The sequence below is a fragment of the Phalacrocorax aristotelis genome, chromosome 2 (genome assembly GCF_949628215.1).
Source record: "Phalacrocorax aristotelis chromosome 2, bGulAri2.1, whole genome shotgun sequence".
NCBI lineage: Eukaryota > Metazoa > Chordata > Aves > Suliformes > Phalacrocoracidae > Phalacrocorax > Phalacrocorax aristotelis.
Genome location: NC_134277.1, coordinates 56,133,277 through 56,393,875, shown reverse-complemented (window position 1 = coordinate 56,393,875; position 260,599 = coordinate 56,133,277). Strand labels below are relative to the sequence as shown.

The following is a 260,599-nucleotide window of genomic DNA, read 5'->3' as shown; positions in this document are numbered from 1 at the left end:
GACAATGCAAATAAGAATTAGTTACATCACAGTACTTATGTTAAAGTTTAACAGTGAAAATGGGAGTCAATGCTACCAATCGTTTGGTATAGACTATGAGAGGAAAATTGTTTTCTGGTAAACTGAATTAAATCAAGAGTGACCAGAGGAGGTAGTAGATGGAGTTGGTAGTGAAAGACATCCAATAACCTTTAGATCTGTCTCCTTAAGTCACATGGTAATGGAAATATTAATGGCAATCTAGGTTAGAAGCCTTTCACTAAAATAAACAGAGCTTTGGCTGGAGTCTCCACTTCTTTCACAGAATAGGTTAAAATAAGCTTCCTATGTTCACAACCAGGATATGGTTCTTCCCACTGGGAAGTACTATGGGGTACCTAGAAAGAATCAGAAACTGTTCTATGAAAGAAAGAAGGGGGGAGAAAGCAAGCAGATTTTGGGAGGTTTGGAAACCCTGAGAATAGACACCAGATATTTTGCCACGCACAGGAAAAAGCACAAAAGTTTTGGTGTATCTGAAGTACGGACAGCAGCTCTGAAGACTGATTAAGACTGTGGTATGTCAATACTGTGCATTGCTAAGAGCTGAAAAGCAGATAGTGGTTGGTGTTAATTTAAGTTGATCTTTTCTATTCTAGCTTTTACATGTACTGTATTATCCAAGTAGTTTCCCCAGTAATGTGACACATGTTTAAGGAACTCATGTCATGACTGTGACATTCCTGAAAAGATGTATTTGGCCTTCAGCAGGTAAAAATTTTACTATGCCTTTTCTATTTCTTGATCCTGTATTGACACCTTTCCTCCCTCTCCATGTGTTCAAGTTCTGAACAAGTTTTCATTTCACAGAGTCACTACTGAAGATGTAATCACAGCTGGGTTGGGCACCATGTCTCACCAGCCCAAGGCAACTCAAATTCATTGTTTTTGTGGGACCCAGTGGCAAACAGAAATTACAGCCCTGTTGCAAACACTCTTTTTTTCCTGACCTCTTTCAATTTGAGGAAGATAAAAACTGTCACAATTCTCTTCAGGCAGTAATTTTTCAATAGCCATTGGTGAAAAGCACTATATTTTAATATCTGTGCATTCTTATATGGAACAATGTAGCTATTCAGAGTGAATAGAGTTTTCAGGAATTACACAATCCTTTTGTAAAGCTCTGTCTCACTAATCTACGGCTATGCCTTTAAAGACATTGTTGGAGAGATTTAGGAAAGCAGTTGTTTGCTCCACTTTTAATTAAAAGAAAAACAGCATGGCATGTGAATTCAGTACAGTTATTAGCTCAGTAACGCAAGTGGTATACACCTCATTATAAATATCTTTTCTTGTGATGGAGTGGGCAAGAAATTTTTTTTTTTTTGCCTAAAAATAATCACTCTTTTGCACAGCTCTCCTTTGGCCTGTAGGTGTCATCGTCAGAATATGGATGAAGTAGATAAATATTAGTCTACTTACGTGAAATAACTTTCTGAAATGCAGTGCTCTTGGTAAGTAAGTATTGTTATTTATTGAAGCTTTGGAAATGGAGAAACTACTCTAGTGTGTAGACAAGCATACAGTATAAAGGATTTCATTGCACATTCTCTACCTCCAAAGGTTAAGTTTCTCAGGTTTCTCAGCTAAAAAACCCTTTTTCTCAAAGGTCTTATCCCAAGGCCTCCAAATCTGAACTTGCCTGTCTTGATCCCACTCTCTGTCCATTCTCCCTCTCACTCTTGCTTCTTCTTAATATTTCTCTAACTCAGATAAGACTCAGAGAAGTGACTGAAAAGATTGAAAGAGCACCATGTTCCTCTGTCCCTTGAGGGAGTAGAGTGGTGGGCTGAAGGTGTAATAAGGGATGTTTCTAGGGAAATATCTAAGGAACCTGGTACTGTCAAATACCAATTCTATACTCTGTTGCCTACTAAGTAGTTAAGGACACCAAAGCTTACATTTACCCAGGCTAACTTCAAGTTCTTTCCTGAACACCTAAGTTAAAAACCTTATCACACTGTGTAATTGATGCAATGTTCACCCAGAGACACCTAAGATGTCAGGTTCTCTCCAGCTGCAGTGGAAGCTAACAATGAACTCCAAACATGGCATCCAAAGTAAATATACAAAGTAATGCAGGGTTAAACTAGGCCAGTTTCACATTAATGATAAGATATAGTAGGATCTGATAACACTTTAATGGGCTGCTTACATACATGTTATTTAATCTACCATTGCTATGCAACAACTTTGTAAATAAGAGTACAACAGCTATTCTGCTTGGCCAGTGCTCACTACTACGATTTGTAGAAAGAGCATAATTTCCTCCAGCGGAAGTTTCAGTGGGAATTCTTGTTCATCAAGGACAGATGTGTTGGAGCCTTGGACATTTGTAAAACATGTAAAAGAGTGAACACTCAGGAAGAGTTTGGGGAATGCCAGTTTAAAGCTTTCCCTTTTCCTTTAATAACTACCTGAAAAATGGGACTAGAAAAAGAAAGTTCTGTATCCTGTGTGTAAATGTGCAGTGAAAAGAAGATTTAGCCATGTGATTAATTAGAATTAGTACCTTCCTGTCTTGAGACTTCTTTTCTCCTCAAAGCCAAGGAGAAATAGTAAACAATTCTTTGATGTCATTTGAAAAATATCTGACTAGTGATGTGGGACCCAAGGTGGTGAAAATAGAATCCTTCATTAGAACCATGAACCCCTCTTCTGGTTTACTATATAACTCAGTAAAAGATTTCCATGCTTATTGCTACAGACATTCATTTATAGAAAAAGCTAATTTAAGGATTTCTAGTTACTGCAGCATGGAATGAGGCTTTAGTAATTCTGAATAAGAAAGACCTATCAAATGTATACTGAGGACCCCAGACCTTGAAATTTCTGTGACATGTGGATCTATATATTAATTTACGCATGTATTTCCAGATAATGATACAAGCGTGTGCAAGAATTCTAGGAGGCAACTAGAGATCACACTCGGTTGTTCTTGGAGCTGTATGACTTCTGTAGCTCAATGTTATTTGTCCCTAAATACCTCAAATAGTGTTTAGCATTTCCCTAGCTAAAGGAGCTAAAAGTTGCCTTTGGAAGCCCTAATGGATGTTGACAGTAGATTTGCAAATCCAGTTTGCAATACCTGGATATTTCTGTTCTGATCCAAATATTTTAAAACCTTCTTAAAGTAGTCTATTTAGACTACTTTGAAGTTCATACTCTATAAGAATATCTTAATGCTGATCACATTATGTAGTGAAACTTCACTATGTATTTGATCCAGACTGTTAACCCTTAGTCACCTGTAACACACAAAGCATCATGTGCTAGGAGATGATGATAGCTTTGTCCATTTTCTAAGACACCCCCGCTCTCGGATACTAGTGTATATCTGCCAGACATTATGTGCTATTGGACAGTTAGCCTTGTGGTCTCTCATTTCAATCTGTTGGTGGTTAGTCTGGTAAGAAAGTGGTGCCTGAAACTTACTGTGCCTTGCAGCTGGCACCATGCCTGAATTGCTGCTAAAGACAAGGGGAGTAAAGGTGCTCAGAACCAGCTCTTTAATTCTAAAAGGGCAAGACATGAGGACACCATCCAGAAATTCCAATAGAAGGCAAATTAGTTTAAATTTTGAAGACCCAGGGTCGTTTCTCGGTGCACCCACAAAGTTGTCTAGCCATTCTGATGTACAGAAATCTGAGATTTGTAGAGTCTTATTCTTCATAATACTCAGACTAGTACTGACTGAATGAAGAGGTCCTGCCCATCCATCTGCTGTAGAAGTATGTTTGACTTTGTTATACAAAGTTTTGCTTGGCTAAACTAGAAGTGTGAGTGACACTAGGAATCATACTGTGCTCTGCCTGTGTTTGAAGCTGAGTCTAAAGCATGGGTTTTGGTCTGTCTTTTGGAAGATCTCCATGTCTTTCAGAATGACAGGGACATGATATGACTCACTTCACACAACTTTATGTTTCTTCTGTATAGATATTTACACATCTGAAGAAGTCAGCTTGGATCCCCTTATGGCTATTAGGTAGAAACAGACAATTTAAAGGCATGATTTTTGACACGGCTAGTTGTTGCCTAGAAGTGTCCTTTTTTCCTCTATTGGCACTAAAGGTACTCAAGACTCAGAGGTAAACTTGCATTTGCTCACATAAACAAAAAAAAAATCCTGACCCCATACAATGAAATAACTAGGAAGATTTCCAGTTACTTCAGGGAAGTCTGAATGCATAAAAAAGTAAGCTGGAAGGTTGGATGATGTGAATCTTATTGGCTGTTTCTGTACCTAAAAGTATAGCTGAACTCTGCATGAGTTACAACAGCCTAGTTAGAGTAGGCCACACCATGGATTAAATTTCAGTAAGAGTAACCAAGAACATGGATTGTTTAAAAAAATTAACAAAACCATTCAATTATATAAAGATAAATAAAACCACCCCCCATGATCTAATCTGATCCTACTAGGTAGGGTATAGGGCAACCCTTCTTCAGGATTGAGATGTTACTGGTGAAAAGGGAAAGCTTTCTGCATAGGCTGCTGGGAGAACAAGTGGAATGAAAAGAGTTTGGAAATGGAAAAAGTTTATAAACAATAAAGACTGAATCTTCTTTAGAAACCCTGAATACTTTTTTTTCTTCCTTTCTGTATCTAGGGATTTCTTGTGTCTTTGCAAATATTTTAGTTTACCTTTTTCTACAGCTAGTCAGCACACAAGCCACTTTTTCTTTTGCAGGCTCTGAAACTTACTGTTGCAACTCAAGAGATGCAGCAAAGACTTCCTGCCAGAGACAAAGGATTTTTCCACCCAAAGGATAGCCTATTAAACTTTTTCTTCCTTCTATAAAAGAAAAGGAAGACAATAAACAAAAAAGTAAACAAGAAAAACCTTTTCTAAACCCTATATGAGGCCTGTACCAGACGACTTTCATGATCTTCAGAAAAAAGAGTATATCAGTACCACATTTCAACGGCCTTACTCAGTAAAGCAACCTTACCCCTATAGGCAAAAAATATTCATGCATGTAAATTACATTGGTGACAGGAATATTCTCATGAGCACAACTGCACTGATTCTTGATGTTTCCTCTTACAAAACAAGAAGTAATCCCTCAATATATCTCAATAATACTGGAATGTCTGTAGTTCAAAAACACCTGTCACTTGGGAGACTTACCTAGCCCCATAGCTTTTAAACTGCGATAACTAATTAGCATCTGATTTATGAATGCTTCATATCAGGAAAGAAACCTGAAACTATTGGAAAGGGTCCTTGTCAGAAAGTTGTCCTTAAGGAAAACTTTACAAGGCTTCTTTGCAACCAGTGTTCTTTCTTATTCCATGAAGAGGGGCAAAAAATCCTGTAGAGCACTCTTAAGTCCCAGGTAACTTTAGAATGAGGGGCTTTTTTTTTTTTTGTTGATGTTGTTCTGATTTGATGTTTCTTGGAGAAAGAATTGTTAGGTGCAGCACATCTCAATCATACTTCAACTCAATGTATTTTTGTATAACATTCTGGCAAGCAGCAAGAACTCTGGTTTTTTTTGTCAAATTATTATTTATTTAAGGTTTTTCTATGACTTAATGATGCTCCCATTCATCTAGGGAACCTTTTAACTGAAATAACTTCAGAACCTGCTGTTCCAATATGCTACAGTATGCCAGAGCCTTTGCTCTCAAGAACATAATGTCAAAATGTTAACTAAATAAAAATAGTAAGAGCTGTTTCGAAGGAACTGCTACAGGCTGGCTATTGTGTGTGCTCCTTAGTATAAGCACAGGTATAAAAAAGTTTGGATCCTGACTGAGCTGCAGCAATAAGAATGGACATGAATTATATTTTTTAAATTATTTACAACTTCACAGTGTCTGTGGCTTTAAATTATTGATGCTAGTGACAGCAACTGTCAATGAGACAAAGCTTCCACTGAAACAGCAACATCATCATGCTATGGTGCTGGGGACTGGTTTGGTTCAGCCCTTCCAGTCCTTCTTATTAAGGAAAAATGTCACTTCTCTCATGTTAGGAGAACAGAAAAGAGGAAGATCATTATTAAAGAAGTTTCCTGCAATAGTCTTTATTACAGTGTGTCTCTCAGAACTCTTGGGAGAGCAAAAATGTTCTAACTGAGCATGAAAGAGGTCGATCTTAGCAGTAAGTGACTGCATAATGTTTGCTATAACACTTTTTTTACATGTAGTGTTACAGCAGCAAAAAGGTCCCTGCTGCACCACAAAGTATGAGGAAGCACTATGCATCAGAGAGACTTTAGGGGACCCATTTGTCCCCATCTATGCCCCACAGTGCATTGTCTAGGGCGGTGTAACTCCACATTCAGGCAATACCTCCAGGACAAAGGTATTAGCCTCTCCAGATGTGGTAGAAGCACTTGCACCTTTGTTGGTATAGCAGTGACAGTCGGGAGTACCACAGATAATCTGTCTTCTTTATTACTGCTGCTCTCTCCCGCTGCCCTGTGCGACTGTAATCTCCTGAATCTGTCTGTCTGTATCTGACAGCTTCCTAATAAAGTTCTGTTGCTTTAGGAGCAAAAGGACACGCCTGTTTTAAGTATGGTGGTGTAGGGCTCTGTTTTTCTTACTGGTTTATTCAAGTTCAAAGCAACAACAGACTAGGTGAAATTCATGAAGAAGAGTACTTTGTGTTATTTGGATCTGGGAATTTGGTTGGACCCATTACTGCTGAAAGGAGAGAAGATGCCTGGTGTGATAACATCACTGAGCCTGTGTGTGTTGCATATGTACTTGCAGAGTGGCAGAGAGCTGCGTGGAATATGAAATTGCATCCTGGACTGCTGGGGATCAGGTGCTGAATTGTACAAAGATGAGTGCTGTATTAAGAGTGGGGAAATGACTGAAGAGTGATTCTCTGTAGAGAATGATTTTCAGTGGAGGAGGAGAATCATGCCTCTTTTGTATCCTCTTACGTGCACAGATGGAAGGAAAGAATCAAAAGTCTTCTGCTGTCATTTAGGAAACAAAGATCATCTTAATGACTTGCAAGAATAGTAATAGTCACATGGACACATGATGAGGAGCCTGTGAAGCTGCAAGAAATGAAGTGTGCTTTTATAGTTCCTGTTAAATCCCACTAAAATGGACTTGCATTAATATCGAGGCAATAGCTGCCCTCTGGTTGCAGGTCACCAAAATGGCGGGAGGTCTGCCACCCCAGGGGATCTAAATGGGGCTCATCTGTTTAGCCTAGAGGGACCTCCAGTGCTGCAGCTTTACATTGCCCAGGGCACTGGCCTCAGGGGGCTATCTCAGCCATGCACCGGAGAGTGGCCTGAATCCACATTGCTCAAGGGGCTGGTCCCTTTTTGCAGCAGAACAGCCACAATACATAGTGTTTGACCTGAGCCCCAAAATAGTGGTGACAAGATAATTAAAAAAAAAAAATCCTTTTCTCCCACCCCTTCATAATACTTGAAGTCACGACGCACTGTGTTGTGACAATGTAATTCAAGTGCACTAAGGATAATCATGAAACAGGACTTGGGATAATGACAGAGAGCTAAGCTATTTGACAATACAAGTGTACTGCACAAGACTTAGAGACACAAGAAAAGATTTGCATAACTGTATTTGGGTGGTTGCAACTGCAGTATTAAGGTGAGAATTTAAGGGGTCAGCAAAAAAATCCCAGCAATAGGATCTGGTAAACTGGCCCTAAGAAAAAGCAATGTGAGGAAGCTTTTCAGATGAATCCCCTTCAATGAAAGAAAACATTACTAAAGACAGTCGTCTTTGATTCCTTCAGTGTTTAGGGAAGCAGAACACTGCTTCAGAAATTCAGGTTGCCACGAAAACGAAGATGCTTTATTCCGTCATTGGTTTGCCTTCCTTCTACTAACACTCCACAAAGGCTTGACATTCGGTTGCTTAGGTCAACTGTGTCTTGGTCCCACCTCCTCAAATCAGTAATGCAGCGAACAGAAGGTGGTGCTCTAAGACTTGGGATTAAGCACTCTCTTGACGCCAGCTCTACAGTTGTCACTGAAGAGTGAGAAAACATGCTGAATTTTATCTTTTATCTGTTTAAGAGAGGCCTATAATTAGAGATCATGCAGATACCATGACTAAGATGGTTGCATGCAGAAACAAAAAGAAATATTAAGATGTTTTATACCAGTAACTTATGTGGCTACTTAATATTCTGGAAAATATGGTAACAGGGTCAGGCCAATTCAGAGAAGGCCCCTTTTCCTCCACTTTTGGGCATCTGTTAAAACTTATCTGGGAGATATTCTATGGCTGGTAGGAACCTCAGTCTCAAGGTTAATTTTTGCCTGCAAAGAACAAACAAACTCAGTGAATTCTACTTAGGAAATGGAAAGTTAAAGAAATGGACAAGAAGTAGAGGATTCTTGCCTTGAACTCAGTGGAAAATAAATGGGATTTTTTATTTCCACCTCCCCTGCTCTAAATCTTATATTCTCTTTCTGTTTATATCCATGGTAGACAGGAGAATAACAAATCCATCATAAAAAAAATTTTCAGTTTCACCACTATTAGCACAGTGCTTATTTGCTATCTCTTCAGGCACCTGATCCCCAGTGTAATATAAAATGGAGTTTTACACTTCACCTAGTTTGGTAAAACAATGAAAAATTTGGTTTTTAATTTGTGCCACCACATTAAAAATCAAGTTTTAACTAGCTCCTCAGAGAGCCTATGCCAAGCTCCTCACCAAGTTCCCATGGAATAAAGCTGGCCCTCAGCCTTTACATGGGGTAGAATAATGTTGTGTTACATTTTAAGAGGCTTGTGCCTTTTGCACAGGTTATTTCTGTGGACTACAATGTAGGAAAGCCTCAGTAAGTAGAAATGCAGATTTCAGTAACTGCTATCGAGGATCTAATGCCATGTAGACATGCATAAAAATAGCTTTGTATATTAAAATTATTGTATCTACATCCAAAGCATTAGGATGAGAAACTTTACAAAGACAAGGCGGGGGGAGGAGGAGGGGTAAGGGTAGAAACCACCCCATCTGCTAATGCCATTTCACAATAACTTACAATAAGTAAAAGTTAATTTAGTTTTCCTGTTTTGTTATTAGTACCCGATAGATCCTATAACAAACTTAGGAACTGACAAGGAAGGGCATGAAAACCTGGGTTTAAGTTTAATAACTCAGAAATATTCATGCATTCAGTTAGGACAACAGTTATACTGCTTTAATGTTAATAGATGACAGTTGTTTTAATATCTATAGACTTCAGGAAAAGTAATTTGCAGGGTTCTTTAGGTTGGGTTTGGTTTTTGTTTGTTTTCTTCTGGGTTTTTTTTTGGCTTTTTCAATACAGAAGTTCAGTGATATTTTCACTGTTTCGCACAAGGACAGAACTGTTTATAATTCTGTTCTTAAACAAAATCACTCACAGAAATTTAAATGTCTATTTTAGAAACTCAGAATTAAAAATTTCTTCCAGATGAGAATTAATTTAGAAAGGAAACAGAAAAGTTTGAATTTCACATACTTTTCAGTTTGAAAACAGACACACAGGGGAATCTCACAAATAAAAACTACCAGTATCACTCTTTCCTCACAAGTTTTATTGCTTATGATGAAAGGCTGAATCAATAAATGCTTTAGAGAAATATTAACAGGTGTTATCATCAGATGGAAATGCCAGTGTCCTATTTTGAGGCACCAATATTATGGGTAATCAGTCCAATACATTCCTACATTAAGGACAAACTGGAAAATCTTTATTAATTCCTTTGGCATTCATCAAAGTGTTTCACATGGCTTCAGAGTAAACCTCATGTAAAAATTTCTTAATTGGAATAGCAGCCTATCTGGCTGACTGCCTTTAATTACTTGTCAGAAAAAACTTGTAGACCCCTACTAGCAGAAAACTATGTGTTTAAATGCAGAATTCCACTGCTACTGTGTGTACTGTTATTTCTGGTAGCTCTGTAACTGAATGTTCAGATGTAATATTTGTAATGAGGGGTATGTTTTCCTTCCTGTCTTGGATGGCTGTTTAACTGCTTGTGACTCCTGCCTGCTGGGCAAACACCCATCCCAGCAGAAAGCCTTATTTAAGACTCTATTATATATGAAGTCTGTATACTGCAACATCATTCCCAACTACATTTAGAAAAACCTGTTGCATATTATGTGCCTTTCCTCTCAACTATTCTCAGCTGTTAGTATAACTTCTCCAGATGCTGTTACATCAAGGACAGCAGCTTGCTTTCTTCCCTTCCTTTCTGTGCTTGTGGAGAGAGACTTGACAGTCTTCCCTGGGGACTTGGACTAAAGTTTTGCATTTGAGAAAGTTGTTATGGAACTTCTCCTGCCTCCCCAATTCCCTCAGCTAGTTTTAATCTTGTTATATCTCAGCTCAGCACATGTCAGCTGTGAAGTGTTTGAGCTGAACATGTTTAGGGTATATTCCCCTCTGATATAAGGTTGGGAAAGTACAGACCAGTCAATCTGACTGTGGGTCATCCAATGTGGCAAGTGTAAGTCTTTTCATTGAAAAAAGCACAGATGAAAATTTGCATTTTGTGGCCCCTGAATAGGTCCAGGGTAAGTAAAGGTCACATAAGAGGAGATCAGACTCCTTGCATTGAATTACCTACACAATTTATGTCTGTCTTTTATCAGGAACTGCCATGGTGTGAGGTTGCTCTCTCTGCAGGGAGAAGAGGTTGTAGCTGTTGGGAAGCAGTGTGAGCAGGGCTACACCATGCCAGGGGCCACACCAGGAGCCACAGCTGACCCCAGAGCAGGCCAGGCCCTCACTGACAGTGTACCATCCCCCAGAGCCCAAGGTGGCTGAGTAGAGCTGGAGGTTTGAAATGGGGTCCATTAACAGCCTCTGACATGGTAAGAAAGTAAGCCATGTCCAGGGTCTGGCTGGACACAGGGCTGGAAACAAGGCTGTGCTGTCGGTCACAAGTCCACCCAGGAGGCAGGACTGGAGACCAGCTACCTACAACACACATCCCAGCTCCACCCAGGAAACAAGGCCAAACTCAAGAGTGGAGACAGACACTCCTATGACTCAAACCCAGCAAGAAGTGGGTGTGCTGGGCTGAGATGGGGCTCCTGGGCCAATGACCAGAGGCTGTGGTGAGGCTCCAGCTGAAGCTGGTCAGGGCTCTTAGAGCCTACAAGGCCCTGATGGTAGCAGCTGAATGCCTGGCTCTTTTGTGATTGATCAGAGCATGGGCTGTGAAGCACATTTCTTTATGATGCACGTGAAACAACAGGCACCAAGGGCTGCACGCTTTACTGATTTGAGGGCATGCGTCAAAGCTAGGGGCTGATCACCTATACTCTCCATCACCCACTGGGAGCTGCCATTCTCTACTTGCTTCCTTTCAGAGCTTCCAGTGGCTTTTGTCACCTCTTCCTTCATGCCAGCAGTTGTGCATTCTTTCCTGGCATATGGCAAGAGCCCTTGCTGCTTTGCTCCCTCTGACTGTGCACAAAGCAGCTGGCAAAACCAATCAAATAAAGCAGAACTCCAGTGGGAATGGTAAGCTCTGAATGACTGGTGATCACCTCCTGGTCTTTGTAAAATGGAACAAGGAAAAGAGTTGGAGTGAAAGAATGGAGCAACTAAAAGATCCATTGGAGCCAAACCTCTCTGGAGAGTTGGAAAACTCACAGGAAGTTTTAAATAGCATGTCACACTGTGCTTGCAAGCATCTGTATTAGAATGCCAGTGACAGAGGAAATCAGTTAGAAGGTTGCCCTATTTCTAGAATAGCTGTCTTTAATGTGCCTAATAATTTCTGTGTAACTCAGACAAAAAGAAAGTAATGCTACAACTGTTATAAGGAAATCTGAAGATTATGGCATCACACAACTGCAAACAATGAAAAATACAAACTGAAGGTGAAACAGAGAGCAGTCTGTGACAGAACTGGGGCTGAAGTACAGTTTTTAAGGGCTACATATATTCCCAGGAGGAGATGAATCTGTGAGCAGAATAAAAAATTTCTGGGGGCTACTACAGAAAAAGACAGAATTAACCCCCATGAAACATTTTGAGTTCACCAGGCAAAGAAAATCAACCAGTCCACAGTAATACTATGGAGGATGGTCAGTGCTCTGAACTTGAAGAAATAAGAAAATCCAAACCACTATGAGCCACCTGAGGCAGAAAATCATGCAGAGCTCAAAGTTTCAGTCCAGCAAAAACAGCAAGTAAAACTGGTATGTATTCCGCTCCCAGGGTGTATTATGGGGAAAATCATCAATATTTTGATGGAATGGTAGGCATGAAGGTTTAATGGAATGACATTTTGATCTGGGAAAAAACACTAGCTGAGCATGTCTGGAGGCACAGGGCAACTATGGAGAGAACCAGAACTAAACTAAAGAAAACTTAAATCCTGTATGATAGAAGTAACATACCTGGAAGAGATATACATGTAGATCACAATAAAGCTGAAGGTATCACTAACATAGCTCTGATAGATAAATAAGAAGGTACAAAGATTCCTTGGAATGCTGAATTATGGAGGGAGAATTGCCTCTAATCTGCAAGATGCACATAGACCCCTAACAAGGGGTTGGGAAATGAAGTCAGTAGCAGCTTAGAAATAGATACTGCAAGATGAGATTATGACTTTCAGCACGGAGCAGCCATATGAGTGTACTCCCAACACAGCTTGCTAATCAGAGAAGAGTTCTCAGTCTACTTGTGTGAACATCTGCAGTCAACATCTAGGCTCTCTAATACAGCTCTGACATCTTTGTGACAGTTGTAATCATGTTGGAGTCAGACTGAAGAACAATTAAGATGTATATATCATGTAACTTTATAAACAGAAACAGTAGAGGAGAAGGTAGAAAAATGGCAAGGGACCAGCTCCAGGATGGTTTTTGTCAAGCTTCATTTTAAACCATAAATATACAGGTCAGTCCTGAGCTGCCAAATAGTCTCTGCCCGCTATGTTTACCACATAATAATTTTCATTGATCAGCTGAGAGGAGACTGTCCTGGAAAAATCATACATTGGTATTATTTTAGTTTCTGACTGTCTTTGGGTCCAAATCTCTGTTGAAGGTATTTCTTAAGGAACTACAATGTTCAACTGTGGGAATGGCAGGAAATCTTCAAGAGTTCAGTAATACTTTTACTGAATAATATAATTAGTAAATTTTTTTTTGAAAAGTGTTTAAATGGACACACCTTCAAATCCCCTTTCATCTGACAGCCTGACAGAAAGATCTGAGGATCTGGAAAGCCATGTGTCGTGGTTTAACCCCAGCTGGCAACTAAGCACCACGCAGCCACTGGCTCACTCCCCCCTGGTGGGATGGGGGAGAGAATTGGAAGGGTAAAATTGAGAAAGCTTGAGATAAACACAGTTTAATAGGTAAAGCAAAAGCTGCGCGCACAAGCAAAGCAAAACAAGGAATTCATCCATTACTTCCCGTCAGCAGGCAGGTGCAGCCATCTCCAGGAAAGCAGGTCTCCATCATGCATAATGGTTGCTTGGGAAGACAAACGCCATCACTCTGAACATGCCCGATTTCTTTCTTCCTCCCCCAGCTTTATATGCTGAGCATGACGTCATATGGTATGGAATATCCCTTTGGTCAGTTGGGGTCAGCTGTGTTGGGGTCCTGGTTGTGTCCCCTCCCAGTTCTTGTGCACCCCCAGCCAACTCACTGGTGGGGTGGGGTGAGAAGCAGGAAAGGCCTTGACGCTGTGTAAGCGCTGCTCAGCAATAATGAAAACACCCCTCTGTTATCAGCACTGTTTTCAGCACAAATCCAAAACATAGCCCCATAACAGCTACTATGAAGAAAATTAACTCTATCCCAGCCCAAAACAGCACACCATGGCACTTCTATATACATGATTCATTCCTAGCTCAAAACAGAAATGCTTCATGATCTTTCAGTAGCTGTTGGGGAGGGTGAAATTGCCAGGGTATAGACAGCATTCTGATATGTCTTTTCTCCTGGTGTAGTAGAAATTGTAAAGCCATGGAGTTGGGAAGTCTTACATGTGTGGAAAAAAATTATCAGATCGTGATAGTATCAGTCAAATTATCACAAATACTGTCAGCCAAGTTATGACATTAACATATTATCATAAATATTATCAGTCAACTATCGGCCATGGCCAAGGATCAGTTGGCTTTTTTCTTTGTCAGTTTTCTTCGTACTGACAGAAAACTGCATTGGAAGGAACTAGAATCTGCCAAGACCCTTCATGGCTACCAAATGAGCAATCAGAAATCCAGCTCTGCCTTACTCATGATAAGAACATGGGAGGAAAATTTGCATGACACAGCTGTATATTTTGTTAGACATGGTGAGGATTTACATATCATGCTGTACATTCATTTCAATATAAAATTTAAAAGGAAAATAAAGGTATGCTTGTATTGTCTTACTGTTCTGAATTCTACCTCTGATTGCCATTGTTCTGCCCCCATTGCTGTATCGATACATTTTCAATCAACTCTGCTCTATCTACAACAAATTTAAACTTCTGCATGCTGCCCCTAAAACAAACCTCTTTGCCCTCCAGCTTTGAGTTTTGGAACATTTACGCGGTAGCTGAACTTGCTGATTGTCTAAATAAATTAAAAAGTGAAAACGCTAACTTTTGTTATGTGGCCAGGAAACATAGATAAGTGATGAATTCTTCTAACATCACTCTTCTACATTTTCGCAGACTTTGTACTCAAACATGGCGAGACTTATCCTGGAAATATCTGTACTGATGTCATTGTAGTTACACCACAAATGGACGTAGCCCATCAACTGCACTAGAGTTACATTAGACATGAATCAATTTTTATACATATTGATCAGCATTAGGTCATGATCTTTCCATGAATATAGACTCAAGAACTCAAGGATAAAGTTGAAATATAGAGTCAGCCAAGAGTATAAATATGACAATTTTACCTCACATTAGCAGTGACAGTGTTTTAGTTCAAAAGGATATCAGCAACATAGTTTTATTTTTCTGTTTTCACAAAAAATTCACCACATGACAGTACACGGGAAGTGTACTAAGAGTGTTCCTTATAAATATCTAGGTTCATGATATGTACATTAGTCTGTTCATCTTCTATTCCAATGAGGTCTTTTTTTGTGGGAGGTGAAAAGGGGAAATTTTTGCTGTAGCTTACTGAGATAGCCTATGTTTACATTCTTGAGAAGAGGTGGAAACATCCATTTATATGCAGTGATAGTAGTCCAACTTTAACTACAGATAAAAGGGCATTGAGAGTAGCAAGCATAGGCCCTCCTACCCCTATCTACTACATCTATGAAATTGACCCTTGCAACTTTCCCCATCAACAGATTCTGCAAAGAATAAGTATTGGTCACACAGGTGCCACTTTCCAATGCTCCAAAGCATAGGCAGAACAAACCCTGTCTGATGCTATCCATTGTGTTGCTTATTACTGCTTAATCTGCCTGGATACATGGTATGATAGTTCAGTTGAGGTCATGTCATACCAGATATCAGTGGATGGCAAAGCTGAGAGTTAGACCCTCTAATTGGGACAGTACCAGTCATCTTCCTTTTTCTCATGAGCCAATAGTGCATTATTCTACACAAAAAACTGCAAAAATTCCGTGCGTGGTGGGTGATTTTGAAACCAGAATTGCCAAACTCCATTGAGGTCTTTGTGTGGACTAGAACAGATAGGGCATCACTTAATCCTGAGGTGTTTAAATTCCCCTCTGGTAATCACAGTCCCCTCCTGTTAAAATGCAGGTATATTGCTGTGACTCTATTAGTTGTTCTCCCTGGAATTTTGCTACAAATGATTACTAGGAACAAGAGGCATCGGTGGATGGGGTGCAAAGATATATATTGTAACAAGATGATGATGTACTCTGTATGACTTCTAATGCTACCAGTGTCTGCTCAGAAATTAAGCGTGCTATTTCTCCTTTTCATGGCCAAACACAAATTCAGCTGTGGTATTCACGGAAGCTTATTTGCAAAATATATGATACAGTGTATATTCTACGTACATGTTTTAAATGATCCACAGAAGTCTTTTGTTCCCTTGACATCTAGCATCTGCCTTAACTAGTGGTTCCTACTCAATTCCTGTCCTGCTGGCTATACTTTCACTAAGCATTGGAAGCTAAAGCTGAAAAATAGGGCAGCTAGCTACTCTGAGCTAGCAACTATCTCACAAAATAATGTTTTTACCTTCCTAAGTATATACAATATTTTTGCAAGCCTTGTTCAGACAACCCTTCCTCTATAGCCAGTCACTTAACTCCTCCATACTTTTCCTGCTTTCCATCTGATCTATGTCTTTTTAATTGTGAACCCAGCGCTCAGTAGGAGTTTGCCCTTGCTAAAGGACACTCAAGTCTTCCTCCTGGGCAAATCCCAAAAGTTCTCATCTATTTTTCCCTCTTTAATCTTCTGGCTGCTTTTGGCACTACTGGTCTCCCCCATCTCATAATCTGTTTCTTTTCTGGTCTCTCTTCATTTTCCGCTAGCTATTTCCACCATATTTGTAAGGTCTTCACTGTCTGCTACATCCCTCTCTTATCTGTCACAAGTGCCCCTGAAGGCTTTGCCACTGGTTTCATCTCTCCCTGGGTCTATTCACAAGAAGAACTTCTGAGAGCTTCCACTCTTCTGTTGCAGTGAAATAACTCCACTGCAATTAACAGACTACATGCTTATATTCCCAAAAGGTTAGAGACTTAATTTTTCTAACTTGTTTATTTTTATTTTTTGGGGGTGAGAGAATGAACGTGGTGAGGGAAACAAGGAGTGGCAATATAGTCATTATAATTGGACCCACAGCCCACACATTGTAACAGCTGAAACCGCCACTAGCTTGCTTATCCAGGAAACCTTAGGACAGAGAAAGTCATGGAAACCTAAACAAAACTAGACATGGTTGTGATACAGAAAATATGTGCTAGAATCATAAAAGTGATATTTCACAGTTACCATAATGAGAACCACCTTAGATTTTCCTTTTTCACTTTATTATTTTTTTTTTTACTACTCAAGTCAGGAGGATGCAGACAAAAAGAGTACAAGACAGTGTAATAATGAATTACAGACAAAAACAATTCCCCAAAATGTACATACTTTTAAAAATTTCACCAACCAGCTGTGTGCTTCTTAAAGTCTGAAGCTGTCCCTGCTTTGAGGGTATGCAGGCTGGCCTAACCCAATGACCCTCTTCCAAAGTTACGCTATTGTTCTAAAAAGCCAAAAGAAAACTATTTTTAAAAAATTGTCTTTTCACTGTCATTTTCATTTAAAGCCTTTTAAAGGGTTTTACTAGCTCCTTAAATGATTTATTTGAAGGAGACAATTGTTACTTAGCACATGCTTTGCCTCCTTATTCAATCCAGTGTCCTGAGCAAGGCCTTGTTGCAGATCCACCGCTTCCCAGGCCAACTTGTGATTTCCACTGGTCTAAAGCAGGGATAACTATGGTTTAATCTCTTCAGTTTAACTTCCCTTAGCAATTTTCATACATACACATAAAAGTAAAATATATATGCTACCCATGTTTCTTTCCTACAGGAAACCCATCTAAGGGAATGGTTATAGTTATTTCTGGTTTTATAATTCCTTGGTTCCCAGTTGTTACAGTGAATAAGACAAATATTGCTTATATCTTTGAGAGAGGTAGGTTAGACACAGAGAGCTGTATAATGTAGTGAATGCTTTATGCAGTGACTAAGACCAAGTATTTTATTTACCATATGATTTTTTTTTTAAGAACACAGTCATATTGGAATCAGTCATCCTCAGCTTTTGTCCAGCTTTTTTGTTGCTGAAGGTCGATGCGTAACATACATAGATGACAAGGGCAAAGTTGTGTTGTTGATGTGGGTGAACGTTCTCATGGATTCAGCTTTAGCTGCTCAAATCATGTTATTGCCTGAGATTCTTGGAATTGTATTTTGGCTTTAAAAAGAAAGCTCATTTCTTATCTTTGGAACAAAAAACCCTGTAAGTGTGAAAGGTAATACCTCCCCTCCAGGAGGATCTCATAAAACCCTGCAAATTCAGTACTTTAAAAATCTAATTTTTATATGTTTGTTCTTTTTTTTTCCCCAGCACACATATTGGCAAAACAAACAAACAAAAGCAAACACCCCCCCAAAGCCAATCTCAAATAAAATTGGATTCCCTATTAAAACGACAGGATTTTTGACAGATCTACAGCAAGGATGGCTTTTGAACCATTACATTAAAGCATGCCTTATTAATACGGTAGAGCCTTTTCTTAAAAAAAGTGTTAAATGTGGATGAAAAATTACTTCTGTCCTAGTTTAGATTTCTAAATCTTAGTAATACTTCTGGCTACTTTCTGAAAGTGTTTTATGACACTGAGTTGCTATTAGCAGTCTACTAAAGTTAAACTCTGCTGTGACAAATGTTAGTGCTTTGATTAGCCTATTTGGAAAACGCAAACATAAGAAATATTGACTCTGTCCTATCGCTGTGAACCTATAGAATCACTACAAATTTTCTTTCTCCAGCCTACAAGGCAGATACCACCATGTCTTATTGAAACACGGACACTCACTTCTTCCCAGACGCCAGTCAGAGGTGGAACGTAAGAAAGCTGTGGAAATTGCTGTTTCAGAGACGCCCTGCCAGCTTTTGCTGCCTCCAACATTCTGCTACAAATTCTCAATTTTCATCTTAAAATAATGCTTTTATATTTTTGCAGTGGCAATTACAGGCATCACAGATCACAGGAAAAACAGATGTGCTGCTGACCAGTTAACTTAGTCTTGCAGAAAACTGTCTACAGCCAAACAGCAGCAGATGGCAACTTACCCCTGTTCCACTTCATTACCTCAGTAAGGTGTGAATGGCAAGGCTTGTAATTTGTACCACTTAGATACTAACGTTTTTAGGCATAGGGAATTTCTTTCTTTTTAAAAAAACCAAAGTGACAGCTAACACACACATTCACTTTTGTGACAGTTGGTCAGAACAGCTAAAGCCGTGAACAGAAGAAATACAAATATCTGAGCTTTCAACAACAGACCCTCTCTAGGTTACATGGGTTTCATTAAGTATGTAGGGCAGGACTCTGAGCTCTGTGACGTGGATAGAAAAGTAATTTCATTACCATGGAATTAAAATCAACCGCATTACACTGGAAAAAAGTCTGTTGAAACTGAGAGCAGGAAGGAACTGGGTTCTTGCTCTATTCCTTTCTCTCCCACCCTCTGAGGAAGTACTAATTCTCTGAATTCCCTATTAGTGTCTCTGCAGAGTAGATAACCGGCTGTTTTCAGAGATTGCTTAGAAATAATCACTAGAACAAATAATTAGTGTGCACAGTCAAGATCCTCAAAGGCACTTTGGTGCCAAATTTTAGGGAGCAAGTTGCCTAAAGGATCTTGCAGTGTTTGAGCTTGAAGCTAAACACATGAAGTCTATAACTATAACATTAACCTGTCATCTACTGACCAGCTACTAGTAAAACAGATTCATTGACCAGGAAAAAAAATTATTCTGCATGTACAAAACAAAGAGAAACAGAAGATATGGAATAATGAGAATGAAAATGAATAATCTCCAAGTGAATAGTTCAATTATATTTTGTAATGATTTGTTCTTGGAGCCCATATAATAAATACTTCAGCAACATCTGTTTTTCTGGTGATAAAAAATGTAGACCTACTGGAAATCGTCAATTAAATTATAGAGACCTTGGTTAAAGTGCCCGTAGGATCTACTCCAGTTCTATTCCTGGAGGTTTTTGCAAAAATAAGTGAGGCCAAAATATCAAACATTCTTCCAACATAACTGCTGTGCCTTCTGCTGAGCAACTCTGCCTAGCTCATCTACATAAGCCTTTTCACTGAAATGCCTAGAAACACCCTTGGTGCAAGCGGACAATGGCATACAACTCTCCTCGCTCTGTTTGCTCAGAATCCACAGTCACCCAAAATAATGCTCAGACAGAGGTGGTTATACCTCAGCATTGTGGCTGGGACACAGCTGAATTCAGCTAAATGTTATATTTTTCCTTCCCGAAAGAAGAAACCCACATGTACAACTGTCACTTCATCACCAGACATCGCTTCACTAAGGAATTCCTCCTTTGGTTTTCTGAGAATGTGGAACTTATGTTTCCAGGTTACAGGTGTTTTTAATGCATTTTGATATTAGTATTTCAGCTTCTTTGTCTGAAGAGGGCAACTGCGTGAAACTATGGGCATGCTTTTCTTACAAATTTTTTTAAGGGTATAGTTTGCCGCATTATTTAAAACTGACTTTTTCAAGCTGCTGTAAAACTGTGTTTGTAGTTCTTTTAAATTGTTGTCATTTCTCCTTGAAATACTAATTTTTGTGATGTCTTCATAGAAATAGACACGTAAACTTAGTACATTACAAGATGAAGTGTATACCCCTGCCGATGTGAATTCTTCTCCCCACATATGTACTTTTTCACAAATCCTCCGCATGATTCCCTCTCTATTTTTGTGAGAGAAAGTGGTTAATTATTGAAAATGAGAAGGTTGAAGTATCAAGCTGTGCTGTTTCCTACCCTGGTAAGAATTGGCATGAAAATAATTTAAAAATATAATCACTAATGCACGGAAAAGTTTTAAAAACTGTCAGCTAATAGTATGTTCCTCAAGGCATCCCTAGAATTAAGTATTTTTGTCAATTATTTAGTAAGTGCCTAATTTGCTACTACTGGGGAAGAAAATTACATGGTTGCTTCTAAATTATTAAACAATATTTTGATGGCATTGACAGAGCAAATAGCAAGATATTGACCAGAGTCATCATGCTATAGACAAATTCTTGCAGTTTTCCTTTTTATCTTTTTATGTGAAATTGAAGAGAAGAAAAATGTCATTAACTGTTATGAACTATATGTGCAAACTGTGATTGGAAGCTATGCCAAGAGTTCACCTTCCTTTAGATTTTCTTGTAGAGTCACTAATTTATAGGGATTTTTCTAAGAAAGCATTTAGAACTTCACAAAGAAACTTGATTGTACCATACAGTCAATTTTCTGGCTATACAGGATTTTTGCTCGTCTGCTAATCATTGACTTCAAGGTCTATTTTCAGTCTTTTGAAGAAATGTCTGCATCTTTAATAGCATTTTAATAAAATGATACTTAGACTTCAGGCTCACGCCAACTTTAACTCCTTTTTTCAGGCATATTCATCAAGAAAGGCTTTTTTTCCCCCCTAAATTTCAAGTGTCCAGCAGATCAGTAAGTGTCATATATTCAAATGTAGATGTCCAAAGAGCTCAAGAGTTCATGATCAGGCATGAGGCAGACACATATCCTGTGATTATGGATGGAGGGAGAGGGAAGGGCTGCTCATAGTGCCTGGTGGGGATGAGTTTGGATTTCAGACTTATTAGTTTTAAATTAGGGTTTTTTTCACTGAGAAATATTTCAATAGAACTTGAAACTGTTTAGGCAAAGCCCCTCATTCCTGCAACCTTTTATTCACATAATAGCTTGTGAACACTAGTTTGTTATCAGCCTGTAGCAGTGGTCCTTAGAGTTGAGACTAGATGCCCAAAGGGTCCAAAATATAAAATGGGAGAAAATCTCAAGCAATACAGATGAGAGAACTGAGAGATGGAAATTAGTGAGAAGGAAGAAATAGCCTTAGAGAAAAGGAAAGCAGAGTAATTAAGAGCCTGGAGTATAAAGTCAATGATAAGCAGATACCTGGAAAAGTGCATCCACAACATAGTTGCAGCCTAAAAGTACCTTTATAACATCTGATGGCTTGTGCTACTGAAACTTGGAAACCTCTTGCACACCTTCTATGTCTGCACATCTTCTGCACTGATACATTTATAGATGACACCCCCCCCCCAAAAAAAAAAAAAAAAAAAAAGGAGAGAGAGTATCAAAACTGCTACAGAATTATACAAAATAAGTTCCTGTTTGGAAATAGAATCATATGGATTTAAATCATTCCTCATTGCTTAGGTAGGCTCTTAAGCACATCTGTCCACCTGCCTTGCCCTAAGAAAGCTTTTTTCCCTTAACAACTCATCTAACCTGTTTTGCTGCAGGTTAAGCCTGTTGCTTCTCTTTCTATCAAAGCTAAATTGCCTCCAAGGCATTTTTAACCTGCATCACATTTAGCATCCACTGGGCTCAAAACAGTTCATGGATTGCTCCTGTTTCCACTGAAATCAGTGAGAGTTTTGCCACTGAGGACAGCACACTGGCTTTAATTAGGGAACCCTCTCAGTGCCTCTGAGAGATGGTCATTTTTATATTTCTTCTGCAGGTGTGTGGATGTGGGCATGAAGAATGGGATTAATTTTATCTAATATTAGCACTTTGGCATCCTGTCTAAGTTAATCTTGTAAGATCCCTCTTGAAGTTAATAGGAAGAGGAAGGGAACTTTGGAGGACAGTTCACCTTTCCTATCTTAGCATGGGATGACTCCCTCTCTGTGAGGTTACTCTCTCTCCAGGACAAGGAAACGTGACTTCCTGCTTTTAGATGAGAAAATGGCAGAAGAGGCAAATTCTCCAAATTCTGTTCCAAGTTATTATTTCTTCAAATGAAGTAGTGACTGCACTGGCTTTTGGATTAAAGATAAGACTGCTAGTGTAGTTGGGATATGGACTCTGGGGGGAACAATTGATCCTACTCTATAATATTAACATAGGACATTACTCTCTTTTGGTGTTTTGATGGTTTTACTTCTCCAGGGATACCACCAAGTAGAAAGAACTATTAATACTGTGTTAACATGCCCGACAAGATCCTCTATGCTTGACCAGAAGGTAACAATATTAGTCTGGTGCACATTTATAATAGAAATGTTGCAGTGAGTTGTCAGTGAGGATCACTATAATCTGGGGAAAGAAATGTCTCCTGCTGGTTTTAAGCTCAGTGCTGGAATTCTAAATGGTTTTCTTGGAACATGTTTAGTCCATGAAATCATCAGAGAACCAAAGATTATTTGGGCATTCCAGTATCACCATCACAAGCCACTCCTGTGGTACTGGTAGGAAACAGCTTTTTTCCCCCAAAGATATCGACGACTGTGTTGAAAAGCTTAGCTTGACCTCACATAGAAGAACTAATCCACCAACACACTAACACTCCAGCCTGGGTAATCACACATGGATCATCACCTTCAATGGCTTACTCTTTACACAATATGACAATAGGTTACTTTCAACATTTGAATGAAAGAATCACTGGAAGTGCATATTAAAATTACAACTTTTTGCAAGTAAGTTGAACCTTTATTGTGGGATCTTTATGAGAAAGCCAACAGATACTGTATCACAATTAAAATGGCAGATAATAACTGCAGAATTTCAAATCCAAAATTCTCCAAAGTTACTATAGAGCCATTTTTGGAGGGGGGATTACAGCCGAAGGAGGGTCCAATTTTTAGAGAATCAGTCCCTGATATGTCAGTGCTTAGTAGTTTGATGGATTAGGCTGCTATTGAGCATTCAGTCAGTGCCAACATACCTTTTGGTGATTTTGTTTGTTGCTTCTATTCTACTTGTGCATGCATTTTCTCTCAATAAATGGTTTTCCTGGAGTTTTTAAGCAAAGCTCTATATTGCTTGAATCCTCATATGATGTTCTTCAGAGATGTTACAAAAAGAAAACTTCTTTCTGAAAGAGCTAAGTCTACACAGCAATTTTGCATTCATTAATATATATGTGAGCAACCTCTCCCATCTCAGTGCACTCTAGTCAGGTCACTGTGAGTGACACAGAGCCTCCCCACTCTCCAGATACAAGGTCTAACACTGCCGCCCTTAACTTCTCTCTCTACTGGAAAAGTCTATCTACCAAGAGGTTAGATTCACCTTGGCAATTCCACACCAGATAAATAAATACAAATATCTCATGTCACGACCTTTCTGGTCCACATATTCAGCATGTTTCAACAGTATAGGCAGACATAGTTCAGGCCCAGAATATATAAACAGAAAGATTAAAATGCCCTTTTGTCCTAGAGCTTGGCACCTTGCAAGGCAGGGAGGCGCACTGGCTGCACAGTGCTAGGAAGGCAGCCCATAGACCGCTTGCACAGCTCCTGGCTGGCTGCTGTGATTGCCAAGGGGACTGTTCAGAGAGGCCTAAACACAGACCAGCCAGCGCAGCTCAGGTGCTGGGTTTGCCTCGTGAAAGTTTTTTGCGGAAGAAACCGGTGAGCAAAGAGAGGGGGTGGAATGTTACTTTATATATGGCAAACAAATTACATTGTCATTAATATTGCAAGCCTTTTTTGCAGAAGAAAAAAAATCCCTGCTTTATTTTAAGATTTTTAGTATGGTTTATTCTGAGATTTAGAAAACACAAGAGAGTCAGGCCTTCCAGACAAATGCATTTACCTTGATGGAATGCATTTGCAATAGCTTTACAACAATGGCCTAGAGAATACTTGCAATTCACATTGGACTTTTTTTTTCCCTGTTTTTTTTTTACTGCTTGGAAAATGGACCTGGTTCGCAGGCCTAATTCACAGCTACCACACCTACTTTCTCTGCCCAGAGAGTGAAGAGAATGAATAGGTCAATCACCTGACATATTTCCATCCAATTTCAAGGGTAGAATGTGTTCATTTTCTGACTAATGGCATGTCATTTTGCAGAAGCCTTTGGTCGCGAATTAATCCTGGAATCAAAACAGATTTTCCGGGGAGCAATCTTCCATCAAGTATTGATTTTTTTACACTCATGGAGTCTGTACTCCCTAATTTAACCTGACAATGATTCTGCACAATGGGCTGGGAGCACCTTGGCAACTCACAGAAGGAACTTTTAGTGTCTTTTCTTTCTGCAAAGAAGTGGGAGGGGGTGGGGAGTGGGGGGAAGAAAAGACCCAAACAACACAGTTAGTCACTGGGGGAGTGTTCACTGTCTGATGTTTTATTTCTGATTATTTGGAATGGAGAAATAATGCTAACTTTAGAAGTAATGTAAGCTGGAGATGTCTCTGAAAGACCCATGACTCTGTGAAATCCTGTTTACGGCAACAGTCCCCTGCTGCTCCTGCACCTTTTCCTCACCCCCAGCACTCTTGGATGCTAATAATACAAAACCTGTAATAGCATCTCTGGTTGCAGCTGATGCTTTTATGAGATGACATTTTACTCTACAATAAATAAATAAATAAATGCTTACACACATAGAAGCATAAAAACGCATCCTTTCCCCAAAAGATGTTGACTCTGGCCTCAGAAGTCCAGCTACCAAAACCTATACTTTGCTTTTGGATTCTCCCACAAGACAAACTCCTTTGTATCTGCTTCTCTACATGCTTTGTACTAAACATCTGTTCTAGTTGTTTGTTCTATTTGTTTGACTACTTACTCCAATGAGAAAAGATGAAAAATCTATTGTTATGAAACAATAAAACGCAACAGAATGAAAAGCTAGAAATCATTTAGAGACAGGAAGATTGATGGGACAAGTTGTGAAGAAGAAGCTATCAGAATCTGGTTTTTAATAGAAAACTAGTTTTTGAAGGTACCACTGCAGAAGTAAAATAATGCAGTGTAATCATCATTCCCAGGGTAAAACTCCTTTCTTGGAGATGAGAAGCAATACATATATTTAAGAAATAGTGGGTAAGGTACCCATCCTTTTGCCTTATTCTGAAACTGAAATGGAAGAGGTTTTAAGCATCTTGCAGAAAGGTCTTTGCAGAAAAATAACAACATCTCTGCTGATGATTTCTCCACTAGAAACGCCACATTACTGGAAACATTGCTATATGACCTGAAGAATAATACTGTTTTTTCCCTCTGCCATTTTAGAGACACTCACAATTTCAGAGGTATTTTGTTGGAAATAATTTTTTTCCCCTCTATAAAACAGTCTTTCAGCTTTACTTGGACAAAAGTCTTTCTTGGCCTAACTAGGAAAAGGTTTGGAAAAAACCACACCCATTCTTTCGTCAGCTTGGCCACCACAAGCCTAACATAATAGTTACATTTTTAGCCATATAATACCAGATAGTTATGAGTTATAGATCTGACTGTGCAAATTTCTGAGTGATGGAACGCCATCATTGTCAGTGATAAATTCAAGTGAGGACAAGAAGCGTAGAAGAGGAAAATGGCTTCAGAAAAGACTTAAACTTACCCGGTGCCTGGCTGAATCAGGACCTAAATTCCTCAAAACTGCAATTCCAGAGCATGTTACAGGAAATATTTGCTGAAAAAAACCCCAACTGAGATACACAGAAGTAAGAGGTCCACATACAGTTTCAATAATGATATTAAGTAATAAATCAGTAATAGTTACTCCAGAACACTAACAATACCATATCATTTTTTCCATTGTACTATTTTAGGAATACCTTGGAAACTGCAAGATAAGTGTTTTCTGGCCTCATCAAAAAGGTTAGGGTGAAGAGCCCTTGTGTGAAAGGTTTTGAGTGATAGAATATGTTTAAATTGTTACAAATGTTTATAAAAGTGCTTCTAGGCATAAAGATGATGACTGAAATCATACATGGGAACAGTTGAAGACAGCTCTCTTATTGTTAAAGAACTCTTTTCTTGCAAGTTTTTTTTCTACTTTCATCTCATTTTCCAGAGACAGTTTGAAAGAGGACTGCTTCTTTTCTTCCTTGTTTTATGAAAGTGCCTTTGTACATTAGCAAAGTGCTTTAATAACACGCACTTTGTAAAAGTCAAAAGTGCTCTATTACCCGTAAGTATAGAAGTAAATAGCACTTGTTTTAATTGAAAACATCAAACTTTTGTAGCTCTAAACACATCAAAGACACATCCATTTGTGCATCTGTTCCAAAAGGTGAATTCCACTGCTTTTAGGCAGGCTGCAAAAGAATCAAGCTTATTAGAGCTATGAGAAATTTTTACACTGAAATCCTTTCAACCTTCAAGTGGTTAAAATATGGAAATGGTTAATGCACTTAGCATGTGAAGCCACTTTGAAATTGTAAGTGGTTTAACCGATTATCCTCAGCAGCTGAGATGTGCCAACTGACCACAGACACTGTCTCAGGTCAGTCTGACTTCAAGGTAACACATAGTGGCTTACATTTTAATGAAGCAGGTTAATCTGTAGGTTAACTAGCAAAGGGAGATTTAAGATGTGGTGTTTTACTTTACAGAAGCGTGCACTCAGCCTGTTGGTGTGGCTTGATTGAAGGACAATATGATTTTGAACCACTGTAACTTGACATTTCTTCAAGTGTACTTAAACTTTATATACAGAGAAAAGTGTAGTGATTTACTTAGTGTCAGTGTAACAAAACTACTTCTAAACTCATTTATCTTCCAGCCTTCGAGACAAAACTTAAATGGCTTAAGGACCGTCTTATATTCAGTTGGTCAGTTATTAACTTAACCTGAAATAAGATAATGCCTCACAGTAGGGGTAAAGAAGTGGCTGGAGTGATTTCTGAGCCAAATTGAGTTACATTAATAAAGCTTTTGAGACCAGATGAGGGCTACTGGCTCTGGCACAGAGTACGGGCAAATGACGAACACAATCACACAACCATGGCTTAACAAGTTACCATCTGTCAGCAGAGCTCTAGTAACTGACTGTGATTAGATTTCATTTTGATTAAAAAGCTAACGGAAAGGGGACAAATAAAACAAAAAATCAATCCCGTCCCCAAACATCCAAATAGTAATAGGGTTTTAAATATTTGCTCACGACTTGACTTCCTGATTTCTACAGGCTTCTTGTCCCTTAAAGGGTGAGTCTTCTTTTTCAGAAGCTGGCTGCCCACTATTATTTATTTGTATTACCCTTTGCCTAGAGGCTTGTGTCAGGACTTCAGCCACGTGGTACCAGCATACACAAGCTATTGTCTCTCTCTGCCTGACAAGGGTGGCAATAGTGCTTGGAGTCTCCACAGAGTAACATGTTGTACACAAGCTGCTGATGTAACTTCCACACTAGGGCTGTACTACAGCCTTAATGGTGTATGATGCGTCCATGTGGATGAACTCTCCTTCACATATACTCAGGAGCGACTCTACAAGGTTCTAAGTCCCTGACAGAGAAGGGATGCTGCAACTACAGGCAGAGCCGATATCAGAATCAAGGTCTCCTGATTCTCAGGGGTGCACTGCTAATAATTCCTTGTCCTCCATACCATCAATAGCTTAGAAAGTCATAATAAAATTTTCTTTCACTCTTTAAAGTCAAGCTTAACAAGGAAAATACGTTTCTTGTTCAAACAAAATCACTAGCTCTGTAGATTCCTTAGCCTCCTGCTGCTGTGCTTTGTAGTGTGGGCAGGAGGAGGTATTATGTGAAGATTTCTGATGCATATTTCAAATCTAAAAGTAGAAATTATCCATGGAGAGTATAGACATTTTGGACAAAATTCTGACACTCCAGAATCAGTAGTCAAAGTTTTCATTACTTCAAGCAGTCACGTGTTTACTCAAGGTGTTGCACACAGTACCTACTATGTTCAGCTGGCACCAATCTTTACGACAAGGGGAGCAAGATGTTGGAAAAAATGAAATCACATTTAGGACCCCTACTTTCAACTCATTTTAAAAGTGTGTTGAGTCCCCACCAGCCCCTTTTGAAATGAATAGTGAAGGAACAAGTGTTTTCCTCTTTCAGGTAGAAGCCACAGTCAGAGGTCTGTATTTTGACTGCAGAGCTTTATTTCAGATGCTCCCTTTGATTAAATATATTACTAGTTTATTAGCAATCACCCCTACATAAGGATGCATAAAACAGAAGATATAACACATGGCATACCCCATATGCTTTTTTGTACATATCCTTTCAAAAAATGTTTTTCTTGATTCATATCATAACAAAGGCAGGTTGTTTAATTAGAAGAATATATTTTTAATCAGTTTAGGTCAGGACTAGCTGACTGCAACTAAGAGGCAGTCTTGAATTGCACTGTGGAGTTTTAGTATTGTGGAATAAGCATGACAGAGGGACATGCCTAGAAGGAAATAATCTCAATGAAAGAACTGATGACTTAATGAACACAGCAAATATGTGTGGAAAGGTGAAGTGGTCATGGCCAGTCAGGTAAAGGTGTGGTATGGGAAGTGTCTACAATTACCTTACAATTTATCCTAACTCATACAGATGCTAGTAATTCAAGTTATCTTATTAGTAACTCTGGTTACTAATTATCATTACTAACCTGTAAATTAAGTCTTCATAGCGTAAACAAAACAAAGAGTTTCAAAAAAAAAGGCTGCCAAATAGCTGTGTTTACACTCCCTTCCCTGCCCGCCAGCTATTCTCCTTCTACTTCACATTTCATTCTTTTATTTACCAGGTCTTTTCTCATCCCCTTCTTTGAGGACTCCTGTCTGCAGAGCAGGAACTATGTTTCTGATGACTCAACACTCCACAGCTGTGGGCTCAGGAATGCAGGTACCAAGTCCTTGTATATCATCAGTACTGCTGACCTGGTGCTAGCATTCAGTAAGTAGCAAAGGTGGAATAAAATGCACTAGCATTATCTCAGCATGGTCAGAGCACACCAAAATTTGGTGAAGCTACTTGAGGCATTTTAAGAGTTGATTGCCCCAAGCTGCCTATTTTCCTCTGCCTATGTTGGAGGCTCTTACAAGTCTATAATGTAAACTTACACCTCAGCCACATCAGTGGTAGGTCTGGCACCTTTATGTGTGGTTACACAATGTACAGAAGCTTATCTAGCAGTTTCCTACTACAAAAAGAGAGCAGTCCCATTCCCCCGTCCTTTGTCTTGATTGTGGTGCTCCTCTGATAGCATGGTAAGCCAAATTCAATTTACTTATTCAGTTGAAAAATAACTCAGGTAGCCCTTGACCCATTGTGTTTTCTCATGGATTAATGAGGTGCATGAATTTACCTTGCAGTTAGATAAGCATCAGAATTGGTGGAAGAGAGAGTGAAGGATTGAACAGCCAGGAAAAAGTACTGGAGGCAGGAGCGATCTCCTTCTGGAACCTGCAAACTCTCAGAGGCGCTCAGCTGTATTGCCTCACCAATACTCTTGCACGCAAAAGAGAAAGCAAGCAAAAAGGTGATATCAATCAGCTCTTGGGCAATCAAGATCTTAAACTGCTGCAGCTGTTTCTGCTGCGGGTCTGCAATTGACCTCAGCAACAGAGGGCTGTGCTAATGAATTTGACTTCATGTTTGCCATAGACTGGGAATATGCACTCTGAGGTTACTGGTCTGCCAGCATGCACTGCCTCATTAAGCTTTCTTGCTCAGTTGTGTCTCTGGGTCTAATGATACATGTATTTCTGATGTAGACAGTCAGGACGAGCCAAGGGAGGCAAAGGTTTCTTGGTCTAACTGTAGAACAAGCACCTCTGAGCATTCAGGTGTCTCCAGTTGCTGAGATGATCCAGGTGAAGCATTTGCAGACGGTTCCTCGCCAAGGGAGCCTTTCTTCCAAAGTGAAGCTAACATTGCATAGTACCTGCCAGGGGGCAGCTAGAGCAGCAGCTCCTTAAGGGACTGGAAGGAGGATGACCCAGCTAGCAGGACATGCTAGCCAGGAGCTGGTCCCACCATCCCTGAGAGAGGTAAGCAGGGCAGGCTTAGGGAGGGTGGAAAGCTGGGCTCAGCCCAGATTGTCAGGCAAGTTTGTGGAGATGAGGCTGATTTGAGGCCATGCCAGGACATTAGCTGGCAGATCTGGCTGGTTTGGTGGGGTGAAGTGCTAGGGCAGGGCTGTGGGGACCTGGAGGTCAGCACTCCTGTGGCTGGGACTGACAGCCCTGGGATGGGCTGAAATGGGGTCCTGGGCCATGGGCAAGGGTGGGGAAGCACCAGGGTGGTGCTGGGCAGGAGCCGTTAGGTCTATTAGTGCCCTTAGGGCTCTGACAGTACCAGTCTTTGCACAAGTTCGCATTCTTGAGAAAATAAACCCTAAATCAAACTGACAAAGCCTGAAAAAGCAGTCAGAATTTTTGCTCCTTGAAGGGAAAAGGGCCAGCAATTCCTGGAATCCACCTGCCATCTGGCCAGCCCTATAGATCTTCTCCAGGAGAGTCCATCCTTACTCCACCTCTGCCTTCTGAGACAGCTACTGGTTTTTCACAACTCTCTCTTTTGCTACTTAGAAATTGCAGGGCAGTGCCTTTAAAATTGCCTTTTTGCTTTTGCATACATTTGCTAATAGGCACGTACACGTTATCTACCAAGAGAAATGCTGAATGTTGGAAGCCAAAATAATAATCAGCAGTGTAGAAGTTTATTTTCAAATATGCAGACATCTATGTTGGTTGCAAGTATTACAGTTGCTGTGCCCTAAATGTCAACACCATTTTAAGATCTACAGAAGTCTGTAGAATTAATGATGAGGGAGATTCTTACTGTAAATTTATTGGAAATGGCAGCATTCAGTTACCTGTAAATGTTAAAACATTGTCTACTAAGAGCTGACAAAGACAATCAGTAGATGCATGCTTTAGTTTGTCAGACGTTCTGCCCCCAAAGACCTGTTCCAGCTCACTTTGTGTTCATCTGAATGTTGAGTTCGTGGCGCCAAGAGGAGCGGTCTGGCCCAAGGTTATAGTGACTTCTGCCCTTGGGAAAGAGAGAGGGGAAACTAGATGCCTCGAGATGATCTGAGGGGGCTGCAGTCACTGGTGCTCTGGGTAGTGGTTGCCACCTGAGTGCTGCAGTGGTGTTCCCTGTACTTGCCTGTGCAGGAAGATGCCAAGGAAACTACTGTAAAGGCTTTCAGAGAAAGATTACAGGCCAATCTGCCCTCCTGGGAAGCAAAGGGGGAGCAGAGTCCGTAGGGGTCTTCTCCAGGGGTGTCCTGCCAAAATGCATACACAAAGAGTTTTAATGCTTTAGAGGCTGCAGATACAACTGTACAACCTTCCAAGTGGTTTTGCAGATAGAAAATGTCAGTGTTCCTCGAGCTAAATAAAGTAATTCATGTACTTTCATGTAAATAGCTCTATTACTTTAGATTGCATTGGGTAGTGGAAAATAACCAGCAGCCTGTATCATTCAACACCAGTGCAGATTGCTTCAAGTAATTTCCAGTAGTGACAGGCTATCTTGACAGGATAATTTATGTTTGAATTTCATCCATTTCACAACATAACTTGCTGTTCACCACTGAACTGGACTCTTCCACCACATCTGAAAGGAAACCAGACCCCTCCTGAATATGAAGTCTGAGTATGCAGCTGGCTTCTTTTACACCCCAGAGAGAAGCTTCTGCTAATTATCACATTGGTTCTTTATGTAACATCTCTCAAAGCAGCTAGTGCGTCTGCCGCTTGAAACTTAGTGTAAGTGCTTATTTGAGTTTTAGACTTGGACAATAAAGATGGCACTGCAGCTCAAATGCCCAAATGTCTTCAGAAAGCAAACACAGAAAGGTCACTAATCAAAAGTCACTAATGAGTTTCAACAGACATGCTGAGAAATATTTTTTTTTCCAGTTTTCATTCAAGTTTCATTTATTGTTTACTACCATTGACATCACTTATTGTCTGATCTCACAGACTGCAAATTTTCCCCTGCTCACTCCCTTCCTTGTAGCTGCTCATAAGAAGTTTTATTTTAAAACTCTTCTGAATCTAGGCAGGTGTATAAATATCCCGTCTCCCCTCCTCTTGCAGCATCCCATACAACCCCAGCAACAAACCTCTGTGAATTTTCTTCCAGTGGGATGTGTAAGAAAACACTTTGAAAAAAGTTGCTAGACTTTTATATGGTTATTTTATGTGTGCATTTCACTTTGCTGCAGGCAATGGCAGAAGAAAAAAAAATCAATCTATATTTGTGCGGAATGAAAAGATGAAAAGAAAAAAAACCTTCCAAAATAATTAGCTGTGTGGTGTAAGGAATGAAATAATCAAAAATACTTGGCCTGTTCCCCTGCTGCTGCTGAGCCCTTAAAATACACAAACACATTAAGAAAAATTGTTAGGAAGGTTTATTTCAGGGAGCAGGCTGCTCTTGTTCTGGAGACTGGTGAATGCTAGCCTTTTTCTGAAGCCTGGAACCTCCCCAGTTCTAATTTAGGGGTGAGTGCTTTAAAATGCAGCTGAAGCCAAAAATAACATAGCAAGGCATTTCTTTAGAAAAAGATTGAGTGGGTCAACCATTCTTTCAGCAGTGGATTCAAATGTAGTTACAATGGCCACAATGAAAAGTTTTATGTATCTATATCTGCATCTATGACATGTTTGTGTGTGTATATATAAAAATACAAAGACATATTAACATAAACATGTATATGCTCATTTGCATTTGTGTGCATACATACATGGTAAATCTGGTTAATCTTATGTCTCTTCCAAAACGCTGAATGCTCCTGTTAAGTCTCTGGAAGATGCAGGAAGGAAATGTAGTTGCAATTGGTTTGGCTGGAAGATACTTGAAATATAATTTATTTAAAATGGGAGGGCCTCCGAACGGCTTAAACATACAGCCTTGCCGCGACAGTGTGTTAACAGTGGCCAACTCCAGCAGGAAAGATTAATATTACTTATAAAAAGCCTGGTGTAGAATGTTTGTTGTACTGCCAGCAACACTGTATAGGAAGTGATTTTTTTGGTCCCTGGCAATGATTTTTGCGCAATGTACTGAGTAATCATTGTCTACAATGCACTTTCTTCCACCATAAAACCTGTAGAAGGAATAATATGGCCCTCATTTTTCCTCTAGCTTCTAAGGAGAACTCTAAAATATATACCTTGTGCCAGTAGTCCATAAACTCCGGTTGTGTTCAGGCACTACACAACCTGAGGCTACCAAGATTGATAAAATTATTGAACCCACAAATATTTCTACAGCTAGACTTTTGTGGAAAATTTAGAGAAGCATGTATATCTATATGTAGGAAAAATAGAGAGACTGTTCTTGGTAGGAGGAGCTGGATTTAGACTGTGAGACAGTGAACATCAGAAGTGCGATGTTCATGGTTTGATGCCAGAGCAGTATAAATTCAAGAGATGCAACACATTCAGGAAATGGATTTAAGGAGGATGGATGACTGGCTCTGGCAATTGCTAATAAGACGCAGAATGTTTCCTGCCAAGGTCACTGGTTTTACTCCATTTCATTATCAATTATTAAATATCTTTTCCTCTTATTTATTAGTTTACAAGTTGTTTTCACATGAGGGACACCATTTGGTGTCCTATGTGAGGTGAATTGTTGATGACAGACCAGGCTTAAAGCAGAGCGGTATCTGTAACAGGAAAATTGTTACATTGGTAGTAGCTTGCACTCTGGCAGGAGTCTTAAGTGGAAGGACAAGGTCTATGTAGGGGGATAGAGCTTGAGGGTTTTTTTTTTTCTCTCTTGTTGTATGTGCTATACTGCATCAATGAGAAAGATAAGTCTTGATTTTTCTACTAGTCTTATAATTCACACATGCAATAAACCTCCTCCCATCATGGTAGCAGGGAGTGTAGTTGGTGGTGAACAGCTGTCTTTCTACTCAGACATGCTCATGTCTAGGACCACCTTACCCTATGAAATAAAAATAACAAATTTTAATTTTTCTTCTTCACCAGAATGGCAGCTTAAATTAGATTTTATGAGATTGAGAGGCAAAGGAGGGATTTGGTTATGTTGTAATGATAAAAGATTAATAAAGGGCAAAGGGCTTCAATATTGATATGAAAAACAAGAGCACATTTCAGTTCTTTTTTTCTAACAGAATTCCTTGTTTAGAGGAAACTCTCTGAGGTTCATTAACAAAAATACAGGTATTTCTGGCAAGTCAGTCCTCAAACAAATAATTCTTCTTCAGAACAGATATGGCATATTCTCCATGTTGCCAAAGCTAAAATAAAAGATTAACTATTACTGAGAGGATGTAAGAGAGCAGAAAATTTAAAGTACAATCATAGGTGGTGTGAATCTCCCTAAGGGATATGCTGAAACTCTGAGGCAGTGAATAGTTAGCTGCTTCTGAGAGGCGGTGGGGTCAGATGGGGTGAGGTTTTTGGATCCAGCTGTGCTCATGGATGATATTTCTGTGCTCAGCATTTTCCTCATTCCTTTCTTTTTGCACCTTTGCCATTGGAGTGGCTTGTGTGATTGCTCTTCCACCTGTTTCAGTCATAAAGAAGCAGGTTAGCTTAATAAATTGGAATACTAAGTGTTTGTTGAGGTTGTCCCAACCGAAACGTGTTGGTGGATGAGAAGAGGAGGGTATCTGCTGGAAGATCTGGAGAGTCAGTTGTCTTTGGCTGTTGGGGATAGGGATGAGAAAGGGGTGTAACAGCCAATTCTACTGTTGCAGGTGTTTGCAGAGCACATCTGGCTATGCCAAGAGAAAATTATGGATTATCAACTTCTGAAACTTGTTGCCTGGTTGCTCTGGATACCAGGGTGTTGAAGAATATTGTAAATTGCATCTGCTGGCTATATTCGTCGTCTTTCACTCTGTTCAGGTTGTGCTGTAAACGTCAAAGGCAAAGGAGAGCAGTGGCTGAAATGCTGCTTCCTTACTGGTATTTCCTGTACTGGCATACTGAAATGACCTTATGCTTCAACAGGTGGGCACTGTGTGCTCCAGGTGCCTACATTTCAGGGGTTCCTATTCCAGCCACAGGGTTTATTACTAGACACACCCCCAGTACAGAGAGCTGCCTGTCGTGTTGGTGTGGGCTTCATTTAGCCTTGCAGTACATTTGGCTTGCACAGAGCTCCGTGGTAGGACATGTGTGCTCCTCTTTGGATGGCGGGGTTCCAGAGAGAGCAATAAGTCTCACTGCCAAGCATGATCAACCTTTATTCTGATAAACTGAACTGGATATGGGCTTTTCTTGCCTCCTCTAACCCATTTTACTGCACAGGTGCTGAAGGCAGTGAGCTTCAGAGCTTCTCTGAAAGCATATACGAGCATTAGAAGGAGATGAAAGATTGAAAAGAAATGTCTAAATCCTTTCCAGTTCTGGAACCAACACTCAAGCAGCTAAGAAACAAAGCTGCTTAAGGTAAACCTATAATCTCGTACACTTGAGCATCTCCCCCCAGTTTAAATAAGCTGCTTCCGGTGTGCAAAATATTGCTGGCAGTGGCAAACGAAAATGGCCTCAAACCTGCTGCAGATTTTGCTAAATTAATGAATGAGAAGTTGTGTTTATTTCTCTCCTATGTTCACAAGTAACCTATTTTTCTGGTTTAAGCCCAGAGCCAGAAAAATAGACTTTCTAACACAATACCTCATAAACAGTTTGCACTGGGAGGCTATTTTCCTCTCCCCCCTCCTTTTAATCACCTTCCCAGAGCAATAGGAATGGAATGGGTTTTTTTTTTTCAGCTAGAGACTTTTCTCATCCTAAATTACAATATAACTGCTCTATTGGAAATGGGAGTGACAGACTGCTTTCTTTTAAAGATAGTACCTCTCCACAGTAAGGAACAGTTTTAAAGGAAGCCAAGGCCTACCTGTTGTGCTGGGAAAAGAGTGGTGCCCATTTACTGTAATTTAAATGCACCCCTGCAAGACTTACTTTTCTGAAGAAGTTAGCAGTGGGCTTTCTGAAAGGAAGGATGTGAGACCAGACAGCCCACTGGTCCTTGCAGGTATGCCTGTTCTGAGGCATGAGTGGCTGGTCTTTTAAATCACATGAAAAATAGGAAGAACTGTGAGCACTAGGACTAATGAAATCTGGTTTTCTAGGATGTGTTCTCCAGGTGGCTTGTGAGCTCAGCGTGAAATTTTTTCCTACAGCTGGGGATTTTAGAAGGACTTACTTTCTCCTTGTGCCATGTTGATTCTCTGGTGTTGAGTAAGGGTTGAGCTTACTGCAGCCTTTTTCTCAGCTGGGACTCTAATCTGCCTCTTTCTTCTCTAGGCTATTTTCATTAAACCTGTAGACTCTTCTCTCGCATCTGGTGTGACATATTTCTCACACCTCACGCATCTGTGAGGTTTCTTCCCTTCTGTCAGGCTGGTTTGAAACTGGCCAATGTTTGAAAGCACTTAGGTTAAAGTTGTATGAAATATAAGTAGATAAGGAATGCAAGCATGCAATGCGTTGTTTCTTTATGATACCAAGCTAACAAGACTACATAAACACTTACATACTCACAGAACTGATTGTTTACCTGAGACATGATTGGACTAGGCTGGAGATGCTGGCTTGGTAGATAGGCACATTTACTGTTAAATATTACAGAATTACAGTGTGTTGATATAATTAAAATAGGAAAAAATCAAGCAGGGCACAAGGAAAAAATAAATAACTATGCCACATGATTCTTTGAAAATGGACATTAACTTCCCGCCCTCTAAAAAACACGAATTATTACATATCAAAGTGGATTTAAAACAGCTTTAGGAAAATTATTTCTGTTATTCCAGTAAAATAGACTTAAGCTTGCGATTTATCTTTTAAAAAAATGGTAACTCATTTAGAACAGTCAGGTTTCAATTTTAGCGTGAAATTCAATCCATTTCCAGACATAAATGTAACTTGTCATATTCTCATCTTCAGTTGATGTCTGGGGCCACAGGACCTGCTTTTGATATCACACCTTTAACCACAGCAGAAGAAAGTATGTTATAAATAATACAGACTCCTCACGAGCTTGATGTACAGTGAGTGTATGCTCAGTTGAGACCAAGCGATTGATAGGCTTTTATTGCCATGTACGGCTGTTCTAGCACATCTTAGGAAGAAACACATTCTGTCAGTTGTGCTTTTTTCTTTCTTTTTTTTTTTTTTTTTTTAACAAATGACTGTGAATTTTGTCTTTTCCTTTCTCAGATGTGGTCTTTATTACGTATTACCTGTTGAGCAATTTCTTTGAAGATGATATGACCTGTAAAGTGCATATGCCTATGTGGATTTTTGATCCCCGCTCTTTATGTGTCTCACTCTGGACGTATAGACCACCTGGTGGGTTTTGATCCCCAGACTAGATGATAAGTCTTAGAGTCAGGTTGCTGGTGCACATGCTTGGGATTAAATATACCACAGGCACAAAACGGTGCTGCTTGAAGTTCTTATTAGTGCTGTCTATGTGAGTTTGTTAGGGCACCTTCAGAAGGAAGGATCTTAAATGCAGTGGAACAATAGAGAGTATTTTTAAAATATTTAACGGCTCGTGCTCTTTCATTTATCCTGTTTCTCCCAATGTTCACCCCCAAGATTATCTTCAGCAGCATTTCTGGCAGCTGTCTGCCGAGCCAGAAATGATAGCTGTATTGACTTTAGAAGGAATATGCACATACCTTTCTTGTTGAGATACAGTCCCCTCTGAGTTGTTTGTGTTTCAAAAATAATAAAGGACATATCAAGATTTACTGATGGATGAGCTAGAAAAAGTGATAAATCTGAGTATTGATTCACAAATGCCTGGGGTAGGTCCAATCCTGTGAAGACTTACACATGTCACTAAATGTATCTATGAAGGTAGCATCAAACCATCAATAACACTAGTTGGGCAAATACAGTTATCTACATTATGCACTGGCAAGATCAGTCCCTTTAGTTTCCACAACTAGTAAATGAAAACAGCTGTTGCTATTCAAGAAGTAACTGCTTCTCTTCAGATAGCTTAACCTGGCTGAATTAAGGGGTAATTTTGGGGATGGTTTCATGCTCCTCTGTTTAAGAACACACCATTGAACTGAAAATGTCAAAAAGACAGAGGCAAGATGGTAAAAAACACAGTGCCTTATTTGCAAAAAGAAATTAAAGGCTCTTCATAGCTTTGTTGTCTTTTCATTTCAGTTGGCAGTTAAAAAAGACAAGTTTATATGTTTTAGAGAAAAAGTATCAAGAGTTCATGAGAACATGAGATTTTTAAAACTGATAGCATCAGGAATGACTGAACGAATGATTCCTTAATTCTTCAAGGAATTAAAAAAAAAGAAGGGGGTGGGTGTGCAGAGCTTACACACTGGCTCCTCCAGGATCAATTGCAAATTGCCATACAATTCAGAGGTGTGTAGTGTCACCACCTTACTGTCCTCTAAGACCTTCAGCATCCTGGGACCATCACCGGGAGAGAACATACCAGGTGGGAGATCTTCCTGTTGATGGATACACTGAATGGGGCATGGATTTTTTTTTTTTTTTTTGTGAATTGAAAGTCAGGAGAGCATTAGATGAACACCAGCAAAATGTGGTGTCCAAGAAGGAACTGAGGCTACACCTACCAAGCTTGTTGATGCTGTGCTGGTGGACGCCATGCCCCAATTTTAAGCTGCTGCTCCACGAAACCAGAATCTCTCATATTCTTTTAGGACCGGGCCACTAAGGTAGTCCCTAGCATAGTTTTAGTACTGCCAAAGCCATCTTTTGCTGCCCCTTGAGCTTGTGTGTGTGTTTGTGGCCTGAACCAAGACCTACCCACACTGAGCGTGCGTGTGATCACGCATACAGCTCTTGGGCTGAGCAGTTAACTGATGTTTTGACATGAGGTCGGTGACCATGCAATGGTACAAGAAGTTCAATGTCCTTATGAACACAATAAAATGAAAGGCTTCTATTATTACGTGAGCTGCTACATGCCCTCCCTGCAGCTGCCGTGGTGGGTTAGACAAGGTTGCTGCTGGCATTTCAGAAGAAATTGGAGCAATTGGGGTCTGGGTTAAAAAAAACACAGTCATTGCTAGTGAGCTACCTGATGGTGACTCTGTGCTCAGTCCTGATCACTGCTGTCCATAATGTGGCAGAATGCAACAGTAAAGGACTGCATGAATAAGTAAAACAAACTTTTAGGTCTGTAGACCAGAGGGAGAAAGAAAGAAAAAAACCCCAAACAACGCTAAACCCCAACACCTTCCCGCTCTCTAATTCTCAATTATTTTCAAGAACATCACGCTCTCATATGGGAGTGATTCATATTAAATCTGAATTCTCAGATTAAAAAACAAACCCCAAGAGAACCTTCCCTCTTGATAAGTGTGTTTTGCTTCCTGAGTGCTTGTTTAATTGAAGTTTAAGTTAGTAGAAGAGAATCTTTGCTTACCAAAACCCTGCCAATACTCCAGGTTTTTCTCCCACCTGTAGATTTAGACTGTGACTGGTCATAAAGCAGCTGCACAGGGGAATAGGCCATAAAGCTGTCTTGCCTGTGTAGTTCTCTGATCTTAGTACCAGCTTTCCTTCCATCACACTTGTCTTAAGGGAGGGGCAGGGCACAGAGTTTATCGTTTATCAAGAGTATTGCAAATACGTTTTGGTTTTTTTTTGCAAGAAGCACAAAAGAAAGGCCATGGAAAGAATTGTGCTTCTAAAGCTCTTTGTCCTTAATGCTGCACTTAGGGAGCTTTGAAGTACTGTCATAGCTGAGCTCCAGAAATTTGATTTTTTTAAGCAGTCAGTAAACGGTGTGAAGTCTTATAGTCAGCTTTCAGTGGCTTGAAGGCAGGATCTATTTCGAGCTTTGAGTGATCAATGGGAACATAATTGATTCAATTTGCAAAGTCACCGTTTCTTGCGACAAAATAGATCTATGTTATTTAAGTAATGGCTAGGTAGGGCCATGTGCCTATAGGGCAGCTAAAATACCTATAGTGTGAGTCAAAGAGTAAAGTTTGCATTTTTATATAGGGCAGGGGGGAAAAAGGCCTCTAACCAATGTTTGCTTGTTGCTTTAACACTATTGAATGAAAAGATACATGGTCAGATTTTAGTAGCTGATATGAAAGCACAAAGACTCATTCTCCACATCCTTGTATCATGTACGTAGATGAATTACGTGGGTTTGAAGTATGGCTGTTAGACCATGGTGTGGAGACACGATGCCTAGAGCAGCTGGTGTAATTTTGAGACCCACCATGGGTCTGTAGTATGCAAGGCTGTCCTTATCCATACCATAAGAGTTATGCTGCAGAGCGGGTAGTGGTAAAGGACTACTCTGTCCCAAGGCATTAATGGTGTGGGCGCTCCCTGTGTGCAGGTGGTGTGTGGAAACCTGTAGTCACCACTTTTGAAATGAAGCAGGCACATGATGGTTTACCCTATGATACAAAGAATGGCAGTGTAGGTAGTACTAGGACACCACTTCAAATTATCGTGGTACTACCCCAGTGTTTTATTCCTCTTTGTTCTCAGCTTCTGTTTACCTCTGGATTCAGCTGCTTTTGTTTCAGACCAGAGGGGGATTTGGGCACTTAAAAGCTTATCTACTTTGTCCACATACACTAGCTGGTCTAACAAAAGGCTCTATCACCTTTGCTCTGCTTATGGTGTCTGGATCATCACGTCTACAAGAAACTTACGTTTTAGCTTTATCTTTCCTATGTATCCCCTGAAATGCAGTAAAAAACGCGTGGAACAGGGAAATTCCAATCTGGAAAAATTCAGGATAAATAAATATTCCAGGTACTCCCTGTGTTTTCTCTGCAAATAAATGTTTTGTTTTAGTTTTTGATTATTTAACAGGTGGTATTGGAAATGTAAAACAATATTTAACAGAATCAAAGGGAAAAGTATCAAAAACCATGTTCTAGTATTGTCAGAGCTTTTTCTCCTAGGCTGTTTTTTCCAAAACAACGTTACAATACAGCTAATTCATTTCTCAAAATGCGTTGATTTTTCAGAATCATGTATTTAGCCAGAACTCAATATGACTAAATGCAAATGGCCTGAAAAACAGGCATTTCTGCTACCTAATATCATAATCACAGGAAGAAATGAGGAATGAACCTCATGAGCCCTCAAAAAATGCAAGAGAAATTACCTGAAAGGCTGAGCCAAGCTCGCTACCACACTCCCCTTCCGTCACTTACCGGGCTTTGTTCTGGGAGCTGCGGAAGCACTGGGACATTCACCACTTCTGGCCTTCGTGTCCATCTGTGCTTTGTTCCACTTGGCCTGGGGGATAGTACACACTCACCTGAGTGATTCCGCGATATTCCTTAGGCAGATCCTCTACTCTGCATATCTGTAGAGAAAATTAAGACATCACCAACGTACATGCCCACTCTGGGTACAGAAACAGCATTTAGTTTTGCAGGTGAAGCGATCCTCCGCAGTGCAAACTGCACTTCCTTTCTTCCTTTCTTTTGAGCGTTTAACTATTTTTTTATTGAACTGATGTGAAATTACATGACCGCTGATCATGTGAATAATGCATGAGATTTAAGACAAACACATGAAAGGAGCTTATTTTTCATGTCAAACAATTCTTTATTTTTTATGGTACAAATTAAAAGTGACAGATCTGAAGCTGTTAAGAAATACACAAAGTGCAGCTTTACTGACCGTACAGATATTGCTCTAGATTAAGTACAGTTTTTGTCAGTTTTTTTTATTTTTTATTTTTTTCATGTTAAGCAACCTGTGCAGATAAATCAGCTTTGGTTTCAAAGTCAGAGTAGTAAGGAGCTTTTAAATATCCAGTTTGGTTTCTTGGTCACAAGTCCACCACATCAACTCCTTTTGTAGTTATTAGTATTTTTTAACAACACAATACAGTCCATTTTGTACTGCCATCTTTCCCGCTGCATGCTCCATGCATGGAAAAACAGATCTCTCTGCAGTGCTTCATAAGTGACCCTGGTGACCATTCTGTAGATTATAGCACATAGGACAAAAAAAAAAATAATAACAATAATAATAGTAATAATAATAATTAATATCACTTTTTAACAATAAATAAACAAATGTGCCCCACATAATCTCAAGTTGGAAACAAGCAAACCACATGACAAAAAGCTCATTACAGAATGTTTTCCAAACAGATTTTACAGTCAAACATTGACATGGAAATCAATTTCCTCTTTTATCTTCTTATTTGAATGTTGGTCAATAACTGGGTACAAGTAGAGTGCTGAGGTAAAACACTGATGAACAGTTTTATTTTTGTATTTCTTTTTTTTTTTAAATAGTAACAGTTTAGTATTGCGAGATTGTCAGCAACATTTAGCCATATCTATACAATGTGCATATACCTACATACATTGAGCTTTGGTCCAGCATTGAGAAGACGAGCAAAGGCATTTTACATATTTCTTTTTGGTTATAGCTTGAGTTCTTTGATACGCCTCTACTTGTTCCTTCCTAGCTCCTTTTTGCTTTCTTGTTCGCTCTTTTTTCTTTTTTTTTTTTTCTTTCTTCTGCCCCACCCCCACCCCCCCACCCCCCCCCGGTAATAACATAAAGAAACTGGAACCATTTGAATGCATTTGATTTCCTCAACTGTCCAAAATAGCTTTTTAGTGAAAAACATAAAAAGACAAAATCAGAACAGTAAGTGAATCCTTGGTTCATTATTCAAATAATAAGTTTTTATATATATATATTTTTAAAAAAATTCAGTGATCAATAAATTGGAAAACCATTAAACCTTCACATATGACTGAAGAGACTTTTGTTTCATTTGCTGGTAGCAATCTATCTTTTAGTCACATGCAAAATTAAAAGGTATTCAAATGTAATCAACACATGAAAATTTTTTACAAATGGAAACTGGAAATGTTGCCAGTAACAAAATAAAGCAAAATATTTATGGCCCTCCCCCAAGATGTATGACTTGCACATCATTTATCTTCCTAAGAATCTGTTCAGGCACCATTTATGCCTCATAGCAAAAATTTGTTTATAAAAAAATTAATATAAGAAGCATTACAACACTTTATAAATAATTTACAAAACACAATACAAAATTAGAAAACTGTAAAAAAAATCTCTGCACATGAATGGTTTTAAGACTGTGGGATGAACATCATTTTTTCTTCCAAGCTGGCAATTTATATTTATTTTACATTTTCCCTGTCCTAGTTATATCCTCCCGATATGTACTCTGAACAGAAGAGAGCTTATATAACTGCTGCCAGCATATTTTTAAACATTTAGTATCTTTCATACGCTGTTTAGTTAACTTTTATCCTTGGGGGATTTTCTTTCTTCCAAAATTTAGAGCAGTCCCTGGGAGAATTGGAAATTTAGTTTTTAGGCAAAGAATGGTTGATGGTTTTGTTCCCAGGCTGTTGATGATGGGGGTGGAGGGGTGGGGTACGGTCTCAAGGGTGGCTGAACAGGTAATCGTGTATGTGGTATTAATAACTGGACAATTAGCAGTGTACTGGAGACACGGGTAGGACTTTAAGAGTGTCCGCTTCCAAATAACATAGATGTATCTGTGGGTATAGGCATCTGTGGATAGAGAGGGAAAAAGAAGACCCAGAGGGGCAGAGGTTGCTGTGAGGCGCTCTCACTTCGCATGCTCACCTTGCGTAAAGCATCTTTTTTGTCCCTCACAATTTGCCTGTGGTTACTGAGGTGTTTTTTTTTTCCCCACGGCACATATTTATATATCAACAGTCGGAAAAGAGTCAATAACAATTCTCACTCTCCTCCTCATAAAAGCAATACTGAAAATATCCTTAAACATACCCTGCTGAAGCTTAAAGCTGAAATGCATTTGCTGGACGTGAGCCCAGCCTGGAGTACTGGATCCTCAGTGCTCTCCAAACCTGACCTTTGAGAGTGCTCACATTTAGAGGCAGTTTCTGGCACAGATGATGGTGTCTGAAGCCTTGAAACTCCACCAGCCATGCAGCAAATACCCCATTCTACAAGACAAATCCTATTAATAAAATAGCGAGGGCCAGATTCAAAGCCCAGTGAAATCAATGGAAGTCTCTTTCTTTCACTAAGTTTTGGGTATGGACTTGAGTTTTTGAAAACTCTGTAAGAGAGGTGTTATTTGAAGACTCTGGTGTTTCAGGAACCTCCTTCAACATCCTGGGTAGACCAGCAAAAATTCGTCACAACCATCCTGAGGTTAGTGAACGCAATCAGGAGTTTCACCAGCAGAATTTTACTCTCCCAGCTCTACAGAGAGCTGAACCAAATCCCCAGTGTTATCTTTTGGAAAGTCCTGACTGAGATTCAGCTTCTACCCTAATACTGGGCTGAACCCCAAAGGCTGGAGCAGAACTCAGAAGATGAAAATCGCAGGTGCCCTTCACAGTTCAGCCCATACCCCGCTGACAACCTGCAACACCTTTGTCTACCTCTGAGCCTTGTTATACTTGCAGGTCCAGTGACCACAGGATTTTACAAGGTGCTTGTCCAGTCAAAAAAGACGCCACAGAGATAAGTTGTCTTTAAAGGAAAATCAATTCACCTGAAACATATTGCAGGTGACCCACCTTACTATTCCCAAAGGATATTCAATGGGTTTTCCTATATCCTGATTGCTTAGTCTAGCCAGTGGTCACAGCAAACACCTGCAGAAACACATCCTCCTCCTGAAGAGGTCAACAGGGCAAGCGTTAATATTGGGATGACACAAAAAACAGGCAGAAGGAAGAAAGCACTACCACTGAAACAGTCCATAGTGACGTAATGACCAACACATCCTCATCATTTCTCGGCCTCTCCGTTTGTTTTCATCAGAATCTCAAGAAATCTCAAGAGATTTCTTTGGCTAGCAGACTTTGGAGAGGAATTGCTTCAAACAGAACCATAACACAGATGCAGTACCGAACCAAGCGTGCAGTTTATGTTTATACTACAAAATGAGTTTTGGTAACCTCTCCAGGTTCGTGGCCAAAGGACAGAGAAATCCCAAGCTACGCAGTCGACAATAAGCACAATGTTCAGCGTGGGCTGACAGTTCATCAGCCAGAATCCTAAACCTTCTTTGTCCTCTATTGCATTTCAGCATATCAATATAAAAGTGTTCAGCTTTCACTTTTCTTTTTAAAAATCTTCAAACAGTACTGGGTTATGTGCATTTGGGGAAGAGGTGGAGAATGCGCTGGAAGGGGGAGGCAGCAAAAAGAATAACAACAAAAAAAAAAAAAAAGAAATGCAAACCAAGACATACACCCTTAGAAGAGAAATACCAAACCCTGCAAATCACGATAAAAATAAATTATTTTTGGCACCCAAACATTTGGAGATTGCAAAACTGTTGACTAAAAGAAATGGAAAGAAAAGAAAAGGAGGTGACCGCTATGGAATGGCTTTAACACCTGTTTGTACACACCTGCAGGGGGTGCGACCAAGGATGAGAGAAATTAATCCTGTTGTTTTCCTCTTTGCAAAATACAAATGTAAAAATTTGTAACACAATTTCACACTCATAAAAGAGTAGACTAACAATCTAGTTTGCAATGCCATGTTTCTGACTTTGGTTAATAGTTTTCATAGTGAATCAGCACTTGATACCTGGATACTCCTCCAGGTGGCAGGCTTCTATTCTCTTTTAAACAGATAAAAGTTTTTTTCTTTTTTTTTTTTTGTGGGTTTTTTTTTGTTTTTTTTTTTTTTCCTTAAAATGTGTTCACATTTTCATAATATACAGAAAAAAAGTAAGCAGTTATTTGGTTTACTTTAAGTCCATTTAAAAAAACTGGCTTTTTCTTTTTTTTTTTTTGGGAACTAATTCTACGACACACACACACTAAGTGTTGTGTATTTTTTTTTTTTTGTTTTGTTTTTTAAATAGGAAAACCCACGGACATTTACAAACTGTTCTGTCCTTCTTGTAGTTTTCTCAGTCTTTTACTTACAAGGGTGATGAACAGGTATTTTCACAGAGTTCGAATGGTTACGTTTCTGTTGGTGCAGGTTTTTTTGTGTGTGATTTTGTTTTGTTTTGTTTTTAAGAGTTTTCTTCCAGAGAGTCTGTTAAAGGCTCCATAGGAACTGCTGTCGCAGGCTCGTGTTGTTTCAAACGTTTAATTGTGTTCTTCAGTGCTTGCCTCTTATTGCAGAACCAAACTCTAACTACTTCCCGGTCATAGTTCAGTTTCTCTGCAATCTCTGTCATTTCTTGCCCAGAGGGGTGCGTGTTCTTCTCAAAGTGGGCATTCAAGATCTCAAGGGCTTGTGGCGTGAATGAGGTACGCCTCTTGCGCTTTTTGGATGGTTCACTTCCGATAAACTCGGTAAGGTTCTGCATACCTGCTCGATGGCGGGCCTCAGCCTCAGCCATCCACCGCTCAAGCACCGGCTTTATCTTCTGGGCACTTTTAGGGGTGATGTCCAGCTTTTCAAACCTGGCAGGATACAAAAGGCCAGGATTCAGTTTGGCTGTCAGACTGCTAGCTATAGTGTTCTCTTGGGCTTCCTGTGGTAGGAAAAAGTGGCTTCTCAGGATGGTGTGTCTGAGGGAAAATTGAGAAAGAAGAGTCTTACACTGATGCTCTGCCAGGGTGGGACTTCCTGCCTGCCTGACTAATTGACTGGCAGAGGTAATTTACAATGGATTACGAAAACTATCAGATAGGTATATCTATAAATATATATATAGCTAGATATTTAAGCTAACACAAAAGAAGCACTACAACAAAATACTAGGTACATCAAATAATACAGGTTATGAGTTGCGTTTTCATATTTCTGACAATCTTCAAAACCCTTAAGGCTAAGTCTAATTACAGGAAATGACATCAAAGGCAATTGCTCTTTATCATCTCGTCTTTGTGATTAATCCTTTTGTTTCCCCTCCAACCCCATGTTGTCCAAACACCACAGCTTTAATAACACAAACTGATGGCAGTTACTAGCCTCTGAATATCAGGTTTCCTTTCCTTTCATTTTTCAGCAATTTTCACTGTTTGCAAGTTAACGCTATGTCCCTTTTCTGGGTCGGAAAAAGATTCCCATAGCTACGGTGAGTGTTCAGCTGAAACAGCTGGACACTTTGCAATTATCTTGACTGCCCCCACAATGTGCAAAGACAGACTCATGTTTTCCAGATGAAACCCAGCATAATAGTCTACTAATATGCTGTGGCACCAAGCTGGGTTTATTGTGGGATTTCTGCAAACTGTACCAGAATGATATCATTTCCTGTAAATGAGGTCTTCTATATATCATTTTGCCATCAAAAGTCTTTTGCCAAACCACATTTTACAAGTATTATAAAACATCTGGAAAAGCAGCCACACAAAGCTTTAATCCTTTCAAAAACAAGCAGAAGAGCTGAGTTCACATTTCAAGTCTTGTAAGTACTTGTTTCTTTCATTTACCGAGTTCATCCTCTCTTGCTATGCATTAAAAAAGTCTTAACCCGACTCCTCTGATGCGACCCACTTGTATTTCCCCATTTCGCCTCTGTCCAACCCGCACATTTTGGTATTTAACGCGTGGAAAGGCAACAATTATTGCGTGGTGCTGCTGCACTCTCCAGCCTGCCCGGTGCTGAAGCACCGCTGCCGCCACTAATCACGACATGCTCTGGGGATGAGACCCACCGAATCAATGCCTTCGTGCAAAGCAACTTGGTGCCTGTAGTTGGCAAGTTTTAGTGTCTCTATTCAGCACGTGGCAGCTGCAGAAAATATTCCAGCAAGAAACAAAGCATTTCTCACAAACAAAGAATAAGACAAGTAATAATTTCAGATAACAACACTCCAAAGAATTTGTAACCAGTGACTGGGATCCTAGTGTAGTATCAATTGCAAGGTGTCCTTCCTTGGTGTCCAGTGATATTTCAGGCTGAAGTGTACATTTTAGAACACATTGTCTCAAGTTAAGAAAATGCCATTATTTGCATGCAGAACATATCAGCAAGGTGGTGTGTTGCTGATATGACCTGCACAGGCCACCAGGAAACTCAACTTCTGTCTCCAAATTGGTCGTTCAACTTTCTTACCTTGCCGCCCCTTCCATTACCCTGGAGTTCATACTGCAAGTGCATTGTTACCATTAAAAGAGAAGTTAAACCTATTATTTCTGAGGAACAGCATACTGCCACTGAAGCAGCTTGTCTTGGTGCTTAATAAGAAATGTACTGCCATAGCAGATTATTACACCCCAAAGTGATATCCATCTTGGAAGCGGGGATGGGGTGGGGTTAAAGGAAATTTAAAAACCCTATAAACTTGCAAGTATTACGGACCGGCTTCTGCACCCAGTCCTTAAGTTCTGAGCAATTTGCCCTTCTAAGGAGCCCTCTGTAAAAGGTCTCCACATTCTGGGTTTTGTTAGCCATGTCTGTGCTCTAGCTTCATCTTTATTGGGGTTTTCATGATAATTGGTTAGTGCGGAACCCTTTCTCTTAGTAAAATTCAAACCATTCCCAGTGGTTCTCAGGTGTGAGGTAGATGGAGGACATGAGAAGACAGCAAACTAGATAAAAGCAAAAGAAACTGCAATTTATCACTTTATAGTATGTTAAGCAGCAACTTAAGGCTACAACAGATGGGCAATTGCTAAAAACCGCACCCGTTTTAGGCATTCTTTCCCAATTGACCACAGGGAAGAAAAAAAATAATAAAATTAATCCTTCGCAACAGGGAGCAATAGCACTCATATCATTGGCATTGCTTGTTAGTGTTGATACTGCAGTACATGTTGTTTGGTATAACGATATACAAGTCTTGAAACAAATTTCCCAGCAGTAGTATCCTTGTATAGACTGAATAAAGGTTATTTTCTACAGGGAGGTATCTTATAAGAAAAAACAGTAGGGGAGACCATAGAAGTGAGAGGATCCTATGGAGCTTTTTGTATTTAACAACAATCAATGGGTTTTATGGAAAATCATTGAGCAAAATGTGAGCTGCAAGCTCACTACCCCATACTGATGTTATTTATAACCTTAGTCTTAAACTGCAGGAAAAGTACACTTCCGTTCTATGGGGAATACATTAAAAGTATAAAGAGCAGATAAAAAGACAGAGCATTTCATGGATCACCAAGAACAAAATCCACTTAAATGAGCTTAGAGTTGGTTTCTTGGCTTTCGCTGATGGAGAAGGACTATAAGGCATTGCCCAAGAGGAAAAAGCTGTTACCTAAGTGTGTTTGTTACCTCATGCATAAACATGGGATTACTGTAACACACATACATGCATATATAGTGTTTGCTTCTAACTACTTTAACTCTGTCAAGACTGTATTAACATTTCTTATGATTAGGGCAGATTTCTACTTCTGCTTTGCATACATGGGTTGTCTTTGTTTTTTCAGTAAACATTTGGGTGATAAAAGATGAATAGCTGCTGGTTTGCAAGATAGCAGGAAGGATAATTTTTCCCCTTCTGTGTTGCCTAGGTAAATCGTCATTAACATCCTATATGTGAAGTACTAACCACAGTAATACAGGTTTTAACTTAGCAGGGATGCAGCCATGAAATATTTGTTCAGTAACCCTATCCGGAGAAAATGGCACAGTATGAAGAGGGTCAGCTGGTGCTTATCCAGCATCAGCAGGGTCTCCAACTCGTCTACTGAATTAAGTCGCAATGCCAGGAACATTGTTTCTCACTTGTTTAAAAAAGGAGGGAAAAAGGACTGAAGTTACTCTAGGGGTACACAATAAGAAGATTTTAGCTGCCAGATACCAATATAATTGGCTAATTTCAGTCCCAGATGAAATAATACATTCTAGGACGTGAGACTTAAACACAAGCATGCTCCTCGCAATAAGCTGAATAATTAAGAACAAAGAGAGGAGAGGAGAGTTTATGATGTAACTTGTTACCTGCAGATGGCAGACTGGCTATAGGCTGGGCCTTCGGTGGCGCTTAGGGCTTGGCCAACTTGAGTCTGTGTCAGGCCAAGGGACAGGCGCCGGATTTTAAAAGCTTTGGCAAATTCTCGGATTTCTTCCAGATTCACCCCATCCACCTCTCCACTGGCTGTTTGAGGATCTGTTGAAATATTTTTTTAATCATGTCAGTTCTTCGCGTCACATATGAGCAGGCTAAGCTTACACCAGCTTTCATTGTCAAGATGTTCATGTTCATTAGTTTAAATACTTATCCCTTTCTCTTCTTCCCCAAACACAAACAGGCTTGCCTTGTCAGGTGTGTAACAAAGCATGTTCAGATTGCTAAAATGCTAACTAGGCTGCAGTGTTTCCAGGTGCTGGTGAAAGATTTTTAAAGACATACTTTGTTCCTGAACTCCCGAAAATGGCCAACTTGCATCCAAGTGAGATGGTGTCTGGGCTCCTCACTGCCTTTTGTGCCTTGCAAAATCCCCCCCCCCCCCCCCCCCCCCCGGTTGACAAGTCATACTCCCCATTTTCCCTTCTTGTCACATACAGAAGGAAGGCTCTTGTCAATATATTTACTTGCAGTCTGTGGGGAGGCCTATATATACACATGAACTGCTTGGGTTTTTAACTTGAAATCAAGACTTCATGCTAAAACTAATGCAAAATAAGGAGATTCACAAACCTTCCTTTCCTTTTGTACAATACCTAACCCAAACCACCAGCCAAATGTCTAAAATACAAAGCAAATGAACAAGCCCAAACAAGATGCTGACTTTAAAAACTCCTTAATTTAAAAATCATCCTTTAAAATATGCCCTTCTGAGAAGCAGCCTTTCTAGCTTTTCATTCTGCCTCCCATCAGGTTGATAATCAAGGAGCAGCAACCTCAGCCATTAGGTTTCGGACTGTAATGCTGCACAATTTTTTACTTTTACATTAGCCCCTCAGAAGATAATGCTTATGATGCTGTGAGAATAAATCTATCCTTCCTCTCCATAGCAGTTTACTGACACAGAAGCCTTTGTCCCTGAAAGGGCACATAATAAAGCATGTCTACCACAGGAAAGCTCCTTTGGTGCTGGATAACTCGGTCAATTTAGGACTTATGAAGGGAAATGACACAACAGCTGGAGAATGGAACTTTCCCCCCCCACAAGCTACTGATACTTGGCTAAATAAAAGCGTTTGCCAAGTCAGAGACAGCATGGGACTGGGATGGTGGAAAATTTCAAAGTGTTGTGCAATCCTGCGTGTAGTGAAGCCATTCTCCCAGTGAGACGTCTCTATTGTTCTTCACCTCATTCCTCAGACTTCTTAGGTGAAAAGTTTGCAGCACAAAAACCCATCAATTTCTGTAAATGCAAGCAGTTGTCCAAGGACGGTGCTAGACTACATTACTGTTCTGAACCCTATATAAGAGTGGCTAGTACTGCTATAGCTAAGGGCTTGTCAGCATTACAGTAACAAGGCTTTTATTTTCAGGGGTTTATAAACCTGATGTAAAATCCCCTTATGATGGAAATGTCCTATAAAAAAAATCTTTTAGTCCAATAATAGACAGAGGGAAGAGGTTTTTCTGCTGTATAAATTTAGGCTATATCGATTTGCAACTTGAGTGTAAGAAGCACACATAGCAATAGTAGTTTAAAAATACTCGCGGATGCAGCCAGGGACCACATGAACTATGAACACAGGTAAACACGCACAAAGGCTGAATCTAGTTTTGACAATGCTCCACACTCAGAATTGTCCCTGCTATTGTGACTGCTGTGCTTGAGCTCACCTGTGCACACATGCACGCACTCATTCAGTATAAAGCTGCAGCACATATTGTTTGTTTGGTTTTAAGTCATTGGCGCTATGACAGGGGCCACTCAGGTTTGTAAAGTAATTGCCTTTAGAGGTGTGAAATTTTCCTACTTACCCAATACACAGTCTATCTAGCACACCAGTTCTGATTTTCAGAGACACAGAATGGAGCTGGACGCTTATCTGCCCTTTGGGTCTCTGCAGAGCAACTGATAAACGTACAAAATATCATAAATTATAATGGCCTCAAAGATTCCTTTGGGTAAGATGACCTTCCTCACCTCTTCCCTTCACTTTAAGGCCTCTGACTAAGGCTATTAGGGATGTGACAAAGGATGATTCAGGTGTTCCCAGAGAACTTTCAAAGTAGCAAACGCTATGGCAACTGGCACCTGTAAACCTCCCCAGTTCCTGTTAGAAATAAAAAGGGAGGGAAGAAAGCTAAGGGGTTATTTGCTTGCACATGATTGTAGAGAAGTTCTGCAAAGTTCTGCTGGATCCTTCTGGTATGGTGATGTTGCAACACTGAATATCATGGAAAGTCCTTTCCTGCTCGGGGAACTTGGAAAAGGAAACGATTAGACTGAGCTCTCCTTGAGGTGAGAAAAAACCCCTATGATGCATGTCAGGAATATGGGCGTAGATGGTAATATACGGCAGACTATCTGTTGAGAAAGAGGCTTCATTCTTACATAGCATCTTTGGAAGGAGGAAAGTGTTAACAGAGGCGGACAAAACCACTGAAGCCTTTATCCCTGAACTGTAGGGAAAATATCATTTGTATCAAATCAGAATCACTTCTGCTTCAGGTATGATTCAAAGCCCCTTGAAATCCATAGAAGCGATCCTCAAATAGGAAGCAAAACTGAAATAGTACTATGAAGACCACTCTATTGACGTCATCATATAACAACACTGGTCTGTTTTACTCTATTGCCATTAAAATGCCATAAATACATGATCTTGGGCTCTGTGGACTAATACATATGCATACGTAAATATATATACAAATAGATAATGGACTTTGTTTTAATAAGTTCTAAGCTTTCAGAACAGTTAAGTGTATAGAGCACTTCACATTTTAGGAAGAGTAGCTTGCTGAAGAATGTAAATAAACCAGTGCTTTTTAAATTAAGTGGCTATCCTACAGAAGGCAGCACAGGGCCAATGGGAAAACAAAGAATACCAGTCTCATTGAGTGGTTGGGATCTACTGTAACAGCATTTAAAGCTTCACAATGCACATTATAGCTTGACAAAACAGTGTCTGTTATGTATATGAAACTACTAGGTGCTGGAGAAAGGTGAGAGTTGTCTGGGACCATTTAAGGGATATATGTATATATCCCCTAACAAAAAGGAAGCCAGCTAAAATTCCCCCACAAGTCCTGGTGGCTGCTGAAGGTGGGTGAGCAGAGTGGAAGAAATAAAATCCATAGGCTCTCCTGCATTGAACCGCCTTTTTTTCCTACTGAGGGGAATACCATTCCACTTTTGAATTCTTCTGAAATTCCTGCATGAGTTTGTTGGTGAGTGCAAATTTGCTGTGATTTTAATAGTTAGGGGAAAGAGTTGCTACAGAAATGAGTGCACCCTGAAGGAGAAAGCAAATTTCTGTTGTGCAGAGTTCTGCCATGGGAGGGATTACAGGGGATGATTTCCCCAGTCAGGCAGGAGGAGAAATAGCTGGCAGAGGAAGTCCAATGGAAAGTAAATTGCATGAGAGAGGCAGGACAAAACATCATTAATGGAAAATGGACTGGTGCTCAGGGGAAGGGAAGAAGAATAATTTGTTTGTGGGAGGCATTTTAATTTTATAGTAACAGACGACAGTAAAATGAATTTGGAAGAAAAGAACTTCATGGAGACACAAGTCTTAGAGCATGTGGGGAAACCAGTGATTTTCACGAACAGAACATATAGTGGAAAAGTTAGAGAAATGAGAAGAGGAATGCATCTGAGGAAAGGAAAATGAATTGGAAGAAAAGAAGGCACAATGATATAGAATTGAATGAAGAGAAAACAAAGAAGAAAAAAGAGAACAGAGATAGGATGAGACAATATGAAGAAATCATACAGAAGGGACAGGAAGAGCTGAGATGAACCTTGCAGTCTTTGCTTAGGCAGAGCTTCTTTTTAAACGTCTTTTGGAAACAACTGTAATTTTTTGTCTTTAGAAGAACTAGCACTTGTTTCTGGTGAGGGATGAAGGGGTGAGGATGAGATAAAAGGGAGAAGCTATAAAGAACACAACAGTCCGGGGGGTGTGTGTGTGTGTGTGTGTGTAAAGACAGGAAATAAATAAAGAGAAATTAAAAAAAAAAAACAAAACAAAACAAAAAAGGAAGGAAATGTGCCTTTTTAAAAATTAGGAAACGTTAAAGAAAAAATTTAAAATCATAACAAAAATATGACTGGAAAAGTAAAATTAATAAAAACAAGGAAAATGGAACAGTGACATTATTAAAGCCCAGTTCTGATCCCTTCCTCAAGGTACTTCAGTACTTTCACTGATGTGAGGTGGCCTCTTGTAAAGAGATTTACTCTACAGTAAGTGTGCAGAACCTTGCCCCAAACAATTATCTGTTTACTGAAGTTATATTGCTCTAAGCAATTTGATTAACAGAATAAGGTAGATTAATATGCCTCGTTTTACATGAACTTTACTATATTTGGCAACAGTTTCTGGAATATGGCAAATCTCTACCAAGGTACTCGACCCTAGGGCCTCTGCTAGAGGACTGGACTGCAGCTTTGGAACAAATGAGGAAAAGGGAACAACAGGATACCTGCCACAGGCGAGCTAAAGCAATCAAAGAGATGTCCAGGAGGCCACAGGTTGGTTCTTGCTGCCCTTACACCTATGGATTTCTTTCAGAACCACTGGCCAGTTGCAGGCCTCATCCCACTAAAAGACACTGAATAGACTTTGGCAGACACTAGATTTCAGTTGCAGGCCTGTTATACAGAGCTCTGCTAGCCTGTGAGGCAGCTGGGACACTAAGGCGGCTTTGTTCAGTTATGGGCCTTAGGCTTGACAAAGTGGTTCTCCTGCCCTTCAAGGATCCGCACCCAGAAACTGAATGGATTCTGCAAAGGGACAAAAGAGGAATGACTTGCTATTTATTTCCCTATGTGCGGGCACAGTTGTATGCAAATGGGTTTTTAGTCACATGAAACAATTTTAAAATTCATGAAGATCAATTAAGACTGTTTGTCTAAAAGGGTGGTATTATCAAGGACAACAAAAAGCTATAAAGGGTCCTGTCTGCCTTTTTATGTTTCATTATACAGGTGTTTTGATCTTTCCCTACTGAACTGACCATATTTTCTCTTTCTTGTAGGGTCTTTCTACATTACTAGAAATCAGTAGGTAGTTCACTTGTGTCCTGGAACATTGTCACTTACATACTGGTTTATGCATTCAGTGTTAGCTCCAGTTTGTGGTTGGCTGGATGCTCTCACGAATATGCTGGACAGCCATGAAGGATCATTGAGATGTCTGTTTTACTTCTTACTTTGTGATAACGCTATGTAAATGGCAGAAATGAGTTGATCTGCCCCTCACACTACTCATCCTGTTGGTCTTGAATAGCCAGGGACTGGATGAAGCCTGAAACATAAATTTAGGACTATTCAAGAACTTTTTATTCATGTGTAATTATTGTCATGCTTTTTTATAGGAGATTCCTATAAACACCCTCTCCCTTTGGAACACTCTTAAGATCTGGCTGCCAGTGAATTAATTCCCAAGCACAATGCCTTCCTCTGTCTGACTGGATTAAAAGGATTCTCTTTACTCTGAGATTCCCCACTTGTTGATTTAATTGAGCTTTCTTCCATTTTGAGGAAGGGAGAAGCACTCCAACTACATTCTCTGTGCCATTCATTATCACACGTAGGGTATTGACTATGGCTACATCTGACTGGCATTTGCCATTATAAGACAAATTTCAGGTCAACCATGTCTGAGAATGAGGCTAATATAACATGTTGCTCTACGCAGGATAAAAGAATTGTAATAACCTCTTTTCTTTAAGAAGCTTCAGTTTCCCTAAAACTTGAAACATGTCCTTGATAGGTGTCAGGGGGATGGTAGTTATGTCGTTATGTCAGTAATGGGCTTCTTGCACCCCACCTGAAAATCTGTCTCAAACAAGTCCAAGCAGGTGAGCTTCCAAAGTTGCGTATCTACTCAGTAGAGATTTGCTAGACCTCTGTGTGGAATTTTTGTTAAGATTTTCTCTGTACTGAAGATGCTTAGGCTGAAGTAGATGGAGAACCACCCCCTGCCCCATAGTTGTGGCTCTGGCCTGCATTGGGACAGGACAGCAGTAAAGACAGAGAGATTGACTTGCCTCCCTTGGTGATCATTTTCCACACTCCTCTGATGGCTTCCAGGGAGAGTAGGAGTGGTATCTACATGATGTGGGTGCAGAGGGAGCAAAAATTAAGACTCAAGTCTGAATAAAAAGAAGTGCTGGAGGGGGAAAATCCTGAAGACTACTAAGGAGGTAGGATTTGAGTTTGGAGTGGGGGGCCTGACCATGCAGAGAGTAGTAATCACTGTGGTAGAGGAAAGAAAACACAGAAGAAGAGGTGGCACTAGTGACAAAATAAGGTAGAGGAGGACAGAAACTACCTAATAAAAAGGCTGGTAAAAGGGACACAGATATGGTCTGGGGACAGGAGTTGGAGGGGGGCTGAAGTGGGAAGAGGTGTTGAGGAATGATGGACTGCAGGGAAATGACTGCAGGGAGAAGGCAAGAGGAAAAAGAGCACAGTAGGAAAGGGAGCATAGTTTGTGTGGAGAACGGGATGAGGAAGTAATGGGACTGGAATAGGACAAGTGGTGGAAGGAGTCAAGCCTGAGAGGAACAACTAGAAAGTCTATGTTCCTTATTGCATTTCCTCTCTTCCTCAAACTGATATTCCTGTGCCTCATACTCCTCTGCTGTCAGCCAAATCCATAAGCACAGCATGTGTCTTATTCCTTTTAGAGCAAGACCAAAAAGATGATAACACAACCTATCAGCCTCTCTATCCATTCAGCTGACTAGATCTCACATTTCCAACTATGACTATAAGCATTATCTCACCATATGACTGACTTACATTACTATTCTGCTTTTGTAATAAACTTGAAATTTGTCCACGGAAAAAATGAAGCTAAAAGAACATCCTTAGGGTGGCACAAATAAACACTCAGAAGCTACAAAATGCTGGAGTTACAGTAGCCCAGAACATAGCGTAGCATAGTCTTTGACCACCAGATTACCAGTTCTTCTTCCCCAGACCCCTGCCTCATCCAGTGCACAGGACAAATTGTGCTTCGTTATGGAGGAACCGACTGATATATTGCCTTTTCACTTGTTCAGTGTGTGGCCCCAGACTTCTACTGAAGCTCTTCACCAAAGACATAGTTATTAATTTCCTCTTGAGCTCTTCTGTTTTTTTAAATCTTAATTTATTTTCTTGTGTTTCTACAAGATGAGGGTCTTCCCCTTCTCATTCACAGAGAAGTGGGCAGATATTACGGGAAAAAGCATTTTTGGGTACCCAGTCTAGGTCAAGTAGGAGATGATTTTTTTAGACTGTGTCTCTAAATGGTCCTTTATACAGTTCCACAGTGAAAGTGCACTTAAAATTGTGAGTACCAGGTTCTTCTGTAAATTAAAGTCCAGAGTCTCAAGCTGGATATTGAGGGAGCACTTGTGAAATCTCTCTTTTAAGTGACTTGTCTGCCATTCCACTGGAATTACATGGCAGACAGAAAGCTTCAGCTCCTCAGCCCTCTATCGCCTGAAGCAAGACCATCCTTCACCCTTCTACAGCTCCCTACCTCAAATGTTATGCAAACTGGGGAACAGTTTAGTGAATCAGGTAGGGAACAACCTCTGGAACAAGAGCCTGCTTGTTGCATTAGTAATTCTGATGTATCCCTATAACAATTCCATTGGGAATGCACAGAAAGAAGGATGAGAAAAAAATCATGACTGTGTGACTTTAATCACAATGTATATCATTATCATAAAACACATGTTCTAAGAGGAATTGCATACAGTTGAACAAGCAACTATTTTTCTAGCATCTCCCAACTTTTGATGGATCTATCCTGTAAACTTAAAAGGGGCTTTTCCCACGTCGCTTTTATTGAGTAGTGCACTTAACCACATGGGGAAATTGACTGGAATAACTATTGTCGGGTAGAGTGCCCCTCAATAATTATTGTAGAATAATTTTTTAAATAAGAATGTCCACAACGGAGGCTATCCTGGACTAGCCATTGAAAAGTAACTTATTCCACACTAGCTATTTTAGTCAGTTTTCCCACAAAGACAAGGGGTAACATTATGTATATTTTAATGTGAAGTCTTTTATTTGTCTTCTTCCTACAAGCTTGTCTACATGAGAAAATTTACTGCCAGAGCAATAGCAGTATATTTATAGCACTATAATTATATCTATATATTTTATGTACTTACAGCTACCAATGTGGATATTTTTATTCCAGAATAAAAGTATTCACACTGGGAGTTATACCAGCATAATTTTACCACTATAGCTCTGCTAGTAATTTCCCCATGTAAACAATCTCTGAAATAATCTAAGCAAGATTTTTTCACATCCTCCTTTGCATGACAGTTTCTCCAAGCCCTTCATAAGCTTGTATCAGCCATATATTTTACATCACCAATATGGTGTGAGCTATAGTGTTTGTTTACTTGAAATAGGTACGTGGAGTATCTTTGAACAAGGTCATCCAATACACTCAGATTTTTGCAGTTGTTCAAAAACTGTTAATGCTTCTTATGTATACTTTTAATGTGGGTTTTTTTTGCTATGTAAAGACCAAAGTTAATACTGATAAGGTAATAGCAAAGACTCTGAACTGTGTGTGAAGAAAGGGCTGTTCAGGAGGTGAGCTGTTACTAAAACAGTTATTTCACTGCAGCATGCCTCTATCTCCTCTCCCACAGGTTACAGTTCTTTGTTGTTTAAATTGTGCAAGCTTTTCCTGGCAACAAAGGTCTCTCGCTCTAGATTTGTGTAGTGCTAGGGTTTGTAAAATGGTTTGCTACACTAACTAAGCAAACAAATGGTAACGAACAAGCAACCTAACCAAAAGTAGGAGGATCTGTCTGCACACCAAATTCTGAGCAACATAACTCATTGTATTGACTGATTCAAAAATTTCTCAATTCCAAAGAACATAAGCTACATTTTAGTTAAAAGAACTGCCCTCATAAGTCAATTAATGGCTAGTACCATTTTTATGACTGTTTTTAGCATTGATTACAATTTCTCAAGGCATGTTTACCTTAAGCCCCATCCAAGACAGCACTTAGCAGTTGTTACTGGTAAGAGTCACTCTACTTAGCAATATACATTCTACTATATGGAAAAAAAAAAAGAGGGAAAGCAGATCAGGAAACTCAGCCGTGAGAGGGACAAACAGAGGGGAGAATTAAGGAGAGGCAGGGAGCAATACTTACTGCTGACTAACTGGCCAACACTCAAAGCTGAAGAGGAGGAGGATGAGGAGGAAGAAGAGGAAGCCTGACGCACTGGGCTTTGAGACATAGATGCTTGACTGTGAGCCAAATGCAGGAGATTGGGTTGTGAGGCTGCTTGTCCCACTTGCGTCTGGGAGGGCTGATGAAGCTATATGTTAAAATGTAAAAATAGGTATTTAGAAAATGAAGCAGTGATAGGAAACTTCCAATGTACCATCTCACCCATCTACTCCTGAGGAACAAATCCCATAGGAGCATTAAATGCCATGGACTTAGTTCAGGTGACTGTTACAGCAGGAGCAATCCGAGCTCCTTTGAAGTCTGACTTCCCATTTTTTTCTCAGTTTAATCGGATACTTAATCTAATTAGAAGCTAAATACTTGTTTGAAATGGTATGAAGAGACCTATGACATTCCCAGCAGCATTCTGATTTAATAAATACATGTCCTTACCTGTTTTCTGACTCATGAGGTCAGACTTTTATTCCCTACATATATCCTCATATAAATCAACATTGTTTCAGACAGGTCCTTTCATACTGCAGGACCAGGGCCAAGAAGAGTGGGGATGGGGAAGAGAAGATAAACTGGGGGAAATCCCTTTCCTTCAGAAAGGAATAATTTGTTTTATGACATTAGATCTAGGAAACAAACCAAAATGTTTAAACCTTATTTCTCAGTCGATAAATTGTCCTTGCCTAAAACACACAGTGGAACTTCTGAGCCCCATTCACATCAGGACTGTGTCAAGTAAGACATACCTAAAAGATGTAGTGAGTACAGTAGATGCAAATGTTACACTGTGATACGTGAATCTGGCTTTACACATATTTTTTTTTTACAAAATTTACAACAGTGTAGTCTTTGGTTGTTCATTAGGGGAAGGGAAAGAACCATTAATCCCTTCTGCCTATGATAAGCTTCCACGTGGGACTGCAAACTAGGAATGTTCTCTGGTACTGATTTTTACGTAAAACTCCCAGCAAATTCAAAGGGCAGTCTCGCTACAGAATGAAGGTACACAATGGACCTTACAGTTTTGAATTGGCTTCTAGTAGTCCAGTACAGCCTTTTCAGAGCCTAATAATATAGTCCTGATACATTCAGGTGACTGCTACTTATTATACCTTTATTTTATGTTGATTCTTGAATTGATCAAAAAAGATTGCAAAAATGTACTAAAAGGCTTGACTTTTAAGTGATAGCTGCTATCCCCATTCTCAGAAAAGGGGGAAGATAAAGGCCTATTTGGCCTTGCTTGAAGTCAGTAATTTAAATCTATTTCTTGAATTTTAAGGAGTATGAGGTTTGGTTTTTTTTAATATTTAACTGAACAAATTACTTCAGAAAAGGAGCTGAATTCATTAGTAATACTCAAATTATATATAATGTTCTCCCAGAACACATAGAAATTACTGATGTTAAGTAGACAACAAATTGTACAGCACAGTAGATAAAGGTATCTGATCACATTCAAGATGACACTTTTCTCTGGGAAACATATGAATAATTTTAATGACATTATTCATGTTATGGGTCTGTTTAAGAATGGAAAAAAATTACAATTCCTTTTTCTACCTGCCACATGGAATGATATAACACAAAATGAAGCAAGAAACTTTGATTTGCCCTTTAATAATAATGAAAATTATTCATCTGGCCAATTTTAGCTTATTCTGACTTCCCTAGGGATCAATAAACAAAAACCATTTTATTACCATGAGGTGTTTTTTTGGATCAAGCACATTTTAAAAAAGAAAACTGGCACTGTATCAAAGAGACCATAGTTGTGATGCTGATTGAAAGGCTTCCAGATTTCAGACTCACGGAAGCACTGGGCAGCTTTAAAAAAATTCGTTAAGGGCTGGATTTTATCTATAGAGAGCTCCCAACCCAGAATGTCTACTTTTATAATATCTTCTCCTAGGGAAGCAGTCCACTAGGAGGGCTGGCTACCTCTGAATGTTGCAGAAATGGACTGCCTGTCCATTACACCCACATCACTGCAGAGTGCAGCTTTTAGAAACAGGAGGGGTTTGGGCTCTGGGTCTGCTGTCCAAGGGAATCTCTGGCAAACTGAAGATTTCAGCCTAAGCAAGGGAAGAAAAGTATTGTATTTAGATGAGCTACCTGCTTTCCCACTGTCTGGAACAGTCTTAAAAATGTTAGTGCTTATCTGTGAGGAATGGAGGAACAGATGTAGCAGCTATCTTTAAAAAGAAAGATCTTCAAAATTATAGTCCAGTCAACTAAACTTCAACCCATGGAAAAGTGCTGAAGAAAATAATCAAACAATTTGTAAGCACCCGCAAGAAAACAAGGTAGCAACAAACAACATGGATTGTTAGGAACAAACTGTGTCAAACCAATCTGATCTCCCTCTAAGACAGGGTAATTGGCCTTGTGGACAGGGAAAAAGCAGTAGGTGGTTTGACTTTACAAGTCTCTCAACACTCCCTCATGTGACATTCTTTATAACCTAGGGAAACACAGTTTAGATGAAATTGCTGCAGAATGAATGCAAAAGTAGTTAGAAAACAAAACTGAGAGGATAGATCTCCATCTGTGGAAACAGAAGTGTGCATGGATGGTGCTTCACAGGTCTGTCCTTGCTCTGCACTACTTAATTTCCTAATGACCTGGATGATGGAGAAGAGAATATACTCATTAAATTTGCATGTGATAACACACTGGGAGGGACTTCTGATATGCTGGAATACAGGATTAGGATTCAAAATGATCCTGTCAGTTTGAACATGGCATCAGCAATGCTGGCGTGTTGCAAAAGTGAACAAAAGGCAACACCCATCCCGAGCTGTGTGAGTGGGAGTGATTTCTGCAGTGCACCTGAAGAATCTTCTCTTCTACTAAGCACTGGAAAGACCTCTGCAGGGGCAGCAGCCTGTCCACAGCTAGATGCCACACTTCAGAAAAAATCTGGACCAACTAGAGGGGAATAATTAGAGAGACTGAAGGCCTGGGAGTTACATGAGGGTTATGAAGACACCTGGAACAAACTGGTTGTGTTTAATCTAAAGAAGGGAAGACTGAGTGGGATATAATGCCAGCTTCAAATATAGACAGAGCTAATGAAAACAGAGAATGAGTCTGTCTTACATTTTACAGTAATGTATCTTTTATTTTATTCTAAATAATACTCATTAAAGAGGCACAATAACCTGTAAGATTCAAATTAGATGCTGGGAAAAGCTGTCTAACATGGCTGTGAAGCACTGGCATAAATTGCTGGGGGGAACCTGTGGAGTTCCTATGAGGGTGCCTGGGAGCAAGTTAGACAAATACTGGAATAGCTACTGAGAACAAGAGGGGACTGGGTAATCTCTTGAACCTTGACCTTCCAGCCTTATTTTTTTACGATTCTGTGCTATTTCCCATCAGTATTTCTCAGGGAGAAATACACACTCATGTAAGGCACAGATGGCAAATCCAGCATTTCCCAGCCATGCTACACACATAGCTGCTGAACAGTTCAACTGCTGAGCTGTTGAATACAATAAATTTGAAGCTTCCAGGAAGCACCAGAATGAGAGGACATTTTGCAGTCTCCAGTTGTGCATGCAAAGCGTGCACACAGCCACTATGTAGCACATGCACAGTATGCTGGTTAAATCTAGGAAACGGTTGATTCTCTGCACATGTATTGCACAATCCATTTGCAAATGTATGTTTTAAATAACTGGGATACCCAGAAGCTTGGCAGTTTTCTTGCCAGACATTCAGAAATCTTTGGAAAAATGTAAGAAATTCTCAGAATTTAGCTGGGCAAAAAGGGATATGGCTAGTGAATTCTGGATGCACAGTGACCTTAGGTGTAACAGCACTATATAAGGGATACTTGCAGACTGTTGGTTTCTAACTTACTTCTTGTGAGGGAAAAAGGAGCAATGGGGCTGGAGAAGCTGAAGGCCTGACCAGGGACTGAGGGAGTATTCCATCTTTAACTCCCTACATAATTTCCAGCATACCCCCTGTTTTACAGACATGTCAGTTAAGCTGTAAATGTCCTGCTTAAAGAACAATGATAGTTATCTGTGTCATGAAATTGCATTAAAATACTCTCTCTCTTTTCATCCACTATAATTTCCACTCCAGAAATAGCCTTAAGGAGAGGCGACGATTAGATTATGAATTAGATTCTGGGTGACAGAATCAATTCGAACTTGCAATAGCTGACTTTTCCCAATTTTGGACACGTACATATGATATGAATTATATTTATGACTGTTGTGCGTTTTCCATCCAAAGACAGAAGGAGGCACAGAAATTACAGAAGCAGTTGCTGTAAGTGCCATTCTGTGTAGGTGGATATAGTAGACGCGCAGAGAATGATGACTGTATGCAACACTGATCAGTATCTGGCAGGAATATATGTATGCACACTACAGCTAGAGCAATAAGATAAATATGAGAAGCATGAAGTGCAGCATAATACTTTATAAGAATAAACTGAAAATGCAAAGGGCCTGATTCTTATTTCTTTTACATCAGTTTTACATGCTGCTGTCAACAGTGAAGGTAGTATTGATTGATAACTGCAGAGGTTAAGAATGAATTAGGTCTGTACGACTAAATTTTGTTCTTAAATTATGTATGTAGGATACTCCTACACCTGGGATGGTTGACTGGAGTACTGTATTAAGGTCGTCTTACGAGATCAAGGATGTTTTTTCCTTCATCCAGAAAGTTACATGATAGTGATAGAGTAACAAGGTGTTTTGCATAAGCTAAGGAAAGAGAAAGAAACTAAGTGGAAATAAAGAACAAACTTCCGAGAGAGTATTGTCTGGTATCATGACAGAACTACTACTTGTTTTACAGACAGTCTGGAGAAACAGCAAGGGCAAAATATGGCCCTAATGGAAGGGAGAAGAAAGTAATGGGTTTAAATTGCAGTAAGGGAGGCTAGGGTCAGGCACCAGGAAGACCTTTCTAATGCTAAGGAGAGTGGCCTAGGTTGCCTAGGGATGTCAGGGAACCTCCATCACTGAAGGTTTTTAAGAACAGGTTAGACAAACATCTGTCAAGAATGATATAGGGACAGTTGATCCTGCCTAGGGGGAGGGGATGGACTGCATGACCTCTTCAGGTCCCTTTCAGTCCTATTTTTCTACGATTCAGTGAAAACAAAATCTGAGAGATGAGGAAACGCAACAAATTAGAGAAGACAGAGGTGAAAAAGACAAGTATAACAAAAAGGGCAGAAGAGATGAAACTAAGAGGAGTGGCACAAAGAGCAAGAAATACATTTTAAACAATCCCCTTTATGATACAAATAAAGATTTTCAATTTTTTTTCTGATGTCAGCTAGTTCTTCCTGGGAAATACGGATATTAGCTCTAGTAAAGGCTAAAGTCCACAGAAGGTGCTGAAAAATAAATGCCTTGATATAAAAAGACATTCCCAAACACTTTGAAATGCCACGATAATGCCTTGCAGAAGTAGTAGTTTAAGTGTTTCATGCTTCCATTTTTCCTGTAAACGGAGTTCTCTGCTCTTGTCTACGTTTCCTAAAATGTGCCATACATTTGATTTTGTGAAAGAGTGGTGGTGTGCTGTGGCCACTGGATGATTTGAGAGCACCATGGAAGAGGAAGTCTGTCTTCAAACCTACTCATACTGCATGACCAGGCATGGGCTTCAAAAACGTTTTCTTAAATCTTCTAGCAAATGGACAGAATAAGTTATTATGCATATCCACATGTTTCATGCCTACTCACTTTCACAGTCAATTCTGCCAGAATGTTTCCACTGTAGCCCAAATACTGTACCCCATCACTGTAATTTAGCTCACTCAAGTAAATTCACCTAAGTCAATATGTGAATCTGAAGGCTATTTGATGCTTAATAAGTATCTTCTCCCTGAGTATAGTGTAATATAGTATATATAGTATAAAGGCTCCCTATATACACTGCTTAGACTGACAGAATAGGTACATTTGGAAACTAGCATAAAAAAAAGGTCTTTGGGTTAACACAAGCTGTGCACATACTCAGCTCAAAATGAAGACTACAGCAGAGAAGTGCTGGTGTGCTGTGGATGTAACTGGGGTAAGACCTTGACAGCATCTGCTGAAGTTCTTTCAAAGCCTTTCTCTGGGATCAGAACTATGTTGAAACACTAGAATTGAAGGTCTCTGGGCTTGCTAAATGAAGCTGAGGACACAGCTGGGCTTCTGTAGAAGATATAGTTTTGTATGCAAATCAGGTGCAACAGTCATCTTTATGACCCCCATCAGAAACTATATAATGTCAATATTAGAGTAACAGACTTAAACGTGTAGGTAAGTGCATAATTCAAAGGTAAGAGCGAACAGCGCTTTACTCTCTCTATGCCTTGGTTCCTTAGAATGACAGGTAGTGTAGTGATCTTCCTATTCCCAATGGCGTGGTGCAGTTATATTGACTTTTTTGAGATATCATATTCCTACAAGTACAGATGCCACGAAGAAAACTGGTCAGGAAGAGCTGTAAGTTACAAGTCAAGTGTTTATGCTGTGTCAAGGAAAACCTGATGGAGTCACTTATACTAGTAAATATTCTAGTAATCTCGACTTTCAAAAATCTAGTAATTTTATCTGTGGATGAAATGGAATTATGTACTGCTGATGGCAAAGGAAAAGAGAAAGAAGTGAGAAAAAATGTCACACTCATCACTGAAAGTCATATGAAAAGCAAAAGAAAATAAAGTTGGATTAAGACAACACAGTTTAGTGGCTATATTCAAACACAGAGAAAGAAGAGTGCATTTCTCATAAAACAAGACAGCATCAAAGCAATAAGAGCTTTGCAGGGAGAAAATGATTGAGAACTGGTTAGATTTTAACGGGAGAGGAAAACAAGGGATTGCATGTAGTTGTGACAATGAGATGGTAGGATGTATGTGGTAGGTTGAGACTGCAAGGAAGAAAACGTCTGCCATGGAATTTGGAGAGCAGATGTACAAGAACAACCACAGACCCATCTGAGAGCTGTCTATGTCTTTTCAACAGTTTTTCTGGAGCATGATAGCCAATGTCAACAAAGATGGGGAACTGACTATGTAAGAAAATGCTGCCTAGTAGCTCGTTTTATTGTGTTAGAGTTGGCAGAAGCCCAAAGCTGGTAGTGCTATAAGACACGATGAAATATGAAAAGTTCTGGCAGGCAGTGTAGATAAAACAAGACTGAGGATAACTGGGGCTACAGGCCTGATTTAATGACTCTAGTATGTAGAAGGAAAGAGTCAGACAACAGCAAGAAGGGAGCCTGATGATGAGTTACACTGGAGAAAAAATATAATATGTAGAAGTTGCTTCTGTGTGTTGTGGCAAGAAAATAGTTATGAAAACACCAATTATGAGGAAAACTCTTTAAGGAACTCATAAACAAGTACCTGTTTTGAACCCTAGTGATCACTGGCAGCTGGATTCTTCTTACCTAATTTCACTCATTTAAGAATTAATTGTCTATCCTAAAATAGCTACCTTAGCGCTCTCTCACATCAGTGGAGACAAGAGATACCTTAAGAAACCTACCAGAGTTTCAACCTATCTTAAAATTATTCTATTTTGACAGCTTGAGTTGCCCCTTGAACATGCATGTGTCTCCTTATCTGTGCCTCTCTGTCTGTACGAGAAATCTAGTTAATGATCTTCCTGACGCCTAAATGCTCTATGACTAAGTTAAGCAATGTGAATCCTTTCCTAAATTTCTAAAGACTCCAGTTCACGGTTCAAGTTCTTCTGTCAGTTTTGTTGGTGTTAAGAGGTGTTGTTAAAGATATAAAAGAACACCTTAAAAAAAGGCTTTCAAATCTGATAGCAAATGACAATGCTAACAAGTTGTTATAAGCAGCTCATCTGTTCTTGAAAGGAAAAAAAAGTGCACTTAGCCATACAACCTGGATTTTGACAAAAAGCCCTCCTGAGAGGCATGGAGGAAGTGCAGATGCTCAGGTTACAAGGCACTCTTCTATTATGAGCTATAAACAGCTTTAAAAAGCAAGAAACATAAAATTAGGGAATACATTGTCTTTTTTCAAGAAATGAGACTACAAATAGAGATTAAAGGATTTATGCCAATTTTTCTGAATGGTTTTAGCAAGCAGCAAGAAAAGATGGTGAACAATGGTTAAATCAACAGGAGGAAGATGGCTTTCCTAAGTTCGTACAGAATACTACGAACAACTTATGGATCCTGTTTACAACATGCTGGGGGAGCATTATGAAAAGTTAAGTACAGAGTAGATCAGTGCAAAGTGATTCACATTAAAAGGAACCATTTTTGTGACTCACATGGTATCAATCAGGGATGCAAAGACGTATCATGGTGGATACATCTGCTTATTGAAAAACTTAATGGGCAGAGAGAGAAAAAAGCAGGATGTTAGGCTGTATTGAGATAAAGACAGCAAATAATGCTGAAAATATAATGTTGTTGTGTAAACCAGTGATGTATCCTCACTGTGGTCATAGCATTCAGTTCTGATCACAGAATCTCAAAGACGTTAATGTGGAAACTGAAATGGTTAGGAAATGGGCAATAAAAATTACTAAAGGCAAAGAAAAACTTGTTCATGAACAGAGATAAAAAGGATATAGACTACAACAAGAGTGAAAACAGCTGCCCACTTTAGGAAGCCATTAGAAATTCTAGGAGAATTCTTGGTGTCTGCACAGATGCTGCTGCTTAGATTAGCAGAATCTTGGAAACCAGTGAAAACACTGAACCTCTAACTACTCCGTGTAATTTAAAGAGGAACAAACCCTACTGCATGTAGTTTAAAGAACAAAAATCAGAAACACCTATTTATTCTTAAAAATAAGAGGAATAGGATTACAATGGAATTGCTTGTGTACATTAAAAACCAACCTATTTACATCACAGAAAAAGCAGAGTTTTACACTACATGTAAGTAATCCATGAACTAATTTCCATGAGGAGACATTGAGGTTTTAGTCTGTCGTGTTTGAAGAAGTTGTATGAATAAATAACACATGTAGTCTACCTAAGTAAAGCTGACTAAAAACAATATCTGAGGCATTTAAGTCTTCAGGCAAAAAGTAAGCACTAGCATGCATTACTTAGCAACTGAAACAGGCTACACAGGTTCAATTATCGTGACTCAGCTAACAAGCAGTAGCTTACTATCATTGCTTGCAATCACCTCTCTTTCTCCTGCAATACTTTGTTTCCAAGGAAGTGACAAGTTGAAAGTTAAGCTAGGATCGTCTGCAACTGGAACATTTTACTACATTATTTATTTCCTCATTTATTTCTCCATGACATTCTCAAAACTTTTCCGAAACTTGTCTTGTACTCTTCTCTTTCCCTTCTGAAGCTTCTTTCATCAAGTTAGAAGACACCAAATGCTGTGTGACACCATTTTAAAAAATATTTTGAATTCCTGTTGATCCCTCTGAGTTTGAGCACTCACTCCTTCTGAAAACAAGGTTTTAAACTTACGACTAAATATGCTATCATTAGCTGAACACTACACTTTGGCTAAGTCTTTACCCAGGCCATAAGATAAATTCAGGATCTCCTTATACTTTGTTTAATTCTAGTTACTTTTCAAATGATATGGCAGTTTGTATAGTGTTAGCTCAATTGCTTTTTGTATAGTACTAGCTCAATTGCTTTTGGTTGTCCATCAGCATTATTCCTATGAGGAATTTGGCTTTCATGCCTCTTTTCTGCTCCCACTGGAATCAATGGCAAAATTTTCCGTGACTTTCTTCAGTGAAAGCAGAAGAGCCAGTAGAGGGAGCACAAATACATAGAAATAATTTTCTGTGGTTCCTATAAAAATGATAATGTGTACTATTTTTTCATATAGTATTTGTACTACTTCGCCTCCCAACCCACCCCCCCACTCCCCCACCCCCCTCCACTCAAAAATACTGTCTTGATCAGGCTACAACAGATGTAGGTAAGGAGGCTCTGTGTTGTTTGGCGGCCCTTCCTGCAATCCCTGGGACCTCAGGACTCTGAGTGAGAGGCACAGCCTGGACCCTGCGAAACTGATATTGGCAAAATAATGTCTTCTACCTATACAGCACTGCTGAGCAGACCAGCACAATATGGGGCACATTTTTGCTCTTGGACATAACCAGAGCTCTGCTGACTGACGATCTCTGCCAGCTGATCGTTGCACATGAGCACACAGGTTGGGGGAACCAGTACAATACATCATGATATGGATAAACAGTGACTTTCTGCCTTAAACCCCTGCTCATCCAGCAAGCTGCAGCCTTCAGCAGCAGTTTGTCCCTTTATGTGAGTCCAGTGCCACTAGCTGTGCAAAGAAAGGTCACACCTCTTTCCCCTCTCTGTCCACTGATCCTACTGGCAGACGTTGCCTGGAAGAGGTTGCTTTGCTACAGGACTCAGAATGTGTGTTGCTCTGCAGGTGAGGTCTCAGGGAATAATACAGGACCTGTATCCTCCTCTTTACTTCTAAATTTCATGAGTTTCAAATGGGATCTCAGGATTGCTATCCATTTTCAGAGCTTATTCCACAAAGGAGGGAAAGATCGAATCTCTTCAGGGGACTGACTCAAAAAGAAATATCCTACCCCACACATCCCCAGGAAACCAAATGTAAACTGTTGACATCTTATTCCTTTGTCAGACTTTCCCATGCTGGAAAACACAGAGCGTGCCTTTGCACCCATCCCAGTTTGTTTGAAACCACCTAGATGCAACAATTGCAAAAGCACTTGCCAGTAGTGTAAGTCTGCTCCCATTAAAGAAAACAGAGTTAGATAAATGACAAGTGCTTTGGAAAATGTCTCTGCAGGATCCCACAGGATACAATGGAAAAAAAGAGTATGTAACCACTTGGATGTGAAACGTTTTTAAAACAGACAAAAATGTCAACTTAGCGAGCCATTGGCTCTTTATTTCTAAATTTGGGGAAAAAGTGTCATCAGTTTGGAGTTCAGGGGGTCCTGGGATACTTGGAAACATACAAAAGGCTGCTCCCTGAGACTGGAGGTGTGGGCAGGACTCGCAAACCAAGCAACACCAGCAATAGGAATGTTAAGATGAACATTTAAGTGACACATTTATAAGTACCTTTTTGGTAATCACATTTGATGTCTTTTCAATCCTCAATTTCCTCTTTTTCAGAGAAAATGGTAGCACTACCATTCTTTAATTTATAGATATAGACAAAACTAATGAATCTGACTTTAAAGTACAATCAGAAGAACTAAAGAAAAGTTTGCGGACCTTGGTGAAATTGCTGCACCCATTCTGAAGTCTGGGAACTCCCTGGTGCCTCATACTGAATAATAATTTCCCTAAAATACTTTCTGTCTATGCAAATATGCACAATTATATCTGATTTTCCAGTGAAGATGACTAATAAGTTTTTATATTTTTATTTGTTTTCTCTGCACATTCTAAAACATTTCAAACCCCAGTCAACTGGGTGACCACTAACCAAGGAATTGAACTTTATAGGCCAGATGGGCCCCTGCTGTCTCATATTCCTACTGCACTTTCACTGCAGAAAATTTCTCAGTTGGCCCTATATTGACCTTCAGAAGAAATAAAAGAATACCTGGATAACCCCTGAATGTATAAATAAACTAATTAATATGACATTATAACTACATATATAGTATGCTGTAATATACCATGTATGATAGAATTCATCTTTAGTTATTAAAAAGGTTAAAGAAGTAGGAGTTTTTAGAAAGGCCATGAGAGAGTCTATGAGGAGTAGAAGATTTCTGTGCATCTGTTTTGATAATCATTCAGGCTACAGACACTTTACCTGCTGGCCTGGTTTGAGCGGCGATAGTGTTATTCCCTGGGTATTGATCACTGGGAGTATCTGGTTGCCGATGACGGTGGCGATGATCTGACCCTGGGCATTGGTCAATAACTGTGGAGTTATTGGCTGCACCTGAAGTCCCTGAGCTCCGCCTGCCGCCTGGCTGGAGGGGACTGGATTAGGCATCAGTGGGATTGTTCCAATAATCTGGAGGAAACAACACAGAAAGGGAAAATGTACACATGCTGCATATACTTGCCACATATAATTACTTGTTTTATGCATGTTAAATCAAACTTAGGTGAAATAAGCATAGAGAGACAGATATGACAGGCTGAGGTAGGAAATAACCATTCTTTTACTGAGGTGATGAGGACTTTCAAACTAATTTGTTGCATTGTATATCGCCTGTACGTTTTACCACTGTCCACTGTCATCCCCACCAAATCTGCCGTGGCTGAGAGTACATGAAAAATGATGGGCCGTACTCTGGTCCCTGGATGATGCTTTGCTCCCACCTCTCATTCAAACAGAGGGTGAAATAGATGCAAATATCAGTCTGTTTGTCTTGCCTTCTACAACTCATCTGCACAATGTTATTAACTGTGAGCGGCAGTGCTTATGCAATTTTTCCTTGATTTACTGATACCTAGTACTCTAGATGACCACCTATTACTCCCATGCGATCTCAGGGACGAACAAAGACATACCGGTGCCTTTCAGGACATGGCTTATTAAGATACGTTCATAAAAATGCAGCTGCTTTTGGATGACAACTAAGTAGTACAACACAACAGGACGGCTGCTGTTAGATAAAACATTTTAGCTAACATTTCTGGGGCAAGTACTTGTAGAATGTGACATCTCAGATTTGAGAAGACAGTGATTTCCTAAAATGTGAATGTGCCTGTAAAACTAATATTCGATGAGATGTCAAACAGATACTGTAAGAAAACTTGTCAGTCAATAAGCCGCTAGGTTGAAGGAAAGGTACGTTGTTGGAAGACTTTGTTTACAAGTATTAGAGCAACAGAAACAAACTTCTGATTAAACTTGTGAATAAAACCAAACTTTTTTTTTTCCAAACAACAACAAATGAAGCTAGAATCATAGAATTATTGCAACAGGAAAAATAAAAACTCCCCCCCACCATTTTCTTCACCATGTCTCCTCTGACTTTCTCTATCATAGCTCCCCAGAAAACATCTATCCCATAGCAAGATTTCCACTCTTCCGTCTCCAGAAGCCTTGCTTCTTCCTCTCTATATTCACTATCTACCACACTGGATGAAGTAGCTGGGACCTTGGCAAAGTTGCTGCACCCATCCTGAAGTCTGTGAACTACCTGGTGACCACCCTGTGGTCCCCCACCAGCATGATCCCAGTTACCCTGTGTCCCTTATCACATACATTGACTAGTGTAAACCCACTTGGCTGGTGGGTCTACACGAACCAAGGTGTAGAGAGAAATAGCATGGACTATGGCTGAATTCTCCCTATGTTTCCTCAGTGGGGATAGTAACTGGGCAGCTTTCCTCAGCTTATCTGCTGCTTCTCATGTCATTTAGGAGCTTAATAATCTCTTTATATCTCTTCATTTCTGATAAATTTTCTTGAAATTGGTCAGCTGTTTCAAAGCCATTAGGTAGGTATGGAGAGATGGAGGGATGCAGAGAGGGAGAGAAGGATAGACAACACTAGCCATAAGACTAGTTTCCTCAACAAAACAGGCTAAAGTGTTTCTAAAACTTGAAGGCAAATTTGTCTCCAAAACAAACATATGAAGTTCCTGTTGATTTCAACAATTAATATATATTCTATCAATGGGAACTGTACTATACAGTGTAAAATTAGCTCAAAAATAACTGTTTAGTGAAAACATCAGTAACACTGTGGGCAGACCACTAAGTTACTTTCTGAGAGCACAAAACTAAAGAAAGAACTCTGAATCTCTTGCTAAAGGTACAAAAAGGATACATGTATGAACTGTGTTGTGAAGAATAGCGGATCTGCACAGACCTCTCTATATTTAGATCACCAGAGGTGATACAAAACAACCCAGAAGATCCATCCTCAAGAAAGCATCATGCAGTGACATCCAACTAACTCAGGCATAGCTGGACAGGCATGAGGCTCTAATAGAGGATGACCCTCTTCCTTCATTAGGCTAAGATATGACTCAATCAAGTGTTGGAGTCCTAAGGAGTGACTGCTCCTTCGGCAGTCACAGCCCGATGGTGTGCCTCTAGGTAGGCTCAACTGTGAAGCACATGACAATTAAACCTACTCCTTGAGCGAAAAGGGTGCACTTGGTTAGTTATGACAGCTCAGCTAACAAGTGGTAAGTGCTGAAGTCGTCATCAGTTTACCAAATTTGCCCAGTTAGAAGAAGTTGGAATGGGAAGACCAGAGAACATAAAGAAAAGCAGGACAGCTGTCCTGTGGGAGGCCCTGGTAAAATGGCAAGCCCACCTACTAAGCTGTATTGTAAGAGCTGCATATATCAAAACTGTTCAAAACACTGTAAAGATATCATTTAAGTTCTCCTTAATGCATTCCTAAAAGGTAGATAGATCAATAAAGATTACTACCTCCATTTTACAGAGCATGAAAGTGAAGCATGATGGAGCATATTCAGACAGAGGTTGTGATTTGGAGAGTTAGCCTTCTAAGCTGGAATTGCCTGCAAGTTTCCCTCTGCAGATCACAATACTTTTTTTTTTTTTTTTTTAAGGTGTCCCTAGCTGAACTGCAGCTGCCTTACTGTCCAGGTGAGAAGATGGCTGTTCACTGAGGAGGGAGGCATTTATTTACATGATTATCAGATTTCAGAATGTTTTCTAAAATTTGACTTTCAGTATGAATTCAGTATGAATTAAATACAATTTTCATGCAGAGCAACATGTAAATTTCTCCCAGCTTTTGGCAACCTAAAATATTTATGGGTCACCAATATATTCTTTCACTTTTAACATATTTCACAAAACACAAGGAATAATTCTTCTTAATTTTATCAGCAGAAACATAGCAAAGGCTTCTCATTCCTTTGCCATGTCAGTAAAGGACGCGACCTTGGAGTGTCATTACTACAATGTAACTTTAACTATCAAGGTCCTAATCCCAGCAAAGCAAAAAATGCTGCGCTGGTGTTATCAGTAATAGAATGTTTGCATTCGCATTTAAAATGCATTTCTGGGACTGCAGCTGGACATTTTATAGAATGACAGTGCTGAAGTGGACAGTTTGTAAGGTCAGAAGTAGAAGGCTATCTATATGTATTAATGTGTGTCACACACCATTCTGTACATGGCGTGCTGTACATGCACACAGCCAGAAATGGAGCAGGGAAAACATACAGCTGGGAGAGGTATTCCAGAAGTACAAATGAACAAGTGCCCTCAGGGATGTTACCATAGGACCCAAGGGTAAATCAGAATGGGAAAGAGTTTTCCCACTTTCTGAAACTTAGTGAGATTTCACAATTTTTTTTTTTCCATTTTATTCCAAAAAAAGTAAAATCTTGTCTGGTTAAAAACACTTGTCCACTTGTTTCTAGTTAGCCAATAGGGCTACTGTTTATGGCATGCATTTTTGGTACGGCTGAATCCAGATTCAAGGTTTCCCTTTCAAGTTTCCCCTTCTGCAAGTACCCTTTCCCAAATAACTTAACAGCTCCCTGGTTCACACTGCACGGCTTTGTATGAATAAGTAAAATATTCACTAGGGAGGAGTACTGAAACTGGATCCCCTCCTCAAACCTTGTGTGACTGTCCTGATGCTGGGCCAGATCCCTCTTCCTCTAATTTTGGTGAGAAAGCCCATCCTGGGCCCTGCTAATCCATCCTGTTAAAGTATCACTTTGTGAAGACGGTTTAAATTTTATGAAGAAATAAAACAAGACCATGCCACAGGCTTGAGACACTGGCATGCCACAGTACAGACTATTTAATTGCCAGTGATTTCCTTAGTGGGGAGGCATTGCTCCTTTATAGCAACTGCTGTTATTTCAGATTATATTCAAGGACAGTTCAGGAATAGCATATGACAGGGACTTATCCCACAGGATGCTTAGAGAATCATACAATCAAGAATGGTTTGGCTTGGAATGGACCTTTGAAAGATCATCTAGCCCCCCTTGCCATGGGCAGGGACATCTTTTGCTAGATCAGATTGCTTAAAGCCCTGTCCAACCTGACCATGAACCCTTCCAGGGATGGGGCATCCACAACTTCTCTGAGACATAGCGCAGGAGGCTTCTTACTCTGTCAATGTTTGGACTCAAATTCATAAACAATTCCACCTATGAAACACATTCCTGAGAAGACAAACACATCCCTAAAAGTCCTCATGCTACAGATATATAATTTAAGAAGTTTTGGGTTTTCTTACATTAGGCACATGACTTTCATGATTCCTTTTATACCTCATACAACTGAAAGCAAGTACTAAGCATTCACAGAGGAGTTGCAAAACAGGTGTCGTATGCAAAACAACGAACAGTTCTGAAAGTCCAAGGGTTAACTCAAGGGACTCCCTTGTCAAAGCTCCATAACCGCTAAGGGAGTCAGGCACGGTGATCTGCAGAGCACTGTGGATTAAAATAAATTACACCTGGTTGTATCTGTCTGAGGTTCAGGTTACAGATATAGGCACAAAATGTAGTGCAGATGTGACATTGGAAAACCTACCAAGATATTTAATGTGAATTCAGATCTCAGCTTTTTTACAGAGCCAAGGCTCTGGGACACCTCTAATACCATAATTCTGGCCCTGTTCAAGTGACAGAGTTTTGCCAGAAGCCTTAATGGAGTCAGATTTTCACTACAAATATTCAGTAAGATTCTTTCATTTTTGTTTATTGATTAATAGATACAGCAATTGCATCTTGAGGTGCTCAGAGAGCAGGTTTTACTGATGTTAATTTAGTTTTTTATGCTTCCCAATGTTAATTACATTTCAAGAATCAATTATTTCTTTCTAACTGCAAAGGAAATTCAGGGTGATCTTTAGGAGCACCTGAATATTCTCCACTGATTAATCTGTTAGTGTCGTTTTAGCATCCTAGGATTTCAAGATATCTGAAATCAGGCCTCTCAAATCTTACAACCTGAATCTGCCATTGCCAAGACAACTTCCATGATTAAGTGTTATTCAGATGAAATAGAACTGTAAGGCTTGGCTTGCATCTGAAGTTAATTTCTTGATCTGCTCCTACATACCGTCTGTGGGTTCAGCAGTCTTTGCCTACATAGTCCTGCAAACTGTAAATTAATCTGCACTGGAGGAATAAGCACACAATTAAAGTGAAAGTAAAATCCCAAGGAATGGAGCTGATCATGGAGGGAAAAAAATCCCAAACCCTCAGCATACCGAGAAATATTTGTGTTACCCCCAGTGACAGGGCAATGTCCTAGCACTGATACACTGAAGTGCTAGTCACTGTTGTGCCATTAAACAGATTTTGGTCCCTTGCCTTGATCAGTAAAGGTTTCTCCTTGAATGACATTTTCTTGAAATGAAATAAAAATATCTGAACCCTTAAAAATTATCACTTAAACAACTGATCGTTAAGAAAGAATAACATTAAAAAAAAATTCCATTGTTATCCTTTCTTGACTGAAAACACATCTTCATATTTAATTGCCTTTGTGGATTATTTGGCTGTAACTCACAGGGTGAAACTGCAGGCAGAATCTGAGTGACTGCTCAGAACTTCTGGGGATAAATGTCTCATTGTAGCCCCATTTGTGCTGCAAATATAAAACCAGATTTTGCATAAGTGTATGAAGGGGTAATTGCTGATTTCCCAGCAGTGAGTCTTTTCTTGTGGCTCCTAATAAACCAATTGTGTTTTGACATTAGGAGAAGTTACTATGATACTCTAAAATGAAGTATACAACTCTTTTTATTAAGTTCTTCTCCCCTTCCCCTCATTGGCAGCAGGGATGCTGCCTGGTGCACTGTTTTCCTCACACAACCAAAGTAATATTACAAACTGTAGCCAAATAGATGGTTCAACAACTGCCTTTGCTTCTGCTGTGAAAAGTCTAAGTAAAATCAAAGACTGACTACACTAGGTTGTTTCTACTGTCAGCCAGGGCTGACATAAAGAAATAGTGCCATTTCATCTGAAAAACGTCTTTAAGTATGAAAAGGGAATATTAAGTTTTTTCAGTACTATCATCAAAATGAACGTGTCTCTGATTTTATCAATGTTACAACACTTTAAATTTTGAAGGTTAATTATTCAGTTTTGAACAACAGAATAATAATATAAAAATGAAACAGAATAATGGAGAAAAAGTAAAAGGAGCAATAGAAAAAATTGTTCACTAAAATGAGGCAAGCCAACATATACACATAAGGTAATTTAGCATCTCAATCTGTGAACAGAATGCATGAAAGTCTTAAGTGTTATGAAGTGAGCCAAAAAAATCACTATTTGAATTAATGTTTGCTGATTTAAATCTACTTCACTCAGCTTCATTTTCTAGTCCTCAGACTATAATCTGAAATTAAAGCTCACTTTGGCTTCTCTTGTACAGTGCTGGTATGTTTAAATTAATTTTTTCTAGTTTTACAGGCCCAAAAGCTAATTTAACCACCTACAATACATAGGACAATGTGTATGGTCTGGTTCATTTTCTATAGTTTTGCAAATTTGCCTTCAGAAGCTGCTTCTGTTCACAGGTATGTTTCTTCTTGTATGGTTACTGTATCAGCATGAGTTACTTTAAGGAGATGACCTAAGGAGAAAATCATAGTATCATGAGTGAGGAAAGGACAGAACAATGAGAATCCGCATAGGATTCTTTAGCCTCTATGCAGCTGCCCCTCTCTTCATCACACATATATATGCACACTACCTATATAAATCATAAACACAGAGACATATACTTTTATATTTTATATATATTTATAATTTATAATACACCAATATCAATAAACCCAGCATTTATGTACACTATACTATATATGCTACCAATCTACACATTGAAAAACTGGAAGCATGAATACAAGCTCCATTTGCAGACCACTTCTGAAGGAAGTGCTACTCCCTCTAGTTCTTTGGAGTAATGACAATATGGTTCTTGAACCTCAAGACAGGATGAGGCTAAGGCTGCCTGTGCCTTTTGACGAAAAAGCAATATTAATTTTTGCAAAGCTTGTAATGCAGCAAAGGAAATTTGCACCTCCTGATGAGAACTGAAAAAAATGGCACAACAAAACGCTATTATGAGAACAAGGCATCAGATAGTGATACTAGAAAGAGGCAGCTTTGAAACTGTACTTCTGAGTCATCATTTCATGTAAGGAATTATAATTTTCAAGGTTAAGTATTGTTCATATATCATACAATATATTGGATGGTGTATTGTTTGTAAGCATCATAATCGAACATTGAGTCTGGCATTCTGCCTGACTTTCTCAGTGCTTTATTTTTCAGAAAATAATGTTTGTATAGTAACAACAAACTATACAGGACTTTATTTGTCATCACTGTAGGAATTATGTCGTAAAATTTTTCTCAAGCACATACTGTTATGTTCTGTTAGGAGGGGCATGTATACAGTCAGAAAAAGAGTGTCTCTTTTATCAAACATCTTGAATAGCACAATATAATATTTCTTCACTGCAAAAATCTGAAGATATATAATTACCAAATTAAAGATTAAAAATCATGTTCAGTGTCTGCCAAACAGTTCTGTCTAAGCAATCTACTTATCAGATTTAGCTTCCTTTTAAAATCAAGAATTGAGTCAGGGGCAAGAACCCTTAGGCGTCACAGTTCTCTGAGTTGAGCAAAGCACCTGTTGATTTTAATTAGATTTACACATCCCAAGGATTTCTGAAAATCAGCTAGCTAGATTCTTATGAAAGTGTTCATTATTTAAAATTCTTTGATGGATGACTTGTGTAAAATATTTTAGCAATATTTTTGTTTGTTAAGACAAAACAGCCAGCACTGTTGTAACAAAATTGGACAATTAATTTGTTGTAACAAAATTAGGACAAGGATTGTCTCTTTTGGGCATTAACTTAATATAAATATTTACTGCTACTTCTCCCTCATAGCATACTGAGTGGACTTGCTTACAGCCGTATCAGAATCTAACACTGGACACACAGCAGAAGAAAATGTAGGCATCTCTAAGCTTTGCAATACATGCCATGCTGAGCTATTCAAGCTATTCAAGGCTAGCTTGGGAAACAAATTGCCCTTTCTCAGCAAGCCTAATTAGGCCAAGTACAATGCAGGCCAATGTGATTAGGTTGCTTCCATGCTATGGTGACATTATTGGCTTGTTTGGAAGTAGTTTTGATACCTTGTGTTGTATTGCACTGTGCCAGCCTAATACAGAGATGCTCTCTAGAGGTCAGGAGCCAGAATGAGGCAGGATTTAGTAATTGTTCTTTGATCCTGTGGCTTTTAAATAAGAGCTGCTATTGAGACATAATCTTACGCAGATATGAACAAGGTAATGTTCTCTACTGCAGCAATAGTTCTTACTGAAGTAGTGCTAGTTTAATTTTTCAAGTTGTAGTATTAACCTTTTTTAAAAGGGATCATACACACTATTGTCAGTGTCTATGTCTGGGCGAGCAGAAGAATATTTGGTGGTCTATTTTTATTTCTTTCTCTACTTACTCCTTTCAACTTGTTTCACAAAGGCAAGAAGCTAGATTAAGGAGATGCATGCTCTTAACTGCCTTCAGTAGGCAGTCACTGATGTCTCTGCCTTATCTTGTGTTGCCATTCCTGGGAAAGTTATTCCACCACAGGTATTATGGTCTTGCACATATATGTTACATTTGGAATCCTCAAAGATTTATTTTTCTTTTTAATTTTCACTGATGAAATTTCCTGAGGAAAAAGGAGTGTATTTTGGCCAAATGACTTTGAAGGCTTAATGACGGTTTATTCTAGCCTTGACTTGTCTCTTTGAAATGCCAATGTGTGTTTTCTTGGACACTTCTCCATGATAAACTGGACTGAAATCACTAACCATCAAACAATCTTCAGATGCAATCTTCAGGACCACAGCTGATTAATTAGATTACAGGTCAAAGAATTTCTAGGTCGTCAATATATTCTTGAATAATCTACTCTCATCTCCTCACTATTAAATTACATACACTATATAAAATATTTATCAGAGATCATCAGATTTCTCAGTCTGTAACTCTCAAAGGTGAAATTAGTTAGGCATGCTGATTCATTCAATCATTTCAGATTTAGCCAAAATTCACTACAAGAAGGCTAACAGATATTGCAATCAATCAGTAACAATGATACTCAACATTATTTTTATACAAGTGTATTTCCTCAAATAATGTTTCTTATCTTGAGCTTGATGCCCAGATGCAATGACATAGTAGTTGCCCGTCAACCCATTAGTTCAACATTGCACCTGTGCAACACGACATTCTTTTAAATACAAAGTCATACCCTTCTTTACCTGTTGTTTCTATGATTTTAGATTATCTGGACTTTAGTTACATATAAGATAAAACTGTCTTACTAATTAATGAGTTGTAATTTTTAACATGACAGGCTACGAAAGCTCACGGCAAGGCTGAGGTGAATAAGTGCAAACCTTTGCACCTGGGCAGACAAATGTACTACTGAAATACTTTTAAATTTTACTGTGCGTGCATTTCTTCAACAAGCGAGTTTCAGGCTACTGAGAACGAACCACAATGCTAATCACCAGTATGACTATGGTGGAACAAACCATTCTGGATTACCTCCCTAGTATGGATTATCACTATGGAAAACAATATTCCAGTTTATAAAGTGGAATTTTGTTATAGTGCAGCACAACTACACGGATGTTCAGGACAAGCAGGAAAAATTCAGTTCACTGAAAGGAGATGGGAAATTTTAGATGGGTCATATGCAAGTTCTTGGATGGAAAATTGTCATGACTCTAAATTTCTAGATCTGAATTCTCTAGGAAAAAAAACTCTTCCTGAGATCAAATATAACTTCTCTTTGTCGCACAATCATCAGAAAGAGCGTTGGTTGTTCATTCCAGTACCAAAGCCTCCTTGAAAACTTGCCATCCAAATATAAGCCAGACTTAGTTCTTCTTACCTTGTGAAATTTGGTATGGCTGCTGGTTCAGCATGCTGCTCTGCTGATCAGTTCACCTTTGGAAAGTCACTAAAATTCCAGTCCTCCATTCAGTCATCTGTAATATATTCTTATAAATACTATTTATCTCCCTGCCAGTAATCCTGTGAGCCTTAACTAGTTTTTCTAAGGATACCTTAGAGTTATCAAGAAAAGATACCATATAAGGTAGGGTTTTTTTAATGGCAATGTGGCTATCTCACTGAAAATACCCTCAATTGGTTCTTTTCTTGAATGTTAGTAGTGGGAGTGTATGCTTCACTGCTTGAAAGCGCAATGGCTAAAGTATCTCACATTATCAAATGCATCATTAAGCCATTTCACCTGAGCTGACAGACAGAAGGGAAAGAAAGGTGTTCTGCTCACATCTTAACAGCTTGAGTTAAATTTCCACTCTGGTCACCACCCGATACAAATCACAGTTATAATAACTTCTGTAATACAGATACGGAGTATATGTGATGGTATCTACCACAAATAACTGGTCCTAGCATCTCTCTCAGGACAAAACATTCTCCTGATGCAATGGCACTTAACTCCAGAGGTAGCTGTCTGTGGACCTGGAGATGAATATCCATCATTCCATCACTGCCCCATTTCCATTGGCCAAGATACATTTGTTTCTGGTAGTTTATATACAGATACGAGTCCTTCTCAGGGCTATCAATTTACTTTTATATGCTCAAGATGTTCCTAACCAAACAAATGCTCCAAAAATGACAGTTAAATCTAACTAAATTAGTCTCAAATTTGGGAAGACATAGCAAGAGACTGCATTTTATGAACCTGTGAGGAGAACACGCAGCTTAATTATCAGTTTCATTCAGGGCTGGTCCATAAGTTTCCTTAAGGAAGAGTTAAATAACTATGATTTTCTTATTAAATGCAACAGTGGACCTGAGGTCATCCCATCTCTAGCACCTCCATTATTACTGTACTGAAGCAACATGCTCCTGATACAGGCATACTGAAATTTCTCTTTATGTATTTTGATATGAAGTCAAACTACTTAATCTTTCTCTTCTGCTGGCAGCAGAGCCCATATCCTTGAGGCCATTTCTGTGGAAGGTGGACAGTCACAGACACTTTGAACATTTTCTAACCTTGCATGTTGTTGCTGTATCAGTTCTAAAAAGATTTCCTTTTCTTTGCCATGGTGACCTGCAGAGGACCAAATGTGAGGGGCTCCTTTACCTCCTTGACTCTAGAGAAGGGGGAGGATAAGGGCAGAGATCAGCTGTTTCCAGGATCCCTTCTCCATCTGTATATTTGTCACTTGTCTTACACTTACATTTTAAGCTATTTTGGACAGGCCATCATTTTTTTTCTATGTTAGAACGAGGCCTTAGCACAGTATTCCTACCATGGTTATGGTGGTGCTGTAGACAATAAATAGCAACAGTCCTATTTGTCATCAAAAACATTTGTTATGTAATATTCTCTTAGTTAAGATAACTGAAGACTATGATGCACTCTACCAAGGCTTGCAAGTGGGATAATACTGCTGCATTTTCTGGTAAAATTTACTGGGATTTCAGGTTCTGGAGGGAAGAACTAAGGGGTTGCTACTTTACCTTCATCAGCACTGAAGCATTCTCAATACAAAAGGAAAATACATTAAGGTCATTTTTACACACTGTGGAGAATGTTTAAGAACATGGCTACAAGCTGGGGAAAAAAATGAAATGACAATACTAAAAGAGACCCTTATGCTTAACAGTTTGTTTTAAATATTTCCCTAGAGCTATTGTTTTGCACAACTTACTCTTGCCACTGTGGCAGCTGAGGTGTCAATGGACTTCAATGAATTGCTCTGAATAAACAGATCTTTCCCAAGTTCAGAGGACATCATTTACAGTTACAGCTACAGCCCTTCTCTTCTTTCACTACCCCAGATGTTCCTCTCCATAAACATCCAGAGCACTTCCACAGCTTGGCTTTGCCTTTTCACACGTGGCCAGATTCCACCTCTATCTCCTGGTATGTAATGCCTTAATGTGGAAATTATCCAAATGAAGCAAAAAGACTCCTTATGGAATGATGTACTATACTCACTGCCTGAAGAAACCACAGAACCTTAACCACAGGTATCTTCAGTGTATGAGAATTTAAAACTATTAGTAAGGACAGTCAGATAGTGCTTCCTTCATTCAGGCTTTGCCTTACTTTGAGTAGCCTCCCCAATATCAACTCATGGAGCAAGATACTAGTTAATAAGACTAAAAATGTTTTAACCCTGTTGTGGTTTAACCCTGCAGGCAGCTAAACACCGCACAGCTCACACCCCCCGCAGTAGGATGTGGGAGAGAACGGGGGAGAAAAAAAACCCTAACATTCGTGGGTTGATATAAAGACAGTTTAATAGGACATAATAATAACAATAGAATATACAAAATAGTGATGCACAATGCAATTGCTCACCACCTGCCAACCAATGCCCAGTGTATTCCCAAGCAATGGTCCCGCCCTGGCCAAGTCCTCCCAGCTAATATACTGAGCATGACATCATATGGTGTGGGATATCCCTTTCGTCAGTTGGGGTCAGCTGTGATGGCTGCGTCCCCTCCCAGTTCTTGTGTGCCTGGCAGAGCACGGGAAGCTGGAAAGTCCTTGACTTAGTGTAAGCACTGCTCAGCAATGACTAAAACATCAGTGTGTTACCAACATTGTTTTCATACTAAATCCAAAATGCAGCACTATACCAGCTACTAGGAATAAAATTAACTCTATCCCAGCTGAAACCAGGACACGCTGTCCATAAGGAGAACAAAGCTGGTATGAAAGGGGGAAACAGCAACTGCAAAATTTAGTTTAGTTTTAAGTATTGTCAAAATGCATATTGTACTTACAAATGTCCTTGTAATACATTTAAAAAAAAAAACGACAATGAAGTCTCAATAATACGAACCCTCTGTAAAGCACTTCTTATTAAATCTTGGCGCAATAGCGGAGAAGATTCCCTGGTGTATGTGAAATACAGCAGAAGAGCATGAGTGAAGTGCAAATGCCACAGTATAATTCGTATATGGAACATTTTAATTGTGGGTAATGGCAGATTTTCAATTTTATAAGTCAAGGAATTGTGCTCATTTCTGAGACAGAACTGAATATATTAACTGCCCTTGAAACAGTATCAATATTTCTTCCTGTGCAGAGCACACCACAGTAAAATGCATTAAAAGATGAAAACTCTTTGATCCTTTTGAATGCTTAAATATACCAGAACAGTGCCAATAAGTTTTGAGGAAGAAGCTAGACAGAAAAGAAATATTATTAATTGCCAAGATAGCACAACATCCTAAAATAGTGAAACTGAGTGTACTAAAGACTACAAAAAAATATTAATGGTTCATAATCCTACTCCACTGAGTCTCTTAGGCCACAATGGGTTCCTTCCCCCCCACCGCTTGACTCAGGTGAAGTCATTAGCATGCAAACATATTTGATCTTGACATACACAATAGCTGTATCTTTTTCACCCTCAATATTAGGGGAAGAAAACTGTCCTGGATTGTATCACAGTGTAGATCTTATGAGTCAGGAGCAGACTGAATAACTGGAATCCCAGAACTCATTTACAAGAGCCATTGAGCTCCACTCAATGGTTCACTGGTTCTGCTGCACTCAATGGTCTGCTGTGGTTCTGCCGCCACCTGCCAGGCAACATTTTCTAGGAAGATTTCATCTCTGGGCTTCTCTTTCTTTGATAATATTGCCAGTTCTGGACTCCATCTTAGTTTGGAGCTACACTTGCATAATATTATCAGGCCTTGTTCTGATTTGACTTCTACTAATAAAAAACAGAAGTAAATCTACTGACCTGAATGCAATGGCCCCTGGGACTTGAACAAGGCACAGGCTGATGTTTGGGTGTAGTTGCAGCCCGTAGTTCTTTTTAAATTATGAATAGTGTCAGGCTAATTTGTACCCTGCATAGCCAAGGTCTGGTTTTGACAGGCTATCTCAGACTTTGGTTTCAGCTGAAGCTAGAAAAATGTAGGGATCCTTTCTCTTTTCCCCTGTTCGTACAGAACCTGTTCTGCACAATAGAGCAGCCCCATGCAAACCAAGAGGATGACTCATGAGTAGTTCTGGAAAGAAAGTGGGAAATTATGTTAATTTTTGATTTTGCTTCAAAATGGAACTTAAGCTAAATTTAAGGTGAAATAAAAAACCTGAAAAAACTGTTCTGGGTAGATTGAGCCCTTCTGATCAAAACTGAAATACTTCATATTCCTTTTAAGCTTTATAAACTTGAAAAAAGCCCACCAAATTTTCAAAAAGAACGTGTAAAAATGAGACATATGAGTCTTATCCAGACACTGTACTTTAAATTTTTACTGAACCAAATTTGTCACAATGACACATTTTATATTTAGATTAAATGCCATTTTTCCATCAGAAGTCAGTGGTGAAAAAAATGTCATTCAGTTCTGCTCACAACACTGCAGGAATTTATTCTAAAAGATTGATAAATGAGGTAGTAAAATGTAATTATACCTCACTCTTTAACATTCAAATGCAAGATTCAAATGCAACACTAGAATCCTGAGGAGTGCTTCTGGATACATAATAGATTTCCTTCTCTAGAGCCTGCTGCATTCATTGCTGGTAAGGTCTCCAAGAGCACTGGCACTAGGGCAGGCTCCAAGAGCTCAGCCAAGGACTGGAAGCCTGATATGCTGGATACTGGAGAAAGAAAGGGTTGAGGTAGTCCCTATTTTGAAAAGCTAGAGGAAGCCCTCATCTTGTCAGGAGAGGTAATATGCTGGCATGCTCAGTTGGTACAGATTAAAGTCCTTCTGCTTCTCCAGTGAATCTGTGACTGAAAAATACAAAAGAAAAGGATGCTCCTTTCTTTACCTTTCCCCCCAAAGCTATATCCATTTGTTGAGAGCCTAAAACTTCCATTTACTCCATAGCTTTTAACAGGGAGTCTTTTTTTAACCTCTTGGGACACACACAACCTGGCCCCTAGTTTGAGAGTTGCTGCTGAGTGGGATAAAACGTAAAAGACAGTGCTCTGTCTACTGTGATTCTTCCTCCAGTTCCTGTGCTCTAAAATATACTTGCATGCATTTCTCGTCCGTCATCCTATCTTGAATGATGCTCAGAAAACTCAGTGATGTCTAACATGACAGTTAAGAGGCTGTATATCTGCCAGCCTTCCCTTCCTTCCCTCACCTTCCCCCTCGACCCTCCCCCAAACGAAAAGGAACCCATTTCTCAGATTAAAAAGAAAGTTCATCCAGGCTCAACGTGCATAAGATTTGTCACCCAGGCTGCTTCAATCAGAAATGAAAACATAAAGATGTGTAAACAACAAATAACCTCAAAAAAGAAATGAGCATCTCAAAAAAAAAAAGTTATCAAATATGCATTTGTTTATCACAGTCATGTTTTATGATTCAAACCTGATTCATATATATTTTATGAAGAGAATATCCATTGTGGTGGCAAAATTAAATGTATTTTGAAACTTGTATATGACATTTATCTATCTGCTCTATCAGAAAAAAGTTGTCATATTCATTCAGACATATATTACTTTTTCAATTTCCTGTCAGTAATGTTTTTTTTAATGTTTTTTAGGGTGAGACCACAGGATTCCTTATTTTTTACAACAAAGACCATAACGCTTTAGAATTATGTTGATGAGTTTATACCTAAGAAAGTTGTGTTGCTTTTTCTTTTTTTTTAGAGATGAACAATTTGCACTATTACCCATGACAATCATGGCTGTTTTTTCCTTTGTGGTTTTTTTTTTTTAAAGATACAGAATCAGAGAATTGTCGGCTCCTTTTTCCTTTTTCTACAGATGTTCATCATATAAAACACAAACTTATGGTGCAATTTTATGATGATTCAGGTTCTATTGTGATCCACAAGAGATAACAAAGATAGCACAAGTATTGAAACTCCTTATCACATATCTTCCCTTCCAAAGGGATGATTTTGATAGAAAGTTTCTATAAACCCAGTGCTTAAGAATAAGCAGCGCTGTGCAGCAGGCAAGGCCAAAGGGTCATAGACAGAGAAGAAACAGAAACCAATTAAAGTGAGTTAATTGACAAGAAGCTACAGCTCCCATGCAGAAGACTGGCTGGAGAGGTGCAATGTGGAGACAGCAACTTCTTTCTTTGAGTTGCTATTAAAGTGACACTGTAATAAGAACCTTATCTCGTGTCCCATGCACTCAGTGCAAGTCCTGCGATGGATGTTGAAGTCAGTGGGTCAAGCCCTGGGTCGAAAGGCTGTTTGATTCTTATGGGGCTTTTTGATAGGCTAGTAATGACGCCATCCACAATACAGACTAAAGTATGCTCTTCGTTGGTAAAAAATAAGGAAAGTTCCATAAGCAACATTTGAATTTCATTTATGAGCAAAAGCAGAATATTGGGAATCAAATTAGAGGATGTGCCTCCCTTTCTAAGCATACATTATATTTGGTAATAAATACAAATTCAAATAATATTTGGTAAAGCTGGCAATAATCAAAAGGCTGTTGATCAGTTTGGCTGAGATTTTTTGAACACAAGCAACTTAGGCTATATTTTAGGGCAGAAATTCTTGTGTGATAAGACTCCCTCAGGACATCTGTGGCATCCATTGGTTGGAGCTGTGCTGGAAATACTTTTATGCTGGCCTGTGGTCTGAGGATTTAGTGCATCCATTTTCTGTCCTAACCAAAACAGCAGGGTGAACACCCAGAGAAATGTAAAAAGTAATCTGTCAAAGGGAGAGATTTCTTCCTCCCTGCTTCAGGCTCAAAGATTTTTTTTTTTAACCAAAAGAACCTCAGAGTCACAAAGCCTTAATTTATGCACAACTGATTTTTAAATAACATCATCCTACAGAAGGAATACTTAATCTTACTTGAAAGAAAAGATACTCAACCGAAAGACCCTCCCTTGACATTGCTATCCATCATTTAGTTAAAGTATCAGTAAAATTAAGTATATTTTAAATAATTCAAACAGATACCATTACCTTGGTCTCTGGGATGCTGCTTCTGTATTTATTCACGAAACACAAAGCAGCAAGCAAGGAAAACAGGAGTACAATTTTCCACAAAAACTGAAGACTGCCTCTAGACTCATCCCAAAAATAAGACAGGTGAGCCAGTGCTGAGTTCTGCACGGCCATCATCAGCTGCTACCAGGGTCTGAGTTAAAACTCCTGTGACTGCCATGGGGAGCTTAAAGACAACATTATCAAAAGGACTAAAATCCCATTAAAAATAACTGGGGTGTGGTATTCTAAGGATGGAATTTATGTCATTTAATGTTAGCCACCTAACTTTAGAAGTCCAGTTGTAGACTGCCAGTCAAGCTCTCTCTAGTCAATGCAGAGAGGGAGGAATCTCTGCAAGGTGATTCATCTCAGCCTAAAAATGCATGCCTGAGATCAGCGAGATGTTTTATTCTTCAAGAGTACCTATTTCTTTCAGTGACAACAGACAACACTAAGTAACTAGCTTAGATTTGAGGCAGCCTAAGCCAGGTTTCATGTCATTAAAATTAGGGAAAATGAATTCAAAGTCAGGAGTCTCAAGAGATGTAGGATGTTGCCAAGGACCAAAGTCAATTCTAACATTGACCTACAGCCTCTAAGTCATTTGGAAAACAGCTGCCTTTTTATTGACTATCTGAGTATCTCAGCTGTACAAAAAAGGAGGATAAAATAATTTAAAAAATAAATGTTTAAAAAAAAAATCACAGACGCTTTTTCCACAGAAAAGGCTCAACCATTTTTTTTTTTCCTCCCTTTGAGAGTTACTATTAAAATGAGACAAAGCTTTGAGAAGACCTCACTGGTTGAAAAGCTGTTCAACACATGCATAAAATGAAACCTGTTTGACCATCCCTGTCTATCACAAACATAAACGCAGAGACAGAGATGATTCACTTAAACTACTTCAACTTGACTGGTAATATCTTGACACATTTCACTGGGGAGGGTATAACTTACACAGCTCTTAAAAAGTAAGTTTAAAAAAGGACACAGCTATGCGGCAATGACTGTGGACTGAAGATTTATTAGAAAGATTCCCTAACCATCTCTTGGAAGTCAAATTTCCATGTTCTGTGCAAACTTGGTGAGAAATTGCCTTCTTGACATGATGTTCATTTATCTCCCCTCAGTCTGTGTTCTTTGAGGCCTCCTTTTGCATCATTTCTTGGAGAGTATGAGGCCGATTTAAACATTTCTACATTTCTGCTGTTGCCAGAGTCCATAGTGATTTAGTGAATCAGGCATGCATCATTCATGTTTGTTCCCTCTTTTCACTGCATATGACTTAAAGGATAAATAAAAGGCAAGAGGGAGCCAAGGGTACAACTTGCCTCAGTAAGTGGTTTTAGGAGGGCTCCTTTCCATTGATGGATCAGGTTATGAGAATTTGAGCTCGACTCAGTAATATTTAACATGTATGTTTTTCTCTGTATTCAGGAAAAAAAAGGGCTTTTATTGTAGCATACTTACTTGTCACATTTTATTCTCAGAATACAGGACATAACAGATTGTTGGTTAAGAACTTCCATGTAACAGAGCTCTAACTATTCACCGTTGTATGTAACAGAAGCACAAAAGTATTTGAACAGGCCAATGTTTCCATATATTACTAACAGTATTTCTAGGTCACTAGTCTAACATTCAGATTTTAAATAATTACCCTAACTGAGAAGCTGGTAAAAAGCTTGTCTAGATTTTGTCCTGTACTCCCTTCCAACACCCCATTATACTCTGATAAAAGCATCGACTTTGATTGCAATTCCAGAACATTTTCAGGCAGCTCTTATGATTCTCATCTCTGAAGTCTATCAGGGCTTCCTTTGCCTTTCTGTATCTGGTGAACTGAGCATCAGGTAGTTTTGTTCTCTTCAGACCTTTGTGAAAAAAAAACTTAAAAATTGAAATCTTAACTTTTCTAAGCAGTCATTAAATATTTAATCACAGTCTCCAGGCAGGATTTTGTCTTGGCTGATGTGGCAAAAATTTTCTGACGTGGTAGACAAGAACGTGGTGTTCTTTGCCAATGCCAATTACATGCTAGTCTCATTCCAAGGTGGGGACCTTATGATTTATTTATGCTCTGTGCCCATAGATTCTTAGACTTTCTGTCTTAGCTAAAGGAGTGTCTTTCAACAATGCCCATGAACAACTTCTGTTTTCAAATTCATGTAGCTACTTGAGAGCAAAAATAGGTGACTGGCTCCTACGAGTGTCTCTACGTGAACAGTAGGTGTGATGGCTGGGACATTTCAGTGTATGGAGTTACGACAGACACTCCTGGGTACAAACATAGATCATCCAGAAGAACAACATATAGATTTAAACATATAGAGTGGTACACTGTAGGTGCTAACAATAATAGTAAGAGACTGCACATATAAATCCCACACATCAGTATCTGTACAACTAAAATTAGCACATCTATAGTGCAGATCACAGAAGATGTGATTAAAACACCTGAAAATGAAAGTCACCTCCCAACACTTCGGAGGGGGCTGTGGAGGTGATGTTCATCAACATGCGAGACATCAAAAACCACGCAGATTGTGCCATCCTGTGGGCAGGGATTGGGAAATTTTTCCCATGCAGTTCTGCTAACAAACCTCAATTTTTTTTTTACCTTTTAAATACTTCACTCTGACCTCTTGTGCAGAGCTGCCATTACTACCAGTCTACATGGTACCTCCTAGCAGTGAAAGGATAGAGTGTTAACACACAGTACCCTTTGACTCCCACTTTGCAGTCATTCGCTAATACTTATATCTTGGTGATAAATTGAACACTTAGAAAAATACAGGCCTAGTTAATAGATTACAGACAGTTATGACCTGTGTACGGTCATGATTACACACTTCTAAATTTACACTAGTGACAGATTTGAGGTAAAAGAGAGCAGCACGACGTCTCCCATGCCAAGATGAGAAGGTTTAGTTTATTTTCATTTGTCACCAGAATAAAGGTTCAACAGATCCCAGAGACAGAAGTGTGACTCAAGGAGGTAATTAAAATATTTTTAATTTGGGGTCCCTGTTGGTACTTCTATCTTTCCTGAGGAGACAAGCATGAAGGTCCAGGTAAGCCTGTGTTCAGCTGTGTACATGTTCATTTACACACATGCATGTGTTCACATAAGTGGGTGGCAATTCGGTCAAAAAAATGTAGACATCTACTCTATTTGAAATATTGTAGGGTTTTGTCAGGATGTGGCACTAAGACTTGGAGGGAAGAGCATTTTTCTGGACTGGCCGCAGGAGGCCAAGTGGTACAATGTCTAAAATGGGACTAAAGACCTATATTTAACTAACTGCATCCCAGATGCAGCGTGTGGCAAAGAGCCAGAGAAATTAAGAAAATGAAAATTGTAGACACAGGGGAAGTGGAAAAGGAACAAGGGAATTGGATACCTTGGGATGTCTGTGGATTTGTCACTGACTTTGGCACCAGGTGTTTGTTCATCCGTACTCCTGTTTCCACATGGTTTTATGCTTCCAATTAAGGAAGGAACCGAAACAGCAAAACCAGGACTGGTGACAACAAGCTAAGGTTAATAAAAAGAATTGAGAAGGAAAGAGGAGGGAAAGTTTAGCATGGCAAATGGTGCCAATTCCCCCTCAAAGCTAGCGCGCTGCATGAGCCTGATATCATCTTTTCACTTTGAGGCTGTCTGTCTATCTGTGCTATCAAATAAGACAAATCTCAGCTTAATCCACAGCCTGCAACGAAGGGAGTGGATTAGGCCTCTGGAGACGATGACTAACAAGTTTAATTTTAACTTTTTTTCAGCTGGGCTGCAATGACCTATTTATACAGTTTCTTTCTTGCTAGCTAGCTTTTTTTACCATTACAAGATGTACCTGGCCTCTCTCATCTCTCTCTAAACTGTCTCCCTGATGTCCTGATCACTCTCTGATCTATTTCTCTATCTGCTGGGTGGATGCTAATATGACATATCCAACCTCTAAAACAAACCATTTATTTTGAAACTTGGCTATGTCAGAGTATTTGATGCATCAAACATTAAAATGAATGTATATTTGGATATTGGGTACATCATGTCTTGATATTAAATTATCTCCTGAAAGGTGGATTGATTTTTAAACTGGCAGGATATATGTATTGCTTCCTTGAATCTCTAGCATGAAGCTAGACATGAGGGGAGAGTAGAAAAGGTTCTCTACAAAGCAGAGACAGAATTGCTTAAGGGCTATGAGTGTTTTCTTTATATTAATAAATTCTTTTTTGTGCTTAAGGAAAGAGATTCTGACATTCTCTTCCATTATTATGTGACAATAATACATTAATCTTCTATGAGAGATACTTATCCTAGAGATAATATTTAATTAATGTGTAAAGAAGGAAGTTTAAGTGAAAAAGGTACTTTAAAAATCATATATATTTAATAACATTGGCATAGATATTTCAAAGTCCTTTTTTCTTTTTGATATCTGGGCCATTTGCATACATACATGCTGAAGACTAACACTGTCAGTATCTGAAGAAAAATGACAAACCAAGACATACTTTTAGAAAGATAGATTGAGTGTCCATTCATGGTTAGGACTGTGATTTTTTTTGCTTGAACTTTCCCTGCCACTGTTCACAGATGCAACACATAGGAAAAGACATTGTGCAATTCTTTGCAATACTCTAGATTCAAACCAGAAGACAGAGAATCCTTCTTACAGGACGACTGCTGTTCACTGTGCTACTTGGAAGCTTGTAGGTCCACATGTAGAAGCCTATGGGTCTGCATCTGTCTGGTTATCACTATGAACACTACATGAATACAACTCAGTTGTTGGTTTACTAACAAATGAGTTAGTCAAGTACTACTGCAATTTTCTCCTCTTCATATGAAGACTGCTTAGGGAAGACATATTTTCATTTTCAAAATCTTCACAAGACATTGCTGAAATATCTGGACTTCTCATCTGTTTGGATTTCAAAACAAATACTGGCTACTCTGCAAATAGTAGTCCCAAATTTCCTCTCCTCACCTGTATCTCTAAGACATTGTCACAGATGTCAAGACTGCAGCCCAACAAGAAAGCCTAATGGCCTTCAATTTTGCCTGAAGACTTATGACTTCTAAGAAATTCCAGACCTTCCCAAAACAACATCAGTGCTTCACTAGTGAGTCAAGGACCTTAAATATTTATAATTTTACATTAACTTCCACTTTTGACAGAGTGATCTGGCTTTTTTCCCGTTTGCCCAAATAGCCTTTCTTGGTTTTCTTTTTTCTGATATCAATGCCACTTGAGCAGAAAGTAAAATTGCGACACTGGAAAAAAAACATTTGACATATATATATAGAGGACAAATTAAATAAAATCTGAGTAAAAATAAGCACCATGTTGCATGTTGCACAAAGAACTGTTTGGTTGGGGTTTTCTTTTTTGGTGTTTTTAATTTTCTCTCCCCCCCTCCCGAAATGATGAGGCACATCTGGAAAGATAACTCACAAACTCTCAGATTTGGTCCTCTATTTCCTCTGCTTACCTACAGCCTTCCTATACTCCAGTGTGCAGAGCATTCCCTCGTAAGAAGCTTTGGACAATCTAGAGGAGAAATCCCAAATTAAGAATAGTGTTGGATCCCTCTCTAAAGTAAATGTCTTATACAGCAGGATTTTCATCATCTCTAGTTGGATGATGAAGTGGCCTTAAATTGTTCTCAACTTTGTCAACTCCTGAAGGCATGCAGCAATGCAATATTCCTGAGCATGACACTTAACACTGCTTGGAAAATGTCAGTAATATAGAAAGCACATTTCTTGGTACGATTTACACACATCAACTCTGTCTACCACTGTTTACATCATCTTAAAGAATTTTCAGTGAACTTAGAACAACTTCTAGGCCTTTGCCTTCAAGTTCTGTGGTCTGGTTTCCAGCAATTGAAATTGCCACCTAATGCTCCTGGATGAAAGCTAAAACTGCCAAATTCAGTCTTCCAGGATAATAACGGTCAAACCTCTGTGTACAACAGAGTTTGTTTCCAGGGGAAGATCAAGGACTTGGAACAAATCCCAACAGTAGCTGAGGTACATTCCTGGTTTTATCACCTCTGGTCACCACATTCTGATTCAAGTACATTTCTGTTATTTGCCTTTTTCTAATGCAAAGACAAGAAAATGCATCACTGAGAAAGCCCTTCACAAAGATTTTTAAATCCAGGTGAAACCAAAACCTTAAAAGGAAAGTGAAACCAACAAAAAAAATCCTAACAAAGACAGACAAAACCAAATACCCCTATCAAACGTGTGACTGAATTCTATGAGCTTCTCCTGGGAGGAAGACCGATTTGTGACAGTCACTAGTCATGTTTCTTAATGCGTTAATGGAAGGTGATAAGATATGATGATAAGGAGAGCAGTGTAAGAACCTCCATAGAGCAGAAAGATTTCATTGACTCTGATGTGTGTCACTGGTGATAACAATGAAATTTGCCATGCTTATGAAAGCCTCACAGTGCTAAGATGAACAGATTATAGGAGTGGTAGGTGCTTCTTTTAGTTACTAGTTAGCTTTCATGAAAACGGTAGGTAAGCTGAACTAGTAGTTAGTTTGGTTTTCTCCATGCAAAAGTAATTAAGCAGGCAATGATAAAAAGGACAGGTATGTCCTGTATTTCTGACTTGAAATAATTAATTTAGATTAGTGAATAACATTTTCAAAAGTACCTAAATGCTTCAGGCTTTTAAGTCTCTCTTCAAAGTATATTTCCTCCACATAATACAGCATGCTACCAAGACCCCAGAGCTAGTAACTAATGAGCTAGATCCTATGTCACCTTGTTGAGAAGCAGAATTAATTATACAGCCATAACACCATACTACTGAGGTTTTTGGCTTCTGGGATCTGTGCTAGTATGGCACTGTCTGAGGCATATAAATGAACCATCTTGGAGTTAGCTTGCAATGCTCCATTACATTGCATAGACATGCCTTCAAGCACCAAGACTTGTAACACTGAAGTAAACTCAGGCTCTTATAGGTACATAAGTTACTTTTGAAAGTACCTTGACAGAGGTGCAGGCAATAGGCTACAAATATGAAGTGTGAAGTCAAAGTAAGATTTGCTGTAAGCTAGATGAAATAAAGTTTGGACACCTTTCTGGATAGCTGCTTATTATTTTCAGGGTGAAAGATATTTCAACATACAATTATCCTTTCCTTGGTATCTGGTTGGAGACTTCAGCTGTGATCCCATATGGCTCCTGTATGTGTTTTGCAGTAGGGAAAATTTGCACACTTTTTCTCAAATAACAGTGATCCCCTTGCAGTTCCCTATTTGCAACAAATATTATTTAACATATCTGCCCATGTCCTGGCAGTATTTTTGGGAATATTAGAGTCTCTCTACTAGAGTTTCACTTCAGCTCATCAGCTAGTCTTGAATTACTCCTTACTACTACTCATTTTCCTGGAGCTTTGGAGGAAAATGGTAGTGCTTCTACTTTAAAGCCAGCCTCTTTGTACAAGCTGGTTGTGAGGTGGTCACAGTGTGTTTTTGCAACATTTTTGCAATGGTTGTTTTTTATGATAATTAATTTCTGAATCTTCTTTATCCTGCTTTTTTTTTTTTTAATCCTGTGTGAGAAAGTTAGATTCCCTCCCTTAAATATGGTGGCACCACAGTGGTTTTGAACTTCTTGCTGTTATGACAGGCTAATCAAATATCACTTTTCCATGTGGCAGATGCTAACTGTTTTAAATTTCACTGTTTTAAAAAAAAAAGTGGATATGGATTTCACAGTTGTGGATATCAAAAATTTGTCAGTGATTACTGCCTAAAATAGACAGAACAGACTAGCTTGGTATTGTTCTGGTATAATTAGCCTCACTGTCTGCCCCTGTCCATTTCAATGAAACTACCAATTTGCATGACCTGAGAGTCTGATCCATACATTTTTACATTTATGCCACTGTGGCTAAAATTGAGGTTAGATAAATAGTACAGTAAAATAAAAACTCAGTCAGCAAAAGTGTGTTAAGAGAATTATTTTTCTTTTGATTCAAATTCACATGGGAGGTAATTAAACAAATAGCTTCCTCGATGTTTAGCTGTGGGGAGAGGAAACCAAAGGGAAAAAAAAAATCTTCTCTTAAAACCAACCTTTTCTCACAATATGTGCCCTTTTCTTCCCGCAAACAGCAGAAATACACGTATTCAGCCCAGCGAAACTTTAAAGGGGGGGGGGAGAATAGAGAGTCAGACTCCACCCAGCAGAAATTCAATATATTAATATGAAGGTCTGTCAAAACAGATTCTTCTGGAAAGGGTTTTCCAAGGAATGTTCTTAAATGATAGTATTATTTGACTGTTACAATCCCTCCCTCTAGCCTCTCCCTCCAAATGTGCCCCTCTTATTATCTCAGGCTTGTCATGAAATTTCTTTAATATATACCATTCTGATACCACCAACTCAGATTTCTGTCAATCCTAGCCCTGGGAAGACATTTTAGTAGTCGCTATTTTAACAATTATTGTTTAGATTTTTGTGAACACTGTTAGATGCTGTGAGGGCTAAAACATTAGTAGTTAACATGTATTAGAGCTGCATAGCTGAAATAGATGTAGCAATGATTTGAGTTAATTGCTTTCAACTGATGTTTGAGTGAATCAAGAGAAAAGGCTAATGGACATTACGCACCTGGAGAACCATATGAATTGCACATATTCAGAAGGACTTTGAGTAGTGTTACACATTACATGGCTTTGGGCCTCCTAGAACTTCTGGGAAAGTTTAAAAAAAACAACCAAACCAACCAAAACCCAACAAACATCCAATATTCTCCTTTTAAAGCCTATGAGGAGGCCCACCTTACATTCACATTGACAGCTGCCAGTTTTATTGGTCAGCGTGAAAAAAAAAACCCCAAACCAAACCTAGGTCACATGCTGGTCTCTATGTACCTTCCTGGAGATGCCTACTGATTTGACAATGCTAACTTTGTACTTTGACCTGTAGCTGTCAAGAGATTCTTGCATCTGTGGCTCAAGAGAACAGAGAAGGAGAACTGCGTATTCATACTCATTTGCTCATCTTAGCGTACTCTACCAGCAAGAAAAAAGAGCAACAACTGTGGAGTTGAACAACACCATAAAAAAGCACAATGTATAAGTCCCTTTGGTTACAGAATCCCAGGCTGGAAGGGACCTCAGGGATCATCTAGTCCAACCTTTCTAGGAAGAGCACAGCCTAGACAAGATGGCCACACTGGACACTTTTAAGATTCGGCTGGACAGGGTGCTGGGCCGAGTCAACCACTTCCCTGGGGAGATTATGCCAGCGGTTGACTGTCCTCACTGTTAAAAATTTCCCTCTCCAACTGTCCAACTGAAATCTCCCCAAGAGCAATTTGTGTCCGTTCCCCCTTGTCCTATCCATGTGACTCCCTGTAAAAAGGCAGTCTCCATCTTCTTTGTAGCTACCCCTTAAGTAGTGGTACATGGTGATGAGATCCCCTCTAAGCCTCCTTTTCTCAAGGCGGAACAAACCCAGTTCTCCCAGCCTACCCTCATATGGCAGGCTTCCCAGTCCTTTGATCATCTTGGTGGCCCTTCTCTGGGCCCCTTCCAGCCTGTCCACATCCTTTTTGTATAGCGGGGACCAGAACTGCACACAGTACTCCAGGTGTGGCCTGACAAGTGCTGAGTAGAGTGGGATAATGACTTCTTGATCTCTGCTGGTGATGCCCTTTTTGATGCAGCCCAGCATCCTGTTGGCCTTCTTAGCTGCAGCAGCACACTGTTTGCTCATATTGAGCTTCCTGTCCAATTTTGTATCTATACACAAAAGTATACTATTGTTACTCAATAGGTACTTCAGCAATTTAACAGGAACAGTATAATTCCTTGCAAAGGTATACATTTCAATATTAGAATATCTTATGTTGATTTAGCTGAAACCTGCTCATAATCAGCTGAAATGAAATTGAAACAAAAAGGTATTAAATAAATAATCAGATTGGGCTTCCCACCAATTTTTTTTCTCTCATGTTTAACTAAACTCCATTAAAGTCTACTTAGACTTAAAAAGCCTACTTTCTCTTGGAGGGGAGACACCCCCAACTGAATAACATCAGAATAGAAAGAAAATGCTATGATCACCTTTTTCCGTACCATTTTGTAATAAGCTCACCCTCCAAAAGAAGGCAATGGCCTTGTCTATAGTGGTCCTAGCAGAGTGGCCTATCATACATTTTCCCGATTGTGGCAGTGGCCACTTCAACTAAGACAAGACGGCTGCTACACTTCCAATTACAAACTCAGTTTGCAAGTAATTCTTCCCACGCCAGAAAAAAGTTGTTATAGAGAATGGTGAAAATGATAGTACCTCCACGTACATATGTAACAGTTGGGAGGACAGAAATTCCCTTCTGAATGAAAGACACTTCAGCACTTTCCAAGCCAGTCCACAATGAGGACAATGCTATTTTTTAAAATCCTATTCCCTGTTTTTATTGTACATGACATATTACATTGTATTGTACAGTGTGTGGTGACGAGAAATTCCCTGCTTATTTAATTGTGATCCTTCAATGATTTTGAAAGGGAGCGCTTTATTTCCATTTCTTTAATTTACTAGTTCTTTAGCTGATGATTTTATTAACCCTTGTATTTGAGAACTGATGCTTAACAAAAAAGAGGACAAAAAAAAGCCTTTGGCAGTATTGTGAAGGCCTGGAACTGAATAATGCACTTTAATAATGAGGGATAGAGCTATGGCTTTTGCTGATGGCTGTGACCGGCTCTGTGACCTGATTATGTCGCAGAGTGTCAGCAGCTGAGACACTACAAAAGGGAGCGCATCCCATCAAATCTATCTCCATTGTAATCACTCGCACTGCTGAGAGGCTTGTTAGGAGCAGGGAATCCATCAGGCCTCATTAGCACCATTTACCATCAAGAAGCTTAAAGAGCGAACGTGTACCCTCTCATCAGAATAATGAGAGCCAAAGTACTCCTATTATCTAATTGGACCAACAATACCTCTCTCTGTTTAGTTTCCTGAGCTACTTGTGGACTACAACTCTCAAAAATTAGTTATTTTTTGTTAATTGCCAGGGTGGAGGTGTATTCAAGGTTTTTCATATACGGAAGGGTTTCACATCTAAAGAGCAAGGCATGGGCACAAAGAAGCCCGAGTTCCTGCAAGGGCATTCTTAGATTATACTGATGCCATCCCAATTAAATTCACTGTTCAGTTGCAGTATGTACTGTACAATTACACCGTACTTACTTAGGTTTTCCTATTAACCTACCAGGAGATAGAATGTATTGCCCTCTTCAATCGCAAGACAGTTCATAATGCCAACTCTTTTCATGCCACTTTTTTTACTCTTTATGGAAAAATGTTATTTTGCAATTGCTGAATTCAGATGTATTTTCCTCCTATTAGACAACTCCCATCTTTACAAAAGAGAAACTAAACTTACTCAGCAACTGTATTTTAAATGTATTTGATCCCGTTGAAGTCAAGGGACTCGTACGAATGATGACAATTGAGCACTGATGACAACTGAGCACTATGTTTTAGCCAGGAAGGAAGCTGGCAGTTAGCTCTTATGCAAACCATGCATTGCTTCCATTTTTCTGTGGTTCATCTCCTTACAAACATTAAGAAAACAGCCAAAATACACATTTCATATACTTAACAGACATAGTAAAACCCACTCAAAAGTCCTAATATTTTCTTTCATTTGCAATAACAGAGTGAAAAAGAGAAATGTCTGATTGTTACATCTCTGAAGAATCCAAGTGCATCAATGGCACTAGGATCCTACAATAAGGGCAGGCTGAAGCTAAGCAGGTAGATAGCTTCTCTTCGAAATCAGTGAATCTACTTGCAGGGTGGAATCTAGCAATTCTTCTACACTGGCCTTTAAATTTCAGATATGAAAGCCCAGTCCTGTAAACACCTCCTGGAAAGTGCTGAGGACAAACAGAATGTAAGCAGCATTACATGGGCCAATAGCTTTTCATAATATGCCTCTGAAAATGAAAATTTGATTTAGAGTCCTCTACCTGTACTATATCAAATTAATCAGGTGATCTAATCATATCATTCCAATGGATTAGACCTCTTTTCCACAGTGGTCTTGGAGAGCTCTAGTATTACAGTTCATATTGCCATCCAAAGGAAAAAAAAAAAACAAACCCCAAAACAAAAACATACCGTAATTGTGAATTCAGTAATGAAATTAATAACAAATATGCTATATAAATGATTGTTAATATCTATGATTTTATTACTGTGATTGTAAGAACTCCCAGACTATTGGGAATTAAGGCCATGCCATGTGTCATTTAAAAGACCATTTCCCTAAATTTGCCATAGGATCTTGGATTTGACCTATAGCTTAACGTCTCCAGGGATTACCAATCACCATATATTTAGCTAGACAGATGGACATTTACAAGCCCTGAATTTCTATAACAGAAGCAGCATATAATTACAAAGATTGCACATACAAACAGTCTGGTAAGTCATTCAGCCTTATATTTGCAGAAGCTAGTGTTGGGTGTCACACTTGAGATTCTTTGAAAGGGGCAATTTTCAAAGGGCAGATTCTTAACATATGATGGAAATCTGGCTCCTTAATGAGTCCAAGCAGATCATTCAGAAATGGAGTATCCCAGATCACTATTCACTTATGCTCCCAATTTTGAAGAAACATACCTTTCAGCTCTTGTATAGTTGCTATAATTTTATTAATTTGCAGGGAATGTAATTGAATTTCTGGAATGGAGTTTAATTCACTGAATAGTCCTGTTTTGTAGACAGATAGTTTCAGAAGCGTGCTCGAAGCAATATGGGTTTATGCTGAATATTATAAAAATGGGTGTTATATTACACACTTATCAATATTTATCTGTATTGTGGTGAGGTCTGCAGTACTGATTATAAACCAAGGAACATTTGTAAAAACAGGTAATAAAAAGACAGCCCTTCTTTAAAAGAGCTAGGCAAACAGATAGATTCTGTAATTTTATCCAACAATAGGGAAGATTCTTCCTTTCTGTTCTCTTTTTCTGCAACCTGTGGAATTATTGGACTTTACATTATGTGTGGAATAAACAAGACTCAGCCTGAGGGAATCTATAGTTTCATTCAGTGATATCTTCACAGTAGTATTTTTTTTAAACATACAATGAATGGCCACACTTTGCTTACGTTTTCTGTGGAGAACACGTAAAGGGAAAATCATTGAAAAACTAGTCTGGGTTTATATCTTCAGCTCTTGCAATGAACAGCTTTGGTGCCAAGTCCTTCATGTGAGTGGTGATTGTGACCCATTTCTGGAGCACAGATAGAAACAAGCAGACTTCTAGGATGGAGCTGATCTGACTATGAGTTATAGGTATTATAACCAACTTTTCTTCCAAACCAATACCCCATCCCTCCAGAAATCTTAATAGGCTTTTGAGAGCCTCCATTTAAAGCTGGCTGCATAAAATGATCCTTTGATGAAAAGGGATTGAAACAAGGGTTAAAGTAGACATTGAAAGGTTATTGTAGAGGGCACATTGTTCATACAATCCTCCTTTAATATGTGTGGTGTGCACCTGCGATAAGATGATTCATTAGATAAGGCCTCACTTTGACAAGCTCCATCGTTCAACCCTCGGGGTAGTGATGGAACAATTCTGCACCCACCCAGTAAATATAACAAGGTCAGCATTTTTTTTTCTGGGACTTGGATGGTGATAGTGAAGTTCAGGATGCATCTTTGTTTATGTGTTACATTAAAAAAAAGGGGGGCTCCTATAAAGTATTGCCTGTTATTTTTTAATGGGCCAAAATAAAAAAAAGTCACCCCTGTTCCAATTAAATAACACTATTGTAGAAAATTACCAAGAAAAACCCTGCTCTTCGTGGTTTTTTTTTCCCCCCATAGTAAACAGTAAGAGTAGAAACTAAACTTTAGATTCACATATCATCCAAGCTGCATCATTTCAATAAAGGTTTACCAGGGCCTAACATTCGCATAAGCACTGTGGACACCACCATATGCCCAGTCTGTAGCATTTAGAATAATGACATTCAAATTACTTAGTTACCAGGTCCAGTCATAAGTTATATTGACAGATTTGTTGTAGTGACTTTATGTGAAAGAAGTAGTTGTGTTAATTTTAGTCCTAGTAAATGCAATAAAGAATGACAGTAGTCACAATCTGAAAGCTATTTAAGCATGCTGCATTAATGGCATTATTTATATATATCTGGATTCAGATGCATAGCTTTCTGCATCATATTAAAACTGAAACAGTTTGCAGGAAATAAACAGCTCCCAAATGCAGATAACACACAATCTCTCTCTTAGACACACCATAAACATTGGTCAAGTTTCTGTTTGGGAAATTTTCTTTAAAGCAAAAGTTTCTCCCTAATTTGCATTACAGACCGGCATATTCACTGCAAATTGCTTAACTTAGTTAATCAGTAAATGAGTAAGCCACTCAGTTAAATGCCTCCCAAATACATGACTACAATTCTTGTTCCTTTACTTAAAACATTTAATACTTTTTTTAGAAATGAAGTAATACAGAAATGCTACAACTTGAAAAAAAAAAGTGTAGTCTTAATAGTACAGTAGCACTTTAACCCAGTCTATTATTAGGAATATATAAGTGGAAAAAACCCAGATGGTATGTTTGTTAAGAATCACAGGGTTGCTGGACTTTTAAAATATCATATTATTGCACTATTGTGATCTTTTCAAAAGGTTGAATTAAAATAAAACAAACCCTAATCCTTTTCTGGCTTGAAAACACTTTCTAACAGCTCCTAACTTCCTCCCAGTTCTCAGACTTTCCATTTCTTACCTTGTCTGCCAAATCAATATTTATTTATCTTCAATATGTGCACTTTCAAATTGCTGTCATACAAACGGAACTCATTTTTGTCCCAAGATCAGCCTGCCATCAGAATTCACTGTTTTCTCCATCTTCTACTCACCTGTCCTTGTGCATTAGTGACGAGTTGACCTGTGACCCCCTGAAGACTGGAGAGGGCATTACCAAAGGCCTGGGAGCTTGCTATTGAGCCCATGGCTGCTGCTGCTGCAGCTGCTGCTGCTTGACTTGCTAGCGGATTATTAACCAGCTGAAAAAAAAGAAAGAAAAGATCATGGTAAAACCCCCAATAAACACAGAGTGCTAACTGGATAACATAAAAGTGATTGTGCCAACATGGGTAAAAAACTGTCTACTTCACGAGCTTGAGTAGTTTTGAGAGGCTCTTATTTCTGAGGCTTTGTGTCTTTGACAATGAATGGTTTTTAAAAAGCCAGAGGAAATTCCATGTTAATATTGAAGGATAAAACTCTCTCTTTTTTATCCTTTATTGTCTTTTTTTTTTTTTTTGCATTATGCTTGATGTGATTCTTTAGGTTCAATGTGCTAATGCCACATGTGTAGCAGCCTAATCCTGCTGTAAACAGCAATCAGTGAAAGATTAGTATTTGACTTGAAGGGGAATGGGATATTTTATGGGGATATTCAGAACAGAGACTATTTTACTAATGACCCCAGAAATTAGAAAAACCTGCAAATCTTTTTAATTTATATTATTAAAGAATTGGTCTTAACATCTAGATAAATCACAGCAGAGGACTCAACCTTGTGATTAAGTTCAGTAGAAATTTACTAAAAATTAATTTGCAAAATATGATACTAAGCAACTTATTGCTACTCAACTGCAAATAATTATTTATAGGAGTCACAAATTTTCAGGCAGCAAGTTGTGCTGCCACTTCAGTCAGTTCTACCTGGGTGCTCCGTATAAAGCATACAGCACAGTCATGGCTTTCGCCTTAGGAGACTATGGGAATCCCACAGAGGAACACTCCCATCAACACTTGGGTTTATCAAAAATAGCAAATGTGTGTTCCTCTGTCAGAATCAAATGTCCTCCAGGAGACGGCTTGTTCACTGGATTATTGTGACGTTGGTAATTTCTCATCCTTTTCTGAGAATGGACAAAGTTTGGACCGAACACTCAGGGATGACAGTAAAGAACAAATAAAATTGCTGGCAACCATCACCACTGGGACAGCTGTCCTGAGAACAATCAAACAACACAGTTCAACAGGCTGAAAATGTATTTTAGAGTGGGTTTGCCCCCTAAGAATCACTGCATTTTGGGAAAGTTTGTAAAATGCACATTAGCAGGGTTAAGCAGCCAGGAGTTTGAGAGACAGCTGTCTGGAGACAGCAAAGATGTTTTTTCTTAGGCTGAGGTGAAAATGCTGAAGCTAACTCAGAAAAGCTTAATGTCTGAGCTGAAATCAGTGGGAGTTCTAGGTCCCTAGATGATAAGTAAATTATCAATCCTATAGAAATGGAGAGTCACAGATACCAGTAAAGGATGTACTCCACAGACAGGCTCTGCTTCAAAATAGGTTATAAAAAATTAATCAGTGATTAGTAGATGTTTTAAACATGTTACAGATATGAGTAGTGTGTATGTTATGGATGTTCAGAAGCCCATCAGTAGAAGATGTCAGATATGGTTATAATCTATGCTTATAAGAAACCTACTTGTCTGTTGGATGTTGCAAAATCTACAACAATTGATTGGTCATACATTAAAACACCTATTAATCATTCATTAGCCCTTCATGAAGTATTTATAAATGGAAGCTTAATATAAAGTGTTGCCTAAATGGGCGCCTTGGGCCCATCTGATCCCTCTAGAAATTGTAAAGTAAATAACTAAATAAAGATTAGTAGCAATGCTGGACAGAAAAGGATGACATTGTTGGAGGAAATATTTTGGTTTTGAAAAAAACATTGTATGAATCTCCAAACCAGTGTGCGGCATCCCATGGCAAGGAAAACAAACGGGAATAAAACACAAACAGGGAAATTACAATGACTGTTTGATTAGCAGTCTTGAGCTGTGAAGAGAGCAGAGAAGGGCACAATGACCAAGGCAAAGCTCAGTCCCTGAATGCAGAGTGTAAGCAATTCCACTGACTGCACAAAGTGTGAGTTCAAAGCTAGTTTCATGAACTCCTTGGCAACTTGGGTGGTGGTGCTTGAACACGGCAGGATAATGCCAGGTAACAGAATGGATAAACTTGTCAGTTTTCTGCTCAAAACAGTGATATTCCTTTATTGTCCAGATCAGAAGCTGGTAAACTCTGCCTTTTTCCTGAGCAGCAATGGGACATGGAGTAATTCCCTCGTAGCTGTAAATACTTGGAGAAGGAAGGAGATTCTTCTCCAAGAATACTTGGAGAAGAAAAGGCCTTCTATAATCTTATTAGGCACCCACAAATTACTGCCCCTATGATCAGCATCTGACTGCAGGTGTAAATGATAATCTTTGCATGGATACCTGACATCAGCTAATAAACTACGCTAGTTGCTATAGTTTGTGACTTCAGTTACATATAGGAACAGTTGCTTGGGGAGCATAAGTAAACTTGTGAATCTGGAAACTACAAAGGGTTAAAACCTTCTAAAAATCAGTCTACCACCTCCTAGAATCTCCTTTCCATTTTTCTTGCTCCAGTTTTCAAAAACTGTACATTTTCAAATACAACAATAAAATTTAATTACAACAAACCCTGGAGACACTCAGGATTGCTTTTAGTTGCATCACAGAGATAAGCTACTTATTAAAAATGATGGCAGAGGCTATGATATGCATAGGTACCCTGGGTAGTACCATGTTCCAGGAAAAATCACAGTGAATGTGCCAACTCACAGGCTAAGAGACTTCTAAGTGCATATAAAAATATCCCTACCTATTCATAAGTCTGATTAAAAATTAGAAAATGCATTTTTCTTTGAGTGCTTTGGGAAGCTGTTGACTGCAAGTTACACTGTTAAACTGATCCCTTTATATCATGTGCAAATTGGGGATGGAGAAATACACCTCATTTCATTTTGTCTGGACACCAAGGTAACTTCTAACACATTATATCATGTTTTTATTTTAAAAATAAAATCTCTGACTTGGGATGTTTATGCCATTTCTCAGTGCAGGTTGGACCCTTGACAACACTTATTGGAAATATTAGAAATATATTATGAAAGATCCCACAAAGGGTTCTTCCCATTTTGTTTCTGTATTTAAATAATGATTTAATTTGGAAAGCTGAGACCTTTGGAGCTGTCAATTCCAGTGCCCAAATTTCTGCTCCCACTCAAAACACCAGCCATAAAAGCAGGTAATAACGATCTTAGTTTAAAGTGACAGACCAGCCCTCTCAAGGGTGCCTCTGTTAATGACGCGATTATATGGGGAAGCAAATTTTATGAGGAAGAATCTTGTAATAACTGAGTAGCTTCAGTACGTTTTTCTGACTTCCCACAGCTGAACTTTTAAAGGAAAAGCATGTGAAAGTTGTTCTGCTTTAACTCAGTGTAAAGCAGGAGTCATTCCACTGCAGCAAACAGAACTCACACAATTAAAACGAACCTGTAAAATGATGGGGGATGAAAGAGGCACTACCTACAAGATCCTAGAACTGTGACACGTGAAGTGAGAGTTTCTAGGGTTAAGAAATAGTCTTCAAAAAGCACCATTTCAATAAAAGTGTGTAGAATCAATGCTGCAAGCAGCTTTCTTCAGAGCTACAAATACTTTTTTCTTCTGGAAGAATACCCTCTTCCTCTCTTCTTTCCAAAGCTACCTTAGTATCCCAGTGAACTTGCTCTGAGAAACTGATCAAGCATTCATGCATTGTTGAATACAAGATCAGATTTGATAGCCTACACAGTAATTTTACTTTTCTCTGAACTTTCATTCCCCTGGTCTGGAAATCAAAGAGCCAGGTTTACTCATTACAATGTCACTCATTCAACAAATATAAGGAAAAAACCAAACAGTTTGACTGATGAAATGAAAAGCCAGGACATTTCAGGATGCCAGAGCATCATATGAAAAAATGGGCCTGTGACCTGAAAGGAAATGTCACTTTATGCAGTGCCAGTACAAGAATAAAGTTAGATTTTGTGTGTTTTCTAAAGGACTTGTGGGAGAGGCTAAGAGTGAAGATACGCTATCTGAACGCAGCAATGGAGAATGGAGGGACATATTGTGGAGTAACGTCAGGCACCACTACATTTTACAAAATAGTATCAGTGTTTTTCAGGAAGGCTGTTTAAAAAAAAAAAAATCACATTTCTAGATATCTCCTACAGATTAAATTAGTGAAAAAAAGTAGTATATATGATTAGAGACTGACAGATCCTCAGTCTCTTACATTCTCAGACAATCCTTTCTTTAGGGAGCATCACACTACTAGGTCAGCTGCTGATCAGCTGCTGAGAATGTTTGCCTAAACCAATGCTTTTCAAAGGAAAAGAGAAAAATCCTTTGATTCAAATAACTCTAAAACTTAAGAAGAATTCAGCAATGGCTCTCAATCAGAAACAAATGGCATTTTTCTTTTCTGTCCAGACTATGTGAAAAATTATCACAGAAATTAAATTTTTATTAGCAAGGCACTTGCTGTTGCAGAAATTTTAAACTGAGAATCTCTGCATATGTTATCTGTGTTTAGCTTATGAGAGAATTACATGTTAAAATGTAGTGGGTTTTGTTCCCATTTTTTCACACAGTGGCTTGTGAGACAGATTCTGTGTGCTAGTCACTTGGCCTTAAGGCAAAAAAGACTGTTCCAAACTGAGCACAGGCTTCTGAGGATGTTCTGGTACCTCCTTCATTACTGTGACCAGCATTATCACCTGTATTGGGTGTACCTGGCAAGGTTTTGGTAGTGGGGAGCTGCAGAGAAGGAGGGGAGAAAAAAAATAAAAGAGTGAAAATAATAGAGGGAACACCAAGGACAGAGAAAGGAGGAGGAGGTGCTCCACAGCAGAGCAGGTACCCCCACTGTAGCCTGTGGAGGACCTCACACTGGAAGAGATGGATATTTCCTGATGATAACTATGATCGTGGAGGGCCAACGCTCAATAGCAGAGGGAAAGTGAGAAGAGGAAGGAAGAGCAGAGAGGAACTGTTCTGAACTGACCATAGCCTTCCCATGCCCCCGCACCACTGGGGGTCGGAGAGGGTCAGGACTGAAGGAGTAAAGTGGAGTCTGGGAGAGGTGGGAAGGAAAGATGTTGCTTTAATGTTTGTCTTTTTGTTTCTCACTACCTGAATCTATTTTAATTGGTAATAAATTAAAGTTAATTATCCCCAAGTTGGGTCTATTTTTGCTCATGACAGTGACTGGTAAGCAGCCTCTGTATCTTGACCTATATGCTTTCTCATCCCACTGAGGCAGTGAGTGAGCGGCTGGGTGGGCATTTGGCTGTTGCCAAAGCTAACCCACCACACCATCCCATTCCACTAACTGCAGGCTATAGCCAACAACAACAATATGAAAGTGTCTTCAGTACCTTGAAGACATAGAAGCAGAGCATTCCAACCTAGATACCCTTATGCTTGGTTTCTAAACAGAAACAAATTGATGCAGAAGTACAGTTTCCCTGGAAGTACCTAGTGGCTCTTCTGGCAAATTCTTTACATAGTATTAATCCTTATATTCCTAATTATCCTCAGTATGCATATATACCTTGTACCAGTTGATAGCTCCCTTGGACCTATAGCAAATCTCAAAACCCCTGAAGGAATTTTTAAAAAGACACTGGGAAGATTGCTTCAACTTAATCCTGGGAAAGTGCCTAGATACCACAGGGATGAGTGCCAAATAAATGTTTGTAATAGTCAACAATAAGAAGACAACTTAGCATTTATATAGAATTTTGTAGCCAAATTTTTCAACTATGGTTGCCTGAGCTCTGCTGGTTTAATTTATTTTGTAGGGTCTTAAACGGAAATGAGTCAAACTTTCAAGAAACCTGTGAACATGCAGATCCCAAGAAAGCCAAGAGAGAATACATAGATAACAAAAAACAAAATAAGTTAATTTTATCCAAAAAGATACTATGATCAAACATTCTGGAAACCCTGTATGTTTTAGGTATCTGTTAGAGACTTTTTATTATTATTATTTTGACCCTTCCCTCCCTTCTTTTTAGTTTATATAATAGGATAATTACAACATTTAACTTTTATAAATGAACAACAGGGTAAATTGTCTAATAAAATGGCTGTCACAGAGCCTAATCATGCATAACACTTTGAAAACATGCCCCAGCAGGCAAATGTTTGAAGCAAACACCAAACTATGGAAAAAAAAATCTGTCAACATTTGTTATTTGTATGGTGGTGGGATATGACCAACGTATAAACTCTACACTCTAGTTACAATATCCAGGCCCATCCAGCAATATCTGGTCATTTCAAAACTGCACGTCTATATTTGCAAATGGTTGTAGATGGTAAGAGTTCCAAACATGCTGCTTAGACAGACATTTTAGTGTATGCACATATATCAGATATTTATGTGCAGAATGCAATGTAGAGACAAGGATTTTGGAGTATCTGAAAGCACCGACTTGCCAGGGACACTTAAAATATCTGGTTCTCACAGATGATACTTAATCTGCTCATTATATACATTTGTTGTGGCTGTGCTATTTGCTGTCTAAATCTATGCTGAATTTTCTATCAGCAATAAGTACCGATAGTGGTATCACTGATGCAACATGACTTGATTCAATGCAAAGCGACGCGACCTGAGGTGATGGAAAGCATGCAGTGCTCACGTACACCTTGATATGACATGGATACAGGAGGGTACACAAGACTTCTCACAACGTCTTTGTAAACAAGGTGCTGCTAGTCAAATTGGAACCAGTGTAAAAACCTACGATAACAATTTACCAAATAAAAAAGCCATATTTTTAACAGAGCCATGGCAAAGTAAATAAAGAGCAGACATCATTCCCAGATCTCTGGGACCAAACTACTGGAGACATGAATAATGACGAACACATTAGGGCACAGGCAAGGAGTCAGTGGAAACCACCCTAGCCGTTTTCATTTCTGCTCTATTCATGACAGATAGAAAAGAGAGGAAAGGAAACTAGAGGAAAGGAAAATTCTACACAATAAACTAAATCGAAAGTGTCAGCATATCTGAGGCTGAGTCTTATATGTTTACCAAAAAGAAGAGTGAATACATTTAAATATAATTAATATATTTAAATGTAAATAACTACAATGAGTAAGTGACCGACTCATTTAGCAGCAGGTCAGTACTTATAGACTATCCACAGACTCTAGTCCTGTAGGTTCCCGGCTCTCCACATTTATAACTTACAAGTATGAAATATTCCAGATCTGTATAGGCTGGCACACACTGTTCCAGGTTTTAATTAAGCAGAGACATCTTGGTTTAGTCTGGTTAGTTACCCTCATGTTTATGCAGTCTTTATACTATCTGCAACTGTTCATTTTATGCATGATTTAAACATACTTTGAACAAACTACCTCACCTGATGACGAAATTTTGCATTGCTACTAATCATAAATTGCACTGGTGCTCATAAAAGAGGAAAGAGTACTGAAAAAATTATCTGAATTCTCTAATATTCTGAAGTAGTTACCATGTGTGGCAAGAATGAAAGCAAAGAGCATCTCCTAAACTTTCTGAAAGGGGCTGCAACTCAGCTCATTTCAGGTTGATTAGTTCCTTGGTTCCTGTGTTTGTCTATTTTAGAATGATATATCTGGCTTCTGAAAGATGCTTTCCCCACAAGAAAAATGGTTACTTCAGGGCTCCCTTGCTGCTAAAAAAATGAACTCTTATCAAAAGGAAATTGCCATCTGTCTTCTCGGATAAGAGCCCAGCACTTGGGTCTCAGTGATCTAGCCTCTGTAGAAAGTGTGTCAACCGTGAGACAGACCAAATTAATCTCCTTAATCTAAAACATTTATTTGCCTTTAATTTGAATGTGTGAATGGCACGTGTACATGTAAATATGACCATTTGCATATATAAATGTTAAAAATGCAACGTGAGGTCACACCATGATAATTTGACACTTCGTGTTGGGTATTTACGAAAATATTTCTGAAACAGTCTTGTTTTACAGTACAATATGCAATCTTAGTATACATGCCTGGAACTGTTTATTCGAACATTCATATTAAAAATCAGGCTTTCAGGTACAGACCTTCTCTTTTGCCCTTTGAAGAATAAATCCTACTTAATACTTAGGGACACATTGCTGACTGAGAACATACATAAGGCTTCTTCAAAAATTCTAAGCCAGCTGCTCTGCAAAAATCCTCATTTTCGAAGCTGGACATATATCTAGATACTTTCATTTATTTGTAATGTAACAGCATCACCAAATAGGTCTGCTTCCATGTAAGCTAACTGAAGTCTTATTGACTTGAATGTGAAAAAGATCAGATCTGAAACTGCAAGTATGTGGAATATTTTTCGTTTCACTGCTTTCAGCTCCAGATTTGACCTTGCTAGATGCACCTACCTGATACAAAGTTGAAGAATGATACAGATGTCTCCTGAGCGCAGTGGAAAGATTGCTGGCAAAGATACAGATCAGTCCAAAATCTAAGTCTGGTTCCGAATCCAGGTATCTAGAAAGCTGGAAGGATTCAATCCTCTGCAGTTATGTCAGTTCACCCAAAAGTCAAAATGACACGAACACCAAAACTGATACCTGGTGTTTGAGACACTTTCTCTATTTTCCAGGTTTTATGGAGACTATATGAGATACCAAATCAGTTGAGACACTGGTTTTTAATTAGACATTTGAGTTTTGCTGAAATCTCAGTATACAAAGTAAGATTTGAGAAGTGTGAACAAAGTTGAAGTATTTAGTCTGAAAACCTAGAAGTCAAAACCACGTTTCTAATAAAATAAATATAAGGGGTGAGTGATAGCCACTAAAACAAGAAACCCGAGTGAAAGTCTGTGTGAGGGAAGAGGGCATGTAAAAAAGGATGCTGGGGGGTCCCTAAGCAGTATACTGTTAACATTTTCTTTGGGGCACTATTTTATTACTTTAGTACAGTTCTGAGGGCTCAGTGATGGACTGGGAATGTGACTTTGTTCAACTGTTTGCTGTCTGTGTGTCAATGGGGAGGTTACTGCTGCTACTCCCTTTCTAAAGATAGAGCAATGAACACTTGGAGCCTGTGCTCCCCCTCCTCGCACCAGCACTACGTGAGCATATTGCATCTCAGATGGTAACAACCTCCTGCCACATTTACCTTTGGAAGGCTTAATTTGACTGTAAACATATAAGAAGCCGCTAGCTAACACAGAACTGACTACAGCACTTTAAAGCCACTGTTTATACATACATACACCACTATTCTCTTTTTCACCAGCAGTCCTGCTCTGTACATAAAGCTACACATATATTTTGTCTGTGTTTAACATGTCAAGAATTGTGCCCTCTATGCAGCTCCTACAGAAGAGAAAAGGCAGAAGGGTTAATAGTGTAATGCAGCCACATATGAAACATTTCCACAGAGAACCTTCTCTCCTCCCAGGCACTTCCATCTCATTTGGTGTCAGCAAGAAATCTGCTCCTAAAAATGTGCTGCAAATCCTGCCCCAGAAGCAGCACTGCCAGAGCATGCCTACACGTGCTGCGTGGGGCTGGGCTGTGCTCAGCATCACCAGGTGATTCCAGGTTTGATTTTGTTAATGTTCTTGTGACAGGTATACAGAACATTTACCAGTTATTTTAAATTTACTGATTGCCTTGAAAGCTTTTGTTTGTTTCCCACCACCATAATCCAGCCGTGTCCCACCTTTCCTGGGACTCATCCCTGGGGATTTTTTTTGGGGTGGGTATAATATTTTTTGCCACGATAGACTCCTTCTGCTTTTATCTTTTTGATTCCTTTTCTCTGATCTCTTATCTCCAGTCTCAGCCACTTTCCTCATGTCACTCTGGATATGGTCACTATAGGTTTTCCATATGGGAGTTCACCCAGAGCTGCAAAAGCAGCAGTAAATCTACTGTCTGTAATGCTGCCATATTAATTTCTAATCAATTTCAAAGCTGTATTTGAAACTCATATATTTCACCTCAGCAAAATCAAAATAACGTCAAGTTGCCAACAGCAAATGAAACTTGGAAATATAATTAAAAACATATAGGCTAGGAATGTATTGTTTCTGAGGTCTTTGCAATTGCCACTGTGCTAGTCACTATAAATTGATGGCAAGAGGCTATATGAAACTGAGATCCTCTTATAACAAAAGCATAGCTCCATATTGCTTGAGGTAACAGAAGAACTGCTGTTAGCTGAATGTGAGTGATGACTGCAAGTATAAACTGAAGAATTTTTTTTGCTGCAAGGATCAATTCCAAATTGATTAAAATCTGAGGCTGAGATCCTGCAAGGACTGCTTAAAGTTAGCCTGCATGCAAGTCCTAATGCAGTCCTGGTTAAACTCAAGCGAGTTTGTGTTAGTATGTTCTCGTGACTGTGATTTTTCTGCTTCACAGACAAAAATGGGGTGTGACTTATACTCCACGTTATACATGTTAAAATCACACACAAATATTAATTTACCCCTATGCTGATACTACTGTATTTTAAACAAAAGTCATGGCAAGGTTTAGCTCCTATCATCCTCTTTTTCTTTTTTTTTTCTCTTGTTTTTTTTTTCCTCTTTTTTTTTTGCGTGGAGGCAGAACATCAGAAATAATGCCTATGTTATTATTCAGTATCTGCTACTGGCTGAATGCATAGCCTGGGGAAAGTCTAATTACAATTTACAATAAATAATTTCCTCCATATTTATTATCAATGGAAATCTACTCAAAGACATTCCGCCAAGGATTTCTGCTATATGGGCAAAAATATGTACTATCTTTTTCAACAGCAGGTCAGCTTACAACCTGAATGTCTGTAGCTTTTTCATTAAATTCATTATTGCCTTATTGTACCTAGACTCTTGTTCTTCCATAAGGCACTGTCAATAGACAGACAGATGAATTTCTTCATGTTCTAAGTATTTTCTACTTTTATCTGTTGACCAGAATCACAAAATATTTATGGGCCCTGTAGCAATTCTTGTGCTCTACAAAACAAGGGATATTTTTGTGCTAAAAATAACATAAGTTCCAAGTTCTTGGTCTGATTCTGATTCCTCTCTGCCAGGATATAAATCTGGTGTAATTTTAATGAGGTCAGCAGAGTTGCAATTGGTTAAAACAGAGGCAACTACTGCTAGAATCAGCTCCTTCAATTTCTTATAAGCTTCAAATCTGCAATAAGGAGGGAATGATACTCTCATTTCAAATACCAGAATTAGCTAGTTACACTGATATTTTATTTAAATCAAATATTCTAAATGAGGGCCTGATTTTTTTTATTTATGCCACTTTAAACTAGAGAAGCTATCCATTGAATTCAGAAGTCAAAACATTTACACCTACAGCTGTGAAACTAATGGATTTTTCTGTTTGCAGACTGAAAAATTCCCTCAAAACACCCTACTCACCCCCTCAACTCCCCCCTACCCCCAGACAATAACAAAACATAGTTCAGGCAGACCTGGAGTGACAAAAAATGGAAAAGAAATAAATTTTAGGTCACATGAAACATTTAGTTCAGACCAAAATGATTTCTTGAAAGGAAATGTAAAATGGATCACCCTCACAGATGGGTGTTTTATAAATTGAGTGAAAATACTTCATTTCAAAGAAATCATTCTTATGTGCCTTTTTCTTAATCTCACCCTTTTTGGGGTGGGAGGAACATATATATCTGTTCCTAACTATTTGACAAAATATACCTTTGGAAAGGGTGCAGTCTGCAGACCTCTTTGCAGCCACTGGTACTAGTGGGCGCTACTGTAATTCTGTCAGTAAAAGGGGTAAGCCAAGGGTCAAAAATGTTTTTGCAGGTAACCCAGTAAGACAATGCTGTTCTAATGTACCTCCAACAAACTGTGATGAACCCAGTCTGAGTGAAATCAAGACCGGGCTCCTTCACTACACCAATATTCATATTACTTGTGCATGGCGTAAAACAAATGCTCCCTATAAAATATGAGGTGTGTGTTGTTTGCTTTCCAAACTTAAAGCTGAATATATTCCTTGGAAAAAAGAAATTTCACAGAGGGCACTGGCATGGTTTCTTACCATGCCAGGAGAAAAGAGATAAACAGAAAAGGGATGGCCTAGTTTTACAGAAGTATTAACTGAACACAAAATAAGGGTGCCATCACTCTGCATTGTTTCTTCTTTCAACAATGGCGATCAGCAGGCAGGTAAAAATCCTCTTAGTTTCACCTCAAAGAGACAAGGACTCTGACTTGCAAAAGACCTGGCGAACATCAGCCAGCTAGGCAAACAGGATCAGCAGCCTAAACTAAATCAGAAGTTGTTACTTTTGTGTGGCCCAGGAGGCAGTTGTTTAGTTGCAGCTGCAAGAGAGAAACGTGTGTGCGCTGTGGGGGAATTTCCCTTCTCTCTCCTGAAGACCATGAGCCGGCTGAGCATTGCAGGTTGCTAAGGCATCTGAACCAAGATCTGCAGGGAGCAAGGCACAAGGGTCCATTTGGCAAGTTCACTATAACCCAAGGGTTCCCTGACATTTCCACTGGTGAATCCCAGACTGGGTGATATCAAAAGGCTGCTTCTCCCCACTGGTCTGACAAAGACCTAATTTAAAGCAGATTTACCTGATATACTGTTAGAAGTCCAAAATATTTCTTTTGATTTCAAGAAAATTATGCTGCTTATTTAAATCAATGTCAGTGAAATCAGACCCCTCTCTTTGTTCCTAACTAATATTCATCCAAAAATAGTGTGCTTCTTAAGAGCCACCAATGTAACAGGTGGAGTCCCACAGAGGTCAGCGTGATTGCACCAGCTTAGAGCAAGGCAGAATTTAGCTTATTGATGCTGGCTTGTGAAAAATAAATCAGAAACTTTATGGATATTAAAAACAGTGTTAAAACAGGGTGTTTTATACAGTAATTATAAGGTTATTTCTCAGTAATTCAATCTACCAAGGGTGAAAATATCTTTTTTTATTGTTGCCTATGATGGTAATAATTCTCCTTGGCATCTGTAAAAGCAACAATAGCTTTTCATTGATTTTGCTTAAAAGGAAAGTTCAGGGTTAGAAAATTAGTATTTCATGTGGAAACATGAGAAACTTTCCAAAGTATATGCAATGGCAATAGTAATAATTATGTTTGAGGAAGAAGAAAGTCTTGTGATTAGGGTCCCTGGATAGAGATCTGGAAATCTCATGAGGGCTCCAATTCTTCCATATATTTCCATTTCTTTAATTTCCTGTCTGAAAAATGAGAATAATACAACTACCTTTCTTTCATCCTGTTTGTTTGTTTGCTTTCTCTTTAGATAATACACCTGAAAGTCCATTAGGCAAGATCCAAATTAAAACCAAATTTCTTATTTCAGGGTAGACCTGCCTGTGGAATATTTCTTCCTGTTTGCTGCACAGTACCTAGTGATTTCAGTATTTATCTAGTATTTATGTAAGTTGGGCACTTAAGCAACTGCCATAATATATATATACAGGTAAAATTAATGGAGGCCAAAAAAATCCTCTGAGGTACAGAAATGAATGAACATCTAAGCGGCCAGCAAAGCTGCTCACAAAATGCAGGTCTTTAACTAAGAAGCACGTAAATGTTAAAAATAACTACATGAGGCTATTTCAAAGTGAAGGGTGACTTTACACAAGGAAATGGTAGCTCCAGGAGAGTATAGTATATATATCTGGATCTGCTGCTGTTTATAATTTAACTGCTTCATCTTTGTTGGCTTACATTATCAGAACACCCTGTATAAATGAAAGCCTTGTTTTCTCTCTGATGTTGCGATCTGACAACATATATATTCTTTAGAAAATACTAATTTTACCATTAATGCTCTGGACACTTTTCATAAGATAAATCAACTACTCAACTTGCCGCTGCAGCGGTGGGGAAATCCCCAATGCATCCTAGCACTTCTGCTGGCTTTCTGTTTATTCACACTCTTGTAGTAAATGTCACATATGACACCTTGTTTTTATCAAGTCCTATTTTAAAATGAATTACAGTAACTCATATGATGCTTACTTGAGCCCTAGACCTATCACTCTACCTTATTATGCAGAAAAGATGACTCACTTGTATAAATGACCCTCATCATATAGCTGTTAAAGGTAATAAAATCAGGGGGGAAAATTGTATGTCAAGCCACAAGAGCTGTACTACAGAGTACAACAGGCCCCTTATTTATGCTTGGCACTAACCGGCCTCCAGGTTAGTGGGCAGAGGTGAGTAGCCATGGATGCAAGACCTCATCCACTCATCCATATGAGTGTCTGTTGTGGAAAAGAAGGGTTGGTGATACAGTGGGCAGCACTAGGGAGCTCTTGTTCTGCCTCTTATCTGTCACTACTGGGACATGGATGGTTTTGCCTCCAGTTGGAGCTGCCCTGGCAGCAACCAGCTCCCCGCCTCACCGGCAGTGTCTTGGGGACAGTTCCTGCTGAGGAAGGACAGCTCTAATTGGCCTAATTTGTTTTCTTGTTTGGGGTTTGGTTTGTTTGTTTGTTGTTGGCTTGTTTGTTGGGTTTTTTTTTGGTGTGACTGCTGGGCAGATGTTTTTTCAAATGTTAGCAATCCCACCTCCCTTCAGGGTATTCTTACTACCCAAGATCTACTTTTGCTTCCTTGCCATTACCTCTTCTTTGCTTGGGGAAAGAAGTTGGAGAGTCAGTAAAGACCATATGCTACTGCATGCTATCCCATGAAGCAGTCTGAGTACAGGGTGCCTTCAAATCCTCAAAATATGTTCATTAGCCAGAACCAAAAGTGGAGGTGGTACTTTACTCAGGGGACCTCAAGAGATGATGTTGTAAAGGCCTCCCAAGTTACGATTCTTCTCATGCAGCGGAGATTTATGTCTAGCGCTTACTAGCTATTCTTTATAAATGTCCTGGGTTGGATATGTAGTAATAAAGGCAGCGGGAAAAATGTGTGTAATCAAATTATTCTTGGGCTACCCTTTACCTCCAAAAGGGGTAAAATTTTGGAAAAACCTAATACAGCTAGGGGCCTGCTCTTTGCTTACACCAGTCTAAGTAAGGTAACAGTTAAGCCCTAATTCTATAAATCCAGAAACTTAAAATTAAAAACAGATGGACAAATAATCAAATTACAGTACTACAGAACAAACAAGCAGCAATAAAAAGAAAGGAACTCCACAGCAATGTTGTACATGGCATATATTTGCCAAACCTGTATGAAAAATATCCTTCAAGCCAAATTACAAGACAACAGGCATAAAAGGAAAACTGAGAAAAAAAGAACATAAGAAAGAAACAAAAGAACAATCACAGTTGAATTGGTTGCCTTTAGAACGGAGACATGGAAGTCCATGACACTGAGTGTGTGTGCACATGTGTTTGTGAATAAAAAATGTGCAAGGGAAAATACATGAAATGTAGGATTGCTCCATATACTTTAACAAACAAATAACAGCCTAATATAGGTTACCGTCTAATATAGGTGATATGCCATATCAAAGAAAAACCAAGAAATATGTCATATATACATTTCAGAATCTTCCCATTACCCAAGCAGAACACAAGTTAAAAAATATATATAGAGATTAATCTCACCAAGGATAAAGAAAATTACAGGTCTTGAATTATACTTACAGAAGCAGAGCACTGCTGAGCTGATAGAATAAATAACTAATTCTACCGTATCAACACAAGAGTGCTGAAACATAAAAAAGTGCAATCACAGAATGACTACCAAAATAATTATTTTAAATCAAACACATGACATACAACACATCATAAAACTACTAGATCCTAGATTAGGAATAGAAGAGAGAAGACTATAGGTAAATCAAAACACTTATGTATTTCTGTCATCTTTCTGCATCTCATGAAACCTATATACCAGTCCTGCTGTGCAGAAGACCTAGGAGAAGAGATGATAGGCATACATAAGTCATTGCATAAGAGATGAGCCTTTAATCTACATGTGATGATCTTAGAAACATTCAGTCTTTTTGACTAGTGTTCTTTTTAGTTTTACAAAATATTGTCACAACTATTCTGATATACCTTACATTACCACAGAAGGAAAAAAACTTGCAATAATGCTCCTCTCAAGCCCATATTCCGTCACAAAGCTATAAAATGGCCTATGTGGGAATGGAGTTAGCCCACAATGCAGTCACACTATTCTCTTCCTTCTAGTTGTTTGGGGTATGCTCCCAACACCTACTTTCAGACACTGAAGTTACAAAGTCAGTCACCCTTCCTGTCTCTATGGTTGGTAAAGGGAAACAGATGCTGTAGGGGGTAATTCAGTGCTTACAAGACAAGGTCTTTTCCCAAGCTGTTTTCTGGAGAGAACTCTTTTTCCATTGACCATGGGGGCAACTGAATATATGTTTAAGTGGCTCAGTTGGATGGCATGTGCGAAAGGCACATACCAGAGGCATGTACCTTGTACCAGGACCCATTGCAAATGGAGTTTTGCAGTTTTCCCAGTTTTTGGCCACACTGCACACCAAGTCCCACTGCCTGACTTTGGGCATGCCTATGCATTACTTAGCGATTTAGGTTTGAGCAGAGAGATGAGAACCTGCACTAAGGGCCTACCTCTCAGCCCTAATCATATAGGACTGCCTGAAAAAACAATGACAGTGACTGTGCACAAAGCTGAACACGCCAGAAAAAATAAAATAAAAATTAAAATCTAAATGACAGTCTAGCTCCCAAATGACACGTTTAAGTCAAATGATCATTAAGTCAAATGACAGTGTGACAATCTCTGCATCAAAAGCAGAATGATAGATTCAGGGTCTTGCAGCTCTTCTCTTTGGGAACCTGTGATCAGTCTCTGACTTCTTATAATGAAAGCAAACTGTAAAGAGCAGCAATGCAGAAATGCCTGCCCAGGCCACAAAAACCACTGACTGTGCTAAAATGGTAGTCCCCTTCTCCCTGCTTTTCATTCAGCCTAGTTATCCTGGGTACCCACCTTGGCACCAGCTTCAGTACCACCACACGGTTCTGTGTTGCATTGGGCCAGCCCAAGAGGGCCGTGGTACAGAAAATCTGCTCCTGTGCATAAATTATGTTTCCCTTTAACCACATGTTCATTTCCTGTGGACAATAAAGGTGCAGTCCTGAATGTACTCCATGTTATAAGTAAAATGTTAGTAATTTTGCCCATTTTTGACAACTGAGTACATAACCTCCCGACAAAATAACTAAAAATTAATCCTCAGATTATTCTTTAGTGGTTGTTCTTCACCGAGTATCCCTGGTTGGTTGTGATCCTGTTTTCTGCAGCTGGGTAGACTGCAATATTACACTGGAAGAGAACTCGCAGAAAATCCTGACTCCCCCACCCCGCCAAATCTTTGCTTTTAAGCTCTACTTATGCCTATGGAAGAGTAAAGAAAATATTTCATCTCCTAAAAAGAACAGCTGAATTTATGCCCATTATGGTCATTATTACTAACAATAGGAGTACTATTGGTATAACTTCTCATCACAAACTTTTTAAGCAGGGGTCAATAATCTCTCTGGGAGTTCATAAAATGCTCAAAAGCAAAACAACAAAATTACTCCATATAAATCAGCCTGATGCAGATGAAATCACATTCCATTTCAGAGAGAATACAAAACAATCCTACAATCTTCTGAATGTTGCTTTAATGTAGACTTATTTCAGGAACTTTAGAAACTAGCATTCAAACAGTAATAGCCCATAGAACATTGTAAACAGCTTATTTTAGATAGAAATCACATCACTTCTAAAATAGGGTTCATGTACTGACCAGCAATCAAACAGGGTGAACCAACTGGGTAACACTGTGGAAGTTTTCCCCTCTGGTTTCAGCTTTTCTTAGAGGATTAAGGTCTGGAAACTCAATTTGTTCTACTATTATATTATCTATAAAGGGTGGTCTCTTGCTCGTTGGCTCTCCATCGTGCCAAATCCTAGCACTTTAAAATACATCTATTTGATATCTAGAAGTTACTGGCCAAAAAAAAGAGAAAACAAATTCTACCTGGAATTAATCAAAGAAAAGGTTTTTTTTCCCCCCATCATTACTTTCTGAAAAAAATGATTCAAATACTCTATATTATAAAAGGAACTTGCTTTATTGTTGTGTTGTGAAGAATCCATTAATCAAACTGAAGGTAAAGAAATTGCATTTTTACTTTTGTAACGTTTTAATACAAGAGTCTTTTATTAAGAAACATAGCTTAGGACATTATGTCTTACAGATTGATCCTTCCTTAGGAACTCAGCAAACTAGGTCCTAGTCCCGTGCCTGTCAGGTTCCCTGAATGACCTTGTACGAGCTAGTTAATCTCTTACTAACCCACTTCTCCATCTGTAAAGTGGAGATAATCGTAATTCCTTTGTCTATTGCTTGTCTGCTAAGACAGGAACATCCTTGGGAGCAGGAAATGTTACAGACTACATGCTCACACTTCATCCATCCAGCCCACTGGCGTGTGATCTTAGCCTGTTCTAGATCCTTTCCTAACACCCACTCCTACTCTGCATCTTCTTTATCACTACCGTCTTCGTTTGGCAGGAGTGGATGGAGCTGTGAACTGCTCTAAGATGGCAATGGTGAACAGCCAGTAAGACCGCTGGTCACTGTGATTTGGTTCTGACACTCCAGTAAGGCACAGTGTGAGGGACGGTAGGCATAATTACTGTGCTAAAATACAGACTGACTAAGGCATAAGGAACGTTCAGATAAGGAAACATCTTTGAAAAACACAGTTTTTAAAGCTCTCTTTTCCTTAGTAATTTTATTAGTAATACTTTAAAGCATACTTATCTTAGGAGAGTTGGGGCAATAATTCATGCTAAATAGATTTATTTAATGTATTTTTGCTTTCAGTGTTGTCTAGATTGTTGAAAAGGAACTACCTGTATATGAAAAATGCTACTTTAATGACAGAATAGAAAAGCCAGCAAATGATAATGGTTCCTAACCAGCTAGAAGTGAAAGAAGTACTAACAGCATCATTAGGGCTTCAGAAATCTCAGAGTGCTGCAACAAGATGAGTGTGGGGCTGAGAGTGAGACTGGCTGTTGATGAACAGAGGCAGATAGTGCTACCCCATGCTTTACACATTACTCTCTTCCTCCTAGCCTATAATCCTCCATTTCAGCCGCCTGGTAGCCTGCTGTTTTCTGGAAAGATCGTCCTGTTGCTGCCCAGGCCTGATTGGTGCATGCTCCTAGGCTCTCTGGAAGGTATTCAGTGAAGAAAAAAAAGGAGAATTACTGGTATAGTATCAAGGGCCAGTATGAGAATCCAGAGGGGTTGTGTTCAGGTGGAGGAAATGGGCTGAGAAGGGGACACCCTTAACAAAAAGATGAGGGGTTTAGATCCACAGGGGCACTCTGCTTGTGAAATTATGGCAGGGTGAGGTGCAAGCTGGCGCTGTTCATTTACGGCACACAGTCTTGGACACTTCTATGCAGCCCTTGCTTGTCCTGCTGCTGTGCCATCAATTCTGGCTGGCAGTAGGAGGGAGAGAAAAACCTTAAAATAATTGCTATGAACATCATTTGAATTTAGAAGATCACACACTAAAGGTTATGGTGAGGTTCCCTGTAGAGATGTAGAGCAGAGAGCAGTAGTGTCCTGGCTCTCCACAGTTTTCAGCATCACTCAGCTGCTTCCTGCAAGCCAGAGCCAAGAACGAACACTATTTCCAATATTTATATACTGCTTTTATCTCTCCTATATTTAGATGCTGGGTTTATTTTCCCTGGCTGTTCCTGCAGCCTCTGAAAGTTTTAGGAATTTGAGTAAATTCCTAACAGCCACAGGGAGTGTGGTGACTCAACCTGTGGGGTGCCACGGGATGCAGGATACAATACACCTCATCCTCAGTTTGTTGGCAGGGTAGGACTTAGCTTCTGCCACTTACCAGAGGTAGAAAGGACAGCCACAGACCCTTTGTGGCATTTGTGTATTTGGGACCCTGCATACACACCTCTCATGTTCCTCCTCATTATGGCATCCCACCTGTATGTTTTTCTCAATTTGAAGACGATGGCCTCAAGTTGATGGTGACATTGATACTTAACATAGCATAGCAGCTGGGGGCAACTTCTGCACCCATCTTAGACACTTTTGTCCCTTTCTTAACAGGCATAATTAAACCTTAGCCTGCTGCTTTGAGACTGGCTGATCAGTTTTCACACATTACCCTGTAACATGCAGAAGTAACTATGTTCCTTCATAATACAGAGCACACCAGGGAGAGAGATCAGGAGGTAGAACACTACTACTACTGGGTTATGTTCTTAACCCAGTGATTTGTCACTGCTACCTAGGAGAGAAAAACAAACACAAAACTGCCCAGTGTATAATCCAAGTCCCAAAGCACTTGATGTGGAGACTTTGCTGTTATTTTTGAAGTTGGACTATATCTTGTCTTGCATGCCAAATTTAATACAGCGTACACTTTTCCACTCCAGTCAAATAAGAAATGCTTGAGGGAATGCCTCTCTCACTAAGGGCTGCCAGTACCAGATGCTGATTTAGCAACCCTGGAACCAGGGTAATGCTTTTGTGTTTCCAGGATCAGATCCTGCCTTACTGTGTGAAGGACTTTTTAATGTCAGCAGGCAGCTAAAGCTCTGAACGTGGTGCTGCATGGAGACCTATACTGATGTTTCTCACATGCAGAGGTTTTAAGAGAAACTCAGGGATGAAGACAAGTCACAGCTGTAAAGTTTTAGTTATGCTATGAAGACAAACTTCCCAAAATTCACAGCCGCTAAGATCCATCCCGCTTACACTGCTTTCATACTGATGTATCGCACTTGACCTTCTGCACAGTTGTTCCTGATTTACACTGGCATCAAATCGGTATTAGACTCAGGGTTTGATTCAGGACTAGACAAAAAATCTGACTAATGCTGTCAATAGAAGAAGGAAGACCACGTGTTTGCAATTGCTTTGCAATGAATATTGATCAATATTGAACATCTTTGAATTACTGTGCTGTCCTTTTATGAAGTCTTCATAAAAGTTAGCTATAGATGGAAGTATAAATCGAACAACAGGACACTGCAAATGGTGAACAAAGCAGGACGTTATTAATTATAATAAAAAGAAAGAAGTTTTTCAGATTATCAACGTACTTTCTGTAACTAATTTAGGCAAAAGCATTATCTGAGCACTATTTTGTCAAGGAGTGTTTGAAATTGCTGCTTTTCTCTATCACAATGCTACATAACCTCATTCTCCCAGATTATTACTTTCTTAGGATCTGACAGATTTGACCAGTCTTATATGAAGACTGAGAATGAGGATTTCATGAAAAAGAGATTAGATACAAGTGTGAGGGCAGTCTTCACTGTTCTTTGCTCCTTCTTCCTCTGTGTTTTCCTTTCCTTGAAGAAAAGAGCCAGCAGATCTGTCTTGATCCACTCAGATTTTGCTTTAGTTTATTTCTGTTCATTTTAGTGGCCACATGAATCCAATCCTTCTTACTCATGGTAATCATGTACAGAGTAAATGGAATACAGAGATAAAGCAGCACTGGCTAAGAAATAGACTGTTGGCGGGCTTCAAGGAACATCTGCCTTAAAAGACCAGAAGAGAAAGGCAAGGATGAGTACCGAATAGTTTAATATAAAATTAGAAAAAATGGCATCTAAACTAAGCCTCCTGTAATGCTCTCTAACAATACAAAGGAAATGTTCCCTGCAATTTCAAGCATTTTCCTCACTATTGACCTTGTTCATAATCGATGAGCCACAGACATACAGATATTTCTGACTGAAAGAACAAATCAGAAAAAAATCACCGGTCAGTATTATAGCACACCCCTATTGTTGGAGGCCTAGCAAAATTCAAGTGAAGGCTCCAGCAGGCCCGCTAATTGCAGTTAATGAGATATCACATTCTAGGTGTTACAGCATGATCATGGAATTTAATATTCCTTGACTTTGCTCCCCATATTGCGGGCTATTAACATGGAATTAAAGCAATGTCCTACCATCATAGCTATAACATGGAAATATTAACTAGGAAAATGTAACTCCAACTTAATGGACTACGTTCATCACTTCAGGCCTCTCAGGTACAGTAAAAGTAGAGGAGTACTGTCAAACTGTTGAAACTTTACAGGCTATTATGCAACCTTCTTCTAGAAATACCATGAGACCTTCTATTCCTCCACAGTGAAAAGAGGTGAAAACCTGCCTCCTCCATGATATTTTGACATTTCCATAGCCTGTCCTAGCTATAACAAAGCAAAAAATTAAAGGAAAACACATGAAACTTATGAGTTTCCTGAAACTACCACTCAGCTTTCATACTTGAGTGATTTGCAGCCAGATATTTGATCCAATTTGTCTCCTAATTGAAATGTTTTGACCTGTGCTCATTTCCAGGAACTTCTGGGTATTTTACTAGCATAGATGCCAAGTGGCAGATAGGTCTACACTGTAGTCAGGAGCAGGTAGAGTCCTACCTGAGCCCAACTAGTTCATGCCAATGCCACAGCGAATCTGCAGCAAGTACGGACTTCAGCGTGGGCTGTGTAAGCATGCCTGGGATCCTGCATGTTTGCTTGGGTGGCTCATTGCTTTCAATGCCCTGTCATAGTGCCTTCATTCTTCCTGGCACTGAATCTTGCTTCACAAATCCTAGCTTGGGTATGTTAACACTTCTGCAATGCTACTTTTGCATTGGCAGGGCAGACCTAGCCTTGACCACCATGCATTACTAGAGACCTCAGGTTCCGCAGGAAAAGAGGTTTCTTCTGAAACACCTGGAAAGAAGAAGGAAACAACTCATATTTCTAGCCAGATGTGCTGAGAAAGACTCTTCGGACATACCACTTATTTGTTTTGCACATAACTGCAAGATAAGATAAGAATTTTCTTGTCCCGTCCCACAAGAGATGATCAGCATTGTAGTACTATAGCACCAGCCTCACAAGGAATGCTCTGCACTTGTATGTCCACCTTGAGGCTCTCCCATCTGCCTGGCCTGTAATGAATCTTAAATTTTCTCAAGATCATTGCTCATCTCATGAACAAGTACTGAAGAGTAAATGAAAATAGCCATCCCATGAAAAAAAAAAAATTAATGGCTAAACTAAAATGCCATCACTGCTGTGATAACAAAAGGTTTAAAGCACATTACTGTTGCTTCTCTATACACTTGAGGGCTGGCTACTGGGTCAGATGGTGCAGCAGTCCATGTAATCTCCTGAATGGAAAAAAATTAGGCTCAAAGTGCCAAATAGACGCCCACAACATAATATCAGGTAAAACAAACACATTCCTCCTATCCCCCCTCCCCAAATGTTAGAGAAACAGAGAGAAATTCCAGTCATTTCTCATTACTGTGAAGGTCAGCCTAGCTGGGAAAATTGTTTCTGCTTTACAATTCCCCAAACTGTAGAAAGCAGTTAGAGTTCTGGACAAAAACTAATGTTGCATTCAAAGGGAAAAGAGGCTGATATGGCATTGCTGCAGTAATAAGAGAATTTTTTACTCTTTCCACTTCCCTGTGAACCTAATCAACTGTGACATGAGAAAATATACTGGGCTCACCCAGCCAGAATCTGACTGCCACCTGAAAACGTCCTCAATATTCCACTGTTTGGGACTTTACAATGATCCTTCCGACATCAATTTTGTACATGTACATCAAAATGCCATTAGAAATGCTTACAAACACCTCCTGCTCACAGGCCTGCACTCAGACTCCAATCGAAGCCAGGCTGTAAAGACTCCCCAGTGGTTGACTAAAGGTTTCTTTCGATTACTCATATGAAAGCATTTGGTTATGGAAAGGCATCTTGGGGGAGCCTGGGGGACCTAAAGATCTCCCCCCTGACCTCCCTTGTAAGCGCACTTGAATGTCATTAGGGGCAATATATATTAAAGGTACTTTAAAACCTGCCTTTAACATTTAATTAATATCTCTTGACTTATTAGGTTTCTTCGTTCTCCTTGAGATTCAACAAATAAGCCTTACTTTTCCAGGGTTGCAAGTATGTGGCAGGGAGTGGGAAGGTGTACTGAAAGGACAGAATGAGGACACGTTATGTATAGCTCATATCTATATCTATCTATCTATCTATCTATCTATCTATCTATCTATCTATCTATCTATCTCCTACCACTTTCAGTTACATGGATGGGTATGTTCTTGCTTTTATATGCATAAACTAATGCACATGTACACAACATATATGATGCAGCTGTAAATTAATATAGCCTTTATAAATGCTTGACATATTTAATGCATTTCTTGGTGATGCTTTTATTATTTCTCAGTGATGAAAAGCTGAATAAATCTAACGCAACTGAACACAATGATATTATCACCCTCTTTTTTTGTTCTAATATTTACAGGAAATATTACAAGTGTTTGACATATAAATTGAGCATTTGACTGACTTTAATAACCATGTGATCAATAGGAAGTGATATTTTTACAGTCCAAGTTCAATATTTAAAGGGCCAGGTGTCACGGATCTTTATCAAAGCATTAAGGCTAAAACTTTATTTTCAGAACCTGTAATTTCTCTTTTTTTTTTTAGAGTTTGTGTTGTCCTAATATCATTAGAAGTCAAATTTTGCTCATAAAGTCTCAATCCTATTGGAGCTAGCATTTAGATATTTAAGGATTTATTTTAACTGTACTTTCTAGAAGCATTTCAACACTTCCCTATATTAAAATCAGTGTTGAGTGATAGGAAGTCACTCAATATCTAGATTAAAGACTATTCTTTATCCTCAGAAGATACCAATTATTTTTTTAAAATCTGATCAATATTCATCATACATATGTTCCCCATGCTTCTTATACTAATCTTTCTGTATCAATCATCTTTTTAAAAATTTTCCCCTTTAAGTAGCTTAGGAAACCTCCTTTCATTTTGCATGATTGCAAAATTAAAATCAACCAGATACAATCCAAACACCAGCCAGCCCTCCCAGGAAAAGTAGTGCTCATGCTATGCTAAAGTTGCAGCTCTCCCATCCAAACAACTGATAGAATATCATGGAACCTATACATACAGTCTCTCTTCTCCCCAGCGAGAACAAAGCCAACTCAGTCCTAGCTTACATCTGGAATATTTACAGAGCTCGTTGTGTGCTCATCTAACACTTACAGAAATTGTTCATTAAAATTTCCAGCAGACAATTTTTGAACAGAGAAGACATACATATTTATACATAATAAGTTACAGGCTCATGACCTTTGTCCACTGTTTCCCTTGTAAAAGTTACCACGTGCTGTGGGACAAGTAGAGGGGTAAGTTCTCTTTCTGGCATGACAAACAGTCAACTATTTATATTCCAAGATGGAAAAGTAAAAGCCCTCAAGCATCCATTATCCTGCCAAATCAGGGCATTCATCAGCATGTGGAGACCCAGGTTCAGGCCTCACGTCTGAATCAGGTACAACGAATGGCTTGAACCTGAGGCTAAGATACTGTCTCATGAGATGATTTCACTTGCTTTTCAGTGAACCTACAGTTTTAACAAAAAATAAGCCTTGAGTTGTCCAACTGTTTAAAAGAAGGTTGCTAGGCATTTTGCAAAGGAACAAGTTGTAGGAAATGAGGGTGGTTATGGCCCTGATCATTACAAACCTCAGTTCTTGAGGTAAAGCTCCTTTGCTCAGTGCTGGACCATTTCACTGGCATGGCTGACTTTATTTCATAGAGCAAGTGCATGTCTGTCAGCTGTCAGAAGTGGGAAGTGTGCTGATCTTTTCTTTCTACTTTGTGAGGAGTCTCCTCCTCAGATCATTACCCCTGTTGCCTTGATGTGCTCAATCACCCCTTGGGAAATTTAAAAACAGCACCCTAATGTTAAGATTACATTCAATAGTGTGCAGCTTTCCAGTTTACTGGAAAAATGTCACATTTAGTTTTTCTAAGCACCAGGTAGTATTTCCGAAGTCCATAGTGATTTCCAGGGTAAGGATTAACTTCAAGTATTTTGTTACAATCTTTTTTTTTGCAAATAGATTTTAAAATTTTGATGGAAAAATTTATTGCACTACTATTATTTCCATTGGAATTGAAACTTTTTGAAAAGCGGTGGGCATTTGGATTGTGTTTAGGAAGGCTGTCCTTCCATAAGCTCCCGAAGAAAGTGTTTTGGTAGTACTGAAATGCCCCAGTTTCGGGCTCTTCATTTTTAATCCAGTTTCTCAAATAGCATAGGGGTGCACATGCATATGGTAAAGTTAAAAGGATTAAATCAGACTTCACAGCTTTATTTCATCTATGTGAAACTTTGTCAGCTACCCCGTTTTTCCTGGTTTATTTTTCTGGTTTGGAATCAAATATTTGTTGAGATCATGGAATATCTTTGGGTCTGATTTTTGCCTAATTCTAGCAGTAAGACTTTCTCCTGTGAAGAAATTGCAAAACCAAGTACAGCATGTCCAGAAAATAATCTGTAAATTTCAGTATCTGTTGCTCAGGTGAGGGGCAAATCTGATCTGACAACAACGCAACTTTTTTGGACAGTCCTGGAAAACAGAGCAGCCTCTCACTGGCCTTCAAACTTTCAAGTGAGGCTATAACCAGCACTGTGATTTTATTTTTTATGATTTGGAGTAAAGGATATTGTTAACCTAGAGAATCAGATGAAGACTTTCAAAACCACACACTGAAGATGGGGCCTGCATGTCCTTATTGATTCACAAAGATAAATGGAGATGATATACACAAGTGTTGAGCATTTTAAGGTCCTGTTTAGGTTGATGCTTGTCACAGAGTATAAAGCCAGAGAGCTGGGAGACGTATCTACATTTCACTAGGTGGTTTGAGGTTTCTTTGTAGATTTTCCATACAAATAAATGCTACGCAAGCCATGGTTACCATGAAATAGGTACATGGTATCATGTGCAAAATGGTGGCAATAATTACTTTTTTCATAAGTAATGGCCCCACCAAAGGCATGTGAGATGTATATGCTGACACTTCTAACTGCTATCATTTTTATTTTGTGAATAATTGCTTTTTCTGTATGTGACTGCTTCTTTTTCTGCTGAGTCTATTCACCTTTTGACCTGCAGACCTCTCAGATAAATATCCCAGGGATACCCTCTTTGTGTTTCAAGACATAGGGCAGTTTAATGACTTGTGAAAGCATCTGTTTCAGCCTTTAAATAATTTACATGTTACCACGTTTTCCTCAGTAAACTGTGGTAATCTCCCTTCTAGAAATAATAGGTAAACCCTCTTGTAACTTACACTTTATAGACACTACAGTCAGAAAATAAAAAAGGAATTACCACCTGCTTGACAGGATCAGTAATCTTTGGGAGGCACATCTCTCAAAGAAGAAAAGAATTAGGGTCTCTTGCTAACAGGCAACCTAAAATTTATTACTATGCTTCACTCAGGTATGTGTGAAAAACAAACAAACAAACACATATAAAAGGGCGGACTTCTCACCTGCTCACCTCCGGCTCTGGGGACTCACAGGCAACCGCACATCCCAGGGCAAAGCATATGTGCAGTTGCCTTCATAAACCTCTTCTTTTTCTTTCATTTGCTCACTTGGGGTCTGGATGGGAAGCTCCTATGGGTCAACCTGGCTTACAGGCCATCAGTTGTGTAGCTTTGTTCTAAATGTGCTTTACTGGCTCTTCTCGTTTGCTTTTTGCTGGACCACTGACTGATGGTCTACACACACGGTTTTGACCTTTTCCTACTATTTTCCTTAGTGTGCTTTTACCAAAGTAATCCTTAGTATCATTAGACTAGTGTCGATATGAATTGCTTAGAGGACTTATAAAGTAATTATTATAAAGATTCTTAATGATGATATATTAATATGCCTATCCATGAAGTTGTACATTTAAGGGCCCAGTAACTCAGATAAACACAGGTATGAACCTGGCTGGCTCGGTCTGAATTTTGGCATCTGCAAATTGTCAGTTTCCTGTGATATAACCTATAGACACAAGCAAGATTTTTCTAAGGAATCCAGGGGTTGAAATCCGTGTTTTTGCTCCTTCAAGGGCTAAGTAATAATTTCTACAGTTCACATCAATGGGAGTGACTCAACCCTTCTGAAAATTAGATCAATACTTATTCAAGAGACTAGCGTTAGACTTTCGCACAGTATTATTTAATTTTAACTTGTCTACACTCCCTTTGTCCAAAGGCTAATAGAATATAATTACACTAGGCTAGGAAAAATTTGATAATGTTGGAGGCAGCCTTAAATTCAAAAATCCCTATTGTCACTTTCCCCCAATAACTCTGTCAGTGACATGCTGTTGTATCTCTCAGTCATAATCAAGTGAGATGAAAATTATTCTGAAAAGTAAATGTATGAGGAAACAGCAGGAGGTACACATCAACACAAAGGATGCAATAGCCCACAGTGCATGTACAAAAGCAAAGGTCTTCGTTGCCTTACCATCATATTCGTTGGGTTTAAGCCTCTTTTTACAGATGTCAAAGGATGTTTTAAATTAGCTGCAACTATTGCATGACCAGGCTTGATTAAGAGATGGTTTCTGCTGGACTTCAGCATGCTGAGTAGTGCCAACACTGGGAACAGTGTAATGGAAAGAAAATGGATGGGAATGGAAACACATTTGGTGTTTCATTTTTAGCATTTCCTCATTCTTCTCAACTCTTGATGTAACCAAATATCTTTATACCCACTTCTGAAGAAGATTTAGGCTAAAGTAACATAACACAAAGGTATATGATGAGCATATTTAACCAGCAAAATACTTTTACATCAGTTTAAAAGCACTGCCCTGAGAAGATACAAACCTTTAACTGAAGAGTCTCTAAAACAAAATGGAGGTTACATTGGGATAATTTCTGTATATACAAATGCCCTCCATAAATACTTTACTATGCATTTGTTTCATGACATGCATTTAAGTTTGAGAAGCTTCTCCCTCTTTTTGAAAAATTAATGTGAACATTTTGGAAAAAAGAAAAAGGAAACAAAACACACATAAAGACCATTAAAATTCTGACTCTACAGCCTCAGGAGTTGATCTTATACATTTGTAGTTAAGTATGTTAGCAAGTCTCAGCTGTTTTCCATTGCCTACAGATTACTGACATTGCTACAGGTTAAGACTGAGTTCTAAAGCTCTTTCTCTTACCAGTGAGTGCTTGCTTTTCAACATTTTAAAGTGAAGATGTGAACAAACCTTTGAAAAGTGACTGAATATTTCAATGCCAATATATTTTGCATGTAAAATATAAAAATCTCTGTGTGTTGCATTTAAAATCTGATAAATATTTATTATCAATGCTGTTTGCTTTTAATCTGTTCAGGATATCATTCCTCCAGCTCTTTAGTACTTAAACAAAAATGGCATTTACATTACAATATTGCTTGCCAACAATCTCATTTTCTGGTTTAGTCAGCAGCCTTCATGCTTGATTAGTCTTTAATTATACAAATACCTACATATTAAAAAAGTTTTCTTTTTTCCATACTTTGAGCATGTAATTATTTTCTCTTGCATGCAATAACCTTTAATTTTAGGATTAAGCAACTGATTCTCTTTAGTATGGATGGATTTTTTCAAGTGTTAAAGCAAATTTGGTTATTGTATTACGAATAGGAAAATTAACTTTAGGAAAACCTTTCATTAGTGCATTTGACAGCACACTGAGCAGCTGACAGAAACTTCAAAATATTCAATATACTTGAAAACAAAATGGATACCAATTCTGTGTCCTCCGAAGTCAACAGCAATACTACTCTGAATTCAGCAAGCGAGTGAGTGGGGCTATGTGATTCCTCTTTTGAATACTCCGTGCATTCACAGTATTAGTGTTACAGCAGTACCTAGAATCCCAATCCAAGATCAAGGCCTCATTGCATTATACCATAAAACTGTAAAAGTTTAAAGTCTAAAGAGATCAAACAATGGTGGGAGAATCAACAAAAGAACAGAAAGACAAAGTGACATGCCAGACAGTGACAGAGCTGGGACTGCAGTGTGGTGCTCCTGAATTCAACAACCATTTACTAGAGCACTTTGCTTCCTGATGCAAATTATTTTTCAAAAGTGAATTCAGCAAAGGCATAACTTAATAATGAGATTAGAGCTAAATATGCAGATTGTATGTTGCCGTAAAAGAACTCCCTCCCCTCACTGCAGTTTTCACTCATGAGAGCACGGACTGCCAAGTTTGGGTCTACAGGACTGACATATGTTATCTCTATACCTGCTTGTACATTTGAAGTACCAGTGATTTCCCCCTAGACATACTCTTTGAATGTCTACGGGGAAAACATCAAGGATTTTTAGAATGGCTTGGTTTTCTCAAGTTTTGTTTATTTTTATATTTGTTTTACATGAACTGAAAATTCTGTCAGACACATTTTGATTGCATGGAGAACATGTTTCATAGTCAGAAGACAGTTAAAAAAAATAGGAAGCTGTAATTCTAAAAAGTTGGGAAGGGAGAAGAGGGGGAAACCTTCCTAACAGCATATTGAACTTGCTCCTGTCTCATTTGAGAGCTATGAGAAACCTCCTGCCAACTTTCCTAGGATAGCGTTAGGTCTCATTATGAAGCGAAAAGTTGCAGACAGAGGTAGGACGGAAATGCACACAGCATCGTATTCCAGAGTGATGATCAGTGATCAAGTTTCAGCCTTTCACAGTGCCAATTCTTCTGTGTTTTTGCGTCTCTCTCCCATTGGAAAAGGTCAGTAGAATAAAGGGACTGTGAATAACATTGTTTTTCTCCCCTCTCCTCCCCAGAAAATTTTCCTTTTTCTCCCTAAAATCGGACCCTGTCCCTGAGGAATTCTACACTGATAGAAGCTGCACCCTCAGATGAATCCCTGACCTTGATCCCAGTACAGCCCTCATCCTCATCACCTGCCCCCATGACCTATAGCCCATGGAGTACCCACATTGGCAGCTCTGCTTTGCACTCTGCGAGGTGTCCCCCACCTCCTGGGGAAAGGTCAACAGAAGATCAGCCCTCTACCACCTCCTGTCCTGTTCCACCAGTCCACAAGTATAGCACGGCCAAAACTGGGAGGAGAGCAAGAAGAGAGAGTGCTCCAGCTGGGCTAGGCTATCCAGCAGGTTGAAAATGGGATTATAAGGTCACTATGGTGAAAAGTGTAAGATCATTAGCAACTAACGATTTTTATATCACTTTTTATCATATTCATTCAGAATCATCTCCTGATATCAATTTATTGACCATCACTACTATGGACTATCGCTCTGTACTGTGACTGGGCCCATATTTTAGTGAAAATACAGATGCTATAAAGAAAAGGTTAGGTGCCTAGGATCCTCCCAGGTCTGACTGCTTCCCTGAGGCTTTTTACAAGCGTGTAAGTATCTCTTAACAGGTATACAAAGATATTGCAGCAGTGATTGCTGCTTTAAAGAATCTCAGTTCCTTTAGGAACCAAAATGCATCATCATAATTCCTCTAGTAAAAGTATAATCCTAGCAATATATGAGGTGCTATTTTCATACATCAGTTTTTCTCTTCTGGAAACTCAGCTTCACCTTCCCATCTCTTTCACAAACATAACCTAGCTTGATTCTCCAACTGAAATCCTCACAAGATAGTTGATCATGTCTAAGCTATCAGATGTAAGTCAAATTCCTGTCAGGCAGGAAATTCTCCTGAGTTAAGATGTAATTTCTGATGCAAATGCAGATAAAAGATGGAATATTGAAATGTTTCAGCAAACAAAACTTGCATTTGAAAATGATCACGTATTTCAGCAGATTTCAAATCATCACCATGAATTAAAATGTTTACAGGTTTTTTTGTTAAATCATTATTTTTTAGGCAATTTGATGTAATATATTGTTTATATCAACTTAAGCTACTTTAAACAAAAGTTATCCTCAATTCTTTCCATTTCCTGGGCCTAAAATAGAAAATTAAAATGAAATTTTTGAGCAGGGGAGAAACCAATTTTGAGGAATGACATCATTGTTGGAAAAGAAAAATCACTTAGGAAATTCCTGATCAATTTAAGTTACTACAGTATCAAAATAAACAATTGGGGGTGTTTCAAAGGTAAGACAGTTTGGTTTTTTTTCTGAAACTCACAGAGCTCATCTAGTTTCTTTTTCTCTTTCCTTTACTTCATTACTGTCGTGGTTTAGCCCCAGTCAGCAACTAAGCACCACGCAGCCGCTCACTCACTCCCCCCACCCCAGTGGGATGGGGGAGAGAATCGGAAGAGCAAAAGGAAGAAAATGTGTGGGTTGAGATAAGAACAGTTTAATAATTAAAATAAACTTGTTCTAGTAATAATGATAATGATAAAAATAATGATTATGATAATAATAAAAATAATAATGCTAATATAATTAAAAGGAAAATAACAAGAGAAAGGGAAATGAAACCTGGGGAAAAGAAAAAAAACACAAGTGATGCAACTGCTCACCACCTGCTGACTAACGCCACCAGTCCCCGAACAGCGATCGCTGCTTCCCCTGGCCAGTTCCCCCCAGTTAACATACTGGGCATGACATCATATGATATGGAATATCCCTCTGGCCAGTTTGGGTCAGCTCCCTTGGCTGTGCCCCCTCCTGGCTTCTTGCACACTTGGCAGAGCATGGGAAGCTGGAAAAGTCCTTGACTAGTGTAAGCACTACTTAGCAACAACTAAAACATCAGTGTGTTATCAACATTATTTTCATACTAAGTCCAAAACACAGCACTATACCAGCTACTAGGAATAAAATTAACTCTATCCCAGCTAAAAACATGTCAATTACCTTTCTCAGCTGGTGGCAAATTACTCAATTTCTTGACTTTGTCCTGGATCAGCAGCAAAAAATACAATGGTGCTACAAAACAGGTTGTCCTAAAAATCTTTCAAATCTTGCTGGTGGAACAAATACTAGGAAACTTGGAGAAGGCTTCTCTTCCAGATGAAAATTTTATGGTGGGGCCCCTTAAGACCCACAACCTATACCTTTCTAACATGGATTCATCTAGCAATTTCTACATTAATAATAATAAAAAATGGTTATCGTAGAATGTAGTATATTACAAATACACAATTTAAAAATAAATTTTAGGATCATCACATCTATAAGATATCAAGTCTGATTGTTGATTTCCTACCTGTTAGGGCATGCCTTCTAATGTGCAGCTATATACCCATTTGCCTAAATTATCCTAATTTCCTCATACCCTAACCCACTAGAAGCTCTTAGAAATACCCATTTTCTGACTTGTGCCTGAGGTGGTAACCTCTGAACTTTTAATTTTCCAGTTTCCACATAATTAATTGTTGGTTACTTCAAACAAAAGTAGAAGGCTGGTGGAGAAAGTAGAAAAATGAAACAAGAAGGGTTTGGAAGGCTCATGTTTCCAGTGCAACCCCTTGGATAAAAGGATATTTTTTTTCTTTTGCCTAATTTGTTTCTAGTTGCAGCACTAAGGTCAGAATAAGCCAAGAGAATGAATGGAATAAACGTCCTGATGGGCTGCCCGAAGCTGCCTGGTGTTACGGATCAGCGTAAAACCAGCTCTCTTTCCTCTGCCTGGGCCGATGTAACTCACTGGAGTGGCAAATTACATCAGACCTACAGCTGTAACCCGACATTATGATTAATTTGATCAGTAATTTCTCCTGTTTTTCATTTTAATCGGTGTGACTATTCTGCTGTGGCAGGTCTTTCAGATCTAATTAAGATAAATTTCAGAGTAAAAGACTTGGCAGAATTTTCGAGTCAAATCCGAGCGTCAAGTGTGAAGACCTGCAGCACCAGTCAATCAATTTCCAGTAAAGACGGCAGGCTGTAACTCAGCAATCAACCCATTAACACTTAAGCAAATTTCATAATCTCCAGGCCTGTGCTTAGTCACTCTCTCAAAACATGCTGGCTACCAATAAAAGAGAAAGTATTATTATTTTTTTAAACACCTGCTCTAAACTGCATCTGCTAAAACCACCAACAGAATCCACAAGTGGACAGTCTGACAGATCTTAGGAATACTGCTGAAAAAGGCTTAATTTAAAACTTTAAAATGCAGTCTGGAGTGGATTTTTTTTTTAAGGCAGTATGTAGAAGCTGAGCAATCTCTTTTAGGTGCTTATTTGTACAAGGAGCCTCGAATGATATAACATTAGGTCTATACCACTTCCAGGATATTGCTCCTCAATCATATTCAACAAGTCCACTAGGTTCTCTGTTTCACTTGGTCCACTTGCTTCCAAGTAGAAGAATTTTTTTTAATCACAAAACTAGAAACCTGTGCTTACTTGTCTTTTTCTTTTTTTCTTTTGCTTTATTACAAAGAAGTGATGGGTATGAATAGGGGAAAATAAACTAATGTTTCAGGATATTCTCTACTTTCCTGAAAACTTTTGGAAATATGAGTGAAAAGAGAAATTAAGATAAATGAATGCTAGCAAACCATATCCACTGGATATAAGTGTATCTGAGGGCTGTGCTAATTTTTTCTGTCCCTAAGATCCCGAAGAGTCCTCCTGTCTGCCTAGAGAGGCTTTGGAAATAGAAGACCTTTTGGGATATGGATCCTTTCCAAGATCTGTCCTGGGAGGATATTATTTATTTATTTCCCTATTTATTAAATATTTCAGTTACTTTAGGGAGTTCATTAAATGTTCCCATTTCAGAAGCCAGAGCTTGCTGGGCAAACAGCTCCACTTTCCTCTCCTTCAGAGGATTCTTTAGCAAATGGTTTCCTATATTAGCCTCAGCTTCTGCCCCTTGGGTGCTAATAATGCCAGTTGTTTTGCTCAAAGATTAACTTCCTTTGCTTCAAATGTGAGTCAGACAGCAGTACTCCTTGCGCTTCTGAAAATAGCAACACCTGCAGAGTATATTTGGATGGACGAGGCAGGCAGTGCTCCAACTGAGAGATTTCCTCAGGGAATGAAGAGACTTGCTTATAAAGTCTCTTTGAGAACCCTTAAACATCTCTTTGCTCTGTTTAAATGCAGTATTCAACAGCTTTAGAGCGTGAAGTCCCAGTGCCTCAATGACCCAAAAAACCAGTGAGCTTCTGGGAGAAGGAAGACAGCTGAGGAGAACATCTGAAACCCTGCTCAGTCCTGTGGATGGATGCAGTCTTACACATAACTGAAACTAGCCTTTCTGTGGAAAAGACACTCATGCGTCTCCAGGTAGAAGCAAAGTGTAGGAGCTCTCAAGCTAGCTGTGCCAGGAAACCGACTTGCATGTCTCTGCCTGTGCGCTGGGGCCAGGGAGCATGGTACAGCACAGTGCAGTGAGTGGCACCTGAGTGACCAGCTAGGACAAACTGCACTGCATTTACTCACTACTTATACTTATAAAATATTTGTTTGTCAAACTGATTACCAAGTAACTTGGGAACAGATTCAGACAGTCATACAGTGCACAGTATCATATGCAGGAAGAAGGCTAGGTAATTTTAGCAAAACAAGAAAAAACCTCAGTGGGATTACTGGTGTCACAATCTTAGTCATGTTTTCTTGATCTCAGGATTCAATAAGCATGAGAAAACTACAGCAGGTCTTGGATGTCAACACAGATTTAAAGACAGCCCATGACTATAGATAGTCCTTGCAAACTTATCCCAGCTGCCTTCCTCAAACCAACAGAGACTTTGCTGTTTCTTCTGTATCTTAAATATATGTAAATTTATCAAAGTGAAACTAAACACTGAAATTTCTTTAAAGTAGATTTTTCCTTAATGAGAAGCTACCCAGTGAATGAGGTTGGGGAGAAGGGACGGGGCGGTTCGTTTTTTGTGACTGTTGGAACCTCAGGCATCTTTGTACACATTCTCCCTCATTTACAGCGGAATGTTTCAGCCTTTCTGCTTTTCTTTGCTCCTTTGTTATAAAAGTGTTGAGGTTCCAAATACATTATTTAAGATTAGTATGAAAATTTAATCTGAAGGAGGTTCTGGTTTTGCTATCCTAGAGTTTGCTATTACTTGGAAGATTTTTCTGCTGTTGTCATCTCCTCACTTCCCTTCCTCCTTCCTTTTATTATTATTTCTTTCTCACTCATCATCTTCCGTCAGCTCCCGTTATTGTAGGTAGGCTTCTACGACAACAAGGTGCTTTAGGAAAGAGTTCTGAAAACGGTCAGAATAATTTTACAGTGGGGCAATCCCTGGGGGTTTTCCTGTTTGTCTGTTCATATTCACACACGAACAGAGCAGTAGAAATCATTGGGAATTCTTCTATTCCTATAGTGCAGCTCTCCTTTTGTAGATCTGTCTGTGGGTACGTTCATCTTATCCATACCGCTAAAACATACAGTGAGCGTCAGCACCAGAAGATAACCCCCATTTGGAGCCAGTTAAATGTATGTTGCTGATACAAAGGGCCTTTTCCTGGTAGTCAAGCAGAATAATTGGCTACTCAGTACTTGGCTTATCTGATTTTAAACAGCATATAATCAAGATCTTATGGCTTCAGAAATTTAATTGAATGGAAACTCTGTAAGAAGTGCTAACTATCCTTTGAAGTTGTAACATGCTGACCATTCAAGAACCCATATAGTTTGCCATGTAATGACATTAAACATTCACGGGAGAAGCATATTTGGAGGAGTGTATTTTCCCAGAAGTAAAGGTTTCCAAGACCCCAGTTTACATCATGAGCTAGGTTGTTTTTCACCTCTGGATTCCTTTGTCTTAATCAATTGACACGATGAAAGTAAAAATCAGACTACGATTATCTATATGAGGAATTTCACCATTTTAAAATGAAGGGATGAAAATCTTCCATCATATACCTGACCCACCACCTCCTGAAATACAGAGTTGCTTTGGAAAATTCTCCTTTGGTTTATTGTCTTTTACAATTCAGCAATGTATCTGGTTCTGCAGAGGTTTGCTTTTACCAGTATAAATCTGGAGCATCATCACTTATGTCAGCACAGAATCCAGGCCCTGGAACCTAAAGAGGTTTTTCATCTTTCTACAAATCATTAAAAGACTTCCTAAAAATAATAGTTTTGTAACTACAATCCAGCCCACTGAACTGAGTAAAAAATAGTGATAAAATTAGAGCAGAGTATTATAGAACAATCTGACAAGAATCGTTCCGAGACCTTTAGCTGGTGTACACTGCACTGGTATTATTAATTTCTGATCAGCTACCAAAAGTACCTCACCCAGGTATACCTAAGCAAGTAACTTTCATTTAATTTGCCTTCTGAAGGACATGACAGCATCTGTACATTTTGAGATGTAATTGCTGTTATCCTTCAGAGTTTTTTGAAACAAACACAATCATCCTCCTGAATTACTGACTTTCTATGACAATTTTTTGAGGTTGCATTGTTCTAAACTAATATCTTTCAGACAGATCCTGAATAATGTAAGAGGATAAAGCCCACATGAAAAAAATCAAGAATTCAGAAATGAAATTTAAGCTGTCAAACTTTAACTTACTTGATCTTTATTCCCTTAATATTCTTCAAACAAACCCCATTTCTTTCTAGTTCATAAAGAACATTACCTTAGAGGCCATAACAGCTCTGAATTTTGTTCTAGGTCGATTTTTAAGTTAAAACATTAGACATTAAAAAAATCCACATTCTAAGCAGCTATTATGAACTGGATATATGAACTGCTGCCAAACGTGTGCTCCCCCCCTCCTCTTTTTTTTTTTATGTTTGTGCAGAAGAAAACAATTTCAGATCTAATCCTCAAGCTAGATGTATGGGGGTAAAACATTTTTTCTCTGCAGGCTTTAGAATGGAAAGACAAATTTCATGGAGGAGATCTCACCATTGCTCTGCTTTAGAAAAGTACCCGAACACATCCATCAACCATATATAAAGTACAACAGCAGTTCTCTGGAAATATTTCTGAGTGGCACTTGTTTGCATATTAAAGTCTCGCCATTCTCAGCAATATGACAGAGCATGTTTCGACTTCTTAAGCATTTCTTAAGGAAGCTTGAGACGTATTTCGCTTGCTGTGGAAATGCTGTAGAAATGGCTAGAAGGCCAAACTAATGGCCCTACACACATCGCTAAGGTGAGGCCTGAAGTACTGTGCTGAATTCTGGCTTCTCTCTGGAAGTCAGTGCACAGGCATATTTGTATCTGAACAAACTTTGGGTTTTCATCACTATTTAAATGGCAAGGATCAGACAGGAAAGATCATTAAAAATATTTATCACCCAAATTATGAGTAAATCTTTAATGTTGAGTCAGAGCTGACAGCTAATGACTTGAATTCCTTGACTTTTGTTCTGAAAATGTCCCAGTCAGGCAGCTGGCTTAGCTGTACTGGCTGAGCTCAGCCCAGTGGGAATGCTAGACCTCTCATGTTGGTGTCTTTCATTAACTCTAACCCCAGCTCCTAAAAAGTTTAGGGGACAGCATTTGAACTAACACCACCTCAGAGTACTTGTTTCCCTCCTTCCAATCCTGTTGAGTCTGCCACATCCAGACTGCTCTCAGAAGGGTAGTTGTGAGGATAAGCATGCTAAAGAGAGTGATGTGCCAAGGTATAACCATGAAGACATTGATGTTGACACCTCCCATGCAAGGAATTATTTGGTTAACTTTTATTGTAGTTCTGCAAGAGGAGATATGACCCTGGAGAGCTAACAGTAGAAAGTGCTTCTACTGGCCTGTACCTGTAGGTCACAGATGAGACTGGAAGTACTCAGATTCAGTTGAGATTTAGATTGGGCCCAGAGGCTGTATGAGGTCTAAGACTTTAGATTCAGTGTTAGTGAAACCCCCTTGAAGTATGTTCACTGAGATAATCCCACTTCCTCCCTACCCCAACTATAATTTATTTGTGCATTTGTTTGTTTGGAAAACCGAGTGCCTTTTGAAGCAAAATATTTAGCAGGCAGTTTTAGCAACATATAGCATATGTAGTTAGTGTGCATATATTACAGCTGCACTGAGACCATAAAATGTAACAGAAGCTCCTCTGGAAATATTCCTGTCTCAAATCCTATTGACAATTGTTTGTCAATAATCTGCATACTAAAGAGCCCCAAAGCACTCACTAGCATGATAGACTTGGCATTAAGTGGTGCTTAAGTAGCCCCTAAGACAATACACAGAAGATGCTCTAGAAATGTTATGCTCTACTATAACAAAAAGCTCATGAAGTAAGGACACATCTCTTGTGGACTTTTAAGTCTATTATCTAAACCATTAAAAAATCATATTTGATGCAATTTAGTTGAAGCTCAGATTAATGCAGGTTTAACTGGCCACACGGCAAACAGCTTCTTGTAAACTAATTCCCTTAATTGTTTGAAAAAGGATTTTTTAATAATTAAGCTAATGCAGTTTAATTTTTGCAGGAAGTGGAGCCAAATCCATCAGTGTGGATAAAACCTTTAAAGTGGGGTCTCAAAATTTAGAAAATAAGGTGAATAGAGACTTTGCTGGTTTCTAAGTGCAGTTCAACTACCCAGTGAAAGAGACTCTGCTCACTTCACAGACTACCCTGGTGTTTATTTAGAATCATACTTGTGGGTACAGTCAAAGCTGTTCTTGCAGGACATGAATATAGCATGACATTTAGTGTGAGAACACCCAACTATAAGAAATTAGGACCTTTGGATCAAACCTCTCCTGTTTCTGCCCAGGGTTTCCAAGACAGGCAGAGCCCAGCATCAGTGTGGGTGCCGTAGCTGTTGGTCTATTAAAAACATCTGTGTCATTGCAGTGAGTATCTAGGAAATGCATTAACTGGCATTCTTAGCTTTGGAGTCTATACTGAGACTCTTAACAGAAGTACTTGATTCTTAGCAGGATAAATGTTAGGGCTGTGATTTCAAGATGAAGGATAACCCATCCATCCCCTGCACATGTCCACCAGAAGAAGCTCTATTTCTTTTAGGGACAGTCAGGATCATCTGCTAATGAACAGCTAACTCTGCTGTCCTCGTAAGTTACCATAAAGGGTGCCTGCTGGGCAAATGCCATTTGCGAAGGTCACATGCTGAATCCGTGAAAAAAATTAGATAGTTTTCTATGGGTTTTATGATACAGACTTTAAGAGCAAAAGATGTTTACTCTCCAGAAAGAAGCAGACTTGGATGATCATTGGTTATGCTTTTCTGGCTTATCAGGCCTTTTAGCTGTTCTAAGCTGCATGCCTGTAAGGATTAACTAATACAAGGTGGAATTTCTTAGCCTGTATGATCAGAAGGTGTAACCTTCACCTGATGTCCCCTTGCAGTGGGAGAGTATGTGCCTTCTTTTGTTAGACTGTTAGAGATTTGTACTTAGCATCCTACCTGCAATGGATTTGGTGAAGTAAGAGGAGATGGAAGGCCATGTCCTGGTGACTGGCTGGGTTTATGAGGGGAGCTGGAGGACTGTGGAGCCGGAGGTGGTTGGCTCTGGCTCTGGGACTGTGTTTGGTTCTGCTGCGGTGGTGCTGATGGCTGTGGCTGTGGCTGCTGGGTCTGCTGGGGTGGCTGTGGAGTCTGCGTCTGCTGGCCTTGTGGCTGCTGGCTTTGCTGCTGCTGTTGCTGCTGCTGACCTTGTTGCTGCTGCTGCTGTTGATGCTGGAGCTGCTGAAGATGCTGAAGCTGTTGAAGCTGGGAGTTCAGGGATGAGGTAGCTGTGAATTGAAGAGAGGGAAGGGAGTTATGTAGGTTTCAGTAATACCTACTGTGTTAAAGATATTCTGGATTAAATTCTGGTTCTGTTACATTGTGGGGCACGCTGCCCACTGAGGTCAGCTGGCCTCAGGCTGCAGGTTGTGGCAGGAAATTAATGACCATGTTCTCATCAATAATAGCCTGTGGTTCTGCCAGTGCAGTTCCATGGTAAGAATTGGACTCTTTTGGAGGCAATGAAAGCAAAACTTCAGGACTATGGCTCTGCCCACAGGATGGGCCTCAGAGCTGATCAGCAGTCTTTGCTCAGACAAGCTTACCCTTGAAACCAATGGGAATTTTGCCTGCCTAGAGAAGAGGCCAACAGGATGTCACTGTACATGCCACAGTAAGAACTCATGAACTAGCGCTGTTATACAGAGGAGGAGAAAACCATAGTTGTAAAATAAACAATGCTTTGAAAAGATCTTTGTCACATCTTTATATAACAGGTGTCAGGAAATAAACCCTTCAGCTGTGAAATTTCTTGTGTAATGCATAAGTAGCAAAAACACCCAATAAAATGTGTACGTCTCTGAAATTAGAACTGCTTCTTATCATTCACATCTAAAACCCATGAAATTCCTCTTGTGAAATAGGGTAGGTGTTCTGTGCACTTGCACTGGTCACTTACTCCTGGTAGTAAAAGTCTGGCGTGTTTTGCTAGCATGTGCTCCAAACATGAGACTTGGAAACTGGTGGCTCACATTAACCTGCTGGCACAGAGGAGCAAATGTTATCTCCCAGAGACACTTTCAAATTGGCTAGGGCATGCATTAAATTCAGGAAGGCAACAAGTGTGCCACAGGGATGTCACTAAAGAAGAACAGCTTTAAGCAGCTGCCAGAACATCACAGGAGCCTGATGCTTTCTAGGGTTTTGCCCTGCGTAAGTCACCTGGGTCTCCAGCCTTAGCCACTCTAATCAACATCTTACGGTTTGCATTAGATGGCTATGAGATCCCAAGAGCAACAACTTACAAGATCATTGCACTGCTTTGCCCTCTGTACTGCTTTGCCAACACCATTCTGTATTATAATATCCATCGGCAGAAGCCAAAGTAAACTGGGTGTGAATCAAATTTGTTATTTCTAAAATGGTATTCAGATTTCATGGCCAGAAACTTTGTTCACCAAGTTATTTGTGGATTGGCAGATAAAGCCATGTCATCTCCACTTTCTTTTCATGCCAACATCCTTATTTCAGCTTTCCAGATATCTATGCCCTGAGGATGAACCTGAGGTCTTAGTATGACTTATGAAATCAATGAGCCATAAACTGGAATAAGCAAAAGAAAAAAGAAAAAGGAGAAGGATGAGGCAGAATGGGTAAGCCAGAAAAGGGTGTATGAAGGAAAAGTAAAAGGCTTGGTAGAAAGAGCTGTTGGTCATCCGTTCCTATACTTATAGCTGCTCTAAATTTTCTTTCACCAGAGGTGGGAATCAAACTACAGCTACGCCTTTACAATAACTATAGTCATGTGTATGTGACTTCAACAAAGAACCTGAACAATGCAGAGAAGGAGGACTGGTAACACCAATATATTTCCATTAGGTAAGTTTCTGATGGAAGTTTTGTGTTTCAACACAAAACAGAGTCAGATTAAAAACATGCATGGTATCTCATGCACAAGAAATCAGCCTGGAGAAGTAAGGATACACTCCCATCAATTCCATGATCAGAACTCGTACCTAAATGCCCAAAAGCCCAGACAGTGGTAAGTGGAAATATAATCTAAGGCATATGAGAACAAAGAATGGAGAAAGGGTGTGTGCAGGAAAGCAACACCATAGTGTGAAGCACCTACGCTGGCAATTAATACCATTCACCAATTCTATCTGTAGGTATGTGCATAGAAGTGGAAAGACCCTTTCCATTCCCATGAGGAAAAAACTAATTTAGACCAGCTCTTTATCTTGTGTGGGCCATTTCCTCACCTGCAATAGTTTAGCAGTCTGGACAAACCATTGATAACCAGAACCAAGACTTCAAACACAACATACCCTAACTGTGTTGAGAAGAACAAGGGGTCGTTTTATATCCTATGTGTAAAGCTGGACAGGATGAGGCAAATTTTCTCTATAGCAAACTAAATGTAGTGGGTTTTTTTTGTACTGCAATGGTCCCCAAACCCTTTTGCTCCCACAGGGCATTCTTGAAGGCCATGGATTAGAACAATGGATTTGTCAGAATGCCATATGTTGTATGTAGTGCATAGTCATGCAGTAGGGGACAGGCAAAAGCATTCAAGGTGGAGGGAAAGCCACCCACTGAAACATTTTTGGAGCACAGAATGTGTTTGGCTCCTTGAGGTATGCCTGTCAGCTAGAATTTGGAAAATACGGCCAATAATTAAAAGAATGCTGGAAATATCAATCTGAGATAACATGAGGTAACACAGGACAGAGAGATCACTGTGATTCTGATAACATAAAAGTGCAAAACCAGGGCAGGGCTATATTTTTGCCAATGATCTTATGATTGAACTTACAGTATGCAAAAAACATCTGTTGATATAATATTAAAGATAAAAGCATCACTGCATGGACTTCTTAAAATGGTGACATACAAGACATGAGGAGAATAGTAAAGAAGCCCAAACTGTAAAACAAATGAAGTTTCCTGACAAACTAAAACCACAGAGCATACGAATTTCCTTTCAGGATGCTTTCATTGAAATGTTGCCAAACAGAGATATAAGTAGCCTTACAAAATTACAGGGCCTAAAGCACAGCTACAGATATACAGAAATAGTACTGAACTGTTTGTTTACCATTGGACAAAAATAGACACTTATTGAAATGTGGTTTTATGAAATGTATGAATCTGCTTAAGAAAGAAAGATTATATCATTGCATGTGTTGGCATTTACTTGCTAGAACAGTCATCCTAATGGTGTAGGCCTCAGTTTCATTGACAAGTCATGCCTTTTATCAGCTGTTGAATTACAGTCTTAAAAATTAAATCTTCATTAAACTTCTGTTCTCCACAAGACCAATACTCAATTATGGACATTTTGATTTGCACATTCTTTCTTCTGCCAATACAAAAAAACAAGAGACAGAATCCAGAGGGAAGAAAAAGGGGGAAAATGCCTCAAGAGCTTTTTGTTTAAACCTAAAATTTAGCAGGTTCAGGTCCTACTGAGCTGCTAATATAACTGATGTTGAATGGCCATCACCAAGTACGTTGATACTTCTGTGCACTGACAATGTGAGCAGGGGCAATCACTCAGGCAACCTGACTTGTCTGATGAATGAAAAGGGTCTGAAGCTGACTTGAAGACATCAAGTCTGTAAATTCTGTGGGCATGCCCAGCACTCATAGATGATAGCTTGGTATGGAGATTTTTTCATTTCCCATCTAGGAGTAGAAAAGCTTTGCATTCAGTACTGCTCAATACTTGAATGTTGCCCAATGCAGCAATACCAGTATCTCCACCATTTACTTTTGTACTGGAAGTGCATTCGTTGTTGCTGGGGTGGAGGGTGGTCCCTCGGGGAAGATTTTGTTGATGGAGAAAAGTTACTTCATGGAAAAGTTTCAAAGTTCATTACCAGCAGCTGCACAAAATTATTCAAATAACTTCTTGTCTTTTCATATAATACCTTTAAAAAGCCTCTCCAAAGCCTACTGCCATGCTAGGCTATAAATTGCATTGAAGTGCCTTAGTGAGGTATGGTTGTTTAACATGCTGTTTCTAAACAAACAGACAAGTAATTGGAAGAAGGACTGTTAGATCGGACAAGGCTTTCCCAAAACCACACAGTAGGTGTACTGCAAAGGTGGATTTAGGGCTCCAGATCATGCCTGCAGATCGGTGTTCCTGCTGCCTGATTGCACTGCCTTTCACAATGTGTGTACTATCCACGGCAGGGGTTGTGTCATATTATTGTCTGTAATCAAATCCAATCCAACTCCCAGAGCTTGCTTGCATACCTCATCCATTATAAATCGTATACCTGTCTAGCATTTGTCACTTTCTGCAGAGCTTGGAGCCTGATGGAATTTCAGGTGGTACAACAGTGCTATGCCTGCATGTATAAAAGATAACATGCACTGCCTACCTCACAGGAATCTTTTTATGACTTACTGGCTAACAGCTGGGTAAAATTTTGACATATTTAAGTGAGAAGTGCCTACTTTCTTTCAGAATTGCATTCAGGAATTAAAAAAGCTTGCAAAAATTGTAAGAAAAGTTCTTTCTGTGGTTAAAAAAGACAACATGAAGTACATCAATTTAAAACGGAGATAATTAACTAAAAAAATGCATGCGAGCTATGAAAAACTGTGAGGAAAACCCAGAAACTCTGTGTGACATTTCAGCTTTCCTCGTACAACAAAAATACGTATTGAATATATAGCAGGTATCCAAGAAGCTGATAAGAACTTATACCTACAAGGAAACGATGGCATGAGGGGTTTTCAAATTTAAGTTTTAACTATAATTTCCTGGTTGCTGAAGTGCCATGGCAGACTTCCCAAGGGATCGCCCTATGTTTTACAATCCTACTTGAAGCAGATTACGCTTAGCCACAGTATCGAATAATTTACATTAGAATAAGAGATATGGAGTTAAGTGGTGCAAATGGATGGTCAAGAGGCAGCTTAAGCAAACTTTCTCACCTCCCAGGTCAAGTACTTCTATACTTGTCACAGATCTCAAACTACTTTAAGGACTTGGAGAAAGTTACGATCTAAGGAACACACTCCTTGACTTCCTTCGGGGAACACCTTGGGCACAATGCTGCCATGCATTTACAATATTTACATAAAATGTTGTCTTTTCATGTTTTCCTTGTGTCTTCTGTTCCTCTGCTGGTTACCTGTGCAGGGAACTGAAATGAAAGTAAAATGCCCCTCCGTCAGGTAGAGTAGTGCAATGGGAAACATTAACCTCTGATGCAACCATGCTGAAAGCAGCAGTCTGATCCGTGAGAGGGAGAATGAGTGAATCATTTTCTTAGTGGGAAAACTGAAAAGGCTGTCTTCAAATCCCAGTCCTGGTTGTATTCACTGAAAGCAGTATCAACTGCCTGCTGCCTCTGGCTAACTTATTATTGCGTAAGTATGGGAATGGCTCTGGTTATATTTTAAATAAAAATATAAATTTGAAAGTTTAATCACATTTCTCCAAAAAGCAAGGAACATACGTAAGCCCAGAAACGTTTATATAATGAAAACAATGTAAAAATTATAACTTTTTTCACCTCTCATTCACAATATACACTGAGATTCTTAAGACCTCTACAGCACTTGGCAGAAGATCAAATTAATGTTCAGGGATTCAATTTGTATCTAGAATCTGCTCTTGTGGATAAGCTTCACATAATGTCTGATTTATTTTATTAATGTTTTGTGCATGTTTGTTTCTGTGTAAAGGGGAAGAAGGGGTAGGAGGAATAAGACACAATTTTTAGCCTACAAACTATTGTGCTGCTCTATCCTCTACCCTCCTATTTACATAATTGCATAGATGTTCTTCAGTGCCTTGGTACAATGGACTAAAAAGGAGAAAATCATACATTAAACCTTTTCCTATTTGACTGAGCAGAGAACTTGGCTCTTGCCATTTCAAGGACCTAATGCCTTTTTCCACTTCCCCAGTAATGGAGAATGGATTTGCATTGCCTTAAACTGAAAAGTGTAACTAACTTAAGCATCTGGGCTTGCGTTTGAACTGACATGGCCTGCTATTTTTTCCACCCTGTTGTTTCTCTTCTAATGAGGTGTATGCCTTTCTTTTCTTTGAAACAGATTTCTAAAGATTGAATGCACACACTGAACAGTCTAATGCAAGCCTTTGTTTACACTTTCTCCCTCCTGGGTAATGAGGGATAGGTTAGCCAAATACCCAACGTGTTTTTGCATGTGCTTGAATTTTCTTTTTAAGAGCAAAATGTGAGTTATTTTAAATATGTTAGTATCCTCTTTGTGGAAAAAAAAAGGAAGGGTTGGACTTGTGGCTGAAGAGATTAGTAATGGGATACAGAACACATTATTTCTAAATCACCGGTTCAAATCCAGTCTAGGTCAATACAGGGAACAAAAGTCATTGCTCTTTAATGGTGCTTCTGAGTGTTTTCTACCTTATAGAAGATGTATTAGATGTATAGAAGATGTATGCACACACAGATACCCACAGAGAGCCTGCACTGGAGGCAGTCGGCCACACAGTCAAGGTAATAAATTGATGGTCTCCCAATAGCTATTAGGAAGATCATAAAGACTACGGCCTTGGATGGCATCAACTGACATCTTTATTTGCACTTTCAGCACAGAGGCTAAGGACAGAAAGAGAAAGGACAGCAAGTCATCTTCTCCTTCCTAAAGGTGATCCCTCAAGGTTACGGCTGCAGAAGGCAGGTGGGGTTATGGGGAGAGACTTGCATTGCCAATGCTCCTCTGTACCAATTCTGCAGATAAACAGAGGGCTTCACTTTCTACTGTTGTCATATCCAGCATCTTTCATGAGCACTAAATTCACTTTAAAGAATATAGGCAATAAAAAGGAAGTATTAAGAAGAAAACCATCATAATTTATATGGTGCCTGTGGTGTCTCCACATTTTGATGAATACTGGAACTTCCCTGAAAAATGATCCACTGCATTAAATAAATCTGACATTTTTTTCCTTACCAAACCTCAAAATGTACAATAATCCACTAAAATCTTAAGGAAAAAAAAAAAAAGTTGTTGCTCTAAGTAGAGAGCTTGACTAAGTATCGTGGCAAGTATATTTGGAATACTTCCCATTCTAAGATAATCTAGGGGCTATTTTCCTCTAGTTTATGACAACACTCTGTGAGTAAAGTTCCCGGAGTGTATTGTAAAAATTGCATTAACCTATTTAAAATGCCCAAAGGCAAGAACAAGCTGGAGAAATTAGACTTTAATAAGCCATTTGCTTCCTCAGCTCAAATGGGACCTTAGGCCTCATATTGTACAGATGGCTGAAACATTAACTGGAGTCAGGGTATCATCAAGACACAGGGGATCAATCAGAGAGTCGTCTTGGGACTGTCATGCAAAGACAGGCAATTAAAAACCCACCATAACATAGTCTGAGGGTAATGTAAGTGTTTGAATGCCAAAGGCTGGGTGTCAAGCAAGCAACATCTAGATCTGGTAAACTCCTAATTTTACCAGGCTGGTTTTTGTTGTTGTTGCTTGTGGGTTTTTTTGTTTGTTTGGTTGATTGTTTTCAGGTTTTTTTTCTGTGAAAACATGACTCTCTCAGAGATCAGGGGCAGGAGTCTTAACATCCAAGTCCTTACACCAGCTAAAAGCCATTTTCTAGTTACAGAGAGCAGGACTGGTCCCAGATTGTCTGTGAACAGAATAGCACTGGAATGGAAAAGCAGACTGAGTGGCATGGTATTCCAACAGATTGGATTTCCAGGCCATATTGAGGCCATAAGAATGTTCCTATGGACCAGAATTTAAGATAACCTCCTGTTTCTTGGGGAAAATATCTGCAGGACTCCTTTGAAAGAAACTAATTGCCAGAGGAAAAAAAACAAAATCATCTAAAGGCCAACAGAGCCCAATATAAGATTTCACAGCCGAAGGGATGTGACAGGGAACAGATGAATGACACAAAGAAATTAAGTTTGAAACAACAGTCTGCTGACTCAGAGAACAATGACCATGACTCACAATGGACATCAGACAAAGTCTGGGCACTCTCTGCACACACAACTTTTAATAACAGGAACTGCAGCTTATTTTTTTCTCTCCTTGTCTCTTTCAAATGCTCTAGTATTGATGGGAACCATAATTTCCATGGCATTTATGCAGACTATGTGTCTGAAGTTCCTCACACCACCAAAGCTTGTAGAAAAAGCAATACAACAACAAACAGTCCCAGAAGGTTTGGAAGAGATAGTGCAGAATCCTGTCCTGCAGTTCAGAGAGCCACAGGTCCCCAGTCCACTGGGTGCCCTGCCATTTCTGCTGGCAAGGTGGCTATGGAGACTCTGGGGCAAAGTTTTGTCAAGAGGAACTGGTTGAACTGCCTGGTGGCTGCAAAGGGCACTTTTGCATTCTTTCAGATAATAGATCTGCAGTTGCATCTTCTATAATTGTTTATGGCAAATGGATCTTCCGACAAAGAGATATTTATCCAGGTATAACTTCAGCAATGCTTCTTTGAAGATCAGGAATTATTAGAAGTCTCTTCAAAGAGTCTTTGAAGTGAGTCATGTTTCCCTAACGAAAAGTGAAGTTACTGTAAGTGAAATGTACTGAAGTTTTTTGTGCATGTGTTTGGTTTTTGTTTTTAAACAATACAATCAAATAGCAGATCAAAGTATTTGTGGTTTAAAAGGTTGGCCTTGATGCTAGGCTTGTGGAAGTGTCCTGAGAATGACAAAGGACAATGTCACTTTCCCCCAGCCTCAACTGAGGGAAGTAGCAGAGGGTACCGTGCTGACCAGGTGACTTGGTATGACTGGTTGCTTTCATCTCTCAGACTCTCATTATAGCTGTGTTTCTATCATTTCCCACTTCCAGTCTATTCTGAAGACTGGCAGACGTGAGACAGCTCTGTTTTCTCTTAAGAACTCCAAGATTCAAGCAGTAGCAAATTCTGTTACCAGTGTCCAAATTCCAGCTAGAGAAGTCAGCTAAACAGCAGTGAAAACAGACCATGGAATGACTCAGAATACAGCAATATGTACTCTGTGAGGAGAAAGTGAAAAAATGCAGCTCAGCCCAGTCCTTTCCTTTACAATCAATAGAACTGCAACGGCAAGTATGAGAACCAGGTGAAAAAGTGGCAGTTCTGCCTTGCTGCAAGGCGGTGCACACAAATGCTCTGCTGAAGCAGTGACTCAGGCTTCCACCTTGTTAACAAGACGACCAGCCTGGCTGAACAGAGAGCTTTGGCTGGAACACAGAAGAAAAAATGAGAGTTTATGATCTTTGGAAGAAGGGGCAGGCAACTCAGGAGGACTACAAAGATGTTGTGAGGTTATGCAGGGACAAGATTAGAAGGGCCAAAGCCCAACCAGAATTTAATCTGGCTACTGTCATAAAAGACAAAAAAGAAATGTTTCTATAAATACTTTAGCAACAAAAGGAGGGCTAAGGAGAATCTCCATCCTTTACTGGACGCAGGGGGGAAACACAGTGACAAAAGATGAAGAAAAGGTTGAGGTAGTTAATGCCTGCTTTGCCGCAGTCTTTAATAGTAAGACCAGTTGTTCTCAGAGTACCCAGCTCCCTCACCTGGAAGACAGGGATGGGGAACAGAATGAAACCCCCATAATCCAAGGGGAAATGGTTACCGACCTGCTGCACCACTTAGGCACACACAAGTCTATGGGGCTGGAGGGGATCCACCCATGGGTACTGAGGGAGCTGGAAGAAGTGCTCACCAAGCTACTTTCAATCACTTATCAGCTGCCCTGGCTAACCAGGGAGGTCCCAGTTGACTGGAGGATAACAAATGTTACACCCATATGCAAGAAGGACTGGAAGGAGGATCTGGGGAACTACAGGCCTGTGAGTCTGACCTCAGTGCTGGGAAAGGTTATGGAGCAGATCATCTTGAGTGCCATCACGTGGCACGTACAGGGCAACCAGGTGATCAGGCCCAGTCAGCAGGGGTTTATGAAAGGCAGGTCCTGCTTGACTGACCTTCTTCTATGACACAGTGACCTACATACTGGACAAGGGGAAGGCTGTGGATTTTGTTTACCTGGACTTTAGTAAAGCCTTTGACACAGTTTCCCACAGCATTCTCCTGGAGACACTGGCTGCTTATGGTTTGGAATGGCATACTCTTTTCTGGGTAAAAAAATGGCTGGATGGCCAGGTCCAAAGGTTTGTGGTGAATGGAGTTAAATCCAGTTGGCAGCTGGTCACAAGTGGGGTTCCCCAAGGCTCAGTACTAGGGCAGGTTCTCGTTAATGTCTTTATCAGTGACTTGGACAAGGGGACTGAGTGCACCCTCACTAAGTTTGCAGACGCCACCAAGTTGGGTGGGGGTGTTGATCTGCTGGAGGGTAAGAATGCTCTACAGAAGGATCTAGGCAGGTTGGATCCATGGGCTGAAGCTAATTTTATGAGGTTCAACCAGGCTGAGTGCCAGGTCCTGCACTTAGATCACAACAACCCCATGCGATGCTACAGGCTTGGGGAAGAGTGGCTGGAGAGCTGCCTGGCAGAGAAGAACCTGGGGATGTTGGTCGACAGCCAGCTGAATATGAGCCAGCAGTGTGCCCAGGTGGCCAAGGCAGCTAATAGCATCCTGGCTTGTATCAGGAAAAGTGTGGCCAGCAGGAGTAGGGAAGGGATTGTGCCTCTGTACTCGGCACTGGTGAGGCTGCACCTCAAATACTGGGTTCAGTTTTGGGCCCCTCACTACAAGAAAGACATTAAGGTGCTGGAGCATGTCCAAAGAAGGGCAACGAAGCTTGTGAAGGGTCTAGGGACAAGTCTTGTGAGAAGCGGCTGAGGTTGTTTAGCCTGGAGAAAAGGAGGCTCAGGGAAGACCCTATCACCCTCTACAACTACCTAAAAGGAGGTTGTAGCAAGGAGGGTGTCAGTTTCTTCTTCCAAGTAACACATGACAGGACAATAGGAAATGGCCTCAAGTTGCACGAGGGGAGGTTTAGATTGGATATCAGGAAAAACTTCTTCACTGCAAGGGTTATCAGACATTGGAACAGGCTGCCAGGGAAGTGCTTGAGTCACCACCCCCGGCGGTATTTAAAAGACCTGTTGATGCGGTGCTTAGGGATATGGTTTAGTGGTGGACTTGGCAGTGTTAGATTTAAGGTTGGACTTGATGATCTTAAAGGTCTTTTCCAACCTAAATGATTCTATGATTCTGTGATTCTAAAAACAGGCCGCATTATCCTCAATATAGACTTGAACTTCTGTTTTTACCAAGCCATGAAAAATTAAAAATGGTAGCAACAGGGTGAAAAAGGTGGGGAAGAGAACAAAACAAAACATGTGGCCTGATCTTGCAAGGGCTGTAATGCTTTCAGTCCCTCTGCATCTCCCAGGGAATGAAAGCCATTCCTCACCAGCTGGGGCACACATGCAGTACCATGTTGAACACGGCATTCTTCATCAGTCATTGAAAAATAAAAATGGACTGAAAAACTTTCTCTAAGTGACACAAGATATTGCTTAATAGCTGTGGTAGAGGAGCAATCTTGAGCATAGGTCACTGGGTTGGTGAGGAGGTGCTGTGCTAGGTGCTGTAACCTCAATATGTGAGCAGAAGATAGAGGTGTTCTTTCTTCAGATACAGAATCAATGCAGAGAGACTATGCAACAACCTGCACATGAGAAATTGTAGAAGATCTGGGAAGTGAACTCTAATTTGGTAATCTGTCACACCACAAGCCATTCCTGAACGTATGTACTATGAGCAAGGTACATTATGTTTGCCTGCTGTTAACTCACAGTAGCTCTATTTTGCTGTCTTTAAGAATCTTCCATGATTTTTATTATTTGCTGTGCATAGATAAGAACAGTTGTATCCAGTTGTGTGCATTTCAAAACATACCACAATATTAGTAGCTGTTTAGTTTTTGTAGGCCTTATACTAACTACAAGTCAGTTTAAGGCAATCTGCTATATCCCTCTTTCTGGTTTGTTTATTTTACTTGCAGAGAAATTAAACACGAAGTTAAACAGCAGGTGAGCAGCAGTTCTGGACTCTGCAGCTGGTCATCTGCTGTGGAGGGACTGACTCCTCATTTTAATTTGCAGTAAAACGAGGGAGACTGAATAACAGATTTCTTTCCTGTCCCTATAGCTCATCAGCCAAATATGTTGCTGCTTCAGGTGCTAATCCTAGCTTGGCTGTGCCTAGCATCTATCACATTCGCACATCAACAATGAATTAGCTGTTCTTTGAGTGCTCATGTGCTTCCACCTACCTAAATTCCTCCCCACTGTTGAAATAAACAACCTGGTTATTCACATCGATAAACTGCTCATCAGTAGAAAGTCTGGGTGGGAGACTTAGGGAAAAGATTTTATAGGCACTCCTTGTTCATGGGCTGTAAAGTCAGTCACACTTCTGTGTTAGGATGAAGCTCCATTCACAGCTGAACAACAGGGCTGGGGAGTCCAGAAAAGAGCTGCATTGCTCTACTCAGTCAATGCACTATCCACTTCATGGCTTTCAAAAGCACATGAGAAACCCCTATACTGAAGCTGCTTCTTCAAGGATAATTGTTTTTAATTTGAAAGGGATACATAGCAATTAATAGCTGAACTTCCACTTAAATAATTTATTTACTTACATGGAGCAGGAGTCTCCAGTTATAGAAAGTGAACGAAATCCAAAGAATGAATTTACAATTGGCCAAAAATCTACTTAAAATCATTCACTATTTCTGTCCACATTTTCAGTCAGAACAGTGTTGCTGCCCTTTTGATGCAGTAACTAGTACCTTATTACCTCGTCAATGGAAATACTTGCTTTTCTAGTCCAGATAATGGAAGAAAAGCAGAATTTGCTTGCTAAACAGTAATTCTCAAAAAACCTCACAGCACGCTGGTCTTTGCCTTCCCTAAAGCAACATTCCCTTAATTTTTTTAATATTCAGGATAATGAAGTATCATTTTAAATAAGGGTTTAAGACTCATCAGCTGCATGTGTTTAGCTATACCAAACCCGAACAATAATACAAAATGCTGTTTGTCATCTTCAGGTTCCTCGGTCTTTTAAACAAATTCAGCAATGTGTTAATGCACCAAAAAAAAAATGTTTACCAATACACTAAGGCTGTTACAAATATTAAATACACCTGCTGTTAATGTTATCCTTTTGAGAATTGTAATAGAATCCTGCAGAACTTGCTCTAAAAATACAGAAAATTCAAAAGAGAATGTATCCTAATAGGTATATTTTATTCATCCTATAGAAATATACTGCAGTGATCTAACTAGATTGTGTGAGGTTTCCATAGAACAATCATAATTTTCTCTTAAATTTTTCTTCTGTTATATGTAATCTTTTCATAAAATAATGCAAAAGCTACCTTTTAACTATAAAGAATTAAGAAAATTTTGAAGATAATTAAAACATTGGTCATCATGCAAAATTGGTTGCTGAGGTATAGCCATAGATAATGCTTGGCTGGGAGGGTGAGGCCAAGGGCAGAGAATTAACTGTTCACAAATTTCCTTACTTAGGAAATCAGTGGATTTCTCATCCTCCTGAGGAAGTCCAGAGAGGCATAGGTGAAAAATACCACATAAATACTGGGCAAACACCATTACTAGATTGACTACAGTAACTCCAATGTCAGTTAAATGGAGATGAGCCTGTTCCAAAATAGTGTATTTAAATGAAAAGCCTAGACCATTCAACAGTACAAAATAAAGAAACACATGTCAGTGCTGATATAAGATCTAGCTTTTTGCTTAAATGGACTTCTGATTAAAAAAGTTAGAGGAAAAAATGCTTCTCAAGTGGGATGAACTATCTATCATGGCAACCCTGAGAACAAAAGTTGGCACAGTTAATGCACACGGAAATCTGAAACCACTACTTTAGATTTGTTTTGCCAAGTTTTAACTAAGTAGATGCAAAAAACTGTTCCTTTCATTTTCAGTGCCTGGTATTTTGTCTTTACTCTGTTGATTTTAATAGCTCGCTCAGAAGCTTGGAAATGAATGTTTCTTCCATCATCAATTTAAAACCTTTCCATTTGCCAGCTATGGATGTTCTTTCTACTGTGTGTTTTCAATGAAGTTGAAATTAATATGGTTCCCTTTGATTTTCCATCCAAGCACCAGAGAGCATGGGGCAAGCTATGCTTTCATCTCCATCCTTGAGACAGAGCCAGGTCCAGCATCACGTGACTACAACACCACTCTTTTCTTTCTCTCTCTCTCAGAATCTTGCAAAAAAAGCAATTTTTGGACTCATGCTTGTCTAAAGACTACCTGGAAAGACCAGCTCTACAGGGGTCTTCCAGCATTCTGCATGGAAGGGCAATTCCTATGGCCATCATCTCCAGTAGTTCAACTGCTGTTCTTCCAATACAGAGCCCACACTTTGAGTAGATGTGGCACCAACAGCCTCTTTTTCCTACCAGCTGTAGACATTTACTTCTTTATAGCTTATGGAACTATGATGGCAGTCCAGCAATCCTCACCTTTGAACAGGGGACTGAAGCAAAGGCAAAGTTGGCTAAACATCGTCAGAAAGCCTTATTCATGTGACAGTGGGAAAAAGCAGTTGTGTAAATCCCTGCCTTTATTTTTTCAGGAATGTTTAGGGATTTTTTTTTTTTTACCAATAGCTACTCAACCTTTAGAGCTGAAGAGAACTGCAGCAGAAAAAAATCTACAAAGATAAAGTGTGCTTCAAGCAATCATCCAGTGCCACGCATTTCATTAGGAGGTTTGCAGCATACGTTGCTGGCCATTTTATGTATTTGGATTATGGATCACATCGATTTCCAATTTATAAAGAAACTAATGCCAAGAAAGCATCTTATGCTTTAATGTTTTGCACTGGGAAATTAAGAGGGGAAGCCAAGAACATAAGACTTTTGATGTCTGTGAATCAACATTGGTCCACAGACCAGTACAGACCAAATCAGAAGTAATTTTCATCTCATTTTTTTAAAACAGCAGTATTCTTAAATAAATTAATTCTAATAGCCCTTAATTACCTTGCACAATGAAATGACATCTAACTTCTTGCAATCATAGTGCTAGAAGCATTGCTGATTTAAATGATACTGCAGTGATTTTCAGATCTGATCACAGTATATCCACAAAATGGATAAGCTTTAGATCCCTTCACAATTCTGTCACTTCTTTCAGCTGCAAGTGGGAGTGACCTTTTTGTCAGGTACTGTCTGATGGGTGTCTTGCAGACCTGCATCTCACTTGGCTGAGAGGGCTTGGTCTGCCCCCTGCCATAAGAGCAGTCTAAAGAAATAGCCCTGAGAAGACAATAAGGAAAACATGCAAGCCACCGCCAGCATGGGAATGCATACAGAGCACATGCCACAGCGCAGCGCTCTCTGCTGAGATTCAGAAGAGTGCCCTTGGCTTAGGTAGTGATCTGAAACTTCAGTCTCCCCATGGAACACTTTAATCAGAAACCATTTTCATAATTTGTAAACACTGCCAAATGTTTGATTTCGGGCTGTTTAAGTGATCAAACCTTCTGGTGGAAAATAAAATAAGTAACAATCAAACCATCAGACAAAGAAAATAGTTATAAATAATTAAATAGGCTGTACTGACAAATACTATTCCCACCTGGATGCTGTGCTTCCAAGATGCAAAGAACAGTTTTCCTAATTAGACAAAAAAAAAAAAAAAAAAAGATCCTGTATGACGGAACAAGTCAGATCAGAAACAGGGAGTTAGGATTGATTGTCTTATGAAGATCAGCGCCTGCGAATCCACTTCCTATTCCTGAACCTACCATACCTGCACAATCTCAGACACGGCACTTTATCTCCCTGCCTCACTTTCCTGTTCTATAAAAGAAAAGGAGGGATAATAAACTTCACTTCCCTCACCACAGGAAGTTAAATTAGTGAAGTACAGCAATGTACGCTAAGATCCTCAAAATGAAGGGGTCAAAGACACAAAAAGTTTTATTTCCACATGGAGAAGATCGCTATAGAGCTACCTCCTACACTGTGTTAATGAGAGATAGATAGTTTAAAAGCACCTGTTTATTTTCTTTTTTTTTTTCTTACTTTTTGATAATGTCTGGGTAATGCTTTTATTCCCAGCAGCTCATAAGACTTTTTGAGATCTCCAGTAATAAGGATGTCTTTTAAGATGAACTCTCAGCTCAGGCGCATTTTAGGCTCTTGTCTCACACAGAGTTTAAAGGATACCTCAGAATGAAAAACAATCCCAGATTTCCTAGACGACTAGTACTTAGAGTTCACTGCACACCACTGTGGGCACCTCCATCATCAGAGACACACTGATGGAGCCAACTAAACCAAACTAGCTAATGATAATAACAATAAAAAAAAAATCCACACAAAAATTTCACCAACAAGACATCACAGGTAATAAAGTGTTTCCTCCGGTGCAGTAAGCTAGGCCAAAGAAACAGGAAGATGAGAAAAGAAAATGAAGAAAGAAAAACAAATTCAAGGGCGATAACTATAGGACCCCGGTGGGCTTGTTATGTGAACAGACTGCAGGTAACCACATCCTGCCACCGTGCTGCTTCATAAATTCTGTCATCTTGTTAAGAGGCTGAAGACTACTGACCTCACTTCCTCTGCTAATAAGACTGCACTGCTTTGTGCCCAAATTTTTATCATGCTTATGAAATTTGAACCATTGTGTGAGCCTTCTTCTGTCCTGCACCAATGATTACTGCCTCCCAAATTACAGAAGAACAAATGGGAAATGAAAATTCCTCTCCCTCTCTTTTTCAACAGCCCCTTCTTTCCCTCTTCCTAACCCCCTGCAAAATAATTCTCAGGCTTTCAGGACCCGCGATGTTAAGGTTTGCTTGGTTTTGTTTCTGAATATATCACAAGTAACAATAGTAATAGACCACGAAATCTGAGTAGATTTTATGATGTTCACTATAGGTGTAACATTTATACATGCAAGAAAGACCTTCACGCATTATAAAGCCTGTGCAGGCAACATTCAGCCATTTTGTCCACTAAGAGTACTTAGTGAGGGCCAGAGAGCCAAAGAGAGAGCAGCTATGTGAAGTGTTTTGGAGGTACTGTCCAAGCACAGAGCCTACACAGGCTGTATACTCAACAGCTCTCCATACTGCAGCTCAAAATAGGAGAAAACAGTTACTGCTCTTGCCACTTACTTCTGAAGAGCAAAATATACAAAGGCAGCTGAAACCAGGTCTAGCCCATCTGGCTACGGCCACTCATGATCATGAAAATTCAAGAGAAAGGCAGACCTGTGACTTGTCCTGTCTGTATTTTGTATCCTTTTCTTCCCAATCTAAAAAGGCACAAGATGAATTAAGGCAGAGACATCCCTTCCTTACACATGATGGGGCGAAAATGCGTTCACACCATAAAAACCACAAAGGCTTGTCCATCAGCTGCTACAGTTTTGAATGTTCACTCATGTAAGTGTGTACCAAGGATTTACCTTTAAAATTTTACAATACGCAACTAAGAAAAGGACCAGTCGTTATTTCATTTGTCTATGAGACTAGTACCTTCACAGTTATCACTGGTGCTGGGGAAAAAAAAAAAACAAACCACCCCTCATAAGACCCCGCCTTTTCCCTCAGACAGCCTCTTGTCCTTAAAAGCTAAAAACCTCCCAATGATCACCTCTTATGCTAATGAACTATGTTACAGATGCACTTGATGACTAGGCTTACCTTTAGTATCTCAAAGCAAAAATGCTACAAACAAAAATACACAAATTAACATTGCTGATGAAGACAGTAGGACAAACTCTTCTCTGAGTTTCACAGAGCAGAGAGAGCAGTGTCAGTGAATTTGCAATTCTGAAACCAAGAGGAAAATGTGGCCTTTACTTAGTTCTAAGAGCTTTTTGTTTTAAGGATCTGATTTTCTCTTTGCTTCAGTTGTGCCACTAACACTGCGCTTGGTACTTGCTTTGCCAGCCTTAATAGATAACACAGCAGACGTCTGCTGTCTAGACTTACTGTCCTTTCCAATAATGAGGGTATGCGAAGTCTTAATAGTGTACACAGCAATACAATTTGAAATAAAACAGCAAAACCAAAACCAAAGTACCATAAAAAGTCCGAAAATCCTGGTTTCTTGCTGGTTTTCTCATAGCTCCTGCATGGGATCATATTTCACCTTTACTGTGTTGTTGCTCTTATTAAGCAAAGGCAGCTTATATTTAACAATTCCATTATTTTCTTTTCTACATTACATAAGACCACATTAGGAGCCCGCTGTGTGTTTTCGAGCAGACCCAATCTGTTCTGCCTTGCACAGCCCGGGCATTACCTTCCAAAATGGCCCTGCTGAGCCTTAGGCACCACCAGCAGCTGCTCCGCATGGCTCTTTGTGCCGGGGACACGGCACTGTGCACAGGGCACTTAGGAGGAGGATGCCAAGCTGCTCTTTATTTATGTCACCCTCCAAAGACCCAAAGATATCACAGTCATTTATGAATTGCATGTATAAGCTGTTTTATCACTGTACTTCTTTTAACCCCCATCCTGCCCTGATGGTCCATTTCCTCCATGCTTTTTCTCTCTCTTTCTCTCTTTTTCAAGACTACCCTCAGTTTTGTGCAGTCTTGCATGCAACACACACATTTATTCTTCTTGGACTACATATTCAAAAAAAGGAAGAAAGAAAGAAAGAAGGGAAGAAGGAAGAAAGTAACAGAGAATAGTAAAAATCCAGAGTCAAATGTGAGTGGCACAGCTATAATTCTTTATGAAGCAGCAGGTAAGATTGATTGTCAAGGGTCAAAAGGCTAGGTCAAACTCTGCTCATTCGTCAGCTGAATGTCATTTTTGTTTTCCCTGTCACCAGATAGCTTTAAAAAAATTGCAACTCCTTCCTCATTATCTGGGACTTGGCTCCTTTCCTGCCATCCAGTATTAATGAAACTGTGCTTCAAGCCTGGCCTTCATCTTTGAGGTTCTTCTTCATGTACTTCTTCCCTTTCTTAAGTACTACAGAGTGAGGACAATTTTAAAGATCGTTTTCTCGCACAGGGGAGTTGGAAAATTGCCGCTACGGTGAGAATGGTTTGAAAACATACATGCAGTATAAACGTCTGAATGAACAAAAATGTAATTAAATCATAGCAGGTCCAAAGCCCACACAGCAATGTAATTGAATCATGGTTAAATCCGTGCATCTCACATGGAATCCTTAAAAAAACAACACGATACAATATTTTGAAATAATTTATGAGGGAAAATACCGCCTTTTTGTTATAATTACATGCTGTGCACCACTGGAATAATGCTAATACTGAAATTGTCCATCGATTTACTGTGAATATGATTAATACATGCCTGATGCAGGTAAAAACGTAGCCAATAATTCCCTTTAAAAGAACTAAACATCTAAATTAATTGAAGTTAAATTACACCGACATGGTGAAGTTTCAGCTGGCCTGAAATGGGATGCCATTTCAAGTGAGCAGTTGGTGACCCAAAGGCTGCTTCCTCAAAAAAACCCATTTTGTGTCAAAGGTAAGTTTAGCTGTAATTATCCTCTTGTGCATTTATATAAAGGGTATACTTTTGTGTTTATCGAGTGCTTTTCACAAAGGCAACTCAGGATAAATTACACAAATAATTAAACCTCATCTAAAGACTATCCATATGAGGACTGCCTCTGTGTTTAGAGGAACAGAATCAGGAACCCTTCCATGACAAAATGAGAGGATTTACTAAATTAGTTTTCATTAAAAATATTGTTGCACAGGGTGATTTAACTATGTTGACTAATTGACATAATACCTCCTTTTAGCTAGAAAAATGACATTTAAAAATATTTATAATCACTCTTGAGCAAAAATATCCTGAAATCCTGTGCTAAATCTGCATGGAATAACATTTCACACTAATTTCCCTGCACAAGGAAACATTGTGACTTCAGTGAAACTATCTGCATGAATGGCACCTCAGACAGGAAATTCAAAATATTTTGCAAAAACAATCAGTTTTGACTGTGAAGAGAAGATCAAAATAAAAGATAACTCAAAACAAAAAGAAAAGTTCTGATTTCAAAATACTTAGTGGACTCTCCACCTACAACTTGGGAGAGCTATTTCAAGGCCTGGCTGCTTCAGGAACAAAAGCTAGTCTCTGCTTCCAGCCACAGGTGGAAGATAATACCCATTAAAAATGTACAGAATTCAGCTCATAGAGTGGATTGCAGAATTATTTAAAATAGAGATAAGAGGTTCACAAGTTGACAGCAATTAGTTAATCTGAAACTTACTGAAAGAGTGGTCAGGCACTGGAACAGGCTGCCCAGAGAGGTGGTGGAGTCACCATCCCTGGGGTTATTTAAAAGACATGTAGCCGTAGCACTTCAGGGCATGGTTTAGGAGGCCTGGTGGTGCTGGGTAGATGGTTGGACTTGATGATCCTAGAGGTCTTTTCCAACCCTAATGATTCTATGATTCTATGATTCAGAGTACCTGGCTCTCCTGTGATATTTGACAGCAATGATGGAGTTTAGACAGACCAATTTTGGGAACTACTGATATTTTTTGACCTGACTCAGTTTTCAGGGCATACAGAATGTGACGTGCTTCCAAAATGTTAGCCAAAACAACTCAGTTTTGACTGACTCTCAAAGAAAATAAAATTAGAGGAAATTTCAAGAAGAGAAAAGAAGCAAAATGAAGGGAAGTGAAGAGAAAAACCATTCTTACTGCAAAACTAACTTTTCTTTCAGGATGCTTTTCTTTACTCCAAATTTCCAGTGGCAACAAAATTTGAATTTTCAATATTGAGATCGGACGAGGATGGCAACAATTAAAATTTGAATAGAGGGTTTGTAATTAAAATAATTCTGCTTGTAGCACTGTGTTTGACTGTACACTGCTTTTCTAGCCATGTTACAGTGTGGATATCCTTCTGCATGTGTGCCGCAGAGTATCAGTTTAAAACCTGGAGTAACTCTGCATCACTAATGTGGGAAGCAGCACTGTGGGATCAGGCCAAGTGCATGGTTAAAAGTAATTGGAAAACAGAGTTGGGCACTGTCTAGGAGAGCCTCTTTTGTTACATAAAATGACTGTTTATGAGATCCCAGCTGGGTTTTGCATAGAGCCTTGTTCACTAAAATATTAATAGATTACATTTAGCTAAACAGTACAACAGAACCATGATACTGTGCTGAGAACTGCCACCATAAACACATTTTACTTCCTCGAACAAATACTAATTCATAGCAGGCTGTTACCAAACTGCCACACTTTCTCCTGACAAGATACAGCCTTCTCTACTACCCACAGCTCTTACGAATTACACAGCTTGGTTTTTTGGTCACATTTAGCACAGAAATTAGCTGAGGAGGTCATGAGTCCTTCTCTGTGGTTCAGGTGGGAGCGGGGAGCACTGCGAAGTCCCTGTGGATATAACACAGACAGCTGCTTTCTTCAATAGTGTGGAAGTGATGCAGATTATCAAGCACTACTTCCAGGTGTGGCAAAACCCAAAGTCTCAGCTTAATAAGTGCCACTAGCATTGCTCCCCTCAATTAGCTGGGGAACATTTATTAATTTTGTGGAACCCAATAATAAACGCTAAATTTTTAGTGAAGAAGATGGTACGTGAGCCTTCATGCCTGCTGAAAATCAGTTAGTTCACCCATAATACACTTTGCTCCGTTCTTGTTATTCTGAACTAGCCCCTTTGCTCCCTCCTTTCTCAAAGAATTACCTTTTTCATTTCCTTTTTGTTTCCCATATTTTTTCCTTCTGTTTCCTTTCATTCTGCGACTCCTCAGGGTTCCCTGTATGGATTCACTGTAGACCATCAGATGGCATCTTTACAACTCTCATTGCATGAAACTGAACCATATGAGTGAAAAGCAGTTGAATTCCTCTCAATTTTGGCAACAGCAGTTTGAAAGCTGCCCGCTGAGATGAATTTTTGAAAAATTCCTATACTATTTTCCATATTGAGGGCTTCAGTTCTACAGGGAAACGAGCTAAATTTCACTCTCATCTGCCTGAGGACACTTCCATGCTCTTTGACCTTTCAATCGTTGTATAATTAATACAGAAGAAGAAAACTGTAGCAAGCTGCTCTATCCTTGAATAGGATATTAGTAGCACTTTGTTCTCACCACTACTTTAATCAGACACTAGTGATGTTTCTACTGCAGGCTGACCCTATCTGCCTGGTTCTTCCATGTTATTTTAAACACTTATGTTCATGTGACTTAAAACCATTTCTAAGTAGACTTTTCCTCACAGAACTTCGCCCTCTCACCTCCCCTTTCTTTCTTTTGCTGTTTTATGCAGTATTATGATCAGTTGCTAACAGCATTGTTATTGCGACATGAACGACACTTCTCTGATTTACTTCATTTGTCTACTCAGCTGTGTGTCATCTCTACACATTTTGCAGATGCACATAATACAAAATACCATCCCTTTTCCCTGTCATCAGAGTCTCACACTGAACCTGTTTTCCTAAGTGTTGGAGTACCTTTTTAACCCTGTCTGCATATGGCATCCCATCTTATCTCCAACCCCTCTTCCTAACTCACATCTGATGTGGTTTTCTGCTCTCAGAATTTTTTGAGGTTTTGAACCTTAATGCACTGACACTTCTATTCCTTCCTGACTCCGTATTCAGTTAAGGTTTACATTTTCTTCATGAAATTTACCTAAACCTGTCACTCCCGCATTTTTACAGCTCTCTCCAGTCATTACTTGGGCTTGATAGTATCTTTATGTCTTCTGTCTAATCTCCCATGATGACCCCCAGGTTTATAGCAAAACAGCATAAAATGACATATATGTTCTGATCACACTGATTTATCTCTTTCAATACCTTACTTCCTTCTGTGGTTGTGCTTTAGGAGTCCTCAAGACAGTCCTAAAATTCTACATCATGAATTCTGCAAATGAATCCAGAACTGGACTTTTCTAAAAAATCAAGGAGCCAACAAGCATGGACTTTGCAAGACAGAAGGGCAGGCTTTAGAAAGCTATAGTGAGAGCCATTAAAATAAACCTGCGGTGTGAGCAGCCAGCAACATAGGGCTACTATTAATTTGCTATCAAAAAAGGCCAGAAGTATACAAACCCAGCAAAATGAGCTTTGATAGCAATATGGTCCCTGAAAACAAGGGGTTTAACAGTCTCCCTCTAAGCTTAGCTTTGGTCAAAGCTCTGTGCATATAACTAACAGCTGGCAAACTCAGAGCTCTTCACCCAGCCTCACAGCAAAGAGCAGTATACAAAAATTAAAAGATCAAAAAGGCAAATGAGGGTCCTTCCCGCTTCAACTTATTGCTGCTCCTAAGATTTTCCTGTCAGAAAATGATTTCCACCTATGTGTAGAAGCTCTTTCTTGCAGCTGCAGGATGTGGGGAAGTGAACAATAGGGCAGAGGACTATAGATGTCGCTTCATTGCATCCTAACATCGTTTTATGGCATTGAATTGAAAGATCTCTAAATACTCAAACCGTGAGCCAGATGATGCAATTATCACTTGAGCATAATTCCTATTCACTGAAGGAAATTTGCCTGAGTAAGAACTGTAAGAACTTATAAGCTTCCCTTGTTACAAGATTATGCGTTGCATGTATCATGAGTAGCTGGGGCAGACAACTACATAAAAAATCATTTAGAGAAAGATCATGGACAGAAATGATTTCTTAGAATTAGGGTGTAAGGCTTTATAAAAATTTCAATGCAGAAAGCTGTGAATTGTACGAATTTGTCGCTTTCTTTTTAACATTAAATGGAGATTTAATATGACTACTTTCATTTGTCACAAATGCACATAAGCAAGGCTGAAGGACTAATATGCAGAGACCTGAAATAGATTTCTTCAACAGGAAGGTTTGCATTTCTGCAGGCATAGCAATACCACTATTTTAAGAAATGAGGATCAAATTAAATGTTTACTGCTGTAACACAGTGTTGCCAACAGTGTCAGTAAATTTATGAACAGTTTATAATTTTAACTGTCTTCTAGACAGTGGGTCATATGTGCATTAAAGTAGTCATAATAACCTGTCAGTAAAAATTTCCTGTAGCACATTCATAGCAAAAAATATTTGCAAGTTGAGCAGCTCGCTTATGCACTGGCAGAATAGTTTCTCCTATGAAGTGGTATAGCAACCCCTCCGAAAAATAATTTCAGTTTGATATGATGTGCTAACTGGGATTTTAAGATCTTTTTTTTTTTAATTTCAAGAATTCCTTTTCAGTATACACCAAATATCACTTTTAACATACAGTCATTGTCTAGAAAATTGCTTGCTCTTTCCCCTAGAGAAATAAACAACTATCCATATTTGACTTATGAGTTATTATTTATTATCTATACTTGGTAGTGTGCAGAAAGTGAGAGAGGCTTTCCAAACACAGCATTCAACAACCTGAAGCCTGCCAGCCAGTGTGTTGTCATTGCAGCACAACTTCCTCAGGATTCGTACGCCCTCATGTTCTCTTCCCCTGTTTAGAGCTGCTCTTGCCTCCCTTGCAGTAAAATCCTTTCGGTGGGATCAGGCCCACCATGATGCTCTCACTCTTTAATGTCAGCAAGCAGAATGGTTTCCAGGCCTGCGTCCACCCATGACACCACCTTGCAGAGTACTGAAATCTCAAATATTATCCATCAGTCATTCTTAGTGCCACTTGTCCCTCCTGGGGGGTCATGGCACCAGCAAGGTCAGCAGCAATCTAAAGTGCAATGCTGCAATGGTTACTCACTAAAACAGAGCCAGGTAAACATCTTGTTTCCCCTCTTACTAGCTTAAGAAACACAGAAAATGTTTGAACATTTCTGCAGTGAGATGTCACTTGCTGGGATATTAGGAAAGAATACTACTCTCACACACATGAATACTGGCTAATGTGTGAGATTTGTGTGTACCTTTAAGAGGAAGAATTGCCTCAGTTTACTCAGACCATTATACAAAGTGGACTAAAATAGTCACACAGTGGGTTTGCTGAGGCCTTATTTCAGAAGGCAGCATGCATGCTATGGTCAAGGGCACCCCGAAGAAGGTAGCCCCAGTATCCCTGCTAATGAGTATCCCCTCTCATACTAACAAACTAAAGGTTACAAGCTTCCATTTCAACAAAAACGAGGTAAACTTACTTTTGCCTGTGGAGTGACCCTCTGCAAGAGACAGTCAGCATGTAAAGCATTTAAATTCAGCATTTAGAAATTACAGGCTGAGTGCCGTCCTTTCTATGCCTTGCTTTAAAAATCCCAAACAAATCCAACCTGAAATAGCCATTGAGAGAGGCCCTTCGAAGACAGTTAGAAAACCAGCTGAATGTGCATGGACAATTACATAAAGTCATGTGAAGGTGAGGGTATTTCTCTCTAACTCCAAATGGAAGTTTATTATGTTGGAAAAAAAATTACTGTCCTTGATTCCAATCCCATAGTTAATGGCTCCATGATTCAGACCTGTGTTTGCTCAGAACACCAGAAATTCAATCCACAGAGCCAAGTACAAATTTAGTAACTTTGCCTCTAATTTACTAAGGTTATTGGTAAAGTTATTAAGCACATATCCTGGATATAAGAACATACAAACAAAACACCTCTCCACCGAGTTTAAGCAGACTATTTCTAAATTTATAAACACGTTAAGTAACATTCTGGATGGATGCTTAAAGACTACAGTTATGAAAAAATGCAGCCTTTGTTTCTACTGAAGCCAAACGTCATTCTCAACATGTTATATATAAATTCCTGCTCCTTTTGTTAAATGGCCTTTCTTTCATTCCTATGTTTTTGCTTGCACTGTGCATTAAGTGCATATTCTTTGAGCTACCTGGAGTGATTTCTAAACGTTTTCATGTTACATTTAATTTAGAATGTTTTATCCTTTGTATGTAGTCTAGAGTTTTATATCTTAAGTTTATTATCTTGTATTTAACTATATTGAATTTATCATCTGGTGTACTGCCCAGTTACACAGTTCTGGTAGCAGGGATGGCGCAAGGAGAAGGAAAAATACCCCTTGGAACAATGACCTGCTATGAGTGCATGCTAAATACAAAGCTCTGCAATGTAAAAGTTATTACCACTTTCACAATTATGTAAATGTAAACTTATTAGCATATTCAGTACGACACAGAAGAAAAGCACTTGATTAAACATTGCAAAAAAATGGCAAGTTTTAATACAATGGTCTACACAACTTTTAATATTCAAGTTTAGGTTCAGTGTTCTTTACAGAACTGAACTAATTCAATATAAAACTTTTAATTAAGAGTGTTCTCCAGCTGGATATTGTTGGCACACAGATTTCTGTACAGTGTGTACCTGTTGATCAGAACAATATCCATATCCAGCAAGATAGTTATCAGAACAATAATGGACAGGCCTCAGCAAGAGACGGTGGAATAAAATGTTTCCATAATTAAAAAAAGAAGTATCAATAGTTCCTCTATATTTGGGACAAAGTATAGGAACAGAACCATGTTAATAATTATTCTGGGAGACTACAGGATACTTGGTATAGATGAGCTTTCTGGCCTTGTCATGTTATACTGTTCACTGCACTGCATATCTCATGCGCTGTCCAAACCATAAACTCCTCTACCCTGCTCCTGTTACTCTAGATAGAATGGCAGGCATCAAGTCTTCATAAAACAATTGTTTCCTATTGCTTTTTAATATTTTGTTCTTCTTGGAGCAGCTGCTGGGATAGATTAAATGGAAAGCTGACACATCTAGACGTAATGAAAAGGACTGTCCTTTCCTGTGGCAGTTGGTGCTGGGGAGCAGGTTACAGTTTACAAAACAGCTTAAACAGTTGCTGCAAATTTCTGCAAAGCAGCTGATGCTTCTATTCAAACACTAACCTAGGGCCCACTGCAGGATCTGATATTGCTGTCTGCACATGGAAGCAACGGACTTGTATATCTCAGCTGTTTATTTCTTCCTCCGTTCCGTTCTCCCTATTTACAGCACTTATTAATTCCAGTGATTTTTCCTTCCTGGGCTTTTCTCTGTACTCTCATCCAAGCAGCTGGATCTGCTACAAAACCTATCCCTGATTCTGCCTCTGCACTGTTCCACCCTTGTTGCATGATTTGAGTTGTAGACATACATCAGAAACACTAATAAATCACTAATAAAAATACATCTCCAAGTAAAACCTGTCCACTCATGACGACAAGACATCCTTGAGCAGCTCCACTCTTCTCCTCTGTTACATCCATCTGCACAGCTTCATCCATTTGTACATCCTGTGTTTAGGGCCTTATCCTGCAGTCAATTCTTACATGAAAAATTTATCAGTGAGATTACTGTCAGACATCATTTTCTGAAGGAGGTCAATGCTGGAGACTGGACGTTAAGGTAGATGTATTCCTAGCCCAATGCAGTATGGCAATTTCTGTATCCTTAGACTCACAAAAAGACTCACTTTTCAGCTGGAATGGTGCTTTACTGCCACGGCAGTCTGCCAGGCTGAACTTATGGAAGTTGTTGTCTTATTGCATGTGACTGAAAATGCTATAGTAGTCTGCATACCTAACACTGTTTGGTGCGCGCTTAACAGGAGAACTATGGTAGGTCTGGTCCCTGCCTCATCAGCCCTTGGTGGCTGATATAAAGGGAAGCTGTCCTAGATTTCCTTCTTTCTTCTTCCCCCCAGAATTTACCCTATGATAAATTACCCTATGACCATTCAAATAGTAGGAATTATAGAGATCATACTGTTATGGTACATTGACTTGGTCAGCTGCAATACCATGAGATAGCTTTATGACTCCCTTTTCAGGTATAGAACAACTTCAGGTTAAGGAGTGATCAGCCTAGTTATCCTTTTTCAGCTTAAACGTAACAATACATTTCTAGCATATTGGAGAATAGTTATATTCCAAGGAAAGCCCAGTAACACACAGTAAGTAAATAGCTGAATCCCTTCCCTCCATTATTGCTGAAAATTACTCCCTGGGAAAATTATTCCCAATGTGAATACTTCCCAGTGCAATATTGTTCTCACTGAGAACATGGATAGCATATCGACAGGAATGCTGTGAGAGGCTTCTCCAGCAAGGTTACGGAGAGACCACAGCAATCTTGCAGCTGTGACAATTCAGAGCCACCTAGGGAGCTGCACCTGCAGCATTCCCTTTGCTGGCAGAATATTAAGAACCAGTGCTTTTCATATAATTTCATGGCTATGAAATCATTCCCTCGATATAGGAAAATATTCAGGGCACCAGCTGAACACAAAGCAACTGATCCTAACTCTTCAACCCAAGTGGGTGAATTCCCTCCGATCTGCCTGTACAGACTAGCATAAATGATGCATCACCTGGCTGGTGCTGAGACACATTAGGTGCTTGGCAGGTGGAAGATGGCAAGTTGTTTTGCATGGCGTGTTGGAATTGACCCTTCAAAGCCTGAGACTATTTGTTCTTTCGTTTACAACCCAACCTAGTAATGAAGTAGCGACTTCAGGTAGCACTTGCAACTTTAATCATATTTTTGTGTGGTAACAGCAGACGCTGGATGCCTGATCAGTGCTGTATCACAGCTCAGGCTGGTATTAAAGCAAAAGATCAGGGATCTTGATCTACTGCACTGGCTTGACATAGCTGATCATTTTCTCTTTTTCCACACAACATTCCTTGGCTTTCTGTCACTTTCTGCTTCCAGCCTCCTTCCTAGGGCAGAAGTCAGTGTTGTGGTTGGGGACCTATGATAATTACCCAGCTGGATAAGACTGCCAACTTATTCCTGCGTCGTGGCATAAAGATATTACCTTAATTACTTGCTTCTTTTCATACACTAGCATTGTTTTTCTTTCCTGCTCCTAACAACCTTTCATGGGTTCTACCCAGCCTTTTTGGGTTGTTTGCCTTCACTGTTACACCTTCAGCTGTAATCTCTAAGCCTGTGATTCCTGAAGAGAGTTTTTTCCCCCCACTGCCACTTTCCATTCGATCTCCCCTATCTTCCCTCTTTTTGGGAGCTTGTTGGCTATTACAGGCTTACTATCTGCAGAACATATGATTGATTCAGAGTCATAAACATGCATGATGTTTTGCAGAGAAATAAAAAAGACAGATTCCTGCCATGAGGAATTCACATTGTAAAAATTACTTTATTCTCTTCCCTAATTCTCTTTTTCTGTCAAGATTGACACCACCACCACCATCCCTTCTCCTCAGGCCTCCAATGTAATCTCTAATTATTCTTGTGCCCCAGAAAGAAGATTTTGTTTATGACTGACCTTTGTAGTATGGTTTCATCCTCACTGGGCAAAAGCACCTTTCTTATCTCTGCCTTTCTGACTACTCATAACTATTTGCTGGACCACTTCATCCTGTTTCTTTCCCCTATGTTTCCCAAAAGAAGCTGCCGTTACTCTCCTCTCTCACGAATCATCTCACTTCACCCCTCTACTTCCACACCAAGTTCATGTCTCTCTCTACTATTTTCATATCTCTCCTTGTGCTTGACTATAATATTAAACTTCCTTTTCTCCAGTATCATCTATTCAATTCTTGCCATCTAGCAATCTTTTTAGCCTTTCCCCCTCCTAGTTCTGGCTTCTCACCGTCTAGTCACCTACCCTGCTATTTGATCAGTTACCCAGTGACTGTTGTCCACCAAGTTTCCTGCTCTCAGTCTGGAAACCCCTAAATATTCCTCACTCCATTAAGCTACAAATGAGATGGTCCATACCTCACTCTGAGTCCTTCCTTCTTTAATCCTCCACAAAGGTCAACCACTCACTGTAACTACCATATGAACTGTACTGTACATGATTGTGGTTTTTTTCTGGAGCTGCTAAAGCTGATATGTTTTCAAAACAGGATGCCTCTTTAAGTTTATGGAATCACAATCCCTGATCTTTTTTTGGTGCAGTGCAAAGGTTGTAAAGTGCTTTACAAAACAATGCAGCATTGCACAAATAACTAATAGCGACAAGAAAAAGATAAGCAATAGAGAGTATGCATGTACTTGGGCAAAATACACTGTGGAAGCTTCATATTTAACTAGTATTAGTCGTCATCATAGTTGTGATGTCATTAGAGAAGCAAGAAATTAAATCCCTGAGTTAAGTGGTACTGGAGCCTGAATCACAGTCAAACATCAGCAAGTGCTGAATTACATCTAATGATGTAAAATACACAGTACAACACTTCAGAAAATGCTTAACCTCAGTTACAGTTTCCTTGTACCTTTGATATCCATGTGCTGTGGATCATTTGCTCATTAGAAAAGCCCCCACAGGAGTCTATTATGAACCAACCAGTCATGGCAGGATGCTTTTGCCAGATGTATTTGTATTTAATATATGAAGGGAGGGTGGGAATGGATGGAAGTGGCAAGTTATGGGATAAATTTCTATAGTCACTTAGTCAAAAAAAATCCACCAAAACAACCAATCATCGTTTCTAAAACATGCCAACAATTCTTTGAAACAAAATAAATTGCATCTAGAGAGCAGTAACGCCAATTTGGACCTCCTAATGACTGGTGTAGGTGAATTAACAGCTGACCATCATGCTGGTGAGTGATGAGGAATGAAAGATCATGATCAGATTAGGTTCATCAGGCTCCTAATGTCTTACAGAGGACTGAACTCTTGCTAACACTTATAGCTGAGGATTCAAAAAGAGATTACTGAAAGATGAAAGAATGCGAACAAAACCTGACTAAGAGAGAAAAGTATATAGTAAAAAATAGGATGAAAAGCACTCTTTCATAGCAAACAGGCATAATTAAGAGAAGATTACAGTTTTGACTAAAATCCTGCCCCTTTTTAATAGCAAATCAAAGAGAGGAATAAGAAAAAAACCCAAACATGTAGCGAATAGGAGAAAATAAAAGGAAGCAATTGGTCTAAAATAAAAGCTTATCTTGGAGACAGTTAGTGTGATAAATTAAAATATCCAGGAAAAATTACGACAGGTCTAAAAACAACAACAATCACATGAATTTTAAGGTACATTAGGAGAAAAAGAAATCCCAGCAATACGCCAGGCTCATTAATAGACAAAGGCAGTTAACATTGTTAAAAATAAGCCGAAAAATGCAGACGTTTTCTCTAAATAAGACAGAAGCTAACCTGTCTTCAGTCCTAGGAAAAATAATAAAAAAGATTGTATTGGATTCACTTAATTAAGAAACAGTAATATAAATAGCGCCAATCAATGTGTTTTTATGAAAAACAAGCTTAGCTGAACAAGCCTGAGTACAGTCTTCAAAAGAGCTGCTGGTTTCTTGGACAAAGAGATTGTGATGACATGAACTCCTTGAACTTCCTTTTTAGAAAATCAGGCGTGTACCATAACAATATAGTACATGTCAAATGGATTAAGAACTAGCTAACTGACAGTTTGACACTTGGGCATAATTCTCTGAAAGGGGTATTTTTAAACAGACCAAAAGTAGGCACAGAAGGATACAACCACTGGAAGGCCCAAAGGGGCTTACATTTTCTCTCATAACATTAATATTTTCATCCAACAAGTAAATATATAATCACTACAGCAAAATGGCAAATATTGGGTGGAACTGGGCAGTCACAAAAAGTAACCTGACACTTCTGGTAAGCTGGGTCCAAATCCATTTTAACACAGTACAAAATATACAATGATATACCAATGGACAAGGTAAGAGGGCATAACTCCAAATGGAGAACTGCCTCTTGCAAGCTAATGCTCCTTATTTTAATGCATTACAGAGCTTCCAGGGCACAGATGCATCCCAAAGAACTGCTGGAGTCAGAAACATCATGTGCAAGAGGACAAGAGTAACATTATTGCTGTGTCAAAGCCACTGGTGAGAAAGGTAGTGGAGCGCTGTATTAAGTTCCAGTGACCAAAGAAAAAAGTTCTTCAAAAGTTCTTGAAAAACAGATGTGTGGAAAAGAGCTACTAAAATTGTTAGAGAAATTATACTGCTGTGACAGACTGAAAGAGCATGACTTTAATTCATTGAAATAAAACGCAGCAAATAGTAAGTGAGGTCATTTGACTTCACTAAAAGATTTCTTGAGATAGGCATAAGAAACTGAATTCCAGATATACACAAAAAAGAAATACAAGCACCTTGGAAGTAACCAAGACCACTGCAAAAAAAGATCTCTGGAAAACAGTAGATTTTTCTGGTGTCCCAAATTCAAATTAATGATTTGATGCCTTTCTGGAAGAAATATGCCAGCTTAACTCCAGAGCCTGCTGGGTGAAAAAAATAAAGACTATTTTGGACAAACAAATGACTCTCTTAGTTCTAAACACCTGAAATAATAAAGGGAACTGTACTGTAAAGTACATTTTCTGGATAAGAAAGTGTATGTTATGTGCACCCAATGACAAAATGCAATACAAGCAACATTTCAGAGCACGAAAGTGAGTCTCTCCAAAACCTCATGTTGGGGAATTTCTATTTGCTATATAGATTTAGTGGAAGAACTTGAATACAGAGAGAATAATATTGATGCCAGTCTTCGGAAATCAGGTTGTTGGGGTTGTTTTGCAGTTCTCCTTGCTGAATCACTGTATTCGCTTCATAGGAAAGAGGTTTTTCCGATGATTTCAGAGTAACCATCGTGTTATTATATGCCTAATTTGCCATGCTTACAAAGTGCTTTGAAAATTGCTAAAACCTAGCACATGATTTCTTTTTCTCTAAATTCGTTCTGGAGCTTCAGTTGTGGGATGAGGCAGACAGGACTGGGTGACTTGCCTGTTCTGGCATGTGCACATATATCATCTGCTTAATTACATGTATTGCTTCCTCTTATTCCTACTATAAATGCTGTCTAACAGTTCAGGAGGTGATTAGTACCTTCCCTTCTTAGTGAATTTATCCTCTTCACTATAGGCCCCCAGTAATTATCTGTTGTTTAGCCTTCCTTGCTCTCCTGCTTGACAGCCTCCCCATTACCCTCCTAATGTACTGTAAAGTTGAATGCATTGCAGGATTTTACTGTTACAGTTCTGTGGGAAAAAAACAAGAACTGAATAGTCGCTGAATATAAAAGCAAGCCGCATATTCTTTAAAGCCTTGAGTAATTCAAAAGCACGGAGAGAGAATGAATTTAAATCTACAGCAGCCAGTTGCCATTACAGGCTGCTAATGTGGTTCATAGGCTGAAGGCATGCCTTTATGCTGCCTGGTGCAAATATGTGTGTATTTCTGGAAAGAAAGGTGCCTCTTTCCATTTGTACATGCCTGCTCAGTCTGCGTAGAGAAACCTAAGAGAAGTTTGCCATGGGGTTGGATTCCAGGGGATATCCCACATTAGTGTGCTGTGGCTGAGTTGGGTGACACTTTGGGTTGGTCTGTCCCTCGCAAAGGGTGCTGACTTTACATCTTTATAAAATTAAGTACTTGCTGTACTGGGCAGGGGTATAAGAAATGAAAGTTCAAGATGGAGTCTGTCTCAGAGAAAATGAAAGCGTAGACCGATGCCCATATACACTTCTGAGATGGCCGATTACTACCAGTTATGACTTGGATTTTTGGTAACCTGGATGCTGTTTTCTCAGAACTGGATCGGTTCATTTCACATAGACCAGTACGGCTTCCTGGGCTCTTAACTGTATCAGCACAGCTTTCCTTTAAACCAATGGTTTTATCTTCTTATTTTTGCTAATTAGTTAATTCAGTAATCACACCTACTTTGACACTGTAAGATCAAATAAAATTGTCTAGAGAATGATAGTAATAATAATAATAATAATAATGATGATGATGTGTGCAAAAATTCAGAGGGACCTCGGTGGTTGAATCTTGTATGTCTATCCAAAATGGGAACCTATCATCCCAACGGTTTCTATATTAGCATGTGGAGAAAAAGCCAGACAGTGACTTTGTTATAATCATAGCATATTAGCATTAATATTTGATAAAAATATACCAAAAAATATAACAAAGAGCTGAAAGACATAAAAAATTACTTAGCCCTGTTTTTTCTAATTGAAAATGAAATTTGCAGTAAAATTCAGCACCATCACTTCTCACAGTGGTCACACGCCACCTGAGAAATACCAGGCTGCCTCACTCTATCGCTTTACCAGCAATTACTTACAAATGACTTGTAGAAAATCTCTATTTGGTACCTGAAGAGTTAATCAAACCTTAGCTGATCTGGGGGCATTCTTCCCTGCAGGTCCTCAGAGACAGTTGTAATTAATTTGATCTTCTCCAGTCATTAACTCAGATTCATAGTGAGCTCTCCACACACTGCTCTATTAATTCACTGGAGATCAGTTCTCAGGATTCATTTAGTTAAGCAGCACTGCTGGATTACATTTTAAAACCCTTTAAACTGGTTGTAATTGATGTCTGTTTATAGAAGCTTACTTTAATGGAGTCAACGTGAGACGAAACTCTACCATACTAGTCTAAGATAGTGCCTTGCTGTTGAAAGCATGTCTCCAGAGGCATCCAGTTAAATAAGAGACACTGCAAAATAAAATAAATTCCTCATTAATCACCAACCTACTCTTGGCATTTTTAAAATAGTTTTTGGTCCTCCTGACTGCTGGTACCTTGGAAACGAATCTGAAGTAGATCTTCACTGCGCAATAACACACACATTTGTTAGGTATTAAAACTTGATCCTGAACCCAGCCAACAAAGCTCCTGTTGGCTTCAATGTAAAGTCAACAAGGGTGAATGTAAAGAGCAACACTGCCTTCCATTAAAATCTCAATGCAACCAGCACAATGGCTGTGCATTGTCAGATAGCAACACACTTGCAAGAAGCGCTTCCCAAAGTCCTGGAGCAGCAAGACATGGACATTAGCACTCTGAAGACTGCATTCTGCTGATGCTGTTCAGCAATTAAAGCAGAGGTCAGATAATGGTGTTACTGATGCTAAAATAGCTTGACTTTAATCTGTCTTCTGTGTAGCAGCAGATAGCTACAGTAGTGATATTTAAAACAGAAAGTCTGAAAAGAGTCTGGTCAGAAATATATAGCTTGGAGCTACCTTTGAAGCGATATAAGAGGAAGAACGTTATTTATTATATTTCAGGCAGAAGACTGGAAATTCAGCCGATCCTCTGCGGGCCATTAGCTTTATGCATTCCACTTCCACACTTGGACTATCTCATACCTGGCCATCTCTGAGCAGACAGAGAAGCTTGGGCCTATCTGCATCTGTGTGGCTAGACGTAACCTGTGTAACACTAGACAAAGTACCTCAGGTCATGTTTTCTGAAGTAGCTCGTTGACCACAGAGTCCCTGTTTATGTGAAACTAATTTGAGACCACACACACTTGATTTTCTTTCTAAGCACTCAGATCTTTAGCTGAAACGAAGAACAATTTCAGGTGCTCATTCTCCCTGAAAATGAAACCCAAGCTCTCTTAGTTTGCCATCCAAAAAACTGCAAGCATCACAAACTAATATTCATCCAGAAAATAAAGCAGGGCTTTGTGTTGGTCTCTGTGACCACAGAATAAAGATAAACCTATTATTAAGTTATCTACTATTACATCTACTGTTATCTACTGTTCATTTGTAACTTCTTTACAGGACTGTTGTGAGGCTAAATTAATAGCTTTAAAAACTTGCAAGATCTTATGTGGAAGATGTTATTTAAATGCAAAATCAAACCATTGCATGACATGGAGAAGAGATTCCTATCTTGCAGCACCCTTTTCGAGAATAACTGTCTTTCAGACATCCCGGCTTTGTGCATGAAATGTGAAGAAAAATGAGAGTTTTAGTAGGTTAGTTTAGTAATGACAGTCTTAATATTCATGGGGAAAGATTCTCTTTTGTTTTGTAGGCAGCGGTTTTGCGCTGTTCCACAGGTAAATCAGTACAAAAAATGGCCCCCAATATGATAAAATTTTCCAGGCTATTTTATCCGCTAAGTTTTGTGTGTACAGGGGAAAGATCATGTATACCTTTTATACATGAATGGTAAAGGGATGGAAAATACTGGATACACATTTTCTCAAGCCCTAATTGCAGCAACATATTTACTCAGCATTCTTTAGGTCCACTCAATCACTCATACTTAAAGTATGGCTTGAGTGCACAGGGACAGTATGTGCTTTCACAACAAGATGAGACAAATTGCAACAATCTTCTTTAATGTGATCTCATACCCGATGAGCTGAACAATACTAGAGGAAGCCATTGGCAAACTTGACTGTTTTCTGCCAAATAAAAGTGAGGTGGAAATGGAGGTCGGTGATTTTCTTGGTGATAGTGTTCTTCTTGTCAGAAGTGAAAAGGAACTGGGTGCTGTTCACAGCAAATGCAGTGGGTAATTTTGTTAAGTGTATGTTATTCACTGCAGCTTATAATATACAAAACAACCCCAGCAGTGTTGTTTGATTCTCCAAGATGGGAAAGAATCTACAAATAAGGCACAAGCATGAAGTTACAAAATATAAGGAGGAGGTGGCTTGCACTTTTCTGTATTTACCGTTTTTTATTTTTGAGGGATATGCCACCATATCATCTCAGCATCACAGAGCTGTTAAAGACTTAATTCTCTTAACAGGTAGGGGATGATGCATCCCATTTTACTGACAGGGAAACTGATGCACAGGACACCTCTGTGACTGGCTCAGTGTTGCACAGTATGTCTGCAACATGCTGGAAACGAGAAAACAAACATCTAACATTCATACTAGGGATTTGATCACAGTCCATCTTTTTCACCTACTGTCTTAAAATCAAAACTCCCTGAAAGGTGAAACAGGTGCTTAAATAACTGCCTAACGATCATTTCCTCTGCCCTTTTTTTTTTTTTTTTTTTTTAAAAATTTGGTGTGATTACTCATTCTGCTCTACTAGCAACACTGGAGATGACACAACTTCTGTCACCTCTATATTTACAGCATAGGGGCCTTACTGCCACCAGCGGGCTTCTTTTCCATTGATGTGGAATTATTTTAAGGACGCAAGAATACATTGAGTATCCAAAACAATTTGTATTCCAGAAAAAGAGACGTGTTTAGTGGCGTGAGGCACCAAGTCCCAGCAGGCAGGGGGATGATTGGCTTAGTTGCCTTGCACTGGTTCCCTGTACTCAATTCCTCTGTACTTTGAGAGATGTAGATGTAGTTCCCACACTGAATTATGCTACGGGACCATGGGCAGGGTGTGAGCTGCTGGGAAATCCAAGCCTGTGTGAGACAGGAGCCTTCAAGGTCAGCATCAACAGATGGCACATGGACCTTAGCCCACCTTGCAGCGGGACCCCTGAGGAAGTACTGACATCTCCTGTTTATGAACTACTCCAGGAGCTCCGCATTCACCTGGTCATTGATCAGCTCCTGTGGTCACGAACATTGGCCAACAGGCCTCCACCAAAGTACAGTCTGAGGCTGAAGGCTTTCAAAAACCTTCAGGCCCTCAGCAATCAATACATTACTACATTCATTTACTGCTCACATGCTTGCCTCAAAGGACTGTTAATGGAAGCATTCCAGATACAAACATCCACGTTAAGGATCAAAAGTCTAGTTCTCGGCGCAGAAGACCATTAACCAATTGTGTCTAGTTGTGTCTACACTGGACATTTGCACCTCAAATCTGAGAGCCCTGAATGTCTGGCATGGCAAAATAAAACACATTAGCTATGTAAAATCCCTGCTTGTCATGCTCAGGAAACTTGACCAGCATAGTTGACCTCCAGATAAACTGCTAACCTGAGTGAATTAATCTGCACGCCTTTTAGGGAGACTTTTGAGTCTCTATTCTACTCCTACTCTATTGCTGTGTTTATACTCATTCATCTGTCAGATTGGGAAGGAGCAGTAGATTTTCTATTAGGAATCAGTGACTTTCACTTACATGCAAAATAAATTGCCTTTTATTTCACATGAACATCAGCTCTGTAAGTTTGGATACGAACTACCTTTCTATGTTAGACCTAACATGCTGTTTCCATGGGGGACAGGGAGAACAGGGAAAGACATTTCACATATCTGCACGTAAATATCTGCACTATTCTTCCTATGCAAGGAAATGTGAAGAGCAAGCACCTTCCTCAGCTGGAGCACTGGTGCTGGCAAACATACTGAGGCCTCACACACAGAGCGATGAATGGGAGGAAAAACTCATTTTTGCCTGCTTTGTCGTGATGGAAGAGAAGCCCTTCCCAAACCTGCCTCTTCAAGAGCCAATTCAGTGAGGTAAAATTGGAAATTGAGGGATATTTCTTGAGAGATTTAAAATGCTGATGGTTACACGAAGGGTGGGAGAGAAGAGGAGCGAAATCAGGTTTGTGATACAATGCAAGCTCCAGTCATAAATACAGAGAGGCCACCACGTTACTGAAATAAGTGCAAAATAACTTTGCTTTTTATTTTGGAAGAGAAAAAGAGGAGTTATGGACTGCTAGAGAGTTTCCCTTTTCAGAAGATGTAATGCAGTGTTATACTGAAGTGAATATATCTTTCAAGTTTAAAATGTGGAAAGCAGTACCATTTACTGCCCACAAGCCATAGAGCTCAGTGTGTAATAACAAATAGTTCTGTCTTCATCAATCCATACTGTTCTCAACAATCCTGCCCAAAGCTGCTTCTGGGTGATCATCAGAGTTTGATAAAGTGATTACTAGATAATGCTATCAAATAACTATCACGATTAAACAAGTTACATGAGTCTTGAAGCACTGGAGCAATTTACGTGAGGAATGAGCTACTCCTTCAAACAGCATAATAAAAATGTATTAAACAAAATGGGTTTTGAACAGCATGTTGGAATTAGGTCAAGAAGAATTAAGTTTGCATTTTCTGAATAGCTACAAATACTACAAACTACTTTCGTACAAATAATACAATTCCTTTAAGCAGCAGGATTGTTTCCCAATCCCTGTTCTTTGGTATGTTGTTTCACTCTGTGTGAAATCTGTAGCAAGGTTGTTACACCTGTCACTGTGGCTTCCTGCACACCTTATGACATTACAGTTTTCCTCTTCTCTACCCAAAGTACAGACACACAAATCACCCAGAAAACAATTTGCAGCTATTTGATTTTTACATCCAAAGTGTCAAAAGCTGTTAAACATAATTTGAGCTCAGAGCCCCCATATAATCCTGAGGCTGAGAAGAAAGAATTAACAATCAGTGCTACCGATTCAGATTATATGGGAAATCAGATCTACCTGCAATAAGGAATATTTCCAGCAGCTGAAATGACCACCAAATAAATTGATGGCAGTGTTTAATATGTATATTCATAAATAGAAGGCAAAAGATTTACCATAGTACAAACATGATTATTCTGAAGACAGGAAGGACTTGGAATAAAGTCAGACAACCGAGATTCTAGGTCATCAAGAAAATCATAAATATAAATATTTGATCGTTCGTTATCCACCCTGCAACTGTCCTCTTGATGCCATTCATATAGTCTGTTTAAGATCTTTTGGTAGAACTTCCTCTGTAAAACAGACTAAAGATTGGTATTCTAACAGGAGAGAGACTTGCTCTTACCTTCTCCTCTCTGCTGAATTCAGTAATTTGTGGTTCTCATGCTTGCCTCAAGTTTAAGCAACTCCTCCTTCACTTCCAGGATCTGTATAACTGTCCCCCAGACTGCAATTCACATCTTATCATGCATGCCTATCACCCTGCGGTGCTCTATGTCCCTCTCGTGCCCTCCTCTGACTTCAGCTCCCTAACTTCCCACATCTTGTTCCTGACATGTCAACTGTTGTTCAAGCCCTGGTTTCCTCCTCTTCATCCCATCCCATTCCCCAGACCCATGCTCTTGGACTGAAGCATCAACCTATTCCTGAAACAATAATGCATTATTTCTGAACAACCAGTACTGTATACCCAAGCTATTACTCCTCTCTGCCTTCCACACAGTAATTCCTACAGGGCATGGACTCCCTTTATATTTATGTCTTGTACAGCCCCAAGCACACTGTAAGCATTTAATGCATAAAATAAATAACAAGAGACATACAGCTCTGCTGGAGACAAGGGGGAGCATTGAAGAAGCCAGATTCAGCTAATCAAACTTGTATTGCGCGAAGTGGGGCTTCAACTTACAAAACAGTCAGAAAAGATAACTGGGGCAGGGAAGAGGAGACAGACAACTCTTAATATTGACCCAGCAAAGATTCCGGCATGTCTTTAAATTAAAGACCTTAAATAACCCTTCTGAGCAGATAGACACTACCCATACATAAACAACAGGAGTTCTGATGCTCCTCTGAGTAGCACAACTTCCACTTGCACAAGATAACCTTTTGGGTGTTAGAATATTGTTTTAAAGACTTCAGGGACAGAGAAATTTACCACGGCCCTGATTATTCAATGGTTAATTACCATGGCTTTTATCAAAATTCACCTTTTCACCATGTAACTTCAGCTTCCTGTCATCCGAAGCTATAGGTCTGTCTGTCAGACTGATTTACTGCTAGTCTTTTACTGTAAGCACAAAAGTATCCCTCATTTAGGCACTTGTAGGCTGTGATTAATTTTCTCTTTTTACAGCTAGAGACATCAGACTTTTTAAGTTTCCAGATGTAAAGCAAACTTTCCAGCCCTCCAGCCATTTTTTTCCTATATCTTTGCCAATGCAACCATTTCTGATGGATGTCTATCAGAAGTGTGCAAATGTTTTTCTGAGGATCCTAGTAGTGCTATAAACAGTGATACAAACTCCCTTCTCTTGTCTGCACGTAGAAATAGCTCCACTCACCAGTTTTCAGGCAGTTAAAATAGTTTACATTGAATCAGGACTTCCCAATAAGCTTTTACTTCCCATTTCACCATTCAGTGTGACATATGCTCAGCCCTGATCTTGGGCAGTATTAATCACTTAAACAATAACATTGCATGACACAAAATTAACTGCCTCAATGCAGATGTGAAACTGTGGTTTTGTTCTTGCTTTTTGTGTGTGTACTTTTCGTTTGTTTGTTTTACTGTTAGAGCATTAATATGCATTAGCTATCGCACCTTTGTGCAGACATGGGAAGACAGCCTTTATCGTGCTGACAGCAAGTCAACCCAGAACTCCCCGACCAGGTATGACCTGGCTTAGGAAGGTGATGACATGCAGAGCCTGGTGTCCACCAGGACATTAGAGACCAGCAGCCACTGCATCTTTGTGGTCTCACTGAAGAAAATGCACCTTTTCCAGCAGGGCATCACAAACACACCTGTCCTATTGACAACTTCTTTCTGTTGACTAAAGTTCGTCAAAATACCAGAGATCTATCTTCTACAAAAACACCACCAGTTAGGAAAAATTACATTCCCATGCTTTAGTTGTTTACAATATTAGCTTTCTAATATTTTATCCATGATTCCATTTTGATGGATAAATAGGATAGTACAGTAAGCAGCCCCAGGCTCTGAAGTTATTCCAAACACATAAATTATTACATCTTAAAATCCAAACAAATAAAAAAAAGAATCCCAAACTAAAACAATCCCCAATTCAATACTTCTGTTTATTCAGGTGTGCATCTTATTTTCCACAAAGTTACCATGAACGCAAATAAGAGGCATGGGGGTTATTAATCAAAAAGTCCTTGCTTGGATCCATTTTGACACCTTTCCCATTTGAGTGATGTGGCTCAGCATTTTTTTATTATTATTATTTATATATCACCACAGGTGAACCTGATGCTTTACAGAGAGCTAGAATGACAAGACCCTGCCCTGAGGTGCTTACAGTCTAAATTAGATGTACACGGTGAAAGATGACAACAAACAACAAAAAGAGGTGTGGATTAAGAGTGTTAACAACAGAGAAAGAACTATACGTGCTGCCTCATGTTTCTGATAGGTGTTAGTCTGTTTGGTTTTTTCAATTCTTTCATTTACATTTCAGATTATTATATAAAACAAATACACTTAATGACCAGGAATTAGAGGAGATGTCTGAAAAAGAATAGGGAAAAATATGACTTATTAAGGCCCAACAAAATAATAAGGGAACTCTTCTTGCCGATTTTGTGTTCTGTGCCAGGTCCTACCAACTGAATTACGATGGGAAGATAATTAAGGGAGGGAAACCACAGTGACATGTCTACAGAAAGTTTTTATCACTCACTGACAACACTACAGCACATGAAAGGCCTGCTTAGTTTGTAGTCTCTTCCAGACAGATGGAACCATTTCAGAAACCATTTACACTTTGGGAGAAATACCAGCATTTCAGAAACAGAAGCAAACTAGTTTTTCCTATGAAACTAAAATTATAAGAAAAGAAAAAAAAACACACATGAAAAATAAGGGGTCCTCAAAACATCGTGCTTGAATAGTTTTGTAATTTCTTTGCCAGGGCAACAAATCTCTCTTACTAAGTGTTTTCACAATGTCCTTATTCTTGAGTGGGATCCCTGGATGCTATAGTAAATTATAACAATAGGGAGAATAACCACATAGCTATATCTTAGAAATCCATCTGAGACATTATGTGCAAAGGCACATATTTATATCACTATTGCTGATACAAATTTCCCTCTCTAAAGCGTGACACAGCATCTGGGTCTTTTAGGATATTCATATAAGAAATAAACCATGTGTGGATGGGAGTCAGGGAAAAGGAGTCAGGATCTTTGTTTCGCAAAAGCATTAAGATTCTCCATATGGTGTCAGACCTTTTAACATAGTACACAGTCTTCAACCATGGCCATTGGCAGACTTTTACAATGTTTAAGGGCACTGTTAGAATGTTCCTTCCCTTGGCACATCATCCTAGGATCCAGAAATCAGCAGAGAAGGGACTTTCGCATCCTGAGGTCACATCTAAACCACTGAATTTAATTACCATGAAAAGCCACCAAGCCAATCCTTCATTAATTTAACTAGTCCCGTTTTGAACTCATTTATACTTTTGCTTCCACAGCTCCCTGTGGCTAAAAGTTCCACAATTAAATTACACACTGTGAGAAAAAGTATGTTCTTTTTCTTGTTTTGAAGCTATTCTCTGACAATTTCAAGGCACAGCCCATGCTGAATAACTCTTTCCTATTTACTTGCTCATGCGATTCATGACTTACAAACTTCTATACCCTACTCTCTTTTCTCCTTTAAAAGCGAAGACGACTGATCTACTTAGTTTGCCCTTGTCTGAAGCTAGGCGTTCACTTCTGAACATCTTGGTCATCCTTTTCTGGGTCTTTCTAGTTCTGTTATGCCCTGCATCTGGGCTCAGCAGCCAAAACTGGGTAAGGTGCCCAACATGTGGGCAAACTATGTTTCTGAAAAAGTAGCATCATGATGCTTTTTGCTTTTGCTGTCTCCATTTCTTTCTAACAATTGCTAACATTTTAATGATCCTTCCTAATAGACTGATTCTGATGTCCCACCTCATGGCAAAACTCACCAAGGCCCTCACAAATCTTTTCTACTTATTTAATTTCCACATACTCTGGGATGTGGAGAGATGGAGGACTAGTTGAGCCATCAAGGTAATTTTGGGTGTCTTTGTTATTACATTAAGAGGCATCTCCATAAATGTTGTTATCAGACAAACAGGGCTCTTACTCAGGGCTGAAACTTATAAATCCCTTTTCTGAGGTTTCTTCTTGCTCCTCACATGATAGTGGCTTCATGACAGAGAACTAAGGTTGCAAAGTAGGGGAAAAATAGACTGAGGATCGTGTTTGCAGCTGGTTTGCTCTTGTTTACTTTTCTGTGTTAGTCCTACAGCAGCATAATACAATTTCTTTTTTTTTCTTTTATTTTTTTTAACAAAGGTAACTCATGTCGTGACACCAGATCCAGATTCAGAACCAAATATGAACTGTTATTCAGTTCTAAATACTGTCTTTATCTGATGAGCTGCATCTTTATTGTCACACATATAAGATGGGGAATTCAGAGCTGTATTCAAGTAATAAATTCTCCAAAGCTTACTTTCAATAGATTAAGTTCTGTCATGCTTACTAAGGTTATGTAGTTCTTTATCCCGAAAATACTTCATTGATAGCAATGAGAATATTTAAGAAGGAATTTTGCAAGATAGGTAGCTATGGGAGAAACAAACTTTGAGTCTTTGAATTGAATCCACTTTACAATTAGATAATTCTTCCTGAGGATTTTCTCACTTTTAATAGTCGAATTAAAAAGAATCAAACACCTACTTTTTGGAGAACGAAGGTGTAAGAACTGTTTAGCAAGCCCACACACATTCAATTATTTTAATCTTCAGTCATAAGTCAATACTTGCAGCACTTTAATAATTTTTGATTCTCTTCCTTGAACTCCCTTCAATTTATCAATGCCTTTTTAAATACAGATTCTGTAAGATGTAGTGGAGTCATTTTTTTATGAAGAAAAGAGCGGTCATTAGCAATCTGCTCAAGTGAAAATAAATGTTAAAGATGAAATATACTTTTGAATAAAGGGTAACTAGTATTTTATGTTGTTGAAAATCAGCTTTGCCCCTTTCCTGAAAACCAAATTAATCTTTCATTAGAATTGCATTCACTGGACTTTTCAAGGCATTCATGTGGATGTGAGATTGGGCTTTTGTTCATGTGTATGTGACTGGGTGTATTTTACTCTGAGAGAGCTGGTAAGTGTTAATGTGAAACTGATGGAGTCTTCACAGCACTCAGTGTCAATGAGAAGTCAGAGGGAACAGGCCAAAATACTCTGGATCATCAGATATACAAGCTTGGGCAGATCTGAATTACAGTACAACTCTGCTGAAGAGTCAAACAAATCCTAGTTGCAACATACTCTAGGGTTCTGTACCATTTTCTGCATTATTTACAGGCTGGCTAGTGATCAAATCAAGTTTGGGAAATTAGAAAAGTGGAAGCGGTCAAGCAAATTAGTATGTCCTACTTATGCATACTGGTCTATGCGCAGTAAGGCAGTTCTTTACCGTTCATTCCCTGCTTAAGGTTACCTTGTTTCTGCTATGTGTGAAACTATTAAGTTGTTCCTCTCAAAGAAGACAAGATTGCACAATGTTAGCTCATGGGAACTGCTGTGAAGCAGCAGGTGGGTGAGGTAAGCAAGAGACAAAAATCAGTATCAGCAAACAAACACAAACAACTCTGCATTGTCTTTCCAAGTGACACTGATGGAAATAAACCTTTAGTTAGGATCTGTGAAGGCAGCTCACTGCCTTGGCCAGCTAGGCATGGGCTCAGCATAGGTGGCGGTACAGGACCAAATACAACAACCTCTGATTCCTTGAAAAACTCAAACCATGGTGGTGAAATTACCCCAACTACATTACTGCTTATGGGACGACTATTCTATAGGACTTCTAAACACTCAGAATGATATATCTGGAAATACATACATACTCTACTTGTATACTCCTCCCTGCTGTTTACTTAGAACAGAAAAAAAAGCCATTGGAAGAAGCACCAGTGGTTCCAGATTAGAGCACAGAATTTAGACCTGAAGTTATACTCTCAACTTAATTACTAGTACATCTATGACCACAGATATTTAAGATATACTTGCCATTTGAGGCATATCTCAGGCTGGTTGCCTAAACATTGAGGCATTTGGAGCTTGTGGCTTTCACTTCACTGTCCTTATTTTCCTATATCCAAAGAGCTCTGAGGGTTTTTGGAGGAAAACATTTTGCACGAAAGGAATGGCTACCTTTGTAATCAGTAAAAATACTTCTAAGATAGGTGTTGACACTTGAGGCCAAATTCACCTATCTAAATCTGTGCACCTCAATTCATCTTCTATGTCACTACAGGCACTTCTGGTGAGTGACTTGCATGTCAGTCAGCTTATTCAGTTTCTGCGTGTACCTCTCTGTGTGCATTAACTCCAGATAGTACTTAGGGGGCTCACGTTCCCAAAATACATGCCTCAGGTAGAGTTAGGTGGGAAGCACTGAGACATTTGAATCCTGTAGACTGACTTGGAAATTTCACCTCTCTTTAAACAGACAATATAAGTCTGCTAGACTTTTCAACCCAGGAAATAGCTGCAGTGACACTACCTTTGGGATTACAAACCTTTCTGGAGAAGCCATCTCCAGACAGTCTGAGTCGAGGTTATACTAGAGGCTAAATGTGACACTCACCTCCAATTTCAGTTCTGGCACTCCCCTGTCCTTCTCAGCGCTCCTGGCGAAGGAGAATTCACTCCTGCACCTCAGTCAGGTATTCCCTCTAATGTGAGGTGGGAAGATGAATTTTAAACCTGGCACAAGGGGAAGAGGCTCTGTCTAAGCATATGTCTACTTACCCAGATATTTCTAAAGCCACTCAGGCTTCCTGGAAAAGACTTATTTCTTTGAAGGTGGACTATGCTGATCTTAAATCGGACATGTCTATATTACTTCCTGCAAAACTGCGTATCCTTTCTGAGGGGCATAAATTTCTTTTTTATGACTATGATGACGCAAAGCAATTTTAAATGCCCGGAGGAGAGAACTAGAAAAGACGAAGGAAAAGAAATTGAATGATTCATTAGACTCTGAAGAAGATTTGATGAGGAATTCTATAATTCTGGACTTTTAACTTAATTGTGTCTCTCTTTATTGCTTTCCCCCCCTCTTTACCTTCATGTAGTTTCATAAAAATGTAATTTTTAAGAGCTCCTTATCTTGCAACACATAGTAAGAAATATAACACTGTTTATTCTGTTTGAACAGTACATTTGGGTTTTGAGGTTGGTGATTTATCAGTCTTCTCAGGTACTAACTATACCTGTATACCTGGAAAGTCCTGATTCCTGTTTCAGGAAAATTATGCCTTTGACATAAATTTCTTACTATTTTTGAACTTTATAGCATTTTCTATAGGTAGGAGATGAGTGCTATGAACTCTCTGCTTATTTGCTCAGGTATTGGCTAAAATCTCTCCTCATTCACATCGCTCCAAGGCACAGGAGTGCTGCTGAAATCAATGGAGGTGTTTTGGATTTACACTGACTTGTGAGCACAATCTTGATGGTGTCTGTATCTAAGTATTCTTGAGGATATTGTTACGGTTTGGATGGAACTATGAAATTCATCATGTAATAATTAATCTATATTTTGGATGTCTGAGATTTTTCTTGATACTATAACTCTGCACACCAGGCTCTCAGTTGTTACAAAGAAAACTCTACCAATTTATATGAGATGAGGTTCTAGCCTCCTAATCACAATTCTGATTTAATTCCTCTCTGTTTCAATAGTCTTTGGTTCAGTCTTACCACATTCCTCTAATCTATCTTTTGTGAAATCTGTTCCCTTTACTCTTGCTTCAAAGATTTGGTTGATTTCTGTGTTCACCACTATTCTAGGCTAAGGATCACCTGCAAACCAGCTCCTCAAACAGAAGGAGCCAAGAGCTAAAAAGGACTTTCTTAACATTGGACAAAGTAACAAAAAATAAAGTTCCTTAATTTCATGTTTATAAACTGTGAACAGCTGAGCAGAAGTATGAATTATTCACGTGTGCAGACATTATGTACATAAATTATTCCAAAGCACTCTGCCAGATCCTGTAACACCTCGGAGGAGCAAAATGGGAAAGACCTCTCTTTTCTGAGAGAAATGCAGAGTAAGAAAAAGGTATATAGATGCATGTCCCCTTGAATTACCTTCTATAAAATGACTTTTGCTACTCCATGCTGAGTTTCTACAACAGGTAACAACCTTCTCTTCTCTTCTCATTGCTTTCTCACCACTGTAAAATTTTCCTGCATTTTCCAAGCAGCTTTTCATCTTGTACAGAATATTTCCCTGAGCAACTTTATTATTAAAAATCTTTTGATTTTTTTCCACAAGTCCTGTCACCTACATTTTCAGAGAACCCATGCCTTGTCCTGCCCTCTCAGCAGAACAATTTTACACACTTTTTTTTTTCCATTTTGCAAGTAGTATGGCCAAAATTTGATTTCAAAGAATCATCTCCTTTGAGGGCTGCACTCTACTTCCAATACACCAAAATGCAAAGGTTATGGAAATGAATAGTGCTTGGCAACACACTGCACAGCTAAAGTTCCTGTAAATTCATTAATAATTTCAAATCAGCTAAGAGAAAACAAGGAACAAATAGTTACAATACTTCAGCAGCACCCCTTTTTTTCTAAAACAGTCCATTTGTTGACTATTCCAATGTCAAGCACTGAAACGTAATCCCCCCCCCCCCAACTGTACATGGGTAATTCAGAAAACCAGTTACTTGGTGATTTCCTATATATTTGTTTTCTCAGCATGATGCCATAGAGCTGCCCCTCTCCTTAATGTTAGGTACTTATGTGTTTGCATGATTAAGAATGTGTGAGTACATCTGCATCTATATAGAGAGACATACCTCTCTAGGTACAGGTATAGGAATAGGTAGAGTCATAGATATTGTTAAATCAATCAAATATTTGTGCAAAAGGAACCTAGGATGTAGCTCTGGGACTTATCTATTTTAACTACTGAATAATGTCACAATTAAAAAATATGCATGCAGCTGTTTACTGTGTTACAACAGATAACTACTGTTCTTTTATGCTTCCCAAACAGCAATAAATCTGCGAGAAACCTCTGCTGGTATAAAGAATAGCACCAGATTCCTGAAAGTCACCTTTCACTGAGTCAACCAAGAGGCAATTTAATAATTAGACTACTTAAAGTTCACTTACATCATTGAAAAGTTCCTCTCTGATGGTAATCTCCATTATTCTGCAACAACATGAAAAAGCTCAGCTCTGTCAGGCACAGACAGGGAAATGCCACAACATACAGAGGCAAAATATACGGTTATCTAAACAGGATCATAGGAAGTAGCCATCTGGATCTTAGGATTTCAGCTGGATTCAGGGAGGATCCAAATCTCATTTCACATTGCCTAATGCATCCATATTTTCTTTTGTTTTCACCTGAACTGTGCTCGTTGGTACAAGTGACATAAAGTGCAAGCTGTTCACCCGGTTGTACACCTTAATGATTTAAAACCCACAACAGCGTCCCTACACAACCCCTCTGCTTCTGCCTCCACCAATCTCACAGACAGCCTATGGACAGCCATAACCCAGAGTCCTTACTCCTTCCAGGAGCAGCAGTGAAGTGCAACATGCAGGAAGCCTGCATTTTGCTCCTGGAAATCCAGTGTTCGTGAAAAGACCCAGATTTTCCACCCTTCAGAACTGAAGCTGGCTATAGCTATGACATTAGGGAGGGTCACAGTGTCCAGGTGGTAACCTGCCGGGCTAGTGTAACTGAAATGCAGTTCAAAGGATAGTTAACCCTTCTGAACGTGCCACCAAATGCTTCTCAAATAATGGGACTTGTTGCCTACGCTGGATTTAGACTGGGAGCTTATGTGGCTAAAGATACAAAACAACCTAGATCTGCAGAGCTAAGCAGATAGTCTTCTCCTCAAATTCTCTCTTTTATGGTACTTAGCTTTTTACACAGCCTTCCTACAGCAAACACAGGGACATATCCTAACTCTTTTTAGCTTTTTGCTTAGCCAGTCAGCTAAGATTCTTAAAAAATGGCATCTTTTCTTTTCTAAATCTGTATATTTGTGTTTAAAATCTAGCCTTTAAAAATGCTCAGGGCCATGGCTTCCACCAATGGAAATACAAATATCTTTGCTTAGGGCCCTTTTAAAAAATGCCGTGAATTCAGATGCCTAAAGATTTATTTAAAAGCCAAACATGAATCACATTTGAGAATTATTTTTCTCTCTGTTATCATCCTGCAATTCTCCTCTAAAACTGGCAGGTTGTGTTCTTTTTTCAGTACAACTTCTAATGCTTTTCTCATCTATCCAGATTTTTGCAGTGTGAGCTATAGTATATAGATATATTTGTATCTCAAGGCACTTATGAATCTGCCGCTGACTCCTAGGACTACTCAAAACACACTCTTGTCCTAGACCTGTATTTCTTGTATTCTCATTTACAGGCATCTGTAGTGAAGTTCCTGCATGCAAGTACCATTATGCTCATTACCCTTCTGGCAAAAAGCTCATATAAGAGAAAACAATTCACTGGAATAGTGTAATTCATTTGGTTAAAAACCAAAACAGAACAAAAGCACCTCCACCCTCACCTTCTGAGATATGCTCAACTTGAAATAAAAGTAGTAGTCATTTCACAAGTCTGCCTATTAGTGAACAGTAGCACTGACACAGTCACTCTATTGAGATCAGTATGTTCTTGTAACCTCAAGAGAGGAGACAGTCAGAATTGGGTGAGGAGGAAGAAAACGAATCTAAAATACTCCCTCTGCCAGGGAGGTCAAAGCTTTTTTTTTCCCTGGCAGAGCATTTTCAAATGAAAAAATATGACTCTCTTCTTTTAATGTGCTGAACACCAATCTGCCTATACTACCGCCTAACTCCTACTATTTAAACATTAAACATTTATCTGGATTCTGTTTCTAACATCTGTCATTGCTGGAATAATCATGTTGCTGTGTAATGATTATGTTGGGATCCTTTTACAAAATGAAAACAGCATTCATTTGCAATTATTCATTACAGTAGGGCCCGCTCTCCTCCTGTGATTGTTATTTAAGATGAAACAGCTCTCTCATTTTCACTGACTAAAACTGGCTTATCAGTGAGCTTTCTGCTTACAGATAAATTTTCCTCTGGGTCAGTTCAACTTAATTTTAAGAGGTTGCGTTGCATTATATTATAAATTAATTACATCAACTGCCTGCAGTTTAATGCACTTTAACAAATAGTTAATGCACTGCTGCAGTTCTTAGTGAGAAATTACTCCTCGTACTGTTATTTCAGACTCACGCTGGTTAGGATTACTCCTCTGTCTCGTTCCATTGACATGATCCCATAACAGGATGAACGTATTTTGCACTAAACATTTAAACAATAAAAGAGGAGAGAGAGAGAGAACGAGAGAGACAGAGTGACTGTGGGAATATTAATGAGCAGGGGAACTTCAGCAGGGCAGCAATGAGATGAAAGCAACATTGCTATTAAGGAATGTTTTCACTCCTGCCTGTCTATCAGAAGGCCAAATCTTTAGATAAGGGGTTTTCAGCATGATACAAGATGTTATCAAACGCTGTTGTACAATATTTAGTCTCAAGGGCTGACTTAAAAGAAATGGCATCAACTATAAAACAAAACAACACACCACCACCAAAGAAAAGTGGAAGGCAAGTACAGCAAAGGGTTCAAGTTTGATGCACAGTTATTATCACAGCTTTGCTTTTCCATAGAGCTGATTTTTATCTGGACTGGATATCAGTGATAAGTATACTTTATGTCTATATGTGTTTGTGTGTGTGCACGTGTGCATTTCCTCTCTAAAAGGGGAACGTGAAAGTGTAGGGGGAGAGAGAGTATAAAATTGAATGCAGCCTGCCAAGATGGAAATGATATTTGTTTTCTATCACACCAGAGATGCACCATTCCAGCTTTTGTCCTTCAAAGCTGTGAGAGACCACGCTTTAATGCCTGCAGGTTGACCATGCATTGTTATTATACAGTCTTCATGTTCACATCATGTGTCATCTGACCAAAGGAGAGTCTACAAAGTGAAAGCCTCATGCAAAATTTATGCTTATATGGCTGTTTCAGTCAGTGGAAAAATCAATACTGCAGGCTTGATGCACAGAAATGACTGAGTGCTCTCTGACTGACACTAAAAGCACTGGGAGATTGAGGGGCTGCATTTGCTGTTCAAGGAATTGAGTGTATTAGAGCTCTTATAATAGTCTGCTCACCTTATATTAGCCTTTCCTCGGGATTATTTTTTGATAACAATTATGATTGTGGGGTTTAAGGCAATTACACTATTACAAAGAAAAAGCTGCTTTTTATGTCCTGTAAAGCTGTCATATATTTCACACCACAACTGCCTTCCAATTATTTTGCTACAATGCACTTTGGAAGCAAAATGTCCTAACTGATATATATTAGTCCTTTATGTTTTATAAATAAAAATCAAAGCTGTAATGTAATCCTTCAAAAGAAGCTTCTCGGTTTCCCAGATGTTATTTTAAAAAGAGTAAAATGCAGCGTGTGTTGTAAGTCTTAAAAAAGACATACACAGTATCTGTTTTTATACGGGAGGACAACAGAAGCCAGGGATGTTGCACAGATTGTGGAGGCTGTTGTAGCTCAAAATGCTAATACTGCCCATTAAAAATGGACAGATGTGGTCCACAAAGATGGAGTATTAACAACAACAAAAAAAAAAAAAAAAGAGGGAGAGGGAGAAATAAAGCACCAACTGAACAAAATCTAACTCTTCAAAGCTTTTTTAGAAAACAGGTTTCAAGGTGTAGTTTAACCTTAGGCTGAACACCCTGCAAGAATTTTTAAAGACTCAATGAATACTTCTTTGTTAGACACAGAGGAGGGTGTCAGAAAATTGATGGGGAAAATTAATGTTTGAAACAAGAAGCAAACTCTGGTAATCTACTTTAAGAAAATTACATATATTCCCTCCATGAAGAAATACCTCTGGTCAGAACAGGAATGCATCTGCACTGCATTTTTGCCACTGTAAATACACAGAAATATTTTATTAGATGGTATTACAAACTTTTCATCAATATCTTCTGCTTTTGTTATAACTCATAGGTAATGAGTAAAATGATTAATACAGATTATACAAAAGGATTAAGAAATGCATTGCTAGTTGGCTTAGAAATCCCTGAATTCCATACCAACTGTCATTATATTATTACAAAATACACTTCATTCCCATATTCAGCTTTTTGATATCTATGCACCTATTTAGCTGTGGCTTGCACTTTTAAAACCTTCAGTCACGCTGATGAATTAGAACAGGTCAAGTGGGTGGCTTTATTTCAAATTCAAACCATCAAATGTGAGGTGGGTAAAAAAAATGGCCCTTTCTATACATAAAACAAAAATCGACGAAAATGAAACACGCGGATTACCTTACAAAACACTGGTGCTTCTATGCTCCAGAAGGTATAATGAATACTACCTAGCTGAACTCTCACAAATTAAAAATTACTACCTCTGGAGCTCCTGCAGCAGAGCCACAGCCACCTGCGAGCAGCTGAGTACAGTATACCTCCCCAAAAAAGTTTCACAAAGGAGTTGTGTCTAATAGATAAATAGGGCCAGCTGTAACATACTCCCAATTATCCTGATTACGCTATTTTAACCCTCTTCTAATCCAAAAATCTCTGTGAGTACAGTTTGTGAATTTAGACTAAATTTGCCATCAAGTTTCTGGATTTTTGTGTGTGTGTGGTGGGGGTGTATGACCCTTTTGAACTCGGAATCACCAAGAAGCAGCTGCCGTCCACAGAGGCTGGACTGGCACAGCTATAGCCAGCTCTGAAGCCCCATTCAGTACGCTTCATTCAGGTGCCACTTCCAAGAGATGAGAGCATCTGCTTGGAATGACTTCATTAAAAATGCTGGAGTGGCCAACCTTCCTCAGATCAAAGTCCCCCATTCTGTTTTCTTGTTATGTTAATCCTCTGCCTGAAATCAGCAGAAAGTTTGTCTGTGGAATGACTGCACCCATTCAGGCCCTCCTGGGGCACAGAAGTCCCACCACAGGGACTGGGCTGATCCTGTAATTGTATGGAACCTACATGGGCGGTGGGAAGGAGATTCAATGAATTCTTTTTGGAGAGAGGCTGAGTTTTCATCTGCTTGTTGTGAGGAGCAGGAAGGAAGAGGGAAGGCACCTGCTGACTCAGAGGGTAGATATCTGATTGATGCCTGATAGGAGCTAGTCAATGTACAGTCACATTGTAGCTCTATGGGAGGTGTCTGTCAAGCCTTGACTACAGTGTCTCTGAACAAATGCTGAAACTGACTTTTTCCTGCTGATTGGAAAAAAACGCAACAACACGGAATATATACACTGGCAATATGCCTTAGACTATGGGAGCTGTCACATAAATCCCTAGCTTGCTATGGTGCTTTCCACCACCATGGGGAGAGGCTATATACACATCTAGCAGGGCAGCGGAGTAAGTGGGGCAATGCACGTTTCTACCCATGGAAGTTGTAACCAACAGCACAGAAAAAGGCCTAAAAGAGTTTGAGGGTGTCTTCTGGTAAACTAGGTTTATGTGTTTTAAAACTCTTCCCTCATTTTTTTTTTTTCTGGGTAGTGATACACCTCTCCAGTAGACTATTTAAAAGAAGAAACAAAACAAAGAGGAAGGATCACCGTTTCCATGATAAAATCTACTGTTTCTTTTGATATTTCTTTTCTCTTAGCTTAAATGATTAACAGTGTGAATAGGTAATATTCATAAAACACCACAACAGCAGTGAAAAGAGGCCATTTCTAGTGCTGAGTGGAGGCATGTGAGGCCTGAGAAAGACTGATTTCAGGGTCACAGATGACTGTTGCTGGGAGGAATCAACACCGTCCTATTTGCAAACTGGTGTATTCATCTTTTTTAGCTTTCATGCCTCATCAGACATGCCAAATTAAAGAACAAAGTCTGTGTGACAGAACATTCTCATAAGTTGAAGGTGTCCCACCTTCAGATATATGCTGAGCTGAAGACCAGTATCTGTGTTCTCAACTCTTTCCTACAGCAGCTAATCCTCTGGCTGCAGTGGGTTCTTCATGAACTGATGAGATTTGGCTTAAGGAAGATTACAAAACCAAACTGATAAAATGTCCCCCTGAAGGGAGTCCAGACTTCTGGGTCCAAGGTAACTGAGGAGAAGACATGGGTGGCTGTTTCTACAGTGTGACCATTTCTTCCTTCGTCCCATATTGAAAAAGCATTCACTATGTCTGTGGAAGAAATAGCTACAATTTTCTCCACTCAAAACCAGAAGTTCTCTCTCCTATTCTTTCTCTCCCCAAAACAAACAAACAAAAATGCCAAATTAAAGCCATATTAGAAGCAACATTTTAACACTCAAACACTGAAAAGTAACAGCAACTAAAGTGAAGGTTACTTGCTGAGCACTGATGTATACAATACTATACAAGATACATAGGTATTGCTTCAAGGATCTCACAGTTTAGTGAGGAAGTATTTTCTCACCCATAGATATGGAAGAACTGTGCTGAAGTACTCACAAACCTATTCCATTGCCACCACATTTATAAAGCTTCACTACAAAACTTTGGCCAGGTAGATGGTGAACTGAGAACTTGACTTAATACACAGCAGCTTGCTTTTCTTCCATTGTGTGCTGCTCTCATGCAGCGTATCTGATCATGGCTGGAACTGGGAGCTGCCCAAGACAATAATTGCCAAGAATAATTGCATTAATGTGCATTTGTGAAGTTTCTAGCATGGGAGGTCTTTGATCAATATCTGTAAGTGCTACTGGAGTACAAATAACTAAACTAAAACCTAACTCTACCAGCTCTATTCAAACACCTAAACATTAGTTAATGTGAAACGTACTATAAAAATACAAAGAAAAAATAATTCCTTTAAACTGTGAAAGGGCAAAACTATAGCAGGCAGAAAGGATAGAAGGAAAACAGAAAATGGCAAATGTGGTGTTCTTGAGGCTGTTAAATGAAAATCCTGACAGCTTTTTGAAAATATTTAAACGCATGCTTATACACACAGTGAAATTTAGATGTAGCTGGGGTTAATCTGCATCCCTGCCACTATGAATAATCATTGCTAATATGTTCCTGGAATGGATATGAGTAAGTAGGTGCCCTGAGAACGAAGGCAAGAATAGCACATCCATGCACATGTGAGAGCTAATTCAGATACTTTTTACAGATGCTTGATACTTTTAACAGAGGTATTTTTAGGCTACATCAACAGATTGACCAAAAGTAGGGAGGAAATGTGAGTAAAATTACAGGGAATGAGCAGAACAACATCGACAACAGACTGGTAGCAGTGCAAGGCTTCCTGAGAGATCAGACTGAAAAGTTTAGATCTTAGTGGCTGAGCTTGGAAAGTACATGGAGATTTAACAGGGTTTATTAGGAAAGGGAGAACGAAAAAGATCAAAATAAGAAAGAAGATGCAAAAAAGTTTTGTTAAGGGTAGAGAGCAACTATTTAAACTATTTGGTAACAGCATAGCAAGTTTTATGGAAGGTTTGGGTATGCAGGGGAAGAAATAGGGAAATCAAAGACAGGCTAAATGACAGACTAATGGAATGGATGTTGTCAGAAGTGACAGAGAGTTATGAAAGTTGAGGCATCTCTGGAAAAACAAAACATCAGAGAGAGAAAACGAGACAGGTTTAGAGAAGTCAGGAGCAGATGGATACACCCATCAGTCACTACTGTGAAGACTAGGTGAAGATATATTGAGGGATGATAAATAGATAAATTTAGTTGAATTAGCTTTCAACTAAATCCAATAGAAAACTGTAATTTAATAATTAAGGAGTATTTCGTGTTATCTCTGTAAGAACAATAGTTTCACTACCTCAAAGCAGCATAACTTGTGCATTGACTTTTTTCCCTTAACAATGTAGTATTTATATTGTTTAAAACACCAGGTTTGATGGAAGTCCAATGAGAAACAGTTGAACAGGTTATGTCACTACTAGTACAAATGTATTTTGTACAGTTACAAATTTGCAGGGTGACTAGTCCGAGAAAGAGGGTTCCTCTAACTTTCTCAGCTACTTACCTTCCTCCTGTCCTGTAATTCTGGTTTTAGTGAGTGAATGCAACCACCTTATTATTCTGCATGAGCTTAACCATTGGTTTACTTTGTCTTGTTCTCCTGCTTAAGAACTTCATTGAAAAAAATATTTACTTGCCAATAACCACTGACAAAGTACTCAGCTGGAAAACATGTCTTCCAGCTTGGATCCTTCAAGAAAATTTGTTGTGTGGAGTCCTTTTAGACTATTGTTTAGCTTTTTCAGCTTTTCCATAGTAACATCTTAATTTAAATATACTTTCTTTCAAACTAAGAATGTACACATTGGAGTACAAAAGACCTGAAACTGCCAACCACCATTATGCTGAGTAGTACCACATAGACATCAATGGGGTAATGATATTATATATTAAAGCACAACTGAACATAGTAAAGACAATGTATTCTAGAACAGGAATACTCAACAGATGGCGTAAAAAGCCTCCCCGACCTCTTTAAAGCCCGTGAAACTAACATATACTTTACAATTTGTTACAAGGTTAACCAAGAAAGAATGGGAAAAACATACTATTATAAAAACAAAAATCTTGCAGCTGGAGGACAAGCTGGATTCCACCCGTAATCTTAGGTCATGACCTTCTGAATGATGCCCTCATGCTTCTGATTCCATAGCTGGATGTACACTGAACTAACAGTATTTTTTAAGTTGAATACGTAACTCCAAAATATAAGACACATATATACAGGGAAGTATGTTTGTTGATCTAATGGATTGAGCAAGAACAAGTCGGAACAAGGTTGTATGGTTAGCTGGCTATACAATAAAATGCACACATAATTAGTTGACTCAAGATTTTAAAGAAGTCAACACATGAAGAAAGTCGTTATCCACTTCACTTCCACTGATCTTTTAGTTAGAAAGGGACAGGGACAGCAGAGATGAGCTGCTGTGACACTCCTGAAAAGCCTTTTGCTCTGAAAATCAATGTATTTCAAAAAGTTTGAAAGTGGTTGCTCCCAGAGATAAGTTACAAATAAGAGGAAGGCAGCAAAAAGCTGAAGCTATTAATTTTTTTCCAGATTTGCATTCAACAGTTGAGGGGTTCTTTAATTTAATGCTGAGCATTTCTTCAGAGACAGAATTTTAAGTACTAATTTTCAGGGAGAAAATTAAAGCAATTACATTACTCTCTTTGCCTTTCCCTCTTCAACTGTTTCTGGAATATACAGTGCATTTCTGAGGTGATGAGAAGAATTTGTGATTTGTTGGCAGCTGAGTGCCACTGCTCTGCTGCTGCTGCTGCTGCTGCTTTGAGAACCAACCCGTGTGGAAGCCTCTCCTATCCTAGCACTGCCTGACTTGAATTAGCTTGCAAGCAGAATAAGATGCTTCTCCCATTCTGTAGTTTCTACTTCAAAACACAGCATCATTCTTTTCCTTGTGCTCTTCCTTTCAACAACCCTGCATCTAAGTTTTCTCTCCCTTCTACTATAGAGTTGTCGTCTCATACCAACCCAAATGCGTCTTCATGAGGAAACCACCAGCTTCCTCTTCATATTCTGCTTTCTTCACTCCTTTTCCCACATAGTATTGCTTTGATGTCTTCCAAAGGGAAGCTGACAAAATACAATGCAATTACAACTTTCTATCTCTTTCTCCAACCATCAGTTTCTTACTGGTCCAACTAACCAGGTCCTCTCTCCTCAGTGGAGATACACTCGTTGCCTTTTGTTCATCACCTTTCATGCCCTGCTGGCTCTCCCTTTTCAAAATACTAGTTTGCTTTGGTTTTAGAAAAAAATATATAAACATAAAAATATCAGCCTCATCTTTGACCTCATCCGACAGTACAACTATTGCTCCAGCTGCCTTCTTCTGTTAATTAATAATTAAACATATACTCACAAACACAGCCTGAAGTTGTTTACTAATTTCACCATATACTTCTACAACCTGTTTCCCATTGTTTGCACTCAACTAAACCTCTTCACATCTCACATTTCTAATTGCTTCACTGGCGTGCTTTGCAAAAGATCCTTCTAATCCCTCATTCAGGCTTTCTGTAACAGTTTCTTCATATCCTGTTCCTGGTACTCCTAATACTTTATCTGAGTAATCTCAAACATACAAATTCAATTCTGTCTATATGCTGAGAGCAGACAAAACTGCCTGTCAACTACTAAATTGTACAGTTTCTTTACACATACCCTATTTTAAGGTTCTCCCTATCTACTTAGTTCTCCAAGGCTACTATCTGAGATGTCTCCTCACATAGTTTAGTTAGCTTTCCCTCTTTTCATCACATTAAATACAAGCTGCTTGTTTTCATTTTCAAGGATCTGTATTGCCCACCTCTGCCCTTCCTCTTCCCCCATTATCTCTCATTTACTCTTCAAGGACAGACAGTGTATGTTAAGACCATACCGACCACTACTGCTTTACTGTTTCTTTGTATTCCCTCTCTGACCATACTAATCTGTAGTCTCCTGACTTACATGCAGCTTAGGGAGCCCTTCCAGTTGTGTATTTTTTAAGTGTACACCATGATGGGATCTCTGTCTCTTTCTTAGGCATGAATACAAAACAAATTATAAACAAAGCAACCAAACAAAAAAAAAATTCTTTTGCAGAGATACCTCTATCTAGGAAGTCTACCTAGAGCAAGAACAACTTGAGAGCGAGCTCTGCCCCACTGCTCTGTGGCAATAGAATAATAAAGAGATGTTGCAAACTTCTGGGTATTTAAGCCTTCAGGATTCAAAGGGAAATATTGCATCCTATACCAAAACTAACAACCTTGAGAAAAATTGCCATCAAGTGTATTGAACCATATGAAGTTAGGACTCTCAGTGGACCGTGTTTTCTTTCCCTGTGTCCCCTCAGCCTCCCAGGAAAGCACAAGGGAGCATAACTACCTCTAACTGAGGGTGGTTCTCCCCCTCACTGCTTCTGTTAGGACTGCATCTATTGCTCTGCTGTTGCCAAGGAGCTCTGCAGCGAGAGTATAACAGAGCCCTCTCTGTCCTCCTCCTGGTTCAGAACTTGTGTCTGAACCTGAAGTACTGCAAATCTAGGGTATCAACACAAAATATTTGTCTACAGAAACATAAATCAAGGGTGCAACAACTAAAATCAATGTGTTTCTGAGGAATACATATCACGGAATGAGAGGTCTAAGTCTTCTTTAATGGAAGTTTCTTTTTCTAAAAGGAACAACCCTTCATCCTGGAGTCTCCATTCTTTCCAGGGCTGCTTCCTTTCTGCAGGTGTTTTTAGACTCTCAGCATGGAAGGGAAGAAAATACGGTGTAGAAAGGAAGGGGATCACTGCGTAGGAAAAGATCTGGAGGTAGATCTGGTTTCTACTGCTCCCTGACTTCTCAGCATCTTAATTCCCTCAGCAATGAAATTGATACAACATTACTTAATAGAGGTATTGTGAAATCTTAATTAATGGTTATAGAGCACGTTTAGATGGCAAGATGATACAAATCATGGGCATGCACACCATTATTTCTACACAATAAAACCATAGTTGCCTGCCTTTTTTTTTTTTTTATAATGTATCTATGCACAGATTTTCTTCAAAGGCTATCTTTAAATCTACAAACCCACCACAATAAAATCAACTGTTCTACTAACCAGCCTTGGATATCTTTCAGGAGAACAAATGAGAACATCATTGACTAAAGTATCTCAACAATCTTTCCTCCATAACACACAGAAGTTTTTTCCTGTCCTCTATATTCATATTAAAAACGCTGTGTTTTATCAGCAGCTTGAAAAAAGCAAAGTGAATGAGCATCTTTTACCACTTTAACAGCATATGAAAGAAGCTGGTAAGGCAAGCAAGGTGAGGCATGTTCAACATGAGAAAAATTATTTCCATTCTAGGTTGATCCCTCAGTGTGCTGAAACCCTGTCTGTTTTACAGGGGCAAAAGCCCTGGTTGTTTACATTGCAAACCATTCTAAAGCAGGACACATGTCCTCCACTCTAGTAGGTTCTGGCAAACCAAATGCACAACATGAACTTTTTTATTAATCACTTTGCATTGCTTTGTTTTCTGAAAACTAAATGCAGCAAATATTTGTCTACTTGCACTGATCCGAAATACCCAGTCATGAAGAAACCCAATTGATATTTTTAATTGTGAAACTACGTGTTCTTGTGCAAAAATCTTGTATAAAATGGATTCTGCCTCCAAATTCCATAATTAAAACACTAGAGAAGTACATCAAATATAGAATTACCTATTTATCCAGCAATTTTTTTCATCCATGAGCTGAAGGAACAAAATGTAATCATAAACACCAGCTAATGTAGTAAATGTAATCTCCTGCTTATAGAGATAAACATAAACTGCTCCAACCTAAAAGGAGCCCTTGATTTCAGCAGTTCTGTTGAAGCTCACCAAGTCATCCAGCTGTGTACCAGAAACTTCTGAGTGTCTGCCTCTGCAGTCTCCTGGCAAATGTAAATGAATCTACATTTAAAATTCTGGAGGGTAGTTTGTAAGTCCCAAACCTGACCTGAGTTTCAACCTCTTTATCGCCAAGTTTTAAATGGGAAAAAATACTGTTATCTTTTTAAATAAACCTTGCAAACTTCTTTAATAAGCCAATCACAGCTATTAGTTTCAAATTTAGAGCTGAAGGTCATTCTTAAATTGTGACCTCTTTGTTTCTATGAAGAGATACAGATGTGAATGATGGTACAAATCTCCTTGATGTGAAGTTTTAGACTAGATATACCATTTTGTACAGCCCCGATTCTACTTCCTTCCTTTCCCATCCACTGTTTACGATATATGGTGATTATGCGAGGAAGTTACTTGGCTTCAGATCTTTCCATTCTCTTCATCTAGGTGAATTTTAACTACAACTCAACAACAGTTTTCATATTCAGATCACTTACCAACCTTTTTTATTTCATAGGCCAAGCATGATCAGTTCTGAGGGGGATTCCAGTGGAAAACATCTCAGCTGAAGGAAACCTGTTTTGGAGATCCTATTCTATCACCTTACCTGGCATCTTTTCTAAAGCAAATGTTTTCAAAAAGTACAGAAAAACCTGTATGCACGTTCCTTCTCCCTCCCCAGTGAGACACATGACATCTGGGCTAGTTCTGCTTTTTCATTCCTTTTCTCTCCCTCCCTCCTCTATTCTCCCCAGACATATCTGTATCAGCTCTGATAACCTATTCAAATTACAGCTCAGGTAGTTAAAATCTGTTTAACAAATCCTCCTTCAATTCTAGTTCAAAGCTAGAATGCAATGTCACTGTGAGTCATTAAATGCTTCTACTTCTTCCTAGAAATAGATATATATGAGAGGCAGTTGAAGTGACTCTTTTATGTGTAGCTTTTAAAGGATGTAGGATGAAAGGTGCTATGTAAGTGTAAGATATACTTTTTCATAGTCCAATGTCGTAGTGAAAGGTTGTAATTAGTGTAAGCACTGCTTAACATAAATCAGAGATTTGCATTCAACATTTCAAACGCAACATCTTGACAAGATGTAGATGATTTTATGTTGGACATAAAAAGCAGCTTGTAGTAAAATATTGTAATGACGATCTGAAGCAGCTTTGAAATCTACAGATGACAAGTTACTGAAATTAGGGAGGCCTGACTTGCTCTGCTAGGTCATCAGACAGACTTGGTTTGATTTCACCTTAAATTTCTTGCTATTGTTTTATTTCTGGTGAATTCTAAATTCCTTAAATATTAAAGCATTTTGTTGGTGTTGCTGTTCTGGTTGCTTTTCGAAACTAATTTTGTTTTATACAAGATATGGTGAATGTTTAAACTAGAGAGAAATGCTAGGAGAGCAGAATGTTCTTAGCACTGCTGGATATTTCAAGCCTGTGATTTATTTGCAATGTAATTCAATTATTAAAAATAGACAGTATTTTTATATCTTTCAATTCTGCTATACACCAAATCACAAAAACCAGATATTTTCTATTAGTGTTTGATAGCATGTGGTTACTGAGGCCATAAAAAAAAAAAAAGGGCACTTACAGTTTTAGTATAAACTATGATTAATTTTTATTAGGATGATACATTTATATATTATAAACTGACAATTTATTTGTAGATTTTTTTTCCTGCAAGTTTAGTAGTTTCCCTTGGTGCAGAATGCAGAATTGTATATGAGATATTTGAGTGTCTAAAACGATGTATGATAAATGAAGTAGCATGCTACTTATACGCTTATCATGTTCCCTGACTAGCAACAGGTTCAGCAAAGGGCACAGCCAGTAAATGAAATTTTCCACCAGGACAATATATCATCACAAGAAATGTATGCGTTGGAAACTTACAAGCTTGCTCGAGATGCGGACAAGGTGTGAAATGGTAAAAAATGAAAAGCATAAACAGCATATAGTAAATTTCAAATTCAGCTGTATTTCCATATTGGCTGAGCCTGGTGCTTTAACTGTTTGAAGTCATGTAGTTTAGAAAATAATAAACACATACACACAAATTTAGCTCTGTTTTAATGCTAGGATAAACTTCCTTCATTAGATATCCTATAACTACTTTTGAGAAAAGAAACTGTAAAGCATCTAGTGAGAATATTTTTTTAAAATCCCCTTCAGAATCAAAATATAAAGCAACGTCTTTGAATGCATATTTCTTCCTCAGTGTTACAGGTAGAAAATCTGCTCCAGGAAACATTTATCATATCTTTCAACACTCTGTGGAGAGCACTAATTAAAAAAAATAATAATAATAATTTAAAAAAAAAAAAAAAACAGGAAAAAGGGAATGGTATCTGTATATTTCCCAGTAGAATATAGTTTGTCTACAAAAACATTTCATAGTTAAAATTTCTGACATATAACTATGGAATCCTAACACACTATAAATACTCCTGTTTTCTTGCAGAAAGGTACACCAAATACCAAGGAGAAACTTCTTGGCATTCTGGTGGTAGGTGGAATCATGGCTAAAAATAAATCGAGACTGTCTGTTTTTATGGCTACCAGCTGTACAGCCTCACTGGAGAGAGATGAGCATTGGAAAAGCTGGTCAAATTCTGGAATTCTATCTGAAAGAAGCTTCTGGAACTTCTTGAAGTTTAACTGCTACACTGTAAGAAATCTAGCATAATGACATTGGCTTGTGTCTATGTGTTATGGTAGTGGCTGTATTTAAGCACTTGAATAATTTTATAAACTGAGTAGCAAATACTGCTCTTTTCTTACATAATTTCTGGATAAAATACACCTCTGGAGAGATCTGGCTGATTTAGTTTTACTGTGCACAGTAATTTTAAAACCAGCAGAACATACTTTGGGCCATAATGTCTTTCTAATTGCTTTTCTTTTAATTTTTTTACTAGAAAAGTCTCCCTCTCTTATCTTTCTCCATCTCACTTCCAGCTAGCAACCCTTCTTCCACAGCCCACTCAAAACAGAAGCAAAATACATTTACATTTACAGTCACACTAAAATATTTATTTCATAAATGTTCAGTTCCCTGCCAACATATGTTGCAATGGACATCGTGTTTCCATGGGCTGAATAATTGCCATCTTATAACAAAGATGATAGTGACAAAGAGTCACAGAGACATGCGCAAAGGAGTAATATTTTTTTAACGAACCAGAAGTAGCCCCTTGTCTGGACGTAGACTTGCCCTGCTCACTCTCTAAGCTATATGGCCTTTCCTAATGGCAGTGCTGATGCAATTTAGCCAACCATTTTGAATGGAGAGCAAGAGAGACTCTCTGATGCACCATGCCTCCAGAGAGAAACTGTCTCACATTCTTAGGCTGGCTCTCCCAAGTGCTTCATTTTTTCATCCCCTGCATTTAGGTTTTCTGTCTTCCCCCCACAATCACAAAATCTTGACCTGAATGAAATCAAAGGGAATTCTGCTATTCCATCCAATGGGGCCAGGACTTCTCTTCACATTTTTGCTTAATTCCAGGTTTTCCTGATTTATGTTCTTTGGCTTTATGCTTAACATTTTTGTGTCTTACCATCTATTTGGATTTACTGTTTCTCTACCCATCTCGAAACCAGATTTAATTTTGATTTTGTGATTTTCTCTAGCCTTTTACCCTCATAATACTAATTCAGAACCAAAGATTTCCTGCTTAGACAGGCTGCTGTCTCTTGAAGCACAGTGAATCAAAGTCCAAAACCAAACAAACAAAAGTCAATGAGAGCTCTTTGGGGTTTAAATGGACAGAATTCAATAAAGTCCATGTTCCTTCTAGAACATGATGCTAGACCCTGTCTAGTCATAGTCCTCTGGAAATTTAGCTCTGAATTCCCAGTTTCAGCAATAGCTGTCTAAGAACTAACTCTAAGGGAAAATAATTTTGTAGAGGAAAACGAGACCACTCACTGCAAGCCTCCAATTTGTGTCCTTTGCTCTCTCACAGATCTCATGATCTTTGCTATGTCGGAACAAAAGACCTAATCTGCTTGGTTGATGTCAAATGTCCAGGGTTTATGCACTGTCTGGTTAACTTTGTTACTGAGCAATGACTGTTGTCTTCCAGGGGCAGACTCACTCTCAGTACTGTTAGGAGGCCTCATGGGCTCTGTTACCATTTTCAGTGTTGGTATCTCCTGTGCCAGCTCTTTGTGCCACTGTCTGAGTCCAAACACTCAGGCACCACTCTGTAGTTCCAAAAGCCAAACCCTCTTATTCATTCACAGAGTAGTTTCTTTACTACTATTACTCTATTCCGTTCTTTCTGTATATCATATACACCTTTTGGGACAACTGGCATTTTTTCAGTGCCATTTGTTTCATCCTGCCTTGGTACATGGGTTGCAACTTCCATCTTCCACCCAATTTCTGTTCTTTCCCCCAAAGTGTTCTGCTACTTGGGATTGTTTTCTTGTTCCATAGTGTTTTGGTATTCTTTTGTTTAACATATCAAATTGACATTAGCATCCTTGAAACATTCTGTATAACTACACAAATATATAGATCTCGTTCACTTTCTTCTTGTTTTACAGAGGATAAGAAGACCTGCAGTTAACCCTGATAATCATCTTTTTATTTGCCACCCTTCTCAGGGGTGTGAATGAAGATAAAGACAATTGAGCTTCATCACTACTGCCATGGCATAATGCAACATGAACTACCTAAAATATTTACAATTTTTTAACATGTTATCAGAGATAAAATCTTTTGGAAGGACCGTAAGAACTAATGATTTTAGTTGGCGAAGGAATATGTTTCTTTAATTGTTTCGTACCTTTTTCTGTTGCTACTTCAATACCTTTCTAATAGTTTATTCCTTCTGAGATAAATAATATACTTACCATTATAAAACATATTATTCCAGAAATTGCCACGTGGGGAATCACAGGATCTTAATTAAGGGAGAGAGCAATGATTTAACTTTTATATCTGGTTTCAAAAGCCCGGGGACATTTTCCTCTCGGTCTACATGACACTGTGGTCTCTAAAGGAGCCATTTAGTACCCATATGGCTCCTAAAATTCATTCTGCTTTCTTCCTTAAAAATGTCAGCATTCTTATCTTACTTTGGCACAATGTACACTCACCTTTATGGGCATAATTAGTATACAAACCAAATCAAAGAAAAAATACCATAAGCCTATAAGAAATAGGTGCTGTAAAAAAGAAGTTTACAAAATAAATTCTCTATTGCAGACTGTAGAAAATGAATGAGCTGCCCATAAAAGTGCCAGGTTTATTCTTGCTTCAAAGTGCTGTACAGATACTAGGTTTATATTCTAGGTTCTACATTCAAAGCAACATTTAAGCACTGATTTTTCCAATTCTTTGAAGCTTCCATCGATTTTTCTATAAGCAGTTCTCCTTTTCTACCTAACTAAAGATGGCTGGGACCTTTGTCGACTAGCAGCTTTACAGCTCAGAGTAGGACAACCCACATTGCCCTTAAGGAGCTCTTTTGCCCATTTGGAGGGCCACGGGAAACCATCAGAAGCAGCAAATGCAGTTAAGAGAAGATCTATCTTCACCATCTCTTTGAACTCCCTGAAGACAACATGAGGAATCATCAACTAGTCGTGTATTAGTGTAAATAACCTGGATTTATGATTTTACAATATTACCTTGTTGTTTGTTTGTTCAGACAAAAAAAAAGGCTCCAACATGGGGCAACACTCAGTCTTTTATCATTCCATCAACCAAAGGCCATGGACTAATATTCCAAAGTATATTAATAATCCTTTCCCTCACACACTGCAAGACCAAGAGGAATACAGCTCTCCTTACATTTTCCTTTGTGCTTGATGAACATAACCTTGATTTTACTGGAATTCTCCTGTAGTCATTTTGACACCGGTCAACCATCGATTTTAGCGATACAAGATTATCCCTGATATTCATCCTTAGAAGACAGCTAGATTATATGCCCTGAGTTTATGGATATTACAGGATTCATGTACTCATTTACTGGGGGGTGGGAGGGATGAAAGAGAGACAGAGAAAGATAACAGAATAAGCAACGGAATTAGATGCACACTTCTATGTAAAATAAACTTCCCAGTCTTTAAAAGCCTAAAAAATTAAATGATGTCAATAAAGATTGGTAGCATTTTAAATTAATTCCGGTAGAAATAGGTCCACTTAACTAGGGTCAGGAGGAAAGACAATAGAAAAAAAATTGGCTTTTGTGGTTCATTTAAAACACAGCCTCAAAAGTAAAACCTGCTGATCGCAAGTGCTATGAGTCTGAGGTTACATGAATTTAATATTAACTTTACAAATCAGGAGTTTTATGATGAAATGGATATCTCTTCATTAGGAAACCCCCAACTACTTTGTGGTCTGTGGAGACGTTATCTGATCATTCAGTGATGTACTTGTGGTTGGTAAAAATGGGGACCCTAAAGATCATCAGAGCCAAAGTCTCTTCCCTGAGGCCTTTTTACTCTGCTGACACTTACTGAAAATCTACCAGCAATACACTCTCCAGAGCAGCAATCATTAACTCATTCAAAGTCACAGGCGAAAGGGTCTGGGGTTAGCAACTATTAATTAGTGTAATTATTCCCAGGATGACAATTACCAGCTGCAGGATCCACTTAACATCTATTCTCAAATCTTGTCTTTCTGCAATGCTAATGTTTCTAATAGGCTCATTTACCACCATTTACTGATTACATTCAGTATGGTATACTGTTTCAGATGGACAGGACGGAAAGCCAATACCTAATATTGACCTTTACAGTATCCAGTGATTAGAAAGGCTGCTCCTACCATTATAAGCCACATCATTCTATTGAAAAATATATATACTGTTTGTGATAGATTTGTGATATTTCTCCTCTTTCAAATATGCTTACAAAATTAATTTGCTGGAGAAATAACATGGCATGTTTCAAACTATATTCTTCAATAATGAACTTGTTCAAACCAATATATTGCATACATTAGTTGTACAATTTGATGTTTAAGACTATTTCAGCTAACTGATATTCACATGGCATAATTTCAAACCTGATTCTCTAGTCTTCATTAGAAAGAAAAAACAATGAGAAGAGGTACAAGCCTACAGCGTGTGTTTGCTTGGCAGTGTCCAAATCCTGCATGGTGCTGAGCCATGTTGAAACCCTGGGAAGTTCAAAGAAACTAGAATGTTTGGCATTCATTTAAATCAGACCTATATATTTCCTAAAGCAATAGAGAAAAAGAAATAGCATAAATGTAGTTTCACCTGCTTAGGGAATCTAACGCACATCTCCTGTGAACAGGGAGATAAGATGTCCACAACAATCAAGACTTTGATAGGACATAAAACTAATTAATTTAATAACAGAAGGAAGCACGCCTTCGATGGGAAGAGTTTTCACTAGATTTTGAAAACTGGAAGTATTCTAAATCCATGATGAGACTAATTTTGCCAAATGCTTTAACAGATCCTACTGATTCCAAAGAATATTAATCTTCTGCCAAATCAGTGTCCTACATTTCAAACTGCATAAACTATGATAAATCAGAAGTTGTACATGGGGACTACAGAAGGAGGAAGATTATCTGTTAGAAGGTAGTACAAGAGTTCCTCTTTCCAATACCAATAAGGTCTAGATTATTGAAACAGGAGAAAGATTTTCTAGTACAAAAGCAGGAGAAGAGTGCAGGGAGTACAGCATCATGTTATTCTGACATGTTTCTCTTTCTTCATTCTCCGAGAAGCTGACAGCAAGAGCAGTCAGGGATGTCATACACTGAATATCAGAGTTCAAAAGGGACAGAGGAACAGAAGTATGGTGGCATGTTTTCTGGAGAAGCTTTAATTCTTTATTCTTACTATGCTGATAAGTCACAAATCAAAAGAGAACATATTTTTAAAACTGTTAATAAACTGTTTCAGAGTGGTAACACGCTACTTTAGCATATATTTTAAAGGGTCTCCCGGACAGTGCCTCAACTATGCAGGAGTAAGTGGAAGCAGCAGTGCTGCTTTTAAATGTGCTGCTAGATTGTATTTGTGAGCATTTGATGTTCTTTAATAACCTCAAGTAAAAGGCTGAATGAATTCAACAACAGTAGCTGAAAAAAGTGCAGTGAGTCATATTATAGGAAAATGGAGAAAAGGATACAGGACTCTTCACTGAACACAATCCTATATTGTAGGCAATCTGTGATAACACCCTTTTCATTTCAGTTCAGTCCCATAAAATTACCACTAACATTACAACTCATGCAGAACACAGATAAATGTAAAAATGTCACAGAATTCTTCCAGATGGGACTTTTAGTTCCACTAGATCACCATCTACTTTTTTACTTGTCTAATATTTCATTACAACCTTCCATAAGTTAATTTTCTTTCCACTGACCATGTAAATCACAAATCAATTTTCATTTAAAATGCCTGACTACAGATTGCTCCTGAAAGCTCAAAGCATATGCTTCAGTGAGCTCTCCAACATTCTTAATGCACATTAGAAAAATGTTGTGTTTTTTTAAAAATCTTTTTAAAGGAATTAATTTTACATTAAAGCCTGGCATGAGACCCAAGTAGTGGTACTCCTCCCTTCCCTCTCCTCCCCCCACCTCTAAAAAGCAAGTACATTTTTGAAATGTAACCGTATGTAGAGCTAAAAGTCTTTCGTGACAATGACATTTGTTTCTAAACCAAAAATTCAGGCAAAAATATAAACCGTTTTAGATTTGCAGAAAGCAGGCATGATTGCTTAATCCCAGACTCCTACTGCAGTCATGTACTTCTCTAGGGGAAAAAAGACAGAAAAGGAAGAAAAGGAGGAAGACCATTCACAGTTCAGCAATTGGCTGTGCTTTATTCAAACCATTCTTTTTCTCATATTCTAACAGAACCTTTGTGTGGGCTAAAATGTAGGACTGAATATTACCAACTTTACTTAGATAAGCAGCCACCCTAAAACCAATGGGATATGCCAGTGAGACAAGCAGGGTTCAGCCTTTAAAATAATCTATAAGAAATGTTCCATAGGAATGCCCAGAAAAAATTCTGAAACAGTGTTCTCTGAAATGTTCTTTTCTTACGTTAAATTAAACATAGTGCTGTCCCCCTACAAAGTTGCAACATACATTTGGCAGACTGGTCTTGGGAGACATGGTTTCTATGGCTGGTTTTGCTACTGGGCTGCTGAGGAACACAGGGCAGTCACTTCATTACTCTGTGCCTTAGTTTCCCTGTTAGTAAACACTGGATCATTAAAATGACCCTTTTTCATATTAAACAGGACCACTTAAATGCCTGAGCTGACATATGCATAACCGTTTGCTGTATCAGTAAAAGGCAGGAGCGATCTTGTGGTCATTTAACTCTTTCCATAGGAAGCCTATACTTCCTCACACCAGGAATTTCTGTGCTGTTTAATTTCAGATTGTTTTCACATGTTCTTGGTACTTGAGAACCTCAGCACCAAACCTTGAAGGACAAATGGAGTATTTGTGAGCAACCTGGTGTGGTGGGAGAAGGAAGGGTTGTATATTCTCTTGGAATACAAAGGAAATGTAACCTTTTCTAATGGCATGAGCCCATATCACTGAAGTCTAATGAACTGATTAAGTGCAAGGGGAGACAGAAGTGTGGATCCTCCAAGTCTCTTTCCTGACCTGAACCCACATGCAGGCCTCCCCTTCACTCTCTTTTCCTCTGCTTGCCTGGCATATCCATATTTACCATGTCTCCCTCCACCTTTGGGATTGTCCTTCCATCTCTGAAGTTCACTTCCGTGCTGTTTTGCACCACTCTATCACAGCTCTTAGCAAGACAGTACGTCTTTGAATCCCAAGCTCTTGAAGCACTCTGACATCGGGATTCTAGCTTGGGGGTGATGGAGAGGGTGTCAGTTTAAATAAGGCTGAGTGCTCATGACAATTGAAAGTAGTTCTGCGTTAAGTGGGGCTCTTTCTCATAATGCAATGTGTCAGTGCTGACCACTGAAATGGGGGAGGGGAAAGGCTCTTGAGCAGTCTCTGTAAATAGGGTCTTGCCAAACCATTTGCAGGTTATAGTCAGCCAAACCTTGCGGGGCTTCACATAGAGTTTTTTAAAACCCAAACTCCCAAATGTCAACGGGGCCTCAAGCATCACATCTAATGTGAATCTGCCTCACTAAAACTGAGAGTTGAGGGCCTCCGGATTTGGCTTTGTGCTGGCATATCACAATCGCCACTTGGAGCTGGCGACTTGTAACAATGATGTGGAATTACTTCGGATGTGAAGACGTGTGGGGAAAAATGTTTACTTTGCTTCCTGATTTAGAGAAAAACCATCATCTAAGACGGAAGCTATTCACAACAGTGAAGTCTCCAAAAACTGGAATCTTTAAAGAGTAGCGATTACTGTGAAGAAAACCTGTCTTGTCCTTTAACAAGACTTTTAAAGACAACTACTTTATCTTTAGCTAAAGAAACAAGCAGTGGGTTGAGTTAACTGACCAATCAGTAAAAGGCCCACAAAAACACTGAATGTGGGAGATACCTATGAGTTGGTTCAATTGGATGGCTAGCTTACTTTTTTTCTCTTTTCCATTTGCCTGGCCAGCTAAAGGGCAGAAGGCTGTGCTTTTTGAGTTTTACCTCACTTTTCATTTTTCTCCTCATATTTCTTTTAGTGGCTTTTTGTTCAATCAGCAATGGATTGGCAAATGTTTCTAATGATTAAGAGGTGAGGAACCAAAGAGGAATCCCAATTACAGTGGTCAGAAAGCACACTAGACACTTGAGAGTCTTTCCATTAACTAGATTCTCTACCTCTTTATATTACTTTGTGAAATTCTTCTCAGAAGAAGTTTCTATTCCTCAGCCTACTGGCTAGAGGCTCCTGGATGAGGGTCTAGCTAAAGCTCAAAGGAGGCAGTAGAAGTATATGCACATGCTCATAGGTACAAGAAGGGTTGTGAAAAAAAGGAAAAATATGAAGGCATATTAGAAAGAAAAGGAAAACAAAGACTTACCATGAAAACTATGCACTCTCCTGAAAGTCTTTTCAACCACCCATGTTTTCATGAATTCTGAGTACTTCCTAATGAGGAGACTAACATCCCTATAGAAAACATGACACTTGGGAAGCCTATGTTTCCTCTGTGAATCACAGACTAGCAAATACAGATCAGAACTTCAGATTTACATGTCTATGTGCCCATTTCAGTGCCTATCCATAGATTTATATACAAACATCATTCAGGTGTTCCATTTTCAGCATTTTGCCTACAATTACTAAACAATTCATTACAGCTGCTGTTGGCTAAAATCAGAGCTGCCAAGTTAAATTTAACTCTGCAGGTTCTGATGGCAGAGTCTTATTTATTACATAAGCCACAGAACCCTGCAACCTGGACACTCAGTGCTCTAACAGGAGCCTCTACCTAAATAACGTTGCTCTGAATCATCAGCAATGTAGGCTTTGTTTTCATTGCATGTACACCAATCACCAATCACTTCTTCCTGAAGCACTAAATACAGGTTTAAGGCTATGCCAACATTAGTAATGATTCACTGCAGTATGAGAGGATCAGTAGATAGAGGTAGCTGGCTGAGACATCCCTTTCCTCTAGTTGCCATTGAGGGTTTTTACTTGGACTGTATTTACTCTGCTTTCTTGCACTGAATGTATGGATCTTGAAGCTGTCCAAAGAGCCAACCATTGGTTTGTGCCTTTGTTTCTCCACTTTGCTCTGGAATGCAGTTGGCATGCACCTGGAGTGGAGCTTCTAGTTTAGTTTCCTGCAAAAGAAATCTGTCTACGCACATCAAACTAACGTGAGGCAAATGGTGAAACCAGAGGGATTAATTTCAAGACTGTTCTACTTCTCCAAACCAAAATACTTCAGTAGATGCAGCTTGCTATACAGTAAGATTTATTTTATGAATAATGGCTTACCACCTGCCTTCCTACACGACTTCAAGGAAAACTTTTCCCTTACTAATACCAGTAAGTTTAGGTTTCTCAGCCCTGGTTTCTAGTCTCCACCATGCCATTTATGAAATGATCAGATCAGGAGACAAAGAGAATCAAGTGGTATGTGACTGTATAAATTGCTCTGTATTGGAAATCTCATCCCATTCTGTTATTTACTTTTCTCCAAGTAAGATAATTATATTTGTATAGGTATAGGTATAGATATAGATTAGATGTTACATTACAAAGCCACAAGGGTTCATGATCTTGTTAACATGATGGTTGTCATAGTTTGTTTTGTTTTGCATGAGCAAGAGCTCATTACTGAGAACCCTTGTCATTCGCATTGACTTGTGTCTTCTTAATGGAGCATTTCTGAAATGAACGGCAGGACATATACATTTCAATTCAAACTGTACCTTGGAGTCTTGCTCCCACCTAAGTCAATGGGGCTTCAGGACCAAGGAAGCTTTATACCTTGTGTTTTTACAGGAACACCCTCTTCCATTGTTCATTGTGCTTTTAAGGAAGACCAAAAGGGATTTTCAAATTATTTTGCTTTCAGGCATTACTTCAAGCCGGTCTATTTGGCTACCTTCTGTACTAGGTTACTTGCACACTTAGGCTCCCCTAGGTTCAAAAGGTGCTATAGTTCTTTGTATTCCTTGCACCGCAGTAGGATGCCGTGATGCAAATACACAAGCCTTACCCTGTCTTGGTTCGCCAGAATGGGTATAGTTTGCTGTGCAGAAGAGGTGAACTAAAAACAAGTCTCACTGCTGGGGAGGGTAATAGCAGCACTGCTTTTGCATCAATCCCCTGCCAGGCAATCCATAGACTGACACTGATGGTTGCTCTGGAGGGAGTCACTTACCCGCCAAGCTAGAGGTAAGATGCCAGATAAGCAGTAGCCTGTAAAAAGGGATTAAAAGAAGAGAGAAAACCAGGGGGAAAGATTAAGATAATTTACCCTTGTATACCGTATCCATCATAAATCCCATTGTCAGTATCTATTGTTCAAGTACCTGACAAACTTCTGTTTCTATCCTCTCCATAAAAGCCTCCATCATATGGAAAGTTGCGTACCTTTCATGGTTTTATAATAAACTGGAAGTGAGTAACAGTGCGATATCAAAGGAAATAAAACTCCAGTTGCTATTGCTGCTGGGGTTGCCTTCAGAATGTGGCTTATACAATATTTCATCTGTGCTGACACCTTTCACTCTCAATTATTTGGCTGCTGTCAAAACAAATCAATCATATTATAGCACTGTGTCTTCATGTTACCACTCCACTGCAAGTTAGCTGCATTAGCTTTGAAATATATGGAAGTATAAAATTTATCTCTATTATTTATTTAATACAACTTTCTCCCTTGTGAGTTATCTCACAAACATAGCAAACTCCAATTATCTGATGTCAAATGTTGAATATATATAAATACTACTTAGAAATTTTAAAATAATGGCACTCATGGGAACATAAATGCATAAAGATACACTTGATAAGTCTTACACTTACAACCAATGATATTCTTCTGACAAATGGAACAAATAGTATATGTTTTTAATTTTGGTTGCAACTGGCCGAAGTGCTTATATTAGATAAATGTAATTTCATAAGACATAACTTTGAACTACCACTCCTGCTAGAGCAGAGGAGAACAAAGATTTAAAGAACTGATTTTGTTACCAGTAAAATGAATGGGGGGAAAAAAAAGGCTGGGACTTAATATTTTTTAAAGATGCTACAGTGCTGGGAGGGGAACATGGTCTTCTTTTACAGTTCACAAGTATTGATTTGGGAAAGGAAAAGCTAAAGTTTCGAAGAGAGAATCTGAAAGTGATTGCTCTGTTCAGATTGCTAGACTTACAGTTTTCAGAGAACATGTACAAAATTTGTTCTTGAGAGGTTTTATCCTTTTAAAAAGAAACAAAATAAAAGAAACAACTTTCAGGTTGCCAATAAGTGAATTTCCTGAAAATGTACCCCTGTCATTTCCTTGTTTTTCAGACAGGATTCATGTCCTGTTACAACTGCATCTTCTAAAATACAGAGGCCCAATACACTGGGAAAACTACAGCAGGTTTATCACCTCCAGGTGTTTACCTCTTCCTCATTTATTACTGCTGATGTAATGGGAAATAAGCTGCACAGTACAAAATACACTCAGGAATATTTGGGTTGTGCATAAGTTTTAAAAAGCTGAAATACAAAGGATGGACAGAAACAAACAGCACTGGATGAGGAAAGGGACAAGAGGTTGGAATGGGATCTGAAAAACAGAAAGGGAGAGATAGCCAAGGATTAGATTATGCAAATCCAAAGCGTCAGCAATGACTTGAATAGAATAAATCACAGAATTGAGATGAGAAACTTGTCTTTATGCTGAAGATTTCTTTTTAACGTTGCATAATTTATCATAACAAAACACAACCAAGTGAAAGAATAGTCTGCAAGATATGTCAAATCTACAGTTGATTAAGTTCAAAAGCAATATTCATGTTAAAATAAATATGAAAAAAATACTATAGAAGGCAATAGTCTAAGAATCCATATTGGGTTGGATCTTACTAACCTTGGTGGAAACTTGCAATCCTTCTATGGGCTGGAAAAGGTCACTATAGGTCCCAAATAAGGAAAATTCACCTTATTATTACAGCTACTGAAAAAGAGCCTAGCCTCTTATGTCTACCAACCAGGACAAAACTTAAGAATTTAGTACATTTAGCAAAGATCTAGCTATGTCTGAGGAGCTCAAGTCATCTAACTGTAGTGATTTAAGCCACTTTGTAGGAAAGCATAGCACTAGCTATCCACACATTCATTTACAGGTGGGAAGGGAGCTGCAGAAAACGCATGTGAATTGTCTGCCATCACATGGGATGTCTGGGACAGAGCACAGAGCAGGACACAGGTCTCACGTCTGGGCGCTCTGTTACATCTGTCAGAGCAATAGACTTGTAAAGAGAAAACATTCAGGGAATGAAAGCATCTTCAGTGATTGGTAGCAAAATGAGACCAAGGGCTGAAGATCTCTGTAAGTACAGAAACCACCCAAAGCACATAAAATCACATAGAGGTCTGAGGATGAGAAAACACAAGGCGTTTCACTTTCATCGCTGCTGATGTCACCAGAGAGGTCCTATTCCCATCTCTAGAGCAATCTCAGTGGTAGACAGAGTTTTTTTCTCATAAGAAAGAAAAAAAAGATGCTGTAAAATGTTTCAAGATGCAAAAACTTTAAGATTTTAATAAGAAAGTCATAAGTCATCTTCAGAACTTTCCATGACAATTTAAAGAAAAAAAAAAAGAAAAGAAAAAGAGGAGATATAAAAAAAAAAAAAAGAGGAGGCGTGTGCTTCTGTGGTACAGAACCACATAGACTTTAAAGAAATTTCATTTTAAAAATTGACTCCCAGGTGGTTAACTTGCATGTTCCATGCATTCAAAATTCACACTATTAAAAATGCCTGTAAACCCAGCTGGTCAATAAAGACTTTGTTGTTTTTATGAGTCCCTAAATATATATGCGCTTGATTAGAATCTCACTGGTCTATCAGGAACACAAGTTTGTATCCAGGGAGTTTTTAAAACATGAATCATAGGGATTTTATTAATACAAACACCATGGAAAAACAAAGGAAATTAAACCACAAAGACTATAAATGTCTGACTTAAATCCACTAAGGCAAGGAAATTAAGAGTGAAGGCTGCAAATCCATTCTGGTAATCCTTCTATAACTCACTCTATTGCAGTAAGGAGTCTTGGATCAGCATATGAGTCATGTATGCATAGACCATACAGATCTATCTATCTATTTGCACGTGATCTACCAGTGCATGTAGCACATATGTTACTATGCGGAGGTTAGGAATAGAGTGACAACCACTAGCTAGGATTTTCACTTGCATTTGAAATTTCTTGGCTTTTGTAAGATTACAGTAAGTTAAGTGCTTAACATTATTGGAATGAGTTTTCTCTACATTAATTTAAATTGTCATGGTCTAAATTCAAGAAGATTAAAGGCTCCTGGAAACAGGTGCAAAGATATACTTTAAAAGCAGCATTAAAATGCATCCATGTTCTGGTTGACAGAAATTTCATTTATAATCCTGCACACACAATATTCCTGCCAGGAGCAGTATCAGTCTGAGTCAGGGGTGAATAAAGGGGTACATTCCCAGAAATGCTAAGGTCTTGCACACCAGTCATGCCACAACTCTTAGCCTAGTGATCATGTCTGCTAGAGGGTAGTTAACCAATAGATTTTTGGTGGAAATTTTGGAGAGGAGCAGACTACTTCTGTCTTTCCCGTCTGCTTCTTGGCATAGAAGTCTGGAAACTTAGACTCTGCCAAAACTTGGCCTGCAAAGTTTAAGTAGGTGTGAACACTTTGATTTCAGAATTAATTTGATCTACATCACATCATTACATCTCACTGATGTCGTTCCGTAACCAAACCATTAGTAGTGAAAAAATATGCGTGTCTAGGGTCTATTTTGGGTGGAAGTCAACAACAGAGCACACAAGCATTAAGACTACTGCATTTTAATGTCTCTGACAGTAGGCCTTTAACTTATGGGGCAGAAAATCCAAACAACAAATAGCTAACACACTGGGAGTGATCAATAAACAACTAGTAACTAATAAAGCCCTGAACCTTTCACATTCCCTCTGTGAAGGCAGCAATTTGCCACTGAACAAGATGAGCAATTAACATGGGGCCACAGCATTCCCACAGGAGAATCTTTGTATGGCGGTGAAAAAACAAACAAACAAACAAAACCCCAGCCCAGTAAGGTTCTTTCTGTACTACCTTCAGAAAAGCAGTTTTTGCCCTTTCTCCCAAAAGCGAATGTTAGGCCTTCCAAACAGTACATTTCCTCAGAGACCAGATGGAGACACAAAAGATTCTCCCTACCCCATCTTTAGGGATCACCACCCATTACATCAGCTCCCCTACAACAGAGTTGGGATGGGATACAACTCTTAGCCTGTGGACACCTACTGTAGTGGTTGCTAATCCACAGGCGCTCCATGCATGCCAGTGTGCTTAAAGATGCACGAATTTCTCCTATTTTGTTCCACGTGGTAGGGTAAGGAGGTTAGTCTCAGGGGGTGGCTAACCCCTTCTTTGTGTAAGTGAGCCCTTCACAGTGACTGCATTATATGCAGCAGTTATACAGTGATAAGGGAGGTGTATTTGGTTTGAGGGCTTCACAGAAATTGCTAGTGAGTGCAGCTCCTTTTCTTGGTTCTTGTCATTCTTGTTCTGGTTATGTTAGTACACTGCAGAAGTACCTGGGAATAAACTATTCCTCTAAGTGAAACATCATTTTGATTATTACTGACATTGGTGCTCATTAAAATACATAAGTGAAACACTGCCTTTCTGTAGACTCTGAAAGCTATTTCATGTTACTTGAAGGGGAATACAAATGAATAGGGACTGCATCACTTTAGTTAAAAGGGGAAAATGTCCTAAAATACTGGAATTTGGACTCTAGATCAGTAAGCAATTGAGGTTTGTAGTTTACTTTTCTGTCTCTTTTTTGTTTTTCATCTCTCTCTGATTTCTGATTTTTAAGGTGTGTATACATGGGGGAATGGAGACAGAGCATGTTTACCTTATCTGTTGCACAATTAATGATACAAATCTATGTTCAGGTGAAACAAGATCTAATAAAGGTAAACAATAGGGTTTTTTTCCTTTTTGTTAATGTTGTCGTTACCCAACATTCATTTTGACCTATCTCTAGACACAAAAAAGCCTCTTTAATTTTTTTTTACCATCATCTATGTCTATTGTTACCCATATCAGTGCATTTTAATGGCTGTCTCCTAGCTCTCAAGATGTTTAATACATTTCCCCTTCCATTGTACTGCAGCTAAAATATGACCTGCCGCTGTTTAAATAATGTAATTTAATGATTTCACATTTTCAGCCATGCAACGCTTCCTTTCACTACTGAAGCCTTTCACTAATGATTTGGAGAGATAGTTTGTTCTCATTTCTTTCAGAACTCAAGATTGAGAAACTCTGGCTTGGAAATAAATTATTGACATCCACTTCAGGAACAGTACAATGTGTAGTGGAAATAAAATACATAAAGTTTCAGTGCCATGAGGCTAGAATCTCCAACTTGTTGTTTTCTTTCAAGGTTCAAGTGTCATTCAAACTCTGTTGGTGGAGATATCTAAAACACTGTTGTGCCTTTCCTATGTGATGTAATATATTTGGGCTGACCCTTTGCAGAGAGACTACCAAATTGTTATCCATGGTACATGAGTGGCCAGCAGTGAGCTGGTAGGCAACGCCATGTTAATTTCTTCTCATTTTGAACACGTATACCATACTAAAAGGATAGCTAAAATACATTAACTTTTTAGCTAAAACTGCTTTGACTGACATAGAAAAGTGAACGAGGACAGCCTTTAGCATCTTACAGGAGTTGGACTCAATGGTCCTTGCAGGTCTCTTCCTCCTCAGGACACTCGTTGATTCTATGAACTCCTCAGCATTGGAATACCTTCCCATTTCTCAGAGATTTCAACATGAAATCAACAGCGGTAAAAATTATATTAAGAAAACATGACAGAACAAACTCATCCCCCAAAAAAGGTATCCTTCTGTTCAGATATATAGAAATATTACACTGAGACATAAAAATGAGATGGGCTTAAGGAGAGAATATCTTTCCATGAATATCAGCTCCCAAGAATTACTGAATGCTCTGAGATTAAGCAACTACTAGTCTCTTGGAGAGAGTCTTGAGAAGGACAACTAAAATTAAAGAACATACTCTCCCCAAAACCTAGAGAAATCTGACCTGGCAAGAAGATGCAGAAACTGAAACAGTTCAGCCCAGAGAAAAGTTTCCCAAAGGCGGAAAGTTGAATATTGATGAACACCAGTCTGGACGATAAGAGGAAAGCTGGCAGAGTGTTTTCTGCATTGACAATAAGGACAGGCTAAGAAGCAATGGAGTGAAAGCAACAGACAGGCAACACATTGCCTTGTAGGGTATCTGTGTCATGTTCTCCCTTCTCACAACCTCACCGTTGCTATTATGACACCTCCAAAATTTTTGCTAGTTAGGAAATCATGGCTGCATTCCAGCTGTAATTCTAAGAAATGGTGAGGGGAAAACAGGCATGTAAATTTCATTGGACAACAGCTTTCTTGGATGGTTTTTAAACTCTTATCTTCAGTGCTTTTAGTGGATTACAGTAAAAAGTTATGACTGTGAATTTTATTCTTTTCTTCAAAGAACTGTTGGTGGAAAGCCAAAGTTCCATAGGTGAATCTGTGTTTTGTTGTTATGTTCAGGGATTTCTGATTACTCTAAAGCAGACAGGTCTATCCTGTCACCAACCCTCAGGCGTTGCCGTAAACTGTATTCTTTGCATACTCTTTGTGCCTATGAAATTTGCTTAATAGGAGCCAGGGAAAACATATTTTTGTAAGTTTCACAGCAAGATTTACACATTCACTTTTGCTCCTTCTGTTCACAAACATTTGACTTATTTGCTTAGGGAAGAGGTATGATATAGCAGTATGTGTGGTAAATGACATAGTGTAATAAACAGAAAATAATCAAGTATGTATCAAGAAAAGTATTTCTGAAAGAGGCTTAGTCTAAACCTCTTTTCACTTACAGCAACAAAATTCCTGTTGACTTAGTGGTGGATCAGGACCACATAGCAACTAAACAATTTAATACAAATACATTTGGAAAAAAAAAATCTTATTTATAAGTAACTGACAACTGAAGAATAGGTAATTTCACTGAATAAGTTATGCTGTTTGAGTAATTTCCATATCATTAATCACTCTATTTTACCAATGTATTGAATTTTTAAAGAAACTCTTCTTTTCTCCTTTTAAATACTCAACATATCTCCTCTATGATTCCTATCACTGAATGCTCTTTTCCCTTTCCACAAGCAAGGGTTTCCATTGTGCTATCCAGTCACCCTGAGGTCTCATATTTACCACCGTGAACCAGACCTGAAAGTACCTGAGAAGAAAATCAGTTAAATATATAAGTGCCTCACACAAAATGTAGTAGGATTACTCCCTTGATCAACGTTTAGTATGATTTCAAGTACTGTGTTAGATCAGAACTTTTCTGAATTCACACATTATTCAAAATCTTAAGGGTGTCTTTTGAGTTACCTCTCTGGGGTAGTTTGTGATGAAGACATTTAGAAGTTTACTGATGAGAGAAGAAAAAGACAGAAGAACCAGCTCACAGGAGCTGTGGATGTTTATGCTTGACTGCACTGGAAATTCAGGGGCAGCAGACATGAGAACTACAGGAGTAACAAGACAAGTTAGAAAACAGCATGAAAACATGTCCCCCAGTTGTCTAGGTTGACCATGCCACAGTGAGGTTTACGGGAGATGGAAGTTGACGAATATAGTCTGATTTCACCCAAAGGGCAGGAATTATCAAAACTGTGTTGAAGCATGGACTTCTTTGAGTATACCTATAAAAGTGCTGGCTACAAAACAGAGCACGCATTCTATGACTATCTTTCAAATAACCACAAAAACCAGGGACCAGAAGTCAATCAGGTTCAATAGAACTGATGGTACCACAGAGCTAAAGATGTTCTCTAGAAACACAGCGCTCCCACCTGACTCCTGCCTTCATTCACCCATGCATTAGATAGTGAGCTATATAGGAAGAAACAGAAGCTTACAACTGTGATTTGGGGCTTTTAAGAACTATCTTGACCAAGTTACTTTGTTTCTTTATGTATTAGTTTCACTTCCAAATAGTGAGGGCAGTGGCACTTGCTTAGAGGATCAGGAGGAAAGGGTAGAGAGGACAACAAACGATAGCACAGCTACGCGAGTTCACAGGTTCTGTTTCTTTCAGCTACCTTATGGAAGGCGTGATTCTGTCCATGGACAGCAAACTGCACCTGCTGCTCCATCAAGTCCCTATTTGATCCCATGCTTCTATCTACCAGTAAAGATTATGGAGGAAACCTTTTCATCTGGTAAGGTCATTGCTTGCAAAATTTATTTGGCAGCACAGTTATACCTTTCAGCTAGTAATTAGACACCCATGGCTAAACTAAAGAGCAAAGGTTGCCTGGCTTAATCCCTATCCAGCTTTGCAACATAGGGTGAATAAATGATGTAAGAACAGCACAATCTTATTTTTATTTATAATACTACGTAGCCAGCAACTACAACCTGAAGCAGTCCAGAGTGGAAGGATACATTTTTATAATGCCTGTTTCTTCATTAAGATTTCATCATCCACCTACGCTAAAAAGCCACTTCCCCTTCACTTTGTTATATCTGCTTTTACCCGCTCCTGTTCCCGCATTATTTTTTTAATCTCCAGCTCCCTACTTTACATGCACTCTCAAATTTTAAACAAGCAAAATTTGTGCATTAGTGTGTCCTTTTCATCTATGATTTATGAATGACAGGTTCTTCGGTGCAGCTTAATGGTATGAGAGAGACATTATTTTAAACATTAAAGTGAAAACCATTTACAACTATGATAAGAGAGGTCTGTTGACATTAAACTTTAAAACAAGCAAAAGGTGAAGGCAAGTAGCTGCTCTAACAGGTGAGTGCGCTATGCACGTGGTTTGTAAGGGAGTTTGTTCTACACATGAGCTGTCTCTTCCTTTTCTCTGTTTCACAACCTGTAGGATTTGGTGCTTCAAACAATTCACCTGGTAATCAGCAGCCACCAGAGTTTAATAACTAAAAAGTACTTAGGGTGCAGTGCAGAGCATTAACTGAAAACAAAAAAATTACCATTCTGTTTGAGGAAAACTTTTCTTACCATTTACCTCAGCAAGAAATACAAACAAATACATAAATAAACAAACAGAAGGAGCTAAAGCTTTATTTTGATACTTCCTGCTCACATCTTTATCACTTTCACACTGGACAATCTCTTCCTTATCCTCTTCCATTAAAGATGTACAATTCAATTGTAAGATATTGGCTAATACTTATCTTCCTATACTTGGTTCAGTTCTGCTCAGCAGCAACTTTTTTCCAAGAAGCAATCAACATAATTAGGAGTAGTAAACAAATACATCTGTATTTTATATCATTTGTGTTTGGATTGAGTACTGTTTCTAACAGTGTTAGACACATCGACTGAACAGCAGAGAATATTAGGAAAGAACAGGGATCTTATAGAACTGCTTTTCAGTCTGATTTAAACCACAGGGAGATTGCAACAGATATCTCAGGGTAGAACTGTTGCAAACATGGTACAGCTCAGACAATGGGGAGGATGCATACAGAGATAAACTTTTTGCTTGTGACTTTAGAGTCATGAAACCCCCTCAACAGCTTGGATCAGGATGGCAGAACCTTACTGGTAAAGCAGACCTCCCACAGCAAGAATGAGAATGCACATCTGGGGCACTTACGGCAGCCGAGAACACTCTGATTTTATAATAAATGAGGGTTTTTTAAAAGTGATTTTCATGCAATACTGTGTTTTTAGTTGCCCCTATTCATTCAGCTACCCTAATCAGCAGTGGTGAAACAGAATACTTGTCTTCATGCTGCCATTTGAAATTTTAAACTGAACTGTGAGTAGAGAACATTGATCACTGATGACAGAAAAGCCTAATGAATCATTCAAGTACTTTACATTACTGACCCATAGACTCTAAGACCCAACCTCCAATCTGTTTTTATAAAAATGCAAATATCCTCCAAGTATCTCTCAAGTATTCAAAAACAATCCACGTATTAACTTTCAATATGCATCAAGAGCAACATTTCATTGGAAAAAGAGATCGCTTGGTTTAAAAGACAGAGATAAAGTGAAATAAAAAGGCAAAAGAACCTATTAGAAAAATGCTAATGATGACTTACCTTGAAGATTTTGCAATGGCAAAGTCATGATGCCTCCTGCTGCAGCTGCTGCTACCAGCCCTTGGATGTTGGTGAGATTTGCTGTAGGTAGAGTTAGGACGAGTCCTTGTTGGCCCCCCAGCTGCCCAGCCATGTTGAAAGGAATAAGGATTGGCTGATTCAGAGCTGGAGTGCCTCCTGGCATCACCCCTGCTACTGCTGAGGCTAACTGTTGGGCTGTCAGTAATGGCTGTAACAAAACACAGACAGCAAGCCTATTTTACTGCGCATAGCTCAGTATTACACACTTAAAACTCTTCTGGCTTGGGATCCTTTCATGTTCCATTACAGAGATGCAAGATGCACTGCTTCCAATATCTTAAAGCATATATTTTCACCAACACAGAAAGTTTTGATAAACTTTACAGGCTGAAGATGCAAGCCTTACAGTCATGTAGCATGGTAGCAATCCCAGTTCAATCTAGACTAGAAAATTCATTACACATGGATCAAAGATAATTTATGAACACAAGAAGGCCTAACTCAAGTCAGCCTACAAGTACCTAAATGCCAACATTTCCCAAATTTTCCCCGTTTTATACTGATTGGTAAAAGCTGAAAACACTACAGTAACGATTACCAGGAGCTGTGTGGACCTAGACTGCCTTGGGAAGTGGAAGAACACTGAGTACCTTAAGAGTATGGCTGACCTTGGATAAAATTGTGAAGTGATACGGGAAATCTTTTAGAATGTTATACAGTGCCATACTATTATGCCTACATTTTACTCTAAATAAAATAAATACCTGGCATAAAAGCTAATGAAATGCCTTTACTAATGCAGGAGCTGTGTGTGATGGGCAGAACTGTCAGAGCCAATAAGGTTGCATTAAAATTGCACGAGTTTTTAATATTAAATTATGGTATGTATTTCAAAAATAACTTATATAAGACGTTCAAATGATTTAACCTCCTAAATATGCAAAATGGCTTAGGTTTTATTTTAGAAAAACATACAAAAAGCTAATCTTCCCAAACAGATAACATACATACATGCTCCCTTTTTGTAACACAGAATCACATTTTCTACATTACAAAGATCAAGGATGATCAATTGCAGTTATTTAGTTTTCATCAAATTGCACATCTCAATTAGTCAAAAGGAAAGATACCGACCTGAGGCCCAACAGGGAACGCAGGATGGGACTGACTGGGTTGGTGCTGGTCTGCTGGGCTCGTGTCAGGCAGCACTGTGTTTCCTCTGGCCTCTGAAATCCAAAGAGCAGATTGACTTTAATATCAAGCCTGGGGACTGGCACATTACCTTCTACTCTGATGTCACATAACATCAAGCTGAAAATGATATGTTAAAGTGCTTTATCAATAACTCAAGCACTCAAATCACTTATCAGCTGCATAAATTATGCTAACATTCATTCAGACCAGCCAACTCATTGAAGGAGCTACAAAAATCTGACAGCAGTGAAACTGAAGCTATCATCAACCCAGCTAATGTGGGTTGCATTATACATCAATTTACATACAGTACATGAGCACTCTCTGTGTGTGGGAACTGCATTTTTTACGCCTAGGTGAGCATCAGCCATTCTAATTTCTGAAAGCAAAAATTATCTGAAAAACAATCAGGTAACATCTACTTTGTGTCTTAATAAAGTACTTTCTTTTGTCAGTACAGCAAAGGCTGTACTATGTGCAATAAAAAGGCACTATAAAAACTGAAAACAGGTATGCTTTCAAACGACAGCTTGTTTTCTAAATTGCACGCGGGGTGCAACCAAAATTCTGTGAAATCAAGGATTTCCAGCATTTATTGAGATAATCAATATCCAACAATCGAACTATACGCTGGGCACTAATGACTTGCTAAGCACAGAACACAGTCCAGTCCTACTGGCTTTCACTGAAGTCTGCACTACAGATTTGAAAAGGAAAAAGAGAAAGAAAAAACATCCTATCAGTTGCAAGAAAGTACCAAGATGTTTTCACAACTACATCCCAATCCTCCATTTCCTCCGGGTGAAGGACTCGCATTGATTCATAAAGTTTTTCAGCGCTGATGGCATGATCAGGCCCACATTTATCTTTGAAGCTGCAAGAATGACAGCAAGTATCAAAAGTAGCTGCAAGAGTACTGTGGTCTCTTAAAAAGAAAACCCTGGCAATGGCGTCAGGTTTCATGGTTGGTACGATAGGTCCTGTATTGTTCGGTTTTTCTGATGAGCAGTTGAAATCCCGTTCTAAGTAAATCTTAGCAAGATGCTCTTTTCCAATGTTTGTCCTATGAATAGCAAGTACAAGATAATTCAGAACCAGTTTATTGGTACACCCTGGCATGGTAAGGAAAAAGGATACGATTCTGTCATACTTATAAATTTTAAAGAGGGTATTATCAGCTCATTTAAAACAAATTCTTCTATATATCCTCCAAGGGGACAGACTTATAAATAATGGAAATGTGAAAAAAAAATACTTCAGCACATTAAGGTACAAATAAAATTGACTGCTACGCATTATTCAATTGAATTCTATCTCTACAGCAAGGTGTCAATCATAACAGCATTTTAGAATAGGATTAAACAATAAATGTGCAGAGTTATTATGCAGAAATCTGAAAATCTGATTAATTTGTAATATTTTTGTGTGGTCTCACAAAGCCAGAAATGGACATTGCTTTGGGAATACTTACAAACAGTCTATTGAAATATCCGATTTGGAACTAATAAAAATATACAGACTTGCTGACATTTTATAAAGTGAATTCTATAAAAATATGTTTGGCATTTTAATGACCACTGTCATTTAATAATGAGAATAAGCTGACCTACTCCAACAATTGCCTAATAACATGCAAAAAGAGACGCAGTCACTAAATTTTTTATATGCAATTTACTTATCCGAGTTACTTGAAAAGAAAGAAATGTAACTAGATACACGATATTCAGTGAAAACTGTTTCTTTCAAATGCGTTACAATCCTAGTGCTGCTGCCATCCCTAAGGCAAAAGATAGGTTTTCTTCAGTATGTGTTCCTCCTATACAAATAAAGTGCTATGTTACTAAACACAATTTTACCTTTGGTAATTTCTACATATAGTTATGGGGTTTTTTTAATCTTCTCATCACAGCAGTATGTATAAAGTGATATTAGATCAAAGGCTCAATACCAATGAATATATCACTCCCCATTAAGATCAAATGTTATAAATCAATTTTGTTTATGTAATTTTAAGGGCTGAGGATTTTGTCTTTCTGTGTGATTTAATTAATATTAAAACAAGCTCCTGATAATCTATCACATCATTAAATTGTCCTATGAAAGCTTTGAGAGAAGAACAAAACAGGAGTCAAATATTTGCTAGAATTAGATTTTCTTGCAATTACTATAGCTTGAGCTCTCAGCAAGTAAGTAAGAAGTTCTGAAGAAATATGTCTGTGCTTTAGCATTTTCTTCCATGGTGCAGCTATCCTAAGAACCACTGTTTTCTGTTGTTTGTATCCTAAGGATTTTGCAATATTTCAGCTCACAAGCTGTATGTAGCACCAGTGGACCATAAAGCCAAAATTAGTTACACTTCTTTTCTTTTGCACTGTACTAATTGCAGTTACTTAGGATTACATTCCTTTCAAATAGTCACTCATGGCAGATGATATATCTTTTTACTTCAGTGCTTGAATGCTCTGCCTGCTGCTTCGCTGTCCATACAATGCAGGCATCCCAGCAAAACAGCACACAATTTAACGTGCATGAATGTGGTCTTACATGGCACCCTATATGAAATTATGCATGCCATATTCTCAGACTGAAATTCTCACATTTCCTCTCATGCGCCTTCTAATCTACCTGCTATAACAGCCACTGGAGCCAGGGTTTTTTTCAAAATGTGCAGGGAAATCTGCCTGCTGGGCTGGCACTAAATACAGCGAAGCGAGGGTTTCAGGGTTAAGTTTTGTTGCATCACACACAGTGAGAGCATTTGTTCCTTGCTGTAGACTATCTTCAGTGAGACGCAGTGGTCAAAGTTCCCAGGAAGGCGAAGGAGAGCACAAAACACTGGTAGAAGGCTACTTTTCCTTTTCTGCATTATAAAGTTGACCGGGTGGATTCCTCTGATTTCAGAGGTTCTGAGGAGTTGGGAGAGCTCTGTGTCACAGCTACTATTTCTGGTTCACAGACTCATTGCTTCCAATTTGGAAAAATACCTTTATTGAGACCATTGCCCTAAACTGGCAGCGCACAATCCCCTCCATTGTTTTTCCGCTCTGTTTTACCACCTTTATTTAGGAGTCCATCAGTTCCATATGCTGGAATGACCGCTTCAGGTAAATTATTCCCCTGTCCAAATTCCAGTCCTCACTAATAAAAATGGCCTGTCAAAATCTAGCTTAGATTTTCCACCTGCTCAGATCCAGGCCGTTACCTCCTGTTAGGCTATCCTCCAACACTTCTCAGCTTTCTATCAGCGAGAGGTATGGCAGTAAGGAACCAGGACTCATAGCAGTCCCTATGGGGCTGGGGAGCTACCAGCAGCAGCTTCTCTGTTCTCAGCTACACTTTGGAGAGATTGTCCTCTCATTACACCTCCGATTGCTGGTGCACAAGGGGCAGGGAGAAGGCAGTAATAGGACACCTATTTTGGAAAGAGAAGGAATTCTGCTTAACACCATTTCCCTAGGGAGGGAGCTAAGACTTCTCTTATAACTGAGCACTGCCATCACAGCCTAAGTCAATGAGTTTGCTCAGTAGTACCATATGAACAGGCAGGAGTGCTACTGCCATGATACAGCCATGACTGTAGACAAGGCTTCAATATTTAATAAGTAGTATTCATCATATGTGATTCCGCATAAATTAATTATACATTATATAATACATACATTCACCTCTCACCCCACCAAGGGGCTGGAAGAGCATGACACAATAAAAAATTGAAGTGCACTGTAAACATTGTAAAATAACCCTCTTAAAGTAAAATATTATTTAAAATAAAGCTAAATAAAACAAAAGCAACCTTCTTCTCCCCTTATCAAAAAGAAACAGAAAATAAAATCCCCCAAACCGAGCAAAAAATCTTGTTGAACAATACCTGGTTTAAAAATGAGAAAACCACAAGAAAACATCAGAAGGAAAAAAAATTCCACATCCCAAGCCCTTCAAGCTTGTTACAAAATTACAACTGTAATTGCACTAGTTATAAACAGGCTTTCCACAGTCTGCTTCCTTTTTGTTTCTTACCCATCTTCAGCAACACAACAGGTAATTCAGTTCTGAATGTCTTTATATCCCAGTGCCTCATGAAGGGGAGAATGCTCTAAGCCTCGCTTTACAAATGAGCATCTAATGGACAGTGGGACTTGGATTCAGATTCTCAAATCAGCGCCATTTAGGCACCTACTTCACTTCAGCCATAGTTACACTGTTGAGGAAAGCATGGGTTAAAACACAGAGCTGCTCAGTGACTTCTTGGCTGCTCCAGGGCTACCAGCAGCTCTGGCAAGGTGAACCAGCACATGCTCCCCAGCACTCTGCACTCGGATGCACTGCCCGTCCCAGTGGCCCTTGTCTCTCATGATATCCGATGCTAGCAGGGAACCTGCAGCTGACTGGCAACTATGACTATACTGAAGAGCATTACAGGATATATGATGGAGTGCATTAACATGTCCATTCATCTCTGCCCTGGACCTCCTTGTTCATCTGCAGATGTGTGCTTATGCCTGCTCAAAGGCATGATGCACACTGGTGTCTCTCAAACTCTGCGCCAAAGCTTGCTCAAAGCCAATGCTCAAACCACAGCATTGGACAAGCCTCAGCAGATGATCTGGACATAAAAAACTTCCTCATGGTCTTCAGGAATTAATTCAATGTGTCTCACATTTGTATCAGAACCAGGGAGATGCTGGGCCACCCCTCTTTAGTACTCAATGCTTTGAAAAACAAGCAGGATCAAATTTAATAATAGTAGATTTTCAGTAATCAAAAGAATACATAAATCCTGCTGAGATACCCATTTAAGAAAATATTTTAAATGAATCAACATTAATGAAAGAACACAGCATTCAAGCAACTGTTCATATTAAAATCCTTAGACACAGTTCCACAATGAGACATTAAATTACTTGTATATATCTCTCAGGAACTGTAACAATAAGAAATCAAGAGTAGACTTTTTTCTTACTCATTGAGCCAACTCACATTAAAGATACAGCTTTAAGAATGAAATCATTAAAGTGAAAATACTACCTGTGAGGAAAAATAGTCTTCGTGATTTTAAAAACTAATAAACTCACAGTATGAGCATGTAATATACCTGCATTTAGATTATAAGCCATATTACCAGGAGAAAAAAAGGTAACTTTTTAAAAGAAATTAAATAGACTGACTGATAATATTCAAATTATCAGGTATGGTGTGTGAAAGTCCACCATCTCTGATTAAAGTAACTCAGCTCTTCATTAAATGAACCTTTAATTGTCAGCAATTATACCAGGAGCAATCTTGCTGAACAAAATTTAATAGCTGAAAGAAAAAGATGCAGCTGATAATGAAAAAATGTAACATTCCCTCCAAACAATCTTCATTCTGTCACAAAGCACCATATTGTGGCTCTTAATTTCACTGTTTTCGTTTTCCTGCTGCCCCAGAGGTTGGACATGTAGGTAGGAAGCCTTTCCAAATCACCTCACCATAAAACCTTAGTAATCAGATTGCTACACAGAGTTTCACAAACACATCTAAATTTTACAATACTTGCAGGAGAGAAAATTGAGATTTTATGCTGAATCCATTTTACATCAATATTATCCTGTGGCTATCAGAAGAGGTACTCCTGTTACCTCAGCAAAGAAAAGCAAGCTCAGAAATTAAATGAGAATAATGAATCACCCACTGAACTTAAGCTTGGACTTCTCATATTTAATTTAGGTAGTCAGGTAGTTGTCTTCTTCCAGTCCATGACTAAGATGTGCCATAAAATTCACTCATGTGGACTGTACAAAACTGAGACTCTTAAGTATCAGGTTATCCCAGAGATCGTTAAGCAATTCACCTTTTCCTGCTGACCTCTACTTCAGAGTCTAAGATGTTATTTTTAGGCAGCAATTTCAGCCTCACAAAGAAAACCAAAAAAGTAGAGATCTGGGTGTGTGCAGAATTACCACCAGCCAGCACCTGTTAACTCTGAAACCTAACAATGTTGCAATGTCAATATCATTACTTTACTGTACAATCATTTTAGAACAACATACACAATCTGTGCTTATCTTCCACGATGTCAGATTGTCTCCACTTACAAAACTTAACTCTCACTCTTAATTTTCCCCTACCTATGTACAAAAACTTTCTAGTTTACCTTTGAAAATGTTTGTGGTGTGATAAGGAAACGCCATATTGATCTACAATATTGACATATACGTCAATGCAATATCCTGTACAGAAAAGCTAAAAATCCTGCATACAAAATGGATTAAATTAGACAGCAGAATGAACAGAGCAGATTTGCTTTACTGACTGGATCATTCAATACTTAAGTAAGTAAAACCACACAGTTTTACACTTATCTGAAACTGCCACGCAGTTGCTACTGCAAAGCTACCAAAATCACTGCAGAGCTCAAAATCATTCTGCCAGCAGAGCACAAAATCTTGCCTTTGCCTGGTCCCTGGGGTTATTTTCTCCTAAAGGATCTTACCCCGCAAGACACATAAGGTAGCTGAAATCACTGTGCTCGTTACCCGTATACACAGAGCTTGTCTTGCATTTATACACCTGCATCTTTCTGGATCAGGACCGAAAACATTAAACCTCCATGACTGTTTATAATGAAAATCAGGCTATTGAAGTGATTCATGTTACAGAGAACTTCTCCTGGGCAACCACCGGTTATATTTACCACCAAACAAAAAAACCTACCACACCAAGGCACAAAAATTACAGATAACACAAAAACCCAGCTCTCCTAACTGCCTTAAATTTTCTTCTTTCCTATCTTTATTTTTGCTCCCTTTTCATTGTCTTATCTTTTCTTCTTTCTCTTTTCTCTAAGTGAAATTTTTTTCTTATTGGTGCCTATATGAATATTCTTCCACTTCAGATACTTCATGTGAGAAAAGAACCGTAGCTATTGCAGAAAAGGTGAAGGGATATAATTGCAAAAGTATGTTATTTATTCAAAATAGTCTCATTCTACTTTTCTTAACCCCCTAAGTACAGTGCATAAAAATCCCTTGTTAATGGTACATACATTTTTTATGAATTGGACCCTTCATATTGAGAGTTCTAGTTTCTTTTATACTGTATGCATTAGCACAAATATAATCACATTAAGGTCACAAAGACCCTATCAGTTTTCCCTGAATTCATACAACATTTCATACTCACTGTTTGCTGTCAGTGCTGGTGAATGCAATGATGATAAAGGTTACTTACCAGAAGATGGACAGTTGAATGCATTATTATTTCATGTTGGGCAGCTGATCCTTAGCTAAGAAGGGCAGGAGGCTTCTCTAAATTAAACTTTCCTTTCTTTCCATCCCTGGAAGCTTACTAAATGCCAAAGAGTGAGCACATTAAAGAATATCTTTTTTTGGAGCAACTGCTACAGTTTACCATGTTTATAGCTAACTATTTCTTTATGATTTTTACAGCATTTATCTAGGCATGCGTTTTTATTTATAACAGGGCAGAGGGCAAGCTTTCCACCAAAAGCCCAACTTCCTGACAATCACTGTCCCCATCTGATTCCTGTACCCTCCCCAAAATACGGCAGACGATGATATCTTATAAAGATATACATTGCTGTTTGCCTGGGAAACCTTGCACAATTTAGATATTATTGGCTTGGCTGCTGGCACTACAGCCTACTGAAAGCCAGGCAATACCTGTGGACACCCTCTGGTGCAGAGCAATTCAGGCTTCTGGGTGGAAGAAAAGGGTAGCATGTCTGACATCTTTCGCTTTTTACAAGTTTCACTGATACACTTATTTACAAAGGATGGGGGCACAGGTACGTGGCTGATGACAGAAATTTAACTCGCAGCTTTGACACGTTTCAGGGACTGGAAAGAAAAAACTGAAAGGTGGGGAGGGGATGAACCTGGTGTCCTACCAGTCCTGTAAGAGCCTGTTTAGAAATGCAAATCATCTGGCTTGGTGAGTGGGGAATATCCAAGTTAAGGGAGGAAAAGTTCAATTAAACCCAGTAAAAGCACCTGGCACTTATATCTTCAGCAAAGCCAGCGTTTAGCAAAATGCACCCCACAATATATGTAAACTCCTACTGGAGTGTCCTGACCAGCAAGTATGGTCAAGCAACAGTGGTTTATCACTCTTGCTACTGACTTCACTCTCTGGTTTCATCACTGTGGTGTCTCTAACAATTTCACACTCTCTGCTGTGGTCTTTACAAAGCCCTGTGGGGCAGCTCCATCAAGTGTCTCATTACAGGTTGTTCAGCTGTTCAGACTTTATTGAGACTCTTGAAAGAGCCATCCCACAGAGCAGCATACTGTAGGAGTCCAGTTGAGATCCAGGAGGAAACCTTAGCAGTGGCAGCAACTCTGTATGCAGGGGACCACGCTCCCAGATCAGACTAAATCACAAAACTGGTAAGGCTACATTATAAACCTATTTAACTGCACATGTACCTTCAGAAATTCCTAGCTACAAAAATTCGACATCCCTCCCCCTTCAAAAGCAGCCTGTGCTGTTTGATATCTGCAGCAAGTTCCCATGATGTTGCTCAGCAGGGTGAGCCATTATTTCAAATGAAAGTGTTGGCTGGGAGCTGCAGAAACTCATGGTATGCATGCCTCCAGATCTTGTAAATCCTGAACTGAATTAACTTCTGTCTCTTTATTATTGTTGGAAATCAATTGTAGTGACTATTTACAAGGAGCTTTTGCCAGGAGTTCCCAAACACTTTATATTTATCTGTTTTTAAAGAGCATTCAGTCTGGCGGCCAGGTCTTGCAAGCTATGTCAAGCCTGACCATCGCTAAACCAAGTTTAAAATACACAGCAAGAGCTGTGCATCCTCCCCCACCCCCCATTCCCTCCCTCCACTGTAGATCAAAGCCTAAAAATATAAAAACGACCTAAAGAACTAGTAGCCAGCATTATTATCCTGTCTGTCTCCTGAATTTGAACAACTATTTACCAGACAATGATAGTGCAACACTCTGCAGCAACCACTAAGATGGTCTTTCACACACTGAAAATACACTAAAACAGATCTGCAGGGAAATAACCAAGTGGTTTACAAACATTTGGATACTGTTCCTGTAATATGTTGATTTTGCCTTTATGTGAGCTAAACTCCCGCCAGATTTCACTTGTATTGGATTAGTTCTCTAGAAAAGATTTAAGAATACAGCACATGTTAAAAAACCTTTACACGTAACAGGCATATATCCCAGGACAGTCATATTGCATTGAAGATCTGGTTAGTAACACCTTGTCATAGCAAGACCTCTTGGTAACAACATGCCGTGCAGGAAGGAAGAAAGCAACAAGAAGCCAGACGACCTAGTTTTGCCGAAATAACAAGTGGCAGGCAACTTGCTTCAAAGAGTAAGAGAGGGCACTGCGACACATCCTAACAGGATTAAATTATATGGAATATATGAACTGTTTCTAATCCATGAGAATGCTCGTGTTCATATATACTTATGCCTTTCTATATACAGATACATATTTTTAAACAAATTAGTTTCCTACATCCCTTTCATTTTTATGTTATTGTTCTGTTTATTTTTCCAGCATTACAGTAATTGAAAAATATCTACTGGTAAAAGATGCTATTAATTTAAGTGCATTCATAGTGTGTTATGTCACTAATAGACTTAGGTAACATTATTCTTTTATCCTTTTTACAAAGCATTATTTTATTGTCCTCTCATTTCTAAGATTTTACTTCCACTTAAAGTCAAGTAGAGTGAGGGCTTTGCAGAATTCTATTATATTATTGTCCTGTCATTATTCTAACTCCATTACACAACAACACAAAACCAGCATCAGCTTCCATTTGTCATATTATTTATTTTGAGGATTATGTCAGATCTTAGACTATGTGTACGTGCCTACTAAATGTAATTTGGAGTTGGGCAAAAAGTAATCACTGACTTCTTCTAAAAATGCTTTTCAAAAATATTTTTTAACTACTCTACATTCCTGTAAGAGCTCTGTCATCTGATTTTGACCCATGCAGCCCTTTAGAAGAATCTAGCTATATTGATAAACAAGAAGACAATGTCTAGAAGTACACACAGACAAACAGATTTGAACAACTTTGTCCATACTCCCATCTGAGCTGACAGAAGCTACTCCTGGTGTGGAACTGGAAAGTTGCCTTCTTAATATCTTCTTTTAGCATCCCTGGCTTGGAGGATACACAAAAGACAGTCAGGGTTCGTTTGAAATAGCCAACACTTCCACCAACCATTACTTAAAGCTGCCATAAAGGAAATAAAGATCAGGACCTAATCCGGCAAAAGCAAGATTTAGGCTCAATGCCCAACCATCACAGAATTCCCACGAGAACTTCATCAGCTCTTTTCATCTCACATGCAGAGAGCATTGTTAGGCCTTCAGCGCTTAAAGAAGTCCTGGACCAAAGGAGCATGTCAGTTAGAGTGGCTGCATCACCAGCTATTCCCGGTATGCAGCTTCCTCCAGTCATAGACTTCTTATCATCTGTCACGACCCTACCTTTAGGGCAAATATCTATGTTGGACATGGTGCAATGCCTGCACAATTGTGCTCTAGAGTTGCCCTTGCTCCTTGTTGAAGGAATCTGCACTCAACTCTCTGGGATAACTTCATGTTGCCTTTGAGACAAAGCCACTGCATGCCTGCCTTGCATCCTCATATCAGCACAAAAAGCTCATACTCTCTTCACCTTGCCTCTCCTTAACTCTCTTCACATGCTGGCTACTGAAAGACTGCTGGAGTAAATAATATTTGCTCACTACCAACTATACAGTCCCGAGTGAAGTTCTGGGCACAATCAGTCGTTCCATTAACCATCACCCAGATGGCTCCCCTTGTTATTCTGTAGGACCTGTTGATTATATAGATAACAATGCACTAAGTAGGTTTAACTCAGCAAGACATGCCTGGGTTCAAAACTCAACCTAGATTAAAAACACACTAAAATTAAACAAAAATTACTCATATTCATACTTACTGTCTTCTCAGTTTAAAAGATATTTAAAGAACTTCCAGGGAAAAGCCATCTCTTTACCATAATATGTACGACTGACCTTCATAAGATAGTTGTATACAGAAAACAGGATGCAGTAGGTTTTATTTCAGTCATTGTGAAGCACACCACTTGTATGTGTTACTGTACTTTGCACTTAAGTACACTATGTGCACTTACATGTACTTTGCATGTGTATTGTTATAATAGCATTGTTTTCACTTTAATGTTATTCTAATTTTCCTCTGAAGAGCATTTGTGGACACCACAGCTCCCTAAGTGGTAACAATGGATAAACATCAGCTTGAGAAATGCAGGTCTGTATTATTTACGAAGCTGCAATTCTCCTGTAAATAACCCAGTTGTTAAAATGATATGTATCTATGTAATTGAGTCTTCTGTATACAAATAAATAAGGCTTTATTGCAATGTCAGAAGTTAACAGACCAGTCAATAAAATCAATAACTCACTTTTTCTTGCTTATATATCTAACTTTTCTCCACCTTTCCTATGTCCTCTGTTTGTTCTGGTTACATATTAACACTCCAAAGGATATATAGCTCTTATGATATTGTTTTGTAAATGGTGGTCTGAAGAAATGTCTGAAGAAACACTGCCTCAGCAATTTAATTCTCTGCCTATTTATTGCGTACTTTAACATATACCTGTTTGGTATAAATCATGGAGAAAGAAACTGTCTTGATCTATACATCAGATTGTTAGAGATTTTTAATGTGAATGACTACATGAAGGTCTAAGTAAATTAGGTTCATATTGATACATTTACCTAGAAGTGCTCCAGGCCTGGACTGCATTATCATATAACCACTGTCAGAGCAGCACTGCCAGATTATAACACTGTCCTGCTTATGCCTCTATGGTTAAGGTTTTGTCAGCATTTCTATTATGCTCCCCATTTTTCAAGTATTTATAACTTGGCTGTAAAATTTGCTTTGGCCTGAAACTTGGTGAACCAGAAGCCAGATCCTACAAATCTTTACTCAAGCAAGTTGACCATTTTATTTCAGTGGGAGTGCTTCCATTAGCTGGGTCCTGCCAGATTACAATCCAAGGTCAAAGTTTATAAGCCTGGTTGTTTTATTTCTTAATGAAAAGAGAATTGGGTCCCTTTAAAAATATTCTTTAATAAAAAAAATATGGAAGCACTGGAACATAATACTTGATTCTGTGATGTGATTAGGTCCCTAACTTGATAATCTCTTGTTTTCAGTACTTCGAAGAAGAAAAATTAACAGCAAAGCTGCTGCAATGTAAAAACTAGCCGTGGGGCATATGCACTAAATTTTGTTCCACTAATTACATTTTCTTGTGGGTTTTCATCTGGGATCTAGCACACCTCCTAAACAGTGTAAAATTGGGATGGCTCCAAGTGAGCCATTCCCATCTATCAGGAATACAAACATACTCACAAAAGCTATCTTATTATGTATGCTCCATACAGGCTCTTCATTCAAAAATATTTTAACAGATGTCATGCTGGATAAATATAATGGCTCATCTGAGGCTTAGAAACACTTTACTCACAGTAGAAACAAATTTGGGCAGCATTTTTCAAATTGAGTTAAGTCCTTAATACACACCCACAGGCTTACTTAGACTTATAGATACAATATCTTTTTCTTTCGTCCTCCTTAGCCAGCTGAACACATGATCTGTTATCGATGAAAATGTTCCTGTTCTGATGCTGCTATATGTCCTAAGCCTGCATTTGGCTTTTGGATATCTGTGGAGCACTGATCAGGGGACAAATGCAAGGCCCTTCTGGCCAGCTCCAGCAGCCTACAGGTTATCGGCAGAGAAGCACAGGAGGTGCATGTTACACAACAGCTTCCTCTGAATCCTTTCTTTTCAAAAACTGACCACAGACAGCATTGTCCAAAGCAGTGGAGGGTAGCGACACATTCCTACACTTTGTTAAACTGAGCCAAAAAAAGCCAATAACAGGAAATGCTTTTAAAATAGATACAGAGTATAAATCCAGTTGATGAGCAACAGAAAGCTATGCAGTTCAAGATTCCCTTTGGAGTTTCATTTAAAGGAGTCTTGCACTTCTACTTTCACTGTCCCTGGTGCAGAAGAGTGTGTTGCAGTAAGCTGTATTTGGCTCAGTGCTGTAAAGGTCTCAGTACGCAACTTCACTATTGCGAGCAGGCTCATTGAAATAACACGAGTAGGAGGCACTGGTGATGCTTCTTTACGCTCATGGGGTAAGACCCCTCTGTGCACACTGTGAGTGTGTGGTACCACCCTCAGGTCTTAGACAGGTTGCAAGGCTTTGCAAGGCTGTATAATAATTTAAATATTTTCTTTTAGTTTACACAGTTTTGTTTGGCATTAAAGAACCAGGCTGTCATGATGAAAAGTGCACAATTAATAGTGATATCCATTGTGAACGGCATGAAAATTCCTTGCATGGATGTTACTTTCTTCCCCATAAGTTTCACTTCATCTCATATAATAACACTGAGATAAATTGTGACAGTAAGCTATAGGCTTTCTGTTTTATATTAAAGTAGAATGTTTCTTTAAAGTACCTCTGACTTTTGCAAAGATTGAGATCTTAAACACTGGGTTATACAACAGTGCATGCACCTGACATACCAACTTGCAGGATGGCATGATGGTTGTGCTGTGTTACGTGCTGGGGCTGGAGGTTATCACAGTAGGCTGCAAACAGGGATGATGTGCTTTCTCAGGGGAGCCCACACTGTGGCTGGGGTCTCTATGCACAGTCTTTACAGCACTTCCATGCTGGGACCCCTCAGCAGCAGTCCTGGCAGCCCAGCTGCTCTGAAATACCAGTGGGCTAAGCAGGAGAGGGCTGCAGTGCTGCTCTGCAGCACACAAAGTGCCAGGTGAGAGGCTGAGCAGCACGAATACCAGTTCTCCTAAGCCACGAGCAGCAGACTTAGGGGCTGACAGGGAGCAACATGGTGGAAGGGAGTTCATCTAGCAGCATGTCTGTCGGTGCTCACTGCTTTTAGTAGGGGTTGATCTTTCTGTGGCAGCTCTGCAAAACATTAGGCCAGCCTCATCAAGTAAGGCAGAGCCAATGCTAAGACTCAGTCAGTTGTTTGAGCATCCTATATGATGTACACCTCAGGAGCAGGGCTTACCCTTTGGAGAGCAAAGGCATGGCAGCATTGGCTGCTGTCTACCTGCAGGACTGGGCAGCATGCTGAGTGTCCTGTGCCTGAGCTCCAGGCATTGAAACAATTTCATATCAGAACTTCAGGCTGACCTGCTACAGGAGACACAGCTCAGGGGACAGAAAAACAGTGATTTAGACACTGCGAAGAATAGCAACAACATTTATGTCTCATATATAGGTAAAGTGGGCACTCAACCTTCATTCATTTCCTTTTGCAGAACACAGTTCTAAAGGGGGAAGCAAGAATATGCAACCCTTTATTTATTTAAAATAAAGTGGTCACAAGACTACAAAAATAACGGTATGGGGTGCAAATCTATAATTCTGAGCTTTTGCTCCCACTCTGATGATCTGTGACAAACATCACAGAGCAAATCATGCCATCCCTTCTTATACAGAAAGACCTTGATGGTCAATGTTTTCTTCATCACCTAATCTCAAAGATACCCTGTAATCTTTAGCAAAATCCTGCGGATATTGGGGGACAAAAGCATTCCTACAGCGATCCCTACATTTTTCTCCAGGGCTTTTCACTGGGGCTGCAGTCTCATAACATACATGCACTTGAAGACTGACCCTAACATAACTCTTACAGGAGAGAAATGGTTTCAGGCTACAGCTGCTTTCCTTTGCTCCCCTTTCCTGCCCAGCTTCCCCTTTTTTTTTGCTATTTTCCTCCTCTTTTATGAGGATTCTTGGACAAAAACCCTGAAACAGTGACTTTAAAAATATTAAAAACATGTGGGGTTAATTGCTTCTATTTTTAAAGGCAGAGTGGCTTTTGAAAAAAAAATCTCAAATGCAGTATATAAGGCAACTTTTAAACCCTCTGTTTTCCTATAATAACTTTGTACCTGGAATAAAAAAATATTTTGCATTAAAACAGCAACACTAGAGGAAGTCAGAGTAGACGGCTGACAGACCTTGCCACTAATGCAAGGGTTTAAAACGTATCAGGGTATCCTTGAGGCTGGAGGCCCCACACACTTCACCCTCTCATGCTGGTACAGAAAGTAGAATTTTCCCATTAGGAGCAGCTCATCTTCCAAGGATACTTTCCTCCTCGCTAAGACAAATATTTTCAAACACTGTATCATATTCACACTCTTCTCCTGTACTTACCAAAGACATAAATATCTTAATATTTCAAAACTATAATATAACGCAATAAGATTCAGCATAATAACATCCATCAGAAAGGACAACTTAAAAGAAAAGCATTGCATTTTCTGTATGAAACGATATATAATGACCATTGCCTAGAAATGGATCAATCTGGCTCCAGTGGAGCAGCTGCATAAGCATTCAAAACAGCAATAACTACAAGCTCTGGTGAGGTACTTTTCTTCCCAATGTCATCTCATTTTATCCCCCCTGAGCAAGGCTGAAAGTCATGCTGAAAAAACATCCAAAGACAGCTTACTTTCCCTGCCCCCATTCCTGAAATTCTCGATTTTATTAATAATTCTCAATTGGGTAGCAATTTTCTGTTGTAACACATTGTACTGAGTCCAATTACAACCACCACAAATCCTGTTTTTTATGGGTTTACAACATTTGGGGCATAAAAACATACTCTGGGGCAAAATGACACATAAAGAATTTGTACTTTAAAAGAACAGGTTTTTCTTTTAAAATGTTTTTGCCATTTAAATTGTATACAATTGATGGGAATAATGCAGGTAATTAGAAGTGTCATCGATATAATTCTCTTCTTTTAGTATACTTCTAAATAATTTCAATGGAACAGAAGAGCCAAGACTGAGTTTTCATATTTGGAGGCCAGATCTCACTGAATTGCACTCCACAAAGAACCAAATAGAGTTTTCCATCACATTTCTGCCCTACGCTTTGACAGACAACTTAATTCCAAACCAATACTTGAATTTAAATAACCCTTAGCTTTTCTAATATGCATCAGTTTGTGGTTATTCTCAAGGGGTATGCCTGAAAGTTGCAAAAGGTCATGACAGGAATGCCATATACAAAGACAAATGCCAGAGCCATGCTTAGTCAGGCCTCAGTCCCCGTGTACCATGTGGTTTCAGTTTCTGAATGCCCAAAACTTTTCCAGAGCAGGTATGGAGTCATTCATACAATCTCAGTCTAAGTACAATAGCTTGTTTTTCATGGGTCCCCAAGTGCACAAACCAGAGGCTAAAAAACCGTTCCTACCTCCTCTAGGGAATTCACAGGTCCTGGGTCCATTCAGTTTCCAGAAGTCATTTAATAGCTTTTGCAACACAAAACTACAGGGCATTCCTACTGTAATGCCAGTGAAGATCAAGGAATTATCACTCGCTTTTAATAAATTACATGAAATACTAATGATGTGGTAATGGCAGTTGACAGTATTATTAGCATGAAATCTTTTTTCTGCTCAGTTTACCTTAGGGCCAGTTTCCCAGAGCTAACAGAGGCCAGGAGGAGTGAATTCACATCCCAGACCAAGCAGTCAAATGCAACCCACAGGCAAGAGTTTTGAAATGGACTCACTTATCTGACGGAACTGTACAGTCTTCTCCTCTCCATGTGCTGAACACACCGGAAGTGACGGCCCTCGTGTCCAACTAACAAGGACTGTTTTAAACAGCCCAAATCCACAGCCAATTTTGTATCAAACTCCTATGCTCTATGGATCAGACAACAGCAGAAAACACTGTGCAGGGGGTGTACCAAAACAACCCTTCTGACGAGCATTTTCCATAGCCCGCCTCCGCATCTGGCAGGATTGCAGCAATGCTCCCAGGTGGATGTTGGACCTTCTCAGATCCCATCATCGCCATAGCAAGTACACTTTAGTAGTGCAAAATGCTCAGGCCTCGCTGCCATCCCCTAGGTTCAAAAACTTTCACAACCACTTTGCATCCAATTTCCCCCAAGTCCATTTCTTTGGCATTCCCTACCGTTTATATAGACTTACGAATATTTCAGCTAAGTCCCACTGTGCCACCAGGTAACCCTTTACCTGAAAGCTCATCACTCTGTCAAGCTGTTGGGCCCATTCACACCAAAGACCCAAGATGGTTTGTGTGGGAACACATTGCCTTGCTGCCTTCTGAGGCGTTGGTCTGTATTATTTTCTATCCAATAAACCATAAATAAAAATGAGAAAACCAAACTTTTATTAGAACTAGGATGATTAGTGAAGCATTAACTTTTATCCCTGTCAGTCATTTCAGGAGCAATGATGGTGCCCCACAAAGACTTTCCAGTCATTTACTTCCTCTGGTTTAGATTCTTCCAAGGACTTCATGTAGCTGCTCCATGTGTAAACAGTACATAATTTTTACCGCACTCTGCTAATCTGCATTACAGAATAGGCAAACCCCCCTGCATATAAGTTCTCAGCAAATATTTGTTTTTCCTGGAAAAGCCAAGTCCAGGGGTGGTAGACTTCTTCCCAAATTTACAACCACTTGGCCAAATTCTGCTCTCTGACATTTAACCAGTTCAGCTGAACACAGATTAGTTCCAATGAGCTCAAAAACACTGTGAAGGTCTGACTGTCCTCCAGCTCTGCTGGGAGTTTATAGATCTGGTTCTGATACGTGTTAGATTAGGCAGGCATGCGTCAACATCTTTTACTGTTCAATTTTAAGCCTACACATTTCTGTTTAATTTCAGTATAACTAGTCACAGGTCAACACGTACAGCCATGGGGATTAAGTGACAGCTAAACAAAACCCCTTCTGCATGCATATTTTTATGCTTAAACGTCATGTCCTCTGCAAAGAACATGAAGGTGCAATAGCATATATTTCTGCACCTAGTACACGTGTTTATGCACCTGCTACAACATGAAGTGTTGGCATCCCTTTTCATACACCTCTGCGGTGACGCTGGCGGGGGAAACTATATATTGGCTGGATTGGGGAGAACACAAGAAAAATATTCTTTTCAGCAAGATGAGCTCCTTGATCTGTTTTACCACATGGGTTCAGTGCAAAGGGCAAAGCAGGGTCAAGGTGGAGTGAGAAAGCTTTAACAGTGGTACTGCTGAAGGTGTTAATGGCTACTTCTGCAGAAAGGATTCATCTTTGGCATCTACTGATGTGAATGGTTACAGCACACACAAGGGCTTACACAAACAGTATATTGGACAGGTCACTTTTATGATCATGACCACAAAACCCAATCCTGTGAGATTCTGCTCTGGCAGACAGAACTGGAAACAACTTCAAGCAGCAAACCAGACTGAAGACTTTGCTTTCAAATTTTCAGACAGGCACATTGTAATACAGTTGAAACACCTTTGTATGATATTCTATATGATTTGGATTCTCATATGGTCACTCCAGAGGATAGGAAAGCTTGATAATGTAATTTTTATCCAAAAATTATTCTTCTCATGGAACATTGCTTGCCTCCAAATAGCACAGCAGAGCAGTGCAGAGGGGTTGTCTGCCTTCTCACAGAGAGGCAGACAACATTACACCAACATTACACCAGCATTACACCAACAGCAAGCCATGCTGGTATGTTCAGATGCACAAAGGCATAGATTAATCAGGCTGGCAGTGTGAAACACTGAGCTTGGAGATGAACCTGGCAGCAGGCCAGGAGATAAGATCCAGAGTGGCTTTTTGTATTCTAATACACATGTCTGAATCAATGCTCAAACCAATAGACTCCCACGGGTGTGCAGTCTTCCCTGACACTCTGTTTGTTGACATGTTGCTCAACTCCATGTTGGCCAATACATACACTGCTCTCAGGGTGGGTTCCCAGGAAGCTTGTCCTGGTTCTGAGTGCTCAATGGTTTTTAGACTTTTCAAGCTCTCCTCCACTGATCAAAAAAAAAAAAAACCACAAAACCAACAACAAAACCAAACCCAACAAAAACCTAAGAGGATCTATATGATTTCACACATGCCTGTTTGGCAAATTGCGTTTTGATCCTGAAATGAATGCATCTGCTCTGCAAAGGGAACTTGTGCTCTTTAAGAGATTTGCTGCATCCTGGTGGTAAGGGATGCTCTACACGGGCAGTGAACGTACTTTTGCAGGGCATGACACAAACTTAACTGATTTCAATACAAAAGACACTCATTGACTTCCATGGTTTTGACTCGGCATGTCAACGTCAAGCCGTCTTTTAATACAGACCAAGAGGAGCACATGCGAACAGTGCTGTTTGCCAAGGTCCCAGCAAGTGCTGAACTACGCCCTTTGTGCCCTGCAAGAAGGATCTGCATTCCACCCAATTCTGACTAAACATTTCTTTAGACATGCTCTTATCATCCCTGGAATCTGGCAATTCCCTCTTACCATAAATTTATAATGTATTTAAAAGTGTCTTGGTTTTCAGATCTGTAGCAGACACTAGCAGACAATTCAAATGAGACAGAGAAACCACTACTGTTCAAAATCAGTCTAACTTGAAGAAGATAATGTACCTCCCCATCACTGTTAGCCACAGTGAGAATTACTCAGCAAAGCAACTCATGTGACTGGTGTTAACAAACTGTGTACAGATCCCTTTGCCACTCTATTGTATGTACAAGTGTTGTGCACCATTCTGTTTAGAAATTTTGTTGTTATTTCTGTTCCATGGCTGAGCTGGTAGGAATTGGTCCCCATGTCCTCTGAGAGTGACAATCCATGGCTGCCTTTTTCCCTTCTATGCCTTCTTCCCCAAGCCTCCCTCAACTATCTCCCTGCCTTACTAAGAGGAGGTTGAATTTATTGTTTGTGAAGTTTTCAGGGATACTTAATCAGGCAAATCTAGCTAATCACTGAAAACCCATTTCCTGAACATCAGAAGTCCTCCTGTTGAATAGCAATGGTCCAATTCTAACCATGCTCAGGGAAAGAAAAGGACACAAAAGCTTATTTCTCTTTGGGTATTCAAGATCTGTGGAATTTCCCCATAGACCTCTGGTGGCCCTGAGATTATGACTCATCCATTTGTCTTATTCTCAAGAGAAGCCAGGCAAAACTTGAATAGGAAAAAAATAAGCATGGTAGAACTATTTTCTCTCTTTACTATGTTTCTCCCATCTGTAATCCACATAGAAAAAAACCCAAAATAACAAGAAGAAAAAAAGGAGTTCATAAAAATTTTGGAATTCTAGAAGCTCTGCAGTCAGCCACAGCAAGATATGGTTCACACCCAACCTACTGTCTTAGGGCTTAGCTCTGGTAACCTGAAACAACAGGAAAGTTCAGCTCTCTCCTGCACCTATTTGTTTAGACCAGTAAAAAAAGAGAAGAGATAAGATGTCCCCCCACCTATTTCACTGATGGGGAAACTCAGGCACAGGGAGTAGACTGACTGTGATCTTGCCCAAGATGATGCAACAAATCCATGTCAGAATTGGAACTGACCTTTCCTTTGGAGCTGTTTTGTTCCCAGACCTAAGCTCAAATGGAAGCAAAAATAAACCACACAATAAATTATACTGGCAGCTGGAAAAGTAGAAAGCCAACTCCTGGGGACAAAAAGTTGCACGAGATAAATGCAAGCGTTCTTCCCAAGAAACCTAAAGAAAATCGAGCCATAGAAACTCAAAACATTCCACACAAATTGATGAGAAGCAGCAAACCAGATATTTTTAGGTTTTTCAAAATAGGTGATACTAGATGCTGTCTCTCTCCCAAAAGGGCCAAGTGTAGCCTGTAGATATAGCAGTACTTTCTAAGTCTCTGAATCCTCCCGGTGTTGCCCTTCAGAAGATGTGAGATGCCTCTCTTCTTGAGCCATAGAGTATTGACTGGATTCAAACTCTTTCCACTTCATCCTCTCTCTGTTATCCAGTGAAGTGCATGCAGCACTGATCAGTGGACAAGATCATTCTGTAGTCATCCAAGGTATTTGTCAAGGGGCTGTATTTAAATATGCATTGTTTGCAACAAAGGAATAAAGCTATGAAAGGTTATTAGAAAATTAAATGCAGCTATAAATTAATTTCTGTAATCACTATTCATTAATATTTAATATATTTATACAAAGGATAAAGCTCCTCAATTCCCTAGGCATCCTGCATTTAATAATGTGGAAACAGCTTATCTCCTTCCAGTTGCTGAGACTGGATTTGTAATAACTAGTAATGTTAAATGTATTTTTTTAAAATCAATAATAAATAAATACATAAACACTTCCCCCCAGAATGCTCTTGATGTTATTTACAAAATTAAAAAAAACAACTACAGAATGCCAAGGGACTTCACAACCATTTCATTACTACTTTCCTAATTGTATGTGGTGGAACTGCATAATCAGTTTATTGAAATTGAAATCTTTGGAACTGATTCTCCCTACAGACATTAACAATAAGCATCCTGTGCAATAACACAGTACTTAATGTAATATAAACATTATATGCACCAAGCTTTAAACATCCCTTGGCTTTGCCTGCTGGAATTGGACATTTTTAACACTCTTGTGTTCTGCCACTGCATTGAATCAAATATCTAATTTACAGACTGCAAAATACAATATTCCCATATTACAATAAATAAAGAAAGATACATTCAGAAAACACACACACACACACACACACACACACTCGGTATGAGGAAAAGCAAGACTACATTTAATAAAGTGGAAATAAAGCAGACTCTTCTAGGAAATCTGAATGGATTTTGATGCACGATACGAAAGAAATTGCTTCTGCTTCCCACTGTGTCCCTGCAAATAACTAGGCTGATACTATACAGTCCAGTTCTACTTAGCAAGGGGACTTTACTCTTGTGAGTAGCTCCATTCACACAAGCAAAAGCATTTTTACTCAAGTGTGTACCCAGATATCAATAGGATTGCTCTCTAAAGAAAGAGGTTCATATTTTAGTTCGCAGGATTTAACATGGTAGCAAGTAATGATAAGACTAAGAAACATTCACTTGCACATTCTCAAGTCAACACTGTCAACACAAAGAACTCAAAACCAAGAAAAATGTAATACCTTTATCTACTTTCATTCTCAACAGCAAATAAAGAAAAGCTGATATTTTCTTATTATTTTCTTATGATTACTATTACGATTGCAAAGGTTTTTGTCCTTTTTAAAAGATTTGGGGGGGGGGGGGGGGGGAAACTCAGACTGATGGGTTTTGATAAATTTTTTTTCAGATGCTTGCTTCAAACAGTGTATTTAGAAAAGTCTTCACCAAACAAGAGTTTCATACTTCAATTAAAGAGGACTAGCTGGTTCCACTAATACTTCCAACAATTTAAAAAAAAAAGTAGAAACAGAAGAAAGTCCTAAAATAACTTTTAACATCATAAAAGAATGGACAAAGTTGTTTCTTCTTCTCTATAGCTCTGTCATCATGTGCCAGCAATGGCATGTGAACCTCTTAAAAACCTCCATCTCAGTCACCTCATCTTCATAAAGTTTCATAAGACACTGAAAAGATAATTAAGAAGAGGGCTATTAGGTCTTGGGACTGTTGAGTTCTCTTGTAGCCTTCCCCAGATTCTACACTGACGGTGCATAATAATGTGGCATCACTACCAGTACGGGACTTCACAAGCAGAGCCAGCCAGCAAAATTACCAGCTCTGCTTCGGGACAGGGGACTCCAGAGTTAAGCACAGCATTTTGCAACTTTATTTTATATTATTTTGTAAGAACATAACAAACAGTTTTGCAAAGCTGTGCAAGGCACCAAACAGAGCATTTGGAGCCACCTCCATGCTCAAGCTAAGTCTCACAACAGACTTGCTCCTACCACAGGGCTGGACATCGCACCACAGGCAAGGGACACAACTGGTTAGTGTCCTAAGGACTGCAATGACAAATAAATTGAAGAAAATTTTAAACATAGAGGGTCCAATCCAATATCACTTAGTACTGTCTGGTGCCAGCACAAGCTGTGAGACATAGCACTGTCATTTTGGGAGGAATGGGAGGAAACATTCTTCCACAGGCTTGACAAGAGTGCAAATTACTGCAGAGGGTGTGAGACAACACAACGCCTTGCCCATTGCATGCTACTTTGATTACTTAAACCTCAGTATGGCAAAACACTTGAAACACGTAAGCCTCCCAACAACAGAAGGGCTTGGCAAGGCCATTGGAAAGACTCCCATTGATTTGAAAGATGATTGTTGGACAAGGACCATTTGGCTGTATGTGAAGTACTAGTTTATAACAGAAAGGTTTGCCTGCTGTCTTTAAAGCATTAGCATGCTAAAAAAGAATTAGAAACGGAAAAAGAAGAGGAAAATACAGTCAACCAAATTTAACTAAACTTCCTCCTCAATGGGTCCATCCTCAGTTAAAACATCAAACAGTGGGGAAGCACTGTACATTCACGCCAGCTAAAAGCCCACCAAAAACAATCTAAGAAAGAAGCAAACCAAAACGGATGTGACAATCAAAATATCATAAGCAAAACAACAACATTAATGCAAGCTTAATGCAAAAGGGATGTGATTTATTTTGTTGTTCATACTGGCTTTTCTGAATACGGAAGAAATAGTTGGAAGAAGGCTGGGTGCTTTTAACAAGCTTTATTTTACTCAAATAAAGGTTTTATTTATTCAATAAGTTTTGGAAATAACCTGTTCGTTGTAATACGCGTATGTGTGTATATATCTCTCTCCTGCTCCCTCTCTCCTTTTTGAGTAAAACTATCCTCAGATCACCTCAGACACAGAAATGCAAGCAGTCTGTCTCTTACACAAGTACAATTTCTCTCATTCCTCCCTTAGTGTTAGTTTATGCTTCAGCATCATTCTGAAGGATAAAGAATTACAACAGAAATATTCCTCTAAAAGCCAGTCCCCTCCACTGCCTCATCTTTAAGCAAAATTTTGCATCTGCAGTCTTCAGTACTTTCATGTACCTACGTGTAAAGGTGATTTAAAGTACTCCAACTACATCAATAGTTTGTTTTTAAACACCTATTTGCATTCTGTAAATCATTTACCTTAAGAACCTGAAGCATTTGCAGGGTCAAAGAAGACTCAAGGAATTAATTGAAGGGAGATTTGCAGTTTTATAACTTGAAGTTTTTTTCTACCATCTAAGAAATAAGGAAAAGGCCTGAGTTGCAACTCACTCTCCTTCTATTTTGGTATATCCAGCATTTCCTACCCAATCTCTTAAAATCTAATGCTAAAATATATCTGTAGATGGGATGGGAAAAGATTTTCAGAGTTGCATCACAAATCAATGCATTTTCAATATACATGTTCTGGATAGATGAGATGCAGAGAAAGACTATTTAGCATCAGGAGGATCACGTCTATCACTGGCATAAGGAGGCAAAATGCATGTGGGTTAATCTTGCCATGGCATGGAAAGCCTGTAAAGAAATTAAATTTCTATCAAGGAGCACTGTATTCTCCACTGAACCTTTGTCATTGAAAAGTTCGCATTTAGTATTACATGCAGCTTTGGGGGGAGCATCTGCAACGTCCTTCTGCACTTAAGCAATACACCCTGCTAGCGAACATGGCCCCACTGAGCTGGGAGAAAGATCCAGCAAGAAGACAGCTAGCCCTGGATTAGGGGCATGATGAATTGTGTATTCAGATGCAGACTGGAAGTGCACAAACCTGAGCCTGAAAAGGAAGGTCTTTGACCTATTTGCTATGAAACCAACAGGCCATTGGCCCAGACTATAAGACAACTCCTGTTGAAGAGTGCCAGCTTGTCATGGAGGCAGCCACAGGGGTGAGTCACCCCCGAAGGAGTAACTGATCACCTGATGGGAGTAAATCAGATCAGGACCTGATACAGAAAGGCAAAAGCGCTTCTCTTCTTCAGCTCCTCTTGTCCCAGGAGCATACTGAGGCAGGCAGAAATACTTCCTGACTCACCACAAATTCAGTAAAGGGGACTCCCAAGGGAAGCTTGAACTAGATTGGGTTTGGAGCTTGGCAGCAGAGCTGCTAAATAGAAACAACAGCATATTTTAAATAAAAGCAGTGGTGTGTTAAAAATCCCTGTGCAAAGCCTGTTTACCTGCCTGATTTCTTCATGTTACTTTCTCTCTCACTTCTCCCCTACCCCCCACATAAAAAAAAGTAGATTTGAAGGTAGAAGGCAAACCTGAGACTCTGCCAGACTCCAAAGGCTCATAAAACATGCAAGAGCTCAACGGCTACTTCTTTGGACTGCAACATGGTAACTTTCTAACAGGGCTCGGCCAAGCCACATACTAGCACAGAACTGGGTCTTCAGTGACGGATTTGTATCTGAAAATGGTAACTAGGGGGGAAAGCAGGTTGTTATTACAGTATTCGTAAGACCTAAGATTATTTTAAGTAAGAATATAAAAGCAAACAGGTCCTTCCCACTACTCTTATGCTTGAACTTGTTTCCAATAAGACCAGTGAGAGAAGCTCCAACAACAGACATCAATAGGAATCATATCAAACCCCACATCTTAAAAACTCAGAAGCATGCTTTACTTCAGAAGCACTTTCTTGACACAAATGTAGTCAGGAGATGACAAGGAAAACTATGCCTCTTTAAAGCTGTAAAGCAGACCTGGTTAATAAAAATGTTTTCCTTGGGAAGACAGTGATCTAAATTTCTTTAAGTACGGTACACTCTGTATTTCCTTTGTACCAGCTCAGTTCTCCTTTCTATCCTTCTTAGTCAGCATGCCCAAATTGTCAGGAAGAGTGGCAGTACTTCGACAGGAAAGGCCACTAAAGCTGCTTACTATTATCTATTGTCACGATGTGCAGCTACGTGACTTGTTTTTCCTACTTTTCCTCTCTCCTACAAAAAGCACAGGGGAGGAAAGAGGAAACTGGGACCAGGACTTGACACCTGGGAAAACTCCATTTTCCTAAGGAACTGATTCCTTTTACTGTTATTTCCATTACTGTCTTCAATAAGATACATCACCAGAGGATTCTCTCACATCCCCAAGATGCAGACACATGACAACCTCTGGAGGGGAAGGCACATTACTTAGCAGAGAGATGGAGGAGGCAAGGCTGCCTCTGCCAGGAGAAGGCACAAGGCCTCCGGGCTTGCTGGAGGGAGCCGCCCACAAGCAGTAGTGCCTAGCCCCATTCTGCAGAGCAGGCACTGGTTCCAGAAACCCGGGCACTCTCTCCTGCGACATGCTTGTGCAGTGCCTGACACGACACTCAGCTTGGGCCTCTGGCTGCGCAACGATGCAAATACTAAAAAGCAAAAAAATGCAACAGTGTGAAAGGGATCAGAATAACAGGCAGCACCTTCTCTGTACCTACAACATTTTAAAAACACTTAAATTGTCCAGTAGATACTTGACATCAGACCTGTAAGACAGGCAAGTATGAAGTATCTCTCTGATCACAATAACAGGTAGGGAAAGCAAGAAAAGAAAGTCAGGAACGTTTTCTCCCACTTATGATTCAGGATTTCTTGACTACCAGTCCCCGTGCTCCAATCACTAATCCTTGCACCCAATAGCTAAGGAAGCTCCACGCATGTAACACTAATCTTGTCTTGATTCTGGAAGAAAAACAGATCAATACAGTATTCATAAGCTGATATATGACTAAAGTATTGATGCCATTTTTCTCATGTGTATCAATGCCTTGCTATTTCTATTCTATTTGCTTTTCTATGTATGCAAAATACATGCTGTGTTTCTAGTTGTGTATGCTCTGCTCTTTTCCATCCTGTAAGAACAAATAAAATGAAGAAAAGGCTTTAACAAAACTCCTGCTGATCAGTGTCAGGGTTGCTTCAGCATTGTAGGGTTCAGTCCCTCCAGACACTGAGCCATACTGTGGTTTATGAAAATTGGGAACATTTTGGCACATCTTGGGATTAATTAGTGCCTAGTAGGAACAACACCCAAAATCCTTTACCTTTCATTTCCGCTAGGTAATTTAAAGTTCCCAGCACTGTTAAGTTTCCCTTATTTTTCAAAAATGCTGTAATTTTGGGGGATAGCTCTAGCTTTTTGTCCTGTATTTATACAGCACCTAGCACCATGAAATCCCTTGTACAAAGCATGGGATTACAAAGAGCTAATACAGTATTTAACCTTCCTGAATTTGACCAAAAGGAGTGGGCTAAAAATATGCAACCATTTTCCTATTAAAAAAAGTGTAATTCTCTTACAACATTTAATTCCCAAATCTCTATAAACTAATTAAAAATACACTTCCAAATTATTTTTTTAAGACACCAAATTTTGCAAATTTATTTTTCCCTGCTTGGCGATAAGGACTGCTATAAAGCCTGCATTCCACATCTCTGACATGGAATTAATTTGACCTAATTCTACCTGTAGACCCAGGTAGAAAATTTCTGATTCTATGCTATTTTATTTTCGTTGGAAAATGCCAAAGTAGCTAAAACCAGTTAACTGAACTTCACCAAAACTCCACTGCAGAAGAGGAAGGGCACACTCAATGTATAGAAGAACCCTCATTTCTTACATCCAGAATGAAATTTCAGACTGAAAGCAGAACCAGAGGGGGAAAGAAACTGACCGGGCTTCCCAAGAACAGCCAGCACCCCAGTGGTTTCCACACGTGACTGAGTCTGGGGGCTCTAAGATCTGATTCAAGACACAAAACCGAGCTTCTCATTTCCCAAGCTACCGCCCCATGACACCATACCCTTGCATTCTCTAAGATGCACTTTCCTCTCCACCTTCTTTTACTGAAATAGCTCCATTTCTTTTCCACAATGGGAAGAAAGCCGGCACAAACCCTTGGTGTTTTAGTGAAGTGGAACTTGTGTGTCTGTGTCAGCCCCAGCAGCCTTCAGTCCTCCCAGAGCCCAGTGCCAGCCTGTACAGCATTACCCTACATGTGCTTCAGCATCTTGAATGCAGCGTCAGTGCACAACTCATGCAGTGCAGAACTCAGAAATCCAGGCCCAGCTACCAGCTATGTGGAAGAAAGCTGCTTACCATACTCCTGGTCTCCCACAAGGCTAGTTGTGGTTCGCATGCAGATGAAACAGGAGGGCCAGGATCACCCTCCCATACTGCTTCTACTAAAAAAAAAGCTCAGGTCAACAAAAAACCTAGCATTTAATTGTGAAAATTAACTGGTATTAATTTTACTCATAATTGCAAGAATTTGAGAAGTGTGTAAGTTTTCAGTGCTGGTAATTCTGTCAAACAACAGTGTTGTCATACAAGACTTGTATTGTTGCAGGCTGTGAACATCTTTCTGGAGGAACAGCATACTGCGGTTACTCACTTGGTTAAACCTTGCAACTTTAGCCACAGTTCCTCTGTATGTCAGCAACATTAATAATCTGATGCTGAAGCTACTGGTTGCCTTCCCCTCCAGAGGGGTTTCAATCAAAAGGGAAGAATAGCACTAATATTAATCACTGGGCAAACTGACTCCTGGGCATACACCAAAATATCTTTATGCAGGACATGAATTCTCTTTAATGCTGTGTGTGCAGACATGGCTGCTGCCGTTCCTATATGACATGTCATATGTGTCCCTCAGATACATCATACAATACACATCACCTGTCAACAAACTTCTCTGAGTTTGCTTCCATTCCTCTTTTCTTGGATTTATTATAACCATCACATATTTTCCTCACTTTCCTGACCAGCTTATAAATGCTTATAAACACACATTAAATTAATATGCAATCCTTCTCGGGTTGTTAGAAAACACTGCAATACAAATAATATGGAACTATCTAGGTGGATGCTTTATCCATATGATATTGCAAGGCATGACATACATCTGTCATTCAGATCTTGCGATGTCACATACAAACTTTTCATTAATGCACCTCACATGGATTTTTTTTGACCTTTAATCCCCTGATTAGCTGACTGATTCAATGGGTAATTTTTCGATTCCAGTCCCTCTGCCACAGCAACATGTTCTCCCTTGTCACTATCCAAAACCATGACACTTCTATCAAAAGTTAAATTAGCTCAGGATACAGGAATAGAGTATCTTGCTCTAATGGAACATTTAAGGTGGAGGCCTTTCACAATGCTCTTACAGAAAAAATTAAGAATGTTACCCTAAAAGGAAGAGTCTTGGCTTCGCAAAGCAACACATTTTCTACACTAGAAAGTCTCCACTGAAAACACTTCAACATCATTACAATTTTATGTAGAGAAAAGATATTTTAAGACTTTTTTTCCAGAAGATTTTATGGATCCCTCTGAGCCTTGTTCAGTTCAGCTCAATCCAAATACACCTGAGAATCAAAAAACCAACTACAGTAAAATGAACACTGGGTAGCTACCAGCTCTGATTCTGCAGGCACGTTTGCATGTGCTTTCTTTTACCCTGGAACTGATACAGTGGATACAGACATCGCGGGGTGGTAAGGGGGCAGCAGCTTCCAGTTAAGTATTGCTCCCACCTCACATGGTGCAAGTGGCAGCAAAACCTCTCTTCGCTGCCCACTCTGCACCTCCACTGCCATGAACTGGGGAGGGGGAGTTCTGCTCCCATCAGTGGAATTACTCACTTCAGTAAGGTTATGGACACAAGGAAATATTTATGAAACCAAGAACCCATGGTATTCACTGCAAGAGAATTGTGGCACACAGATAATTAAAAGTTCACCCATCCTATCGGCCCATCCATATTTCACCATGTCAATAGACTTAAAGATCCATTGGAGGAGGAACAACACAAGTGAGAAATATAGCTGAGGCCATTAAGCACAAAATTTCTAAAATAGTCTTGGCAGATCATCATGACTTTATCTTATACACTCTGTCAAGCCAAGTTTCTCAGGCTTTCACTTGAAGGATTAAGACTTTCTCCTGAGACATGTCAGGCCAGGCTCCTATGAATTCCAATTGCAATGCTAGGGACTGCATGGGACTTGGGATAATTTATTATGAAGCTGGCTTCACAGATCTTTGATAATTTATTACAGATCTCTCAACCCCACTTAAAAAGCTGTCCTTGATCAGCCAATTGTCTAAGTTAAGGGAAAAAAACTCAATCCTGGGCTGCATAAGTAAGCCGGAATAAGAACTAAACACTTCATGGACACAAAGAGATAAAGACGGCACAGAAACCTCACTCAGCTGGCTGCACTGTTTAAAATGCCTCCAGTGACCACAATACATCACTGCAATTCTGTTGAGGATATTTAGCTTTAATTCTCTGTTAGAGTGTTACACAATAATGAAAGTGATGAAATAACGTTAATATGAAGGCTACATGTAGTTATTTAACTAGCTCCTCATTTAAAATTAAATACCGTTATTCTAGTGACTAGGAACAAATTCAGGGCAGAGTTTCCTACTGTTCCTGCATCCTATAAAGTCTAGAAAAAGGTAATTGACACAAGTTTTGAGGAGCTATTTGACAGAACTGCTATTTGCTGGTGATTAAAAAATTCAAAGGCAAATACTGCGAACATAGGCTTGCAGTTCTAAGGACTAGATTTGGGGATTTTGTCAAAAAAATCTCTGGTGCTTTGGAACTTAGAAGCTAAAAGGTAATTCCTTAACCTTTATCTTCTAAAAGGTAAAGGTGCAACAACTAAACATGAAAAGCTTTTTCTTTTTTAATCCATATTATTTGCAATGAGTACTGAAATAAGATGAGCATTTCTGAGTTTTCTCTGATAATGCAGCATGAAAATGATACTGAGATATATCTGTGTAGTCTATTTACCTTAAATTGAGTTGTCTTTTAATTTCTTTTGGTGAGAAAATGACGTTACAGGTAAGGCCCTTAACTGGAAAAAAATGCAACCTTATGTCTTATAAAAACACCTTGAATTCCCTATTTTCTAAAACTGCAGGTACTATTCAGGTGTGGATCCAGTCTGAAACGTCTGAAAATCATTTCACATCATTTATTCTTGCTTCAACAGAATTTGCAGGTGCTATGAGCATCCAAACCACCCAAGCACAATTGCTGAAGAACTTTTACAACAGTTACTCCAACCACTGTGCAGAAAGATGAGAGAAAGCAAGCCTTTGTGTCTGGACTCTTTCTGTTGCCATCATACTGCAGTATGATGTTTGGTATTCGCACGTTGTCTACATTCTTCGCCAGGGCATTTCATGAAACCATCACCAAGTTGTGGGACTTTTAGATCACTTCAGGAAATGAGAAGGGGTGCAACTGGGAGAGGGTGGGTGAACACAGCATTTGTACAAAGGAAGGCCACATCGCATTGCTGCCTTCTTGGTGGAGTGATCTTTCCTGATAGAGTTCAAAGGCCTGGCCATAGCTATTTCTCTGAGGATGCAGGAGCTGTGTCCTATTCTTTTCCCAAGCTGTAGAGGTTACCACTTCTGTTGTGCAATTATGTCTTCCTCCTGACACCCCATCTGTCAGCAGGGCTCTTCAACTCCTGGAACGAGCTTTTAGCGTTCACACTAAGACTTCAGACGTATGAGTCTACTGGGAATTGTCATGATGGGCAATTAGCTTTCAACTTCAGCATAGGGTAATATTTTCCAAGCATTTCACATTTCCAGTTCAGATGTGTATACCATCAATGAACTGGTGTTTCATGACGAGGATGTGGAGAAGGTGGATTAGCACCATCACTGTGTCCCACAGAGCTTCAGACTGCGAGAACGCAATTACTGTGCACAGGTATCTTTGCTTCTTTCCTACTGGGGAAATGTCTTTCTAGTAATAATCTTGGAAAAACTCATATTCCACTCAGAAGAAACCTGTCTGCTTCTGTAATGTTGCCAGAAGTGCAAGTAAGCAGCATAAGTCTTTTCTGACTCTCTCCCCTCTGCGACTAGGTTACTGTGTACATTAAAGTTTTTTCTCCCTCCCTCCCTACATCTTCAGAAGGCTTGTGAATTAAAGGAAGGAGCCGTGGAGGTGTGATAACTTGCCTCAGAGTCCCTAGGCTGCATAGAGCACAGCAAATCTTGCCATCGCGGCTGCCACAGGCAACAACAATCCACCAGCAATATCTACACCGAACTTGGGTGGAAAGC

The 260,599-nt window shown here is 39.2% G+C and overlaps 1 protein-coding gene across 1 annotated transcript; it reads right to left on the bottom strand.

Moving 5' to 3' along the window:
- Positions 1-41,891: 41,891 nt before the first annotated feature.
- Positions 41,892-228,621, bottom strand: POU6F2 (POU class 6 homeobox 2). The gene is made up of 8 exons (XM_075083681.1): positions 228,549-228,621; positions 227,394-227,622; positions 143,748-144,076; positions 103,568-103,714; positions 71,446-71,652; positions 59,640-59,808; positions 50,318-50,486; positions 41,892-46,991 (listed from the first exon to the last, which is right to left on the bottom strand). The coding sequence occupies exons 2-8, from the start codon at positions 227,575-227,577 to the stop codon at positions 46,487-46,489; spliced, it is 1,710 nt and encodes a 569-aa protein (XP_074939782.1). The 5' UTR covers positions 227,578-227,622; positions 228,549-228,621; the 3' UTR covers positions 41,892-46,486.
- Between the last annotated feature and the right edge of the window lie 31,978 nt (positions 228,622-260,599).

Bases quoted from the DNA above. Each gene is read 5' to 3' on its own strand.
- POU6F2 (XM_075083681.1), bottom strand. From the start codon at position 227,577: ATGCCAGGAGGCACTCCAGCTCTGAATCAGCCAATCCTTATTCCTTTC. The intron at 71,653-103,567 runs GTGAGTAGAAGA...TGTTTCCTCCAG, and splicing joins TCACTAATGCACAAGGACAG to ATTATTGGAACAATCCCACT. The intron at 50,487-59,639 runs GTAAGTATTGCT...ATATTTCAACAG, and splicing joins TGTTGGCCAGTTAGTCAGCA to ATCCTCAAACAGCCAGTGGA.